At 49.5% G+C, this 205666-nt stretch overlaps 96 protein-coding genes across 96 annotated transcripts; 51 read left to right on the top strand and 45 right to left on the bottom strand.

Moving 5' to 3' along the window:
- Positions 1 to 3103: 3103 nt before the first annotated feature.
- Positions 3104 to 5011, top strand: N7446_005505 (putative choline sulfatase; the record flags this gene model as incomplete). The annotated part of the gene is given in 3 exon segments (XM_058514253.1): positions 3104 to 3607; positions 3654 to 4691; positions 4703 to 5011. 3 exon segments carry the CDS (start codon positions 3197 to 3199, stop codon positions 5009 to 5011), a joined length of 1758 nt encoding a protein of 585 aa, XP_058371431.1. The 5' UTR covers positions 3104 to 3196.
- Positions 5012 to 6530: 1519 nt separating this feature from the next.
- Positions 6531 to 8398, bottom strand: N7446_005504 (uncharacterized protein; the record flags this gene model as incomplete). The annotated part of the gene is made up of 2 exons (XM_058514252.1): positions 6531 to 7603; positions 7651 to 8398. 2 exons carry the CDS (start codon positions 8396 to 8398, stop codon positions 6531 to 6533), a joined length of 1821 nt encoding a protein of 606 aa, XP_058371430.1.
- A 677-nt stretch (positions 8399 to 9075) lies between these two features.
- On the bottom strand, positions 9076 to 10363 carry N7446_005503 (uncharacterized protein; the record flags this gene model as incomplete). The annotated part of the gene is made up of 5 exons (XM_058514251.1): positions 10087 to 10363; positions 10009 to 10039; positions 9860 to 9957; positions 9558 to 9810; positions 9076 to 9510 (listed from the first exon to the last, which is right to left on the bottom strand). Exons 1-5 carry the CDS (start codon positions 10245 to 10247, stop codon positions 9076 to 9078), a joined length of 978 nt encoding a protein of 325 aa, XP_058371429.1. The 5' UTR covers positions 10248 to 10363.
- Positions 10364 to 10786: 423 nt separating this feature from the next.
- On the bottom strand, positions 10787 to 12566 carry N7446_005502 (glutamate decarboxylase; the record flags this gene model as incomplete). Its single annotated transcript, XM_058514250.1, has 5 exons — positions 10787 to 10889; positions 10946 to 11776; positions 11849 to 12180; positions 12244 to 12302; positions 12353 to 12566. 5 exons carry the CDS (start codon positions 12564 to 12566, stop codon positions 10787 to 10789), a joined length of 1539 nt encoding a protein of 512 aa, XP_058371428.1.
- Positions 12567 to 13899: 1333 nt separating this feature from the next.
- Positions 13900 to 15584, bottom strand: N7446_005501 (uncharacterized protein; the record flags this gene model as incomplete). The annotated part of the gene is made up of 2 exons (XM_058514249.1): positions 13900 to 15410; positions 15446 to 15584. 2 exons carry the CDS (start codon positions 15582 to 15584, stop codon positions 13900 to 13902), a joined length of 1650 nt encoding a protein of 549 aa, XP_058371427.1.
- Positions 15585 to 15722: 138 nt separating this feature from the next.
- On the bottom strand, positions 15723 to 16629 carry N7446_005500 (uncharacterized protein; the record flags this gene model as incomplete). Its single annotated transcript, XM_058514248.1, has 3 exons — positions 15723 to 15781; positions 15855 to 16181; positions 16263 to 16629. 3 exons carry the CDS (start codon positions 16627 to 16629, stop codon positions 15723 to 15725), a joined length of 753 nt encoding a protein of 250 aa, XP_058371426.1.
- A 1431-nt stretch (positions 16630 to 18060) lies between these two features.
- On the bottom strand, positions 18061 to 19731 carry N7446_005499 (RNA-binding protein; the record flags this gene model as incomplete). Its single annotated transcript, XM_058514247.1, has 6 exons — positions 19469 to 19731; positions 19187 to 19413; positions 18986 to 19142; positions 18758 to 18929; positions 18580 to 18714; positions 18061 to 18547 (listed from the first exon to the last, which is right to left on the bottom strand). The coding sequence occupies exons 2-6, from the start codon at positions 19253 to 19255 to the stop codon at positions 18061 to 18063; spliced, it is 1020 nt and encodes a 339-aa protein (XP_058371425.1). The 5' UTR covers positions 19256 to 19413; positions 19469 to 19731.
- A 2000-nt stretch (positions 19732 to 21731) lies between these two features.
- On the top strand, positions 21732 to 22532 carry N7446_005498 (6-phosphogluconolactonase; the record flags this gene model as incomplete). The annotated part of the gene is made up of 1 exon (XM_058514246.1): positions 21732 to 22532. One exon carries the CDS (start codon positions 21732 to 21734, stop codon positions 22530 to 22532), a length of 801 nt encoding a protein of 266 aa, XP_058371424.1.
- A 364-nt stretch (positions 22533 to 22896) lies between these two features.
- Positions 22897 to 24474, top strand: N7446_005497 (uncharacterized protein; the record flags this gene model as incomplete). The annotated part of the gene is made up of 3 exons (XM_058514245.1): positions 22897 to 22944; positions 23012 to 23548; positions 23671 to 24474. 3 exons carry the CDS (start codon positions 22897 to 22899, stop codon positions 24472 to 24474), a joined length of 1389 nt encoding a protein of 462 aa, XP_058371423.1.
- A 976-nt stretch (positions 24475 to 25450) lies between these two features.
- On the top strand, positions 25451 to 29031 carry N7446_005496 (WD repeat-containing protein). The gene is made up of 4 exons (XM_058514244.1): positions 25451 to 25781; positions 25832 to 28440; positions 28491 to 28741; positions 28796 to 29031. The coding sequence occupies exons 1-4, from the start codon at positions 25624 to 25626 to the stop codon at positions 28967 to 28969; spliced, it is 3192 nt and encodes a 1063-aa protein (XP_058371422.1). The 5' UTR covers positions 25451 to 25623; the 3' UTR covers positions 28970 to 29031.
- Positions 29032 to 30930: 1899 nt separating this feature from the next.
- N7446_005495 (uncharacterized protein) lies at positions 30931 to 31906 on the top strand (the record flags this gene model as incomplete). The annotated part of the gene is made up of 2 exons (XM_058514243.1): positions 30931 to 30965; positions 31015 to 31906. 2 exons carry the CDS (start codon positions 30931 to 30933, stop codon positions 31904 to 31906), a joined length of 927 nt encoding a protein of 308 aa, XP_058371421.1.
- Positions 31907 to 32496: 590 nt separating this feature from the next.
- Positions 32497 to 34164, top strand: N7446_005494 (putative MYND domain protein; the record flags this gene model as incomplete). The annotated part of the gene is made up of 1 exon (XM_058514242.1): positions 32497 to 34164. One exon carries the CDS (start codon positions 32497 to 32499, stop codon positions 34162 to 34164), a length of 1668 nt encoding a protein of 555 aa, XP_058371420.1.
- Positions 34165 to 34356: 192 nt separating this feature from the next.
- On the top strand, positions 34357 to 35322 carry N7446_005493 (uncharacterized protein; the record flags this gene model as incomplete). Its single annotated transcript, XM_058514241.1, has 1 exon — positions 34357 to 35322. One exon carries the CDS (start codon positions 34357 to 34359, stop codon positions 35320 to 35322), a length of 966 nt encoding a protein of 321 aa, XP_058371419.1.
- Positions 35323 to 35638: 316 nt separating this feature from the next.
- Positions 35639 to 36457, top strand: N7446_005492 (uncharacterized protein; the record flags this gene model as incomplete). Its single annotated transcript, XM_058514240.1, has 1 exon — positions 35639 to 36457. The coding sequence occupies one exon, from the start codon at positions 35639 to 35641 to the stop codon at positions 36455 to 36457; it is 819 nt and encodes a 272-aa protein (XP_058371418.1).
- Positions 36458 to 36748: 291 nt separating this feature from the next.
- N7446_005491 (pre-mRNA-splicing factor CWC22) lies at positions 36749 to 39283 on the bottom strand (the record flags this gene model as incomplete). Its single annotated transcript, XM_058514239.1, has 1 exon — positions 36749 to 39283. The coding sequence occupies one exon, from the start codon at positions 39281 to 39283 to the stop codon at positions 36749 to 36751; it is 2535 nt and encodes an 844-aa protein (XP_058371417.1).
- Positions 39284 to 39457: 174 nt separating this feature from the next.
- On the top strand, positions 39458 to 40475 carry N7446_005490 (dolichol phosphate-mannose biosynthesis regulatory protein). Its single transcript, XM_058514238.1, has 3 exons — positions 39458 to 39537; positions 39588 to 39668; positions 39716 to 40475. The coding sequence occupies exons 1-3, from the start codon at positions 39535 to 39537 to the stop codon at positions 39896 to 39898; spliced, it is 267 nt and encodes an 88-aa protein (XP_058371416.1). The 5' UTR covers positions 39458 to 39534; the 3' UTR covers positions 39899 to 40475.
- A 43-nt stretch (positions 40476 to 40518) lies between these two features.
- On the top strand, positions 40519 to 44319 carry N7446_005489 (uncharacterized protein; the record flags this gene model as incomplete). The annotated part of the gene is made up of 3 exons (XM_058514237.1): positions 40519 to 40754; positions 40805 to 41162; positions 41226 to 44319. Exons 2-3 carry the CDS (start codon positions 40984 to 40986, stop codon positions 44317 to 44319), a joined length of 3273 nt encoding a protein of 1090 aa, XP_058371415.1. The 5' UTR covers positions 40519 to 40754; positions 40805 to 40983.
- Positions 44320 to 44883: 564 nt separating this feature from the next.
- Positions 44884 to 45573, bottom strand: N7446_005488 (HD domain-containing protein; the record flags this gene model as incomplete). The annotated part of the gene is made up of 1 exon (XM_058514236.1): positions 44884 to 45573. The coding sequence occupies one exon, from the start codon at positions 45571 to 45573 to the stop codon at positions 44884 to 44886; it is 690 nt and encodes a 229-aa protein (XP_058371414.1).
- Positions 45574 to 45875: 302 nt separating this feature from the next.
- On the bottom strand, positions 45876 to 46951 carry N7446_005487 (uncharacterized protein). The gene is made up of 3 exons (XM_058514235.1): positions 46671 to 46951; positions 46334 to 46615; positions 45876 to 46276 (listed from the first exon to the last, which is right to left on the bottom strand). Exons 1-3 carry the CDS (start codon positions 46783 to 46785, stop codon positions 46107 to 46109), a joined length of 567 nt encoding a protein of 188 aa, XP_058371413.1. The 5' UTR covers positions 46786 to 46951; the 3' UTR covers positions 45876 to 46106.
- A 671-nt stretch (positions 46952 to 47622) lies between these two features.
- On the top strand, positions 47623 to 50919 carry mph1 (3'-5' DNA helicase; the record flags this gene model as incomplete). Its single annotated transcript, XM_058514234.1, has 1 exon — positions 47623 to 50919. The coding sequence occupies one exon, from the start codon at positions 47623 to 47625 to the stop codon at positions 50917 to 50919; it is 3297 nt and encodes a 1098-aa protein (XP_058371412.1).
- Positions 50920 to 51082: 163 nt separating this feature from the next.
- cap2 (F-actin-capping protein subunit beta) lies at positions 51083 to 52292 on the top strand (the record flags this gene model as incomplete). The annotated part of the gene is made up of 5 exons (XM_058514233.1): positions 51083 to 51192; positions 51328 to 51707; positions 51794 to 52063; positions 52120 to 52167; positions 52219 to 52292. 5 exons carry the CDS (start codon positions 51083 to 51085, stop codon positions 52290 to 52292), a joined length of 882 nt encoding a protein of 293 aa, XP_058371411.1.
- Positions 52293 to 52576: 284 nt separating this feature from the next.
- N7446_005484 (mediator of RNA polymerase II transcription subunit 11) lies at positions 52577 to 53149 on the bottom strand (the record flags this gene model as incomplete). Its single annotated transcript, XM_058514232.1, has 2 exons — positions 52577 to 53017; positions 53072 to 53149. The coding sequence occupies 2 exons, from the start codon at positions 53147 to 53149 to the stop codon at positions 52577 to 52579; spliced, it is 519 nt and encodes a 172-aa protein (XP_058371410.1).
- A 212-nt stretch (positions 53150 to 53361) lies between these two features.
- N7446_005483 (putative transcription initiation factor TFIID subunit) lies at positions 53362 to 57720 on the top strand. Its single transcript, XM_058514231.1, has 5 exons — positions 53362 to 53680; positions 54963 to 55101; positions 55156 to 55199; positions 55249 to 56063; positions 56115 to 57720. Exons 1-5 carry the CDS (start codon positions 53483 to 53485, stop codon positions 57148 to 57150), a joined length of 2232 nt encoding a protein of 743 aa, XP_058371409.1. The 5' UTR covers positions 53362 to 53482; the 3' UTR covers positions 57151 to 57720.
- A 173-nt stretch (positions 57721 to 57893) lies between these two features.
- ppe1 (putative ribosomal protein/carboxylic ester hydrolase (Ppe1)) lies at positions 57894 to 59423 on the bottom strand (the record flags this gene model as incomplete). The annotated part of the gene is made up of 5 exons (XM_058514230.1): positions 57894 to 58102; positions 58168 to 58421; positions 58468 to 58558; positions 58611 to 59149; positions 59242 to 59423. The coding sequence occupies 5 exons, from the start codon at positions 59421 to 59423 to the stop codon at positions 57894 to 57896; spliced, it is 1275 nt and encodes a 424-aa protein (XP_058371408.1).
- Positions 59424 to 59959: 536 nt separating this feature from the next.
- On the bottom strand, positions 59960 to 61203 carry N7446_005481 (uncharacterized protein; the record flags this gene model as incomplete). The annotated part of the gene is made up of 2 exons (XM_058514229.1): positions 59960 to 60976; positions 61036 to 61203. 2 exons carry the CDS (start codon positions 61201 to 61203, stop codon positions 59960 to 59962), a joined length of 1185 nt encoding a protein of 394 aa, XP_058371407.1.
- Positions 61204 to 61809: 606 nt separating this feature from the next.
- N7446_005480 (bZIP transcription factor) lies at positions 61810 to 62534 on the top strand (the record flags this gene model as incomplete). Its single annotated transcript, XM_058514228.1, has 3 exons — positions 61810 to 61862; positions 61912 to 62146; positions 62205 to 62534. 3 exons carry the CDS (start codon positions 61810 to 61812, stop codon positions 62532 to 62534), a joined length of 618 nt encoding a protein of 205 aa, XP_058371406.1.
- A 1216-nt stretch (positions 62535 to 63750) lies between these two features.
- N7446_005479 (NAD(P)/FAD-dependent oxidoreductase) lies at positions 63751 to 65011 on the top strand (the record flags this gene model as incomplete). The annotated part of the gene is made up of 3 exons (XM_058514227.1): positions 63751 to 63979; positions 64028 to 64822; positions 64875 to 65011. 3 exons carry the CDS (start codon positions 63751 to 63753, stop codon positions 65009 to 65011), a joined length of 1161 nt encoding a protein of 386 aa, XP_058371405.1.
- Positions 65012 to 67741: 2730 nt separating this feature from the next.
- N7446_005478 (uncharacterized protein) lies at positions 67742 to 68566 on the top strand (the record flags this gene model as incomplete). The annotated part of the gene is made up of 5 exons (XM_058514226.1): positions 67742 to 67768; positions 67886 to 67924; positions 68052 to 68102; positions 68153 to 68246; positions 68541 to 68566. The coding sequence occupies 5 exons, from the start codon at positions 67742 to 67744 to the stop codon at positions 68564 to 68566; spliced, it is 237 nt and encodes a 78-aa protein (XP_058371404.1).
- A 1088-nt stretch (positions 68567 to 69654) lies between these two features.
- Positions 69655 to 69898, bottom strand: N7446_005477 (uncharacterized protein; the record flags this gene model as incomplete). The annotated part of the gene is given in 2 exon segments (XM_058514225.1): positions 69655 to 69740; positions 69760 to 69898. The coding sequence occupies 2 exon segments, from the start codon at positions 69896 to 69898 to the stop codon at positions 69655 to 69657; spliced, it is 225 nt and encodes a 74-aa protein (XP_058371403.1).
- Positions 69899 to 71278: 1380 nt separating this feature from the next.
- N7446_005476 (uncharacterized protein) lies at positions 71279 to 71516 on the bottom strand (the record flags this gene model as incomplete). The annotated part of the gene is given in 2 exon segments (XM_058514224.1): positions 71279 to 71403; positions 71423 to 71516. 2 exon segments carry the CDS (start codon positions 71514 to 71516, stop codon positions 71279 to 71281), a joined length of 219 nt encoding a protein of 72 aa, XP_058371402.1.
- Positions 71517 to 72263: 747 nt separating this feature from the next.
- npl4 (nuclear protein localization protein 4) lies at positions 72264 to 74366 on the top strand (the record flags this gene model as incomplete). Its single annotated transcript, XM_058514223.1, has 4 exons — positions 72264 to 72362; positions 72431 to 72561; positions 72615 to 74070; positions 74127 to 74366. The coding sequence occupies 4 exons, from the start codon at positions 72264 to 72266 to the stop codon at positions 74364 to 74366; spliced, it is 1926 nt and encodes a 641-aa protein (XP_058371401.1).
- Positions 74367 to 74819: 453 nt separating this feature from the next.
- N7446_005474 (DUF2417 domain-containing alpha/beta hydrolase) lies at positions 74820 to 76443 on the bottom strand (the record flags this gene model as incomplete). Its single annotated transcript, XM_058514222.1, has 2 exons — positions 74820 to 76235; positions 76285 to 76443. 2 exons carry the CDS (start codon positions 76441 to 76443, stop codon positions 74820 to 74822), a joined length of 1575 nt encoding a protein of 524 aa, XP_058371400.1.
- Positions 76444 to 76655: 212 nt separating this feature from the next.
- Positions 76656 to 78347, bottom strand: N7446_005473 (uncharacterized protein; the record flags this gene model as incomplete). The annotated part of the gene is made up of 3 exons (XM_058514221.1): positions 78255 to 78347; positions 78164 to 78205; positions 76656 to 78111 (listed from the first exon to the last, which is right to left on the bottom strand). The coding sequence occupies exons 1-3, from the start codon at positions 78308 to 78310 to the stop codon at positions 76656 to 76658; spliced, it is 1554 nt and encodes a 517-aa protein (XP_058371399.1). The 5' UTR covers positions 78311 to 78347.
- Positions 78348 to 78596: 249 nt separating this feature from the next.
- N7446_005472 (uncharacterized protein) lies at positions 78597 to 79312 on the top strand (the record flags this gene model as incomplete). The annotated part of the gene is made up of 2 exons (XM_058514220.1): positions 78597 to 79193; positions 79247 to 79312. The coding sequence occupies 2 exons, from the start codon at positions 78597 to 78599 to the stop codon at positions 79310 to 79312; spliced, it is 663 nt and encodes a 220-aa protein (XP_058371398.1).
- A 1928-nt stretch (positions 79313 to 81240) lies between these two features.
- pst2 (putative NADH-quinone oxidoreductase Pst2) lies at positions 81241 to 82689 on the bottom strand (the record flags this gene model as incomplete). The annotated part of the gene is given in 6 exon segments (XM_058514219.1): positions 81241 to 81376; positions 81392 to 81483; positions 81537 to 81648; positions 81900 to 82184; positions 82235 to 82320; positions 82373 to 82689. The coding sequence occupies 6 exon segments, from the start codon at positions 82397 to 82399 to the stop codon at positions 81241 to 81243; spliced, it is 738 nt and encodes a 245-aa protein (XP_058371397.1). The 5' UTR covers positions 82400 to 82689.
- A 441-nt stretch (positions 82690 to 83130) lies between these two features.
- Positions 83131 to 83895, bottom strand: yth1 (cleavage polyadenylation factor RNA-binding subunit YTH1; the record flags this gene model as incomplete). The annotated part of the gene is made up of 1 exon (XM_058514218.1): positions 83131 to 83895. The coding sequence occupies one exon, from the start codon at positions 83893 to 83895 to the stop codon at positions 83131 to 83133; it is 765 nt and encodes a 254-aa protein (XP_058371396.1).
- A 482-nt stretch (positions 83896 to 84377) lies between these two features.
- Positions 84378 to 85441, bottom strand: N7446_005469 (uncharacterized protein; the record flags this gene model as incomplete). Its single annotated transcript, XM_058514217.1, has 2 exons — positions 85008 to 85441; positions 84378 to 84955 (listed from the first exon to the last, which is right to left on the bottom strand). The coding sequence occupies exons 1-2, from the start codon at positions 85420 to 85422 to the stop codon at positions 84378 to 84380; spliced, it is 993 nt and encodes a 330-aa protein (XP_058371395.1). The 5' UTR covers positions 85423 to 85441.
- Positions 85442 to 85975: 534 nt separating this feature from the next.
- Positions 85976 to 86435, top strand: N7446_005468 (tautomerase family protein; the record flags this gene model as incomplete). Its single annotated transcript, XM_058514216.1, has 2 exons — positions 85976 to 85989; positions 86042 to 86435. The coding sequence occupies 2 exons, from the start codon at positions 85976 to 85978 to the stop codon at positions 86433 to 86435; spliced, it is 408 nt and encodes a 135-aa protein (XP_058371394.1).
- A 949-nt stretch (positions 86436 to 87384) lies between these two features.
- On the top strand, positions 87385 to 88665 carry N7446_005467 (glycoside hydrolase family 18 protein; the record flags this gene model as incomplete). Its single annotated transcript, XM_058514215.1, has 4 exons — positions 87385 to 87566; positions 87641 to 87665; positions 87714 to 87948; positions 88019 to 88665. The coding sequence occupies 4 exons, from the start codon at positions 87385 to 87387 to the stop codon at positions 88663 to 88665; spliced, it is 1089 nt and encodes a 362-aa protein (XP_058371393.1).
- A 362-nt stretch (positions 88666 to 89027) lies between these two features.
- N7446_005466 (putative acyl-CoA dehydrogenase) lies at positions 89028 to 91096 on the top strand (the record flags this gene model as incomplete). The annotated part of the gene is made up of 3 exons (XM_058514214.1): positions 89028 to 89142; positions 89192 to 89408; positions 89461 to 91096. The coding sequence occupies 3 exons, from the start codon at positions 89028 to 89030 to the stop codon at positions 91094 to 91096; spliced, it is 1968 nt and encodes a 655-aa protein (XP_058371392.1).
- A 197-nt stretch (positions 91097 to 91293) lies between these two features.
- Positions 91294 to 93399, bottom strand: N7446_005465 (uncharacterized protein; the record flags this gene model as incomplete). Its single annotated transcript, XM_058514213.1, has 5 exons — positions 91294 to 91856; positions 91898 to 92865; positions 92909 to 92971; positions 93022 to 93238; positions 93291 to 93399. 5 exons carry the CDS (start codon positions 93397 to 93399, stop codon positions 91294 to 91296), a joined length of 1920 nt encoding a protein of 639 aa, XP_058371391.1.
- A 340-nt stretch (positions 93400 to 93739) lies between these two features.
- On the top strand, positions 93740 to 95874 carry N7446_005464 (uncharacterized protein; the record flags this gene model as incomplete). Its single annotated transcript, XM_058514212.1, has 4 exons — positions 93740 to 94100; positions 94226 to 94296; positions 94349 to 95376; positions 95436 to 95874. 4 exons carry the CDS (start codon positions 93740 to 93742, stop codon positions 95872 to 95874), a joined length of 1899 nt encoding a protein of 632 aa, XP_058371390.1.
- Positions 95875 to 96112: 238 nt separating this feature from the next.
- Positions 96113 to 97437, bottom strand: N7446_005463 (uncharacterized protein; the record flags this gene model as incomplete). Its single annotated transcript, XM_058514211.1, has 2 exons — positions 96113 to 97200; positions 97260 to 97437. The coding sequence occupies 2 exons, from the start codon at positions 97435 to 97437 to the stop codon at positions 96113 to 96115; spliced, it is 1266 nt and encodes a 421-aa protein (XP_058371389.1).
- Positions 97438 to 97910: 473 nt separating this feature from the next.
- Positions 97911 to 99909, bottom strand: N7446_005462 (transcription factor domain-containing protein; the record flags this gene model as incomplete). Its single annotated transcript, XM_058514210.1, has 4 exons — positions 97911 to 98885; positions 98933 to 99713; positions 99763 to 99827; positions 99874 to 99909. The coding sequence occupies 4 exons, from the start codon at positions 99907 to 99909 to the stop codon at positions 97911 to 97913; spliced, it is 1857 nt and encodes a 618-aa protein (XP_058371388.1).
- A 127-nt stretch (positions 99910 to 100036) lies between these two features.
- On the top strand, positions 100037 to 100837 carry N7446_005461 (enoyl-CoA hydratase/isomerase family protein; the record flags this gene model as incomplete). The annotated part of the gene is made up of 1 exon (XM_058514209.1): positions 100037 to 100837. The coding sequence occupies one exon, from the start codon at positions 100037 to 100039 to the stop codon at positions 100835 to 100837; it is 801 nt and encodes a 266-aa protein (XP_058371387.1).
- A 149-nt stretch (positions 100838 to 100986) lies between these two features.
- N7446_005460 (PIG-F family protein) lies at positions 100987 to 101949 on the bottom strand (the record flags this gene model as incomplete). Its single annotated transcript, XM_058514208.1, has 3 exons — positions 100987 to 101143; positions 101196 to 101482; positions 101536 to 101949. The coding sequence occupies 3 exons, from the start codon at positions 101947 to 101949 to the stop codon at positions 100987 to 100989; spliced, it is 858 nt and encodes a 285-aa protein (XP_058371386.1).
- An 826-nt stretch (positions 101950 to 102775) lies between these two features.
- Positions 102776 to 105642, bottom strand: N7446_005459 (uncharacterized protein; the record flags this gene model as incomplete). Its single annotated transcript, XM_058514207.1, has 3 exons — positions 102776 to 105039; positions 105099 to 105251; positions 105492 to 105642. The coding sequence occupies 3 exons, from the start codon at positions 105640 to 105642 to the stop codon at positions 102776 to 102778; spliced, it is 2568 nt and encodes an 855-aa protein (XP_058371385.1).
- A 760-nt stretch (positions 105643 to 106402) lies between these two features.
- Positions 106403 to 106872, top strand: tim9 (protein transporter TIM9; the record flags this gene model as incomplete). The annotated part of the gene is made up of 3 exons (XM_058514206.1): positions 106403 to 106410; positions 106493 to 106562; positions 106678 to 106872. The coding sequence occupies 3 exons, from the start codon at positions 106403 to 106405 to the stop codon at positions 106870 to 106872; spliced, it is 273 nt and encodes a 90-aa protein (XP_058371384.1).
- A 1276-nt stretch (positions 106873 to 108148) lies between these two features.
- On the top strand, positions 108149 to 109650 carry N7446_005457 (bifunctional alcohol dehydrogenase/S-(hydroxymethyl)glutathione dehydrogenase; the record flags this gene model as incomplete). Its single annotated transcript, XM_058514205.1, has 6 exons — positions 108149 to 108169; positions 108288 to 108302; positions 108365 to 108479; positions 108557 to 108692; positions 108748 to 109385; positions 109436 to 109650. The coding sequence occupies 6 exons, from the start codon at positions 108149 to 108151 to the stop codon at positions 109648 to 109650; spliced, it is 1140 nt and encodes a 379-aa protein (XP_058371383.1).
- A 539-nt stretch (positions 109651 to 110189) lies between these two features.
- On the top strand, positions 110190 to 111260 carry N7446_005456 (putative 1-aminocyclopropane-1-carboxylate deaminase; the record flags this gene model as incomplete). The annotated part of the gene is made up of 1 exon (XM_058514204.1): positions 110190 to 111260. The coding sequence occupies one exon, from the start codon at positions 110190 to 110192 to the stop codon at positions 111258 to 111260; it is 1071 nt and encodes a 356-aa protein (XP_058371382.1).
- Positions 111261 to 111380: 120 nt separating this feature from the next.
- N7446_005455 (inositol-3-phosphate synthase INO1) lies at positions 111381 to 113036 on the bottom strand (the record flags this gene model as incomplete). Its single annotated transcript, XM_058514203.1, has 2 exons — positions 111381 to 112281; positions 112333 to 113036. The coding sequence occupies 2 exons, from the start codon at positions 113034 to 113036 to the stop codon at positions 111381 to 111383; spliced, it is 1605 nt and encodes a 534-aa protein (XP_058371381.1).
- A 1103-nt stretch (positions 113037 to 114139) lies between these two features.
- N7446_005454 (sugar porter family MFS transporter) lies at positions 114140 to 115864 on the bottom strand (the record flags this gene model as incomplete). Its single annotated transcript, XM_058514202.1, has 5 exons — positions 114140 to 114285; positions 114333 to 114822; positions 114868 to 115383; positions 115441 to 115610; positions 115660 to 115864. The coding sequence occupies 5 exons, from the start codon at positions 115862 to 115864 to the stop codon at positions 114140 to 114142; spliced, it is 1527 nt and encodes a 508-aa protein (XP_058371380.1).
- Positions 115865 to 116329: 465 nt separating this feature from the next.
- Positions 116330 to 117234, top strand: N7446_005453 (uncharacterized protein; the record flags this gene model as incomplete). Its single annotated transcript, XM_058514201.1, has 2 exons — positions 116330 to 116960; positions 117014 to 117234. The coding sequence occupies 2 exons, from the start codon at positions 116330 to 116332 to the stop codon at positions 117232 to 117234; spliced, it is 852 nt and encodes a 283-aa protein (XP_058371379.1).
- An 834-nt stretch (positions 117235 to 118068) lies between these two features.
- Positions 118069 to 120065, top strand: N7446_005452 (Zn(II)2Cys6 transcription factor; the record flags this gene model as incomplete). The annotated part of the gene is made up of 9 exons (XM_058514200.1): positions 118069 to 118097; positions 118148 to 118176; positions 118223 to 118375; positions 118430 to 118737; positions 118801 to 119062; positions 119121 to 119558; positions 119630 to 119736; positions 119786 to 119885; positions 119935 to 120065. 9 exons carry the CDS (start codon positions 118069 to 118071, stop codon positions 120063 to 120065), a joined length of 1557 nt encoding a protein of 518 aa, XP_058371378.1.
- A 763-nt stretch (positions 120066 to 120828) lies between these two features.
- On the top strand, positions 120829 to 123181 carry N7446_005451 (LIM domain-containing protein; the record flags this gene model as incomplete). The annotated part of the gene is made up of 2 exons (XM_058514199.1): positions 120829 to 121262; positions 121311 to 123181. The coding sequence occupies exons 1-2, from the start codon at positions 121001 to 121003 to the stop codon at positions 123179 to 123181; spliced, it is 2133 nt and encodes a 710-aa protein (XP_058371377.1). The 5' UTR covers positions 120829 to 121000.
- Positions 123182 to 124492: 1311 nt separating this feature from the next.
- N7446_005450 (aromatic alcohol reductase) lies at positions 124493 to 125619 on the bottom strand (the record flags this gene model as incomplete). The annotated part of the gene is made up of 4 exons (XM_058514198.1): positions 124493 to 124952; positions 125015 to 125407; positions 125510 to 125526; positions 125581 to 125619. 4 exons carry the CDS (start codon positions 125617 to 125619, stop codon positions 124493 to 124495), a joined length of 909 nt encoding a protein of 302 aa, XP_058371376.1.
- A 1763-nt stretch (positions 125620 to 127382) lies between these two features.
- Positions 127383 to 128544, bottom strand: N7446_005449 (glycerophosphodiester phosphodiesterase; the record flags this gene model as incomplete). The annotated part of the gene is made up of 4 exons (XM_058514197.1): positions 127383 to 127976; positions 128029 to 128208; positions 128255 to 128442; positions 128493 to 128544. The coding sequence occupies 4 exons, from the start codon at positions 128542 to 128544 to the stop codon at positions 127383 to 127385; spliced, it is 1014 nt and encodes a 337-aa protein (XP_058371375.1).
- A 374-nt stretch (positions 128545 to 128918) lies between these two features.
- N7446_005448 (zinc-dependent alcohol dehydrogenase family protein) lies at positions 128919 to 130090 on the top strand (the record flags this gene model as incomplete). Its single annotated transcript, XM_058514196.1, has 3 exons — positions 128919 to 129057; positions 129116 to 129571; positions 129621 to 130090. The coding sequence occupies 3 exons, from the start codon at positions 128919 to 128921 to the stop codon at positions 130088 to 130090; spliced, it is 1065 nt and encodes a 354-aa protein (XP_058371374.1).
- Positions 130091 to 130123: 33 nt separating this feature from the next.
- N7446_005447 (cupin domain-containing protein) lies at positions 130124 to 130717 on the bottom strand (the record flags this gene model as incomplete). The annotated part of the gene is made up of 1 exon (XM_058514195.1): positions 130124 to 130717. One exon carries the CDS (start codon positions 130715 to 130717, stop codon positions 130124 to 130126), a length of 594 nt encoding a protein of 197 aa, XP_058371373.1.
- Positions 130718 to 131368: 651 nt separating this feature from the next.
- Positions 131369 to 132987, bottom strand: N7446_005446 (putative MFS transporter; the record flags this gene model as incomplete). The annotated part of the gene is made up of 3 exons (XM_058514194.1): positions 131369 to 132627; positions 132682 to 132744; positions 132792 to 132987. The coding sequence occupies 3 exons, from the start codon at positions 132985 to 132987 to the stop codon at positions 131369 to 131371; spliced, it is 1518 nt and encodes a 505-aa protein (XP_058371372.1).
- Positions 132988 to 134053: 1066 nt separating this feature from the next.
- N7446_005445 (SDR family NAD(P)-dependent oxidoreductase) lies at positions 134054 to 135032 on the bottom strand (the record flags this gene model as incomplete). Its single annotated transcript, XM_058514193.1, has 2 exons — positions 134054 to 134625; positions 134673 to 135032. 2 exons carry the CDS (start codon positions 135030 to 135032, stop codon positions 134071 to 134073), a joined length of 915 nt encoding a protein of 304 aa, XP_058371371.1. The 3' UTR covers positions 134054 to 134070.
- A 753-nt stretch (positions 135033 to 135785) lies between these two features.
- Positions 135786 to 137121, top strand: N7446_005444 (SGNH/GDSL hydrolase family protein; the record flags this gene model as incomplete). The annotated part of the gene is made up of 4 exons (XM_058514192.1): positions 135786 to 135830; positions 135891 to 136327; positions 136375 to 136485; positions 136536 to 137121. 4 exons carry the CDS (start codon positions 135786 to 135788, stop codon positions 137119 to 137121), a joined length of 1179 nt encoding a protein of 392 aa, XP_058371370.1.
- A 217-nt stretch (positions 137122 to 137338) lies between these two features.
- On the bottom strand, positions 137339 to 138660 carry N7446_005443 (purine-nucleoside phosphorylase; the record flags this gene model as incomplete). The annotated part of the gene is made up of 2 exons (XM_058514191.1): positions 138460 to 138660; positions 137339 to 138412 (listed from the first exon to the last, which is right to left on the bottom strand). The coding sequence occupies exons 1-2, from the start codon at positions 138580 to 138582 to the stop codon at positions 137339 to 137341; spliced, it is 1197 nt and encodes a 398-aa protein (XP_058371369.1). The 5' UTR covers positions 138583 to 138660.
- An 846-nt stretch (positions 138661 to 139506) lies between these two features.
- On the top strand, positions 139507 to 139893 carry N7446_005442 (nuclear transport factor 2 family protein; the record flags this gene model as incomplete). The annotated part of the gene is made up of 1 exon (XM_058514190.1): positions 139507 to 139893. The coding sequence occupies one exon, from the start codon at positions 139507 to 139509 to the stop codon at positions 139891 to 139893; it is 387 nt and encodes a 128-aa protein (XP_058371368.1).
- Positions 139894 to 140686: 793 nt separating this feature from the next.
- N7446_005441 (uncharacterized protein) lies at positions 140687 to 142287 on the top strand (the record flags this gene model as incomplete). The annotated part of the gene is made up of 4 exons (XM_058514189.1): positions 140687 to 140780; positions 140829 to 141074; positions 141130 to 141936; positions 141986 to 142287. The coding sequence occupies 4 exons, from the start codon at positions 140687 to 140689 to the stop codon at positions 142285 to 142287; spliced, it is 1449 nt and encodes a 482-aa protein (XP_058371367.1).
- A 909-nt stretch (positions 142288 to 143196) lies between these two features.
- On the top strand, positions 143197 to 144590 carry N7446_005440 (FAD-dependent monooxygenase; the record flags this gene model as incomplete). Its single annotated transcript, XM_058514188.1, has 2 exons — positions 143197 to 144186; positions 144231 to 144590. The coding sequence occupies 2 exons, from the start codon at positions 143197 to 143199 to the stop codon at positions 144588 to 144590; spliced, it is 1350 nt and encodes a 449-aa protein (XP_058371366.1).
- A 300-nt stretch (positions 144591 to 144890) lies between these two features.
- On the bottom strand, positions 144891 to 146089 carry N7446_005439 (pectate lyase family protein; the record flags this gene model as incomplete). The annotated part of the gene is made up of 5 exons (XM_058514187.1): positions 144891 to 145355; positions 145408 to 145493; positions 145548 to 145633; positions 145681 to 145907; positions 145976 to 146089. The coding sequence occupies 5 exons, from the start codon at positions 146087 to 146089 to the stop codon at positions 144891 to 144893; spliced, it is 978 nt and encodes a 325-aa protein (XP_058371365.1).
- Positions 146090 to 147035: 946 nt separating this feature from the next.
- Positions 147036 to 148324, top strand: N7446_005438 (isopenicillin N synthase family dioxygenase; the record flags this gene model as incomplete). Its single annotated transcript, XM_058514186.1, has 6 exons — positions 147036 to 147176; positions 147228 to 147380; positions 147433 to 147513; positions 147563 to 147949; positions 147993 to 148172; positions 148220 to 148324. The coding sequence occupies 6 exons, from the start codon at positions 147036 to 147038 to the stop codon at positions 148322 to 148324; spliced, it is 1047 nt and encodes a 348-aa protein (XP_058371364.1).
- Positions 148325 to 148421: 97 nt separating this feature from the next.
- Positions 148422 to 149924, top strand: N7446_005437 (FAD-binding oxidoreductase; the record flags this gene model as incomplete). The annotated part of the gene is made up of 3 exons (XM_058514185.1): positions 148422 to 148550; positions 148598 to 149753; positions 149806 to 149924. The coding sequence occupies 3 exons, from the start codon at positions 148422 to 148424 to the stop codon at positions 149922 to 149924; spliced, it is 1404 nt and encodes a 467-aa protein (XP_058371363.1).
- Positions 149925 to 150062: 138 nt separating this feature from the next.
- On the bottom strand, positions 150063 to 151715 carry N7446_005436 (putative aldehyde dehydrogenase; the record flags this gene model as incomplete). The annotated part of the gene is made up of 4 exons (XM_058514184.1): positions 150063 to 150347; positions 150418 to 151123; positions 151175 to 151625; positions 151670 to 151715. The coding sequence occupies 4 exons, from the start codon at positions 151713 to 151715 to the stop codon at positions 150063 to 150065; spliced, it is 1488 nt and encodes a 495-aa protein (XP_058371362.1).
- An 866-nt stretch (positions 151716 to 152581) lies between these two features.
- On the top strand, positions 152582 to 154070 carry N7446_005435 (HNH endonuclease signature motif containing protein; the record flags this gene model as incomplete). Its single annotated transcript, XM_058514183.1, is given in 4 exon segments — positions 152582 to 152738; positions 152750 to 152875; positions 152927 to 153129; positions 153180 to 154070. 4 exon segments carry the CDS (start codon positions 152582 to 152584, stop codon positions 154068 to 154070), a joined length of 1377 nt encoding a protein of 458 aa, XP_058371361.1.
- A 568-nt stretch (positions 154071 to 154638) lies between these two features.
- Positions 154639 to 154974, bottom strand: N7446_005434 (uncharacterized protein; the record flags this gene model as incomplete). The annotated part of the gene is made up of 1 exon (XM_058514182.1): positions 154639 to 154974. One exon carries the CDS (start codon positions 154972 to 154974, stop codon positions 154639 to 154641), a length of 336 nt encoding a protein of 111 aa, XP_058371360.1.
- Positions 154975 to 155077: 103 nt separating this feature from the next.
- On the bottom strand, positions 155078 to 155544 carry N7446_005433 (uncharacterized protein; the record flags this gene model as incomplete). The annotated part of the gene is made up of 2 exons (XM_058514181.1): positions 155078 to 155454; positions 155502 to 155544. The coding sequence occupies 2 exons, from the start codon at positions 155542 to 155544 to the stop codon at positions 155078 to 155080; spliced, it is 420 nt and encodes a 139-aa protein (XP_058371359.1).
- A 1008-nt stretch (positions 155545 to 156552) lies between these two features.
- Positions 156553 to 157407, bottom strand: N7446_005432 (YoaK family protein; the record flags this gene model as incomplete). Its single annotated transcript, XM_058514180.1, has 3 exons — positions 156553 to 157139; positions 157190 to 157219; positions 157275 to 157407. 3 exons carry the CDS (start codon positions 157405 to 157407, stop codon positions 156553 to 156555), a joined length of 750 nt encoding a protein of 249 aa, XP_058371358.1.
- A 1456-nt stretch (positions 157408 to 158863) lies between these two features.
- On the top strand, positions 158864 to 159959 carry N7446_005431 (isocitrate lyase/PEP mutase family protein; the record flags this gene model as incomplete). The annotated part of the gene is made up of 3 exons (XM_058514179.1): positions 158864 to 159073; positions 159127 to 159274; positions 159337 to 159959. 3 exons carry the CDS (start codon positions 158864 to 158866, stop codon positions 159957 to 159959), a joined length of 981 nt encoding a protein of 326 aa, XP_058371357.1.
- A 122-nt stretch (positions 159960 to 160081) lies between these two features.
- Positions 160082 to 161157, bottom strand: N7446_005430 (uncharacterized protein; the record flags this gene model as incomplete). Its single annotated transcript, XM_058514178.1, has 4 exons — positions 160082 to 160419; positions 160611 to 160722; positions 160819 to 161058; positions 161113 to 161157. The coding sequence occupies 4 exons, from the start codon at positions 161155 to 161157 to the stop codon at positions 160082 to 160084; spliced, it is 735 nt and encodes a 244-aa protein (XP_058371356.1).
- Positions 161158 to 161604: 447 nt separating this feature from the next.
- N7446_005429 (uncharacterized protein) lies at positions 161605 to 161960 on the top strand (the record flags this gene model as incomplete). Its single annotated transcript, XM_058514177.1, has 3 exons — positions 161605 to 161669; positions 161716 to 161786; positions 161836 to 161960. 3 exons carry the CDS (start codon positions 161605 to 161607, stop codon positions 161958 to 161960), a joined length of 261 nt encoding a protein of 86 aa, XP_058371355.1.
- N7446_005428 (Hsp70 family protein) lies at positions 161960 to 163771 on the top strand (the record flags this gene model as incomplete). The annotated part of the gene is made up of 8 exons (XM_058514176.1): positions 161960 to 162158; positions 162196 to 162299; positions 162357 to 162401; positions 162455 to 162521; positions 162568 to 162856; positions 162888 to 162987; positions 163044 to 163343; positions 163391 to 163771. The coding sequence occupies 8 exons, from the start codon at positions 161960 to 161962 to the stop codon at positions 163769 to 163771; spliced, it is 1485 nt and encodes a 494-aa protein (XP_058371354.1).
- Positions 163772 to 163965: 194 nt separating this feature from the next.
- Positions 163966 to 166071, bottom strand: N7446_005427 (beta-N-acetylhexosaminidase; the record flags this gene model as incomplete). Its single annotated transcript, XM_058514175.1, has 1 exon — positions 163966 to 166071. One exon carries the CDS (start codon positions 166069 to 166071, stop codon positions 163966 to 163968), a length of 2106 nt encoding a protein of 701 aa, XP_058371353.1.
- Positions 166072 to 166787: 716 nt separating this feature from the next.
- On the bottom strand, positions 166788 to 169033 carry N7446_005426 (uncharacterized protein; the record flags this gene model as incomplete). Its single annotated transcript, XM_058514174.1, has 4 exons — positions 166788 to 167050; positions 167109 to 167584; positions 167651 to 168325; positions 168375 to 169033. 4 exons carry the CDS (start codon positions 169031 to 169033, stop codon positions 166788 to 166790), a joined length of 2073 nt encoding a protein of 690 aa, XP_058371352.1.
- A 275-nt stretch (positions 169034 to 169308) lies between these two features.
- On the top strand, positions 169309 to 169543 carry N7446_005425 (uncharacterized protein; the record flags this gene model as incomplete). Its single annotated transcript, XM_058514173.1, has 2 exons — positions 169309 to 169424; positions 169474 to 169543. 2 exons carry the CDS (start codon positions 169309 to 169311, stop codon positions 169541 to 169543), a joined length of 186 nt encoding a protein of 61 aa, XP_058371351.1.
- A 692-nt stretch (positions 169544 to 170235) lies between these two features.
- N7446_005424 (acyl--CoA ligase) lies at positions 170236 to 172136 on the top strand (the record flags this gene model as incomplete). Its single annotated transcript, XM_058514172.1, has 5 exons — positions 170236 to 170328; positions 170390 to 170527; positions 170580 to 171014; positions 171093 to 171517; positions 171578 to 172136. 5 exons carry the CDS (start codon positions 170236 to 170238, stop codon positions 172134 to 172136), a joined length of 1650 nt encoding a protein of 549 aa, XP_058371350.1.
- Positions 172137 to 172282: 146 nt separating this feature from the next.
- On the bottom strand, positions 172283 to 172770 carry N7446_005423 (cytochrome b5-like heme/steroid binding domain-containing protein). The gene is made up of 2 exons (XM_058514171.1): positions 172576 to 172770; positions 172283 to 172513 (listed from the first exon to the last, which is right to left on the bottom strand). Exons 1-2 carry the CDS (start codon positions 172754 to 172756, stop codon positions 172326 to 172328), a joined length of 369 nt encoding a protein of 122 aa, XP_058371349.1. The 5' UTR covers positions 172757 to 172770; the 3' UTR covers positions 172283 to 172325.
- A 1501-nt stretch (positions 172771 to 174271) lies between these two features.
- On the top strand, positions 174272 to 175096 carry N7446_005422 (oxygenase MpaB family protein; the record flags this gene model as incomplete). Its single annotated transcript, XM_058514170.1, has 1 exon — positions 174272 to 175096. The coding sequence occupies one exon, from the start codon at positions 174272 to 174274 to the stop codon at positions 175094 to 175096; it is 825 nt and encodes a 274-aa protein (XP_058371348.1).
- Positions 175097 to 175827: 731 nt separating this feature from the next.
- N7446_005421 (fungal specific transcription factor domain-containing protein) lies at positions 175828 to 178599 on the top strand (the record flags this gene model as incomplete). Its single annotated transcript, XM_058514169.1, has 6 exons — positions 175828 to 175923; positions 175994 to 176452; positions 176502 to 176582; positions 176648 to 177270; positions 177332 to 177520; positions 177606 to 178599. The coding sequence occupies 6 exons, from the start codon at positions 175828 to 175830 to the stop codon at positions 178597 to 178599; spliced, it is 2442 nt and encodes an 813-aa protein (XP_058371347.1).
- Positions 178600 to 178653: 54 nt separating this feature from the next.
- On the bottom strand, positions 178654 to 180087 carry N7446_005420 (uncharacterized protein; the record flags this gene model as incomplete). Its single annotated transcript, XM_058514168.1, has 1 exon — positions 178654 to 180087. The coding sequence occupies one exon, from the start codon at positions 180085 to 180087 to the stop codon at positions 178654 to 178656; it is 1434 nt and encodes a 477-aa protein (XP_058371346.1).
- A 520-nt stretch (positions 180088 to 180607) lies between these two features.
- N7446_005419 (GNAT family N-acetyltransferase) lies at positions 180608 to 181342 on the bottom strand (the record flags this gene model as incomplete). Its single annotated transcript, XM_058514167.1, has 1 exon — positions 180608 to 181342. One exon carries the CDS (start codon positions 181340 to 181342, stop codon positions 180608 to 180610), a length of 735 nt encoding a protein of 244 aa, XP_058371345.1.
- A 793-nt stretch (positions 181343 to 182135) lies between these two features.
- Positions 182136 to 183143, top strand: N7446_005418 (uncharacterized protein; the record flags this gene model as incomplete). The annotated part of the gene is made up of 3 exons (XM_058514166.1): positions 182136 to 182149; positions 182203 to 182529; positions 182573 to 183143. The coding sequence occupies 3 exons, from the start codon at positions 182136 to 182138 to the stop codon at positions 183141 to 183143; spliced, it is 912 nt and encodes a 303-aa protein (XP_058371344.1).
- A 183-nt stretch (positions 183144 to 183326) lies between these two features.
- N7446_005417 (uncharacterized protein) lies at positions 183327 to 183669 on the top strand (the record flags this gene model as incomplete). Its single annotated transcript, XM_058514165.1, has 2 exons — positions 183327 to 183348; positions 183464 to 183669. 2 exons carry the CDS (start codon positions 183327 to 183329, stop codon positions 183667 to 183669), a joined length of 228 nt encoding a protein of 75 aa, XP_058371343.1.
- A 1310-nt stretch (positions 183670 to 184979) lies between these two features.
- N7446_005416 (uncharacterized protein) lies at positions 184980 to 186321 on the top strand (the record flags this gene model as incomplete). The annotated part of the gene is made up of 3 exons (XM_058514164.1): positions 184980 to 185021; positions 185103 to 185868; positions 185951 to 186321. 3 exons carry the CDS (start codon positions 184980 to 184982, stop codon positions 186319 to 186321), a joined length of 1179 nt encoding a protein of 392 aa, XP_058371342.1.
- A 771-nt stretch (positions 186322 to 187092) lies between these two features.
- Positions 187093 to 188133, bottom strand: N7446_005415 (YoaK family protein; the record flags this gene model as incomplete). The annotated part of the gene is made up of 2 exons (XM_058514163.1): positions 187093 to 187700; positions 187767 to 188133. The coding sequence occupies 2 exons, from the start codon at positions 188131 to 188133 to the stop codon at positions 187093 to 187095; spliced, it is 975 nt and encodes a 324-aa protein (XP_058371341.1).
- Positions 188134 to 191061: 2928 nt separating this feature from the next.
- N7446_005414 (histidine kinase HHK3) lies at positions 191062 to 191760 on the top strand (the record flags this gene model as incomplete). Its single annotated transcript, XM_058514162.1, has 3 exons — positions 191062 to 191384; positions 191479 to 191623; positions 191647 to 191760. 3 exons carry the CDS (start codon positions 191062 to 191064, stop codon positions 191758 to 191760), a joined length of 582 nt encoding a protein of 193 aa, XP_058371340.1.
- Positions 191761 to 191792: 32 nt separating this feature from the next.
- On the top strand, positions 191793 to 193208 carry N7446_005413 (sensor histidine kinase; the record flags this gene model as incomplete). The annotated part of the gene is given in 5 exon segments (XM_058514161.1): positions 191793 to 191851; positions 191876 to 191991; positions 192012 to 192250; positions 192272 to 192709; positions 192720 to 193208. The coding sequence occupies 5 exon segments, from the start codon at positions 191793 to 191795 to the stop codon at positions 193206 to 193208; spliced, it is 1341 nt and encodes a 446-aa protein (XP_058371339.1).
- Positions 193209 to 195606: 2398 nt separating this feature from the next.
- Positions 195607 to 197142, top strand: N7446_005412 (uncharacterized protein; the record flags this gene model as incomplete). Its single annotated transcript, XM_058514160.1, has 1 exon — positions 195607 to 197142. The coding sequence occupies one exon, from the start codon at positions 195607 to 195609 to the stop codon at positions 197140 to 197142; it is 1536 nt and encodes a 511-aa protein (XP_058371338.1).
- Positions 197143 to 198009: 867 nt separating this feature from the next.
- N7446_005411 (uncharacterized protein) lies at positions 198010 to 199545 on the bottom strand (the record flags this gene model as incomplete). The annotated part of the gene is made up of 1 exon (XM_058514159.1): positions 198010 to 199545. One exon carries the CDS (start codon positions 199543 to 199545, stop codon positions 198010 to 198012), a length of 1536 nt encoding a protein of 511 aa, XP_058371337.1.
- Positions 199546 to 200786: 1241 nt separating this feature from the next.
- N7446_005410 (Major facilitator superfamily domain general substrate transporter) lies at positions 200787 to 201463 on the top strand (the record flags this gene model as incomplete). The annotated part of the gene is made up of 2 exons (XM_058514158.1): positions 200787 to 200997; positions 201051 to 201463. 2 exons carry the CDS (start codon positions 200787 to 200789, stop codon positions 201461 to 201463), a joined length of 624 nt encoding a protein of 207 aa, XP_058371336.1.
- Between the last annotated feature and the right edge of the window lie 4203 nt (positions 201464 to 205666).

Raw genomic sequence — 205666 nt, 5'->3', positions numbered from 1 at the left:
ACTTCTTAATACTGCCTGGCAGAAACCTTAGGAATTCAATTCAATTTAATAGCTAGTATGCCAGCCTTCATATTTAATAACATCAGCTACCCTATGTGGCATAGTCTCGGAGAGATGCTCAAAGACCTCAATGTCTAGCGTTTCCCATGCTTCTTGCGCAGCATTAAGTAGTAATTCTAGCGTATCTCCGTTATTTGGTAGGTGCAATAGCTCAGGATGACGCTTCAATATCTCGGCTTTTAGCAGCGCCCATAGGTTCTCAATAGGATTTAAATCAGGTGAATAGGGTGGCCATTCCATAATTTCGCATTCAATATCATTAAGGGCGTCTTGTACAATATAGGCAGTGTGAACGGGCGCGTTATCTTGCTGAAAAATAGCATTTTGATCAATACTAGTAAGCAACGTAGGTAGGACACGCCGATAAAGCTCTTCAATTGTACGCGAAGACACGCCTCCACGACGAGACTGCGGATCTCCGAATAGTGGAATTAGGCCAGAACGACGCGGTAAACCACAAAAAGCAGCCCAAAACATCTGCTTAAGTTGCTTCCCACGCGTCGGAGCCATTTGTATTTGATGTCCTTCTTCGTGATGCTGAAAAAGCTGGTCTTTCGGACGTGTAAAGGTCCATTCTTGACGCTGGCCGATACCACGTTCAACCGTACATTCATCAGACCAATAGACACGGGCCCAATCCGTAGCGGTAAAATGCTGATATCTTCGGGCCCAATTTAGGCGTTTTTCGGCATGTAAAGGCGTAAGTGCGGGCCGCTCCATTTTCCGCCATTTTCGAAGGCCCATTTCGTGGGTAAGGCGCCAAATTGAAGTGCGTTTAACCTTATAATCGACCTCCGTAAGTAGGTCTTCGACCAAAATTGACGGTTTTTGCTGAATAGTATCGTATATGTGATCACGATCTTCGTCGGTAAGGTTTGTAGGGCGGCCGGTACGTGTTAAAGACTCCTGCTTTATACGCTTCGATTCTTGGGTTAAGGTATATTGAATAGTTGAGCGTGGAATGTCTGGAAATCGCCGTTTTTTGATAGTGGTTGCACCCCAGCCATTAGTGGCATGTAATTCGCAAATTTTAGCCCTCGTAAGGCAGTCGAGCTCTGGGCCCCTTTTCCTACGTATAGGAGGCATAATTAGGTGAGAAAATTGCAAGGGAATTGCGAGAATTGTATTAAAACGCGTTGCTATATAGCGTGTATACTAGCGTGTTGAGGAACGCGAGATATCATGGTCTAAAATAGTAGGCGGTCTATGCTGGCGGTCAGGGGCCCGAAGTATCGGAGGTCAAATACTTATGAAACATCACTGTAAACCGGGAGCTTAGTGTATCTCTAGTCTAACACCACAAAAAAAACCTCTCGCATTGTTGTAGTGGGTTGCGCAATGGTCCTCACATGGGCGAATAGAGCTCATTTAGCTGCACTCGATGGCTTATCCTTGGGTTAGGAGTTTTGTTCTAGCTGGAGAGTAAGGGTGATTGGGATTTCGAGACATGGATATGACCGCAGGAAGCACTTCCCATTTCGAGTCGCAGAGTCAAACTGAACGTGCTTCAGATTGGACACCAAATCCAGCCAGCGTACTATCGGCTACGCCGAACAAACACTTAATGCCAGTTGTTTGGCCTACTGCTCCCTGCATAACGCCATGACCTACTGCAGACAACCTGTGACCTCGGGGAAAAGATACCGATCAAGGCTTGCATATGGGAGATTGGCTACGCCATCCTGCATCGGGAGAAATAATCCCGTGTTTAGACGAGCTGTAGACGTGGCATGTGGAGCAGAAATTGGACTACTGTAATCACTGAGGCAGGTGGATGCTAAGAAACGGCGGTGACTGTTTCGCCTCCTTAGTAAACTGGAAATCCGGGGGTGACCGTAGACCGCTCCGCATGGCGTGCTCGGAAAGGGGGATTGCTCATTGTGGATCGATGAGATCGATGATACATTACATTCTTCTGTCTCATATTTGAATCTCTTCTATTTCATAGCATGGTAAACATATACCCCGTACTTGTGTCAGGAGAAGAGGACTGGCGGTCTACTCCGTCTCTCTCTTTTTGCGACGTCTCTTTTTCCTCATAGCAGTGCGGTGTGATTGGGTGTCGAGATAAGCAAGTGGGCCTTCTGCCCATAAGCCTCCTTTCTAACCTGATTGGGCTATCCCAGGGGAAACGTCCGATTGCTGATTGGCTCAAGGAGCGATGACACGATCCGGTGGAGCCTAGAGTTTCGCTGGTCGTCGGCTTTGGGATGCGCTAGACTGTAATAAGCTAGTAAGTACCAGGGTCTGTCACGCTGGAAACGCGGCCATGGACTTGGGCTGTCTCTGCCGTTATCCACTCCGGGGTCGAGTGGGCGTGTGAACTGCACTGAAGCTAGACTCCATAAGAAAACCCTCGGCTTTGACGAGTTGTATTTTTATTAGCATTATTGGTTACAAGGGGGTGAGATAGATCATCAAATTACATACACTGCTGGTATTGCGGTTGTAACGTAATCATCCAATGTAACACCTGGCCCATAAAGTGGCGACCCGACGCTTGTGCCGGCCTCAGACTTGGACACAATTTCCTACAATTGATAATAATCACTGGTCGTGTGACTATCTACCTGGAGCTATCTAATTGCCAAGTACTCACAAGTTTTTACCGAGTTCATTTGTATTCATGTGTGTTTGTAGATCATCTACTTCGGTATTGAAACGTTACAGTTACGAACCACATTCCCCAAATCACACCATCGCAGACACAAATGATGCCTTCACACTTCGCCTGGAGTACGTCAGTGCCGAGTCATGGCTGATTCCCCTGATCTTCGCTGCAGACGGGAACTATAGTAGTCTGTTACCGTTCATAGGATGCAGTACAATGTAGTTTGACTCGACATGGGACTTGTATATTACATTGTCATTGATACATTACATCCTTTTCCGGCCTATTTGATTATTTTTTGGTTCGCCTTTCAGCCCCGATATCCCGAGCATTACTATCTTTTTTACCTCTTCTGGACTCTTCTTTTTCTTTTTCTTTTTTTTTCCTCTTTTTTTTTCCTTTCCTTTGTTCCCCACATACCTCGGGCTTCATATATCATCACCCTTTGCCCCCTCGATTTCTTCTTCTCTATCATTCAGCTCAAGCTTCTTCTCCCCATACTTGTACTTGCCACGCATATACATCATGGCGACCAAGAAGCCTAACATTCTCTACATCATGGCGGACCAGATGGCCGCGCCCTTGTTGTCTCTGCACGACAAGACCTCCCCTATTAAGACCCCCAACCTAGACCGCCTCGCCGAAGGTGGTGTAGTCTTCGACTCGGCCTACTGCAACTCACCACTGTGTGCTCCATCTCGCTTCGTCATGGTCAGCGGTCAACTGCCATCGAAGATCGGCGCCTACGATAACGCCGCGGACTTGCCGGCTGATACCCCTACCTATGCCCATTATCTCCGCAATGAGGGCTACCACACAGCCCTCGCCGGAAAGATGCACTTCTGTGGTCCGGACCAGCTCCACGGTTATGAACAGCGTCTTACGAGTGATATCTACCCCGGTGACTACGGCTGGTCCGTCAACTGGGATGAACCGGTACGTCAATTCTCCGCCTGTCTGTGGAACCATGCTAATTATGTAGGACATCCGTGCCGATTGGTATCACAACATGTCCTCAGTCATGGAGGCGGGCCCTGTTGTCCGCACTAACCAATTGGATTTTGATGAGGAGGTAATTTACAAGTCTCAGCAATACTTGTATGATCACGTGCGCCAGCGCACCGAGCAGCCTTTCTGTCTCACAGTCTCAATGACCCACCCACACGACCCTTATGCTATGACCAAGGAATTCTGGGACTTGTACAACGATGTCGAGATCCCGTTGCCTAAGAACGGAGCTATCCCACACGACCAGCAGGATGCCCATTCCCAGCGTGTGCTGAAGTGCATTGACTTGTTTAACAAGGAGATGCCTGATGACCGTATCCGTGCTGCCCGTCGTGCATACTATGCTGCTTGCACATATGTTGATACCAACATTGGCAAGCTGCTCAAGGTCCTCGACAACACTGGCCTTGCCGACGACACTATTATTGTTTTCACCGGTGACCACGGTGACATGCTTGGCGAGCGTGGCTTGTGGTACAAGATGACCTGGTTTGAGAACTCGGCTCGTGTGCCTTTCCTCGTTCATGCTCCCAAGCATTTCACTCCGAAGCGTGTCTCCGAAAATGTTTCTACCATGGATCTCCTTCCCACATTCGCCGATCTCGCAGGCGCCAAGCTTATCCCTGGATTGCCACTTGATGGTGTCTCTTTGATGCCATACCTGACTGGCGGCGAAGGTCTCCGCACTGACACAGTCTACGGTGAATACATGGGAGAGGGCACTCAAGCTCCTCTCATGATGATTCGTCGTGGCCGCTGGAAGTTCATCTACTCCGCCATCGACCCGCCTATGCTGTACGACCTGGCCACCGACCCCGAGGAGAAGATTAACTTGGCGGCCGGTCTGCCTATTCCATTCAACTCGACCCGTGCACCAGTCGCCAAGCCAACCAGTCTGGCAGCACCAGCCAACCTGCCAACTCCCATTGAAACCCCACACGCATCGCCGATTCCTCAGCGCATCACCCAGACAGACTACCCCTTCCCCTCGCCTACCCCCCTCGCACCCCGAGTCCAGCCAAGCTTGCACCAGCATTGCCCAACACTACTGAGCCCGCCAAGGTCTTGGCCTTCTTCATCGAAGAAACCAACAACCGTTGGGATCTGGAGAAGATTCGCCAGGATGTCTTGTGCTCGCAGCGTCGCCGCCGACTCGTCTACTCTGCCCTGATTAAGGGAACTCCATCCCTCTGGGATTTCCAACCCCACGTTGACGCATCCGCTCAATATGTGCGCAATCAGGGCAAGGGCGCTCTCGACGACGTGGAGCTCATCTCGCGCTGGCCTCGTGTGTTGCAGCAGGCAGCCACTGCCAACGGGATCTCCGCCTAGACTGAGTCTCAAGACCATTGTAATGTTCCTTGGTCCTTATCTGTTTCATTTCTCTCTGCATTTCTCGTTTGAGCACTGATTTTTTTCTACTTCATTTTGCGGCATTGCCAAAACTTTTTCCGCATTTTAGGCTTTCATTCTTTCTTGGTCATGTTCATGTTCACGTTCACATTGCGAGGCGCTATACCCGGGACTATTCGTTTCCCCAATTTGCATATGGATTCTTTGTTGTATATAGTTATGCTTTTGGTTTCCCGGGTGGGGTGTCATCGCCCTGTATATTGTTGGATCTCCGTTTGGAGTGGTAAATACAATCAGACTGTCCATAGGGTTACACTTTTGGTTATCAGTAGGAGATGTAGAGTCAAGAGTTGGTAGTGTAGCACTCGAGTCATGTATGTTTGAGTGGTAATCTTACAAGATAAGAAGACGAAATGAGGGCCACCTTCGAATCGTCCAAGCGATGTAGTCGGATATGAAACCTCCCAGGCATGCATTAGTCTCATACATGTGTTGAGATAGTAACGTTATAGATCGACAGATAGATAATGACATTGTTGCCTGGAGGGTAACTTATATCCAAACCCTTCAATGAAAATAGTCATACTTGAGAGATTCTCTTTGTCAGAGCCACTGCAAATGTTAATCTTGCATATAATCCGGAAGACACAAACTATTATATTCGCCGGTCTCCATGTCTTAATAGATTAAGTTGTAGGTTCCAGGCCAACACGCAAATATGGCATCAACCATTATATACCACACAGCTATGATACTGATCAACAATGCCACCTTCCAAACTATATACCCTCAGGTCAACCTTGACATCAAATTAACATTATATATACTTTCCCGGACCCGTTTCCCCACACCGACCAAGCTTCCCCTCACACTAACCGTTGCCTGTCGTCATACGACCCATCGCCTCTCCACCTTTCAGAAAAATAGACTACACTGATATCGGACTTGTATTTATCTGTCTAGGTTGAGATTATATCTCCTCTCTAGATGGAGCTTGTAGTTTCATTGCGGGGGTTATGAACAGGTCATTCCACTGGCTACACGTACGTGAACTTTGGAGTGGACGCACTGTCACTGGAGATGAATTAGCTATTACACCCGTGGACGCATTAAGTTCATTAATTGTTAGCAAACAAGGTTGGATCTTGGTACTTTAGCAGAATGATGCTTGAGGGTCTTGGGATTGACTACAGAGATATTGAATTTACAGGGACATGGATATATGGAATACGAATGATTCATTCAAATATCGGGTTGAGCGCTTTATCTCAACCATTCATAGCAGTCATAATCCACAGATTCTATGGACATATTCGATAAAAGAAAATCTCGCCAAATCGAACTCATTGGCACGTCAAACGAATCGGGATATCAAGGGATATACGCAGTCATGATCATAGTCGCCATGCCAGCATGTGACAGCTTCCGTTCCGTATATACAACTTCCATCCATTTTATATCCAGTACCAATTACCTACAGTGATGTAGATAAGGTGTTCTACTCCACTAACCACACAGGCGCCTTGACCAATACCGTTGCAGGGCCCTTGCCGCGGACTTCCACAGCTAGGAATGCTGCGAAGCGGATTCGTGGGCTGCTGGGTACTGGCTCGGCTGGCTCGTTCTTCTCCTCTGGTCCAGACGCAGCCGGTGGACGGGCCATATCGTTGGGTGCGGGCTTGCGGCCCATCAGTGTGTCGAACATTGACTTCTTGTGTGGCTTTGGTGCTGGCGAGACGTTCTCTGATGGTGCCGCCGTTGATCCAGATGAGGCATCGCCTTCTCCGGGCTCGTCGACCTGCTCTGAATCTGTCACTGGAGGGGGAGGATTGCTGAGCGGAGGTAGTTGGCCTTCGACCTTCATGTATTGTTCGGCGAGCGAGACGCCTGGTGGGAAGTAATCGACGCAGACATCGCGGGCCTCAAGAGGGACTTTCTCGATAATGTTGATTGAGTTTTCGATGATCATGCGGACACCTGCTTCCAACCCTGGTTGCGCGTTATCGTGTAGTTGGGTTCCCATGAAGGTGGCAAGTTCCACGATGAGATGCTCGACCAGCTCGGCACGGTGTTCATCGGCAGCAGGCCCGATGATAGAGTCACCCAGTCCGTCGAGAGTTGTGCGGCGCCAGTAGGAAAGTCTAGCAGAGGCGTTCTCGCGATCTTCATCGGACGACGGTCGCTGCCGTCGCAGGTTCATCTCGACGGTCTTCAGTTGCACACTGAATGCCGGATCTAAACCTGGATGGAAATGGCGCTGGAACACTTCTTCCACCAGCCATCGGCTTATCACTGCTCGTCCGACCGCGGTCATTTCCTTCATGCCGACCTTCAACGCACCTTCGGTGACCATCCCTTCAAGCCATTTAGGAAGACCCTTCCAATCCTTCCGCACTGAGAAAGCCAAGTCTTTGATAGCTCCGTCCAGTCTTCCGAAGCGATTTTGATATTCCGAGTCGTCTAAGATCGTGCGCGAGACAGCCATGCGTTGGTGTGCAACCGTATTCTGAAGATGCTGTACCTGCGCATCTTTCTCGAAGTAATAGCGTTTCACCTTGGAGTATTTGGCCTCTGTTATGGTTAGCATTCTCCTTTGCCTAAGCCGAGGAAGTACTCACGGAGCTCATCGTGTTTCTGAATCAAGGCGCGAACATCGATATCGCGAACATCGATTTCCCCAGAGTCCTCGCGGCGGTGTGTAGGCGTGCCTCGACCGGGATCTGGCATGGTGTCACTACCCGGCCGACTCGAGTCCGGGGGAGCTGATTGTTGCTCTGACTGGAATTGGCCCTGGGCCTGTGTGGACTGCATGGCATCAGGATATGTCTCTGGGGAAAGCGGCTCGTAACGAGATGGGGGCCGGGAGTGCAATACCGGTTCCTGGGGGGTGAAGGGTCGATAGGTTTGGTATCGCGGCGAGTCCAAGTCGGTGACAGATCGCTGGAGGGGAGCTGGCTGGCTGGGTAGCTGCGGCTGTGACCAGTCGTGATCCTGATGAGCAGGATGAGTTGGTCGCGGTCCTCGTTGGACTGGTTGGATTGCGATAGACGCCGGGCGTTCAAAGGTCACTGGTGAGGGGTTCTCAGAATGCGGTCGAAACTGGGCCACAACTTCGCTCTCGTCGTCCGGATGCGCGACTCGGGGCGAACTCGGATTGGATATGGGGTTGGATATGGGTTTCCCTTTGAAAGAGACGGAGGGTGGTCGTAAAGAGACAGTCGGTCGGTCGCGCGAGAGTTTCTGAGTGTTGGAGCGACCAAGAGAGCTGACAGAGGAATCCTGCGGGTGATCGGCCAGGTGTTCGGTACTGCGCACAGAGTGATGAGTGCGAGCGTTCGAAGGCGATTTTCTTTTAAATAACTGCATTGCTGTGAACACGAAGAGGAGGAGAGAGTGAGGCTGCTGGGTCGATCCCACCAAATAGTGATTGGCTGCTATATATAGGCGTAAACAATGCGCCACACGTACGAAAGGAGGTTATGCTCATTTTATTCCATAGCACAGACTAAGTACCACGCAAATCACCATCTCTTTATCTACAGTTTGAAAGATCGGAAAGAATGAATAGTCAATTTACTGGGCATAGGTGCATCTTGCCCCCGTAGCGAGAACATGAGGTTCGTATACGCCTACAAATGGCCCCCAATTCAAATCTATCAAGATCCACTCAGTGGAGTCAGGTAATCCCTGAATACGGGAGTCAGACAGTTCATGCGTACTCCGTGAACCGAACTATATTGGAAGCGGCATATATTGGGCACATTCCGACCGGGCCTCGTATTTTGTACGAGAGACGCTCAGCCAAGGAGGGTCCTCGACCTATATACAGCATAACAAATTGCAACCTTTCATACTGCTTTCTCTTTGCCCCCTATATATGCCCCTATAACCTCATGTTTATATAGAGTTTAAATATTAATAAGATGTGGTATCTACTCGCCTACCAGGTAATTTAATGGTTTTAGTATAATTCTATCATCTCGCCGCCGAGCATGGTCGGCGAAGGGATATAGTCTGTCCTTTTTGAAAGGGCTGGTTATCCTCTAACCTCTAACATGGAAGCGATACTCGTCCCCCCGATCTAGAACCAAAAGCTTATCAGATAATCCTGCTGCCTCAACCATGCGTTGGAAGTCTTCCAACGAGCTTCTAAATACGTCAAAGTCAACATCGTGGATGGGGATCGTGAGGTCGGGCTTGATTAACTGTATTATCTTGAGACAGTCCTCAGCATCTATGTCGACGGTCGAGGCCAGCGGCTCCATGATTCGTCCTGCCAGAAACGAGGGGATGGTCGTCCCGCCGAGATTTGCGAGCATCAGGTTAATTGGCTGTCCTTCGTAACGGCGAGCAACTTCTTGGAGCTTTTTGGTAGCAAAGGTGTTCCCGGAGATATAGATGCGATAGCTGCAGGTAAAATCAGATGTATCGGGAGTGCCATAGCCCAGCTCAAGCATCCATCCGTTGGTCGGTGGAATCTTCATGTTGTTAGACCAGATCTGATTGGAGATAGAACTCGACGTACAGTATGGGTCAATGCATGCAACAGCCGCTTTGAAGCTACGTCTTTCCCTGGCATCCCTGTCACACGCAGTCGAGGCTGTTTCGGCCCGTCCGTGCTTTCAATGTGAATATCAACATGCTCGAATGGGCGAAGTGCAAACACTGAAGTGAATGATCCTTGGTCTTTCGAGATTAGATGTGTCTTGACTTGTGGAGTAGTAACAATGGGAAGATCACGCCTGAGTGAGGCCTCGACCTTCGGATCAAAGCGGTCTCTGAAGATGTCAGATGCTCATTGCGTGGAATCCTTGTTATGGAGCATACGAGAGAAGAACGAGATCAATCCGGGGTAGGCTGTGTAGATCAACAGCTGGATTCGTGAGGCATATGCTGGTGGCACCTCGTTCTGGAGTAAAGTTGGGCTGCTAAGGTGAGTCTGAGAGTATGGACATGAACTTCTGATAAAAACTAACGTCAGTCATCACCCGAGTGCCATGCCACTCGCTGTGTCAATTAGCCTATGCTACTTGAGTTCTGGACACAGAACCAACATAATCGTACAAACCCTGCCCACGAAGAAGAGTGATGCATTTTCCGAGCCTGGCCTAGATGGATGGAACTTGGTCGTTTTGGCTGGGGGTTGTTCAGCGAGGGATAGGAACTCCCACGTGGTATGAAATTGATTCTGTAGATTAACAGAAATACGCTGCATTATTTATGTTGTGGGAGAATTGAGTGCCGAGGAGAACCTCAAGGACAGTCACTATACTTCGTATACATGACGTCAACGAGGAATTTGAGCAAAGACTATAGTTGGGGCAACTGAACACCATGCATCCCAAAGTACGACTCCTTTTCTTGTGAAAGTGTCGTTGAAACAGCAACGGAAGCGTTCAAAAATATCTAACGATGAACAGACTCCATGTATCTTGTCAGTCTTTTCTTGGAGCGAGTCAAATAGCAGCACAATAAAGGGATCAGTCTATCATATGATGCAATTGAACTACGCGCAAACGTCTATACTTGCAAGGAGCTAAATCGGGGCGTCGAATCTGCATTGGCAAGATGTATACTTTAATCAAGTGTTTGCACTTTGGGGCATATGAATAGTCGCAATTGTATAGAAGCAAAGCTAAGAAGGTAAAGTTCATACATATCATCGTGAATCTGATCGAGATTCGAATCAGATACTTCCAATGCACGAGGCTGTACTACCAGCTAAGTATGGTCTCGGATGTAATCTACCCGCGTCTAGCAGACACCATGTGTCTTGCCAGTCTTACCCTGGAGCGAGTGCTTCTCGTTTTTGTAGTGTTGGTGTGTGTCATGGTGATGACGAGGGGCTCGCTTGTGTCTGTTGAAAATGTCAGTAACTCGGTAACAGTCTTCCTGGATGAGCTGGGTACATACATCTGATACTTGGTAATCAAAGCCTGATCCATAGAATCTAGAGTTTGAATAGCAAGCTTGAAATCCTCCAGTAAACTGTCCGCGCGGGCCATACTGAAATCTTCCCGGATGACCATACGAAGCATCTTCAATTTATCGCAATGAGGAGCCATGGTGTATGCCGGAACAATCCAGCCCCGCTCACGCAGTTGGTGGGCAATAGCGAACTCATCGTACACCCTATCGGCATTCGGAGGAAGATGGAAGGCCACTAGAGGCAGGCCATTGCCACGAGTCTGGCTCATGAGAATCATGCCCATCTTCTGCAGCTCTGATGCCATGTAGTCGCTGACACGGGTAATGTTGGTCATGATCGAACGATAACCATGCTTACCCAGGCGGATCAATTGATAGTATTGACCAATGATGTGTGAAGCACCCTTGGAGAAGTTCAACGTAAAGCTGGATTGGTCCGCACCGAGGTAGTTGATGTTGAAGACTAGATCTTTATCCAAAAACGCAGGCGAGCGCCAGATCGCCCAACCAACACCAGGATAAACTAGACCGTACTTGTGACCTGAGACGTTGATCGAAACGACCTTTTCCAATCGGAAATCCCATTCCAAGTCTGGCTTAACGAAGGGAGCCACGAAGCCACCACTGGCCGCATCGACATGAATCGCACAGTCAATATCGCGTTCGATCAGCAAATTATTGATCGCCTTGACATCCTCATATTCACCGGTGTAGGTAGAGCCAAGGATGGCACATATTCCAATAGTATTTTCATCGACCAAGTCGACTGCCTCCTTGGGGTCGATCACAAATCGAGTGTTGGTGCAGTAGACGTAGCTTTACACAGCAAAATGGTCAGTACTATGGATATGTAAACGTGCCTATATAAAGTCGTGGGCAATAACAAACCGTTCTTCAATCTCCATATAGCGACATGCCTTCTCCCAGCATACCTGCACTGAACTGGAAAAAATGAGGTTTGGATTGGAATAATCTTTGCCATCGGCTTTGCGTTTGTTCTGCCAGCGCTTCTTCATCGCCAGCACCGAAAGCATAATGGCTTCAGAGGACCCCACCGTGGATGTTCCCATCGCGTTTTCCTCTCCATCCGTGGGCGCATGGTAAAGGCGAGCAATCATGTTCACACAACGGTTATGCAGCTCAACAGTATGGGGGTATTCCTCGTAGTCGATGAAGTTCTTGTTGAGAGACTCGGTCATGATCTGCTCGATTTCCGGTTCCTGTTCCTCACTGCATCAGTCCCGATCCAGGGATATGTCGGTGAAACCCGGGAAGGGCCATACCATAAATGATGTCACAAACGTTGCTAAATTGAGCGACGGTGTGCCATCAAGAGAAAGGTCTATAAAGCAGTTAGAACAGGGGAGATAGACGCGTGCACGTAAGACTGACCATCCTTGATCATGCGAGCGGCAACCTGGGGAGGCATCTCTCGCTCGGGCATTTCATGCTGCGGCAGATGTTCAGCAGCAAAGCGGGAGCCATAAACATTGTCCGAGTAGGTGTTACTGTCATCCACTGCCGGGATAGTCTCGATGGACTCAAGTTTGCGGGAAGCTAAGGGAACGACCTCATGGTCCTTCTTGACACTTGCGAGATGAACCATATCTGCGGGATGGGAGGGAAAGAGGAGGTTGAGAAGGGAGAGGAAAGAGGGAGAAAAGAATTGAGAAAAGTTAAGCAGCAAGTCGGGGAATAGAGGGATATAAGAAACGAACAAACCGCTTGTGAATTGTGCGGGGGATCAGTGACGTACCTGCTGTGATCGAACCACCAGCTTGTTTACTCTGCTTACCTTCCAAGTCTCAATTCCCCCAATGTTCTTTTTCTCTCTTTTCCATACTTCCTCATGTGCTCTTTTACTTTGTTTCTGTTATTGAATATCTCATTTAAATAATCTCCGTTACATATGCCTACGGACGATCCTTGATGCTAAAGCTTGGTCAAAGCTTGGCAGTGGGATCCGACACCATCCGAGTCGATATGGCCACGTCACGGTCCGCGGTGGATATACGAAGTCCAAGAGTCCCACTCAGAGCTTATCAGTGGATCTCTCTTGTCCCACGCATATGGATTCCGCAACCTCATTTGCAGAAATCTCGATCACCACCGTAGATTTCTACACTTCCAAACCGGACACCCGACGGGTTGAGCACTTCATGAAACATGAGATGGTGGGTGATTGGGTGGATCGACACGAAGTCACCATGGACTCACACATCTAGAGATTGTCAGTTGATAATAAAAGGCACGAAGAAGAACGTACTTGACGGGAGGAGCCTCTGAACTCAGGTGCCGCGAGGTGGATTCACTCTCCAACCAACCACGTCCGCTCCCGAATCCACCCCGCGTGGTAATTCCACGATCGGATACTCTGAAGACTTCGAGTAATTTTCCCAGGATGCTTCTGAGGGTTTACTTGGATGAGAAATTGATGAGTGGAGATGGATTGACGATAAAATGAATCTTTCTGATGGGCACTCAGAGAGAGGAGAGAGAAGGAAACTATGGATACAAAAACTGGAAATAACGTCCGTGGGTCACATGACGACCCCGTGACTCGGAATCCCTCGCTGTTCATGATCAGCCTGTCAGAGATCCCCAGCCCGGCCCTGGGCGCCTCGCCCATAAGAGAGAAAAGAATTGATAGGGAAAAAGCCAAATTTGATAACGAATCAGACACAGAAAAGGGACCCGGTGCACAGAGTTCTGGCGGCTGCTTTGGTGTCGCGGAAATTGCATTTGTGAACCCCTCCGTTCACTTTCTCTTTTTCTTTTCTAGCTTCTCCAGTCGCTTTCCTTGCGCCTAGACTGCCTCGAGAATTTGCATCATGAGATCAGAGTTATCGGCACTCGCTGCGGCAGGAGGTTTCTGAGAAGAGGATGGCGAAGGCGAGGCTGGCCGACGTTCCATACCTTTGGAGGAAGGTTTCTTAGGGTCAGTCTGACACAGGAGTAGACTGCGACAGCGGTGGAGTGGGGCGGTCCCGTGATTCCAGAAAATCAGTTCGAGGATGCGTGCCGCGGAGCGGATTGACCAAGGAGATGCCTGGAGGCGCAGTAGCGAGCTGTGACGGCGACGATGAAGTAGGTCGGTCGTGCTGGGTTTTCTTGGAATGCGGTTTGTGGAGACCTTGTTGAACCTTCTTTCTGTTCTTTGCGTCTATTGTCAAGATTCGATATCCTCGATTGTAATCTCGGACGCACCGGTTGCGGTCTTCTTTGGAAACAGGATCTAAAATAGGAGCATCGTAATTCATGCGAAGGTTGGTTATTTCCTGATCGGCTCCTTGGGAAACTAGCCAGAGGCCTTCGAGGAGTCCGATCTCTGGAACACCTTGGACGAGTATCTGCATAGTCCGAGGGAATAGCTTTCTGGGATCACATCCAGGAATAGGGCCCGTGAGCAGTGTTTCCATCTCGACTTCACTTTCAGCGTCGGTAGCATCCTCTTCGCTGGATTCAGTAGCTCCGCTAGTCTCCTCATCCTTGTTTGCTCCGCTCATTTCAATGGCTTCTTCGTCCTCGCTAGCGTCGCCCTCCTGAGGTTCTTTCGGAAGCTGCTTCTTAGACTTCCCTTTCACAGTTGGCTCCGGAGGTTCCACCAGATTCACCTCCTCAGCCGTGTATTCTAGGATTTGGGCCAGTTCGTGCCGAGTAGCTTTCTCGCGCGCCAAGTCTGGTTTCGAGCGCAAACGCTGGGTGCGTTCCCAGGTAAAAATGTCTACTTCAGACCAGTCGTCACGTAGAAAGTCGATAGAGGTGGTCGAAGAATCCTCTTGAGCCTGAAGGATTGTGGGGAAGAAGAGGTCCCCAAGTTTCTGCGAGGTTGTGGTTTCCTCTAACAGTTTGCTAGAAATCACTTTCTTAAGATCTTCCCCTATTTCTTTGTTGGTCCGGGCCAAGGAGCGTACGTCCTGAAGATTGAAACTCAGGCTTCCAAATTCTGCATGAATTTGGGCCTTGACGTGGTCCATGAAATCGCAAGTCCTAAGGAGAGACGCCATTCGTTCTTGCAGATGTTCGACCGAACCGATTGATCCATTCTGGAAGGCTTTTTCATGGCACTTGGTCACATCGTTCAGGAATCTGAACTCACTACCATCCATTCTCTCGATAAGACGCCATCGGTGCTCCCTCGGGTCGTCAGGGTTCATCTGAGAATCTCGAAAGAAAGGAATGTCATAATCGTCGTTTCTGATCCGGTTCTCCTGCCGGATTGTCTGGCCGCGATATCCGTTGTCATTTAACATATCGCCGGAGGTCGCCCATCCGGTTGCCCATCCTAGATGCCATTTCTCACCCATCCAGTCAAAGATCTTTTCCTTGCGTTCCCACAGGGGCTTGCCAGATTTGCTCTTCTTTGACAGCTCACTGTAGTACTCGAGGAAGAAGTCGATGTGCCAGTGAGGGGAGCGTCTCGAGTCGACACGCGAGGGAGAGAAGCAACCTTGGAACTATAAATACAAAATAGGTAAGAATAACTCTCCATGCTAGCCACGGGTTTCTCTAGGGCTCGCCGGTACGGTTCCATTTTCTGAGATGTCAACAAGGTTACGGCGGCCAAAACGATCACGGGAATTCCTCCATTGAAACGTCCTACGAAGCCATTCGGGACGAACATGGAGAGAGGCTAATAGCCTCACGCATGATGAAAGCAAGCATTGACATAACTTCGTCATACCTCTCCCCTTGATTGGTGTTGATTGTGAACTCCGCCCATTCACTCTTCTGGTTGATACGTAGGAACGTGAACTTATAACTATCTGTTGCCACCCCGTACACGGTAGTACTGCGGCACGGTCGGCTTGCCTTCCGTTCCTGATGAACGGTGGCTTTTAGAGATTAGAACTGTCAGAAAGGTTTTAACAGAGACTAGATTCGAGAAACATACCCATGTAGCCTAGGCATTGGGCTATTCCTGAGTCACAAGAGCCCTTCTTTTTAGCCTCCACGATTATTAGATTGATCGCCTTTGAGATAGACTGGTCCCCGTACCAGAGGGTATAGTCACAGATACCATGCGTCTGGTGTGATTTGCCACGAAAACGGAAAGGTCTCGAAACGAGGGGGGTCTCAGTTTGGAGATTAAGAGGCCAGCGGCCATCTAACGGCGTTTGCATCACAATATCAAGGGCTGAAAACAGAACGATATTCAAACGGCAGCGTACTGCAGCTTCGTTCATCGTCTCTGCTCGGGCCATGCCTCTATCGATCATAGCTAATGTGTCAACTATGATCTGTTAGTCCCTACCCAGAAATACACGAAAGCGCTAGGGAAAAGAACCGTGGGTGGGCTTACCTGCGCATTGTGGTATCTGGACTTCCTCATGGGGACCTTGCCAATCCCGAGGGGCTGACAACTTCTCAAGCGTGAGCTGAAACCATCTCTGAACTTGATCCACTTGCACATCAGCAAATGTAAGCCTGACAGTCAATTTCTCCGCAGATTCCACAAGTTCGTTTTGTGAGCGGGCAAGAAAATCCCAGTACGGGCCATCGTGTTCGCCTTTTGCAAGTTCATCGAACGTAGATTGAACGATGTCGTTGATGATCGTTTTTGCGAGTTTGGAATGTATTTCGTCCTGCTTTTTGGCCTCTTCTTTGAACTTGCGGAGTTCCTCTTGTGCGACAACATCCTGGCATAGGGGAAGGTGTTTGGATGCCATTGTGACAGAGTTGATTGGTGGATAGATGTGGAATTGTGAGTGGTTTGGGCCCCTGAGGTGGACCCTGACGGGCGGGATCCTGCTGGATACAACCAACCACGTTCGTGACTGGGCGCCACCCGCACGTATGATCTCTCGGATGGAGTCCCTGACGATAGAACAGTTTCAGAATGGATCTCTGACAAGCTGACTGTAATGAAAAAAGATGAAATGAACTCAGGAGGGATGTGGTTGATGATCTGCCTGATTAAGGGGCACGGGGTGACGGGCAGGAAAAGGGCGTAAGGCAAGAGGGCCAGGAAGTTTGGGTTAGGTCACGAGACTCGGCCTATTTCCTTCCCAATTTCTGTATTCTTAATTTTCCCTTCCTCGTGTATCTCACAAGGACGAATTCCATTATTTATAAGCCCCAATTCATCACTCCTAGATATTAGATTATTAGTAAATCCTTTAGGGACGAACTGTCAGGACCAATACCTGACTGAGGATGTTGACCCGGCCTGAGGCATGGCTTGATTGTCACGATTTGTCCTGTATCCACCCAATTGGAGATGTAAATGACTCTGTATTTCCATTACCCCTATTTCTCACTATTTATGGGTCCATTCTAGTTACATAAGCTATGCCGACGGATCATCTATAGACCCGGTTTCATGCAGTATTCGTAAGGTAATCGCGACATTGATGCCTCAAGGCGCACAGAGAATAGATATCCCGGCCCGAATGGGCCAGTTCTTGTATATAAACCTTCCCCGCTGGTCTCCCCTGAGACCAGCGTTCAGTCTCTTACAATACACAACCTATTGTACTTCACGCATAACTGGGCCATCTACTTCGCTTACCTACTATAACCTAGCGACTACTACGTGGTCTCACAAGCACTTTGAGGAAAATTTGACGAGAGGAAGACATTGTGGAGTTGTGGAAGTGGTGGGTGCACCGCGCGTATCAATTCAGTCAAGGTGCGGGTGCTTCGCATCAGATCCTGGCTGCTGATATCGAGGGATGTCACACCAGATCTGATATCTGGGGTCCTGATGCGTTGGTATTCCACCCTAGACGTTGGGTGGCTTTGACGATGGAACAAAAAGAAGCGTTCATGCCTTATGGATCTTCACCATTTCAGTGCCCTGCAGCGCGGACATTTGCACCAAGAATGATTGGTGTGTTGGTTGGAGCGCTGCTATTTGCTTTTGATGACTATGGCAAAACCTGGCATTTGCACTGTGACGATAAGAAGGGCTTAAACCGACTCGTGTCTACCAAGAGATTAGATTCGAGGGAGACATGGAGATTTGTATCTGATTGCGGCGGAGTAAGCATCTGGAGGACTAGCAATGGATTTGAATAGCAAGACATGAGATCAAATATGAAGACAGTTGTGTTGAAAGGATTACTTGTAAATTCGTCGGAGGTATTGTCCACTATAAGCTATGTCGGCGCAGAAGTAGACAACATCTCCAACCGACTCGCAAGGCCCGAACCATCCACCACAAGTGGCTTGCAAGTATCAACGCGACCAGCCTTGACTGGGGTGAAGGTCCCACTCCAACTCTCTTTTCCAAAATCCGAATCAGCATCCGAACTGTCGAAACTCTCCCGTCGGTCGACCGTTGCGCGAATCCGAGAGCCCATGAAGACAATGTTGTTGAACATGTAAACTGCTCGCTGTGCCTCCTCAACTGTTTGCATGGTAGCCAGACCCTGCGCTTGGCCTTGGTTCTTTGTTACGTGGCTCTGCTCGACGGTTCCGGCTGTTTGGAGGAGGTTCTCTAGGTCGGCGCGTTGAGTAGAGGCATTCAGATTCTCCAGAATAATTCCTCGGTATTTGCACCCCCAGCGTGCGAGTCTGGGGTAGGCGGAGACTTGTGATAGCGGTTCGTGTCGAAGCTGCCATGCATCGGCGACATTGGATATCCTGGCCCTATGTTCCAGTATGGCGGCTCATACCCACCCATCACTGGAGACGGAGGGAACTGCATAGGAGCGAGATCTGGCATCATGGGCATGAACGGGGCCATGGGCATTGGCGCCATCATTACGCCGTACTCGGGGTATGAGAAAGTTGGACTAGCATGGGTAGATCTAACTGGTCAGCCTGATCGCAACCAAGAAGGAGGCGACATACTCAGGTGAAACAGGCGATGGAGGAAATTTCGCATTCCCTAGCGGCGGCGTGGAATGACCAGAGTAGTGCATTGGGCTTCTGGTCGGTCCAGCGATGGGCTTGGTTGGTGTGCTTGTCCGCGCGAGCGTAACAACCAAACTTTGGCCATCCCATCCGTTGGTGGAAAGTCGGTCTGATCTGGGTTAAATTGAAGATCAAAGAGTGGAAAGGACCAGTGGAAGGACGTACGATATGTTCTCCACGCTTCATCCTCGTTCTTGACTATAATCTGACCGAGTCCGGTGGGAAAGCCGTGGCTGTCATCATATACAACAGCTTGACGAATATGCAGAGCTGTTTGACGCACTAAATCTTTAAGTTCCTGCCAACGGCAATGTGGAGGAATCTAAATTGTGAGTTTCTTTCTATGCATGATTCGGTGACGCTTACTCCTTGAAGAAACACGACAAATTCATCATCGGATCTGCGTTTTGGGCGAGCTTTCTCACGGAAAGGCATGGCAACTAGATAATGCAAGTCGGGAAGTCTGATCTGCCGTTAACTCCGAGGATGTCTTGAGGCGTCGTTGCTCTGCAAAAGCCCGTAGCTTTCGTTGCGAAATAGGCTTGTCCGACCAAGCGTTCAGTTGAGTTCAGAATCCGCTGTCAGTGGGTGAGCTCGAGTAGATATTAACAGAAGAACATAACATCATAGGCAATCGTCACAACTTACGAAATGCAAGGCAACGAATTGGTCTGATCAACATGCAGAGATAAACTAGCTGGGCGATGGACAGTCGTATTATAAAGCCTGGAGAAAAGAAAATAGGAAGCATAGATGTTTCACAAGAGCTGCCATGATGACAATAAAAAAAATTCCACATGTAGGATACTAGTCATTCCCACACGATAGTCCTCTTGCAAGCAGACCGAGCTGCATATCTCGACGAATGGCAACGCCAGACGAGCAGCAGCAGCCAGTCAGATCAGCGGAATTCCCCTCCTGTTGCAGCGATATGTCATTTTCCCTCTAGAATGCACAACCGAATTACAGGGAAATGGCATCAGGGAAATAGTCCAGGCATTGGATCTGTGGATTCTTTGCTTCTTGCTGCTCCATCTGATTGCCCGGATAGACCCGTGTACACTGGGGAGGGGAATTCAATCTTTGACTTGCTAGCATGCGCGTTACACCGCTAGATCCGGATCGGACGTGCAGAGTGGACCTGCGCGCGCCTGTATTCATCACATTGGCTGCATGTCCATCAGATCGGGGACCAGTGAAGTCCATAAAAAAGCAATAAGAACGAAATATTCTCGGGTCGTCGATCGAGCGGGGCTCCTGCAAAATGGTTGCAACTTATTGGATTTGCTTTTTGGAGCTATCCATTGTCGTTATTGAGCGGTTCATGAGTACCTGCAGAGGGGATGCTATGGCTGGCTGACCTGCAATGAACAAGTCCTAAGACGCACAGACGAGGTATTTACGGGTTACACTGCAGCTATGATAAACTGGCACATACTAGTATAACTTAGCAGATCTTCGTACGCTGACTATATTAAGCATAGCTTGCAGAAAAATACAAGTCAAGTGACCATTCCAGTAGAGTGTGTAGCACAACCTAAGGAACTATGGCGACACACGACCAAAGCACCGGGTAGGGGAATGAACTCATTATTAAACAGTTGTACGTCATGAGGACTGAAGTGATCTAAGTATAATATAGTTATAAGACAGGCTAAACAATACAGTCGCTAAACAGGATATCTTAAGAGGAAAAGAAAGGGGGTACATGTAGGCTGTGCCTAGAAAAGATAGGTCATAAACACCCATGTGCCCGGCATATGACTGCATGTGTTGCAATGCCGACCGGGAAATGTCTCCAAGCACGACTTCCTGTGCCCATTTCAGTGTCTGGAGATTATCCGGGAGAGTGTTTCTTCGATCAGGCTGTGCCTGCACAGCCACATTCTCGGATTTGGGGCGAAATCGAAGTCGAAGTCAAAGGAATTATGTGGGTCGCGTTCGGGAGGTAAGGATAGCCAGCATCGTTGTGATCCGATATCATCGCCCGAAGCCAACTTTGGAGGCACAGCGGTTGCAATAATAGGAGTTCATGCCGAACTGAACAGCGGAGCCCGAGTGACCCGCCAGGCTGAGAGATTGTTGACACCTGCTACACCTGACGACATCGAGAACTGGGGCAGAGGTAGGGCCTGAGGGCCTTGGGAGAGACGAAATCTGAAGAGGAGAAGTCATGTTTGGAGGAAGAAGGGGGCAAAGCCAAGGGTCATATTTTATAGGACGTGATAGCCCCCTTTCAAGGATGAACGCAATTTAGAGATTTGAGAAACTAAGGAGCCCTAGGGACTAGGGACTCCACGCACTTTATAACCTGAAGATCTGTCTGCCTGATCCCCCTCATGCGCATGGGTGTTGGCGCTAAGCATCTCACCCAGGCTCCTCCTTTACCCTACCCATGGAAATTCACAGATTTGACGACATGGATGTGTTCCACTGTATAAATCAAGTCTTTTGGATGATCTCCCATGATCTCCAACACTTCCGAAGATCATTCAATCATTCTGTCAACGGTCGCTTCTCCCTTGAGTATATATGCACAATGCCGTCATAGCTAAGATCCGGCTATGCAGTAGGCCCAATTAGGGAGGAATACGTAGACAGTGCAGACACAATCAGTGTGCACCAGTATACACAAGCACGATGAGGTCGAATAAGGTGTGGCGATACACAGATAGTGATGGAGACTCGCAAACCCGCAAATGGAGGCGGCGGATACACACTCGCAACGTCATACCTCTTCATCCGGCTCTTGGCTTTTCTCTCTCTTAGCTTTCTCTCTGCAATCACACAACTATCCAATCATACATACAACTACCAATCATCGGGTCCAATCTAATTTCATTCAATATCGAGATCGTCACGTCTATTGTGTCACTTTCACTTTGTTCTGATCACCCCACCATTGCCCCTCATGGCCACCGCACACCCCAACCTCTTCAGCTTTCCCAACTCTGATGCGTTGGCTCAGCAATTGCGCGTCTACGTCCTCCGTGCCCAAAACACCGCCCTGAACCGTCACCATAGCTTCCGCCTCGCTGTTTCTGGTGGTTCCCTCCCCGCCAACCTGGCTAAAGCCCTTCTTGCCCCCAGCAATGGCACCCCCGAAGACACTCCTCAGTTCGACAAGTGGCACATCTTCTTCGCTGATGAGCGTGCTGTACCTCTCGACGATGAAGAGAGCAACTACCGCCTCCTGAAGGATGAGCTCATCGCAAAGATCCCCGCGGAGCTCGGTACTCCGGTCATCCACCCCATCGACGAGAAGCACGTCCACGATGACGACCCCCAGGAGCTGGCCGACCTCTACCAGGAGGATCTGATGCGCGAATTCGCCGCCAAGGATAGCGTCAAGCTGCCAGTGTTCGACCTCATTCTGCTCGGCTGCGGTCCCGATGGCCACACCTGCTCGCTCTTCCCTGGTCATGAGCTGCTCCGTGAGAAGGACGCCTGGGTTGCTGCCGAGACCAACTCGCCCAAACCTCCTCCCAAGCGTATTACCCTTACTCTGCCTGTTGTGACGCACGCCATCAACATCGCCTTTGTCGCTACTGGTGCGGGCAAGAAGGAGATTCTCAAGCAGATCTTTGACCTTGATGAGGGTAGCAGCCTACCCTCTGCTCTGGTCAACCAGGGTGCAGGTGAGAAGGTCAGCTGGTTCACCGATCACCCGGCAATTGACGGAGTCTCCTTCCCCCGTCGTGGAAGTCTGTGAGGTACCAAAAGTGATTTTGTCATACTTGGCTGTTTTTGGTAGGCTACGATATAGAATGAGATTCTCCAATTACCCATCGTTTTAAGTATACTTGAGCATATTTGGAATCCAGCTAAAGCAAAGCTGGGATGAATAAACCGAAGAAAAGCAACCGATAAGAACTTATAATAGCTGTGGCCAACTGTAAGGCTTGCGAGAGGTAATTTAATAGACCTGATCGCTTATCCATAGTTCTTTTCTTTGTTTTTGAATTGAACATCGCCAGCCCTCAGAGTAAAGTTGCGCACGGACCAGGGAGATCGCGACCAAGATTCACTCGATCCCTAAACAAACAACACTCCAGCGATGCCTTTATGACTTGACGATGCCTATTCCTACACGCTCAGCCTCGCTGCGCGAGCCACGTAAACAGGTCAGTGGAGGGCTCCTATGTGCACTCCCAACCCACCGATACCTATGAAACCATACTAATTGCGCAGACCTCCAATATAGCACGACCTACCACGAAACCTTTACCCACCGCTGGAAGAGAAACGACTGAGAATGAGAAGAGCCGCTCATCATCGAACTCCTCGCTGGTCGAGGCCCCGAAAGACAATGGAGCCCGTGGGAGGACTCAGCTCCCTCAGCGCAATACCCTGACAGACCGTCCAACCGGTCAGCGGCTTCAGCCCAGCAAGCTCCCACGCGGGGATCCGTCACCGACAAGACGAGATAGATCCCCAGACAAGAAAATGGGACGACCAGACTCTTCGGCCGCGAAGCCTACGACATTACTCAACCGCCGACAAAGCCTCATGCGACCCGCCTTGAAGACGCCCGCGAAACCTATTATCCCACCAAAGAGCTCGGCCACACCCCCGTCACCCCGAAAACCGCCAGTCAGAGCTCCAGTCCAGCCTCCTCCATCCAGAAGACCTCCCTCGCCTAAAAAGACCGACATGCCACCCCCGCCACGACCAACCCGCTCCTCTTCCCTTAGACAGCCTGTCAGCGCTACCCAGCCACGACCTACGGTGAGAGGCCATGCCCGGCATCGGAGTCAGATGGTGCCAACTACAAAGATCGAGCCAGGGCCGCCATCTCCTCAAAAGTCACGAGCCCAATTTTCCACATACCAGCAACACTACTCCCCCAGAAATCATCCAAGCCTCCGACGCCTGTTGCGGATGCAATCGACACAGGCAATCTATTGATTCCTGCGTCGTGGCCGGACATTACAGCTCTACAGACTGAACTCCTTCAATTAAGCTTGTTCCATTCCAGTTCGTTACAGAGGCAGGCTGAGTGGATGTCTGCTTCGGAGACCCATCTACGCAAGAAGTACGATGAAGTAGCTGGTCAATACCGGTCGTTGATAGCAGATGAAACGCGACGCCAGTGTGAGCTTAATGCACAGGCTCTTGGTCTTTGGCTTTCTAGTTGCCAGGAGCATCATGGTCCACATGACTTTTCTGAGCAAATTCAAATTCTATCACAGGTTATACAAGACGTTTCCGATATGGTTGCTGCTGAAGGAAGTGGGAAATACTCCTGTGCTGTCAAATCGTTTGAGGATTGGATTGACCACGCCGAGTTCATTCGCCAGAACCGTGAAGTGAACAAGAGTGATGCCGGTGTCTTCATTGACCCCTTACCACGCAGCTGGAAGGAGTCACTACGTGAGTTGAATCTCAAACTGGAGCTCTGTACACGCCATTTACAAACCCTTGACATCCTGGGCTTCGGCCATGTGGAACAACTGGAAGGAGCTGCCCTTACGAGGGTGATCCTGAATCTGGGAGAATTGATACAGCTCATGACACAAGAGATTCGTGTAATACGAACACTCGAGGCAGAGGTGGTGCGCTCGGAGAGAGATTCCGTCAGTCTTCTTGCGACACAACTCGCAGGATCTCCGAGAGAGATGAGAGCTCCCCGAGTTGGGGTGTGGAGGAGTTAGCTTTACCGTGTAGATAGGCATCCTGTAATTCGCAATGTAATATGTGATACGGAAATAAGAACCACTGTACAAGTGCTTTCTCTCCACCTGTAGGGAACATTATATCAAGCTATGTGGTTGAGTGTACAGTATTCTACGATCCCGTATTTCCTAGTTGGGCGGACGTGGGGATTTGGTGATGTTCTCTAAACTTTGGAGGGAGGAAATTCAGTCTCTGGTGTAAAAACATGCCCTGATGATTTTAAAGACGTGTTTGGTAGGACTCACTATTCAATAAAGGGCCACAATAGAACCCCCATGGAAGCTATTCGGACCCCCTCTCCACCTGCTAGACCTAATTAGATCTCATGCAGTCATTGTATTTCCAATGCATTAATCGGTAAAAATGCATGCATTTCTTGACAATACAGGATGCCCCGAGCATCAGCCATCATGGATCTAAGGTACTTCTATTTACTATGCGGACATCTAGTTAGAATTAAGTACCGTACAGTTCCTCCAATCAACGTTCGACATTTCCGTCTAGCGCCTCGACTAGCGCCCCTACACCAGTATATAAACTCGCTCTTCTCACTTATCTTCCTCTTTTTTTTTCTTTCTTCTTCATCCTTTAATGTTTGGGTGGGTTCATCAAGGCAGGCTCACCACAGATTGGCCCCTGCATTGCACTGCGCGGCGGACCAGTTCGTTCAATGGGGCTTTCGGGTCATTGACAGGCGTAATTTTTAGCACTCTCCATTCGTGGACTCTTTTCTTTTCATCATTCTTTGGGCCAGTGGCTCGAGCTTGGAGAAGAGGATTCTTGTAATGTAAGCATCCATGTTCCGTAGTGTGTTGAAGTCTTAGACTTGACGTATGTCTGTCGCGACCTCGCGTGTCTCATGTATTGTGAGGCCATACAAATGCTGAGTCAGCGTCAATCCAGACCCCGGATGACGCTCAGTTACAAGCTCCACCAGTTCTTGTTCGTGTTCTGCTCTCTTCTCTTCTCTTTCTTCTCCATCTTCATCTCTTCACATTTTCACTTACTTGTGATGTGAATATCGTCCCCTGACGTCATATACAGCTCCGTTCACTGTAACCAAAGAGGTCCCCACTTCCGCTCATAATGGTCGATCATACCTAACCAATCTTGCCTTTTTCATCATTATGAAAGACTCGCTGTACGATCGCCTTTGGCGCAGGGAATGCGGGGAGCGGTCAGCATATTCCGGGCTTCGGGGAATTTACGGCTCAAAGGAATGGGTCAATGATCTCGACATTGTGAATGAGCTCGGTGGACACACAGGATGTGTCAATGCTCTCAGGTGTGTTCAGCTAGTTTATCACAGGTTGTGTTACGTGCTAACAGCTTCAGTTGGTCGCGATCAGGCCAGCTCCTAGCATCCGGCTCGGATGATCAGCATCTCAATATCTATTCATACCAACCCGAATCCTCGAATGCTCCATTTGCGCTTAATACTACCGTCTTCACCGGACATAAGGCCAACATCTTCTCGGTAAAGTTTATGCCACAATCGAATGATGGGACTGTGATTACATGCGCCGGTGATTCGCAAGTGCGCGTTTTCGATATTGAATACTCCAGCGGGAGCAGGAATACTGCCGCCACCTCCGCATTTGAGGCCTCTGCTCGGAGTCGACGCTTCAGTGAATTCTTCAGTGGCGCGCGGTATCTAAGTGATGGCAATACCAATGCCAGGGTTTATCGGAGTCATGCCGATCGCGTGAAGCGCATTGTTACGGAGTCTTCGCCGTATCTTTTCCTCACTTGTTCTGAGGATGGCGAGGTCCGACAGTGGGATTTGCGGCTTCCTTCTAGTGCATATCCTCCGCCACGAGGTGGCCAGGGCTTCATGGCATACCGACCGGGTTTGAACCATGACGACTCTAATGTGCCGCCTCCTCTCATCTCCTACAAGCCATACAGCTTGGATCTCAACACGATCTCCTGCTCCCCTAGTCAACCTCATTACATCGCTCTGGGTGGTGCGCACCTGCACTGTTTCTTACATGACAGACGGATGCTTGGTCGAGACACCTATGCCGAGAGGGGTGCTGTCGGTATCGATGACGAGGAAATGGGCAAGGCGACGCGATGTGTGCGGAGATTTGCACCGGGTGGCAAACGTCGCATGAGACATCTCGATGACGGGCACATCACGGCGTGTAAAATCAGTGATGCAAACCCAAATGAGATGATTGTCAGTTGGTCCGGAGATCACATCTACAGTTTCGATTTGATCCGCAGTCCAGACGCCGCAGAAATGAAGGACAAGAAACCAATCAAAGGCAAAAATGGACGGGCTCGTCGGAGCTCACGAAGTCGCAAGCGAAAGCGCCAGAAGCCTGCAACGCCTGAGTCTCAGGGAAGTGGCGGCCGGCATCAATCGCGTCGCCGGTCGGGCGAGCCAGATACTTTTAGGATTCAATATGAGAATGGCGAAGCTGAAGATGTTCCTTTCCCATCGTTGTCGGATAGTGTCCTTGAGACCCCGGAGGATATACTCGAGCGGGCTCGGTATTCCGTGTTGAGTGATGCTCAGCGATTGAGCATGGAGATCGCGAAGGGGTTGGTAAAACTTCGGAAGACTCTGTTCTCCTTGGAAGCCACTGCACGGGAGGCCACAGACTCTGCCGACGCTGAGTCTGACCGTTACTCGGATGCTTTCTTTTCAGCTTCACAAACCGCTACTACAACCCTTCTAAAGATGGATAATGTGATGCGCGAATGGAGCTATCCTCTGAATCCGACTAGCGAGATCGTTACCTTCCAACAGTCTCTCCGCCGAAACCGCGAGTCATCCTGGAGATTTGTCCAGGCTGCAGGCAACCTCGCTCAAGAATTAGGAGGGATAGATCCATCTCCTGAGCTTGGAATGATTCGGCCTGCGCCAGGCGAGGAGACACATATTGATCGAAAATCTCAATTCTGCTACGATTTCCTCCGGGCGATCCTTCTCTGGCTGCAGGGCGGCAGACCCCGGCTGTTGGAAGGCTTCCGTCGTGGCAGTGGCCCTCGACGAGGGCGAGTTCATGACCGGTATCCAATCCCGGACGAGTCCGGGGACGATGCTATCGACAGTGTGCTGATCCCTTACATCCTCGAATTAGCGAGCGATACACCCATTGTGAATGTGGACGCTTCACGATTTGAGCATAACAGTACCCGCTTTCTGTTCCAGAGCCAACGGGCTGCCGTCACTGCCTTTGGAAACGCCGTCAAATTGCCCTTGGAAGATCTTGGAGGTTCGGCAGCTCGATTTGACAGGCGTCGGGTCTCAAATCCTTCCTCACAAGTCCGCTCTCTTGATCGTGCTTCCGCAAAGAGGTTCTGGCTTCTCCGTGTGGGCAGAGGGATCTTGATGGAGGCTGGTAGTGGAGTGAACTACACTTTCGTAAACAATGCGTTTGGTGGATTACATACCACGACAGACGATTCGGAGAGTGACTCGGAGCCGGAGAGGGATCAAGATGATATCGATCCTAATGTGGAAGAAGAAAATATTCGGCAAATTGAGTTGGTGAGAGCTGGTTCTTCACGCCAAGCCGATCAAGCCGCCCCCGATACAGACTCCGATGCAAGTCAGAGTGACAGTGATGACAACGAAGCAGGCTCGAGTGATGAAGGCGAGGATGGCTGGGCCCTGGACTCATCGGACGAAGATGAACATCGCGATGGCAGTGATGATGACGACGATGACGACGAGACCACTACTCGAAGATATGCCCTTCGCAGATCTCGGCAAGAAAAAGTTGAACTCAACACACCTTGCTCGTCTCACATGCGAAGCTATCGAGGCCATTGTAACATCAAGACTGTCAAGGATGTCAATTATTTCGGGTTGAATGATGAGTATGTTGTCAGTGGTAGCGATTCGGGGCATATCTTTATATGGGATCGCAAAACGTCACACCTGGTCAATATCTTGGAAGGTGACAGTGAGGTTGTCAACGTTGTGCAAGGTATGTCTCTCTCTATGTGCACTGAACATGAGGATTAACATTTCTTACAGGCCACCCGTACGAACCGATGATTGCCGCTTCAGGAATTGATAATACCATCAAGATCTTCTCGCCAGACCGCACCGCTCAATCCGATGCTAGTCTCGGTATCAATATCCTTGATCCTGACTTCAGAGGTAACAGACCTGGAGTTACTCATACCGGTGGTCTGGAAAGCCGCAAGCGAATCCACGATAGTTATCGTATCATGAGCGAAAATGATGTGGAACGTCGTGGAGGCATGAGTGAGGCCTACATTACTGTATGTTTTCAATGTTTCTATTAAATGTTCTGTCCTTTCTGACTGTCTATACAGCGGAGCATGCTTGCTCGCCTGGCTGCTACTCTACGGGGTCGACAAGGCGGCCTTGGAGGAATGGAGGGTCTAGGTGCATCCGATGGGGATACAACCGTTGTTTTGGATGATAATTGTTCGGTGAGCACAATTTTCCCAGGCTGTTCGTATGTTGTCAGTGCTGATATTTTGTAGGTGATGTGAGCTGGATCTGCATTTGCAGAAGATGGCACCACTGTTTCCCTTCAGTTTCCCAGTCGAATGACTTGGCATGAACTTCATTTATATTTTTTTCTTCTGTTTCTGTCAGGAATAGATTGGCCTGAGGTGTATGAGAAACTGTATGGATCGCATGGTTATTATTACGTGGACTAGCTAGTTAATCTAACAAATGCAACCTAGCTTGCTTGGTTGGCCCGGCTAAGTGACGGGAGGAATCCGACACTGCGAGTCCGAGTGGTGAGCCTCACGTGACCATACCCACTTCCGCGACTCCACAACGTCTGCGTCCCGCCGAATTTATCTCAGGATTCTTTTCTGAAGAATTTACGGTAGTAGATCTTGTTATGGATAGAGAGAATGGACGGATGTTTAATCCGGTCTTTAGCTTCGGTGGCAGACAATCCTCTAGGTAGGGGATCGGGGTAATCTTCTTCAGGCTCGAACGACCAGTGACAAGCAGCTGGGTCTAGATCATCTGGGTTATCTAGGTCGGATTCGAAGCTTGACGAGGATCCATCATCTTCGTCCCTAGCTTTCCTTTTGAGAGCTTCGGTCTTTTTCTTTTTCTTGTGGGCAGTGGTCCTTCGCTTTGGTAGGTCGCGATCATCATGCACCTTTGGTTCTCGGACCCTTCTCCGGGGCAAAATCGTCTTAGAGGACCGGTTAGGGTCGTAAATATAGGGAGCTAATAGTGGCAGTCGGATAATAGGAATAGGATAAAATTTGACATTGCGAACTTTCGCGGGAGTGTTCGTACTCGACTATCCTCCTTCGCCGAGAGTTATCCCTACGCTATCAAAGTCCCTATCGGAGAGTTCGGAAAGCGACTCGGTTTCGGATCCGTCAAGGTCGGTGAGGATTTCTGGTGCCCGTCTTGAGGCGGAGCTAGAGGCTTCACCTTGACTATCTATGGCGCGTCTTGTCGCCCTAAAAAGGGCGACCAGAGCACTTAGGAAAACCAAAGTGCCAGTGGAATAGACCGTAGTGCTATAGCACTCTTTTGTGACCGCATGAAATTGTAATGGTGTAAACGATCTCAGTGGTCACCGGAGCAGGAGGCGGCTGTCTGAGGGGCAGACGCGGGGACCGTTTGTTCGGCCTATATCGTCTCCGAGAAAGTGGAAAGGCGTTGAGTATTGAGAAGAGAGAGAGAGAGAGAGGGTGAGGGGAAGAGGAAGAGGAAGAATGAAAAGAAATAAACTTTTGTGAAAGAGAGGAAAGTGAGGATAGAGGTAATGTAAATAAAGCGACCAAGCGTGCCTCACGAAACTTCCCTTCATCCTAATTTATGCTCCATATTCATGTCACCCTTAGCTCCCTTTTCCTAATCCATATTCTGGAGCTGTTTCTCGCTAGCCGCTTGATTTGAGTCTTCAACGCTCAGCCGTGAGGCGTCTGGCTTTTCCCACCATCTCACCTCCGTGCGGAGGGAGATACCAAAGGACTTCTTCGCCCACCCATTAGCTCTGTTTTATGGTTTTAAGGCCATCGGAGATCATATCCCCGTTGGCCGAGAAGCAATGCCATCGACAAGGCTCCCCTTTCAACTTAGAACGCAGGAATTGATACACGATCTTCGTCTCCGAACAATTCGGGATCGAAATGCTGCTCGTCCGCATTGCGTTTATGATATAGCCGGAGGTCATCTAGGTGCACTCGATGAGGCGTTTCGTCATACAGTCGTCAGACGGTAGCCGTGAGACCTCCAGTGCTCTTGCTCCTGCCATAATAGAGTGGCTTCTGTATTTGAGGGAAAGTAAAATCATTCCTGCTCCATCCTGTGAAAGTAACATGCTACATCAAATCGGTCCAATATAGCTAATTCAACCATGGTTCGCCAGGTCGCATGAATCTCCGCGCGATGACTTTCCTGACTCACTCTCCGCTTCAAACCTGACTCAAACGATCTTTCTTTCTATTCCGCTTTCGCCCAGATGTCTGATGGAAAAGGATTCGAGAATGCTGAAGAGTAAGTATCTTCTTATTTGTGCTGTACACTTCTGACTCATCTCTCTTAGGCCTGAGACTCCTACCGTCACACTTCACCCCAGGGCGGTACTACGAAACGTTGCAGATGCGCTCAATCGCCGTCATGAGGAATTAGCTGTCACACTCCCCACCAACTCTACATGGAGAACTGCTTTAAGAGCTGTCGAGGATGTCATTGCCGACGTTGATGAGGACATCGTGCTGATGCCGCGTGGTATACGGGGTCCGAAGCTCCGTGAGCTGGCTGTTGTGAACCCATCTTGGGAGCAAGCCTACCCAGGACGAACCCTATACGGACAGGAGATCCGTACCACAATCACACTCTCCGACATGGATGCGCCCCTCCCGAGGACCCAGGAAATGCGGGAAAGAATCCGCGAGATGGCCGAAAAGGCCAGGGATGAAGGCTTCCGCGAGCCGTATGTTGTGCTCCGAGCAGAAGTTTCGGAAAGACTCATCCCTTCCATCCATGCCAATATATCTCTTCGCGCCATCGATGGCGACGATGAGGATCCGGTCCAGGTGTTAAATAACACGGCAATGGTATTCGATACTGGAGCGCACCGAACGATAATCACCGAAGAGCTCCTCCCTCGGCCATTCCGTGAATGGCTGCAGGATCCCATCCACGATCCATATCGGGGTCAGCATGGGGTCACAGTGCAGTTAGATACTGAGATGGCTTTCACCAATTGTGCCCTCCCTCTGAGCATGTCGGTCCTAATTGTACCACAGGCCAAAATGCCCAATTCTTTGGTAGGTGTGTTGTTTGGTCAATCTGGTGGGATTGACCGTCTCAGTCTGCAAATGAGACCTCGCCATATCCTTCAGGCGAAGGGAGAGCAGGTTCTAGAAAATGTTTGGGGGGACGTCATCCTCGACGAGTACGTTGATCTGTATGGAGCTGTGCATGCTTCTTGAGACTGTGTTCACTTGTTACAATTGTTGACGGGCAGAAAAGGGCCTGAGGCAAGAGGACTGGGTAGTTTGAGTCGGTTCACGAGACTCGGGGTTTTGCTTCCCAATAATTGTTATTCTTAATTTCTCCTTCTTCGTGCATCTCACGAAGGAGAATTTCATCACTTTGTGGCCTCATTCCATCTCTTCAAACCATCTCCGTATCAGTAGACTCTCCAGAAGGAAAACCTGAGAAGAATTCACTGGGAGGAAGACTGTGTGAGGTCGGACTCTCAATGTCAGGATAAATTATATCATACACGCTAACCCAATATGGAAGAGCCCTGCCAAGCCCCATGCATCTATTGTATACTATCACGTGATCCTTATCGTAGAAATTTCACGATAAGAAAACCTACAGAGGGGCAGACATTTACTTGAACTTATTGGCTCGATGATTTAGATCAATTTCTTTGGTCTGGGATCTGCTTGGTCTGCATAGTCTGCATAGTCAGTACTTGGTCTGATTTCGAGCCTTGAAATTGAACATATACCTCCTCAATCACGCAATATAAAACGGACTCGACCGTCTGCACTGCAAAGTCGATCCAAATATGTCTGCCTCGCAATTCTTGGAGGCTCGCAATGCAGTGACAGCAAAGCTCTATGCAGACCCGCACAACCCACACATCCACCTCGAGCGAGGTCTCATCTATGAAAAGCTAGGCTTCCCCGATTTGGCAGCTGCAGACGCCTACCGAGCACTATCACTACTAGAATCAGTGATTGATCCAGATGGATTCGAATTCCACGCAAAGAAAAAGATCGATCCTTCGGCACCAGCCCTGGAGATAACGGATGAATTCGATGACGTAGACGAGGATGAAGATACCATTCCCGTCACTGAAGAGGAGTACGATGCCCTGATTGACCAGGTATACGTACTCCTAGTGCGAAGTCTCGTCCGCTGTGGTTGCTACCGCGATGCATTTGAATTTGGCGTGCGCGGTCTGGGTCTGCTACGTGAAAAGAAGTCTGCTGCTGCGTCAGTTATTACCCTAACCGAGCAGATGGATCGCATCAAGCAGATCTATCAATCGCGCACTGGCTCTGATACTGATCTGGAATCTATTGATCCCAGTGTTCTCCCCGCGCAGGGTTTCGCTCACCGCGTGCTTTACCCTTGGAATGAACATGAGCCTGATCGCCGCGCACCAGAAACACTCAACTTGCTCAATGATAGACTGGCGGTTATTGCGCCCAAGTGTGAGGTCCGTGCTGTGGCTTTGCCTGTTCTGCATGATACGAAGGATGACTCAAGCATGGAAGTCTCCGTGCAGCTTGGTCTCTTTGCCAAAGAAGATATCGCTCCTGATGAGATCATTCTCCGTGAATCATCTCTCCTCACTGCTACCAACCGTCTCCACGATGACCTCTGCGATGCTTGCAATGCACCCCTGCCTGAACTATCAGCTGCTGAACCCCCGGTCGCTTGTGAAGGCGGATGTGCAGACACAATATTCTGTAGCCAAGCCTGCCATGATACAGCACAGAACGTCTACCACGGTGCAATCTGCGGTCTGGAAGACGGTCTCGAATCTATCGGCAAGGATATCCCCGATCCAAAGGATAAGGCGGATTACCTGTACCTCCTACTCCTCGGTCGAGCCCTCGCCATGTCTGCTACACAGGACAAGCATGCCCTCGAAATGCCCGAAGTGAAATACATTTGGGGTGATTTCCACGACTTCGATATCAACACCATTGCAGCAGAAAAGGAATCAACACCTAAATCCGACGGCACTGCTACCCTCCCCTTCTCCTTCCAACTCAATATCCTGCAGCCAACTCGCTTCCTGGAGGAAATGGAAATCGACCCCTATGCCAACCTTCACCGTTACGATACCTGGATTCTCAATACGCTGTATGCTAAGTTCCGTGGGACCGCGTCCGGCCGGTTATCTACTTGGGATGGTGGCCCTGAGCTTTGTGCTGTGCATCCATTGTGGTGTCTTGCGAACCACTCGTGTGATCCTAATGTGTGCTGGGAATGGGGTGGTGAGATTACCTTCCGTGCACGACGAGATGATGAGACAGCTGTTTGGTCTCGTGGAAGCGAGATTAAGGAGCTTAAGCCGGGGGGTATTGCTAAGGGTAGTGAGATTTGGAATCATTATTGTGATATTGGGTTACCGGTGCAGAAGAGGAGGGAATGGGCTTCTGGTGCCTTGGGTGGTACTTGTCTTTGTGAGAGATGTGTTTGGGAGGCCGGGGAGGTGTAGTAGATACAGATCACTAAAATGTGTGAATACATATATACCTTTCTACGCTGGCCTTCCACTGTATACTCTATGGAGGATCCACATCACATGACCATATGGTAGATCAGATCTCTCGCTACGTCAGATCGCTTTCCCTTTACCCTCACACTTCCAGTGCCTCGAACCCGATCACAAACGGCTGCTCTTCAGCTCATGGGGCCATTCACTGTCTCACGTGGGTCTGCAACCCCCCATGAGGATGTGAAACCAGAGGTCGCTGAATTGGACGCGACGCTGGCGCTTCAATCCCCACAGTTGCGCCACAATGAACGCCACCAGGAACCTCCTGTACCACATTCATACGAAATTCCACTAGCTGGAAATACCATTGAAGACGAAACGGCGCGGCAATACATCTCGGAATATGATAGACCTCCCGATTTGGATATTAAGACCTACCATGGGCATAGCAGCCGGGAATTCGAAGACTGGCTCTTCGAGTTGTCCTCCTATTTCAAGGCATATTCAGTGTGGTTCTCGTACCCTCCACACAAAATTCTCGCAGCAGCTTCACATTTGTCCTCCGACCTACTGTACAAATGGTCTATCCATGAGAGAGGATGCACGACAACCACATGGACGGGCTTCGAGAAATGGTGCCGGGGCCTGGTCGATACTCGATCTGATACCCAACGGTATCTTGATGCTTCGAAGGCTTTTTATGGCATGAGACAAAGACCTTCCGAAACGGTTCTCGATTTCTTCTTCCGGGTCGACGCCTTTTGGTTTCGACTCGAGCACCCACCTAGGAATGATGATGAATTTCGGAAAGAGTTCTTAGGGCGTAAAGTCCTCAGGTCAATCCGCGATGAAGACGCCAAGTACTACCCCGACGACACCATGTCATATATGGATTATATGGGCCACCTTCGCAGGATCGAAGATCGCCTACCAGCAAGACAAAGGGTATTGCGCAAACGGCAAAACATGCTGCGCAAAAAGTCCGCCAGAGCAAACACTAGTGCTCCCCGCGTACCACCCAACCGCAGCCTTCTCTGGCGTATGTCACGTCCAGATCCTGAATCGCGTGTTCAAAGTGGCAAGCAGAAAACCAAGAAGGCCCGTGGACGCAAAAGGCGTCGGTACAGCGATCCGGCTGGGGAGGAACTTGTTTTATAGACGGCATTAAGGGGCACTCTTCGATTTTATCCCGTAAATAGAACTCTTTACCATACCCAAAGCCGTGAACTGGGGTCTCCTGGTCCTCGTCAACTTCTCCAGAGAATGTATTTAGAATTGGTTATTTGGAGTAAATACCGACTAAACCATATCGTTGCATCCATTCTTTCGGACCTAGCACATGAGAATATATATCTAGTTACCTCTCTGCATCTGATATTGTTGAGGCAATATCCACAGTGGGGCTTTGATAGCTTGTCACATGATATCGAAATGACTTCGATGATTACCCTGCTATCTACGGAGAGGCCTCCCAATGATGTCAACCTATTCAGCAGACATACCTGATTCCACGGCATTGCATGCACCCCAAACTGGCCCTACACAAGATGTCACCAACGAGCAGTACGAACAGCATGTCGATGAAGCAGCTGCCAGACGTCTTGAGCTCCTGAATCAACTCTCAAAAGCTCGCGAAAAGCAGCGCAAACTCGAGGAGAAACTTGCACTATTATCCTCTAGTAATGAACACGAGTTTGCACAAAAGAACATCAGTCCCCCACCACCCGGTGGGAATATCCCCACCTTCAAGGGGTGCACCACCAGTGAACTCAATACCTTTGTTGATCGCTTGAACAGTCACTTCGAGGAGTATCCAAACTGGTTCTCATACTCTCCAAATAAGGTCACTTGTGCTGTACACCACCTCTCCGAACAACGACACGAACAATGGAAAACCCACGTGGAAGGCCTCGAGACCATTCCCCCATGGTCTGATTTCGTGAAATTCTGTCTGCGCGTGATACATGAGGATCCTGAAAATATCGATCGCGATTTTGAGGCGTCGTCCCTCTATGAAAACATGCGCCAGAAGCATACTCAGTCGGTTCGTGAGTTTGCTGCAGAGCTCGAATATCAACATCAACAACTCCTCGTGCCGTATGACAATACGCAACGAAAAGACCGTCTGAGAGGTGCTGTGCTTGTTGCAATTCTTATAGAAGCCGATAAATACTTCGACGAGCCCGAGGATTACGCTGTCTTCATTGAGTACCTTCACAATGTCGAAAGGCACATGCCGACCCGTCGACAGGCATTACGAGAAGTACAAGAGGCAGAAGAGGCATCAGGCTAGACAACGGATATTTAATGTCCATAGTCTACTTCTGGTACAGAGCTTGTTAGGTCAAATGTGATGCAAATTAGAATCAAGGAACTATGCATGGCAGAAAGATGTAAAATGTAAGAATTGACTACACCCAACATCACAGAGCAAGCTTTTGCACCAAATCAAATAAAAAAATACAACCTCATCTTCTTTTTCCATTCCAGATTGCGCTATTTCATTATCAACACAGTAAGAGATATTAACCATCAGCCAATACCCTAAATATCCAGGATAGACCATCACATTACCACCACTGGCTTATCTACGGCGAGGTGGTGTCGGAGAGTAGCTTCGACCCCGTGAGTCTGCCCGGCGTTTAGGAGCAGGGGAACGAGAAGCTGAAGCGTCGCGTCTGCGACGAGGAGGCGATGCAGATCGAGAAACTGACCGCGTATAGCTTCGGTTTGTTCTGCCAGGACTTTGGCCGCGACGTGGGGGTGTGACAGATCGGGAGATTGATCTGGTGTAGCTGCGGTTCCTCCTGGGACGGCTCTTATCTGCCGGTGTGACAGACCGGGTGACAGAGCGACGAGACCGGTATGGGCTGCGACTGCGGCTGCGACTGGGGCTTCGCGAGTATGAACGTGCTCGGCTGCGCTTGGCCGGTGTGCGAGAGACAGACCGGGATCGGGAACGATCTGATGGAGTAAGGGACCGACTGTATGATGCGCCACGACGGCGGCCGGCGGACCGAGAGCGGGAAGGTGTGTAGCTTCGGCCGCGGGAAGATGGGGTAATAGAGCGAGAGTAGGAACGACCACGGTCCCTGGAAGGAGAGCGGGAGTATGAATATGACCGGGAGCGGCGGGAGTGTGGAGATCCTGTGCAGGTAGAGCACATGGATCGTGATCGGGATCGGTCGGATGGGGTGCGTGAAAGGGAACGAGATGATGCCCGTATAGGCAGTGCTGGTACGGTGGGCCGCGGGATATTTTTGAGGTGTTCGCGCATGTCCTCTGTCAACACACCCATGCCGATACTGGTGAAGTAGTTGACCGAGAAACGGGTGTGACGAGGATTCTCTGTAGGGAAGAGACCCTCGAAGCTTGGTCGAAGAATCTCATCTCTGAAGCGTGCCTGTAGTCCAGGCAGACCGAGGTTCTCTGCCAGGTTTTGGAAGAGAATCTTGACGAAGATACGGCTGCTGGATGTGGTCTCCTCTTCATTGAGGTGAATCACCGACAAGACATGCCAACCAATAGCATCGTTGCTGATCAGGTGGCCAAAGAATTGTGCTATGTTGCGGAGGCGGTTTGTTTCATAACGATGGATGGTATCATAGTATTTGGCAAAGGCAGCCTCAAACAAGTCTGACCACAGCCGGTTGATCTTGGCGAATCGCTCTCCAATCAGACCATAGAATTTGGAGTATGTCCGCTCCTGAGAGCAACATTCGATGATCATAGATGGCAGCTCAGGCTCCAACCCGGCCGGCAGGTTGATCTTCATCAGCTTGTGACAGCATTCTTCGAAATCAATACTGGACATGATCGTAAGATAGATCGTTCGTCGAAGATTAACCAGGTTAGTGTTACTCTGGTCCTTGATGTCCATCTGTTGTTCTTCGGCATCTGATTCTTCCTCCTCGCTTTCATCTGACCTATCCTCGTCATCTTCGTCACTGTCTTCGCCCAAGATCTCGGCCTTCAATTTCTTGTAAGCCTCCTCGTGCTCCTCCCACTCAGTATCGAACTTGAAGATGTTGAGAGTGTCTTGCGTTTCCAGCTCGTCGTCTAGGCTGGCACGGTGGGTAATCTGGTCTTCCTCCTCCACGAGATCCAACTCCTCCTTGATGGCCGGGTTGTCCTTGTACCGGTCCTTGCGCACTTGGAAGAGCACCTCAATCATGTATTGCACACGCTTATCGATGTCGGCCTCATGTAAAATGTTACGGAATTGGTCAAATACGGCGAGTGCGATCGGGGCGTTCATTTCCTCCAAATGTTGACCAACCTCTCGGGTCAGTCCCACAGCAATCTCCACACTGTCGTCTGTTGGCTTATGCAGTAGTAGCAACAAAACCTGAGCTGCCAACATCTCGTGGGCGACTTGCTGGTTGCAGAGGTGGGCGATGAATGTCGTGGATGAAATGCACACTGCCTTGTCATTTCGCTTGAAAGCCTTGCGGAATTGAACGATCAACCGTGAAAGCAGTAAATCTCCAACCTGGGGCAACTTCGTGTTCACAATCGATGCCATTGCCGCGTAAATTGGGGTAAAGGGCAAACTGGCCGCCTGCGCCTTCATGATAGATCGACAGAACAAGCCACGGCCTCGAACCAAATTCTCACCGAAAAGCTCCGGCACAATAAACTTGATGTTTGAAACGTTGACCTTGTTGATCAGACCGTTGATCGATTTCTTCAATGCCTCCCATGCCATGCGCTGGTATTCCTTGCTCGTCTTATCCGTGATTTGCGCCTGTAGCGCGCGGAGTCGGGCTGGGGGGATATAAGTACCACCCGATCGCATGTTGAGTAACTTTTCATATTCAGCCTTTGCCGAGGCCTGCTTTTCCTCCTCGCTCAAGGGCTTTCGTGCTGCTTCGCGCTTTTCATGTTCGCGAACGCGCTCAGCGAGCTGGCGCTCTCTGTCGATGGCACGACCCGCGTCGAGCCCGGGCACGTCGGGGCCATCCCTGGTCGAATCACCGGGTGGCGATCGTCGACGATTCGGAGAGGGAGAACGAGACGGAGGGGAGCGCTTCCGAGAAGCTGCGGCTGGCGAGTAAGACACGCCTGGGGGAGGCGTGGGCACGCGAACCGCAGACTGGAGAAGATCTGATTCCGACATTCTCAGGCGTCAGAGGAGCCTCCGGGGTGTGGAAAAGGATCGGGATACACCGGAGAGACGGTGGTTGCGAATCTCGACTGAGGTTGCAAAAGATTCAAGGACAGGAGAAAGCTCTAGCGCGCGGGCACGTGACCAGAGGCCAGACAGCGGGAGGGAGCTCCTGAGATCCTCGTTGTTTTGTCAAGCTTAGGTTTCATCGACGTTCATTCCTTTCCTTTCCCTGATCTTTCTGATCATCATTTCTTAACAGAATGGTAAACCTGCCTTCCTCATTCAATGGTCGATTCCCGCTAACCGCGTCTAGCTGGGCCAACTCGTTGGATCCGCCATGCTCTTGGTCGCAACCGCGATCTTTCTCTACTACACCGCGTGGACCCTGTTAATGGTATGTGATTTTACCTCCACTACATCTATGTCTATTAACATCTGCAGCCCTTTGTCGATCCCGGCCACCCTCTCCACGATATCTTCCCACCCCGTGTTTGGGCCATCCGGATCCCCGTTATCCTCACTCTCTTGGGCTCCGCTGTGGTGGGCACCTTTATTGGAATTGTGATGATCAACAGTAACAAGAAGAAGGCGGCCAAGGCCAAGGCCGCTAAGAAGAAGACCTAAGTGCAGCATGGACGTCACATCGGGGAGGATTGCTGTACCATTATTCCGGAAGGATCTCAAAACATCTCAGTTACCTAATCGCCTTTGAGCGCTTTGTCCATGTTTTTCAGATAATCAGATGGTCGACAAAGCCTAATGTCTCAGCAAATGACAAGTTGCCTTTTGATCGTCATTCCGTGATGCCCCGTGACCTTGAATCCGCGATGACGCTCAGCCACAAAACAGGGAAGAGGGATGAGACGGGTTGACTCGGCCAGTTCCTCTGTTGTCGGTTCCTTGGGTTCACTTGGGTTTTGAGCTCATTAAGGCAAAGAAAGAGGCAAAGGAGTCCAAAGGATGGCAGTCCAGCCCTGGTGGAGGCGTAAGATGACTAATCTCCTTATCGTGATTTGCACTGTTTGCCTTCCCCTCATCAGCCCTGACAACCACAAGGGCCTTTGTAGTAACAGGATTGGAGGGATAATAACTATGTAGGAGAATTAAGAGGGAACTCAGGGCTAGACTCCGATCATGCTCCATTAGGGAATGACAGCATCAGCCCTCTCTGATTCTGACTCAGGCACCCCTTATTCCCCCGGGGCCCCCGTACCTGTAACTGGTGACCTCCCCCCTCCTCTTATCGCGAACCCATAACATCATCTTCCATCTTGACTCATCTTTCTCTTTACACACTTGTGCACATCTGCGCACTCTCATACACATACTTAGTTTTGAAATCAACTTGTGCACAGCTTGAGATCAAGCTGTACGCCTATCTTATCGAAGCTTCCCCGCGTCTCTAGAGTGATCTCCGCTCTAGATACGCCGTTACCGCGTTACTTCGTTTACTTGTCTATCACAGACAGTTAAAACACAGGTATGCATTCTGTTATGGCAGCAGACCTTCATTGTGACTGATTCCCACAGTCACTCCTTTAGTGCCCCCAAGGTCCCGGTCCGGTCTCCGTCCGGTACGGTACTCAGGAGTCACATCAAGCAGGGCGTGTACGCGACTCTGCATCCCGTTCTCAGGCCTCGGTAAAGGTCCTGAGAGCGGTCTTCCTCGTTGTTCTCTTATCGCCTCCCTCCGAGGCATCATCATTTGAATGCCCCCGGCAGCGCCTGACGATATTATCCGCCAGCACAGCCGGTCCCTTGAAGACGATAGTTCCTTCACACCGGATCAGAACCGAGTCACTTCAGAGCATGAGCTTAGTGGAAAGAAGAAGAAGAAGGCAAAAAAGGCCAAGGCCAAGGCAGCGACAGAGACACCACCGGATGAAATGTACGTATCAGGTAATTGTTTTGTTCCTGAGCATGCGCCGTTAACGCCAGAATCCATGCATAGCATCCAACCATCTGCTCCGCCTGCGGAGCCATCCTCCTGCCCAGACCCACCTCTGGAGCATCATGTAAAACCATCCGTCATGTTGCCGGCTCTTGACGCTCTCGATTCGCTTGATGAACCTGCAGATAACGATCTCACCTCGCGAACGGATACCTGGGCTCAATCAGTACCGTATGGAAAGAGCCCTCCCACCGATCTGATGGATGGAGATATTCCAAATGCATCGCCCCTCAACTTTCCCACCATCCAGGAGAGGGGTGGTTTCAGTGATCCTTCCTCGGCATCCCCCCCAACTCGAAACCAACCATCCAGTTATGGCAATGGGTACCGGAGCAGTATGCAATCGCGACAGCAGTCTGTGGATAGAAGGAAGAGCAATTCTTATGGGAGTCCGATGAGCAACCACGCACCTCTGCCTCACCTCCCCCAACCGCACTTCTTCAGAGCCCCAGAGATTGATATCCATCCGGCCCAGAACAGATCCCTCACCGACGGGAATTACTCATTCTGCAGCTTTGATACGCTCCCTACTCTGTCCCCCAAAGCCTCGCGGACCGGGATGAACGTCTTGCTGGTCGGGACAGATGGTGCTGTGGAGATCGTCGCTGTCGAAGATCGTCGGACTCGGCTCGTAGGGCAAATCTCTGGACTCAACGGCCGTGTAATCGAAGCCAAGATTCTGTCTGGTCATTCATCAAACGATCCCTTTGCATCATCTCGACCCCACGTGGCTGTCATCGTTCATGGGCCGTTGCCACCAAATGAGGAAGAAGGTCGTATCTCTTCCGCAACTTCGGATGCAAACGATATCCCTCCTTCTACAGCCCGTGGCCACTCAGGCGACAGGCGCTCGCATGAAACCCCTCAGTTTTACCAAACAAGGGTCGAAGTCTTTTCTTTTCGAACCGGCGAACACGTCTCGACTCTCTTTGCAAGCAAGCCCGTGCCGTGTTTGGACAGCCTTCCTGGCATGCCTTCCTTTGCACCGCCGCCTGTTGGTAGCTTGAAGCTTTTCACGGCTGGGGCTTATATCATCTTGGCATCTGGTATCAGTGGCGAAGTCTATATCTATAGACATGCCTTGACTTCTGAGCCAGGCGAAAGTGCCTATCAGTGTTTGGGCAAGACATGGACCGGTATCCAGGTCAAGGAAGCTCGTCGTTATTCCACATCTTCAAGCTCCACCACTGATCCGGAGGGTACTCGCAATGATCCTCCTCATGGCGCCTCTGTCTTCGAGAGACCCATCTTAGCTGTGCAGGGAAGGTGGTTGGCATTTGTCCCCCCGTCTTCGGCTTATCGAGGCTCCATTCACGGAACTGTGCCGCAGAGTTTGATACCAGGAAAGGTTCCTGGGCTTGAAACTCGCAGCCCTCCTACCATCCCATCGGTGTCTTGCGCGACAGACGTAGGGGAGGGGGAGAGTTTCTTCGATAAAGTAGCAAGAGGTGTGGCCCAAGAACTTGTTAGAGGCGCCCGCTGGATGGGTGACCAAGGCATGCAGGCGTGGAACAACTACTGGAATACTCAGCAACCAGGAGGCACCTCTCCACGTCGATCAGCTCAGGGGCTTGATAGTCCAGCACAGGGATATGGACTATTTCCACCAACTCATGGTCACGATACACAAGCATCCTCGGCCATCGAACCCGACACCGTATCCATAATCGACTTGAAACGATTCGAGGATGGCTCGGATATACGAAATGTGTTCACTCACCCCGTGTCAACTTTCCAGGTTCCCAACGGTTGCAGCTTCTTATCTCTTTCGCCAAATGGTCTTATGTTATTCACGGCGAGTAAGAAGGGTGATGTGCAATATGTCTGGGATCTGATGCAACTCAAACATTGCCGCTCCATGGCTTTCATGGCTGATGACCAGGTTGGACAGAATCCCAACGTGCGACAGATTGCAAGATATGCCCGCCTGACCACGTCGAGCATCGTTGATGTGATTTGGACTGCACCGGTGGGTGATCGACTGGCAGTCATTACACGCAAAGGCACTATTCACGTCTTCGATCTACCCCGAAGTGCATTTCAATGGCCACCCTTCCGGCGTGCACGACCTTCTGTCAGCAAATCGCCGGCCGTTGACCCCATGGCGGAAGAGGTAGGCCAAACAGCAGGTGGCAACCCCTTGTCAGCAGCCATGAAGTTGGTGGGCGGTAAAACGCAGCCTTTCTTCTCTGCCGTTCGGGGTCGTGTTCCCTCTGGAGGTGCCGCATTCCCTAACATGAGCGGATTTGCGTTGCCCTCTGCTGCGAGCGTCAAGAGTGGAAAGGTTGTCGCTGCCGGTCTCAGCAAGTCCATGGGTGCTGCAACGGGTACTGTCAATACCCTTCGACATGTAGGAGAAAACCGCCTGCATCTTCCCGGACTCGCTCGAGACCCTGCACCATGTCGAGTGACGTGGATCTGCACCAAGGGTCTTATCTTTCTGGGAGTGGTGGATGGCGGATATTTCAAGCTGTATCGCTTGAAGCGTGCTATGTCTGGTCAGAAGAACCGACAGCCGCACTCCGTTGTTGGTGGCCGTGAATCCCAGGTCAAGTTGCCTGACAATCTTCAAAGCCCTTGTGGTCCGGCTCCTGTTGCTACATTTGACCCGGAACTTACAGTGCATGCTTCTCTTGTTCTTCCTTCGGTTAGCTCCCAAACCGGTGCGGGAAGACCACTTTGCCAGCCCCTCTCGCAGGCAGAGATCGAGACCAACACTCCATACCAGCCTTTCCACACAGATCAACGAGTTGGCTTGAGCGTCTTCTCTTCAAGCAACGACGCAAGCGAGCCTAGTGGACAATGGGTGTTCGGAAATGACATCACCGTGACCAAAGTACACCTGAGATCTTTCAACAGTTCCAGTGACGATCATGGAAATGACGAAGATGAGAATGCCGCTATTCACGGACACTCGCTTGGAGCTGGTGGAGATATGGAAAACCTCATCACTCTTGGAAACAGCACAGGCAATATCGAAGAAGTTGTCATCACCACCCGCCGGAAGAAGAAATACTCTGCCCCATTGAAAACCGATGACGGTTTCTTCGAAGACGACTGCGAGGTTCTTGACTTCGCCCGAGACCGCGTCTGACTCGGCCATTTTACACTTTAGCATCGATTTAGAAATTGTGCTCACGCAGCGTCGCTGATCGCAATCGGAGTTTGGTGTTTTCTTTTTTTTTTCTTTTTTTACCCCTTTTGCTTTTTGCTCGTACATACTAAACACTTGCATAAACCCATACTGTCTTTTTCGACGACTTAGGTGGTTTTCGGCCCTTTGATTTATATGCTATCTCGGATTGACGTTCTCTGCTTGATATTCACAAACCCAAATACCCCGATCCAGCACCCAGTTCAGTTCCAGCTCTCGGCGTTTCAGTTTTGATAGAAGGGAGGCTTTTTGATTTAGGTTCGTTTTGCTTCAGGCAATGGGATGGGCTATTCACCCTTCAACAGCCCTGGCTAGAATGGAATACAGTCACTGTGTATCAAGAAACAAAAAGCTGCAAAGCACCAAAAAAAAAAATACAATCCTTCATTTCAATATATATTTCACTTTCGCACTTCACCTAGAAAGTCTCTCAGTAAAAGAAGTAAAAACACATCTAGGTCAAAATATATATTCCACTCTACAAGCATGCTCTCTAGATCGACTTCAGATATCCATCTCCTCCTCCCACCACCCCCTAAAAACTCTCAACCTCTCCGTCCTAATTCTCGCCATCTCCCTCCCGGACCCAGTCTTCATCATCCCCTCCAATTTCTCCAACTTATCCCCAAAATGCTCAATCGAATTCCCCATCTCCCACTTCCCCTCCTCACAATACTTCTTCCCAACAGCACCCAGGAAAGTGAAACACCGCCCAATACCAACTGCCCCAATGGCATCAAGCCGATCTGCATCTTGCACAATCGCCAACTCGCCGTACCCCTCTTCAATAAGTCTCTTGATCACAGATGGATCTTTGCACTCGGTTGTGTAGGAGACGTGCGAGACGATTGTTTGTACTCGTGCTGCGAGATCTGCACTCGCGCCTTGTGCGAGTAGTGCATGTTGCACCATCGTCGTTGGGTCTACGACTTCTGTGCCGGATGCGGTTTCAAGTTTGGAGATGTATTTTCTGTCGCCGATATCGTGTAGTAGTGCGCCTAGTTTGACTTCTGCGGCGTTGAATTGTTTAGTTGGGTTTTGACGTTGCTCTGAGGCCAGGATCTTCTCAGCTAGGGCTACTACCCGGTGGACGTGGGCTGGATTGTGGGATGGGTCGTGCCCTGACATGCATTCTGTGACGAAGGCTGACATTGCACTGTATAGTGTCTGGAATTCTTGGCTTGTTATGTCCATTTTGGGGATGATTGGATTGAAGATCTGAGAGGTGGTTGATATTGAGGTTAAGTGGTGAGTCGCGTATCAACATCGCGTCGAAACTGCCCATTACCCCCGCAGTAAACAATTTTTGGCGGTGAACTATAGTACAACGTCCTGCATCAAATCACCTGTATGATACGAACCCAGTGCATATTACAATTCTCTTCTAGACTCACTCTTCCTACCCGACCAAATGTTGACTGGATCCTGCCTGTGGGGGCTAACTTACACAGCAAACGATCTACATGTATCAGTACATCGTATGATGTAGAAATATTTGCCGAAGAATGTTCCCAACGCAACCACACCATTACCCAAATCCAAAGAAGATCGACAATCTCAAAGCAATTTTCATTCACAAGGCTCCAGAACCACATTCAAACCATTACAGGCGGAAGAAAGTACAAAATGACAGGTCCACAGCTACCCCGGACGATCCAGATCCGAGGCAGTGATCTGCGCCCATACAGTATTACAAAACATTAAACCCAGGACCTACGGGTATGCGCTCACAGAGCAAAAGCAGCAGCGACCAGACCGAACAGGCCAGCGGCTGAGGCACCAACCTTGACGGCGGCGTTGGTCTCGGTTGAGAAGCCTGAGGAGCTAGTGGCTGTGCCATCCGAGGAGTCATTGGTGGAGCCGGAGCTGGAGTTGTCGTCATTGTCATTATCTGAGGCTGATGGGTTTGTTAGTAGGGAACTTGGTTGATTTGGATATGGCTGAGGGGACATACTCTTGGAAGTGTCGGTGGTGGAAGCGTCAGAGCTGGTCTCGGTAGCAGTAGCGTCGGTGGCAGTGCTGGTCGAGGTAGACTGGGTGGCCGTGGGACCGTGGCCACCCCAGAAGTGGGAGCTGTAGCAGGACTGCTCGCAGTCGGCGTACTTCTGGGCGTCGGCGGGCGACCCGGTGCCCTGGGGGCAGGCGGCGACACAGCTGTTGGTGTCGTTGGCCTGGTTGTCGCTGGGGCAGGGAACGTTCCAGCACTTGGCGATGCAGCAGGTGTCTGTGGGTTCACCTACAATAGATCGTTAGTAAGGTTGGGAGGTTGGTTCTTTACGTATATAACTTACACTGCTTAGCACACTCGACCGATGGGTTGCTAGTTGTGGTAGAGGCATCCGCGGTGGTAGTCTCAGCGGCAGCGAAGGCCAGCAGGGCAGAGAGGGCGAGGACGCTGAACTTCATTGCGGATGAAAATAAACGATTGACAAAAAAAGATCAGAGGTAGTACGAAACGACAGTAGCGAGTGACGGATATAGAGAGAGGTAGTTGCGGGAGGACAACTGATTAAATATAGCAAACGGACCCTGGCATGGAATTTGCCCCAGGTAATCAAACCCCAGAGACGAAAAAAGACATAGCGCAGGTTTCCATTTGACATGTCTCAGATTTGATTCGAGGCTTGGGGTCATTCGACCTCATTTACAGAAAACCAAGACTCTCTAGCCGATGCACGGTAGTCACCTTGCTTCCCCAGAGGCAATTGAGGTCGATCCCCCCTTTAGAGCAAGATATTGTCCTTGTTAACCCTAGTATGGCTGGATCTGTCAGATGCAGAGGGGCCTTAGCGGCCGAGCAAGGGACGGCACTAGCTAATTTCACCCTCCACTATGTTACTGTCGATCATCTAGGATATCGTTACAGTCAAATTAATCACTTGTTTGAGATCTCATCGAGTAGATGTTTCATTTTGAGATTATGTTCGATGTATGGCGGTATTCACGTATAAAAGTGTTTTCCTAGACTTTGGGATAGACTTTTGTAGACCGCATAAGCCCGATATGTCGCGGTACTGTACAGGATGCCCACGATTCAGGGGCAACTTGCAGCAGGTCATGCAGCTTGGCGAAGTACTTCCGACGTTGTGCAGGAGTGTACAGTATACTAGTACTGCACCTCTCATGTCCGTAGATATTGCAGGGCTCCTGTGCAAACCACACAAACAGATCACATGATTTCGTGTCGCGTCGCGTCTCACGGTGAAGAGGGGACATAGTCTCGACATAGGCTCAATATTCGCAATGTCTGCGACAGACTCCGAGTCAGACTATTTCGACGATGATGACTTTATAGTCCCCGATGAGCCTGCATCTCGCCCCGCCAAACGTCGCCGCGTTGAAACTTCGAAGCGGGGAGAACGCGATCACCACCATGATTCCTCGATCGACTCGATTTCTGATATGGAGGACTTGCCTCCACAACGGGGAGGCTCTGCGGACTTTGAGGAATACCAAGAGCGCCCTAAAAATAAGAGTTATGTGTTGAAACAGAATAATTTCCAAGAGAATATGTTCGTCACGCAACTCACGCAACCGTCTTCGAGCCCGGAACGCATACGAGGTCCACGATGGCAGAAGCCTGTTGCCAAACCTCCTCCACCGAAATTCGACTCTGCTGGACAGAGAAGTGGGCGGGGAACTCCACAGGGTATGCAGCAGGCGCAGGATTATAACCAAGATGACGAGTTGAGGGCGGCTATTGCTGCTTCGTTGGACTCATTTGAGGAGGAGAAAGAGATCAGAGGAGCATTTAGCCCACCGAGATTAGCGCGGAATACTGCCCCCAGGACCCTCGCGCTCCCACAACAGGCAAGCACGCATGGCTCAGCGGACGTCTCATTTGAGCTGGACGACATACCCGACGACGCATTTGATACATCGCCGTCATTGTCACCTGTAGCACGACCGACTCGACCCCCACAAATGACTCCAGCCAGAGCACCAGTTCGACAAGCACATATGCGCCAGACAACATTATTCGGCATGACTGCAGCCCAGGACCCAGCACCGCGTGAGCAAGACGGGGCCCCGCCGGACAAAGCCGAACCTCCAACCCAACACAAACTGGTCAAAGATGCCTTGGATACTTGGGTTTACCCCACAAACCTGGGTAGCACCCGAGATTACCAGTTCAATATCACCCAGCGAGGCCTCTTCCACAACCTGCTTGTGGCCTTGCCAACCGGTCTGGGAAAGACATTTATTGCTGCTACAATCATGCTCAATTGGTTTCGCTGGACGAAAGACTCGCAGATCATTTTTGTTGCCCCGACAAAGCCTCTGGTCTCTCAGCAGGTAACGGCATGTTTGGACATTGCCGGAATCCCTCGATCCCAGACGACCATGCTCACTGGAGGTGCCTCACCTGGTATTCGTGCAGAGGAATGGAAGGCAAAGCGGGTGTTTTTCATGACTCCTCAGACTTTGATCAACGACTTGAAGACTGGGATTGCTGATCCCAAGCGGATCGTTTTACTGGTCGTTGATGAAGCCCATCGTGCGACTGGTGCATATGCCTATGTGGAGGTAGTAAAGTTCCTGCGGCGCTATAACAACAGTTTCCGTGTTCTCGCATTGACAGCCACTCCGGGTTCCACAGTGGAATCAGTACAGGCGGTCATCGATGGATTGGACATATCACGAGTCGAGATTCGGACCGAGTACTCGATTGATATTCGCGACTACGTTCACGCCCGCAACATCGAAATTGAAACATTCGAGAACTCGGATGAGATGGTCTTCTGCATGGACCTTATGTCAGAGGCATTGCGACCCTTGCTCGATCAGCTTCACACTCTCAACGCCTACTGGGGAAGAGATCCCATGGGCCTAACCGCATACGGTCTGACAAAAGCCAGACAACAATGGATGCTGTCCGATGCGGGTAGAAATGCTAACTTTGGACTCAAAGGCAAAGTCAATGCCATCTTCTCTGTCCTTGCCAGCTTGGCCCATGCCATCGACCTGCTCAAGTATCATGGCATCGTGCCATTCTACCGCCATGTTCTTCACTTCAAGTCAAGCACGGAAGGACAGAAAGGCGGAGGTGGCAAATGGCAAAAGCAAGTCGTTCAAGACGAGCATTTCAAGAAATTGATGAGCCATATTGAACCGTGGTCCAAGAATTCGGAGTTCATTGGTCATCCTAAGTTGGAATATCTTAAATCGGTGATCTTGAATCACTTCATGGACAGAGGCGAAGGAAAGGAGACTACCGAAGGAAGCGTTGAGAGTGCGACCCGTGTCATGATCTTTGTGCACTTCCGTGACAGTGCAGAAGAGGTGACGAGAGTGCTCAAACGATACGAACCCATGATTCGGCCTCATGTTTTCGTGGGTCAATCGAGTGCCAAAGGCTCCGAGGGCATGGACCAGAAGACACAGCTCCAGATCATCAAAGAGTTCAAAAAAGGCACCTACAACACGATTGTGGCTACATCTATTGGTGAGGAGGGTCTGGACATTGGGGAGGTCGACCTTATCGTGTGCTACGACTCATCAGCGTCGCCGATTCGTATGCTGCAGCGGATGGGTCGAACTGGTCGCAAACGTGCTGGTAACATCACACTGCTGTTGATGAAGGGCAAGGAGGAGGACTCTTACATCAAGGCCAAGGATAACTACGAGAAGATGCAACAAATGATTGCCAGCGGCTCCCGATTCACCTTCCATGACGATCGTTCTGCTCGAATCTTGCCCGCAGGAATCCGTCCAGTCCCTGATAAACGACAAATCGAGATTCCCCCGGAGAACTCTCAACAAGACCTGCCAGAGCCCAAACGCAAAGGAAGAGCACCGAAGCGACCCCCGAAAGTCTTCCATATGCCGGATGATGTGGAGACAGGATTTACTCGAGCTTCAACCCTCACTGGCGGCAAGTCTAAGACCGAGAAGGGGAAAGCCGCCACCCCAAAAAAGCGGCCACGGACCCCTACACCTGAGCCTGTGGGTGTTCCCTCCTTGGAGGATGTTACTCTAAGTGCCAGCGAACAGAAGCAGCTTGAAAACCATTATCAGAATATCGGAGCCACCTCTCCTCAGTTCATTCGATTTCCTCGCAACGATGCTTTCCCTCGTCTTCAACTTGTTCCTAGGCCCACAAAGCTTGTCAAACATGGAGCTCTGACAAAGCGTATGATATCAGCTTTGCAGAAAATGGACGAAGCAGGACCAGACTGTGATCGTCGATTCAAAGAGATTCTGGCTCGGCAACCTCTGTCTTCTGACGAGACCAGCCATCCCCAGACGATACCGACCAAGAAGGCTGGAAATGGTAAAAAAGACTTCAAGACTCCATCAAAGCCTGCATCTCGAAAGACGTCGAAGAAATCCGCGAAACCTGCTGACAGTGGTATTCTATCTTTGTTGTCTCCCAATCAACCAGATCGCGAACAGCGAAAGCTGGATCCCCTTGATTTTCTCGATGATGACTTTGATGACGACGATCTTCCGGATCCAAGCTCTTTCTTTAGCAGTGGCGCGAAGCTTAGTAGTTCCCGACAGCAGAGCAGGTCGATTGTTGACAGTGATGAATTATGACCATAGCGACAGGCGTTGGATGATTGTGTTTGCATATGGATTCATTCCAGACCCTTCATTGGCTGTACATAATAACAAATTCAACTTGGTGAATACAATTACCTATTCATTTGTGTACTTAGTGTTACTGTTCTCGATGTAGGTGTGTAATTCCACGAGCCACATGAAACCCGCACGCACCTCTGCCTCAGATCACCGCCATCCCGCAGCGCAACAGAGCTATATACAACCACCCACCGCGACCATGGCCGATGCACAATTTGACAGCGCGCTGTGAGTAACACATTCCACAATTCCCGACACAATTCAAATCACCTCCCACATCCATGATACCGAGCATACCCCCCCAACCCCGACACAACCCCGCCCCATGCACCGGGATCAACCAAGCTGACCACCCACTCTTAGCGATCTCCTTCGACGCCTAAACCCGCGCGATACCAAGAAGAACCTACAAGCCATCACCTCAATTGTCCCAGACCTCACCGAAGACCTCCTCTCCTCCGTCGACCAGCCCCTGGAAATCCGTCGCTGCCCCAAGACCAACAGAGACTACCTGCTCTGCGACTACAATCGCGACGGTGATAGCTACCGCTCACCATGGAGTAATGAGTTTGATCCTCCACTTGAGGATGGGACCGTTCCTAGTGAGCGCGTGCGCAAGCTTGAGGTTGCGGCTAATGAGTCGTTTGATGTTTACCGCGAGTTGTACTATGAGGGTGGTGTTGGAAGTGTTTATTTCTGGGATTTGGATGATGGATTCGCTGGTGTGATTTTGCTGAAGAAAGGTATGTCGATTCAATGGAGTGGGAGTGGAATTGGAATTGGAGGAATACCCTGCTTGAAATTGCGACTGACCATTCCTTGTTATTAGGTGTCACCCCCGGCGCTCAGAGCTCTGGTGAATGGGACAGCATTCACGTATTCGAGGCTACTGATCGCGCTCGCATGTCGCACTACAAGCTTACCAGCACGGTTATCCTCCACCTCGCCAACAAGACTGAGGCCCTGGGTGATATGGACTTGAGCGGGAACATGACTCGCCAGGTTGAGGTCGATCTGCCTGTGGAGTCGGACGGTAGCCATGTCGCCAACGTTGGCAGGCTAGTCGAGGATATGGAATTGAAGATGCGGAACTTGCTGCGTACGTTCCCTGGCTCTGTTGGTTTTGAGTATATGCTAATCGTGTCTCGTTTACAGAGGAGGTCTACTTCGGCAAGGCAAAGGATGTGGTTGGCGAGCTCCGAAGTAAGTTGCCGCATAATTTTACGATCGAGCAACATGCTAATTCGAAACCAGGCTTGGGACCCCTGTCCGACGCAAACAGAGATCGGGCGACACAGCGGGAGATGATCGCTTCTATGCAGAAGTAGTCATGCAGAAGCGGTCCTTTTTATTGTCCGACTCTTGTCACTCCGCTAGGCCGATGACCTCGGAACTAGATCTGTTGCGTTCTCGTTTTGCATAGCTTAGTTCTGTGAACATGCTCGAATACTGGTTCATACGATTGCCAATCCGGTTACTTGTAAATGGTCATCCTCGAACAGGACTCAATGTATTCTGGAGTCTCAATGCCTGTGGCTACAGAGAGCCTGGGGTATCACATAAAAGCATAAATCAGCCACCACCAACTGCGCGCAAAACATCTTTGTCCCCTTCAATCCGTCTGCATGTTATCCGGATCATTGGCCTTGTCCTGGGAGTGTGGCTTCTCGATTCCCTCAACAAACTGCCGAGCAGCGGCCCAGAGCTCTGCCTCCTTGTCCTTTCCAGTCGTATCCTTCCGGGCGTTAAGCCGACTAATATCCAGCGGGTTCGCAGCACCCGATCCACCAGCGCTGACATCGGTCCTGGCCGCTTTGCCCCAGTCGCGCTCCGGTGCAAGGGCCGAAGCTTCCTCGAGCGCGTAGACTTGGCGACGTAGACGAACATCGATCGAGGATAGAAGTGCAAAGTATTGGCTGGTCGCTTCTTTGAATCGTGCTTTGTGAGAGTCGAGGGAGCCATCTGGTGCGGGGGAGGAATCGGAGGGGATGGGTTTGGCGTTGGTTAAAGCTTGGATTGCGAGACCAGCTGAGTGGATTAGCCTCGTCACATCCTATTAGGTTATTGTCAGCAGCTGTTGATATCACCAATTGAGTTAGGGAGGTACCTTGTCCACCTCGTTGAGCTGGCGGATGCGGTCCGCGGAGGTGAAGACCTCCTGCTCTGGCTGTGCTTTATCGCCCATTTTTGCTGATGAAAAGAATCCCAAAGACGTAGCTGTCGAATTGCAAATCTAGACAGAAGCTTCTCGAAGCCAGTGCAGGCAGAGGATCAAAAGACGAGGTCTTGGAGGGTATCACGTGCGGAATCTGGGGCAGCTCGATAGGCGGTGAGGCGCGCTCGGAGTCGCGATATCAATTTCCACCCCGTCGTCGCCGTCATCGTCAGATCGTCGGTCTTTGCAATTGACGCCGGAAACCCATCGCCTCTAACCTCGTCGACCATCTCCGTCGCTTTTCCTAACGCTGCCGCTTGTCCGCAACCATATCGAGACGGATCCGACCACCTTTCGCCCGAAATGTCCGCCCCAGGCGGGGCCCCGAGCCCTGCTCCCCGCAGTGGGAGTATGGGACCAGGTGCAAATGGCACTGGCATGTCCATGGCTACGCAGCAGCCTTTGTCTGGCACACCGGTTCATCAGCCTTCCACGCCGGGACCAACTGGACCGTCTGCTCCACCCAGCGGTGCCATGTCGCAACAGAACTTGAATCAAATTGTAGGTGCTTGTTCAGTGTTTTCTTCGCCCATATTTCTCGATTTTTGTTTGTTTTCTGTGGAAGCCTTTGCTTGCCTGGACGCCGGTATGCCCAGCAGCCTATGCTATTCAGCTGTGGAGCAAGCTCATTGGTGAACGTGCTTGATATTGGACGACAACGACATCGTATTCTTCCTGTTTCAGTCATGGATGATATGAAATCTATGTGAGGAATTGAGAGTGGCTATTCACCTCGAAAATCGACATGTGGTCGATTCTTAAGCCCTGAAGATCAGAAGGCGCAGTTGGAGAAGTTGAAATTGGGATGCGGCGCGAAAAGCATCGGGTGATCTCTTACTTCGCCTGAAGGACGCGCCTATTACCTCCTGGAAATCCAGGCGCCTTTTATCTAATAGAAGGGCACGCCTCCGTATCAACTCTCTTCGATTGATGCTTCTCTTGCTCCTCGGACTCACCGTCTGACTACGAGCTTGCTTCGTCTCTGAGCTTTTCTTTCCCAATCCCATTTGTACTCTTTTTACCTTCACCCTTCAACGTTTCCATCTTACCTCCATCCTCATATTTACCTTCCATCCTGTATTGTCCAGTCAGGGACTCGTCTTGTCATTTCACCCCGTTCACTCCTATCTCGGTTTATCAATATCCGCCACCATGGCCAGAAACTGGCGAGCTGGGAAGAAAGAGCGCGACAGAAGGTTGAGGGAACTGTCGGCACAGCCTCCACCTGAAGCCCCCAAAGGCCCTCGGGTTAGCCAGAATGCCCCTCCCAATGCCCCCACTGAACCCCAGGCTATGGCGACCTCGTCTCCAGTTGCTACCAGGAGACGCCTTGTTTCCGCTACTTCTCCTGTGCGCGTCTCGGGGGGACCTGGTCTTTCTACTCGCTCTACTTTGAGAGGAGGACCCGGTGTTTCTACCCGGTCTACCGTCAGAGGATCACCTGTGCGAACTCCTCGGGTTACTTCACAGCCTGCTCGCGCTCCTCGTGCCAGTGCCAGCGTGCCAACGCCGTCACTGTCACCGCTAGCTGCCCAAACTCCAATTCAGGATCCGAAACCGACCCTGATTGCCAACCCTCTCTCGGGGCGACCTCCGGTTGTCCGATCTTTCCCTTCATCTTCCCGCAATTTCTTGTCGGACACTCCAGCATCTCTCTCGCGTTCTGAGATTCGTAGGGAAGAAGCTGTTTGTTTTCCCACTAATATTAGTGCCTCCTTTTTGCCATACTTGTTTTTCATTTCATATTTGTCACGACCATCTACTAACGTTTGAAATCATTTAGGTCATAGATTACCTGGCCAAGAAGGGTTACAGCCGTACCGAAGCCATGTTGCGAATGGAGTCTGCCAACCAGGAGATCGATGGACGTCCCCTTCCCCAGCTGGGAGAGGACTCTCGCCCCAAGACCCGGCAAGGATTCGGTATGTGCATGATTACACTCAGCCCTCCAAAATATTAACTAACGCCTTGTTTAGACTTGCTGAAGAACTGGGTTGAGGAAAATCTCGATCTGTACAAGGTGGGGCACACATGAAGCATTTCCATGAACACATGCTAACATTTTACAGCCTGAGCTGCGTCGTGTTTTGTGGCCACTGTTCGTCTACTCGTTCTTTAACATGGTGACATCCTTCTACCCCCAAGATGCCAAGAGCTTTTTCGAGGCCAACAAGAACATGTTTCTGCCTGAGCATACGGATGATATCCGTCACTTCGAGCCTATCAGCTTGCCAGAGCACTTGCAGGACAACAGTGTCGCCAAACTCTACCGCAACAACAAGTACCGCGTTGTTCTGAGCAACCCCGCATACACAAACCTACTCCAATTCCTGGAGAGCAAGGACAAGGAGGGCGGCTCTGTGATGAATGCAATCCTCAGCAGCTTCTGCTCTGTGAAGACCATGGACCGTGCCTCCGATGACCGATTCAGCTTTGCCTCTATGTTGAACCAGATGGCGCCCGGACAGAGCTCACCTGCCGAGGATGAAGGTATCCCTGGTCACCACCCTGGCTCCGCTTACACCGGTGACAACCCTGCCATGGCTGGAACACTTCCACGTCTGAGGCTCGGAAAGCTTCCAATGGAGCAGACTCTGGAGGAGGATGTACGCGCTGAGCTTGCAGAGGTGGATGCGAAAGCGCCTCCCGTCGCTGGCCGCAACACTCTTTCCCAGGAGTTCGAACAAATGATTAAGAAGGAAGACGAGGATGAGGCTCCTTCTCGCGCTGATATCCCATTCCCGCCTTCGAATGCCCGTGACGTTGAACTTGAGGTCAGAAGGGTTATGGAGCACCGTGATCGGTTCGAGATCAAGGGTCGCACGGGTGGTGTTGGCCCTGGCGTCAGTGTTTGCATGTTCACTTTCCATAATACCTTGGATAAGTACGTCTTTCGACATCACCCTTTTCTATGGCTTCACTAATACTTCAACAGCATCAATTGCATGGACTTCTCCGATGACAACCTGCTCGTCGCTTGCGGTTTCGCCCAATCCTACATTCGTGTCTGGAGCCTTGATGGAAAGAACATTCAGGGTGCCCTCCCAGAAATTGACGACTTGGCGCCCGCCAACTCTCGCCGTCTGATCGGCCACTCGGGTCCTGTCTACGCAGTCGCTTTTCCCCCCTGTGCCCCTGCTCGTGAGGATCAACAGGAAGGAGAGAGTGTTCCCACCAATGCTCGTTGGTTGCTTTCCTCGTCTGCCGACAAGACCGTTCGCCTCTGGTCTTTGGACGCTTGGCAATGCATGGTTGTTTACAAGGGCCACGACCGCCCTATTTGGGATCTCCGCTGGGGACCTTTCGGACAATACTTTGTGACCGGTGGATCGGACCGTACCGCCCGCTTGTGGGTGACCGACCACATTCGTCAACAGCGTATCTTTGTCGGCCATGATCAGGACGTGGACTGCGTCTGTTTCCACCCTAACTCGGCTTATGTTTTCACCGCCAGTTCCGACCACACTGTTCGCATGTGGGCCGTCACCACTGGTAATGCTGTTCGTATGTTCACTGGCCACGCTGGCAATGTTACCTCCATGGAGTGCAGCCGTGATGGCAAGCTCTTGGCCACGGCCGATGACCAGGGCACTATCATTCTGTGGGATCTGGCACCTGGTCGACTTCTGAAGCGCATGCGTGGCCATGGTAAGGGTGGCATCTGGTCTCTCAGCTGGAGTGTGGAGTCCACCGTGCTTGTCTCAGGTGGAGCTGATGGCACCGTTCGTGTCTGGGATGTTGCAGATTCTCAGGAAAGTACCCAGGGTCGCGTCATCGGTGAAGGTGGTGCTGGTTCCAAGCTCGATGCTGGTCCTACTTCCACCACTCAGAGCAAGAAGAAAAAGGGCAAGGATGTTGTCGTCACTGCTGATCAGATCAGCGCTTTTCCAACCAAGAAGAGTCCTGTTTACAAGGTCAAGTTCACGAACATGAACTTGGTCATTGCGGGTGGTGCCTATCTTCCCATTTAGATGGCATTTTCGTCTGTGTTTCTTGACGACCTTTCCTTTTTTTTGCCATTTCCTCAGACAACACAATACCCCATTTCACTACATTCAAACAATTTGTTTTACTAAGCTTGTCTTTTCAACTCGCTCATCGTCAGCGGGATCCTGGTGGCGTTAGGAATCTCAAACTTCATCTATGGTGTTTTCCGGTGGAGTGGCATAGGTCTTTCAGGTGCTTGTGCTTAGTATCCAAGTCCTGTGTTTTTTTTTTCTATTTTATGTTTTCGCAGTCGGCGAGACGTGTGCTCCTGTTTTTACCGGTGAACCATTGATAACATCTCCTGGGTGTGATTCTGATGGACGGAGCCGGTATTTAATCTTATTTGCTAGCAGTGGCCAGCTCTTCTCTGTCAGATGGACCATCCATCACGCCTACTATATGTAGTTTTAAATGGACCGGACCCGGCAGAAGGGTGCTCAGTTTATTCTTATCTGTTAATAGTGGACAGTTTTTTCATTTCGGGTGCATCTACCATCGATCCTTGCTTGTGGCTCGGACGAAGCGGAACCCCGAAAAACTTGTATATCGGCAAGAAATCAACTATCTTTATTGAATTCTGTCTTGAATTCTGTCCCCTGGACTGTCGCCAGTAAAATACCTCACGCCGTAGCTGCAAGGGGCATTGACAAGCGTTTATTACACCAACCAAACAGCTATCTACACGCATGACACTGCAGATATCAAAGAATCCAAAACGTCTTAACCATTATTTCAGGTGTCCTGTCGCGCCACCTGAAGCGCCTGTCCCTTTCTTCATCGCGGCTGATGCCTGCATATCAGCGACCTTCGGCGGAAGTACTAATGCACTCCGATCATTCCGTCTATAAAAATCTGCCAATATCTGTGCAGTCTTCGCAGGCTGGTCTTCATGTACGAAATGGCCAGCTTCGGGGAATACTTGCAGTTGATATTTACCTGGGGAGTGACAGGTAAGTCAGGATGGTATCTAGTGGATGAAAAGGATTGAAAAAGTGCTTTACCTTGCATCTGGCCAATCATCAACTCTTTGTCTAACCGGTCGGTGCCAGCGAGCAATAATAGTTTTCCACCGCGTGCATCAAGGAACTTTCGACTTAAGCCAACAAACCAGTTCTCCCAAAAGGGCTTCGTTGCAGAAAGATTTGTGCGCCATAACCAGGGACGGGCAGTGTCGGTGGGCTCACTTTCTTCATATAAAAGTGATGGAACGGAGGCACGGGCGGACGTAGTATTGCGGATTGTACGGGAACGAGTACTGCATGGTAAGCATAAAAAAGGAAATCAGAACTGGGGACTCATACTGCCATTCAATCCCTGACGATAATGATGGGAAACGGACTGGTCGTGTTGAGAGGTACATTTCCATACTTTGGAGAGCGTCCATTGCTGATCCTGGGTTTCATGGTCAGTATATACCAATAGAGATGATGAGAATGGAGTGTACCTTCGACAACATCCAACACAGCATATGCCAACAGCTTCGGGCCCAATTCCCCCTTCTTTGCGACGTCTGTAATCACCGCGCCGCCGAGGCTGTGCCCAACAAGTACGATATCCGGAAGTGTCTCCCAGCTCATCCTCGCCTGGGTCTGGCGGATCACATAGACCAAGTCTCGGCTCAGAGTCTCGAGACTAAGGTCAAGTTCAGCCTGACCGGAGGCTTCAATGTGAGCAGCAGTAGCAGTAGACGGGGCTTTGTCGTCTGTTTTGCTGTCTATGGGGGTCATAACGGTGCGACCATGGCTCCGAGCATCAAGCGATAAGACACCTGCTTTTGGGAGGATCTTCCGGATCTCTTCTGTGCATGTGGCAAACGAGAGACCCGACGAGCCAGCTCCATGATGCATCACAAAGAGAGGACCATTCTCAGTTGGTGGGGTGAGATATACATGGTGGATGATGTGAAGATTTCCCACTTCTTCGGATAGGAAGAGCTCCTGCTCGAAAAAATCTGTCCATGACAGAGATGCATTGGATGATTGCCTGCAATTCGATGTTAGTTTCGCTTCAAAGGGAAAGTAATCAAGTAGATGGTCGTGTCCAGAGCGACTCGAAAATGGCAGAAGTAAACGAACCGTGGGCCCGTTCTGGCAAAGAGCTGCCGTGTCGGTGATGGGACAAGTGTGCCCGTAGAGGAGACTGAAGAGGCAGAGGAACCCTCTTCCCATGCATCCTCATTCATTGAATCGGGCATTGGGGCTTCGGGTGGAAGTTTGGCCAATTTGGCTTTGACGAAGGATCTCTGGAGGTCGCTCATCGAGGTGGTTACTCGTCGATCAAAAGTAGGGGCAAAATTGCCCCAAATGTTCGATCTGATACACTGACAAGTTTCAGACAACTCGAGAAGTACATTCGGGCCATTCTGTCGTCAGGTCAAGATGCTGACTAAGTCACATCCCACCATCGGATGGTTTGATGCTGCACGAAACAACCAAAATGGTTGTCTTTGACAGGTTCGAGGGCCGTTGATCTCAATAGCAGGATAATCGAAGCCAGGTTTATGTTAATATGCTGTCGCCCATCCGGCCTTGTTTCCTGATACTCCAGGGAGATGCGATCACGGCCCATTAATCAACAACCGCAGCTTTATCTTCTTCTTTGCGTGCAGCTGCCGAGCGTGGCTTGCGGGTTATAGTGGAAGTTGCCATATCAAGGTCTTTTAAACTAGCCCGAGTGAGAAAACAGGGCTACATTGCGTTCTAATCGAAACTGTGCGGTGCTTTACATGCAACCGAAAGAGCTATAGACACGGTGTATAGGGATTATATTGCCTACGAGACCAGCATCAACGTCCTAATTTCCACTTTCCTCAACCAAAGCCCGCAAACCATTCAGCAGATCTCTCTGCAGGTCTTCGAAGGTCTCAATGCCCACACTAACCCGCATGATGTTCTCTCCAGCCGTGGGATCGGTCATCTTCCGCCATTCAATCAAGCTCTCCACGCCGCCGAGACTCGTCGCATGTTGGAAGACACGCAACTTGCTTGGCAACCGCCGGGCCTGGTGGGGATCCTTCATGACCATCATGAAAACAGGCCCAAAGCCATTTGGCATCTGCTTTAAAAGCCAGTCCATATCGCTCTTTTGCAGACTGGCATGTTTGAGGCTTTCAACTGTGGCATTGACCTCATTTGGCGTCGGAGACTTGATCATCTCAGACAACCACGTCACGAGTGCTGTGCAATTCTGACTTTGTCGGACACAACGAATGTCAAGTGTCCGCAAACTGCGAAGACCGAGCCAGGACTCGAATCCACCCATGACGTTGCCGAGCGCGCAACGATCCTCCCAAAGACCCATGAAGAGCTCTGGTCGCTCTGGAGATGTGCTGATAATACCACACATGATATCACTGTGGCCGCCAATATACTTGGTTCCGCTGTGAATCACCAAGTCGGCGCCCCAGAGAAATGGTTCTTGCAAAGATGGTGGCCCAAATGTAGAATCAACCACGAGGTACAGTCCCTTTTCTTTGGCGATTTTGGAATACGCAACAATATTGCGTGCCTCGCCGGTTGGATTGAGAGGCGTTTCAAGGTGGATCACATCTCCTTTCTCGAGTTGGTCTGTTTCGTGTAATCCGACCTTTTTGACTCCTGCCAACCGCTCGTGAATCTGGAGCACATCGTGTGCGCCATGATAACCACCGGTGATGGCGACTTTCTTCGGAGTAAGGCAGGTAAGATAGGCGTGAATGGCGGCAAGTCCTGTTGCATACGTCAAACATTCTCCTTTCAGAATCGTTGACAGGACAAGCTCCAGTCGCGAACTGGTCGGTCGTGCGAGTCTTGCATAAACATGCTTTGTTTTCTAACGCAATATGGTTAGATATGCTCACAGATACCAAAGAATTGATCATATGAGCTCACCGACAGAGCCTGTTGGGGCTCTAGTTCGTCGGGGTTATAAGGGTATCGGAAGGTGGTAGTTGGATGCATCGCGGGCGCCAACTCGGGCCCGGCATATCGATCGTCGACATGGATGGAGTTGGTTGCAATAGAAAACTGCGTCTCTAGCTCAGAAAGAGAAATGGACATGGTTATCGAGTTGTCACGCAATTCTCGGATTTAGATTACTATGCGCCGCAACACGCGGTGGAAACGGGGATTTCAGATACTTTATACTACAGTCAGGCCGGATTAATAGTAGCAAGCTTATTGGGTTATTAGATGATTGAATGAGTATATTCCTGCTGTTGTTGTGCTACTCGGGCTGGTCAAGTATACAATTTCCGCTCAGCTGAGCGGAGCGGGTCTCCGCCTCCCCGTCCGCGCGACACCGGAGTTGCGCCGTGACGAGATAGTTGCAATGGTAAACTCGCTGGAGATGCTGAAGGTCTAGAGGAGCAATGATGACATTTACGAATACTTTTTGATTTGAACCATGAATCCCATATCATCCAAGCCGTCAATTGAACCCTGATCCAGGAACTAGAGAGCTTCTCCAACACAGCTTTGGTCCCTGCGGGCTCCAATTTGTTAGTGTTCTAATCGTCTGGAGCAAGCTGCTTTTGCATTGACATACTCCTGCTGTTCCCTGGTGAATAGCGAGTAATCCTTCACAGATCGGCCCTCTCTTTTGTTCGCAGATTGAAATGGATTTCGTGAACATCTTTCTAATCTGTACATTCCTGAAGAACCAGAATGCCACCCAAGCGCAAGGCACAACATGTGGACAGCGGAGATGTTGAGACAAAGTAGGTTTTTGCGACAGAAGTCTGTTTGGAATTATCTGACCTCAACTAGGAAACTCCGCAACCGGGTATCTCAACAGGCTTTTCGTCGTCGACAGTCGGAGTATGTCAAACAGCTTGAGCGCAAGGCCAAGGCCTACAAACCGGACAACGAGCGCATCATTGAACTTGAAGAGGAGAATACTTTGCTTCGTGAAAGCTTGATACAATGCCACACAAAATTGGAGAGCCTGCGCACGACAATCTGCACGCTCAGTGATGGCATTGCTCGGACATTGGATGATCCTGTAAGATGTCTTCTTGCCTTATCGAGAACAATCAATGTGATTCTCATCAATTTTCTAGGACGAATCTGCCAAAAATCCCCCAAATTACAATGAGTTAATTGAATCGCCAAAGAAGTTACATCCTCACTCATACACCACCTCGAAGAATAAGATTCGAAAAGCAGAGCGAGATATATCTTTTGAAGGTGACGAGTCAAATACTTTGGAGACCTCAGTCGATACAGATATCACCCTTGACCCTAAGACCCCTGATTTCACTTGTTCAGGATTAATCCATGAGCAAGATCCGAGCATTGTAGCTCCCCTCTCAGATATTTGGACACACGATTGCCAGATGGGACCAGCTTCATATGTCGATTGCTTGGCTGCTAACAATGCAATCAGCTAACAATTGAAGATTCAACGGGCTCCGTCTAATTCACTCACCATTTTCTGAACACGTAGGTGCTTGAAGAGCATTCTCAAAAGCAAAGTGGGATGGTATGGGATGACGCCCCGAATCCTATGCCCACCTATAAGCAGCAATAAGGAGAGTTGTCACGACAGTTCCTAGCGGTGAAGGCCTAACTAGATCACACGAATGGATATAACCTAGTGGTCCTATCGAGATGCTTTCCACAACGGGTGGATGATTATGATTCTATTCAAGCCAACTGAAAGCGGTCTCAGGGATATATAGAAGGGAATATACTTTGATAGTTGCAGAAAGAAAGCATTCAGAAATTTCAAGTTGCACCTAAATGATATTTCCAATGCAAGTATTACCACGGCTACTCGATGTCTAACACGGAATCTCGACAATTCAAATTGTGTCACTTCCAACTGACCATCCGATGTGATCACGGTTGAATGACTGAGTTTCACACATTTCTCCAGGTACCTGGGAAGTATGCTCAACCCGATTAAGCTTGGAAGTATTGAATTGCTGTGGAGAGCTGTGAAAGGTATATAGACAAGATCATGTCGATGTAGAATCCGGACTGTTGAAGATCAGAATTGAGACCGTTTAGAGAACCGAAGACCTTGCCGATCACATTGTTCAAAAATGCAAGTTTAATGGGATCGACCGAGATCTAACTCGCAGATTTCGCAGTCAGGGATGTAGGCCAAGAATATACGTGTACTCAAAATTCCGAATTCCAAAACGAGCATAGTCCAAGAATTGTCAATTAGGACGACTTCTTTGATATCGTTTCGTTGGGAAATACTTATGCTCTGGGCATTGAGGTTGCAGTTAGACATACCTTGTTGCTGGAGCCACGGAGAAATCACCTATGACAGACATACATGTACAATTCCGAGCCTGCATTGTGAGATGTGCAATGCTGAATGAATGTGCATTGGCTGATCTTCAAGCTTCACCCAATCAAAGAGAGCTGCAGTGGCATTGGGAGCCCCAAAGACCTTGCGATCTCTCTGCTTCATGCAATAAATATGCAAGGGGTGGACGATCGCGATGATCTTGTCAGCCCAGCGCCGAGACGCACGAAGTACTAGTTTCCCCACACGGGTTTACCCGTTCGAGAAATCAAAACATTCAGGGGAAGAGCTATATAAAGCCCTCGGTTTGCACATGGAGGAGTTCTGTATTCCAGGCAGCCACCATGGTCAAATCAACTGCCCTTCTCTCCGCCTTCTTCTCTCTGCTGGCTTCCACTGCCGCAGTGACGGTGCCTGACACTGACTACGATGTTATTGTCGTTGGTGGCGGGCCGGCTGGTCTCAGTGCGCTCAGTGGCGTCTCTCGTGTGCGTCGGACGGCGTTGTTAATTGACAGTGGTCACTATCGCAATGATCCAACTCGGGAGATGCACGACGTGATTGGCAATGACGGTAAGCATAGATATGCTGCACATCGCATCACTTAGCTAATTGTTCCAGGCACTCCTCCGGCCAAATTCCGAAGCCTTGCGCGTGAGCAGATCCTGCAGTATGACACTGCCACTATTGAAGATGATACTGTCGAGACCATCGATCCGATTGGAGGGGGAGACTTTTCTTCCTTCAATGTGAAGATAACCAACGGAACAACCTATACTGCACGTAAGATTGTTCTCGGTACTGGTGTCTACGACATCCTCCCCGATACCCCTGGATTGAAAGAGGGCTTCGGCAAGGGTATCTGGTGGTGCCCCTGGTGTGATGGTTATGAGCACCGCGACCAGCCCTTCGGCATGATTGGTGATATCAGCGACATGCTCTCCAACGTCCTAGAGGTGCACACTCTGTACAGCGACATGATTGCCTTTGTCAACGGCACTCAGACCCCCGAAGGCGAAGCTCGTGCCGCAGCCAAGGTCTCTGACTGGAAGGAGCAGCTCGAGGCTTGGGGCACCAAGATCGACAACCGCACCATTGCCTCGATTGAGCGCCTTCAGGACGGCGGCAAGAACCGCAGCGATACTGAGCACGCCCAGTATGACAAGTTCCGCGTGCACTTCACTACTGGCGAACCTGTCGAGCGCAATGCTTTCATTATCAACGTTCCCACTGCCCAGTACTCGTCGCTGCCTACCCAAATGGGCCTGGACATGGCCGGCGGCAAGATCAATGTTACCAGCGGAATGCGCACCAGTGAAGCTGGTGTCTTTGCTGTTGGTGACGCGAATAGTGATGGAAGTACTAATGTCCCACATGCTATGTTCAGTGGCAAGAAGGCCGCTGTTTACCTTCATGGTAAGTTTCACCGTGAAATCCAAAGTCCCATTTCTAACACACCTGATTACAGTTGAAATGTCTCGTGAGGAGTCAAAATCCAAGGTCTCCAAGCGTGAAGGCCTTTCCCGCCGTGAGCTCGAGAAGGAGGCTGACCGCGCCATTGGTGACAACCTTGACAAGGTGTGGGAGCGTGTTCTGAGGATGTAATCAATTCATTTCCCCGTAGCACCAAAATAAACTCTAAACGAAATCACCGATATACGAACACAGTACAAAGTCAAATACATTGTCGCATTAAGTTGAAGAGTTTCATTGACGTGATATATATACTGATTCATGAATTGGGAAAGGTAATAACAAATTGATGGGCTGGCTGACTGCTTAGAATACATGAGAATCTGATTGTCCGACTGAATGTCTGGAATACAAAAAAATTATGGGGTAACTGCTCGCTGCTGGCTGATGAATCTGGTTTCAACATGTGTTGGTGGATTGACTGTGAGTCTGAAGAGAAGAAAGGATTGCCTGGCTGGCTGGGTGATATCGGACTGCGGGGTTCTCCTGACTGTGAGTCTGAAGAGAAGGCGAAAGGAGCAAAAGGGTTGCCTGGTTGGCAGGCTGAACTCGAGAGTTGATGATGTGGATATTCGTGTGTTGCAAGTCAGTATTCAGCAACGGTCTTGTTGAAGGATTTGGATGAGGTTGGAAGCCAACTGAATGATTTGATTCAGTAGACTTTCGAAAAAGGTCACATCAATGTGTAGGTGCTTGAGTGCATATTTGAAGAGGAAACCGAGTGACATCCTGGTTTGTTGGTTGATTGCTCAATTGTGGTAATGTGTTGGTCAGGTTAGAGGCCAGATATTGTCAGTTGGAGCAACTCCAAGCTTGCCAGATTCACCGCCAGCGAGCGGGTAATTGAAGTTGAGAAACATCTAGAAATCGAAAGAGGAAAGAATATGGAGCAGAAGCATATCGGAAAGAAGCACATACATTAGAAACAAGGAAATCGAATCAGACAACACAAACAGAGAGACATTCATTGGGCATAACTAGAACAATAGACAACAATTGGGAAAGCATCAGCTTGATTGAATGGAGTTGGATGGAAGTGGAGGTATTGAGTTTAGAAAGATTTGCAGCTGCATGCCTTTGAATAGGGGCGTAGGGGGAATAGATTTGAATGGAAGTCCCGTGCTGAATACAAGCTTGAACTGAATTTGTGTTTTTTTTTTTTTGCGGAGAAGGCAATGTCGAATTCGCCATCACGGGCGACCGATAGTTGAATTGAAAATGTGAGCTCCAGGGCTGTGACGGAATGGTTCGAAATGTGATAATGGGCGTAAGAGGAGGAATGAATTGGACAATGAGTCTTGGAACTGAGGTTGAAGGTTGAAAGGTGATAACGGGCGTAAGAGGGAAAAATTGACTGAAAGTATGAGCTCGAGGGCCGTGACGGAATGGCTGGAATTGTGATAATGGGCGTAAGAAGAGGAATGAATTGGAAAAACTGAGGTTGAAGGCTGGAAGGTGATAATGGCTAAAACCCAAAGAATCGAAAATGTGAGCCTTGAAGATGAGATGAGGCGACGATCTCGTCGCTTTGTGGTCGCCGCTCCAACTCTCAACTGCACCTTGATTGCTCCCACGCGCGCAAACATGTCTTATGAGTTGGAGTCAAAGAAGTGCAAGTTCCATCGAATGTTGGGTTCAATATCCAAACCTCGACAGCCCGATCCTGCACTCACACGATGCCTGCTCTGCCCATGACAGCTCGAGCGCATGTCGCCACCAACCTCTCGATCAAGAAAGTCCGCCTGGGTAGAAATGGTCGCTCAAAGCTCGCAGCGGTTGGGAACGGAACGTCATCTGAATCGTCAAATGTATCTGCGTGCTCAAATAAGCGCCCAAACTTGTTCCCTTGAGTCGAGATTCAACAGTTGAAATGGTGAGGATAGCTGTTGTCGAATCGAAAGTGTGAGCCCGGTGATTAAGATTGAAAAGTTGAAACGGCGACAGCGGAGTAAGAGGAGATCTGAATTTGAAACACTATTTCAAATGGTTAGCAAAGTCATTCCACTTGAAAGAAAATAACTCACCAGAGGTTTGTGCTTTCTCACCACCACAAGGCGGCGCCTCATATTGATTTCCAAGCACACGTAGAGGAGCTCACGTCCTCCAGACGCGCATGGTCAGATGTCCTGAATCAACTCAGGACTTGTTGCGCCTGGCATCTGATCCGCAACGCACCAATGGCATGTCTGTCTCCCTGAACATTCAGGATGAGGGTCCCTTCAAAGTCTGCTGGGATCGCAAAAGGACTTTGGTCAGCATACGTCAATGTTCGTGTCATCAACGCTGCAATCAACGGTATTCTGAGCTTGTGTTAGCTTCACCTTTCGGTTACTAGTCATCAGCGCCCCGTAGAGGCCCAAGCTCGAAGCTGGTGTTCACTGGAACTCATGGACGTTCCAGCACCGTGGCCAATCCACAATAAATTGCTTCATGAACGGCTCTGTCGGAAAAATACCCGAAAATGGGATAATATATATCGAAGTTCCAGCACAGAGAACCAACACTGTCGGCACGAATAAGGCGTTTCTGCCTCTTCATTTCGTGTGACGCACGTTGCAAAACAGCAATATGAGCTCTGTACATGCTCAACATTGATCGTCGAAGAGTCAAGTGGATACTTCCAACCCAGTAGACTCGCCTTCTGGATGCGTATAATTCCAGATGTCCGTCGTCAATTGACCAAGAGGAGGAAGCTCGTCCTCAGAATAAAGAGCTTGGGGGAGGCGCCTTTTTAGCTGGCAGCTGCGGCAGCGAAGCCCTAACGTGGTGCCGCAAATCTGGAACCTCAATATGGTCGCATGGACACTTGATGATCAGCAACCTTGATCGTCCAACTTCATCTGCTCTTCAATTTCGACTTAAATGGCCCGTTTGAGGAACCTCAATATGGTCGCATGGACACTTGATGATCAACAACCTTGATCGTCCAACATCATCTTCTCCTCCCGCTTGATTATTCAGTCTGATTGATTGGCCTCGTGAATTGCGCTAACTAGTTCATAAAAGAAGGCAAAGTTTGCCGACCCGCATGGATGGGTCAATGAAGTAAGTTTCCAAAGTTCCACTTCATTTCTGCATTTCCGACCTTGTTTGAGCATATTCATCTCAATTCGAATACCTTAATGTTATGCATACACGTTAAGTGAACAGCACTAACATAATTTGAGCATAGGATGATGTCTATTACGGCTTTATCGAGCAGATGGCCGTGGCGCACGCTAGAGTAAGGCTGATATTGAATATGCGATAGATGATAGGACTGATAATATATAGCGTGCCGTTGAGGAGGCTGCGGCCGCCCGGCGCTCTGGTGGGCGTATCCGTCGCCCTCGTCGTAAGGGTCACTCCGGCAACGGAGGAAAGAAGTGTAAGTCAATATCCATTTCTTAATTCTTGTACTTTCATAATTGCCCGTTTGTTCGGGAATGCGGTTTCTATTGCTATCTTGCTCGGTGTCACCTTGTTCGGGATTGCGGTCACGTTCAAGGTTGATCTCGGTCGAGGTTAATCTCCTTCGAGGTTGCGGTCTCGTTTGAGGTTGGTCTCGGTCGAGGTTGATCTTTTTCCCGGTTGTGGTCTCGTCCAAGATCGGCGCTGAAATCCTTTCTTTGTCGTATCATTCGTATTATATGACAGTCTGCTAACAGTATCGTAATAACAGTCAAGGCCACGAAGAAGAAGGACTAGAAGTAAACTCCCTTCGAATCACAGCCGTTAAGAGAAGGGCCTAGTTATTTTCATGTTGTTCTACCATTTTTATTTATTAACGCGCGGCAATGCCGCTGGGGTCGATGAGTAAACCCCCCTAAAATCAACAACTATTCGGATCGAAGCACTATTTAAGCAGTTGTAGACGAACTACTTTATTGTAGATTTACCTGGGTCAGAATCCAGTCACTGTGAAGCCTCACTCAGGTGGCCGGGTAAGCGGATACGCATATTCAGGCTAGTAAGAAAAGCTCCTAGCTCCTACCCGTAGAATAAGTTCAGAAAGCCCCATTTAACGCATATTATAAAGGAGGCATTCGTGGGACACGTTGTCGTAGGCGCTAGCGACATTGAGAAGCAGCATGCTTACTTTTCGACCACTTCCCTAAGCAGGGTGGACTCGATCGAGGGTTAGCTGCATAGCATGGTCATGAAGATACGACAGAAAGCTGAATTTTCACATGCCAGCAGTTTCCACACTTTATTAGAAATGCCGTCAGCTCTAGGAGCTTTGTTTGGAGGTGCACGCAGTATTGCATCGGTGAGTTCTTGCTCCGAGATAAGAGGGAAAGGAATTGGGGTATGCTTGTGTTGAGTTAGTGATGTCTGAGGGTGCAGGAAAGAAGGCCTCTCGCAGTACCTGGACCTACTCATTTGTCGATTCAGCGAGGCTGTCCGCTGTTTTCAACGGCGGCATCATACTGTTTCCTTGTTCTTGGCCCCAATTTCTCGCCCATTTGGACATCCACCAGAGACCCTGGGATCCCTGGCCAATAGCCTCCTTGATAAAAATTCACGGAATCCGGTTCTGAGTGCTTTATTAATCACTCATCCCTTCTCTTCCTTGCTGATTCGTAGTTCTCCCAATCCTCCACTTCATGCGTGGCCGTGTAGCGTCTAAATAGACGCGATCTCTTTCACGGGTCTCTTTCACTACCTGTCGGCATTCACCGGTGAATGACGGGTTGGCATATTGACTGGATCTGGCCCACGGTGTGGATTCCTCGACGGCCCGGTCGATGATGTCCATGAAGTGCTCCACGGCTCCTCGGAGACCATGTCTTGCCTTAGAGGTTCACTGTCACAAATTTGTCGAATTCCTCTGTTTCCATGGCCTTCCAGCTAACGTCGTTTAGGTTGACTGTCGGCGATGCTGATGCCGAGTATTGTACGTATCACGAAGTCGGAGTACAACCTCTCCGTGGGCAATCTTTCATCCTGTTTTGCGCTTCCGATGCCTTTCATAAAGCCATTCCAGGTGGGGTCCAGGATCATAGCGTTAATGGTAACGAACGCAGAGCTATCAGGCATCTTCAAGAGATAGTGGCCCCTCGGACTCTTCCGACCCTCGCTGATGGAGATGCTCTAGAGGATTGTGCTCTATATCTCTTGAGTAGTTGCCTGTTGTCCGGATTTTGATTAAGCTCGTTGGCATTGATTGCTCATCAGAATCATCCGATTCTGTGCGCTGTCTGTGTCGAATTTGAGCCACGGCTCTTGATGACGTGGGTGTCGTCGAGCATGGTTCAGAAGAAGTTGACAGAGAATAGCAGCCCAGCCCCCACCCCGGGGTTGCGCTGAGCCCTAGCGCAGACTAAGAGAGAGCAGAGCTCCGACAGTCCCACATCATAGCTGTAAATGATTCCCTAGTTTAGTCTTTCCTCCGTTACCGGAGTGTCCCTCGCGACGAGTGCGACGAATGCGCTGACCAGAGCGCCAGGCAACAGCCTCTTCAACGGCACGCTATATACCATCAGTCCTATCTTTTATCACATATTTGATATCAGCCTACTCGGGCCATCCGATCGATGAAGTCATAATAAACGTTATCCTATACTCAAATTATGTTAGTGCTGTTCACTTAACGCATATGCATAACATTAAGGTATTCGAATTGAGATGAATGTGCTCACACAAGGTCGGAAATGCAGAAATAAAGTGGAACTTTAGAAACTTGCTTCTTCTACCTAATTCTGGGTGTCGGCAAACTTTGCCTGTTTCTATGAACTAGTTAGCGCATTTCAATAGATGTGAGTGAAAAATAGACAGAATTTACGTTGTTGCCTCCCTAAGGAGGGGGATAGAGCATAAGCATAAGATGCCTCAAAAATTGAGCACCCAAAACGACCTAGACGTCTTAGATGCCTAATAAGAAACAGTGAGATGTGAAGACTTACTGATGATGCAAGCGTATCAGTTAGGAGAAAGAAGAAGAAGGAATTGTGAAGCGTGAAAGGTTCCTTTTGTAGACTGCGATCCTGAGAAGACATTCCTACTACTCAGCCCTACCGGAATACTCTGTAAGCTTACCGGAACGATCCTTCTTATTACGCCAATCACATGCTTCCTACGTATCGACACTACCACGTGGGATGTGCCACTTCTTACGCGGAAACATCCATCCACATAACGGGGCTGAGATGCATCCTCAAGTCAAATCTGGGTTAGAAATGGGAAGACTCGTACCGCTCTTAAGACTCAATTTTAACTAATGCAAGCTCAGAGTTTTGTGGAAAGTGGACAGGGCTTCGAAAGCTGCTGAATAGGTGGCATTCCAACGGGGATAAGGTCCTCGTCTTCTCACATAGAGTGTGCCTCCTGAGGAGGTTACAGATGCCGCACTAACACGATAAATAAAGATTTAAGCGCCAATCTTGAAAGAGACCACTGGCCCTAAACAAGGCCGCAACCTCAAACGAGATCAACCTTGAGCGAGACCGCAATCTCGAACACGGTGACACCGAGCAAGGTCGCAATAGAAATCGCAGTCCCGAACAAACGGGCAATTGTGAATGTGCAAGAATTAAGAAAGGGATCTTGACTTACACTTCTTACCTCTGTTATAGGAGTGTCCCTCGCGGCGCCAGCGACGAGCAGCGCCAGCCTCCTTACCTCCATTAGTGGAGGGCTTTTCGCCTTTGGAGGTCATTTTCTTGGTATTCTACTAAATTAGATATCAGTATTGATCTCCTTTGACGCTTCTATACATATAAAGTTATGAATGTATAGATAAGATGAGTGTGATAAATATGTATTGCAGCGTTGTTGACCACCTAATAGGGTTAAAAAATATCAACAGTCTAAGAATTCTATAGTGCATAAACGAGTGACTAGGACTAGCAAAGCTAGGGCCCATGAAAACTCTCTTGATGCAAACCTCGAGTGAAATCGTTGTCCGTAGTAACGCGTGAGATGCTGGAAGCGAGCACAACTGAGGTGTAGACATGCCGGGAACCGGTGAAAACAGTGTCCATGATGATGCTTGTGATGTACGCTTGTGGCTAAGATGGAAGTGAAGCATGGTAGAGGTAGCCACCGGAAGGAAGATACAGGGAGATAGATACATCAAGGCAAATAATGAAAGGCCAACTCCAACTATAGAGTCGGATGTGGTGCCTGCTTCCATCGACTAGGACTCCGGCCAACTGTAACTTGTAACCTGTCATATAAAGATATAAAGAGGTATCTTAGGCTTCACTGCTAAATATGCAAGGTATCACAGTGGAAGTGAATGTCAAATGAGTATAGCGGGGTCTGTTCACCGCCCTGAGATTCAGCAGATCACCCACCGCCCGACTTGTGACGTGACCAGGGAAGCTTCGAGTTGAGCTCACCTTCCTTCACATCTATGACTCCGTCCTTTGGCAGCTCTCTTTGAGATCCAGATTTCTCAGCCATGGCATCACGGCCTATCCTGCTGCGATTTGAAAGTCGCAACGGGCAGTTCCGATTCTCCGTCAGCCCGCAGGAACTCTTCCCATCCCTTCAACAAAAGGTATTTTTGTCGCTCTCTCTCAAGAAATGTGTGGTCCAGTTCGTAGGCTAATCTTCTGCTTACGATAGATCCTGGAACAGCTTCCGGCAGGTGTCGATCCTTCATCCATCGTCATCTCAAACAAACCTATCGGCACGGGTGGTGAGGAGAGAGAACTAGAAGGCCTACAAGGCGTTTCAATTCAACAAGTCGGTCTCAAGTAAGTGTTAAATACTGCTACAATCATAGAGAATTTGCTCATGCTCTCTCAAGACACGGCGACAAGCTCTTCCTCGGGTACCGGGAACAGACACAACAGAATGGACCCTCGAACGGCGACACATCTGTCTCTTCGGAGCGACGATTAAACGGTGCCCCAATTCCCCAGCAACAGACCGTTCCGGTCCGCCCCCAGGCACCCTCCTCCGCCACAATCAAGAACCCGTGGGACGTGGTGAAGCAATCCCCACTGGATAACCTGCTGGACAAGAAAGATGGCAAGATCAAGCGGAATATGGATCACAAGATGTGCAAGCATGGCCCCCGAGGCATGTGTGATTACTGCATGCCGCTCGAACCATACGATGCGAAATATATGGCCGAAAAGAAGATCAAGCATCTTTCCTTCCACTCATATCTGCGGAAGATCAATGCTGCAACCAATAAGCCCGAAATGGGAACCTCCTTTATGCCACCGCTCAATGAACCGTACTACCGAGTCCGAACTGACTGTCCATCGGGACATTCGCCATGGCCAGAGGGTATCTGCACAAAGTGTCAACCCAGCGCCATCAGTCTGCAACCCCAGGAATTCCGCATGGTCGACCACGTGGAGTTCGCCTCTCCCGACCTCATCAACTCCCTTCTTGACTTCTGGCGAAAGTCTGGTGCCCAACGTCTCGGCTTCTTGTACGGAACGTATGAGGAGTACACCGAAGTACCACTAGGTGTCAAGGCTGTTGTGCAAGCAATCTACGAGCCCCCACAAATGGGTGAGGTCGATGGTGTAACACTCCACGATTGGCACAACGAGAAGGAAGTGGATGATGTTGCCAGTCTTTGCGGATTGCAGAAGGTTGGTGTCATATTTACTGATCTTCTCGATGCTGGCCAGGGAGACGGCTCAGTGGTATGCAAGCGTCACATCGACTCATACTTCCTGTCCTCGCTGGAAATCGCCTTTGCGGCACGTCTTCAGGCGCAAAATCCCAAATTAACCAAATGGAGTCGCACGGGACGCTTCGGTTCCGACTTCGTCACATGTGTGCTCAGCGGCGATGATACAGGTGCTATCAGCATCAGCTCATACCAAGCCTCTGTGTCTGCGGTCGAGATGGTTCGTGGAGACATCATTGAGCCTTCCGCCGACCCTTCTGTGATGCTGGTACAATCAGAGACCGACGAGGATCTCGGCGCCAGAACGCGGTACATCCCCGAGGTCTTCTACCGCCGCATTAACGAGTACGGCGCCAGTGTTCAAGAGAACGCCTCGCCGAGTTTCCCAGTCGACTTCCTGCTAGTTACCCTTACCCATGGATTCCCCACAGAGTCATCCCCATTGTTCAAGAACAGCCGCTTCCCCATCGAGAACCGCGAAGTCATTGGCGAAAGCCAGGAGCTACGACATGTCGCCCAGAAACTTATGTCCGGAGACCCACAAAAGGCCATCCAAGGCGTATCCGACTTCCACCTGCTATGCTTCTTGCACGGACTCAGCACCTTCAATAAGGTCTGTTCTATCCTTCATATATCACTCGACATCAGATACTAACCAAAATTTCACAGGATGAGGAATCCCTCCTATGCCGCGTCGCGACAACACAATCCCCCGCTGAAGGAATGCAGCTGTTGAATACCTCAGGATGGGCGACGTTGATGACCATCCTTCAGGAGAGTGGTGAGCGCCCCCTAAGCGCCCCTGGCCCACCGCGGTTGAGTCTTCTCGCCCGGATTCCCAATCCCGAGGACGTCGCACCCCCCTTCTTCCCATACATCCCGCTCCAATACTCCAAATACAGAGGGTGAACAGCTTGCTAAGAGGTTTAAGGGAGCTAGTCTAGAGTGACTTCGTCTATCGCCGCTCGGTTTTCATTAGTCCCCCATCCGACCGTCTTCTCAATCGTGTTACCCGGGTAATGTGGGAAGTGGAAAATATTGTCGCCCATTTATACCAACGATTATCACGTCTGCGGTGGACTTCGGCTGGATCGAGCGAGGTTTGCATGGTCTGGGGTCGGCTTAGTTTTACATAGCACATAGACCCAATGGCCTACATTGCATTCTACATTTTCTGGGACTACCAGTAGCTGCTTGAGTTGCGCAGTACAGTATGCTGAGTAAGCGCATTTATCCATGGTCGAGGTCGATCTCCCTGGTATACGGCTTCATTCTCGAGTATGTGTATGATACAATCTCCCAAGCTCCCAAACATATTCGCCAAAACTCCGAGTAACATTAACAAAAACCTCATGGCTCAAACTACTGCCCTGCTTCAACAAGTTCCTTCAACCGCTTCTCGATCATCACCCGCCCTTCACCATTCATCCATACTTCGTGTGGCGCATCGGAGACAACATCCCAGGAATAGAGATTATCTGTGATATGAGACAGATCCTCCTGTCGATCTGCCCAACGGGAATCCTTGCGAACCTCTTGACCAGAGCTCACAACGACAACCGGAACATGTCCCATCTGAACATGACGAGCAGACTGCACCTCAGCGGCAGTCATAGTAACTGCAACGAGATTCTCTTGCAGTTTTGCCTTGATGAACTTGCCAGACTGATACGCCGAACGTCCTGCAATTCGGTCCTGACGAGTACGACCCCGGAACAAGGCTCCAGCAAGTCGGTCCAGTCCAAGCGGAGACAGAATACCACGGAACCAGAGCACAAAGCCACGGCCTGGTTTCCCGAGGTCACTCAAGTATTCTTCGTGAAGCGGGTCAATCATGAAGATACCGCGGACTTCAAGCAGGTGACGACTGGCAAACAGCCTGGAATAGAGGCTTCCAACACCCGCGGAGACAACTACCCAGGGACCAGTCTCGTCTGCGAGAGCCAGTGCCTCTGCTAGCACATCTGCCGACATCCCTGCTGAATGTGGAGAGGGTGCATTGTCGGACCATCCGAATCCTGGTCTATCCCAGTAACAATACCGGTCAATAGAGCCACGGCGGTACAAATCGTCCATGAATGGCTGCAGTGTATGTTCGACGGGTCCAGTGCCACCTTCGAGGAGAATTGTCGACGAGTTGTCATCGGCAGCCTTGTCTCCAACACAGGCAAGATGCACTTGGTATAAATCACCATGAACTAGAAATCGCTCACCTGGCGGAGGCACAGAAACGTCACGCGCACGAATGATAAGCGTAGACGTGAATAAAACGACAGCGATAGCCAGGACAACAAGCAATACCGTCTCAGCAAGGACAGCCATCCACTCCAAAAGTGAGCGACGAGTCTCCTCCCGACCAGTCAAACGCTCCTCCTCTTCCTTCTTCCCCCAAGCGACAGCACGATTCAAAAGAACTTGCCAGATAGAGATGATAGCCACCCAGACGACAGAGGCAATTCCAACCCAGCCTTCTTCAAGACGGATCCGCGCCACGCCCAGAATAATGCACGTATCCACCAGAAGAAGCACGACGATAAAGATCCCCCAGATGGTCATCGGCTTGGAGGGTACCGCGAAGAATAGCAACCCCAGGACTAAGTATCCAGTCGCTAGCGTCGTATATGAAAACGCGAAGAAACCCGATCCTCGCGGGTGAATCACCGGCGGACTGACAAAGATAGATACTAAGAGCAAAGTCCACCAGATGAAACTAAGTCCCAGTGCTAAGAGGGAGACAGCGCGCAGAGCGCGGACACTCCATAGGTTGTAGGGCGATACCTGTTTCGGTTGTTAACATATTACTTCTATATTCACAAGTTGGACTGACTGCGGGATCATCAGGACTCAAATATCCATGGTTATCTCTAGGGAGTAGCCTTGTGCGTTCAGTAGGTTCTTCGGTTCGCTCTGGCGCATCGTGGTGTTCTCCATCATGGTTGGAGGGTCCTTCGCTCACTGAGTGTTTGCGCCCCCACAGAGAGGACATGTTGAAGATGGATAATAAGTTTGATTCACAAATCCACAAATTAATTACAAAAGGTTGAACATCAGATGCAGATCCCGGCAGATCAGGTTCGTGAGAAAGCAAGGCAGGTCAACCTTGCGGGTATGACATCATGCATTCCCTCTCTATAGTTGAACATAGTCAAATAGCATATTTATAGAGATATTCAAGTAGAATATATACCATCAGTTGAATTACCCATATCTGACCTTCTGTGCCCCATCTCCAAACCAGTCATCCATAGCCAGAGACTCCTCTGGATCAGCATAATTGATGATGACACTTTTAGTCGTAGTATACGCATGATAAGCCTCAATGCCATTCTCACTTCCCACTCCACTTGCACTGGTTGCACCTCCCCAGGGACTGCTAGGATCATTGCGATGATGGGTATTTACCCAAGTGATTCCAGCAGCAATCTGTTCTGACACTCGGAACGATTGGGAGAGGTTGGCTGTCCATATACCAGCTCCCAGTCCAAACTCGGTGTCATTTGCCAGGGCGATGGCTTGTTCTTCGGTGTCGAAACCAGCCACGACGATTACGGGGCCGAAGGCTTCTTCGCGCCAGATAGCGGTGTTCACAATGCTGTTGTTGCCCTGACCAGACACAAGCAAAGTTGGCTCATAGAAGTATCCTTTGTCGAAATTGAATCCGTCAAGTGGGCTTCGACCAGTCATGCGTTTTCCTCCGGCACGCGAAAACGCATTGCATCCGCTTAGAGCATCCTTGACTAGCTTTTCGACGTGTCGCAGTTGCTTTTCGGAGATTAGAGGGCCCATCATTGACTCTGGGTTGCTTGGAGCCCCCATGCGTCGTGTAATTCCCCCAATCTTAGTCTTGAGCTTCCCCAGAACTTCACTCATGATGTTGTTTTGCACAATAATTCTGGTGCTAGCAACACAAGTCTGGCCACTGGCAATGAAACTTCCAAAGGCGATCCCGTTAACCGCTGCGTCAATGTTGGCATCCTTAAACACAATCAGAGGCGCCTTGCCCCCTAACTCTGCTGTGTATTTGGCCAAGTTTCCTCCTACAATCTTACCGATTGCTTTACCAGCATCGGTACCACCAGTAACATCCACCTTTCTGACCAGGGGATGTTCAACGAGCGCTTTACCAGTAATAGCACCATATCCAGGTAACACGCTTAACACCCCATCAGGAATGCCCGCCTGACCAAGGATCTTCCCAAGCAACAAAGTAGTCAACGGCGTCAGCTCACTAGGCTTAATAACAACACTATTCCCAGCGGCTAGCGCAGGAGCCAACTTCTTCACGGCGATCAGCAGCGGATGATTAAACGGCGTAATCTGAACCACAACACCCAAAGGAACGCGATCGACAAAGTTATGCAGTTTCCCCATTGTCGGAAGAACAGAGCGCTCCTCAACACGGAGTAACGACGCATAATACTTGAACCATCTCGTCAACGATGGGACCTGAGCGTTCATCTCTCGAATAACTCGACCTGTTTGTTTCGACTCGAGTGATATAAATTCTGGGAGTGCGTTGGAAAGAAGTGCTGCGCATTTCTCGAGTACATCTGCGCGATGATGACGACTCGCTCGCGACCATATGCCGGACTTGTATGCGGCGTGGGCGGCTGAGATGGCGGTCTCTACGTCTTCGGGTGAGGCGGCGTGGCATCTGTCTCGCGTTAAGCCAAGCACGCAGCATTGTAATGTTTGGGTGGTCTTACTTCGCGAATATTTCTCCTGTTGCTGGGTCTTCAATTGGAATACTGTGGCCTCGTCAGTCTAGCGACAGTGTTAACATCTCGGCGTACCCACATGTCTGCATGTCCTTCCTGCTCTTTGCCAGCTAACCATAAGAGATAGGGCTCCATGATGTCGAGAGGTGTGAGTATTCAATGGCAATAACAAAGCAAAGTGAAGAGGTGAAGAAGAGAGAAAAAAGGGCAAATTGCTTATCTGAGGGGAATGAGGGGTTGCAATCAACCCCAATTCGGCTGTGTTTTTATATCTCTTTTGATGCTATAAAATGTCTACTACTACGAATTGCTATGTTCAAAGATGCAAGATCTCTACAATGGTGATCACAGTCACGTAAGGACCATGGGGCCGTGTCGATCCCGACGTCAACGTCTCATCTCCTTTCCAACATAACACAACATGGATTCCCGTCCACCCACAAAGGCCGTCAAAAAGATCGCACATCCTATAGGGATTCGACAGGAACACATCGCCGAAGAAGAAACTCTGCTGTATCTGCGACCTAAATATGACCCCCACTCGCCGGATGAATATACCCTGAAGAGATACTGGGACGACTCCACCATCTTCACAGTGACTGGTCGCAAATATGGTGATACCAGAGCCCGCGAGTTCCGAGATGCATCAGGACTGCCAATGTTCGAGTCGCGACCGACAGCATTAGCCTGGAGACGACCATTGCTCGTACGGTTACCAGGCAAACAAGATGAAGAGCTGATAGACTTCCGAATGGGCTGGGAAGGCTACACGCTTAAATTCCGCAACGCGGCATCTGAAGCTGAGAAAGATGTTACGATACAGGTACAAGTAATAGAGTCGATGGCGTGCACGGCATATGCGGCTATGGTGGATGGCCAGAAGGTCGTTGATGTGCGTGAAAGCCTGACGATGAACAAGTCTCTCCCCACAGCAAGAGCAAGAGCTGCGAGTGATCACTCGTTGATGCCCCGACAAATCTTGGAGGTACTCGTGGCTGAAAACTTTGACTTGTCACTGGTGAGTGCAATCTGACTCTTCGGCTACCTCGGGACTGATATTGGATCATTCAGGCGGCTCTTATTGCTGTACACATGGCCGATACGAAGTTTAGTTCTTTTCTACTTCCACGGAGGTAGAGTAAAGGCTGAACATGAATGACTTACGAGTTCGAGTCGAGAATTGAACATGGATCTATTCTTCAACTCCCTACTAGCTCAACTGGCAACTGGCAAGAAGATTAGACTTTCCCCGCATATCGTTAGAACAGCTATTCGATATCGAATACTGGCAACCGCTGAGGGGCTCGATTGCGTAAGAACGTGAGTGACATCGGTGTCATTCTGTGAAGACGTGTATGTTTAATACTCGGGCTCTGTATATTGAAATTGAGCAAGAAGACCAGTTTGGTGCATGAATTTGGCAACGCAGCGGGTTACTAGCGGGTTGGACACAGTGGTGTTGTAATTAGCTATCATAAGACAGCTAGTATACTACTGTCCCCAGTTTCAATACTATACTACTTCGTATGATGATAGGTTTAAGGCTAGCTATAACTACCAGAATACTTTAGTTTGTATATGGCTGACTTAGATAAATCTACATTAACGTAGTTCGTCTACTACTCCTTAAATAGTGCTTCGATCCGAATAGTTATTGATTTAGGGGGATTTAGTCATCGACCCTAGCGGCCTTGCCGCGTGTTAATAAATACAAAAAGTAGAGCAGCATAAAATAATTAGGCCCTGATCGTACACTTGATGCCGGTCTCAACGGCTACGGGTCGAACAGAGTTTACTGCTTCTTCTCCTTCTTCGTGACCTTGGCTGTTATTACGATACTGTTAGCAGACTGTCATATGATACGAATGATACGATAAAGAATGGATTTCAGCGCCGATCTTGAACGAGATCAACCTTAAACGAGACCACAATCCCGAACAAGGTAACACCGAGCAAGATGGCAACGGAAATCGTATTCCTAACAAACGGGCAATTGTGAAAATATAAGAATTAAGAAAGGCATCTTGACTTACATTCCTTTCGCCCGTTGCCGGAGTGTCCCTCCCGACGAGGGCCGTGAACACGCTCGCTAGACCGCCGGGCAGCGATAGCTTCTTCGACGGCACGCTATATACTATCAGCCCTATCATTTATCGTATATTCAATATCAGCCTTACTCTAGCGCGAGTCGCGGCTATCTACTCGATAAAGCCGTAATACATATCGTCCTATACTCAAATTATGTTAGTGCTGTTCACTTAACGCATATGCATAACATTAAGTTATTCGAATTGAGATGAATGTGCTCAAACAAGATCGGAATGCAGAAATGAAGTGGAACTTTGGAAACTTACCTCATTTACCCATTTCTGGGTGTCGGCAAACTTTGCCTTTTTCTATGAACTAGTTAGCCTAGTTCAATAGAAGTGAATAAAAAAATAAACAGAACTTACCTTGTTGCCTCCCTAAGGAGGGGGATAGAGCATGAGCATGAAATGCCTCAAAAACCGAGCATCCAAAACGACCTAGACGTCTTAGATGCCTAATAAGAAACAGTGAGATGTGAAGACTTACTGATGATGCAAGCGTATCAGTTGGGGAGAAAGAAGAAGAAGGAATTGTGAAGCATGAAAAGGGTCCTTTTATAGACTGCGATGCTAAGAAGCAAAATATTCCTACTACTCCACTAACGTACTACAGTCACTGGCTCCACCACTACAATATATAGATAAGATGAGTGATAAATATGTATTGGAGCGTTGTCGACCACATAATAGGGTTAAGAAATATCTCCAGTCTAGGAATTCTATGGTGCATAAAACGCGGAGACAACTTCTACAGACTTTCGGCTCCAGCATCAACCTTCAAAACACGAGTACGATGGCGCATAAGACCATGGTTCAATTGTCTATCTAATATACGTTTTTTATACTATAAGCTACAAGCTCCAGTTGGCACAATATTGAAGACTGTATAAAATCATCTAGAATCTGAGGGTCATGTATTATCTTATCATTAAACCAGAACGCCCCAGTGACAACAGCTAAGGGAAAAAGACAAGATGATCATTGAATGATACACTTCTTAGGCAGACCACATGGTCCTTCATTGTCCTTCTCTTTCTTAGCTGGCTCCTGCTGCTTGGGAGCCTCGGTCTTCTTTGGCGCCGCAGCGGCAGGGGTCTCAGGCTTCGATTCTGTACTGCCATGCAGTCACTGGACCCTGGAGACGTGCTCATAAAAGGCCTTGCCTTGGGCCTCAGCAATCTGGAGCTCAAGAGCGGAGGGCTGGCGAGAACCATCGGCACCCTATATTTGAAGTGGTCAACAAGGATCATGATGTATTGGAAGAATTGACTTACGGCAAAGGTACCAGCGCCCCAGGCACTACCTCCGTGAACTTCCTCAAGGTTTGCGAGCAAAGGGAAGACGGTCTTATAACCAAGGGGAGTATATATGAATCCGTGATGAGACCTGTTCAGAGAGTTCAGAGTTATCAGAGATGGTCCAGTAAGTAAAGTGATGGTCCAGTGAGGGAGAGTTGTTAGAGATGGTCCAATGAGGGAGTAAACTGATGGGCCAGTGAAAGAGAGTAAAGTAATGGACCAGTGAGGGAGAGTTTTTAGGGTGTACAGAGTTATCAGTGATGGTCCGGTAAGCAAGTAAAGTGATGGACCAGTGAGGGAGTAAAGTGATGACCGGTGAGGGAGTAAAGTGATACTCACAGAGTACTCATGGCAGCAAGGCAAGTAGACTCCTGGCCACCACCCTGGGTGCCAGTAGAGACGAAGAGACCAGCATACTTGCCCCAGAAGCCACCGGAGGCCCAGATGCCGCCGGTCTTGTCCCAGAAGGTCTTCCACTGAGCAGGGAAGTTACCGTAACGGGTGGGGATACCGAACAGGACGGCATCGTAGGCGAGGAGGTCGGTGGGCTCAATGATGGGGTCAGCGGGCTTAGCGGGGGCGTGCATCTTGGCCAGAACCTCCTCGCTGAGGGTCTCGGCGATCCTAGTCCGGTTGTCAGTGGTAGTCCAGTAAGAGGTCACGATTAGACTCACTGGAAGACATCGGCAGAACCACCGGCGGACTCAATGCCCTTCTTCTCAGCCTCGGCCAGAGTCTTGATGTGGCCGTACATCGAGTACTATATGCAACAAGTTAGTGACAGAAGAGAGGGAATTGGTGGGAAGACATACGTAGACAATTGCAATCTTGGGAGCCATGATGATGATGTTCAGGGTATAATGAACTGAACATTTGAGGAGGGGAAAGTAGTGTATTATATAGGAACCCTGGAATGGTCACATATTCCGCGATTAGCAAGACATGGCAGTGTTACAGAGCAAATCAGTCATCGATGACAGAGCAGGGGCAGCCTGTGATTGGCTGGAGTCGATCCACCCGGATATAGCTCATGTTTAGGCGATTCTTACTGAGAACTGACAAATGGAAAGTCTGCCAAGACAGGGGCGTTAGTCTAGATAGGTCTTAGCAGATTGAGAGACCCTTTCTGATTATCACAGAGTTACAGTATAGTATTTCACCTGGCGATTCTGCTAACATGAACATATTAAGGTGTCATGATGTCATACACTCCGATCATGATGCTAAAACATTCATTCTTTGAGTTTGCATAGCATATCGCCGTGGGCATGTCCAGGTCTGTGACGTAAGTTACCATGTAAGCTGACTTCAGGTGGATTAGCTCCGGTGGGGGGAACCTAAAAAGGATATTGGTGTCTTAGCACTACAGTTATACATCTACTGTACGTTGATGGCGGTGAATCTAATCGAGCCAACGCAGAACACAGAATAACTGAACATATTTATTTGAGTTGTCTAATCCAAATTGGGGTATCTACTGGCCCAACAAAACCGTAAAACAAGCCCCCTTGCCGGGGTACACTCCATGCCATGCAATGTCGCCCATAAAAACAGACCGATAAGAGTCCAGCTAACCCCTGCCTCGCCCACGGAAGCGCCCACGGCCGAAACCACCACCCCGCCCCCTCTCGCTTCGCCATTCCCTTTCCCGTTCTTTCTCGCGTTCTTGTTCTTCCCGGATGAGGGCTCTCTCGTGTTCCAACTCTTCCTCTGTCTTCTCGGTGCGCATCGTTGGTCGTGGGAGGTTTTCCGTCCATCGGGGATGAGCATCCGCACAGGCTTTTCCGTCCGGGCAGAATCCAGCCAGGTAAAAGAGGCATAGGCGTCGGCGGACATGGCGCTTGGCACAGAGAGGTCCCAGTTCACAGTATCCCCGGTCGTAGTGTTCGCAAGGTGGCAGGCGTGCCTCTTCGCGGACGTGTTGGTAAAGGCAGTCGTCGCCATTGGTACAGTATCCCGATCGTGAGAAAGACTGGCATTCGGGCATTCGTCGCAGGTTGTATTCGTGGAGGTATTCGCACTTCAGTCCTTTCTTGCATAGGCCCTTGAGGAAATGTTTGCAGACCAGCGACCCGTGTGTGGTAGATGGTGCCATTCCAGATGCCGTGGTGGTCGAGGTCGTCACACGGGACGGAGTGGGATGGCGATCTGGACAGGCAGGCCCCAAAGGACAGTGCCCTTCACTGTAGGCTTTGCAGACGGGTACATCGCTGGCGAGTCCGAAGCCGAAGCTCTTGCGGAGGAAGGGTGTGAAAGAGAAATCATTGTAGCTGGGATCGCGAATAGGTTCGGCAGAGATGAATTGCGCAGCAGCACTTTGTGTATCGGCCGCCATGATGTTTCTGAGTTTGAACGAAAGCTCAAGGAGTCGACAAGTGCGCAGGTACTCGATGCAATCACTCCTGAGAGTAAGATTTCAGTGAGGAAATAGCGAGGTCAGATTCTGAATCTCCCTGAGGTTGAATTGGTTAAGAGAGGAAGCAAATGTGCAGATGTTTGAGGAGCAACTCTTGGTAAGTTATTGTGAAAGAGCTGTCTAGGATGTTCTCCGGTTGTCGCCTTAGAAATCAGGTGGCAAATGTTTGCACAGTTTGCATTTGTCATCATCCACCCTGGAAAGTCACCCTTTGGTTACAACCAATAATATTGTCAAATCTGATTTGCCAAGCTCTTCGCTTTGGTCCTGCTCTTTGGATTTGAGCTATGCCTTCGCACTGAGAGTTATTTTCTGACAGTTTTGACTACACAGAAGGCAAATATATATCAATTTCGGGTGATATTGACGGCACTACTCAAATTCGAACACACGCTATAGATCTACAATTTATGATAAAATCCAAGCTGCTGATCCATCACCTCCTTAACCATCGCTTCCCATGAACGCCATTGGATCCCAAGCTCTGCTTCCGCCTTAGCGGTATCGACTGGCATTGGAGAAAGCTGAATATCCTCAGTGATTTTCGCCCCAGAATCAGGATACAATCTCTTGACAATGCTTGCAATCTCAGATCCAGTCGCCTTTGGTCCAGCCAACAGATACTTCGAACCATCAGGAATCTCCGGGTCCAGCACTTTGATATGCGCTTCGGCCACATCCTGAATGTGCACACCATTGCTTCCAGCGGGGTTACCTTGCATGACCAGACTCCATAGAAGGCCGTTGGATCCTGCTGCAACTTCCTCGGCTGAAGTTTGCATAAGGTTGTGGCCAAATACAAATACTGGGTGCAGCGTCACCAATGCGTAGTGTGGTTTGGTTGTTGCCCGGAAGTCCCAGGTTGCGTTGTTGGCAAGGAGCTTTGAAGCCTGGTATAGACGCATGGGTGTTCTAGCTGGGTCTTGGGGATCTTCAAATGATCCGTTCTCATCCACTGAGAAGTCCCAGACATTGTCCTCTAGGTAGGTTGTTAATACCGCGCTTATAGTGGGATTAATAAAGTATTTTACCTTTGACTACTCCTCCAGCGGGAATACCGGTCATGGGAATGAGAGCAGCGATAGATGATGTCACCACGACTTTCTTGATGCTGGGGACCTTGGCTGCTGCCTTCAGCAAGAGAGTCGTAGCTTTCACGGCCGGGATGAAATAAGTCTCCTTGTTGGTTCCATGAACAAGGGGCGATGCCAGATGGAGGACATAGTCCACGCCATTCAGCTTGTCGTCGAATGCCGTTTCACTGGTGAGATCTGGAACGGTAACAAATTCAACTTGATTTTTGTATTCGGAGAGGACAGATTGCAGGCGCTCAGAGGGCTTGCGAAGACAAATTCGCAATTGATAGCCGGCCTTGAGTGCTTCCACGGCTGTGGCACTGCCAATAAACCCGGTGGCTCCGGTGATGAAGATCAATCCTTTGGACATGGTGTAATTTCTTGAGTGCTGCGAGGTGTAGAAGATCAAGACTTTCCGTACCCTAAGCGTCTCTTATATTCAACTTATGCATTTGTCATCTGCAATCCATTGTATAGGACGGTGGAGTTAAGCCCCGACAGATCCAGTTCCGATCGTTCGACCTGACGGTGGCGTGATTCCCTAATGTATACTAAAGATTATTTGAAGAAACTAATGAAGAGTAATCATTAATTATCGCGTACCATTTGCTGGCGTGGCTGTTCAAAAAATATTGTTGCTTGATATTGTAATCTAAGCTCGGCCGAGGCTGATGAAATGATCAAAGCCGTTAGGTGCCACCCATTGGATCGCCGACGAATTAAACAATTTTATATTACACTATCTGTCCGAACTAACATCTAGAGTACTCTCTGAAGCTCTGCATAAACAATGCACTGATGTGCGACGATCATGCCCAGGATACTATGTTAAGGGGGCATCTCATCTTTCAAAATCCATAAGAGTAATGCCATAGGAACTAGCTAGTGATACATTCATCCCTTTGAATTTAGTCTTTAACGTTATGTCAGTTTTCAAGTAAACCATACGAATATAACCTCAAAATGCCTGTCTAGTACATCAAACATAGTCCAAACACCATTAGCCCGACTGACAAAGAACAACTCGCCAAGTCAATCACTAAACTCTACGTCTCCTACGGACTCCCTGCTTTCTACGTCCAAGCCCACTTTATCAAGGATGTCCCTGGTACAGCTTTCGTTGGCGGTGAAGTGCACCCCAACTTCGCCGACATCTACCGTGTTGCTCGTGCTTTCCAGAGTGAAGAAGCGAAGCAGCGATTCTTCTCCGGCGTTGACAATATCCTCGACCCGGAATGTGAGTCAAAAGAAATGGAATGGGAATATTTCATCGCGGAAGCTTCGAGAGATTTGTGGAAGATGAGTGGACTAGTGCCACAACAGCCTGGCTCCGAGGGAGAAAAGAAATGGGCCCAACTGAACAAGGCCGTGAAGCTTGAGTGACCATAGGGAATCGAGGTATACATAAGCATGAACTTCTTGGCCGATCATCTCCTGATCTTCGCCTCTAGACTGAACTGGTGTTTCGAAACAAGCGCTAAGTGCCCAGCTGCCTTTATTGGGTATCATGTTGATTACCCAAAGCTATTAGCTAGAAAACGGTTCGCAGAATTATCTGCAATGCTGTAATTAATCAGTACCCTTGCAGACGTCAGCATTCTAGACCGAGGGGATCAGCGCGAAAAAGCGAATTGCCTTGGGGGCCATAGAAATCCCTGTCTATACCTCCTTAGCCTCATATAATAAGCTCCTTTCCAGCCAATCATCCCCTGCTAAACGATTTGGTCCAACTGATCGAAAAAGCAAACCTTAGTCCAAAGCCAAGTCGTAGCGAAGGGCCGTTCTTGCCCACCGGGGAAGAATTGACGCAGGATGCGCGAGGCGTCGAGCATACGAGCTCCGATGATCGGCCGTCGTGCAAACTCTGCAAGTATCACGGGGTACATTCTTGCTTATGCAGATCAACACACCAATTGGAATGTCTGATTTCACTACCCTGGTCAGATCTCACCAGATCATGGGTATATACCGGTACCCCGTGTTGGGCGCTTGGGGACCTGGTCCTCCCAGTTTAGTAACCCGCGAAAAGCATCACGAGTCAAAGGCAGCCGAGTGGCTGAGATGCAAGGATCAGCCGTTGGGTACTTTGGAAACCTCATGCATGCGGAACTCATGCCGCGCATCCACCCCGCACATTGTGTCCAATACTGATCGACTGTTCAGGCCAAGGGGTTGGGGGAGAAAGATGAGGTTTGCATCTGCTACTCCTGCATCATAAGGAGCAAACAGGGTCCACGTGACAAATTCCAAAACAGGAAACAGCATTTCCCCACTGCTTCATCTCCTTCTTTTCTTTTATTCATTGTGATATTCCTCGTTGAACAAGCACACAATGTTTTCGGCTGCCAGTGCACTCTTTCGCCGGCGGGACCGCAACCCCACCTCGGAAAGTGCCTATGAGGTGCCCTTTTACACTAACGCGGCTTACTATCCGAACTGGAGAATCTATCGAAAGGAGCCTCCCTCGTCATTGAGACTCGGATTTATATCACATGTTTTCTATGCATTTGCCTGGTATGGACAGCCAATCATGGTCATCCAGTGTGCGAGATTGGCTGACGCGCTAACCTCGAACTGGTCTCATGCAGGGTGAAAGAAGACGGTACTGTTTATGTGTGTAGGGAATTGGTTCACAGTTGAACATTTGCTGATGTATTGCAGTTGAGTGATGAGTGGGCTGATACCCAGATGCCGGTTGACGGCACCGAGGGGTGTCTTCGGGCTTTTGTCCAGCTGAAGCAACAGTACTCCCAAATGAGAGTCATTCTTTCAGTTGGCGGAGGTGGCAAAGGCAGTGAGAACTTCGCCGCTGTTGCCCGCAGTCGTTCTACGCTGGATACGTTTGTTCGTACCGCGCGGGGATTAGTGGATCAGTTCGGACTCGACGGTATCGATGGTAAGCTCCCGTGTTACCATCAAATCTTTTGCCACGATTGCGAGAGATAGCTGATCATGTTGCTTCATAGTTGACTGGGAGCACCCGGCGGACTCTAAACAAGGAAAGGATTATGTCCGTATGCTTTCACGCCTGCGTGAAGTGCTTCCCACCCCACGATACATCCTTGCTACTTGCCTTCCCGCTGGTCAGTGGGCCCTGCGAAATATCGATCTTGGCGCGGCATCCAAACATTTGGACATGTTCAACCTGATGGCATACGATTTCGCTGGTCCATGGGACCCCGAAACTGGTCATCACGCCAAGCTTTCCGGTCCAGGTGTATCTGGTGAATCGGCAGTGGACTATGTGGTTTCCCAGGGAGTACCTCGTCGAAAGGTCATCCTTGGTGTCCCAGTCTATGGACGGTCATTCCTGGGTAGCACCGGACCAGGTCAGCGATACACTGGCCATGGCGGAGAGGAAGGTGTCTTTGATTATCGCGATTTGCCGCGGCCAGGAACCCAGGAATACCACGACAAACAGGCTGCTGCATCGTTCTGCGTTGGGGCAGATGGAGGATTTGTCACATACGATACCCCGCCGACAGTGCAACAAAAAGCAAAATTTGTGACATCGTCAAAACTAGGAGGACTGTTTTACTGGCATGTCTGCTCTGATGCGCGTGGACCAAGAAGCCTGATCGAAACCGGCTACAACACACTCCATGATATGTGAATGGCGGCTCAGATCATCGCCAACAAACCAAAAGTGTCAGTTTTAGGTCTTGAAAATAATTATTCTTTTGAAGATGGCACATTATGTAGACCAACAGCCTTGGAAGAAGCCTTAGGCGACGCAATGCATGGTGAGACCAACAATTCTTTTGTTTTTATCAGGCCCTCGAGAATCAATATCAATCTTGGTCATGTTCACCATCATCAAAGAACCCTGTGGGCATTCGGCGCTTTTGCGGAGACGTACACGAGCCAAGCAACATCAACCGGGACCGAGGTACAACTCCCAGTTAACTAAGCTCCCCCCGCATTTTGACATTCGAGATATCATCTCCCATTTCTACTCAATACCTTCAACGTGAAATGTCTCCCTCACCTGCCCCTCAGCCGGCGACCGCGGATATCGGCTATATGACCGAGCCTGGTCCGCTGGAGAACACGTACACGTCGGATACGAGCCTTAAACGGGCGCTATCATGTTAGTATTCCTTGCAATATCAAATAAAATATAATATTTACTATTTCAGGGTACCTTCCATCCGCTACACTGCAATCAGTAGAACAACATTTCACGCAACTCGGTGCCGAGGCTATTTCCAATCAGATCCGTGAATGGAGTGCGGACGCTGAGCGCAATCAACCATACGTGAAGAGCCATAATGTCTGGGGCAAACGGTATGACTATGATCGATTGGTGACCACTGAGGGTTGGAAGCAACTGGGCAAATGGGGTGCTCGTAACAGGTATGTACTGCAAACCAGTCTGCGAAGTTGTGGTCTAATTTGATTCTATTAGAATCGTGTCTGCAGGCTATGATCCAGCCTTGGGCGTTGACAGAAGGACGGTTCAATATGCATTGTGGGTACTCTTTCTGGATGAATTTGAGCTGCAGTCACTTACAGTCTACGACAACAGGAACTATCTGTACTCTCCTTCTTCGGGTCTCTACTCGTGTCCGATTAGTATGACCGATGGAGCTGCTTTTATCCTATCCTCCAGAATTGGAAAGCTTCCAGTGAACCATCCCTTCCATGCTGCCTTTCAAGGGCTGACTTCCGAGGGAGATGATCATTGGACTTCTGGCCAGTGGATGACCGAGAGAGCTGGTGGAAGTGACGTGCAAAACACCGAGACCTGGGCTACCTACTCACCACTGGCCAAAGGCTCAGGCGCTGATCCCCTGGGCGATGGAGACTATCTCATCAACGGATTCAAATTCTTCTCGTCAGCAACAGATGCCAACCTGGCTCTTTTGCTGGCAAAAACACCATCTGGAAAGCTGAGCACATTCCTCGCACCACTCCGACGGACAGTAGTCGGCTCCGACGGTGTCTCCAAGGTAGTATCAAATGGAGTCAGGATCCACCGTCTGAAAAACAAATTAGGGACGAAGGAATTACCCACGGCTGAATTGGAGCTCAAGGATATGCGCGCTCATCTTGTTGGTGAACTGGACCAGGGTATTGTCACCATTGCACCATTGCTCAATGTCACCCGCATTCATACCTTTGTCGGATCCCTGGCTGGTTGGCGCCGGGCCATTAGTATCACAAAGAGCTTCGCCAAGGCTCGGACTACCGTCGGGGAACCTCTTTGGCTAATACCCATGCATTTGCGACTTTTGGCGGACTTGGAAGTGAAACATCGAGGTGGCATGGCACTATGCTGGTTCACGGTCGCTATATTCGGGCTCGTCGAGAATAGACTGGCGGCTTCCACGAAGCTCGCGCATCTTCCGCAGCCTGGGAAGGAGGCTGACGTGGTCTTCCGTACTTTGACTGCCACCGCAAAGGCCGTGATAAGTAAGATGGCTACCCTCGGGATCATCGAATGCCAGGAGTCTATGGGTGGAGTAGGCTACATGGATGAGGCCGACGAGCCCGAGTTCAACATCTCTCGCATCCTGCGGAATACATCTGTGAATTCAATTTGGGAGGGCACTACCAATGTTCTCGCCAGTGAGATGGTTCGGTTCCTTCTGAAGAAGGACAATCTAAACATCTTCAGAGTATGGCTTGATCGTACTCTGGCTCTGATTCAAACAGCCAATCTGCGCGATGCTTTGATTACTGCCTGGTTTGCACTTCGCGCTCGGTTCTCGAAGAACGATCCTGCTACGATAGTCGCTGATGCACGTCGCTATATGTTTACCCTTGCTTGGATACTGTCCGGAGCCCTTCTGGCTCTTGACTCTGAACGCGATCGCGATCCTGTAAGCACGGAGATTGCCCGTCGCTGGGTTTTAAGTGCCGAGGGTGGCGTGGGAGACATGGTATTCCATGACATTGTTACATCCCGCGATGCTGCTAGCGCTGCCTCTTCGGGCGAGGAGCATCTGCAATGGGACTGTCGCATTGCCTGGGGTGTCGAGTTGCCTGCGAATCGTGCATCTGGACATCGCTCGTTGCAAAATGCTAGTGCAAAGCTGTAACTAAGGAGGTAACCTCAGATTGCATACGTGAAGTATGAAGATGTAGCTGCGCACTTTATCTCTATCATTATTTTCTACCTTTCCTCCGTAACAGAACAGCTCATCAATAGTTTGCATCATTGTGATATTCGAGCTAGTAACTTTAAAGGCCCAAGATGTTATTCTACGACACAAACCATCCATTTACATGGCTCAATTCAAATCTTAGCCCGATATCCTGTCGACGCACCCATCGGAAGTTCAACTCCCCAAACAATGCGACAATCCCAGTTAGTCCGGGTCTGATCATTCATCACACGAGGCTGGGATGCGGAGCGCTTATATATGAACTCAGGAAATGCAAATTCTCCTGGCACACCTTGCCCATCAAGAATCCATCTCCGAGCCACCTCGCAGGCAACACTGTTACCATCTTGCTGGGCGTCCATTGCGAGCAACATACCACTGATGAGCCAAGCAAGTGTGAACATTATCTGACGACCGACTCCGAGAACACCTGTCAAACCAAGGCTATCTTGCCCAGCTGCGAGCCTTTTCTCTAGAGCTGCCCAGACGATCTGTAGAGTGGTTTGTAGTGCATTGTCGGCGATGTGGCTGATTGAGTCATTGATCCAGGTGCTGAATGATTCCAAATTACGGCTGTTTGTAAGATGTCTCACAGTCTCGCTGGCGAGGACATTGGTGGTTCCCTCCCAGACACTGTTGCTAGCTGTATCTCGCCATAGCCGGCTCACGTTAAACTCGGGTTCTTCGGGCTCATCTGTGGAGTAGTTAGCATCCAAAATGGAAGATTCGTTAAACAGAAAGACTCGCCCATGTATCCAGCTCCACCCATAGCTTCCTGGCATTCTTGGAATGCTAATGTAGATGATTTGCAGATCACAGCCTTGGACGTGGAGGTAAGAGCTCGAAGAACGAGTGTTGCTGTGGCGGGTGATCTGGCGAGCACATTGTAATGTGCAGGTAGCTCCTTTGGGAACCCATTATCCACAAAACCGAGAAGAGACGAGGTGAAGAAAGCTAGCTGGAGCCAGCCCCTATGCTTGACTTCAAGGTGGGAAAGCACGTTCAAGTGCATTGGGAATGTCCATAGTGGTTGATCAATTGTCTTGCGAGCACGGGCAAATGCTTTGGCAATATCCAGGGCACGACGAAGGCACGAGACAGCTGTGATGAAGTTGTGGGTGCGTGTGGTGTTGAGCAACAAGGCAATAGTCGCAATACCGCGATCTTTCTTGCCAATCAAATGGGCGCGGACGTTTTTGAGTTCAACCTCGGCCGTTGGTAGCTCTTTGGTGCCCATCTTGTCCTTTAGCCGATGGATGCGGATTCCGTTGGATACTTGCTTCTTTTTCCCGTTGGCATCAGTGGCTGTGATAGATGTTGGTGCCACAAATAGGGACAGCTCCCCTGACTCGGTCTTTGCAAGCAGCAAGACAATGTTGCAATCTGTCGCGCTGCAAAAGAACTTGAATCCGGATAGAAGGTAGTCACCGTCTTCCATGGTGCCAAATCGGCCAGTCTTCGATTGCAGCGGAGAGTGAACTGCGATGGTCTCACTGTTTCGAACATCACTTCCACCTGGTCGTTCAGTCATCCATTGCGCAGAGATCCAGTTGTTCTCGCGAGCAATAAGACGTGCATAAAGCTCATGGAATGGATGATCCGAAGGCAAGTCTTGAATTTGGTGTTGAACTAGACGTGCCGCTCCAGAGGTCATTGAGACTGGACAGGAATAGGCAGCAGAAGATGCAGAGAAGATGTAGTTACTGGACTGTAAGTATAGCTCCACGCAAATTGGATCGCACTTACAATGCATGCTGTACAACCCGGCGATATGGCCCGAACTCTTCCTCGTACCCAAGACCAACTACACTATACCAGGAGTCAGTATATGAAATAGACAAATATCAAGCAGAACTAACCCATTCTTGATCCCCCATTTACTGAGTTCCTTCCAGCCAGTACTAGTAATTAAGCGATCGGCATCGTACCGGGCTCCCCACACATTGCGTGTTTTGAGATGTGGCAACTGAGTCTCTGCATTTCCAATCAAACTGTTGGTCACGTCTGAGATTGCTTCAGACCCAAAGTGCTGCAAGTCTGGGGAGATCTTTGCCAGCACATCACGGGGTAGATGCCCTATAATATAGTAAGTATCTTGATCGCTTTCGAAATAAGGTAAGAAACTTACATTGGAGAATTCGAAGGAAAACTGCATCCGAGGTGCCCGGGTTCTCCAAAGCGGGAGTCGAAAGAATAAATCCCTCGTCTGCAGTGGAGGGTTTAAGAGGAATAGGCATGCTGAAATAACAAGAGGCAGAGTGCGACTTCGTATAAGATGCATACTGGCACAAGTCCACTCTTATACTTCACCCCGTCTACCACGTTTACCTCGTGCGGGGATTGATCTACTGCAATACAAGTCACCGAGAAGAGTCACCGATTTGCACCGACAATCACCGAGTACAACCGTATGATGGCAGTTGTCTGGAGACGCGTAGTCTCCAAAGATCATCCATGTGGGGGTCGCATAGGTATGTGCCGATTGCCGATGGGCTATTAATGCCGCTATCCTGAACCTGTATTCGCCCTCATCATTTCCATTTGCACATTATTGTTGGAACAGCATAAAAGAACGCAATGGCTAAATCATCCAATATCAAGCCTATTTGGCAGCCCATTTTGCCACCAGACCAAATCCCCATGAACGTCTATCGCGCCTATATCAACCGAAAGTTTAACCAGCGACTTGGCTCCTCTCAAGAATTGCATCAATGGTCTGTTGACAATTTGCAAGATTTCTGGGTCGATCTTCACGATTATACAGGGATTATTCCGTCGTTGCCTTCGACGGTGACCTCTGCTTTTGATGATAGCATACCTATGGAGAATGTGCCTGAATTCTTCCGCGGAGCAAGCGTCAACTATGCGGAAAATGTGGTCTCTGGTCGGGACTTGAGCAAGGCTGCTCTTGTTGGAGTTCGCGAGGGTCAAGACCTAGGTGGGGAGGTTTGGACTTGGAGATTGTTGAGGGGAATGTTCGAAAGGCCAGGAGTGCTCTCCTCCAACTTGGAATCAAGGAAGGTGACCGTTTAGCTGCAATTATATCCACGAGTGTTTGGTCAGTTGGCCTTTTCCTGGCGACAGCAAGCATTGGAGCCATTTGGACTAGCATTGCACCGGATTTGGGTGACGAAGTGAGCCATGATTCGAACGTACGCCAATGATGAAGCTAAACGAAGACAACAGGGCTGTGTATCTCGATTGCAGCAAGTCACTCCTCGCATCCTCTTCGCAGATGGTGAGTCGACGTACAAAGGGAAGATGCGATCGAATGTTGCCAAGATTCAAAATATCTTCAAGGCTATGAATACAAAGCCACAGGTGTTCTTGATTCCAATCACTGGCGCTCACGAGCCAGCATTTCCCTGCCTGGATGACTTCCTCTCAATTTCACGGAACGAAGATGAGCTCGGGTTCAAGAGAGTGTCTTACTCTCATCCTCTTTATATCCTCTATACGAGTGGTACTACCGGCCAGCCAAAATGCCTGGTACACAGCCACAGTGTCATTCTACAGCACAAAAAGACATCTGTGTTGCACAACTCTCTCACATCCGACGATGTCGTCTTCCAGTATAGCAGTACATCTTGGGTCTTATGGAATATCATGATCGGCCATCTCTCCGTAGGCCCAACTCTGATTCTATACGACGGATCACCTTTGTGGCCCAGTGCAAAGGAAATGGCGAAGATCGCAGAGTACCACCGAGTCACTTACTGGGGCTGTTCGCCTCGTTATTTGCAAGAGCTTGAGATGACCGGTTGCATCCCAAAGGATGAGTTTGACCTGTCCTCTCTCCGCATGGTGCAAACGGGAGGCTCGCACCTTGGTGAAGACCAATATCACTGGTTTTACCGATCATTCCCGCCAACTGTTCATCTTACCAGTGTCACTGGAGGCACTGATCTGGTCACTTCTTGGATTGGAACCGACCCAGCTGGTCCGTTGTATCCTGGGGAAATCCAGTTGCCTATGCTGGGGCAGGATGTAGATGTTGCTGATCCTGTCACTGGAGAATCAATCAAACATACTGGCAGACATGGCGAGTTTGTCTGCCGCAAACCATTTCCATCGATGCCTGTCTTTTTCTGGGGTGATAATGATGGAGCAAAATATAAGAGCACGTATTTTGACAAGTTTGAGAACTGCTGGGCTCAGCATGACTGGGCAAGTTATAACCCGCAAACAAAGGGTTGGCAAATCCATGGGCGAAGGTATGATTTTCCAAGTCAAGATAGCATGTTGTGGGCCGCATACTGACTGGTACCAACAGCGACGGTGTCCTGAACCCGCAGGGGATCCGATTCGGAAGCTCCGATATCTACTCAGTCACTGAGTCCGCTCCTTTTAACTCGGTTATCTCAGCGACCTTATGCATCGGTCGGAGAAGACCTCATGATTCCGATGAAGTAGTCTTTTTGTTTGTCATCATGCAGTCCGGCAAGTCCTTCACCGGTCAACTCGCAGTCGAGTTGAAAGATGCAATTCGCAGAGGGTTGAGCAGTAAACACGTTCCTCGCTTCATAGTTGGAGTGAAAGAAGTTCCCATGACGGTAAATGGTAAGAAGGTCGAGACCTTGGTTAAGCAGGTCATCTCGTCTGGCCAACTGCCGAAGACTATCAGCAGCACCGTGGCGAACCCAGGGTGTCTGGATCATTTCAGGCAGTACTATGATCTTGAGGTACAGAGTGGCGATAGAGGCAAACTATAGCCAGGATGTTCCATCCAAACAGCATAACAGGATATTGTGGGAAATTTTGGAGAAATATTGTACATATATCACGGATAATATCTGGCATTCAAGACCTTTCCCCTTCCATTTTAGTGCTCACCAGTCAAGACAGGCCCCTGTAATATATGCACTCATTCTATTCAACTTTCCACTCAGAAATTATGTTTGATCTGATGATCTCGAAGAACAGACACGCTACTAAGCCCAAGTCTGGGACTTATCGACCTGGTCCCGTTATTTGCAAGGGGACTCGAAGACTGATAGGCGATGATCCGATAGACTTTCTTGAGAAAGAGTAGTAAAGGAAAATCTCCACCGCATAAGATCGTGATATAAGACATGAATCGAAAGTTGGCACAAATGTTTTCGTGTTGGGAAGACATATTAAGACGTCAATTGTGGCCGTGTAAAGACGTTTTTGCTGTGAATCTTTCACACGATCACCAGTGCGAGTCACCCATTCTTTTGTATCACGGCCGACATTATTGGCAGGTGGTTGTTCCACCCATCGGACAGATGACATTTTCAAGTCGCCTAATCGCACAATATGGGTCTCGGTTTTTTGTTTGCTTTTGCATATTGGCCCCGATAGAGATGTACGGAAAGGAACCGCGTGCGTGGTCGTATGGGCCAGCAGCTTCCTGGAAATCCGGCTTATTGCTGGTGGTGGTTCATCATGCGTCGGTTGGAACTCCATTTCCATCGTTACAGTAGTAACGGGGCCCTTGGACTCTTCGTAGGAGGAGGCAAGAAGCGAGATTGGATTTGGCTCCAATGTGCAAACCCTGAAGGTCCCCTTGGCAGCTTGCCATGAAGCTATTTTGGAAGGACGTAAGGACTGCGGACAAATCTGCAAGTGATCAAGAGTATAGGCAGGAGGCATTTCCTGTAGCGCAGGAATGATTCGAACAGGCATGAGCGCAGATGCCAAGGGCTCGTTTGGTTGATTCTCCTCTGTATGCTGTCTCAACAGTTTTGCCTGTACAGAATATGTGATTCTGATTTTGTCAAAGGATGAATCCTTCAACCTCACGGGTCTCTTTTCGTCGTCTCGGCCGAGGGTCGGTGGAAGCAACAGATGACTTCGGTCAATTTTGCAGTGCTCTTCTTTGTGCCGACAAGCGTGAATAGGCAGCTCATTTGGCACTATAAATTTGAAAGGAAACTTGTATTCGAACCCATCTTTCAAGACTCGGTCGGGATTGAATGCGTCATTTTCGATGGGCTGGTGTAACTCCAAGAAGTTTTGTTGCCTGTACGTACTAACAGGTAGAAGCACCCAGTCGTCCACGATTCGTGATTGCCCTGGAATACTCAATCAGCTTCTGAACATGAGAACATGCCAGCCCGAAGGGAATCCTTACCACGAAAGGCAACCTCAACCATTCCTGGTCCAAGAAGGTGATCAATGGTAATCCACACATAGCCATCGATACTGTCTCCAGTCGTATAGAAATCACGTTTGCCTGCATGATGCTCACACAGTTCTATTTTGATGCTCGTGCGAAATCCTTTGTTGAACCGCCCTTGATGGTCAATCATAGTGGCGATGCGTTCAAGTCCTTTCCCCGCGTGAGGAAAAAATCCAAATCTGATTCAGAGATAATTGACCGCATATCAATGGGCTTGATTGAAGTTGATATTTTCGGAGTTCGGGCAAGTATACCAAGGCCGGGTACATGCACCCGGCTGCGTGAGCAACAGATCACGTTCTCGGTCGAATCATTCCGTATATTCACCTCGTCAGATATCAAGCACACACTGACCAATATAGAACCGTCGTGATTCTTCTCTGGCTATTACGTATACGTATTTCTTGTTATACAGCATTGCCATCGGACAGTTCAAACTAGTAAGGAATTTGCTGACATTTACTCAGTCAGCCTGATCCTGAGCACCCTCATAAAAGCAGCAGCTTAGATAGGAAAGCCCCTGCCAGGGAAAATTCAGTAAGTATACATGTAGCTGGACATCAGCCATAATTTTCCTGAAACGCCAATTGCCAAAGTAACTGGTCAAACATTGAGTAACCAAGTGCCACTCCAATCAAATCCAGCCCCTTCCCAATTATTGCTGAAGGGGTCTAAGCTAACATCAAGAGCGGCGAGGTCATAATTATCCTGCCCGGGCTGATCATCAAGAGACCGAAGAGTATCATTAGGATCTTGGATTTCCGCCAAAGAGCACGTTGGCTCAATGCCCACGTTCCCATTTGCCGGTTCCGATGATTGACCTATGAGCCGCCATTGCTTGCACAATTTCGTGTCGAAGCCTTCGAAAAAGGAGGCCGCATCTGAGTCCACAGTAGGTGACGGACCATCGAATGGACCTAGCTCTCGGACTTTTTCAGATAGCTTGTTCAGTGCGCGCAAGGGACCGACTGCCGAAAGCCACCGCTCGGATAGCTTTTGGAGGGCGAGCTTCATGACTGTTAATTCGTGTTCCGCTGTGCTCTGGAGGTGTGCATAGCGACAGCTGGAGAGCAGCGAGAGTCCGGCGCATAGAGGGTAGAAAGCAAAGACTGGGCCCAGGTATCGGAGTTCGTCGCGAAGGAGGAATTCTTCGTATATCCCAGCAATAAATGAAGATGCGACCAGCGATGCCGCGGGCGGTACGCTATTTGGTGTAGGTGAGCGATGTAGAATCGTGAGCACCACGAAATACATCACTAGTAGTTGGTGGACTTCCAAATTGCAAACATCTGCATCTTCTTGGGCGGCGACACTTGATTGCAGCTTTGGAATTACCTGCTTTGCCCATCTGTAGACAGCATTCTCAAGATCAACCTGTCTTTGACGAGAAATCTCTTGCCGGAGATGAGATTCGACTGTATCTCCCAGAAGTCGAGATATGGCGCAGTAAGCCAGGAACAGTTGTGCCTTGAAATTATTCACGGGGAAATCATTCAGGGACGGAGGGAGTACGTCGCTGTCCCGAAGGTTGATAGTTCGCGGTCGGCCAACACCAACAGAGATGATATTATCTCGCACCTAAAGACGTTAGATTATTACATTCCATATAGACTATTCATACTCACCACTAAAGACCACCAGAGCCTCCGGCGAAGACCCCGATCGCGAGAATTCGGTGGTGGCTCTTTATGCAGTCCGATTTGAAACGCCATCGCACCAGCCGTTCGAATCCAAAACCCACTGGTATCAGTCGACACATCCTCGGGTCCAACTGGATTATACCAATGCAAGAGACAGGCAGCCACGATAGAGATGAGAGGGTGGTCGCATCCACCAAAGAAGAAAAGCAGTTTGGCGCGTCGATAAAACACCTCGCTAGACCCGTAATCCAAATGCGCTTTGGATACTCTACTCCCTGCCAGGAAGATCGCTTGAAGGAGCAGCATTGACGGTGGCGTGCTTTCGTCCAGCCATTTGGGGTCGACGACTGGTGTCCAGGGTGCACAGTGCGCGTGAAAACTCGCCATCAATTCATTTTGAACGGATAGAGGTGGTAGCTCAAATGCGCCTTGGTCGCGGAGCATTTGCAGATCAGTTGTTGAGGCTTTGGGGTTGGTGTATGTGGTCTCGCGACCGGGTTTGACCATATTTTCATCAAAGGGGACGCTGCCGCCTAAGTACTCGCTGCGACCACGATAGCTCTCTTCCTTGATAAAGGGCTCATTGGTAGGTAGATTTGCATTGTTAATTAGATTCTCAGCAGGCCTGCTGGAGGATATGCGCCTTGACGTTAGGTCTGAGTCGACAGGCTGTGAGCTCCGCGGTGTCTGACCCAATGCAGAGATTGAAGCATTCCGTCCTGGCGACAAACTGTTGGTGAACCTCTTGCGCTTCCTTGTATATGGCCTGCACACGATCAATGCCTTGTCTATCGCCTCAACTCGGGTCTACTTACCTGCACTCCACATCGGACTTTTTACAGTTGGTGCATGGGTCCTGCGTCGCGAAGTCGCATTTGACCTAAACCAGTCAGCAACCTCCACAACAGTGAAGTTATTTGCAACACCTTTCTTTTATGACATATAATACATGCCGAGGACATGGCGCTCTGATTGACAGCTCAGAGCCGAGTGACGGAGATGGTTGGAAGTCAAGTGGGGTTTTGCCGAGGCAACCAACGACTATAAAGTCAACGCAACTTCACCTTCACGCACTCGATACCTTTGAGAATGGACTTGGTAACCACTGATTGCTCATATCCTGGGATTCTGGTAATAGCTATCAATCGCCCCGAAAGAAAGAATGCCGTCGACCCCCCAACAGCCAAAGCACTCTATGAAGCCATCCGCGCCTTTGAAGATGATCCAACCCAGAAAGTGTGTGTCTTGACTGGTGCTGGTAATACATTCTGCGCAGGAGCCGATCTTCATAGTGTTGCCCAGAACACACCGGGCGAAAATCTACAGCCTGTGGATGGTCGTAACTTAGGACCTATGGGTCCTTCCAGGCTGGTTGTGCAGAAGCCTGTGATATGCGCTGTTTCTGGATACGCCGTTGCAGGAGGACTCGAATTGAGTCTGCTGGCAGATTTGCGGGTTGTCGAAGAAGATGCGGTGTTCGGTGTCTTCTGTCGGCGCTGGGGTGTGCCTCTGATCGACGGAGGCACTGTCCGTCTGCAAGCCATTGTCGGTCTTGGTCGTGCGTTGGATATGATCCTGACTGGTCGGCCTGTCGGTGCGCAGGAAGCACTTGCAATGGGACTGGCCAGTCGCGTGGTTCCAAACGGGCATGCAGTGAAGGTAGCTATTGAGATAGCACGGCAGCTCATTGCATTCCCAGAACTTTGCCTCAATACAGACCGGCGATCATGCTATTACAGTGCTTTCGATGCTTCCTCTTTCCAGGATGCCATGTCCCAGGAGTTCAGGTCTGGGAGGAAGGTGATTACAGCGGAGGCCATTGCAGGTGCGGCCAAGTTCAGCAAAGGCTCAGGGCGACATGGCAGTTTCAAAGATTTCAGCAAGCTGTAAATCACAGTGCATATTAATAAGTTTATTGTTTGAATTTGTGACCAAGTCGACGAATACAGTCGTACAGGGACTTTGTACTAATACAGGCCAGAATATCAGAAACATTCAAGGTGGCGCGAATATAATATAACCACAATGCACCAACATCTTTAGTTGGTCTTCTTTTCCTTGTTTCCCAGCTCCTCTGCAGTAAATTGGATTCGCTTACCATAGAGCAAGGGGGTGCGAGATAGAAGAGAGCCAAGTGCGTATCCAATGTAAGCTCCAACGAGGATCGTGATCGGGAATGCCTGCCATGGTCGGTCCCTTTGTTTCAACATTAGCCACGCTTCGGAACAGAATATAGCGCCAGACTCACCAATCAAGAGGGATGGGGATGGCGCCAAACCACGCCCCCAAGCCAGCACCGAGTGCACCACCCCAAACCGCGTCTGCTGGACGAGCAATACCCCAAACTTCGTTCCACACCCCGCGGTCTGTACCGTGGGCATAGATCAAAGCTGTGGCGCTGAGAACGGCCATGTGGGCTGCACACAAGACGGTCTCGGCATTGTGTGTTGTGAGGGGGGCGCCGAATAGGACGAGAAGGAGGGCCAGCACTGGAGTGGCTATGAAGAAGGTCAGGGAGAGCGATAGTGTGGCCGGCTAGAAAAAGGTTTAGCATCGAGCACTTCCACCTAGTTGAGAAATATTCCTACCAATAACCGGGACCAAATGCACGCCCAGCTGTTGGTGTGCTGCTTGCGCTTGCTGGCTTTTCCATGGCGAGAGCCACTAGGTCCAGATGGCAACCGAGGGCTGGTCTTGCCCTCAGCCGGGGAGGACGCGCTCGACTCTGTTGACGGTGTCGATCCAGCGGGCGGAAGACAGATCACCGCGTAGGAGATTTGAATAAGAGTGAGCCATGGCAGGGTCACGAGAAGCTCCTTGGTGGGGTCTTCCACCAATGCTTCAAATCGCGTGGCACATAATGTGAGGAGGAGTGCTGGGTGCACAACGGAGTAGATGCGCGCAACCGGCGAGGGGAGGATGTTGACGGGGAGAGCGGAAGGTTTCTCAGCAGGGGCCGTCGGCGTCGAGGGAGGCCCTGACGCAGAGCTATCTGAGGCCATAGCACAGTTGAAGTTAAGACCTGAAGAGCTCTGGCTGGTTCGGGATGGAAATGGAGGGTCTGAATTGGCGCGTTGGCCGCTGTTGGCCTTGGTGCCGTGCAACCTTAAATATCAGGCAAGTTATCCTGCCTAACTTAGTAATCAGTGCACAAGCTTCCAGGTCCTGTTTTTGGAACATCAGGCAAGGTATGCAACATCCAAGCGAAACGGATCACTGCTGCGTAATTCGACTAAGTCTCGGGGCACTACAATTATACCAAGGTAGGCGCGATATAGTAACACCTACACACAAATGGACCAGAACAAATGAAGAAGCCTATCTTGCCGTCCAATTCATAACAATAAATACCAGAGCGATATCATAAGCGTAGCCTCAGATGGAGAACAAATTGGAACGCGACAAGGGATCAAAACAGACCGGCTGCAATCGCAGAGACAAACGTACATTCATACCACATGGCAACATGATCAACTGGAGTCCGGGACAGCTATGAGCACCCGGGCCTCCGCGAAACGGGGAAGAGGTCAAGGTAGAAGAGCAGGGGCGTAAACAATACAAGGGGTCATTTGGATGGCATGATTTGGGACATCCGTGAATGCAAGAAAGTCGTTGGGAAATGCGAGGTCACAATTTCAGAGGTTCCGCCTCGCAAAAAAAAAAAAAAAGCGAAGAGGCCTTGCTCAAGTCACTTGAGAACAAGGCACTGGGAAGGTGACAGTCTTTGGCGAATGCTCAAATATCTCCTGTACCAGTCTGTATGAAAGTGTAACTCACAGAGGACTCTTGCGGATGTGTATAGATCGAAAGCACAAAATTTCAAGAAACTTAGGCAGTTGGTGTAGACGGTCCAGCTGCCTCTTTCGGGGTGTCGTGAGATATCGTAGGCTCGGATGTAGGCACAGATTCGCTGGCCGGTACTTGAGCAGGTTCAACGTTTTCACTGGCTGGCGCGGCCACAGCCGCCACTGGACTATGCGGCTCCTCGGGTATTGAAGGTGGAAAACCGGCACCAGGCAGTGGGGATACAGGTGACCGAACAGGCTCCTCCTTGGGCTGTTCTCTCGGTATGTCAATCGAAGCAGGCTTGCCATTTGTTGGCTCGCTAGCGGTGGCGGCGGGAGACAGCGGTTGACTGGTGAGCGAAGGATCGGGATCCGATCGGGTTGGGCTCTTTGTGCGTTCAAGCTCGTCCTTCACACCGTCCCGGACTTGGGCAACCTTGGCCTTGAATTTGCCGAATAAGCTCTTCTTTTCGCCCTCCGATCCAGCAGAGGAACTGGCCTGAATGCCGGCATCCAAGCTCAGTGGCTGACTAGAGGGATCGGAGACTGGATTGTGTCCACTCCCAATTGAACTGGTGCTTTGCTCGGCGCCAGGATTGGTGGCCATCAGAGGCGGAGAGGCAAGGCCAAGGCCGACTTGCTCACTAGTGCGTTTTGATGATCGCGGGAACCGCCAACTCCGCCGATTTTCACGACGCTCTTGGCGAGAACCGTCATCAGGTTGATCCAGATCGGACTGGTCAGTGAAAGAAGAACGAGAGTTCATGGAGGGTGTGCGTGATTGGTGAGGTTTGAGGGAGTGATCGGTATGATGTTGAAGATTGCCCTCTACCAAGGCCGGGTTCGAGTCGGACGGGTTGTCTCGGTTAGCAAGCGTGGCGGTATTCGGCGGCCTGGGAGTGGTATCACCGATGGCAACATCCACAGACTGATTCTCGTGCTTCGGTTCCTGGTCCACGCTGTGATCGACGCCGTGGCCATGGAGGGAATTGGTCGAGCTTTGGGCGCTGATGCTTGCGCTACCAGGAATCCTCTTCTTCCTCAACCTGTTTGGCTGTCGTGGCTCTTTTTCGCTCTCGGGGGGCGGTGACTTGGTGAAAAAGTTTGAAAGCTTGCGTTCACGGCTGGGAGTGACAACTGCCGGAGGTGAAGAGACGGGGGCTTGCAAGTTCTCCTGGGGTCTCGGGGTCTCACTGAGGCTCAGACTTTCAGCAGTTGCCGGGGGTATGGGGCCGTGGGTAGTAGTGTGAACGTAAGCGGTTCCGCCAGTAGATGAAACCAAAGCTGTTTGACTGGGGTTTCGCTCTTCCTGCTGTTCGACATGTTGTTCCGCATGTTTTTGTTCAGGTTTCTGCTCAGACACGGGCTCAGTCTCTTCACGTACCGACGGCGTGCGGCTGGTGGATTGAGAGCTCTGATGAGAAACAACGAGTCCGGAGGGGTTACTCGAGCCAGTTTCGGTGGCTCGGGCATAGCGCGCAGAGGTGAGAACGGGACCCATCTTTGATGGAAGGGTATTGCTTCGGTGAACACCACCACCACCGGCCATCGATGTAGGAGTACTAGGGCTTGGAGCGTTGTTCGAGTGGCGGGAATTGCGAGACGAAACAGAGACATTTCTCCGGATATTGTCCAGCTTGCGATGGCTTTCTGTGTTGGCACTGGCATTGGAAACAGATCGTCGGACGGTCGAGTGGGACGTAGGCCGCGGTGGGATTCCTGCTTCGACCTCCTTCATAGTCTGCTCATCGGCCGCCGTGCCGCTCATACCGAAGAGGAAATGATCCTGGTTCTCGATCAGGAAGATCAAAACATCCTGGCTCAGTTTGTATTCCTCGGGTGACATGTCATGCTGGGGGTGCGACAGCATGCCGGGTTGGAAGATCGCCGAGAGGTTGCCCGATGGCATGCGATTTTGATCAGACTTTGATGCAAAGACGGCCAGAAGATCGAGGATATAGAGCAGCAGTTGCTTGTTCAACGGGGGGAGCTCGATGATGAGTCGTTGGTAAGTCTCCACAGCCTTTGCGTGGTCAAACTTTTCGGCATCCGGCGTCTCTTTGTCTTCCTGAACTTGTTTCTGGTAGGTCCGTAGCGGCTCACGGAAGCGTTCGTAAAACTCCAAAGGCACGATGGGCTCGGGGAGCTGGTTCAAATATCGGCGGAGCACGTTTGCAGCATCGTGAACTGTATAGCCTGACCAGTCCAGTCCTTTCCCGTAGCGTTCGGGGGAATCGAAAACCTCCTGGAGGTCCTTGATGCGTTTGGCGGATCCATTGAGGCGGAAGATGCCCTCCACGTCCGTTGCTATTGCAATGAGGGTTAGGAAACATTCATCGGGCCTGATCTGGGGGATAACCGGGAACCTTTTTCTTTGAGGAAGACGCCACACTTAGCGACAACAATCGGCACATAGCCATAAATGAAGCTTTCGCCGTGATCGTTGGTCAATGAAATTGCCACATTGGCGTACTTGATGCTGACGTTAAGCGGAATACCGAAGATTCCGCGGGGAGGGTCTGTTGCGACAATCAGGTCAGCTTATCATGTCCAAGATATGTACGAAGGCCTCGACGCGAGGAGGGCAAGCGGGCAGCTTGCCAATCTGCCATGACCGACTGCGGACACTTCCTGTGCGACGCGGGGACTATGTCCGGAAGCTCAGGGGCGTCGCGACCACCGTGTGCCGAGGAAAGTCCACCAAAAACGTTTATGCTGTCGCCGTGGCCGGAATATCCCAGATGCCAATAGGTACGTACCTTTCAGTTCATCCTTCCTAGTGCTCCGCTTGAACTGCTTCCACCATGAGGCCAAATCTCGTTTCGAGGGCGGAGAGTTGGAACCGGGCTCGGGGGACGTAGGGAGCGGAACAGGGTCAGCGCCCGAGTGCGACTTGCTGACGGTCACCATGGCGAATCCGGGGACCGGAATGTGTTTCGAAGACGTCGAGGATTCGGGAAGGCTGGGTCACCGCCTAGGGAATGGGGCTGGGCCCAAAAAAAGCAAGAATCGCGATCACAGAGAGAGGGTATGAAGAGCAAAGAAGAGCAGAAAAGTCAGGTCAAGTCAAGGGTTATGGCGGGGAAGGGATGCGAAAGGGGAAGTGTCAGGGTTTCGAAAGGGGGCACGAGCCAGGTGAGCCCTGAGAAACAGAGTTGGGGTATACGTCGATGGCTGTCTGCCTATTACTGTAGTGGCTTCGCCTCAATTATTATCCTTTGGTATTTTGGTATCCTGTTCCTAAATTATTGATTACATCTATTCCTATATTATATCCCTTATATCTCGCTAGTTAAGTTTCAGGACAAAGAAATTCCAGAATTCGGGAAATCTAAGTGGAGTGGAACGTGTCTGGGCCCTGGTAGGGTCTGGGATGATGTAATCTGTTCTATTCATGGATTCAGAGTATCAGCCTATTTAGATCGTCGATATTACACTCGACAGTAGCCGCGTAATCCGTACTATAGTCCATAGTTTCGTACCTCGTCAGGGCAGTTGACACAGTTGAGTTTCTTTGGCACGTGATGTCATTGGTCACGTGTAATCACATGATGCTGGTCACGGGTGTTTGCCGGAACAACATTACTGCGAAACAGCTTCGGAGCTGGACGCTTAAGTGAACCCGTGTTTTAAAGCATCACCTAAACCCCCATCACTACCATCTATCACAATGGAAGGGTCAGTATATCCGGGGCTTTCGTCAGTCACTGACCAATGCCTCCCCTATCTTTTCCTCGCTTCGCGACTAACACCATTGCAGACTTAACGCATCGGAACAGCGCGAGTTCGCCGCCCGCATGGAGCGGAAGCAGATGAAGGAGTTTATGACTGTATGTGATCTAAATCTGTCGACCCGACAGTTATCTTGGATTCTTCCTCGACACTTAATCCACAGCTTTGTGGTTACTTCCCTTTCCAACAAATTCTAATATTTCTTCTCCCCAGATGTACTCCAAGATGGTCCAGCGCTGCTTCGACGACTGCGTCAACGACTTCACCACCAAGTCCCTCATCAACCGTGAGGAGACCTGCATCATGCGCTGTGTCGACAAGAACCTCAAGAGCTCCGCCCGCTTGAACGAACGATTCCAGGAGCAGAACGCTGCCATGATGCAGAGTGGCCAGATGGGTGGTAACTAAGGGTTTTTGATGAGCATTGTTGATGAACTTTCCACATTGGGGATGTCTGGAGTCACGAGTCTCCCGTTCAGCTGCATTGGGGGATATGGTCGATGACCTATTGGCAAGGAAGCAGGCAGGATTCAGCTCCTTTGCGTGTACCATAGTGATTAGCATGGGGATCCTCTCCCTGCTCAAAATACCACAGATTCGATGAAAATATGGCCAATTTCCAAGTTCCTCGCCTGTGGACTGCATATATTGGTTAAGTTAATCTCGGATGGATCTCCCTTTTTTCATGAATTGGAGAGTCTACCTAAGCCTTTGATTTCCGAAGCCTTCTGCCCTGGGCGTCAGAGTCTCACAAGTATCACGTGTTAGAGCCCAATACATATCATTGCAACGTCCAAGCGTCTTGCTATCATGTTCTGTCGAATTCTTTCAAACCTTGGGGGCTCTCCCTAGCACAAGAAAAGAGCATCTTGGTCACTGGTAGTGTATCCTTGACATACTTTGGTAAGCCCTTGCACTATTCAAGGTCGGGCCCTATATGAGTCACCGGTACCTATAAGTTATACATTTTAAAATAGACGATGCGCACCAACAGGGGTTTTTGACAGTTCAAAAATAGTTCCGCAAGATATCTCAATGTTCAACTCCTGTCGAAAACCCACAAAAGCAGAAAGCCTTGACGGATCTACCTGTTGGATAGCTCCAAGAAACGACACCGAAACATCTTCTAGTCACAGCACTTGACCATGCAACGACTATCATCCGTTTGATTTTGTTCACCTCCAACTTGCTCTGCTGGGATTATGCCACGGATTTGAGTTTGGGAGTTCTACAGAGAGACAGGACCGCGTATTCCCGGATATTTCCACAAAGTTGCAGGAATGTCAAGAGTAGGTGGAAGGAAGAGACATTAAATCCATTATATAAGTCACATTATAAGTTATCAGTCACGTTACGTTGGCTATATAAAATTCCATGTAACGCTTTAGTTAAGTCGGAGTGCCGTAAAGACGGGTGACTCGGGTCCGTAGCCGATCATGAGTCGGAATTGACTCCCTTATCTTGTGTGGGGGAGTGAGGAGTGAGGGGAGTTTTGCTACTTTTATACGGCGGTTGAAGTCTCCAACTTATGTTTTCTCCCCCTCATAGCTTTCCGACTCCACACTTCCCTCATAAGCCCCTTCTCTCCTCCTTTCCTCTTCTCTTCGCATATTTCTTGGTGAGTGTTGTCACTTTGGTTTTCTTTCTTTCCCCCTAACTCTGTCTTAGTCGAACTTGATACACAATGGCCGACACAGTAGGAAAGGTAAACCCTCCCCCCGGCCTGCATCTGGATAACCTGGTTCAATCAGGTCGTATCTGAGTCATACTCGATTGATCGCCTTCGTTATTATCATGAATATATTCGCTAACTGAATTCCTAGACCATCACTTGCAAGGTGAGCTCGATCCGACCACCCCGCTATGACGACACAACCCTCGGGAACTAACTGAAGCTCAGGCTGCAATTGCCTGGGAAGCTGGTAAGCCTCTGTCCGTTGAGGACATCGAGGTCGCTCCCCCCAAGGCTGGTGAAGTGCGCATTAAAATTAACCACACTGGTGTCTGCCATACCGGTAAGCTCCGACCCCGCCAGCCCCGCCAAACACGGCATACGGACCGTCCCCGGGCAACGAGAGCTAACACACCACAGATGCCTACACTCTCTCCGGCAAGGATCCCGAGGGTGCCTTCCCCGTCGTCCTCGGTCACGAGGGTGCCGGTACCGTCGAGTCTGTCGGCGAGGGCGTGACCTCCGTTAAAGTTGGCGACTACGTTATCGCTCTCTAGTATGCACTCCCCGATCTCGGCGCCGACCGGAACTCCAACTGATCATCCCTGTAGCACTCCTGAATGCCGCGAATGCAAGTTCTGCAAGTCCGGCAAGACTAACCTCTGTGGGAAGATCCGTGCCACTCAGGGTAAGGGTGTCATGCCCGATGGCACCTCCCGCTTCAGGGCCCGCGGCAAGGACCTCCTCCACTTCATGGGTACCTCCACCTTCTCTCAGTACACTGTCGTCGCCGATATCTCCGTCGTTGCTGTCACTCCTAAGATTCCTACCGACCGGTCCTGTCTTCTTGGCTGCGGTATCACCACTGGTTACGGTGCCGCTGTCGAGACCGCCAAGGTCGAGGAGGGCTCCAACGTCGCTGTCTTTGGTGTCGGCTGTGTCGGTCTTTCTGTTCTGCAGGGTGCTGTCAAGAACAAGGCTGGCAAGATCATTGCTGTCGATGTTAACGATGGCAAGGAGGAGTGGGCTCGCAAGTTCGGTGCCACTCACTTCGTCAACCCCACCAAGCTCCAGGGCAAGACTATCCAGGAGCACCTGATTGAGATGACTGACGGTGGTTGCGACTACACCTTCGACTGCACTGGCAACGTCGGTGTTATGCGTGCTGCCCTCGAGGCCTGCCACAAGGGTTGGGGTGAGAGCATTGTCATTGGTGTTGCTGCTGCTGGTCAGGAGATCTCCACTCGGCGTAAGTTGTACCCTCTCGCCCGCATTGAATATGGTCTAACAGGTTTGCAGCATTCCAGCTTGTTACCGGTCGTGTCTGGAAGGGATGTGCCTTTGGTGGTATCAAGGGTCGCACCCAGCTGCCCGGTCTCGTCGACGACTACCTGAACGGCAAGCTCAAGGTGGACGAGTTCATCACTCACCGGCAGCCTCTGGACGGCATCAACAGCGCCTTCGACCAGATGAAGGAGGGTGACTGTGTCCGTTGCGTTGTTGACATGAAATAGATGACTTAGGAGATCAAAAGAAATGTGAAATATGACTTAATTATGAAGTGATTATGTGTACAGAGTAGTAGATGGGAGAGAGCTTCCTTTGTAGGTGAACCTCCCAAGGTCCCCAGCCCCGCGGGCACCTTGAGGACTACAGATGAAGTGAGTATCAAATATTACATATTCAGGTCAATCGCAAATCTAAAAAGATCATTGTTTGTGTCAATCTTGTACAAAAATTTGTAGTCAATCCATCACACGGAAAGAGTCCGAGACTCCCCCACCTCAATTGACGCAAAGATACGATAAGAAGGCCGATTTCGGGTCTATCTCGGAGTCTCTGATAGGTGAAATTAGGGGTTTCCCCTGGCATGATAGTCTGAGAGGGGAATATCAATCCACTTCGGATTCCGTGCCCGCGGGAATCGCCGCGGCGTTGAAGTATAGATCTGTATAAAGATGGCCATACATCCATAGATGCAGACTGAATTGATAATTGATTTTCTTCAGCTTCTTGAATACAACAAGTACATATCTATACCTATATCTATACCATGTCCAACCTCACTCTCCCTGAACCCTTCGCCTCCATCCCCCGGTCTTCCCTCCTTCTCGGCCCCTCGCCAATCCACCCCCTCCCCCGCATCAGTGCCGACTTGGCCAAGACCTCCCCCCACCACGTTGCCATCTACGCCAAGCGCGATGATTTGAATTCCGCTTATGCTTATGGCGGCAACAAGACTCGCAAGTTGGAGTATCTCCTCGCCGACGCCCAGGCTCAGGGATGCGACATGCTCGTTTCTATCGGTGGTGTGCAGAGTAACCATACGCGTCAGGTGGCTGCTGTTGCTGCGCGCTCTGGGATGAAGGCGAGACTTGTCCAGGAGCATTGGGTTGATTGGGTTGATCCTGGTTATGAGACTACGGGTAATATTCAATTGTCCAAGCTTATGGGCGCCGATGTTAGGCTTGATCCTTCCACTTTCGGGATTGAGCATAAGTCGACTGCGCAGGCTGTTGTTGAGGAGTCCAAGGCCAACGGGGAGAAGCCTTATTATATCCCTGCTGGTGCTTCGGATCATCCGCTTGGTGGGTTGGGCTTTGCGCGGTGGGCTTTGGAGGTTCGTGAGCAGGAGCAGGAGCAGGGGATCTTCTTTGATACTGTGTTGGTGTGTGCTGTGACTGGCTCGACCTTTGCTGGTATGATTGCTGGGTTTAAGCTGCTTGAGCGCTTGCACCCTGAAGACCCGAAGCGCAAGGTTATTGGTATTGATGCTTCGGCTACGGTTGAGGCGACTCGTGCCCAGGTGCTGCGCATTGCCAAGAACACCGCTTCCAAGATTGGTCTCACTGCAGAGGATATCACGGATGAGGATGTCATCCTTGATGACCGGTACCACGCTGGGATCTATGGTATTCCTGATCGCCAGACTTGGGATGCTATTGAGTATGCTGCTCGCATGGAAGCATTCATTACCGACCCGGTGTACGAGGGCAAGAGCTTTGCCGGCATGGTGGATATGATTCGTCGTGGTGAGATCAAGGCCGGCAACATCCTTTACGCACACCTTGGTGGGCAATTGGCCCTCAATGCATACTCGGAGCTTGGCCGGACCAGCGAGTAGACCATGATGTAGAGCAAGAAATATGTTTATAGGAATGAATTTAGCGATAGTATATTATGTTTGCATTCAACGAGTGACTATAGTTAGAACGTAACGATAACTAGGTTGGTTTCTAGGATTCTAGAACAGCTTGTGCTCAAGAGTCATCTCCGACTCGGGCTGCAGGCCAACACAGGCACGGAAGATGTTGATGAGAGCTGAGCGCTGCTTGCCCAAAGCGTTGACCACGGGGGTGCCAGGGGGAGTCAGAGGGGCCTTGAGCATGTAGCTGAGCACGCTCAGCACGCTGTGGAAGCCCTTGTAGTCGGCACCCTCGCTGTCCGCCTGCCAGCTGATACGGGTCATCATCTCAGCGAGCACGACAAGATCGATGATCAGGGGCGAGGCCAGCAACGAGTCCTCACAGATGTTGAACAAGCTGATGGTCTGGTGGCCACCCATGAAGATCTCGGCGTAGTACTCATCCAGGGCACGCTTGTTGTCTCCAACAGCAGGCATGTACTTGATGACAACAGTGTGATCGGGGTGCTCATCCTTTTCGTACAGGATGTGGTTGGCCGCAACCATGTCATCCACAACGTTGGACTTGGAGATCTCCTTGGAGCGGAACTGCTTCTGGGAGCTCAAGTTCTTGCCGTCGTTGTTGCCCAGGTGGTTGTAGCTGGCAATGGAGGTGAGCTTGATACCGGCGTTGATCAGGAAGTCAACCAGAGCCGACTTCATCTTGGTCTGGCCAGACTTGAAGTCATCACCACCGATGAAGGCACGACGCTGCTCGGCAAGCTGGAGGGCACCGGGAACAAAGGTGTTCTGGGGCGATCCGTTGATGAATGGAGTGTTCTCGAGGATCGAGGCCACGGCGAACACAGTGGAAGGAGCAACCTCCAGGTGACCGGCCTTGATCGAGTTGATCAGGTTGTCGGCAGTATCGTTGACACCGGGGATGATGTCGGCGTACCGCTCAGTGTTGGCGGTCCACATGACAATCACCTTGTCCAAGCCATTCTGGGCCTTGAAGTCGCTGTAATTCACGTTAGCGGGATTCAATGCAATCTAATTCCAATTCACATACCGAATATCCTGCTGGATCTTCTCAACGTGAGCCCAGCAAGCCTTGTCACCCTCGAGAACATTGTCGGCGCGATCCTCCTGGTTGGAGGCGATGAAGTCGGGGTAGTAAATACTAGGCAGCGGCTTCATCTCGGCCATCTCCTTGCGGACCAAGTTCTTGAGGGTGGGCTCCAGCACCTGGGCCCGGTCCATGGACTCGGACAGATTCAGGCTGCTGATGTCCCAACCACCAATGGCGAGGTCATTGGGGTGGACCATGGGAAGCAGGTCGTGGAAGGGGATGTTGATCTCCTCACCGGTCTTGGCGTCAGAGCCCAGCTTGACAGTGGAGCCCATGACGATGGAACCGTAGTAGTTGGAGGTCTGCTTCCCCTCCCGGGTTTCCCACGAGAGGTTACGGCGGTTGGCCAAGATACCGGCAGTGACGGTGGAACCGTTGTTTCCACCCCAACCGACCAGCATCATGCCGACCTTGCCGACCTTGCGGTCAACCTTGAAGTTGTAGTTGGTGGCCTTGGGGACCGCCACCAACTTGTTGTCCGCAGTGCGGGTGATCTCAGTCGTCTGGTAGGCGTACCGACTCTTGATCTCGTCCGGGGTATAGACGACGTTGGGCGACTGGACCGTAAACAGAGGGGAAGGTTCTTGGCGAGCCGACCCGTTCAGGGCGCCATTGGCAGCATCCGAGCTAGCGTGAGGAGCCATTGCGTTCACAGGAAAGCGGGATGAATTGAGAGTGTAGGATGTGATAGCGCTGTAGCTTTAACGGACGAAGGGTGCTGCGTCCGATGCTCCTCCACGGTTGGATGAGCGTCGGCCGTTGAACGGGTGGTGCCGCCTGTATAGAGGTTAGCCATTGGTCTCATAGGAGGATTGGATCCCTTGGGATCCCAAAGAAACTCACGAGTTAAGACTTGTGGCGAAAATTGTGGCGGTTGTATGTGACCACTGTCTCTACGAGAAGTGATCTGACCTGCTGACAAGGTTTATACGAACCTAAGATAAACGAAAAGATGTATGAAGTGGATGGAGAAAGAGAGAGAAAGAAGAAAGTGGAAAGGGAGGATTTATATGGGACGACACGTGCCCGGGGAACGGGGCCCCGGTTTCCCCTTTTTGTTTTTAATCTTTTTGGTCATCTAGTTTTCGTCTATTTAACCCTAATCACTTTCTCCGAGTCCGTAGTGCTTTTTTGTTCACCGTGTACTCCCGAATCTGCCTGCATAACCCGGCAATGGTCTGATCTTCTCATTATGCCGAACCACTGCCGCTGGGGGTTCCGCTTCCGGGCATCCGGGAATCCCTGGTGCCTGGCCCCTTTCTTTCGTCTACTGTATGCTTTAGTTTATGGTGTTAAATCCTCGTTTCCATCGTAATTGACGTTGCCTTACACCGCGTATTCCCAATAATAAGTCTCCAAGCAATTGATACATGATCACCCCAGATCGACTGACAGCTGGACCGTGCAGTCGGAGGGGCACGCGGGGCATAAATGGCGGTGAGGCAACCCCTGAGCGCACAAGCACACTCGGCTATACATTTTGATACCATTTTATATGGTTTCTTGTGCGTTGTGGAGATAATATATTACGGTGTGTTTACAACATTTGGGACGTTGGAGACCAAACGCAAACCCACTTACAATTCAACTATAACGTTAATGGGTAAACACTGAAGTATAGTTTTATTAGGAATCCAAGTCTGTGCTACGTGCTGCTGCATTCGATGTTATATGTTAAGCTCCTGTAATATCTATGCAAGCTTAATCGACGATCAACTAAGCGCTCACTCTAGAATGTGCCTGCATACTACCGGCTCGATGACCCCATATCCTCAATATGCTCCTCGGTAGGGTCTTTCGCAGGAGTCGTCTTGATACCAACTCGCTCGGCCAAGTGGCTTTCAATCCCAAAGAGTCGAGACATTTCCTCGAGAGTCCGGCCGCGTGTTTCAACTGCACATCGTTAGCCAACGTATCAGAGAGCTGGAGAATGAACGAACCCATGGCATATCGAACAAAGAAGAATGCGATGACACAAATCCCCGAGTAGATGATGTACAACCCCCAGCCGATAGCATCGGCAATAGGTGGACTCGCCTGGGCAACAATATAGCATGCTGTCCACAATGATGCTGTGGTCAAGGCATTTCCCTTGGCCCGCATGGAGACAGGGAAAATCTCAGCTGCATAAGTCCAAGATCCGACACCCCAGCTAATATTGAAGAACACATAGAACAAATATGGGAATATGATAATAGTATAGTTGGCTGGGTCTCCCGGATTATGTTCGGCATGCCATTGAAGCACCGTGATGCCAATCATAGCGCCCATCATTCCAACAGTGCCGATTTGAAGCCAGGTTTTTCGGCCGAGACGGTCAAAGAAGAAGATTGGTACCCATGAGAAGACGAAGAGTACGATGCCTACACCGCCAGTGGCGAGGTTGGCTGTGTGGGGATTCTTGATGCCACCACGTTCAAATAGAGATGGCTGTATGGAGTTAGATCATTCACACAAAAGGATCAAGCCACTCACTGTATAGTACAGAATAGAATTGGTTCCGGTTATCTGTTGGAAGAACTGCACAGCCATTCCTAGAACTGTCACTCGTAACACTGGCGTCATGAACATGTCCTTCCAGCTAGCCTCGCTGACGGTATGCTCAAACTCAATCGAGGACTGGATTTCTTGCATCTCGAGCTCTGCTACCTCGGACCCATGCAGTCGAGTGAGAACTTCGCGTGCACACTCATGGCGGTCTTGACTAGCTAACCAACGAGGACTTGGGGGCACCCAGAACCAGCATCCTATCCCAAGAATGATTGCTGGGAGGATCTGAATTGCCAGCGGGATACGCCACCAGCCGTCAATCTTGAGGAAATTGAACCCATAGTTAAGCCAAAAGGCTACCAGTTCTCCGAAACATAAAATCATTTGTTCGATTGCCACGATTCGACCCCGGATTGCGGGAGGAGACAGCTCGGCGACGTATAGTGGAACGCCTCCTGCACATGCTCCGACTCCATATCCTAGAATCACTCGACCAACGGTCTAGCGAAGAATCCATTAGTTAGGATCAATATGGTGTATGAACAGAATCAACCATACTATTTGCGTAATCGTGTATGATGCAGCTTGCAACACAGCACCGATAACAAAGACAAAACACGCGACGGACAGCGTTCTCTCACGGCCGATAGGATCTGCCAGATATCCAAGAGACATTGCCCCAATAAAACATCCGACATCATAGAGCGAAACTACCGTTCCAGTGACCCCTGGTCAATATTAGCCAACAGTACTTTCATCCCGGCTGGTCATACTCACATGAGTTCTTTGGGTGCATCAGATCGATCCATCGTTGATCTGCGACAATCACACCCATCACGCCTTGGTCGTATCCAAACAGAAACGCACCAAGTGAGACAAATACAGTCACTGCATAGAGATATGTGGTATTCCCCGGTCGTGCCTGTAGCGGATCAGTGCCTGGAGGCGGTTGAATGAGTTTTGTTTGCTTGAGAAATTCCATGATGCCTATGCCTGAGGAGGAACACCTCTGAAATGCCGCTCACAATGTTATATACCCCGAGAGCCGATTGCGGGGAGAGGTCTGGAGTAATACAGAACCCCATGGGGAAGATCTCTAGGGTATCTGTGCATTATTCGGCCTGTCCCCGACATTCAGTGAAGAATGTTGCGGGTGAAAGTTGCCTGATCCGACTGAGCGGGGAATTTTAGTGCCGACTTGAGGGTTAGCGCAGTCAATTGTTGCCCTAAGTGAGTCGAAAAAGGCAATTTTAGTTGAGGGGAAATGCAAGCTTCGAGCCAACAATTAGTGGAATTTAGGCGTTTAGTTAGTGTGGGGAATTCTAACATCGGGTTTGCTATCTGATCTCAAGTGGCAAAGAACTGGGAACCCAACAAGAATGTTGTATAAGTATCCCGACCGAAAGACGTATAGCTATGACTGTTATTACTCTCTTCGACTGCCAAGATGCAGCTACCATTTGAATGTCAACCTGGCCTTTTAGCTGTCAATGATGGTCCTTTGAAGGATGTCAAGTCCCTCCACCAGTCGCAGCCAAATGAGTCCCTAGAGATACTGCGGCAACGCTATGAAGAAGATGGATATCTCTTTCTCAAGGGCTTGATACCGCCTGCCGATGTGTGGAAGGCGCGGCATGAGTACTTTAATATGATGTTGCCAACAGGAGTCTTGGAAGAAGGAAGTCAGCCCGTACAGGGGATCTTCAACCATTCCAAGTTCCCTGAGGAATTCCCTGGTATTGGTGCTGGCGGAGCAGGCAAGAACGGGCGTCCAGGAGGAGATAAAGCTTCTCAATTTGTGGACCTTGCTATAGACGCCCATTACCGTCAATGGTATGCGGAGGACTTTTGTCGGCACCCAGCGTTGATGGATTTTGTCTCTCGATTTACAGGTTGGGAATCGAATACACTGGGTCTTCGCAGATCACTTTTGCGAAACAATATCCCTGGTACTAAGCCTATTGGGGTTCATTACGATCAGATCTTTCTCCGTCACGGAGAAGCAACTAGTGTGACTGCTTGGGTGCCTATTGGCGATATCAAAGTGAGCGGTGGAGGCTTGATTTACTTGGAGAACGGTAGGTCAAGGTGTTGCCACTCTGAACTGGATGCATTGACAGTAACGTTCCAGGTGATCCCGTCGGCCTCAGGTGCGAAGAAGATTTCAAAAAGAAGGCCAAGGCTGCTGGCTTCACAGAGCAGGAGGCTAAAGATGCATTCAACAACAACATGATGGCCACTGGTTTGCTTTCAGAGCTGCCTCTGGACTTTGCCCGTGAGCACCAGCGACCCTGGCTGGTAGCTGAGTACGAAGCTGGTGACGTTGTTTTGCATAAGCCACATGCTGTATGAGTGGATTCCCCAATTTGCCGATCTCGACTGATCAATATTTAGATTCATGCTTCTACGATCAACAATGACCCTGACCGTGTCATTCGTCTAGCGACTGATTTGAGGTTCGTAGATTCTTCAAGGCCTTTTGACACGGTATGTTTTTACTAGCTTTACGGGTTGCCTTTGGACTAACAAAGGGCAGAGATGGAATAAGTTTTATGAAGTGGGAGATGGTGTATAAAATGTAGTTACAATGCATTTCCATTTACTTAGCTACCACACTAGCAGGACATACATAACCGATCTAGAGCCTAAATTCAATTATAGTGTATGGGCTTATCCCGAAAATCAGTGAGTTAAACCGAAGGCCGAAACGTGTAGTCGAAGGGCTACCAATTTGAACATATTGGATATGCCAACGCTCCTCAAATGTCTGGACTCCGCATTTCTGGGTTGTCGGATGAAACAGATATATTGTCGGACGTTCCCTACCGATGTATGTGTATTCTGACTAGCAGATGACTGGTAGCATATCGATCGCTTTGGCTAAACATATAACGGGGATAGTCTAAACAAAATCATACAAGTTGTCCTTTGGGCGAAAGTATAAAGAGGATGGAAACATATATATCGACCACCTATTTTTCTGATACACCAACATCTATTAAAAACAATAGAGTAATTTAACTAAAAAAAGGAATGACGGTAAACACGAAGCAGTCAAATGTGAGGTTAGTATAACTATGTACTAACTTATAGCTCTATTTACTGGCGAGCCAAGCCCGATTAGGTCACCCCCGCGGACATGCGGGGAAACTTCCCCGGTCGAAATTCATAAGAAACATCTTCGTCATGCCAGGGACTAAGAAGTCCCAATGCTGGTAAGTCGTGTGCTGGATGATCTGGCAAATCTCTGACTGTTGACTTCTAGCGATCCATGTCGAGATCTTCACCATAAATGTGCGTCCATCCCTTCCCCAACGAATTCCTCGCTAATGGCCTGCAGGTGACGGAATTGTGCCAAACTGCAGCCGATGTGTTCGCACCGGACGCACATGTACACGGGGTCGACGAGAGACCAAGTTCCGACAGGCAAAGGGTCGATCTACGCGCGACCGGTTTCCTAGCAATCAGGTTTGGCTACGCCCGCCACCCAGAGGTTGGACCCCGAGCTGGAATTTATGCGATATGTTCTGACCACCCGGATCTAAAGTTGACTTCGTGCTCGAATCTGGTAGCGGAGAGCCAGATGATTTGACCGAGAGACCGTCTGATAATTCGTCACCGGGGAGGGGATCGGTTGGTGATGCCGAGTCAGTGCCTCTGACAGAGAGGCCATCTTCCACTCTACCGCAAGCCAATGGCAATGGTCAAGAAACACAAACGAGGCGAAGCGGTCGACCCTCATCTCTGTCGATGGGCAATATTTTGGAACGACAACACCAGCCGCGATCCTGGCCATTGAGAGATCCTCAGGAGGCACATCTGTTGCAGCATTTTGTGGACAAGATCGCACCGTTTGTGAGTATCGCCTCTCGAGGTCGAAGGGAGCAGCATTGTCTAATGACATGGGGTGCGATATAGTTCGATTGCACCGATCGCCAACAGCATTTTGCTGTCCACATCCCGTATCGCGCCCGTCGATGTGAGACGCTATTCAATGCAATCCTCGCCATGTCAGCACGTCACTTGAATCGCACCACCTCTTTCGATCCTTTCGCCTCGGATCATTACTATCAAGCATGTTTGGAGAAATTGATCCCTGCGCTGGATGATCACGGCGTCACAATGGATGACGACTTGCTCGCTGCGACGGTCATTTTACGTTTGCTGGAAGAATTTGACGGTGAGCAGTGGATCTCTACATCGTTATGTGTCAAGACTTTTTCTGATGGTGATCGCAGTTCCACTGGCGGGGTCTGATCTTCGTGGCCACTCGTTTGGAACAAAAGCTTTCATTCAGGGTCCGGCCTCGATGACCACGACACCAAGTCTACGGCAAGCTGTCTATTGGAGCGGTCTTCGCCAGGAGATTTACAATGCCCTCAGCCTCCAACAAGCGCCCGATTTCGACATGAGCTCCCTGAACTCCTACTTTAGCCCACTGGGGCCAGATGCTGGTGACTGTGCATGGGCAAACCAGGCAATTGCGCATTGCGCGGATGTCTTGGTATTTTGTTTCGGGCAAGCTCATCGCTCGGCTATTGTGCACGCAGAGCTCAAAGCACAGAATCAGCAATGGAATGAGACGCGTCCTGATTCCTTCGACCCATATTTTGTCGGCGACGAGGTGGAGGTAGGGACGACCTTTCCTGACATTCGTTTCAGGTGTGCTTGGCATGGTATGTACATGTAGTAGGCCCCAATGCGAAAATCGGACTCCCGAAAATGGGCTGATCGCTTCTGATTATAGCAATTGGCAATCAGTACAACGATCTTGCGCGGATTCTTCTGTCTGTGCACGACCCAAGTGTGCCGACGGTTGGACCTTTGCGCAGGCGTCTCGTTCAGGAAGCAGATGTAAGCTGACCAAGCATACTTGCTTCAACAGGGACTGACAGATAACCAGGATGAAATTCGTCAAAGGGTTTGGACAGTATGCGGCGCTGCATTATCCAATGCCTCTGTTGCCCCAGCCATGGTTGTTGGGTGCATGGCCATTCACCTCTGTAAGCGCCAGGGAAGGAATCGCGAGAAGCTGACGCTAATCAGCCACAGGTGGTGATCGGTTCACGGACCCACAGCAACAAGACCTTTTGATTCATGTTCTTATCCGAATGGATGCACTCCATGGCTGGCCAACTGATGCGCTCCAGCGACAGCTTCGGGAGACTTGGGTCGTGCGCTGATGTTTCAGGAGAACCAAAGGATTCTTCTCCCCGGGCCGCCTTTACGGCACGAACATGATATGATGCGGTTCTCTAGCACGCAACGTCTAGGAACAGCATCTCTCCCTGTTAACTTTTCTCCCATCGGTATATTTAGATAAAAAAATTCTGACCAAGGCAGGATCCAGCCAAGCAAAGTGAACGCGGTTGTGCTACTGCACAGGGGCCTCTACTACTCTATTTGGCCAAGTGTCAGGGTCGTGCATGATCCATTGTGAGTGAATTGACAACCACTGAGCTCGGGAGGAATTGGCCCCGCGGATCGTCAGGCAACACGGGCACAGAGCACGCAACTGGCGATCTTCTGTTGGTTCTAAGAATATCACTCTCGCCACATGAGTTCATGTATGACAATTGCCAGGGGGAGACCGAGTATGAGCAAAGGCAGATCGAGGGACTCCTCCCCCACCGATTGCAAGCCTCGAAACTGAGGTGAACAATATGATTGGCAGTGAGAGGGGCGAGGCCCGGGAGCAGGCACCAGGAACGGACCAGTCGCAGTGCAAGCTGATGTTGTTCGCGGTGATCAATTGTATGCAGAGGCTCCAGGGGACCCTGTGCTCTTCTCCACCAGATGCAACCTGTAGATGAACTTATACTGTGTACACTTTGCATATGTGTACATAGTATACGCAATGTACGCAATAGAACAATTTATACAGAAATTATTACTTCGATCTACATACTCAACATCGAAATTAATTAAGAAAAACGACGTGAACCCCCTGAACCAACACTTACGCACCCCTTTCCGCACTGGAGACGCTACTCTCACTAGCGCTGGACTTTCCTCCTTTCGGATTTAGCACTACGATCGTCTCTCCTCCCTGGGGTTTCGACTTCTTCCCTCTTGACTTCATTGCAGGTGATGGGCCAATTCAATGTCTTGAGTTGAGATGGCGTCCATGATCTTACCCAGCATCAAATGCTCGGATTGCGGTTGCAATGTCGAGATCTCGGCCCTGGGGGATCATGTCTGTGTGCAGACTGGCTATCGTAAGTGTCAATACTTGCCATCTTCTATTCTCCTGCATCATGCTAATGCCGCGTATAGCCCCTGCGCTCCCATCACCACCTCCCTCCGCAGGGTTAGGATCGCCCGACCGACTGTCGAAGCCAGGGAGAGGACCTCCCCCCGGATTGATCCATCGGTTGCCAGTATGTCTCAAATGGCCATGTGGGAGATACGCGACTAACCCCCAATAGACAAAGCATACCTGCAGCCGAATGTGCCTACGCCCGCCAGCAGTGTCGGTTTATCGCCCATGTCGGTCAGCGCTGCACCAAAATCTCCCATGCCACACAGCCCGGCCGAAAACAGCTCCGTGATGGACTTGGACTCGGTTTTCTCGTTTCCAATGCCTGGAAACAGGTCGCCGACTCATGTAAGGACACCGAGTCCAATGACTGGAGGAATTGCCAAATCACTACCGCCGATTCCATCGTCAACATTTGGACTGGGCATGGTGCCAGAGAACATACAGCTGCCCCCCAGTCCACTTCCGCCACCAAAGTCGCCAGCCCCAGAAATGAATCATTCGAGGGGAGAGTCAGTGGCCAGCCGCAGCAGTTATGGATCATCTTTTGCTAGCAGCCGCTATGGTGACTCGACAGCGAGATCATCGACAAATAGCTTTACGCGTGGCTTTAGAACATTTATGGACGACACACCGCCAGTGCCTCCAGCGCCTCTCCGCACTCCCAACAAGAATTCTTTCTCACGCGATTCAAACGTGTCCGTTGTTTCATCTCGGGTTTCATCGCGAAGTGATAGGGAGGAGATCCACGGTGGATTCGACTTTGGCATTCCCACAGACCAGAACTCGACACTACACGAACTCCCCGAAGAGTCTCCCTCTGATGAACACCGGAGCAACGACGAATATGATTTCCAGTCATCTGCGCAAACTCACCTGCATCCGGCAGCAGCGGCGGCGGCGGAACCAGGTAGTGATGCCCCCAGGAAAAACTCCGATGCAAGCACAGCCAGTGCATTGTCCGTGACAAGCTTTGCCCGTGCTCTTGGTCTGGAAGACCAAATGAACCACGACAGCTCTACTTCGTCTGATTCGTCTCCTTCCGATGCGCGCAGTGGCAGTTCTATGTCCAGCCTTCCCTCCGATGCCAGCTTGAACCGACACAAGCCCACCGATCCTCTCAATCTAGGACCATTAGTTGAGGAACTACCAGCACGAACCCGACAGACCATTTTGGAAATACCCGGTCGTCAACGCAGTCCTATGGAGGAGGTCCCTACCATTCCAGCTGCGTACTTCAGCCCAGACTCGCCTACCGATCCTGCCATCGGCCAAGGTGGTCTGTCCTTGATCGCATCAAAGGCAGAAGTAATCCCCACCCCTACTGGTCTGACACCGACTGAATCAAGAGAGCCTTCTCCTATGCCACCGCCCCAGCGATCCTTCACAGCACCAACCCCCCGCCCACCGACTCAATCAGCGACCCGCTCAAAAGGAATCTGCAAGGGTTGTAACGAGACCATCACGGGCAAATCGATCTCATCCTCCGACGGTCGTTTAACTGGCCGTTACCACCGTGGTTGTTTCGTTTGCTTCGAGTGTCACTCACCCTTCCAGACTGCCGATTTCTACGTCCTCAACAATCGTCCCTTCTGCGCACAGCATTACCACGAGCGCAACGGTTCACTTTGCGCCGGTTGTCACACCGGTATCGAGGGTCACTATCTGGAGACTGTGGAGCGAAACCCAGCACGGCCAGACCGCCGTCGATTCCACACCGAGTGCTTGCAGTGTCGTACATGTCACATCCTCCTCAAGGGTGACTACTTTGAGTGGAATGGTGAAGTCTACTGTGAACGCGACGCCCGTCGTGCCGCTGGTTACTATCCACCACCTGGACCTCCCGGCCCTCCCGGCCCTCCTGGCCCTCCTGGTCGCCGGCGTCCCACTCTTGCATCATCTCCGTTGTCTCAGTCTCGCGAGTTCCCTCCGGGCGGATACCCTCCATCTCCTATGCCAGGGCAAGGACTGCGCCCTGGTCCGCGTTTCCCCCTGGAGGCGGAGGACGCTTCCCCGAACGACGTACCACCAGGCTCATGATGATCTGAGCAATAATACTTTATTCTTTTTACTCAGGGCTTGCCCTGAGTTGCACATCCTCCGTTCAGCGCACCTCAGCGACAGACTCGCACTTTGTCTACATTCTTCATTCTTTCTTTATACCGCGATATACCCTCTGCTATCTCTGACCCATCTGGCTTTCGCTGACCATGGCGTTGACCGTCTGTTTTCATCCCATGTCTCATGGGCTTCTCTTCATCTGTATCCACTGGACCCTTTGGTTAGCACACTTTTTGCCCTTTGCTGTTTGGATGGTATCATAACAGCCCGGTGTTCTTCTGCTTTTCGTTATGCCGACATGCTTAATGTATTATTTCATCTCTATCGGCTTGGTATCTGGTTGGCGGTTTGTTTCTTGCACAGGATTTACATCTAGAATATGAGGGCCAAAATGACCACTTTTGACGCCAGAAATAGCTGCCTTTCTACCTGTAACTTTGGATATTTCCACTGCCCCGTAACACCACTGTTTTGCGCCCGCCTAGCACTGTTAGTCATCCTCCAGTTCCGATGTTGACGCTCGACTTGCACAGTTGTTCCCCTTGTTTCCACTGGCGACCAAAACGACGCCGAAAATGGCTCCCCTTCAGCTAAATCTAAGTCCCCTCCCTTTTCGCTTAGTCTAGTTGAGCGCCTATAAGATACTTCGTCGTCCCTCTCTTCCGGTGTTATTACACCCTCCTATTCTCGCTCCTTATCCCCGTTGCCTACGCCCTAAGTCAACCTTACCGTTTCCTATACCAAAAAATATTTATATCCTAGTCTTCGTATCTAACCGTCCTTATGACACCTACGCCCGTACGTCTAGCTTAATGTCAGGACCCCGACCTAGTAGGTGCCTGCAGCTGCCTGAGGATATATAGCAAACCTTAGACCGCTTAGTGCGCTAATACCTGAAGCGCATGCATAGGCTAGGACAACCTTGTATGTCGCTTTCCCACATTAGATAAGCGCACTATGTATTTGTTGCTCTTGCTAGCCTTCGTATAGAAGATTAGCAATTAGTCTTTTACCTGCCTATATGGTTAGTATGCATTTAGTGGGGTGTCTGATCGAACGGGAACCAATTAGAGTGAATTGAAATCGAATTGATAGAAAACGTGAAAGAATGGTAAGTCAGAAGGCATGTTAAATACCCATCTGAGGGACCGATAACCAAATCGGGGACCATCAAGGTCGAACCGCGAGTAACTGGTCGCGGTTCAGGCGACATCCCAGAATGACATACAAAAAGCAAGGAAAGACGGGACCCGTGATCAACCGAATGGAGTAAGCTGTAGGTATATTACATTACGCTCCCAAGATAATCCTCAGGGTTTCCTCCAACCCTTCCTCATCCGGTAAATCAAGCTCCTTGTTTGACACCACTCCCCTCTCATCCCAATTATTTCCAGCATTCGGGTCCAGAAAAGCCTCTTGAATCAACACAATAGCGGCCATGTACTCGCCCTGTGCCAATCTCTTGCGTGCGTCCTTCACCAAAGAACTGTAATCAACAGTCTCAACTTTCCATTGTTCTCCAGTAATCTTCTCCAGTGCCGTAAGCAGTTCGTCCTGAGACACAGTTAATGATCGGACATGCACGAACTTGTTCGCCGTTCTCGGTGCGATTCCAGGCGCGAGGACCTGGGCTACCGCCCTGCCTACCAGCGAACGGCTCGATGCCGAGAAGTGGCTAGATCGGTTGTTAGGGTCTAACCGCGCAGTCCTGGTATGAACATCGAAGCCTAGGAACCCTTCTTCAAAGGCTCTGCAGCAAGTAAAACACTGCTATTAGTATGCTATCACCATGACAGAGGGAAAACTGCTTACAGATCAAAAATTGGACCCGTCAGAATACCGGTCCACTCGATCTTTCCATCCAAATAGTCCTTCACATCCTGCTTAGCCTTAAACGAAGGCGCTCGCTCAGGAGGATTTCCTGGATAGTTCTTATCAGTGCCGTATTCCGCTGGAATAAACCGTTTCACCCCAGCTTCGATCGCCGCATCAGCAATTTTGATTTGATCCCGGGTCGCTGCCGAACCAACAGCAGAGACAACAGCATCTTGGCCCTTTAGCACAGAGACGAGGGCAGAATGGTTGTTGTAGTCCACTTTCACCGTTCGCGCACCTTTAGGAGCGGAGTAGGCAGATTGTTCCTGGGACAGGACAGTGACGTTGTAGTTGTGCGTGGATTGGAGAAGAGCTTCGACGATAAACCGTCTGTGTATATGTAAGTCAGCTTACAGCTCTGCAGGCTTCCTTGAGATCTCTCGGTAATCAAAGATTCCATAGCTTAGATATAGGATTGTCGGATTATCTTACCCTATTTTGCCACTACCCTATTGTAAAACATTAACACCCACACGATGCGAGGGGAAAAAGGTATGACTTACCCCAATAACTGCGACATTCTTTATAGACCCAGACGACATCTTGGAAATAGCACCAGCAATCAGGCAGCTAAGTAGGTATACGAACTTCAAATTTGGATCGACTGCTAAGACTATAGTATCACAACTATGACTATAAAAGTCAACACTCTGTCAACGCTTGTCCGAATATTTATACTATATGATACAGTTATTAATTCCGTTAATTCCGTGAAAGGACTGAATAGACGGATATTGTGCCATCCTCATCGTCATTGATGTTTGCATCTTCCATAGCCACGGGCATTACGTCTCCTTAGCCCCATGAATTATGGCAATGATATAGGCAATCAAACAAATTGACTTTGAGTTTCTTCGGGTCTTAGCCTTATCCGCTAATCAGGGTACGTTGCAAACAATGCATACCTTACAAACACCAGTCAATCAATATCTAGTTACTAATTCCGTAGGTTAACTCCGGAGAAGGACGAAACAGACGAATATTGTGCCATTCTCATCATTACTGACCATGTTTACACCTTCCATAGCCACAGCTACTAGCCTCCTTAGCCCCATAAATTACGTCAACAATATAGGCAAGCAAACAAATTGACTTTCAATCTCTTTAGGTACTAACCTTATCCACTAATCCGGGTACGTTGCAAACTATGCATACTTTCCAAACACCGGTCTATCAGGACTACAGATATTAATACCGTGGGTTAACTCCGGAGGAGGACGAAACTGACGGATATTGTGCTATTCTTATCGTCATTGATCATGTCTGCATCTTCCGTAGCCATAGTCACTAGTCTCCTTAGCCCCATAAGTTACGTCAATGATATAGGGCAGGCAAATAACTTTCAGCTTCTTCGGGCGTAAACCTTCTCCACTAATCCGGGTACATTGTAAACTATGCATACTTTCCAAACAGCGGTCTATCAGTACTACATTTATTAATTTCGGTGGGTTGACTCCGGAGGAGGACGAAACGGACGACAGAGGGATATTGTGCCATCCTCATCGCTCTAGAGGCTTTACGAATAGGTAGGCAAGCTATAATAACTCGTCGATTAGATTAAGCCTTGCTAACTCGAATCGTATACTAGGATACCCTTATGTTCCTATCACTCGAGTCGTATACGAAGTGAGCGAATATCTTACTATTACGCACGACTATCGGGTCATCGCTAAGTTAGAAGTTTCCGGGTTATACTTGCCTAACGATTCTCTGCTTTTAACGTCAGCGATCTGTCTCTTAACCGTATCGTTGCCTAATAGGCCTTATACGGGCTTAGTCACTTCGAGGGTATCGAGGAGCGATGCTAGGTAGAGCGCCGAATAGATCTAGTCTTTCCTACCCTAGGGTAGGATATTATAAAGTAAAGAAGGATTCTAGTGTTTATATGATAGAGCCTGTCAACTAGGTAAGATAAAGATGCCTAAGGGGCAAGTGATATTAGAGGAATATAAAGAATAGCGTTGCGGTAAACCAACTCTGACGTGTCGACACCTATACGATGTTGATCCCCTATGATTGCGAGAGATCCGTGCATGATTCCTAGGGACTCCGTGACAGAGGAGTTCTAGGAAGGGGAAGAAGGAAAAGAGAGGCCGAAAGGACGAGGTCGGGTCTTTTATATCGACGTGACGTCAGGAGAGGTTACAAAATAGCGTATTAAGGCAAAACTAACTCGAACTGGCAAGTCACAGGTCCGCCATTTACATGTTTACTGGATATAACGTTTCGTTCACTTCATTAACCCGAAATTGTAGTCATTATATCGTAATTCGTCTGTCGCTATACATGGTGAAATAATATGTATCTATTCCAGCTTGCGTTCTTCAAAATGCACCCGTTCAAGAGGAGGGAGGTGCTTGCGTTTGATGAACCAGCCAAATACGATAACAAAGAGTGCCACAGCGTAGATTTGTAACCGCTGTTTAATGGAAATCCGATCCAACTTGGGATCTGGCAAACATAGTCCGCCTGAGTGTTCCTTCTCCCAATCGTCGCAGACTTGTCGGAATCGACCTGGCTCATCGGAGATGACGCCGTCGATCTTGTGTCGGATACACCAACGCATCAAGTTGGGGGCATTCACCGTCCAGACATACACTCGACGCCGAGCCGCTTGGGCTTCTTCTAAGAATCCTCGACCTAGCGGCCCCATCAAGGCCATCTGGTTGATGTTGAAGGATAGCCGTGGCACCTGGAGGAACTGCCTGGCATAGCTCACATCGACACACACCAGTGAGACGGCATATCGGGGAAGATACTGTGTTCGGGCGGGAAGGTAGCGTGAAGACCAACATCCAAGGACGACTCGTCTGTGCCAGTCGGGCCCAATTCGAGGAATGGGTACTGACTCGATGGTTTTGGCAATCCGTTGCATTATGCCGGCGGGCTCATTCGTGAGCTTAGGGGCATTAGCTACTGCTTCTAGGACATGCACAGGAGAGGACTTCTACCTTGATATCAAGCATGACCCAGATATGCTCGCGGCCCGGCTGTCTGAGGTATTCCAACACATCGACCAGCCGGGGCATGGGCTCATGGGGAGCCTGGACAGTGCGTAGAGTCTGTAGATACTCCCAGTCACATTCAATGACCTTTCTCTTCACTCCGTAGCAGCGCCGAAGGCTTGCATCCTTTAAACAATGAGTATGGTTCCAGAAACACATTGTATGCACCTACGTGGGACAAAACGACCACTCCATCGCGGGATATATGAAGATCGAGTTCAAGAGCGTGTGTTCCAGCCTTGATGGCTTCATCGATCGCGAGGAGCGTATTTTCGGGGTATTGGCCTTTGAATCCTCGATGGGAGATTGTGTGAGGCAGACGGGCGGACTCGCGGTCAACGGGTGAGTGAAGGAAATGCGCTCAGAGGGATCAGTTATACGGTCAACCCCCGAGGGAGAGTGTCACCAACCTGGGATACCATGCGAAGGCCCTTCCTGGGCTATAGAGAACGAGTCGGCCATCTTGATTGTACAAGTTGAGCCCTTGAGGAGAGGTGGGCAACCTGAAAGGTCCTCCACCGGAGTTTGGCGGAGATACCGGCGAACCCAAACCCCGCCAGGCTGAGCCGGCTGCTCATATTGTTGTGGCCCTTCATGCATCTATCCTGCACGAGAACCAAAAGGTGGTAATCAACATCTCCATTGCCCGGACATCGAGCATCGAGTTCCAAATGTTAAGGAGTTCAACCCTCCAACCTTCCGAGTTCCGAAGTTGCCGTGAAGTTCTCCATGATTACTCAGCGCCTCCATGACATCTCCAAGGCATCTCCAACTTTCTCCATTTGTTGCTTGAGACATTGAGGGCTTCTGTTCTCAACCTCTGAAGCAATTCGAAAATGGCTGTTCAACAATGGATTACACCCTTGAAGGGTCTGGACAGTCTCTCCCGGACCGAAGCTCCAATGCCTGTGGCAGGCAAAGGCGAAGTCTTGGTGGAGATCCGTGCTGTGTCTTTGAATTACCGCGACGTCGAAGGTCAGTCTCTTGCCAAGCGGAACATGAACATACAGGATCCTAACAGAATCCTCTCCAGTGACCAATGGCGAGTATAGGCACCACAAAACTGCCGAACAAGATGCCACCATCGTGCCCTGCTCGGACATGTGCGGAGTAGTGACGCAGGTCGGATCCGACGTGACGAAATGGACAGTCGGCGACCGAGTCCTCTCGACCTTCCTCCCCGATCACCAAACCGGCCAGGTGACTGAGAAGCAGCTTGGCGGGAGTATTGGATTGCCCCACGATGGAGTCCTGCAAACACACCGGGTCTTCCCCGAGTACGGTCTGGTGGAAGCTCCCTCGTTCATGTCCGATGTGGAGGCTGCTACACTTCCCATTGCCTCTGTCACAGCATGGATGTCTATCAACGGCATGCGACCATTGTCACAAAATGGGGGAAGCGGCGGGAAGGACGAATTTATCCTCCTTCAGGGAACCGGCGGCGTAGCAATTGCTGGACTACAGATTGCCAAAGCCGCCGGTGCAAAGGGTGAGTGATATTCGATGATGTGCAATGGCTGCCTCTGACTGTCAACTAGTGATCATCACCTCCTCGTCGGATGCCAAATTGGACCAGGCCAAGAAGCTCGGCGCCGATTTCACTATCAACTACCGCACCAACCCCAACTGGGAAGACGAGGTCATGAAATTCACTGAGAACCGGGGCGTTGACATCATTCTCGAAGTTGGCGGTGCCAAAACTCTGCGAAAGAGCTTCGATTGCATCGCCTTTGGGGGACTGATTAACTGCATCGGCTACGTTTCGGGCAAGATGGATACCGACGAGGATCGTCTCAACGTCAACCTCCTAACTCTCCGTCGTACAGTGACCCTCAAGGGGATCATCAATGGTCCCAAGGATCGCTTCGAGGAAATGATCCGTTTCTACCAGGAACAACAGATTCACCCGGTCGTCAACCGAGTCTTTTCGTTCGCTGAATCCAAGGAAGCATTCAAATTTCTGGAGAGCGGCAGCCACTTTGGTAAGGTAGTTATCAAAGTCCAGTAAATAAGATATAACAACAAATAAAGAATTGAACAGTTAAAGAGAAGAGGATTCCTTGGGCTGGCTATTTCCACTTGGGGGAATTATGCCGGTCGCAATTCCCAGTTCTTCACCCATTTCCTTCCCAGCCACAGTCAGTTTCTGGCATTCCTGCAGCACGAAGAGCATCCGCGCCCATTCGGTCTCGCTGGGGTTTCGCCAGCCGTGCATCGTGGCCCGCTGCACCGCGACATCCCCACGATGCATGAGTGTTGGCTCGCCCTCCTCCAGGATCAATTCGATTTGGCCCTCGAGGACCACACCATAGTCCAGACTCTGAGTCCGGTGAACGACGGCCGTGTTGTTGGGGGCAAAGTCCACAATGCGGCATACGGTTCCGCCAGGGTTGACCAGACCCATATGCTTCGATTGCTGGACTTTCTCGTGTGCCCTGAGGTCCGCATCATTGTTCAGGTCGGCGGGGAACTGGGAGGTGGTGTAGACAACGTTGAATGCCATGGCGCTTTCGTCCAGCGGCTGCCATTGCCCCGCGTTCGATGAATGGATTACTGCTTTCCCTTCGGCATTGTGGCCTGTGATATGCCGAGTAACACCACGAAGAGGCGAAAGTTGACCGGGGTTGGACGCCATTTGAAGAGGGAGAGGAGTAAATAGGAGAAGAGTTCGACACTAAAGTTAAAGAAGGCGGGACAAAACCCCAGCACCTCTCGGTTTTATAGTCGCAGAAGACAAATCGACATCCGGCCCCACTGGGTCTCAGCGGTGAGCTCGAACGATCTCATTATCTGCTGCCGTATTCTGCGTGTTCCTTGCTGCTGTGGCCGTGTTCGCAAGCCGCATGTCGGAGGTCATATTGAAAGATTGGCGCCTGATTTCCCCATTGGGCATTGCGGGGTGACAGACTTCCAACTTCGATGTCCGAGCATAATGCCGAAGTTTGCTGAGGTGAGAGAGATATCTTGGATGAGAGAGAGGGAGAGGTGAAATGTGAAAGACATCAAAGATCCCAGGTGAGAGATTCAAGCGAGGATCACGTGGGTTATACATGGGCCAGTTTCTTCTGCATCCCACGTCCCCAACTTCCACCTCATGGACCCTTGAAGATTATAAAACAATCAAATTTACCCCAGAGAACCCCCACGCTCGCTTGGATTTGCGGGGGACCTTCGCGGGGAGATGAGCGTGGGATGGGAGAACCGTGCCATCGGCAATCGGCACGAAGAGGTGGGCTATGAACAGATCTTCATTCGCTAAGTACAGGGTTTAGGCTCGAACTTCCTATTACAAAAACCAGCGGAATTCAGGAGACGATGGCCCGTCTCTCAATCGCTCCGTCGGGATATCCCGTGCTTGGATCGTCACTCCGTCTCGGCGATCGCGTCGCTTGTTGTCCATCCACATGTAAAAGCCCAAGCAGGCGGCCAGACAGGCTCCAGCGGCGCCGAAGGCAGCAACGCTGATCAACGCGGGCATATACTTGGGCGCATCTTGCTCGCGGAATAGGTTGCTGCTCACCAAGCCCATCAGGTTAGCCAATGGCACACCGATACTCGTCAATAGCACACGGCGACCTTCGTGGGCGATGTTGTTGTTATACCAGGTGCTGAGCAGCACCGATGGCGCAGATGTTCCCCACGTCATCATGAAGGTGGCGAAGTAGGCCACTTGCAGGTTGTTTGGAACGTCGTCGATGGATGCATAGATCATGAATCCGGAAAACGTGAGCAGGAAGCCCAGCACGATGAAAGGCGATCGAAGCTTGACCCAATCTGAAGTGAAGGCGAGAACCAGCAGCATCACTGCTCCACTCACATTCGGGGCCACGGTGTATAGGTTGGTCTTGACAGTGGAATAGCCCAATCCTCCGACAATCTGGGGCATGAACAATGCGACACCCTGCAATGGCACACCAAGGCAGATTTCAATGCACAAGAAGACATAAGTAGTGGGATGTTTGAAGATCCCAATCGCCTCGCGGAACTTGAACTTTTCGTTGACCACCGCACTGGAGTCGACCTGGATACGGTGGAAAGCCAGCGCCTTCTCCTCCTCGGATAGGAACTTGGCCTCGGCTGCACTGCGGGGCAGATAGACGAAGGCAAAGACGGCAAAGAGCACAGTCACTCCACCTTCAATTATGAAGAGGTAGCGCCAGTTAGGCAGACTAGAACCCTTGATCTGGAACACGCCAAATGCAATAAGTCCAGAGAAGGCATTGGCGATGTTGGAGGCAGCGTAGAAAACGGCCAGACGACGAGCCAGCTCGCCGCGACGGTAGAAGGTGGTCAGGTAGTAAATAACCAGGGGGAAGAAGGCGGCCTCAGACATGCCCAGGAACCAGCGCAGAGCAAACATGCCGCCGAAGTTGTGGGCGGCCGAAGACAGAATCGTGAAGGAGCCAAAGGAGAACATTAGGATTGGCAATACGCGTGCCGGACTGAACTTCTTTCCCAGCATCGAGAATGGTGGTGCAAATACCACAAAGGGTACAAAGAAGATCGATAGTAGGAGATTGTACTCATTGGGCTTGAAGTTGAGGTCTGTCAGGGCATGGGGTTAGTATACAGACTCACTCTTTGATCAATACCACTTACCCTTAGTCAATCCATCAGTCTTTGCATTTCCCAGGTTTCCCTTATCCAGGGCATTGAACAGGTCTATCCAAGTCAGTCCTGATCGAGATATCATGGCACACCAAGCTTACACATAATTGCCAGTATAGGGAGAAGGCGATAATCAAACTTCCGACAGAGACGGCGCTCAGCCTTGTGATCAACCACCCGGGTGACTTCGTCAATGACTCCAGGAGCAGATGCATAGCCGTGTAGTTTGTTGGGCTCGTCAATCCCAATCGTATCGGTCTTGGTCATGCCGTCCGGCTGCTTAGGACTGGACGCCATATTGGAGGAAAAAGTAATATAGACAAGAAAATTAAAGAAGCCGACAGCTCCAAGACAGAAGCGAGGGCTGTCTTATCAAGGTGACATCCCTTGCTCTATTAGATAAGAATAATGTTGCATCCTGCAGGTCTTCGAGATGTCACCCCCACGCTTCTCCGCATCGAAGGTTAGGGCTGGAAGGGAAAAGATCGCCAAATTCCGACAGTTGCATCCGAAGGCAATTCGTAGTCTTATCTAAGGAAGATAAGTATCTACATGGCTAGTTCACTTATATGCAAAGTTATCTTAAAGAGAGATAAGCATTCCCTTAGTTACCCCTTTTCTCCTTTTGTTCATCCCATGCTGATCGTGTTTCACTTTTTATTCCTTCACATTCCTTCTAGATATTCTAGACATTTCTATTTCCGGGTGGAAGGCTTGTTCCGCGAGGTTGCATTGCATGACCTCACCATCTAAAACGCCGGATTGAGGGGAAAGCTATTTCCCCGGAACCCCAGGCACAACCCTATTATCTCTGTTTCCTTATATTCTGCTATATTTCAGTATATAGATACCAGCATCTGCTTTGTAACATATCAAGAATCCAGTTTTATGGTTTTCATTTCAGACGTATATAGAATCACTGCCCTGGTCTTAAGCCAACCAGGGGTCATTTCGCCGAGTGATGGTATCATCGTAGAAACATAATATGTAACGTTAACATGATAAAAGTTTTAACTTAATAGTGTTTATTGATGTTGCCAGCTGTTCACTTATAGTTGAATATTTTCATCTTATGTGTATATCTTCTCTTCTCGCATATATTCTCATCCACCCCCTGGCCCCTAGAACCCCATAATCCGACTGACTGGCTAATCTGACCAGAATGTTCAACTAAGAATATCACTTATTTCAAGTGACTCAAGAATAGTGGATTTATATATGACTGACATCTCGTATTCCTCACGGACCCCGTCATATGGTTGGTCTAATTGAAACATGCGAGCGGCATCCCTACGTGGATACCAGATATACTATAATGTCAATGAAGATGACTATGCATTGTTTGTATGAAACTGTAGAGGCACATTGTTTGAAAATGACTCAACTCCTGCGAACCTTTGCATCGGCCTGGATAGCCTGGTCGGCACGGCCCTTCCAGCCCTCCTCCCAGCGAGATAGAGCAGGTCGCTCTTCGTATACATCTGCACTTCCCCATTTCATTCGTGCTTGATCAAGAGCACGGTCGGTCTCCCCATCAGGACAGATGATGTAAAATGATCCCTTTTCTAGACCAGTCCACAATTCCTCGGCTACCTGGCTCGGATACCAGGCTCCGGCTGGCTTCTTCACATCTGACTCAGTGGTTGGGCCCACATTGCCCATTAGACCTGTCCATGTCCAGCCGGGGATGAGTAAATGAACGGAAATGTGTGCGGTGGACGGGTCGGAGCGGAGATCGTGTGCCAGATGCTCAGTCAAACTTTTGATCGCGGCCTTTGAAGCATTGTAGGCGGGATTGCTCCCGGGAGGATTGGTAATACCTTGCTTTGAGCCAGTGACCACGATGGACTTGGCTGCTTTAGACTCCGAGGATAGAAGGAGAGGGAGAATAGCGTCCAGTCCATTCAAGGGGCCAAAGACATTCGTGTCAAAGGTCTAATCGTGTGAGCTCTTCGCTCTGAAGCAGAGACCTGGTGTCTTACTTTTGTCCAATATTCCTGATCTAACCAAGCGTTCATTCGACCTTTATCAGCCGTTTGTGGCTTATATCCTTTGCCCGCATTCAACACGACCAGGTCAATATCCGCAAAACTTGCCCCAATCTGCCCCGCGATCTCTTTCCACGCGACGCGATCGGCGACATCTAACACATAAGCTTCAGTTTGAAGTCGGGGATTCAGATCCCTTAGGATATCTTTTGCTTCGATCAAATTGTCATTGTCAATGTCAAGGAGAGCCAAGTGCATCCCCTTGCTCCGACAGAGCTTGGCAATAGCAAAACCAACACCTGACGCAGCGCCGGTGATCAAAGCGGTCTTTTGGGGTTGGATGACGTTACTCATGATGGGATGCAGCTCGAGAATACAATAGAGTGTGCAATGAGTGCGAGACAAGAAGAAAGTGGAAGAGGAAGAAGAAGAAGAATAAGGGTAGCATGTCATCGCGGGGTTAGCGGAGATAGCTTTGGGAGATCCACTGAACTATAAGCAACTGTATATTTCATGTAGGCGACAGTGACTGGTATTCTCTATCGAAATCCGGATTTCATAAGGGGCCATGTTTGTGCCAGTTGACTAGTGTTGCAGCAATGAACCCAAGGTATAATCTGCCCTATGAAATACTCAAGCAGGGTTGGGGGGTTTTTGGGGGAGGGGTTAAGAGAAGGCTGTATATAGCCGCCAGTTGGATTCCCACAGGTACATGAGCCTGTAAATGACTCCTGCCATGCCGATATCCCTGTCGGTTGAACTACATACACAGTACTCCCCCGCAATACACCCGGTGTGGAGTAAATACGCGGGGCATAGGGAAGGGCAATATTATCCACATTAGCCGGAGATGCTTGTTCTTTTGAGGAAAACACCTATAAATGGGAGGCAAAGGATTTAAACTGGAATGGACGTCCGGTGCGTTCTAAAGCATACTACTCAACACATTAGATTTGACTGCTCGCTTTCATGATGAATATACTGGTTAAAGCTATTCTGTATCTGCTTTTTCTGTTTGCACATTCAGTACTTTCTGTGCCAGTTTTAGCACGAAATGACCAGGGGAAGAAAGGGAAAGACTCGCATTGGGTGAACATATGGACGGCAATGCCTCAACTGGTCGAACCAGCTAACCTCCCCCCTGCTCCATTTGTGCGTCCCTATTCACTACCTGGAAAGGCATTCATGGCTTGACACTGAAGATGGATATAGAATGGATCCACGTCTGTCTTCGTCAACACCACCATCCGCCAAACTATCCAGGTTTCATTAGAAGCACAAGAGTTTCGTCTTCGCCTGTCCAACTCATTCGGTGTGAATCAACTCAATATCACCAGCGTGACTGTTGGTTTGCCAGCAACACAGCAAGCAGGGACTAGTGTTGCGCAGTTTGAATCGTTGAGACCAGTTCGTTTCAGTGGAAACCCGAGTGTTCTGATTGCCAATCGCGGACTGGCAGTGTCTGATCCAATTAAACTTCCCATAAAGGCTAGATCTATTCTCATTATCAGCATTTATCTTGAAAACGGACAGGAGGGGTTTGCTATTACGGGCCACCCGGGGAGTAGGACTACCTCATACTTGACCATTGGGGATTGGACCGGTGCACGAAATATTACGGACTCGTCTGCTCAAACAACGGATCATTGGTGAGGCTTCATTTCTCAGAACTGATTTAAGTTCTCACATATTTCAGGTATCTCATCAGTGGAGTGGAGGCTTGGCTTCCTTCTCGATCCAGTGGCTTCGTGATTATCGGAGACAGTATCACCGATGGCCGGGGAAGCACTACAAATGCAAACAATCGGTATGATGCTTCCAAGCTTGGATGTGCTTCTGGGGTAACTGACAAGACAGTTGGCCGGATTTGCTTTTGAAAAAAATGCAGAAACATGACTCCACGTCGAATATTGCGACCCTCAACCAAGCGGCTGGAGGAAACCGCATTCTCCAAGATGGCCTCGGTCCCAGTGTACTCAGCCGTATTGACCGAGATGTGCTAGCGCAATCAGGTGTGCGGTATGCCATGATTTTCGAAGGTGTGAACGATATTGGTGTCGGGAGCACCGATGCTGTCTCACAGGCCGAGATAGACAAAAAACTTGTGGCAGCATATAAACAGATCGTGACACGGATACATGCTTTAGGTATCCCTGTTTTTGGTGCTACCATTACTCCGTTCGGCTCACCCTCTACCTCTGATTATAAACAGCCCTATTCGGATCCGGGGCGTGAGAAGACTCGTGAACGAATCAACGCGTTTATCCGGGAAAGCGGCATATTTGATGCCGTGCTTGACTTCGATCGAGTACTGAGAGATCCACAAGCCCCGTCTCAGCTGTTGGGGAAGTATGACTCGGGTGATCATCTGCATCCTAATGTTGCGGGATATCAAGCTTTGGCAGATTACTTCCCTCTTGATATCTTCTCGGGTTCAGTTTGACGCTCAAGGTGGCGGACCAGAGGTCTATGGGAGTACAGACTACGTCAGCTATACACAATATGTGAACAGATAGCTGGGAGACTGAATAACGTTGCTCATTTTGTAGAACCATCAGGACATAGACCTGACATTTATTCTCGGGCCCAATCATAAATACATATAAGATTACACTTTAGCAAGGTCAGGACATTAACGCTGTTTAAAGAGCGGAAATCCTTTAACCGCGGCGACTGAGGCGTTGCGAGACACTGCGCTTCTTGTATGCGCCGCTGTCCACAAGAGCCTGCTTCCGTCCTGGTCCAAAGTCTGGGGTACCACCTAGAGTACCGAAGATATCACCAATGTAGTTGGTAGGCTCCACTCCGGCGGAGAAGGTAGTGTGCCATCCGTCGAGAATACCCTCAATGACCTTAATTCCAGCGACGTAGATGTTCTCAATAGCGGGTGTAAAGCCACCCTGGTCGGCGTAGAGGAGGTTGTAGACGGCCGACGAACCGGGATAGGGGCGGTCAAAGTCCGATGCAGTGCGCATCACGATGATGCGGGAGAAGTCAGTCAGCTTGCGGGCCGACGAGCGGAGAAGGACTTCAAGGGTTGCGTTGTCCTCTTGGGCGGTGGAACAATAGTCACCAGTGCCGTTTGTCAAGATCTTGGTGGTGTTCTCGAATGCCGAGCCAAGAATATTTCCGCTATAGTACACATCCGACGTTGCAACATCGCATTCAAGAACACTTGGGCCTAAGGTAGCGGCCTTGAACGTTCCACTGGGAGTCCCATAGTGCTTGCGGTAAGCCTGAGCGGTGGCCGAATCAGAAAGGTTGGCCTTGCGCGCAAAGTCGGCAGCGATGGTGCGCAGCTCCGCGTTGACCTCGAACACTTCAGTTCCGTAGATGCTGGTGGGGTACTGGTCGGGATAGTCCGCGCCTTGAGGGATATATCCAGTCGAGTAATTGCTGTTAAGCTCCCGAATATCAATTTCATACTGCAGCGCAACCTGAACAGCGTACCGCGCAAAGGTCACTGATCCAGTGGTGGCCTTCTTGGGGCTGATACCGGCAATACCAGCAATGAAGAAGTATGTCCGAGTGAGGTCGAAGAGAGGGGAGAAGGCAACGGAGGTGACCGTGGTCGCGGCATTGATTTCGGACTCGCCAGTGATCAGTTGGCAGATCTCGTAGTCTTCGGTGCAGTGGACGTCCGGGTACAGAGGCGACAGACCAGGGAGAGTGATGTTGTGGGCCAACAGGTCGAATTCGGGGATGTTCCACCAGGCTTCAGCTTCCGGTTCAAACTATAGCAAGTTAGCCATGCCACAGAAAGCTCGAGTGAGGCACATACCATGGAGACGATGAACACCTTGGGCGCAATGGGCTTCTCAGAGGCCTTGTGGGCAGTGCTGGTAGCTCCGCATAGGGAGCTACCAAGTAGGAACGAGGCTGCCAAAGTCTGAAGGAGACGCATGGTGAATTGGTCGCAGGGCTTAGGTTCAGCTGTCCTGCGACCACGCCCTTTTATATGAGCAAACCGTGAAGAATCTGTAATGCGTCTTCCGCGCTAGTGAGACACCATTTGCCCATAAGTGGGCATTTTGGCCCGGTATAGTTACGATCTGCACCAAACCGCGACGAGAAAAAACCGCCGAGTTCCCGATTGGCGTTTTTTTCGACGGGGCTCCATTGCTTAGTTCGAGATCCAGGTACCCATATGATAAAGAGTGACCAATTGTGTGGGAGTGCTTATCACGGTATCAAAGCTGAGAAGATTCAAGTCGGAGGTTGCCGAGAATATCGAAGAACAGAGCAGAAGATACCAATATCTGCAGATATCAACAGGATCCAGGGGGAGGGCCAGTTCCGTGGTTCCGACCGCACAATCTCTTTCTCTTTCTCTTTTCCTTTTCTTTTCTTCATTTCTCTTCTTTTTGTCGGTTTCGCGCTTTTCGAGTCCTAATGCTCTGGTCTCTGTCAGTTCTCATTAACAGCTGTAGCTGCGTCAGCTACAACCCTAGGATCATTATTCGATGCAGAGTTACTGTAGACTACGTGGACATAAATAGCCTCATAGAGATCCATGTCACCTGACCTGGATGACCTGGGCCAGTGACGCCAGGGGCTTCAAGCCACCGTGTGACTGAAGCCGTTGTACGTGGGGCATGACGCATGTCAAGTGCAAGAATAGACTGACAACAGTCAACAGTCGACAGTTGCCCATGGGCGAAGTGCTGATCCCCGGAGATTAACCTCCAACGTCATCTGACGTCACTTTAATCTATATAAAATCAAGGTCGCCTGTTTACATACACTGCCCTTTCTGCTTCATTTGCGTTTGATATCCCTACTACAAGTCTGCATCCATAACGCTCCTTTCTATCAGTCCCTCTACATCATGCCGTCCATCCACGACCGTATTCGCGAGGAGCTCCTCAACAAGGAGCGCGCCCTCTGGACTGCTCTCACTTCCGCTGATCCAGCACCAGCAGTCTTCAAGCTCAGCAACCCAGAAGCAAACTTCATGTTCCCTCAAATGGAAATCCTCACGCTTCAGGATGAGGACACCTTTAAGAAAGCACTTCGCCCACCCTTCCACCGATTCGACGGGTACCAGTTTGAACAAGTACGAACAATCATTGTCGATTTGATGGCTGGTGTCGTGACATACAAAATTCGCGCCGTGAGGGGGAAGCAGGAATACACAGCTACGGGGTCGACAACTTGGAGTCAGGGATCGGATGGCGAGTGGACGATTGCTTCCCACTCCGAAACATTGCTATAATGGGCTGGGTGTCTACAATTTTGGGCTATGAATCTAGGGACAGATGATCTAGGCGATCGGCGAACGTGTATTTAAGTGATATGATGCAACGCATCACGAGCCAACGAACCTTTTAATGCCATGTTTGTGAATTGAACCGCTTCGACACTCCAGAAAAGAGTAGTGTTTAGTTACCGATCAGCCGCCCAGACTATCGTGGTGATGGATACATCTCTAGTGACCTGCATCCAAAATGATATTCTTCACTGACGGTCACATCTTTCCAAGGGTACTGATTAGCATTGCATACACTGGAGTGAGAAGGATTAAATACAGTGTACATACTGCTTTTGGGTGGGTCGAGTTCCCATTGTATGCATCCATCATTGGGTGACGAATATGCAGGATTCCAATAGCGCAAATGCAGGGACTCCTTGCTTTAAATTTCGTGTCCTACAGTGCATTTCGTGGCAACCCGACTGTCTGCTACAATAGACTGCGGACAACATCGCAGAAATGGCAAGAAAAAGAGTCGCGGGAGCAGACTCAATATGTACGTCCACCTCTTGGTGAGGAATTTGGATGGTTATGCTCGTAGACACTGGCCAAGAAACCCCCTTGAGTCAGAACACGAAAGACAATGCATACAAGCCTGCAGCAGGCGATCCACAGAGTTGATCCATGAGTCAGCCTCAGCAGAGTGCGGTTGTGTTCAAGGGCCACCAGTCGACCTCTGACGATTTGACCAGAGATAGTCTACTGTCAAAAAGAATACTTGAGCACTCAAAACAAAGTTCCATTCAGTGAGGCCACTATGACACCCCTAGACCAAGAAGAGCCCTGGGGCTTCCGATGGCGATCATCCCCATACTTCATTGTCACGGTCATGGCGGTGGCCTTGCTTACGGGTAAGCTTCCTGCATAAAAGAATAAGTGCCATTTGACTGAGTTCATAGATGAGTATCTGTATGGGTTCCTTGTTCCCATCTTCCCCTTTGTCGTGGAGACTCGTTTGGGTATTGATGCGTCGCTCACCCAGCGGATCAGCCTTGCGCTGCTTTCCGAGAGTGCGCTGGTCAGTGTTATAGCAAGTCCAGTGATCGGACACTATGCTGATCGCTCCTCTGAGAAACGAGCCTGGCTATTGTCTGGACTTGCGGGTGCCTTGCTGGGCTCTTTGATTCTTGCTTTGGCCACCTCTTGTAGGTGACATACGGTTTTTCCCAGCGTTCTCGGATAAACTGACCAAGTCTACAGTATTCGCTCTCTTTGCGGGGCGGCTGATGCAAGCATTGGGAAGTGCATGTGTTTGGGTTATAGGCTTCGCAACCATCGCCGATCATGTCCCTGCAGATGATCTGGGTAAAGTATATGGTTTCGTGGCTATTGCCATTTCCGTTGGCACATCCGGTGGTCCGCTTGTAGCTGGAATTCTTTTTGACCTCGGTGGCTATTGGACTGCCTGGTCTAGTGTCCTCGTGGTTATTGTATTTGATATCGTTCTTCGGATTCTCATGCTAGAGAAGACACAACGTGATCCAGTTCAGGCAAAGGCTGGCAACGACACAGAGAGGGATGCACTCATTCCACCACCATCGACGAACTCGGGCGATCGCGCAGAACAGCAATCCGTGAAGGAGAAGACAGGGCACGAATTCTACCTTTGTTTGTTTGGCAACGGTCGCTTCCTCGGTGGAGTCGTCAGCTATTTCTGCTTCGCCATTCTAACCACCAGCTTCGACACGACTCTCCCGCTTCATGTGCGCGATGTATTCCACTGGAAGAGTCTCCCAGCTGGTCTCTTGTTTGCCGCTTTTCAGGGTCCTGCTGTGTTCCTTGCTGTTCCTGTAGGCTGGCTGAAGGATAAAGTGGGCACTCGACACCCAACAACGATTGGCTTTGTTCTCCTTGTTCCTATCTTGTGGATGATCGGAGTACCGGGAGACGAGCGCTTCCCATGGGCAAATCAAGGCAACCTGGGCCAAACTTTATACAGCGTTGCGGTTACCTGTGCCGGGGTCGTAATCTGTCTGTTGAACGGGGTAGGGATGATGGAAGCCGCTCGTTAGTTCTGCGAAACTCCGGCCTTATGTTCCATACTAATGCACTGTAGAGGCCGTTGATGAGATCCAAGACGCGACTCCTGGGATCTTTGGGCCCAATGGAGGATATTCTAGAGCAATCTCTGTTGTCAGCGTCAGTTGGACTCTGGGGATGTTCTTCGGCCCCATACTATCGGGATATGCCACGGAGCAAATCGGATACTATGAGATGAACTGTTTGTTAGGTTTGTCGGCCCCTGTCAAAATCCTTCAGCCTATGTCGGCGCTAATCAAACCCAGCGGGGATGTGTGCCTTATGCTCTGTGGTCGCCTTCTGGAACCTGAAGTCTGTGCCCCAACGACTTGCAAGTAATTAGACTTGAGTGGAGATTTAGCATGGAAAAAACCTGGACAAGCGGCCGTTTGATATTGGGAAGATCCCACCGGTGTTTGGGATTCGAAGATAGAGTAGCGAAGGCCCGAACAGGACCCACCGGTTTTTCTCTTAGCGTGAAGAGACCAAAAGTACCGGAAAGGGGGCTTAGGATCAGGCGAAGCAGAATAGAGAAGACCAGGATGTTTAGTATGAATGGTTGCTACAGTGCTATGAAGTATTTACACGGTTTCTACGCGCTTCAATTACGACATTTTATGTTTTCTCCTCTCACTAATTTTCTACATGGAAAGGTACAATACGTGCACTATAGATACTGGATGAGTATGCAAGCGACTCCACTCTAAGTGAAACCGCGTATGCTAGAATACTTCCGTGGCGAATGGGATACGTCACAAAGGTTCCAGAAGTCCAGAAGTCCAGAAGGCCAGAATGCATCCAGTGAACTCCGTATTCCCCGGTTCTGAAAGCGGCCTCGGCTCCCACTAAGTTATATGTCGAGTCTCTTTCCTACGTTGACCACCCGGTCTCGCCCTTTCTTTGTTTAAAAGCGCTCTCACCAGGCTGGACGCCTCTTACGCCATCGCTTATACTGAACAAACCGGTCACTTATTTCTTTGTGATCGATCACCAACTTGACTGTTCTCATAGATTCGACTCCACACCGGCAACCACGGATGCAGTCGTGAAATGCCGAACGATCGCCTCTCCCGGCCGAACATTTGGACTTCTTTACTTTTGACTCTTATGTTAACCCAGGGGGGTTGTTGTGTCGATCTTGAAAAATTCCTTGAACATTCCCACTAGATAGCTAATCCATGCCAAGCCGCAAAATTTGCTGGACCATTGTGAATAGATTTTTGCACCTCACTTCCCCAGATTCTCCCAATGGAGCCGCTTCATCCGCCGCGTAATATCCTCATCGCCGGTGCTGGTATCGCAGGAATCGCCTGTGCTTTAGCCTTATCCCGGGAACTCTCGCCGTTCGTGCCGGACTTGAAGATCACAGTTTACGAGCGACACGACGTATTATCCACATCGGGTGGTGCCATCAATCTCACGCCTGTGGCACAGCGCCATCTCGCTCAGCTGGGGGTGCTCGATGAGTTGGATCGGATGGGATCCGAAGGAGGAGCAGATGTGGATGCAATTGAGCTGTTTTCTATGCGTTCGGGCCGATCTATTGGCTCTATCGACTTCACAGATCACAATGGAAAAGGATTTGGAGGATACAAGGGCCGACGAGTGATGCGGATCGTTCTTTCCGTTGCGATGTTGACTGTGGTCGAGCGAACTCGCAATGTTGAGATTGTCTTTGGCAAGAAAATCGTTAGTGGCGAGGAAGACGACAATACAGCCATTTTGCATTTCCAAGATGGAACAAACGCCGTTGGTGACCTGATCATTGGTTGTGATGGTGTTCACTCTGCTGTTCGTACCAAGTTCGTCGATGTTGATCGACAATCAGAATATACAGGGATCTCATTCCTGCAAGCCACAATTCAAGCCGACACCATTTCATCACGCATCCATTTCCGATCTGCAGCTCTGAATATGTCGCGGCACGGGTCAATGCTGACCAGCTATTGCGACCGTGATAATGATCAAATCTTTGCCGCTGCCATCGTTCAGTTCAGCCAGGAATGCTTGAGTCGGTATCGACTAGAGCCAGGCCAAGATTGGGCTACGAAGAACAGGATTCGCTGCGCACTCCGGGAGGAGATGAGAGATCGCTTTGGCAAATCTGCCATTCCCTGTATCCGAGAAATGATCGAAAGCAAGGCCGACTGGATGCTTTATCCCGTCTTCCAAGTCCGCCCAGGGGGCGCTGGTGCACGGAGCGATCGATTCTGTTGGGTGACGCAGCACATGCAGTATGTATCTGCGCAAAGACTGATATGCGGCATGCTAACATTCAATAGATGCCCCCGCGTGATGAATCCGCTGCATATGCATTGGACGACGCCATCCTGTTTGCTCGCATTCTGGTCCGCTATCGCTCAGAGCCCTTGTCAGAGGCGTTTGTTGCATATGAAGCTCTTCGACGTGACACAATAAACCGTGCATTTAAGGAGTCCCACCGCATGTGGGATCGCAATAGAGATATGGGCATGTTAGAAGGAAGACTGAAGGAATGGACGATGCCCATCTTCCTTCGGAACAATCGCGATCGGCGAGAAGCAGCGTGGCAGTTTGACGCAGCTAAAATTGCACTTCCCACGCCAGCCCCCAGCGAAGATTTGGTGTCTCTCAACTCCTTCTTGAAGGATCAAGCCCCATGAAGGAATAAATAGCATTGGACTGGAATGTGGTGTGATTTAGATTGCTTTGCATGAATCGGAGCGTTTGGATGTTTTAAATTAATGGATACCCGTGACGCAATTGGATCTTCCCAGATATTGAGACTTATTACAGGGCACTTTACTCAAATAAAAAATTAATCAGATTGATGGGTAAAATGGAACACGACAGCTATCTCACAAAAGAACCAGAAACTAAAAAGGAGTAAAGTCCGATTCAAAGAAATAAAGTCACGTAGTACAGACATCAACGACTCGAACGATATCCCAGAGTTGGAGCGCTTAGAAGGTCAAGGTCTGACCAGCAGTGCCAACCACAGCGGCCTGTACCTTGGCCGAGCCAACAAGGGTGTAGCTGTAGGGCACGGAGGTTAAGGTGCCGGTCGGAGCAGCATTCGATCCACTGCCAAAGTCGTTGTCCTTGGCCACAGCATATCCATCGTCAGTGGAGTAGAGAGGCTTCTTGCTGCCACTGAAGGTGTTGGACTCAACCAGAAGCTGAGCACCGTCGCGGGTGTTGATTCCGTCGCTGACATCCAAGAAGTAGCTGTTGTAGATGTGACCGGTACCAAAGCGGAAAGAAGGAGCGCGAGAGTTGATGTTGTACCAGTAGTTGTTGTTCTGAGTGACATGGAGGTGGCCGGTGTCCTCGGCGCTGTTGCTGTCAGAGTGTCCAATAAGCGAGGCCTTGTAGTGGTCGTGAATGAAGGTATTGGAAACAGTGACATAGTCGGCGGCGTGGGTGATCTATACTAGGTTAGTATATGGGATGCTGTCACATGCAACGGTAGTAACTCACATCAATCAGACCGTCATAGTAGTCCTTGTCGTGGTCTTGATCCGACGAGACATCGCAGTGGTCCACCCAAACATTGGTGGATTTTTCTGAAGCCTGTTAGTAAACGCAAGATCATGCCGAGGGTCATGCTTTGCACTCACGAATGCCAATGGCATCGCCGTTGTCGGCAAGGACCTTCTTCACACCCAAGTTACGGATGATAACGTTGGATTCCTCCTTGACCAAGCTAAAGTGGGTTAGTATATTCACTTCATACAGGAAGGTTCAACATACAGCCCAAAGCCAGTCAGAACGGCATTGGAGTCCTTGCCAATGACACTGGTGTTGCTTCCAACACGGACCTGGTCGGCAGCCTTCGTGATAGGGCCGCTAACAACAACAACTTTGGCGGAATCGCCCGAGACTGCTGCAGTAAAGGCAGCATAGGAGGAGACCGTGGTGGTTGTACCACCAGCACCACCTGTGGTGCCTCCATTCTGGCTTGCATAGCCAGTAGCGGCCTGGTAGATTGACGGAAGTTAGTGTCTATATCACGAACCCGGCCACCGACTAAGGATACAATACTCACGTCATTGATACTTGCACGCTTGCCCAGAAGCTTTGCATTCGTAGCGGTTGGAGCTCCCACTGCCAGAGTGGAGAGACCAGCCAAAATAGCTGTAATCAGCTTGATAGGAGCCATGGTCGGATAGAGAGTAAAGATCGTGAGGTTCCGGAAGAGTTGAGGGAGTGTATGATTCTGTGGATGATAATGGAATCACAGTCGAGGTCTTTTGAGCAGCTTTATATCCCATTAAGCATCTGCATAATATGCATTTCTTGCACAACCGCAGACTGTCGGCGTTGGTATAGAAGAATTTCCTTGCTGGATAATCTAGTCCAGACTATTCCAAGCGATATTCCACCAAGGTGGACAAACGAGTACTAATTCTCCGACGCGTCAAGTCTCAAACTGACACTTCAGGGGTCATGAGAATTAGCAGGACCGCATCTACTCTCCTCGTTCTAGAGAGCGAGACTTGGCACTACCAAAGGAAGCCATATTCCGCCACGGAGTCGGAATATCCGACATAGTTTGCGTTGACATTTGGTCTTCGCCCCACTTGGACAGTTTGACATCCCAAAACAGGTGGATGATTTCAGGATCTCTGCATCCCAAAATTTCCACAAATTATCTGAAACATGTGGCGATGGAGAGGTGACGAGTGTTGCCAAGATTGCCGGGGTTTCAGCGCCGCGCTTCCATCTTGGCATTCAGGACGGAGAATGGAATGGGATGAGATATTCCCATCCAAGCTGTGTTTAGGTCGGGCTGACGGGCCGAAACAATAATTTCAACGCTTTAGGGTGTGACATACTGAATAGTGAAACTCAACGGATATCTCAGGCAAGAATCTCATCCACGCGTGAGATATGAAAGGAATGACGTGATGTTGTGAGCTTGACAAACTTAACTGTCCAACATCTGCACGCATCGCCAATTCATCAGAGGAAGCGGAATATCGCCCGCATGCAATCGAGCACCCGCAGGACCTGTGGCTGAGTAATCCCTGCGATTTGCGGGGAAACTGTGGGATCAGATCATTCGTACTTGTTCACCTCACATTAAGCACAATATCATAGGCGGAATGGCAGCGACATTTTCATCCGTCCCGGTAGTTGATTTTGCCCGGCTGCACGACCCTGTGACGAAGAATGAGGAGCTTTCGAAGCTGCGTGAGGCGATCTTCGTTGTTGGGTTCCTATACTTGACCAATACGGGGTTGGAGGTGCGAAATCTAGTCATTCGATGGAGAAATATACTCACAGGACGGAGGTAGGGCATCATTGAGCGCACCCATGAGCGTCTACCCGAGCTGTTTGCCTTGTCCCCGGAGGCCAAAGAGGACTGTAATATGATCAAGTCGCCATCCTTTCTAGGATATACACGCCTTGGTGCCGAGACAACCGCAGCAAAGACAGATCTTCGCGAGGTTAGTCTGTTCTAAGCCGTCGGACAGACACGAACGTATCTAATTGTCCCAGCAATTCGACTTCGGCACACCAGGAATGAAGCCATGGATGGAAGGGGATCCCTTCTGGCAGAGACTTGAAGGACCCAACCAGGTAGGTATATGTTAGCAGTCACAATACTACCGGAATTAATGTCTTTCAGTATCCAGACCAAGTTGGTGCAAAACCCCTGGTCGACGAGTACATCATAAACATTGATAACCTAGCACAAACATTTGTCCGCCTGGTCGCCGAATGCCTGTCACTTCCAGTCGACACGTTCGATAGTTTCAAGGGGAACATGAGCCGTTTGAAATTTGTCAAATATCCACCAGCAGCAAAAGGCTCTCAGGGTGTTGGCCCTCACAAGGACTCGGCAGGACTTTTCACATTCCTATCCCAAGACGATGCAGGTGGACTCCAGGTGCTCAATAAGAACGGACAGTGGATAGATGTTCCGCCCATCGAGGGCAGTCTAGTAGTCAATATTCAACAGGGATTCGAAGCAATCACTGGAGGGATCTGCGCGGCTACGACCCATCGGGTTATTGTATGTTGCTGCCATCCACGAGGGATATGCTAATGACTTGCAGGCACCCACTACCAAGACACGCTATAGTATACCCTTCTTTCTGGGAGTGAGACTGGACTTGACGCTGGATCAACTCAAGGAATCTGCAGCGCATATCGTTCACCGTATCCCGACCTCGGACGATAGAAAGAAGCGCGCCGTAGACGTGCCAAGTGAATTTCTCTCCCCTTTGTATTCCTGTGTAAGTATTATGAGCTTGTTGCAGGACCAGGACTAACCTGGTGGCAGTTCGGCGAGGCGCATTTGAGGAATCGGATCTTGAGCCACCCTGACGTGGGACAGCGATGGTATCCGGACTTGTATGCAAAGTACTCTCAGCAGACTCTTAGATAGTGCAATAGAGTGCAATGCAGACTATCGTGAGTCAGCCCAAATCGCGTAGATCGAAAGTGGAGATGTTTACCCTGGCGGGGTTCTCTCTTCCACCAAAATGTCCACCATGAACTCAGCCCTCAAGGCTCTTCAAAGCCGTCTCACAGCTTCGACTGTCTATACTCCCGACTCGGAGAAGTATCGTGATAGCCTCATCCGCTGGTCGGACACTGGAGTCAAAGATGCGGTAGGAGACACAATCTCCGGGTAAGACGCCAGACTGATGTGTTGCAGGGCGTGGTAGTTCAGCCAACAGAGGCGTCGGATATCTCCGTCGCCCTCTTGTGGGCTCAGGAGAACAATATTGATGTGGCTATCAAGGGTGGAGGGCATTCGACTGCCGGCACAAGCTCGAGTGATGGTGGCTTGGTGATTGATCTGTCCCGCATGAAACAAGTCACGGTGAACACCACACGAAAGAACATCACTGCTCAGGGCGGAGCGACCTGGAAAGAGGTCGATGAGGCCGGTGCAGCTCATGGACTGGCGGCCGTCGGAGGAACTGTGAACCACACAGGCGTGGGAGGACTCACTTTGGGAGGAGGATACGGATGGCTGAGTGGCCAATATGGCCTCACCATCGACAATTTGCTATCTGCGACCGTGGTTTTAGCCGATGGCAGCATCGTTACAGCCTCTGCTAGTGAGAATCCTGACTTGTTTTGGGGTTTGCGAGGCGCTGGGTACAACTTTGGTGTTGTGGTGGACTTCACCTACCAGGCCTATGACCAGACTGCGCCAGTGTTCTCTGGGGTCTTGGGATTCACATCTGACAAGCTGGGGGAAATTATCGAACAACTTAATCACTTTCTGACGCAACCTGATGCGCGCTCCGGAGCTATGTGCTTCTTTGCACTGTCACCCGATGACTCTCCAATGATCATCGTGATCTGCTTCTACAATGGCACGCGTGAAGAAGGCCAGGAACGATTTGCTGGATTGACAGCCCTCAAGCCAGTGCTTAACACTCTTAACATGACTCCATACGCGGTAGTCAACACCCTACAGAACCCCCAGGCAACTTACGGCGATCGCAAATCCTTCAAGGGGGTTTTCTATGAGCCGCCGTTGGATCCCCAATTCGCTCGAGTGATTTTCAACGACTTCATGACCAAAATCCAGTCTGATGCGGACCTCAAGGGTTCTGCGATTATCCTTGAGTTTACCGATATGCGCAAGATTTGCGAAGTGCCACTGACTGCAACAGCGCTGGCAAGTCGCAGTCCAACCCAGAATGGCATCATTTGTCTGAGATGGACTGATCCGTCCAAAGATCTCGAGCACCGAACTTGGGCACGCGAAGTGCAGTCTAAGTGGAAGGCAGAGTTGGATGCCAGGGCCAGTCAAAGTGCAGGATCGAGCGTACCTCAATACATCAACTATGCAGAGCGTGAGTGCCTTCAGCCCATCTTGTCCATGATAGTTGCTAATCTTCTACTCAGCTGGTGATGCTGCGGTGGCCAATATTTATGGCGAAAACCTGGGTCGGCTGCGACAAGTAAAAGCCAAGTATGATCCCAAGAATGTCTTTCACAAGATGCAACCAATTACTAGTACTTAGGGATTTGTATATTGGAAATATATAGCAATCTGAGATGCAGAGCTCCCACGTTCATTTGAAGCTCGATACCGTATGATTCATCTGGACTGGGATTGATCGTATATAAACGTGAGATGCTCTATCAAACATCTTCATGACTCAAAGCTTTGGAAGAATGTAGTATTTGACAGCTTTGACCGCAGTCCAACTCTCCAAGGCCTCTTCGCCCATATCTCGACCAAATCCGCTTTCTTTAACTCCACCGAAGGGAACATTCGGGCTCAACATTGCCCACGCGTTGACAGTGACCTGTCCTGATTCAAGAGCCCTTGTCACGCGATGCGCACGGCTAATGTCATTGGTGAAGATCGCAGCACTGAGTCCGTGATGGGAGTCATTGGCCTTGTAGATGACTTCGTCTTCAGTATCAAATTTGGCAATACTCTATATTTCCCCCTTCGCATTAGGATCGATATTCAACAATACACCGAGGATGATATGAGTATTGACTTACCGCAACAGGGCCGAAAATCTCTTCACGCATGATTGTAGCATTGTCACCAACGTCTGCGAACGCAGTGTTCTCAACGAAATATCCTTTGTCCCCAATTCGGTTGCCGCCGAACAGTAGTTTGGCTCCTGACTCTTTGCCTTGACGAATGAAGTCAAGAATCTTTTGATGCTGGACGTTGCTGACCACAGGGCCCTTTGTAGTTGAAGCATCCAATGGATTTCCAGCAACGGTAGGGGCATCGGCGGCGGTTTTCTTATAGGCCTCAATGAAACGGTCATAGATTGAAGCCTGCACATAGATCCGCGAGCCGGCCGCACAGATCTGCCCGTTATTTGCCGTGATTCCAATGCGCGTCCAGAGCAGCGCATTCTCCAGATCACAGTCATCAAAGACAATTGATGGTCCCTTGCCACCAAGTTCCAGACTGACCTTCTTCAGGTTTGTTCTGGATGCTGCTTGCATGATCTTGCGTCCTGCGACAGTGCTACCGGTAAAGGCGATCTTGCGTACCTCCATATGCTCCGAAAGAGCCTGGCCTGCGCTGGCACCTTCGCCGGTAACAATGTTCACGACACCGGGAGGAATACCAGCTTCCTTTACTAGTTGTGCAAGCCTTAAAGCGTACAGAGGGGACAGCTCGGAAGATTTGATGATTAAAACATTCCCAGTTACCAAGGCAGGAGCCAGCTTCCAGATGGTGATCATCCTGTTGTATATCAGCCATCTACGTAAGTATTGTTTCATGATAGAGGCTTACAGCGGAGCATTCCAAGGCACAATAGCCCCACAGACACCTAATGGCTCACGATGAGTGTAAGCAATGCCCCCATCTAGTTCGAGTGTTTTCCCATCAATCTTGTCGGCCCAACCCGCGTAGTATCGAAGACAGCCGACCGCCTGAGGGATGTTCATTCCGATCGAATCGGTATACAGAACACCTGCGTCCACTGCCTCCAGCGATGCTAGATCTTGGGCATCGCGCTGAATCAAGTCTGCAAGATTCAGGAGGAGTTGGGCCTTGACATGCCCAGGAACTGCCCTCCATGTGCTGAAACTGGCCTTAGCGCATGCAACAGCGTTATCAATATCCTCTGGTCCTGCAGCAGAGATAATTCCAAGTTGATCTCCTGTTGATGGGTTCTCTACTAGAAGGGTTTGGCCTGTGGATGAAGGTACAAATTCATTGTTGATAAACAGCCCGGTCGGAACTGACAGGTGAGCGGTGATCAATCGAGAGTCGAATGGTGCCTACCTGTGATTTGACGGCTTTCAAAGCCGGCAATAGTCAATGTAGACATGATTAAGGATGATCAAGAATGTCCCAAAATCAGAGCACTGATGCATCTTTTGTATCTGGGAGCTCGGAATGCATTCCGTCGTGCGGAACTGAGGCTAAAATGCCTGCCATTCCCGAGGTACACAATCAGAGACGTTAAAGACATCGCTCTGATATCAGAGTTATAGTAATAGAATCTGTGAAGGTGAGGTGTAACAGTAGATCTCTGGGAATCCATCTGTTGTGGTTATGTCGCCTCCCCGGATATCAACTGGTCATCTCCAGGCAGTTTGACAGCTGTTACTCGCAGGTTCTTCACGGACTTTTATCCGACCAATTAGAGATATCAATGGCTCTGTGGTGTATTACCCCTATTTCTCGCTATTTATGGGTCCAGTCTAGTTACGTAAGATATGCATAGGATCTTTGTAGATTCGGTCTCATGCAGTATTCGCAAGGTAATATTGACAACAGCTGCTCTTAACCTTCTACAAATCCCCAACTCTGACAAAATGCCAGCTACTGATGCCCTTCGTACGATCCCCCTTGACTGATTATGGTAGCATACAGACTTGTAACAGAACCACCTCTCAGTCCGGCTGAGCGCGCCATCGTCAAAAGCTATGGCGGCTAACCAAACCCAAGACCTAATCCTGGGCAGAGAGCACGTCAGGTAGTCAGTTGGAAGTGGGTGCGCCACAGGTGCGAACAAGCCAACTGTGGCACACCCCACACCCAACTGACTAGGTCACTAGTGCTCTCCTGGCTGGGACCTTGGGAACGTTTCTATTGTATTACATACTCTGGACCCACTCAGACAGCGCAGATCTCCCGCACTTGCAGCATGGAGATTCTTCCTCTTCCATTCTCAGTTTCATTTCCTTCAAGATGGCTGACCTACCATCTGACGCTTTACCTGAGCTCTCTGTTCCTAGCAAGCCTGATCTACCCCCCTTGATGCTTTACCTGAGCTCTCTGTCCCCGGCAAGCGGGAGCTTATGGCACAACTTCAGTCGCATCTCGATGTGGGTTTCGTGCGCTCTCCGTTATGGGCAGCGTTCTGGCTCGCAGACATCGGAGTGGTTCGGAAGGTTGTGGGCGATCTCGCGATAGGAGGGCTATCAGCCGTTTACGTTCAATGCGCTATCGACCAGTGTCAGATCGATGTCGTATTGAAGCAATGTTCGTGCTCTTCGGCCTTGCGGTAGACAAATGCTAATATCAAGATATCAGGGCAAACGAAACGCAGACCGGTCAAGGTGGCTTCAGCATCCGCCGCTGCTACACCCAATCAATCAATACCTACCACGCCAATCCAGTCCAGTCCCCAACCCCCGACATCCTCCTCAAAGAAGCGAAAATCCATCGGAAGCGCCGAGCTGGATTCTTCAGGCAAGAAAACAGCTAAAACTCGTAACCGAGATGTTATGGAGAGGGTAAGTTTACACTCGGGAATAATCATACGAAGTCCTAACCAAGAAATTAGTGTCGAGAAAGAGACAACTACAAATGTGTCCTTTCAAATTACGATGAGTACGACATCTGCCACATCTACCCATGGTGCCTCAATGGCCAAGAAGGAACAGAAGACCAGCGTACCTTCTGGAAAACCATGAGAATGTTCTGGCCCGAGGATAAAGTCGACGGCTGGAGGGCGGCAGTGACTAGCGAAGATGGAACGGAGATCTTGCAAAACCTTCTAGCTTTGAACCCGACCCTACACCGTGAGTGGGGAAATGCCCGCTGGGCCCTTCAGCCTATTCGCGTCGAAGATGATGGAACAAAGCTACTTATGCGCTATTATCGGTTACCCCAATATCCCCGAGAACTTGCTGTGCCTATGGCCCAAGAACCGGTTCTGCCTGCCGACTATGCTGCAGCTGGGGTACGTCCAATCCTTTCTGGAGACATTATCGAACTGCGTACCTCCGACCCAGCACGCCTTCCTCTCCCATCAATGGCAATATTAGAGATGCAATGGGTTCTCTATCGTGTACTCGCTCTGGCCGGCGCCGCGGACTCTTCCCTGGATACGTGGGACTCGGACTCAGATTCAGATATCGAAGTATGCCTCGGTCCAAGCATCAAGCACAATGTGAGCCCTACAATGTTGCACGAGGAGAGCCCTACAACGTTACACGATGTTGTGAGCAACCTATCGTTGTCCCGCACAGTAAGCGTTCCACCAGAACCTAAGCGGGGACGCATTCCCCTACACCAGGAGGATCCAGGTATCACCGGATCCGAGAATCGGCGGCCATCGCTATCTCCCCAGCCCGCCTTAACCCCCACGAAGTCTAAATCGCCTGTACCCGCCAGCTGGGCTAGAGGGCGTGGCCAAACAAGTCGTTCCCCACATTCAAGGAACAGACGCTAGCCTACTTGGAGTGACATCTCTTGCTTGTCCACGGGAGGTTTTCAGCGCGTCCGACTAGCTCACTAGATCGGGACTGCAGTTTATCGGTGTTTGCTAAAGCTTACGAATAGCTTCTTCTTTTGCTGTGCTGAGCTTTGTTTACTTCAAAGGATCAATAGCAATGTATGTAATTTAGCCTCTATGAGATTCGATAATGTCAATGATTGCTTGATAAGAGCTGTCCGCGTAATCATGTATGCTGGCCTTATTCTATGTCACGGCAAGTACCCGTGGATAGTAGGCAGGTGAGTCATATAGTACCAAACCATACAATAATAATACCGGACAAATACCAAAAAAATATCGGAAAGATACCAGTGCCTAGCCTGAGTACGACTCATCCCAGGCACTGGTAATTGTCCAGTAGATATTCGGTATTTGTCCGGTATTCTTCACACACATAACATACGGTTACAGTACAATACGTAGGGTAAATTAAGCGCTTCTAAGTATATCGCCGTTATATTATGCGAGGTATTCCCTATTCTCTCGTCGTCTGAAGCCTCAAGATTCGCATTAATAGCAGCTCTTAATGTCCAGCGTTGCCTTTAGCAGCTTTCTCCTTTTCCGCACGAATGATCACCAGAGCATCTTCCGGGCACATGATTTGTCCGGCGGTCGTTTCCACCAGGCCCTGGTATAACAGCAATTTCTGGCGAGCCAGCGCTAGGCTGTCTTCGAGGACTATCTCATCGCCGTCCCCCTGCTGCGTTTTTGCGGACTCCGCCTGTTGAACTAGTGCTCTGTCTTCGTCGCACCGAACCCTGGTTGCCGCTATGGTGGCAGGCAGCGCAATGGGACAGCCCCGGAATCGTAACACAGCCAGAGTATATTCCATCCCCCTTCTTGCAACTCGAGCAAGCATCTTGTGGTTCACGTAGCTCCCCCACTGCCTGGGCAACTAGTGCCTCGACGTTGGCTTTTTCTTAGCCGTGAACTTGTCGAACTCCTCCCCCGTGGGGGGCCAGTCACGCTTTGTCCTGTCCGGCGGTTTGAGAGCAGGCTCCCTTTTTCAATGGCAGGGCTACCAGTTGAAATAGTAGTGTTCCCGCGGTGAGAACAATCCGCGCACCCTTTGGCCAAGGGCATTCTTTGGCCCTATTAGCCCAGAATCCTGGCAGGATATCCGGTCCGCCCACCGTTGGGGCTGCTAGAGATTGTTCTGTGGCAACTGCCTGTATCAGCGAGTTTTCTGTGGTAATCGCCTGTACCAGGGAGTCCGCAGCCGGCCCCTCTACCCAGGCGGTCTTTTGGCGTTTCCGTGATGGCAGCATTGCCTTGCACTCGTCAGATTTGGTTTCGATTTCACTCCAAATTAGCTCGTAGATCTCACCTGGGAGGCCCCCTTGAAGATGAAGAAGATAACGAGTCCAAGAAAAACTCAGAATATACCGATGTCTACAATGACTATCCCACCCGCGATGATAGGAGACATGATCCGGGAGCGGGCAGACTGGGCCGGCAAGATCATGCGTGGGGGATTTGTCATTCTCTGGCATGGCGACACTATCAGATCCGAACTAGCACAAGCCCTGATGCTCCTCGAAAAGCAAAGAGACCCAAATCTACGATACGGCCGAACAGTCACGTGGACGGGGGAAAAGCTATGGGGCTCCATTGGGACTTCGCGGGCGAACGTGGAATCAGCGATGATTCAAGTCGTTGGGCTTGTTCAAATCATCCCATGTCGTCACTGCCTACACATCACATTACACACAGATATTTCGTTGTCATTCTCCGTGGTCTTTGTCACTTATGTGTGCAAAATGCAGCACATAGGTTATCCTAGCAGTCTTCGCTCGATTAGCATTCAATAATGATAATAAACAAGTGAACTGCCAGCTTTGCCGAATCTCCATACTATTTAGGAAGTCAGTAGTAGAAGTGACATAAGTCATAGCAAACTCCTTCCTTTTCCAGGAAGGTTCAAGCCAAGCTCTGACTTATATCGGTATTGCCTCCAAGTACGGATCGGTGGAATTTGATGTTTACTTCGGGATTTGCTAGAATTTTTAATCTTATTGGTTACTTGTACTTGATCTCGTTCAACTAAAGCTGCTCCTAGCACTCATGCAAAGCTGAATTCTAATGCATCACCTATGGCACGCGGGAAAATGAATAGACGCAGTTCATGATGTCTTTCAGCCTCAAACCCCGGGAAAGTGATGACGCGGAGGAGGGCAAGAGAATCTTAGAGGCATTCACCAAGGACTCTGAGGATACAGACTAGTGTGGGAACCAGGTGTCCTCGAAGCTGGGCGATATATATCTCCCCAGTGGCTACCATTATCGCTTGTGCAGCAGCTACTTCGAACAATGACAGAATGTCTTTATGATCTATAAATGTCTGTGTAGGATATTTCTGTAAACATGGACCCCTTCTATTCAAGCCGTATCCTGTTGAAGATCGGAAGAAACAGCCTGGGAATGGCCACTCACTTCTCTACTTTGCCTTCCACAACCCCCAAGCTAAAACAACCACCGCTTTAATCCCTGCTGATAGCCACAGGGTGGGAGAAATTGCCTGAGTGGCTTTCGTCACCCATCCACCTATGATGGCTCCAAGAAGCGTCAGCACAAACGCGATAACCCGACGGTCGCGCTTTTGGTTTCGGATCAGAAACAGCTTCGGGTCGGACACAAGATCACAGAGAAGACTGGTGATCACCACGGTCGGGATCTCGTTGAAACCCAACGCGCGACTCGCTACAATCTGACCCGCAGACTGGATGCTGAGAAGCACAATCGGGACTTCTTGATCCCACGGGGGCGCGGTCTGCGCTAGCCGATCGCCGAGCGCACTAGATATGGCACCGCCTTCGACAAGACCAGCGGTAAGGATGATGATGCTGGTTTGCAACATGAAAGACATCATCAAACATCCACGCCGTCGAGCACCCAAAGCACTGTGTAAGCGCGCGAAGAGGAAGCACCCTAAGACAAAGCATCCGATCGATGTGAGCGAGCGCGCCCAACCATACGGACGGGCATTCTGGTTCGATGCTCCCAACCCAACGAAGATTGTGTTTCCTGCTGCCTGTCAGATTTGGATGGGATTCCTTCCGGAGTTGAGGTCATACCGGTCTGCATGGACACAAAGGTGTTGTAAGCTGGGAAGGTTAGTCTCACCCAGATCACACAAGCAGGGATCAGCGTGGCTCTCACCATTGTATATGGTACTGTCCACAAGTCCTGATGTCAAACAGCACGCAAAAAGAAGAAGGTCGGCATGCTGGGGCTCGAGTTCAGCCTTCAAAGATGCAGCAAATCCTGCGAATGCACCTTTCTCAGTGTCCATGTTGGATGTTGATTGCAAAGGGTGGGCGAAAGAACACGATCCTGTCAGAGAGACCTTGGAGGGACACCAGAAAGAAGACAAACAAGACACAGAAGGACACTAAAAGGCAAAATAACACAAATCCAGTCAACGGGGGATGCCTGAGGGACCATTCCTAGCCCTACAAAACCTTCTCCTCTCTCTCCTCCCAGCCTGTCGATCGCATCATCTTTGTCAGGCTGGTCAAATGCACCCCAAGACGGAGCCAAGAGCGTTCTGCAATTCCGCGGGCATCAGAATATATTAGCGATCTGCAGGCCTCGACGAAAGATAAGGGGGATTACATTACCACATGTAGCGTCTCGTGCCTCTATTCGCTCCTCTGTGGGACCGCAAGCTGGCCGGGCCGTAGTGGCTACGGGATTTTTTCGAGCGAATTTAGTCTCCGATGCGTGCCTAGAGTGCCAAGGATTACTCTCGGTGGCATCGTTTATGGCGCCGAGCAGCTTGGCGCCAACTTTCTAGTCCTGAACTCCACCCTGGAAACTGAATTGGTGTCACTGCGGACTCTCACCGAGGGGTTGATGTACAACCCGCCAGTGCTCACTGGGCCTGAGGGACAAGAGTCTTCTGTTCTCAAACCCAAGCCTCCGGTGGAGATTGAAAATTGTCTCACTGTAAGCGATGATACGCTGTCCACAGCAGCTGCTGACGGCGCCCTCTGGCTGTTGATCTCCCGCCCAAAAGATAGTGTCTGGAGCTTGGCGAACTAGGGTTCTTGTGAAACACCCCGTTGGCCAAGAACGCTTTTCTGCTCAACATATTGCCACCGACATGCAGATCTCCGCTCATGCAAGAGCGAAGAAGAGGGCACGCGTCTGCAACATGCAGTCATTATGCCAAGAGACCCTAGATTGATTACGCCCTTGCTCAATAGAGCAATTTTGATAGAGAATCTCCGTCGGGGTAGCCGTGGCCGACCACCTCTGAGGCATCTAGATCAATAGACTACACCGGCGCATTGTTTCGACCCTGGTCCATGCAGATATCGACATCGACCTGAACGCCATTCACACTACTGATTGACGGAAAAAGTCTCATGAATTACCCGAGCGGTTAGCAATGTGTATATCGCACAGTGTATCTCTGGTAGTCTAACTGCGCGTGGCTGAGGTCATCCGGCTTCTGAGGCATGGCCAGTACGACGCGAAGGCAAGATAAAGACCCTAATGAGGTCTTGGCAATTCGGGGAATGTTGCATCCCCGAGGACCCAAGAGCTTTGATCTGGTGGGAGTGTAATTCTCTAACATTAGGCAGACTTTTTGGTCCTAATTCAGTGACCCTAGATGAGCCATATTACTCCGACGCCATTGCACCCAAAAGTATAAAAAGAGGCATCTATCTCGGTCGGTGGGATAACTTACAAGAATCAGAACTCTCAAACAACAAATTAATCTCGTCAATCTATCACCCAAGATGACTATCACAATTACTGTTGAGAAGGATGGGTACTATGAGGTCAATGGAACACGCCAGGAGCCGACTGTGTCTCTTTATGTTATTCCTGCGGCTTCCAAGCTGCGCCGGATGCTCAAAGATACGAAAGACCTCATTGTGTGCCCTGGTGTATATGATGGTCTCTCCGCTCGTGTTGCCATGGAGGTTGGATTCAAGGGACTTTACATGGTATGAAGGATGAGGCAAGAATGGGAATGCACAGATGCTAATTATTTCAACAGACTGGCGCTGGAACCACCGCCTCGCGCTTGGGAATGGCGGATCTGGGGTTAGCTCAGCTCCATGACATGAAGACCAATGCCGAAATGATTGCCAACCTTGACCCATTCGGCCCCCCATTGATTGCAGATATGGATACTGGCTACGGAGGTACGTGACACGTATAGTCAAGGGACGTGATGTGTCTTGAAAGCATGCTAACTACTGGCTAGGCCCATTGATGGTGTCGAAGTCTGTTCAACAATACATCCAGGCAGGCGTCGCGGGCTTCCACATTGAGGACCAAATTCAAAACAAGCGATGTGGCCATCTTGCAGGGAAGAAGGTCGTCAGCTTGGATGAGTACCTGATGCGGATTCGTGCCGCCAAGCTGACCAAGGATCGTTTGCACTCGGACATTGTTTTGATTGCACGGACGGACGCACTTCAGCAACATGGCTACGAGGAATGCATCCGTCGACTGAGAGCTGCTAGAGATATTGGAGCAGATGTTGGACTACTTGAAGGCTTTACTTCTAAAGAGCAGGCTCGACAGGCGGTCCAGGACCTCGCTCCTTGGCCCCTACTCCTGAACATGGTAGAGAATGGAGCAACCCCACTCATCACTACAAAGGAGGCAGAGGACATGGGATTCAGGATCATGATCTTCTCATTCGCTACAATTACCCCTGCTTATTTGGGTATTAAAGCGACCTTAGAGCGTCTCAAGACAGAGGGAGTGGTTGGTGTCCCAGATGGAATGGGGCCGCGGAAGCTTTTCGAGGTTTGTGGGTTGATGGACTCTATGAAGATTGACACAGAATCCGGGAACGATGGCTTTGCTGATGGTGTTTGATGGGTATTTTGTAATTATTCTGTTTTGGATTTGTAAAGCAACTGGTCTTTCTATAGCTAGACGTTCAATTTGCAGAAGTCATTTTTCGTGTCCTAGAAATAATCATCAGAACCAACTTTCCACTATATCTCCTCCAACCATTGCTCTTCTGATCGCCCTTCCGGCTCATCAGTCATTGATAGTGTGTCGATTCTCGAAGATGTTGTTTTGACGATTTCTTTTTCTACAACTGCCCAGTTCCCTGGCTGTAAAATTTGGTAAAGACCAGGCCATACGCTGTACTCCACAGTGTCATTTGAACCCACCTCCTCCACGAGGCTTCGCATGTTCTCATCTCGGAAAGGCATTCGAGGATGACTTCGCCGAAAGATATAGGCGCCATCTTGGCACTCCAGGCTTTGTTTCAGTTGGACACACCGCTGGATGAGGTCGCTTAGCTGGCTTGTTCGGTGCGATCTATCTGTGATGGAGTAATGGGAGAACCGATCTTCCACCTGACTCACGATATATTGTTGTTGATTTTGCAAATTCAGTGCTTCCTGGGATACTATTGCGGTACTCATTGCGCACCTCCAATGACGTGAAATATGATTGGGGTCTGGTCTCGTCAGAGCCCACGGAAAAGGCCATGGTCCAGCTGCTATCACTTACAAAGTCCCCTAACCTCTTGGTCCAGACCACAAAGATAGTTGTTCCAAGAAGGTCCATATCCCACCATAAATCGGACCCAAAATGTCGTAAACATTAGTGCCGCGATATGAGACTGGATACCATCTACAGTCAAGACATGTGTCTGTTCGTGTAACTGAATGTCGTGCCGTTGTTCACCCATTACGTATTCACCAAAATGCAAACATACCCAATGTCGGAGGTCGTGATAGAGACGACGAATAGAGTGGCAGGCGTCTTCTTCACTAAACGACTTAATCTCAGCTTGCAAGCTAGCTAGTTGTGTCGCAAGGAGGTTGTTTTCTTTTCGGCTGGCGTCTACCTCCTGTATAAGGTCTTCAAGTAACTCGGCCCGTCGGCGTGCTTGTTCTTCTGCCAGAAGTCCGCGCCTTTGAACTGATTCCGCATGTTTCTCTATGAATTTGATCTTCTATCTGAGGGGTTAGGGGAGGGGCAAGCCAAGGAAAGATTATTTCGGACGAACCTGATGAAGGCTTTCAACTTCGGTGCACATGTCCTCAAAGTCCATGTTTTCTGATATCATTAGCACTGTCAAACTTGGCTTTAACCGAATGGGTTATCTAAACCAGATCCGGTAAGTTCAACGGCGACTCGGGTGTTCGTTGCCTTCCTTTCGGTCCACTAACCTTTCTGTGCAGTAGCGGGTGGTGATATTGATGGTAAATGACTGGCAGTGGGAAGGAAAAAAGGAAAACAGAACAAAAGGTTCTTAGGAGGCTGCCAGAAAGTATTACATGACAGCTTCATGACCAGTTCTCCACGACAAGGTTTTGCTCCGACGCTCAGCTTAGGACAACACCCAAGTCAATGATATCAGCCAAACGAAGCCACCGCATTCTCTTCTGTATCCTTAATCCAATTTCCTGAACATCGTAACATCATACAGACTGTTTTGCGTCCATTTCACACTGTCCGAAATTCGTGGCGAGTTCAAACAATAGGGTCTACATCCAAGATGACAGCCAATGTGGAAGGGCCGAGGCTCATTGTCGGCATCGACTTTGGTACCACCTTCAGCGGGTACGTAAATCACTTCTTCTTTAACATACCAAGCTAACCTGAGCAGTGTCGCCTGGGGGATGGACGGTTGCCCTGATGATATCGAGGTCATCCAGACATGGCCAGGAGGTGGAAATAGTAAGCATCGACTATCAATACAGATTTTCCAAGGCTGACAATATCCCAGCTACTTCTCAGAAGATCCCAACCCTGCTGTTGTATGATGGCAAGCGGATGAAATGGGGTTATGAAGCCGAGCAGGCAGTTTACCCGGGGAACGGCACCAACTTATTCAAGGTGTCAAGCTTCTGATGGATGAGGGCCAGGAATTTCGTTATGCCCCGGCAAGCGAGTCTGGAAAGCTCACCAAACAAATGGGCAAATCAGCAGTCCAAGTTTCCGGTGATTATTTGGCAGGTCTGGTCACCCATGCTCGTGAAATGTTGAGGCGTCGCTTTGGCGCTGCCCGCCAAACCTTTGACTTGCATTATATTTTAACCGTCCCCCGCTGTATGGTCGGACAAGGGAAAAAATTCAACCATGCAAGCTGCTCATCTAGCGGAGATTCCGGCGGCCAACCTAACCCTGTTATCTGAACCTGAAGCTGCAGCAGTATATGCCATTCGGACAATTCAGCCAAACACAATCGCGGTATGTATATTTGATTCGGCCAAGTCTGTTGGAGTTTATTTGCCTGATTCAGATTAGGAAGGAGACTGTTTGATTGTCTGCGATGCTGGAGGTGGAACGGTCGTGAGTCTTCGACCCATAACTCGCTTGAGATTTTTAGTGACCAATTTTCGTAGGATATCATCACCTACCGTGTGAAGCAAACCGAACCACTCATTTTCGAAGAAGCCACCGAGGGAACAGGTATGAATCGCAACCTGGCTGTGTGTTGCCCCGCTAACACGTACAGGCGCTGTCTGTGGCTCAGTGATGCTAGATGAGCGGTTCGATGATCTCGTCAAAACCATCATCGAGCAGAAGTCTGCCAAAGGGCTCCCACCTGTGAGTGCAAGGGCTGCAAGAAGATACTGGCAGGACTATATCAAACCGAAGTACGCGGGGCCTGTGGGCCAAGATGAGTTCGATGACCCTGGATATTGGGTCTCTATCCCAGGAGTATCTGGAATACGGGAAGTAGATCTCAGTGAAGGGCATCTATATCTTGAGAAATATACAACGTTCCTTACTAATTCAACCATGTAAATAAGATGAGCTGAGCGAAGAAAATAGGGATCAAGTCAAGGAAATTTTCGACCCTATCGTTCAACAAATTAAAGAGCTCGTGGCCGAGCAGAGAAGAAATATCAAAGAGATAGGATTGTTTACGAAGGTGAGCGATCAACATTGGTTGAATGAGCCTGAACGATGCTTATCAAGATGGAATAGGCTATCATCTTGGTCGGAGGGTTAGGTGCATCTGAATATCTCTTCAAGTGCCTCGAGGTGTCATCCGACGGAATTCAAATCATGCAGCCCCCGAATGCTTGGTCTGCTGTGGTACGTGGTGCTGTTTACCGTGGACGGGAAGGAAACCAGGTCGAAGGCCGTATTTCAAGATGTAACTATGGCACCGAGATCCGAGTTCTTTTTGATCCCAAGATCCACGGTGCCGAGTTTACTCCCAGGTTATGTGGCATTGAGGAAGAATGGTACATGCATGGTCAGATGCGATGGTATATCAAAAAGGTGAGTGCCCCGTTCAGTAACGAAGATATGAACTGAGAATCATTGAGGGACAATCCGTGGCCGAGGGTGACCCCATAAGGATGGAACTTGCCCGCGTGTTTGGTCTTAATGAATCGCTTGTATGGCATGAAACATTGCGGTTTTGTCTAATGGCCACAGCTCCTGGGATTGTGAACGCAAATATGTACCCATTCCCCCAATTGATCACCCGAGTGAAGCTGATATCACAAGGTGTTGCTGTCTTATGTCGGCTGGAAGCGGATCTTAGTCGGGTTCCAAGGGAGCTGTTCCAGAAACATACAAACTCGAAAGGAGTGGATTATTACCGTATCTGCTTTGATTTAGTTTTGACACCAACATCTGCGTCATTGTTATTTGACCTGCAATTTAATGGCGTTTCTTACGGCAGCGTCAGATCTCGATATTGAATCCGACTCGGATGAAAATTGCTTACAGCTTGCTAGTTTGGACGTGCGATAATCTGGCTTCATTGCTGAGTATTGGCTTCTCAAAATAGCTTCAAGATACGTTGAATAAGAGCAAATCTCATTTACCTTCTCCATAATTGACCTGGATTTTGATCGAGCCTGGGCTGGAAAGCCTCGGGAATGGATATTGGCGATCAGACATGTCTACTTCCATGACGGAGAGTCAGATTGTGCAAGCCCGAGCCTTGCAAAGTCTCTAGTGGTGCCACAAAGGCCATCTGACTCCAGGAAAAGACCTGATTTTTCCCTCCGTATACAAATACTTCAAAGCGCCCGGCAAAAGTACCATCCACCCACACCCGACTACCAGTAGTCTTGTTGGTGGAAATAGTGAGTCGCGATTTCTGAGGAACTTTGACAATCTCATGGGTCGAGGTGGTCTTGTTGGCCCAAATTCGTCCTGGTTGGTTTTGGTCAAATCCATCAGCCTCTGCGACCGAGCGCAGAGGGTAAGGCCATCCATCAGAGGTAAAAGTTAGCTGACCCTCCGGTGATAGAGTAAGGATCGCGTCGGGGGAACGCAAAGAAAATGGACCAGTAACCTCAAGATCAAGGGTATAGTCCATGCCCTTGCTGCCGTGACCCAAATGGTGCTCATCGGGGTTCGACTGCGAATTCAATGTCCACGACAGCAGAGTTCCTGACTTAGATCGGGACTCCCCAATCAGTTGGCGATCGAGGTTTTGGCCAACAGCTCGAGAAGTCAACCAGGCCATGGACGTGCCCAGCTTTCCTTGTTCCAATTGTGGGCCACGGTTACCAGACCACGCTCGCGATGCAACGACCGGAATGCCATCACGAATTGCGTAATAAGCTTCAAGCTGAGTAGTCGCGTCTGGGCCGTTGTCATTCCAAGCGGCCAAGATGGCACCTTGCACAGCACGTACATCCGGTTGTTCAGTTATGTTTACTGAATTGAACAACTCGGGGGTCCACTCCCATCCGTCACGGCCAGCGAAATTGAGCACACGGGTGTTGTTAAAAAACTGAGGGTATGGAGCTGGGATGATAGGAACATGGTCGTTCTTCAGGGACATGTAGGCCCACGTGTCTTCAGAGTTGATGATTTGGTACCCACTGCGGGCTAGGTCAACTGGATCCGATTGACCATACTGCCAGTGCTGGATAGTGATATCCTTGTCAATTGTGAGATTCGACGGCTCATATGTTCCCCAGATGCGGACGCTTTTTCCAGATGTCTTCTGGATGAATTGAGACATTTCGTTCACGAATTTCACATAGTCATCGGCAAGAGTGGAGTCATACTCGTCAGCGCCGATATTAACCTCCTTCGTGTGGAACCAAGGAAGAAATTCGGTCCAGATGGACTTCATCAATGGAATGGTGTCCGGGTGGGAGAGATTGAGCAGGTCCCTGGAGTCCAACGCCAGCTCGGGTTTCCATTTGGTGACTGACAAACAGTGACCAGGGCTTTCAATCTCCGGTATGACTGTCACGCCTCGCTGGACACAGTGCTGCTGGAAATCCTCAAACTGGGCCCGGGACAGCGTCTCGTTCGGCCGCTGGACAAGGGGCTGAAGATTTGGGTGTTCAGGATGCAGCGAAAATTGCGAGTATACCTCGTTCCATGTGACGTTTGGACCGCGACTCAGAGGGTAGTTGTCAGTCGCATGGTAATGGAACTCGGACATCTTGAAGAATGAGACATAGGTGCACAGATCCTTCAAAAACTCCAATGAATACCATTTGCGACCGGCATCGAGCAGGAAGCCTCGAGTATTGTAGGCGGGCGCATCCTCAATGCGACCGGCTGGGATAGACGAGCGTGTCAGGATGAGCTGCTGAAGAAGCGTTCGCGTCCCCCACCACATGCCGCGCGCACCGGATCCTCGAATGAACACACTCCCATCCTGCACCTTCAACTCGTATCCCTCTTCAGTCTCGCGGCCATCCTCATATGTGAAGCGGTCGGAATGCGACACGCGACCCAGAAACACCCCTGACGCGTTGGGGAATCGGGTGACTGTTTGGAGGTCCCAGGAGCGGTTCGTCAGCTCCTGCAGGTCGTCACGAAAGGTGGTTGCGAACTCGAGGGCCGAGGGAGGGATCAAGGTCAGGCCATTCTGGTCTCTCCATGAGGCGAAGTCGGCTTCGAGGTAGATGGTACGGTTGGCTGTGTCTAGAGAGAAGCCCCTACCGGCAACAGGGTCAAGGTGAACTGGGGGTAAAGTCTGCAGCGCACACGCGACAGCCGCGAGGGAGAGAACAATCCACTTCATGGTGCATGATGAATATTGAGAGGTCCAACATCATATAAATAGTCACATAGCGTTACATTCCGGGGTGTTGACAAGAGAACAATGCAAAGCGTGGGGGGACGGGATGAAGTGGAGACCGACGGCTCTACAGTTACATCTCTTCTCTTCATCTCCTCAGAGCTGCGACTTCATCCTATTTGGAACTTGGAACCAAACCTCACTGAACCCAAAATGTGGCGGCCATCGAGCTGTCACTCGTTGAATCTCCACCGACATCATCCGCGGATAGCCATATCTCTCGCAGATCATTCGTGTCTCTTGTGCAGCTGATTCTTGATTCCTGGGTAAAACTGGATATCTGATTGACGCTGTGACTGGGTCATTCTTGAAAGCTAGATCAAATGTTTTGATATGTGTATACATGTTATAAAGTATTGAACAGTCTCTCCACGAGAGCCTTGAAGCGAATATACCGTTCCATGCATTGTTTTTTGCCTCTTTTATGCCCGTTTTCCACTTTCTCGGGCTGTGGATGTTTATATTCAAGTTGGGGTGTGAAAGGACCCATGAACCCTGTTGTACGCCTGGTTAGGATTTTTTTGTTGGCTCTTTGATAACCCCTTGGTACTCTAACCTACTGTTAAAGAAAGGGTCATAAAAAATGAAACGGCCGAAGACGGGGTTTGCAGGGGACTAGAACTGTTGGTAGAAATACGCGAAATTAACAAGTCACACTATTAAGACTCCGGTGTCTCCGGATTGACTATGGCCTCTTGGACATGTAAAGGTAATACGAAAGTATTGCTTAGTCCTGCCCAGTGAAGCGCATCAAGGCGGGCAAGGCCGAGCTTGACAAGCGGAAAACTTTGGCTTTGGCATCGCAGGACATGTAACCATGAGTCCACGAGATGCTTTGCTCGGGTAGCATGAGCCCCATTTGGGGCCTGTACCAGTAGCAGCATGAGGTAATTTGAAATGGTGGCAAACCCGATCCGTGACCCTAAACAAGTTAGCCATCAGATTGCTTGATAGACAGGGAAGCGACATCAACAACTTACAGGAGTACCAGAACCCCGTAAAATCACTGGAAGTCAGTCGTCTCGTAAAATTCACCAAGATGGACGCACACTTCTCTGCCGCATATAGAGTGGCCTCGCCCGTCCCGAACTCATCGGATATTGCAATCTCTGGCAAGGATTCAATTTCAGGGAGATCCATAAAGTCAAGCATTGACTCGTTGACAGGCAAGGGCGACGTAGCCGACATATCTTCCAGATCAAAGATGAGCGGCGGGCTGGAGGATCGTGCCATTGGCCTCAACATAGCACGGTAAACATAGACCACAAGCAATAGGTAAGCAAAGTGGATTGATGTGGGATACGGGGCAAGGCCATTAACAGACTTGCTCCAATTAGGAAGTCGAAAGGTCTCCGGCAGAGAAGAATACCAGGCATTCAACTTTTCGAGTAGGCCACGACCCAGCTCCGCCGAGGTACTGAAGTTTGCATTTAAGATTTGCGAGGCTCGTAGCGTGCTACGAATGAGGATCAGTAAATCAGGCCATTGCCGACAAAAGGAACAGGCCGGGAAAGAAACTTACTAGAAGGTGTCATGAATCTCTTCGCCGATACGTGTAAGATTGACGAGGTACCGGAAAGGAATCTCAGTATCACAGGACAGCGTTGAGAATCCTTGTCGAGGGCCCACTAAGAAGTCCCCTTCATCCAGTTCACTCACGTCCCATTCGTCGGGGTGGATATAGGGCGGCCGGCCCATCAACAAACTCCGCCATTTGTCTTCGGCATAAACAGCCCACCACAGTCGCCGTCGGAGGCGCTTCTCCCATGCCGGGATGCCCCACATACGGCACTCGATGTGAAGGCCGAGCGAACAAGCCAGCCCAACGATTTGGCCGACGAAGGACCACAGAAATGGGGTGTCGGCCGTCGTCAGGCGGGCCTCGTCCCTCGGCTGCTGATGAATGTACAGTAAGGCTGCCTGTAAAACGGCTAGGCGGGGGCTGTGGATCTCCTCAGAGATCAGTTCATAGACCATGCGCCATAGCGTCTCAACGGGGGATGCATGGTAGGTGCTCAGAACACATAGATAATCGTCATGGGCGACAAATTGGAAGGCCGATGCGTAAATTGCTGCAAGCAAATGGATAGGGACCTTGTCTAATGCTGATATTTCTGGCAGTTGGTATGACGCTGTGGTCAACCCCAGCTGGGAACGAGAGATGATCGGCAGAGCAGGAAACACATACTTGACAAACCTGAACTCTTGTTAGCTTCGCATGTTTCGCATCAGGAAAAGAGACTCACAAACCAACTAGCCTCCTTCCGTACTCGGGGGGCACTAGATAATTCAGACGCTCGCGTGTTACATCGCCAGCACCAGCCCTGGTCTCAAGCTTGATAGCTGTCGTGAGCTCGTCAGCCGAGATCATGAAGTGTACTGGGATCCTTTGGGCAGTCGGCACGCCTCCGGCATTACGAAAATGGACCTTATAAAAGTGCTTCATCCCAGAATCGTCAAAGCAACAGTGCCTTAACAACCACGGGTCTGATTCGGCGGATGCGCCGAAAAGCTGAGCGTGGCCGTTTTCCAGTTGCTCGATGCTCTGGACAAATTGGGCCGGTGGTCGGCCGGATGGTAATATACCGGAGCCTGGGGACAAGCCATTGCTTTGATCCAGGCCCAGGGAAGGGAATCGCGGTTCTTGGGATCCACCCACGCTGGATTCGCGAGTCAAGTCGCTGTTGTATGTCGATACAAGCGTGGTTTCGACGCTCGCAAAGGGAACAGCCGAATTTCGGGCCCTTTTTGGTGGAGGTTTATCAAAAGTACAATCCAACTTGGCCGAGCGGCATCGTTGACAGGCTCCGCCGTCTGTTTGGCATCCCAGCTTGCGTGCCCGGCATTGATCACAGGGTCGCTGACGTTTTGACCGATATGGCCGAGTAGATGGAGGAGAAGACATTTTGTCGGCGAACGCAAAAAATGCAGGGTGATGCGCATTTTATTAGAGCGAACGAGTTGGCCGAGATGGAGTTGGCCGTTGTGGAGCGACGTCGACCAAACGGCGTAGGTCATTGACGTCATCCGCCCAACTATAACTATACTTCGCCGGCGAAAAGTTTGTATGTCCAAGTCGACAGTAGGCAGGTTATATATCTCTATAATACACTCGAATATAATTGTATATATCTATTCAACCGGTATTCTAACAACCTGATCTTGAAGCACTTCCTCAAAATGCCGGAAAGCAGCCGACCGAGCCGAAGCACCATCAAGTCTCTTTTTTCATGGCGCCGTAGCCAGAACGCGGAAGTCAAAGATGATTCTAGGTCTGAGATTACCCTTGTTGCGGAGTAAGAGATCCCCTGGAAATCTGACAGTGCGCATACTAACTTTCTATAGCCAGAGATATAAACCACAGAGACCACCTGAGATCCCTCGGAACTTTAATCGTGAGACACTTCAGCCCTAAAACAACCAAGTCGGCGCTAACAAGGAAACAGCGGCCGATATGTGCTTTGGCTCTTGTTGCAGGAATAAATAAATTCATACCGCAATATCATCCGCAATATATATCATCCGGTTTATTCTAAAGCACCCTCTAAGCATTAGTAAAGGCGTTGCAGATTTAGGAAAAATCAAACGGCAAGTCGATTCTTAGAGCTATCAAATTGCATTGGATCGTGACTCGTGGAAACAGTTAAGCACCGGTGTGGATGTTGAAGTTGTGGATTTGAGGTACGTTTGACAAGTTAGGGGGGAATGGCTCGGCAAACACTCACTGTCTTTCAGCGTCGAAATGCTCCCTCTTTTGCGAGGAATGAATACGCATTTGCTTCATGCTCGTTCCGAGTTAACTGGTTCGGCTCTAGAAAAACGGGAGGGACTGCACGAACTTGTAACACAAGAGTTATGCATCTGCGAAATGATTCCAAATATGTGTTCGAAGGTCTCACTGGAAATCTACGATCGCCATACCCAATCCCTCTAACCGACTACCGAGCTTCCCAATTAGAGGGGCTCAGCCGAAGCGGGGACTCGGATGAATGGCATCGAAACATTCAAAACTCATGTTTCCCGCCTCGTTTGAATGTATCAGGGATCTATACCATCTCACGTGCAATCTGTTATCTCCTAATCGTGAATCTCCTCGCTTCTTACAAGATGATATTTGAACCAGCAGAGAGGACTTTGCTCCCAACAGAGGACCTCTTGTCGTATATTTTCGATCAGCCACCGTACGATCAAGACCAGCCAGTAAGTGGGGCTCTGGCCAATACTGCGAAAAGAATCCACTAAGTGTTGACATCTCGTGTAGATCTATATTGATGTCCATGACCCCTCGCGCTCTATCTCCTGTAATCAGGCACGAAAGCTAGTACGCCAGCTGATCGCAGGTCTACGGGCATCTGGCCTTCAGCCTGGCAATTGTGTTCTTATACATTCTTTCAATGATGTATGAGCGCGAATTATGTCTTGGAGACCCGACTGAAGCTAAGCCTTTGCAGATACATTACAGCATTCTTGTGTTGGCTATCATCGGTGCTGGGGGGATTTTCACAGGGTCGAACCCGTCCTATACCCCTCATGAGCTTGTTCATCATATCAAAGCTTCCCAAAGCAAGTTCCTGATCTCGGAACCAGAGATTCTGGATTCCCTCCTGAGCGCAGCCAAGCAGACAGACATACCGGGGGAAAATGTCTGGGTCTTTGACAATCGCGGACAATCTATCCCCCATGGAATGCGATCATGGAAAAGGCTATTAGAAGTTGGAGATGAAGACTGGGTGCGATTCAATACCCTGAAGACGTCCCAAGAGACAACAGCAGCGAGACTTTTTAGCAGTGGTACCACCGGACTACCCAAAGCCGTGACAATCACTCATCACAATCTCATTGCACAACATGAACTTGTTCTAGGAGCAAATCCTCGACCGTACGCTGTCAGTCTCCGGATTTTATCTACCTGGTACCTTGATCGAGGCAGTGGCGGAATTTTGCTGACCGAAAATATCGGACAGATCTCACGAATTATCGCCGTGCCCGTCTTTCATGCATCCGCAGCTCCTGTGGCGCATATCTCAACATTAAAAGCGGGATCGGTTGCCTACATGATGCGTCGCTTCGAATTAGAAAAGTACCTGAATACTGTTGAGAAATATAACGTCACGGATCTTGCTATGGTTCCTCCGATTGTTATAGCAATTCTCATGTCGCCTCTTTCTCAACAGCGACCTTTTCTAAAGAAGGTGCGACTCGCAGCCTGCGGGGCTGCTCCTTTGGATAAAGGAATTCAAGCTAGATTTCGATCACTGATGGGCGATGGCAGCCCATTCACTCAAGTATGGGGCATGACGGAGACCTCGTGCGTAGCTACAATGTTCCCTTACCCGGAGCACGACGACACAGGGTCTGTTGGACGGCTTATACCAAACCTTGAGGCCAAGTAAGTTATCTTGATTCCAGTCGCGAAGCTTCGGTCTAACTAATATTTATTCTCGCCCAGACTAATTGACGAGGAAGGCAACAACATCTCAGCATACGGTGTCCGCGGTGAGCTGTGTGTTCGGGGACCTACCGTAACACCGGGGTATTTCAACAACATTGAAGCCAATGCTCATTCATTCGACTCGGAGGGGTGGTTCAAAACAGGTGATATTGCTTTCTGTGACGGGTCTACCAGAAAGTGGTACATTGTGGATCGGAGAAAAGAATTGATCAAAGTACGAGGCTTTCAGGTAGCACCTCCTGAGCTCGAGGCTGTTCTTTTATCACACCCACAGATTGTTGACGCTGCAGTGATTGGAATCACCTTCCCAAGTGCTGATGCAGAATTTCCTCGTGCTTACGTGGTCCGACGACCGGGTGATTCCGGGTCAAGTCTTACGGAAACTGGAGTTCAGCAGTATCTTTTGAACCGGCTGTCAAAATACAAAGCACTTACTGGGGGTGTCAAGTTTGTGGGCGCCATCGCAAGAAACCCCAGTGGAAAGCTACTGAAGCGAGTTTTGAGGGAAGATGCCAAAATGGAAATTGAAGCTGGGCTTCTCAAGCCCAAGCTTTGATTCCTGATCAGGAGCGAGAACTGACCGGTATCTGATATTTTGCTACTATTATCTCAAGTTTGATTCATACATGAATATTCATCCTCTTCGGAATGGCCTTGAAGTTTGCCGAATTCGACCCTGAGACGAGTTGCACTATATAAATCCTTTTGTAATTTATATCACAATAATCTTAATTGCCTTCATCTCCTAGCGCCTCCGTTCCTTGCAGAGGATCCCTATTTGTATTCCAAAGAAGAACCGTTTGGCTATCACGCTTTTGGCAGATCGTCCCAATACTCCAACACAAAGCCGATCTTTGAACCGGTTGAATATTGCCTTTCTATGATAACAATAAAATAGCTTCGATGCATCCTTCCCCGCAACCGTTAAGAGAACTAACAGAAGTGATTAGATGATTAGAATACGACCAAATATGACAGTTAAACCTTGAACACACTATTAGCACCGCCGGGATGTTCTTCAATGAAGTTCGATAGATCATACACCTCTTGGTCGATTGTGATCCAAAGGTCGGCGGCATCATTGTGCGTTGAAACCTGTTCGGGGGAATAAACATCAGCACCCATCGTGAGACAGGGGACACTACAGAGCCTGAAGGGTATATTGAAAAGTGGCATAAATAAGTTGTTGGAACCCGTGCTTTTCGAGCACTGAAATATAATAATACTCGAGCCGGACCAAAGAGACATAAGGTGACCGGCATGTATCCACATGACAATGCCAGTGACCGGGATCATATGCCATTCCCATGGAGGTATGTGCGCTGCTGAACCTACACAGCCAAATGACCCGAGTTTTCACATGCGACGTGCGGAGGTCGACATCCCCAGTTCAGTACCACCTGCATACGGCCATGTTCAGCCACATCCATGAAAGTTGGAGGATTTCCTGGCCTGAAGTGAGGTTGCAAATATTTGAATTCAGCCAGGTGTATTTATTTATAAAAGCTTTGTCAATCTTCCCATTATATAATATGCTACAGTGTTATGGTGCCGCCGATGTTAGGTGTCATTCAATACTAGAGAACCATCAATCACTTTTCCAGCGATAGCCAATTGAGCGGATCGGAATAGTATGTAAACCTTCTTCCTAAAATTCTCCGAATACTGTAGAAAGTATCCTAGAAAACGGTCGAGCAATATGCGCTGCCATGTCGGGTTGGCTTGATTGCTGCCCAATGCTGCCATATATATGATTTGAACCATGCATAAATACCTCGAATTCTTGAATGTTCCAAATTGATTGCTTTGAAGTGTGTTTCTCGGCAGTTTTACCATCATGAACCACAAAACAGGCATCTCTCTTAGCTTGGGTCCTGGTTTCTAATAATATTGAGAGCGATACAACAAGACTCTTATTTGATATTGTGATATTCTGGCAATGAAAGGTCTATAAAGCCCGGAGACCTCGCTAAGTTGGACGAGTGGTTCAAGTTGGACAAGTCAGCCACAATACTCGAAATAATGACACCTGTGCTTCGCATGCGCAGTGAGATCAAGGCAGTTGAGAACCTCAAGCCTATTGGACTTAGCAGAATATTACAAGGAGGTCCAATCTGCGGTATTGCCTTGTCCGAGCTGCATGACTCAGCCAAGACTATACACTACCTGTGGTAGTTAAGCTCTGATACCCCCACAGCTGAGACTCATCCATCTACCCCCGCGACTATGACAGCGCCGATCACGGCTCATAGTCCCTGCAAACAGTCGTGGATCTCGATCTGCGGAGTGACGGTCTCGGTAATGACTACCTCTTGCACGATAGAGTAACAAATGGTGACCGTCTAACCTGATCTGGACGCTGCTGCCCGGTCCGCGGTCTTGTGAGCAGATCATATGGATATCAAAATAACCTGAAGATCGTTTCTTAGGTTATATTTCGAGTCATACGCAAGTCTACCTCCGTAATATCCTTTGATGTGTAGACTTTGGTCTCTATATGATGGTCTAGGATTGATCCCGTGAGGATGAGATGAGTGACCTATATAACATTAAGCTTCCCACACAGGGTATCAGTACGTAAACCCTTGTCTGAACTCTTACACGATGAACCAAAAGCGCGAGATTGAAGACCAGCGCACCGCAGCAGGTGACAATCTTGAAGATCCTCTTCCCTTCAATTAGACCATCAGAATGGAAAGTGACATTGGCGGTGGGGCAGACCCTCTACTCCTCGACGCATTAGAAAACACGCAGAACATTCGCCGTGTTATACAGGAAGGCATTATTTTAGCAGGTGGCGCAGTTGCAATATTGCTACAGGTGGCGGCACCCGGGGTCGCGAGAGGCGTGGACGAGCATAGTAATTTCGCCTACCGCCCTGTTGATCGACTGCGAACCACAATGACATACATTTACTGTATGGCATTTGGTACCTGGGAAGAGAAGAGGATTGTGGTAAACATGGTCCATCTGGCACACGCGTCAGTAAACGGGCCCGGATACTCTGCCGATGATCCCACGCTCCAGCTGTGGGTTGCCGCCACCCTTTACGCTGTCGGGACTGGTCTTTACCAGCGGATCTTTGGAAATATGGACGAGGAGACTGCTGAGGCACTGTATCGTGAATATGCAATCCTAGCCGTCTCTCTTCGTGTTCGGCCCGAAATGTGGCCAGCAAATCGCAAAGCCTTTTGGAAGTATTGGGACATCCAAATAGCCACCCTGCAGATCACGGAACATGCCGAGAGAGTTGCCAAGGATTTACTTTACAACACAGAGGCACCACTGCGAGTTCGAGCTGTTCTCCCTCTCGTAAGGCTGATCACGACTGAAATGCTGCCTCCTCGGTTGCAAGACGCCTTTGATCTGAAATCCAACGGGTCTAGACGAAGGGTGAACCAGATGATAATGGGGTTTACTAAGGCTGTATATCCCCATCTTCCCAAATCCATACGCACTTATCCTATGCAATATTACTTGAAGGACATGCGACGGCGAATTCAGAAAGTGGTTTAATTGTGAACGGAGGACCACTGATATAAGGGAGTTTTGATCACTTGAACTTCGGTTCGTTTCATGAATTATCTGGATCGTTGTTCGTTACACATTCGCCAATCATGCTACGAATTCACCAAGGTAATCTATATTTCTGCGCCATAGCGTTGATCTTTTCCACCCGACTGTGTATGTATAAAGCACTGAAGACTGCCGGCCCTACAGAGCGGAGAACGTGGAGAAGCCGAGTTCCGCGGTTATGTTTGTGCGGGGAAGGGGACCTTGAAGTATACACTCCTGTTTACTGTGAATATCACAGCCGTCGTGGGCAGTCGTGAACTCATGGGGAGATTACTTAGACAGCCAAACGAATGAGGTTGCTTATGATTCTACTGTTCTCTTTTCTCACGATTCATCTCCTTTCTAGTCCCATAAAATACACATGTCTGGGACTTTTTTAGTTGGTTGATGGTTAGGTCCACGTAACTGTAAGTGACCTCTGTCTTGTACTGGATAAATTTGTGCTATATATGCAATCATTGGCCAAGTTTGTGAAGTAATATGGGGCCAGAAAGGCCTGAAGCTTTTTGTCGCTGATCATCCCAAGAGCCGTGCTGAGCTTCAGACCCCACGCCACGTCTCCGTATATCTGAGCGTTCTTTAGCAATTCCGCAAAAGAAAAAGAAAGGCCACACACGGCAATACTCCACACAAGACACGCGTCATGTTACGGCGAACAAGAAGAGCACCAAATGCTTGCTCTTGGTGTCATCATCGGAAAGTTCGATGCGATGCGTCAATCCTGGGCTCCCCATGCACTCGATGCCGACAGGACGGTCGCCAAAATTGTACTCTTCGCTCGAAAACAACAAAACAGTCAGAATCTATCTCGAATTATATTGAATACTACGATAACAGATGTTCTGCAGATACAAGACGCCAGAAAACCCAGAAGTTCCTCCGCATCATGGAGGCCAGAATGAAGTGACATTCAACCCCTCCGACGATCAGAGCTACCCAGCTCCGATTTCAAGACCCCTAACATCCATTGAGGCAAAGCATAAAGATTCAAATGGGTCCAATCCCGCCTCGCCACCACAATGTGCCAGTGTTTCGTATAAAGAGTACGCATTCATTGATTCCGCCCAGTTGTTAACACTGTCGTCCGAGGATACGGTGATCCTCGACGGTAAGGGCTGTCTTGACCTGCCGGATCATAACGCAACCGACGAATTTGTGAAGCATTACTTTAAAAGAATCCATCCTCTAGTCCCTGTGCTTGACGAAGCCAAGTTTTGGCGCTCATATCTTGACACCAATACCGGTAGCAAAGTATCGCTTTTTGTGTTCCAGTCAATGCTTTTTGCAAGCTGTCCCGTGCGTCATATTCATCTTGAAGCTATACCCGCTAACATATCCATAATAGCTAGTTTGTTTGAGCATTCTGCGTCGGTGCGGATTCAGCGATAGGAGAGATGCACGGGAGAAACTCTACAATAGAGCTAAGGTGCGTATTTCTCTGCCGTACTCTTTAGGATGGAATGATTATTGATAAACTGCCTTCGCATATAGTTATTATTTGATCTAGGGACTGAGAAAGGGTGCTACGCAAATGCACAAGGGGCTGTTCTGCTCACACATTACACTTCTGCAGAAGACCCTCGAGCCGGGAGTCAATGGCTAGCAAGAGCTATCGAAAACACCATACGTATCGATGCCCGACCCTCTGTATGGCCAGAAAGAGTGGAAGAATCGCTTAAAAGGCGGCTCTGGTGGTCAATCCTGCTTCGCGACCGAAGCATTTGTATTGGTCTGCGCCGCCGTCCACAAATAACTTCCAGCACCTTCTTTGGGCGCAACAATTTGCCAAGCATAAAAGACTTTGAAGAAGAGCTGCATAATTCTCTTGTTTATGATTTTGAAACCAAGCAGAGCCTGCTCGTAGCGTTCCGGCGACAGTGTGAATTAGCTGCGCTTCTGACCAACTTGTCCTCTTTGATTTTTGATACATCGCAGACCCGAAAACCTTTTCTTTCCTTCATCGAGTTTCAAAGGTTGATGTCAAATATCAAAACGATCAAAAGGTCGCTCAGCAACTGGGAAGAATCAGTCCAATCTGTCCCCCCTCGGGGTAGGACACAAGAAAGCGACGACGCGACCGCGACATTAATCCATTTGACGATTATGTACTATCAGTTCGTGAGATCTGTTCCACCGTACTGCGGCAGACCTAACTTTCAGTTCTCACACATTCAGCGCCGCCCGGGTTGATTTAGCACAATACGCGGCCCTGGTATTGGAACAAAATCTATTTTACGCAGAAGATACCTATAACGACTCGGTTCAAGACATCAGCAACGACCTGAGAGAGGCTATTGCAGGGTTAACGATTGTGATGGAATACTTCAGTGTAGACAATGATGCTGATAGTCTTCCATTAAGTGTGTCAGTGTAGTTTGCTTTTTCTTCCCGCTTTCGCTCTTTCTTCAGCTTTTGTTTACATAAAGAGCTCTGCTAAAAACACTTTTAGACTCGGATATGTTAGCATGCCACTCGTTCTGGCAGCTATAGACCTCAAGCTATCTCCCACGCGTGAGGAAATGAAGTCGAGACAAAATCGTCTAGATTCGCTTGGTCTGATAATTCGTCGCTGTGAATCGCTTTACGACGTGACCGACTTTGTCGCTGTTGGAACCAATTCTATTCTTCAACTTGCTTATGCTACTACGCAGCACCTCTTTTTGGGTGGAGGAACCTCGCAGGGGCTTTGGAACAGGACCGCGACAAAGGAGCCATCCCCTCAAAAGCATTCTCACCCCATATCCAGGTCAGCTAAACCTAGACAACCACAGAGCTGGCAGGATGCGTTTGTCCGCTGCCCGAGAGCATATCTTTTGATATCGACGACGGTAGACTATAGCTTGTCCTTTGGTAGATTGCCATCTGCTCATGACCTCCCTGAACTTGTTCGTGACCTTCAAGCCGTGGGTGGTATTTCTGGGCTTCCTTGGACTATCGACAATTGTCCATCCATAGGAGGGATATCTTCTGCGCATCAAGCAAACCCACCCGAACACTTCTCAAGGTTGCGGTTTATTTCGGCGGTTAAAACGACACGTACCTCGGAAACTGTTCCCATAGAAAGCGAGGCAAAAACGAGACAGGGACGAGAAACCAAACAAAATCACTACATTTCATTTCCAGGAAGTGTTCCAGCTCGTCACGCAGAACTCCCCCAAGAAAGCTACGTGGACCACCTGGCCCAATGCGATCCTCATGGAATGAACTTGGATTACATGGAATTCGGAGATTTTTCAAGATGTTCAGGGACTAAAGCCAAGAGCCAATTCCCTGTTATGGAAATACCACGCCTCGAATTTCAGCAAATGGGCGTCTTGAACTGGTCGGGGGATGTGCAGGCTGCCAGCGACGAGCTGAATCCACGTCCACCAACCAGTCCCGTTGGATTATTGCTGTTTGACACACTTTTCCATGAAGCATTTGAAGGAAACTGGGCGATTTAATATTCTGTTTGGAAGCGGCAGATGCGAACGAAAATGAAAAACAAACCAATGAATTCATAGCTTTGATGGCGCGCCCAATGCATCTGTACTCCTTCGAAGTGACCTCCAATGTTTATCCTTTAGCTGAAGGATCTCAAAAGCCTGTTCTGCCCATAGATCCTTCCAACGGGGAAGCGTGTAACTGTCGCTTTCTGCTGCGGGTGGTCCCGCCAAGTCTGTCAAAAAGCCAAAGTATTCGCTGAAGTCGGGCTTGATTTCGTGGAATAAAGATGTATGTCCTTTGTATTGAAGTCTTTGGGTTTCCCAAAGATCCTGCTGCTCTGGGGTTGGCAAGGGCAACGCATTTCTTCCAGCAAAATACCGAGCCACCGCGACAGCCTGGTATTCGTACACGCGAAAGCTGATCCCAGCGCGGACCTGGCCAACAAGAGCCAAAGAAGGGTCACCTATCTTGAAAATGTGCTGGTAAAACCCTGCTAGTCTGTTGTTGGGACTCACAGGGTTCGGTACAATGAAAGGATAAGACAACTTGTACCCAGTTGCGAAAAGAATCTTGTCCACGTTCTCCACGATCGTGTTGTCGGAGAACTTTACTATCAAACCCTCTTTATCTGCGAGTACCTCTTTGATTGTAGGCCTCTGTCGGACATTAGGCAATTCCCACGCAGATTGGAGGGCTTCGTTTTGGCCTCTGCGGGAAAGCTCGAGGGGACCTTTCACGACGGCATGGAGGTCCGCAACGAGATCAGCGGATGATACATTGCCTCCGACAAGGACTACGCGCTTGTCCACATAGTTGTCCGCATTCCGGAATGCCTTGGAGTGCTCGAATGCCGTCGGATGGAGTGCAAGAGCAGTACTCAAGCCTGGAATATCCGGGATAAAAGGCACGCTATAATGCCCGGACGCAACAATTACAGCATCAAACTGCTCCTCCCACAAATAATCGGCGGGAGAGTTGTCAGAGAAGTGACCAGATTGGCGAAGGGTTAAGATCCATTTTTCATCCCTCTTCTCCACTTTTTCCACGGTGGTATTGAAACACGCGAAATGAATGTAATCTTTGAATATATCCTGCAGGTACCTCCTCACAACGCGAAATGGTCTCGTTGGATTGGTGTGCCCAAGAGATCGGATAGATGATGCAGAATTGCGACTGGGAAAGGGGGTGTGCGTAAATGCCATGGCCTTCGCGCCAACATTGCTATCGAGACCATCATAAATGGCTGTACGAGAGGTCGGATCTTCAGCAGCTGGTGACACTAGCTGTGGGAGTTGCAAGAGCGACTGGCTATGTTGCTGAATAGGTGGTCCCAGGCCCAAGAACGCATCAGGCGTGGGGTCGTAATGCCAGATTCCTCCAGCTTCGTTGCGTCTCTCGAAGACACGTATGGTTTGAAAGATGTTTTCTTCCTGCAGCGCTTTCACTGCAGATATGCCTGATGGACCTGCTCCAATAACAGCGACGCTTGAAAACCGCGGGGCCATAATGGGAATGGTTCTTCCAAATAGTTGATCTGAGTGTGCGCGAAAAGGACAATAACTGAGTTCTGTAGGGACCACAATATCTTGGCACCTAGTAATCTGCGTTACGTCTTGCAATCCACCTCCTGGCAACGTCTTATATGCAAATAGGCCATGGTGTCACACCACTTGGTTCTGTCGGCATCCTGGCTAAGAGTGTTTTGGGCTTCTTTCTGGGATCAATATTTAACGGATTGGATCTTCCCATTTGATGAATATCGAAAGCTGGAAAAACACTAACGTTGACGCAATTGAAGCTTTGAATGGCCAATATGTTGAAACCAATGAGAATCCAGATGATCCGACCATATTCCACAGTTGCCATATTTACTTGATAAGGCACAATCACTGTCAATGAAATACCGAACGCTGATTCCAGTCCAACACAGACTCCACATTTTGAATTCATGAGGACTGAGATACCTGTTAAAAAGAGAATAATGCAACACAGCGTCATATTTGGCGGTTTAGGGGGCTGTTAATTTCATTCGACAGCACAATGCCATTCAAGTTCACTGGGCTCCTTCCAATAGTTGGTCCCGCTTAGGGTAAAACCGAGTTTTTGCAGCAGTCCCGCACTCCTCGTGTTTTCTCTCTCCGTCTCGGCGATGAACCTTTTGACTCCTCGGGCAGTAGCGGACCACTGCATGATTGCCTTGGATGCTTCCTTTGCAATGCCCGTACCCCACCATCTTGGAGAGACGCCATATCGTATTTCAATCATCTCGACCCATGATGGCAGATCGAGATCGCCAGGTTCCGGCAATGGCATCGAAGTTGTTGTTGCATCACGGACACCTGCGTATCCTACCCATTCGATGTCCGCTAGGTGGGTTTTACTCGGCCCAGCAAGTTGCACAAAATCTTGACCTTCGATGATCCGAAACTCGGTGATATCTGTCTCTGGCAGATATTGATTCCCGACTTCGTTCATTTCGGTAGGCGGGCGAAATCCCACAGCGAAATCACCCAAACCTCGGATTTTCCAACAACGTTCGATATCGCGTGATTGGATCACGTCACGGGTCTCTTGGTCAGTCCATCTCCGCGCTGGAAAATGATGACCAAAGGCCATCTCACAGAATGCTACATCTGCATGCAGTTCAGAGTAGAGTGCCCGGTATGGACTCAAATCTACTGCGACTGGGGTAGGAACGAGGACCAATCTCGGAGTGAGGATAGCGAAGTGTCCCACAGTAACGAGGTCCGAGTGACCCATGCTGGCGGATTGTGGATAAACTATGAATGAACTTTGGATCAACAGGGAGTCGAGAAAGGTGTGGGTCACGTGGGTCGAATCGGACACGTAGTTCGGCTATAACATGAAATTGCTCTTCTCAATCAACATGGCTGAAGCTTTTCTCATGTAGTGGAAACTATGTCGCCGCCCGACGCTTGAATACTTACAATGTATAATTCGATGTTTCTAGCGCATCAGATATCCCTTTCCCGGCAGATTGTGAGCTCCAGTGCGTTTCGGCCATTTCCATGCAGGAACTCTCCCCAAATGCAGTTAGTAGCACGTTTCGTCATTTTACTATCATTAGCGCAATTGTAGTATCTCACTGCCTGTGTATCGATTCGCTCAGATACAAGCTCAATGCTGACTTGGTTGGTATAATCGCTATATATATTGTCCACTGGGCTTTGCGAGGCAAGTATCCGTCGTACCAGCTATCAGAAAGTGTATCAAAGTACGGTTATCAATCTCGGTGTTTTATTTCCCTTTGGTGTTCTAGTACACACAATTTATCATTTCGAGTCCGTGTAACGTGATTGGGAATTATGGGAGTGGAACACTCCACCTGCGGTTTTGTGAGTGGCCAGTGACCAGATGAGTACTTATAAGGTGAGTGTCAAGCCTACGCGACATTAATTTATGGCTTGGCGTACTTGTTAGTCTCCGGCCATGAATAAGACAAAATGTCAAAGCTAGATGACGTGAAATATAAATTACCGTAGCTTTCAATGCCAATATTCAGGTATCCTCTACGACTTCCCGCCGCCGTGAAATGTATCCGTCCTGGTATCACCATTCCCCTCTAGCAGTCAAAGGCTAATCTATCGAAAATTACACAGCTACCTTGAAAAACGAAATCAAGTCGTGAACGTGGCTGCGACTGGCCTGACAATTCGCAATTCGATTGATCACACCCTCATTCCACGTACTGGTGAGGTGAAGTATTTGCTCAATTTCGAATCCGAGGCTTCTGGAAACCAATCCGCCAAGGAGTACCCTTTACCGACAGAGAGGGAACATCAGACACTACGCAAAGTCGTAGGGACCTTGCCCCTTTTTTCCTTCTCCCTATGTCTCGTGGAGTTCGCCGAACGTGCATCGTATTGCGGGACGAAGACCGTTTTTCCAAACTTCATCCAGTTCTCATTACCTGAAGGTTCGACCCAGTTTCTGACCTTTGTTTCAGCGCCTAATCTAAACAATACATAGGCGGTATGGAGCAGGTGCCAGCCCTAGAGGAACTTATCAGACAGCAGGGGCATTAGGTATGGGACTTCAAGCTATCTCTGGATTGGTCTTGTTGTTTTCCTTCCTGGTCTATGTGATCCCCATCTTTGGAGGGTGGCGGGCCGATGTTTACGTAGGTCAGTACAAAGCAATCATCGTGGAGGTGCTTACTTGTGCATTAGCCCACATTATTCAAGTCATCGGTGCCATCGCCTCCATTCTTCAGAAAGGGCCAGCAAATGCCGCGTCTCCATTTATCCTCGGTCTTATCCTCCTTGCGTTTGGCGCTGGAATTTTCAAGCCCGACGTCTCGCCTACGATCCTTGTTCAACAGCGTCAGAAAACAGCCTATACCAAAAAACTCAAGTCTGGAGAAACTGTTATAGTTGACCCAGAAGCCATAACCATAAGGACCCTGCTTATATTCTACGGATTTATCAATATCGGCGCCCTCTTTATGCTTGCTACCACCTACGCCGAAATATTGGTTGTCATTTTTGCTGATAGAAGTCATCTATCTGTTGCTCCTAGTTCTTCTGGCAGCTGTTTATAAGAAAATGTACAAGGAGTCGCCTAGTGGAGGATCTGAACCGACTAGAGCATTTAAAATAGCTTTCATGGCACTACGGCAAAACAAAGTATCAGGTTTGGCGTCGGGACTTCTGGGACGCGGCATATCCTACAGACCTCAGAAAGAAAGGCGTCATCTTCAACTGAACTAGAAACGATGTGAATGATGTTGCTAGGACGGTCGGTCAGTGTATGAATTTTGTCCCTTTGACTTTGCAAATTTGAGGTTGTATACATATAAGTTTGATACCAATACGATTGCGGGTTTTCTATTGCGCCCTTACTGGCTTGTCTTGAAATAAGTCGCGTATGATATATCTTGGTTTTATCCTCTCTGGAACCTAGACAATGGTGGTATCGACTCGGTAGCATCAAATCAAAGGGCATCCACGGTTACCAATGGTGCTCCCAGGGATGTGCTGAACAAATTTATCGCGCTGACCATCATTGTTGCAATCCCCATTCCGACATTTGGGATCTACCCGATGCTGAACCGCTATAGAATCTAAGTGGGACTGATCAGCCGCATCACATTTGGGCTTTTTCTAGCCACGCTTTCTAGGATTGCAGGCATTATAGTGCAATAGCTTGTGTACGCGCTAACACCATGTGGCCAACTTACCTCGACATGTGCTGATCTAGCTCCTATTAGTATTTGGTGGCAGAATCCAAATACGGTCGTTAGGGCTTTAAGTGAATGTTTTTGCAATGCACCGCATACGAATTGGCGTATGCAAGATCCCCACCAAGTATGAAAGCCTTGGTAGTTGCGATCTTCCTGTTCATGAGTGTTCTGTCGAGTGCCATAGGGGAAATTCTGATTCCCGCTACAAAGGATCCCAGGCTCCTGTGGATTTGGAGATCTCCAACAGCTGCGTTAGCACTTCAAATGCTTATCTTTAATTTAGATTCAAAGATTCGAACGATGAAGACTCGACAGAAAATGGTTCAAATCGCCCGACAGGGATTAGAGGGACCAGAGAACCACCGGTGTAATGTCAGAAAAGCCATGGCGCTTCCAAACGTCAATCACTGGCAAGCAATCTAAGAGCGGTTTTTTTTATTTTTATTTTTTATTTTTTATTTTTTATTTTTGTTTCTTCATTTTGATCGCCCCCATCCCTTATGGCATTAGGCTTCAAGTACATAGAAAGCACTATAATGTTCAACATCGGAAAATACTTACTGCCCCTTTGAGTCCAGGGGAGGAATTCGCCGCCAAGCAGTCAATGTTTAAATTTTTCCAACTGGGGCTGAGTGGATCCTTTGAGTCGTATCGCCTCAAAAAGGGGCTGGAGGCTCTCGGGCCGCGGCCGAAAAGTATAGGAACAATGGTATACAACGGTGCATTGTAATTATAGCTTTGGACTCCGTTGATGTATGCTACTCTATTCGGTGTAATTGGTAGGACCTATAGCTAACAAAGATAAGGCCACAAATCCGTTGGGGCCGATCTCGGGGAAAACGTTGAAAAAAAGGAAATGGCTAGTGCACAGTAAATCCATGGATTAAACGTCCACCCGAGAGCCGATTGTCCAATCAGGATAGAAGCCTCCTGTCTGTGCATCAACTTTGACAGTTTTCTGGAACAAATTTGGAAAAAAGGAGTGAGATGGTTCCGTACATCTAGCCCTTTCCCTCTTTTTGAAATTAGTGGATAGTTTCACGGGGAACCGGGAGAAGAAAACTTTTTTAGTTTAAAAAAAAAAAAAAAAAAAAAAAAAAAAAAAAAAGGGAAAAGGGCCGACTACAAAGTCAAACAGATTCCCTTCTGGTAGCTGGTAGCTTCCTCTATGCTATTTTGTACTCCTTTTTCAAAATGTCTGAGCTGAACACTCAACCTGCCAAGCAGGCAGATGAGGTGCGTAGCACTGCTTGTCTTTTAACAGTGCCCAGGTTGTCTCGCTTGCATTGGCTAACATCTTTCATTGTCTGAATACAGAACGTCCCAAGCTTAAAATCCCTCAAAGATGCGATCCCGAAAGAGTGCTTTGAATCATCTCTTTCTACCTCTCTTCTGTACCTGGCCCGTGACATCGTCTACTGCGCAACACTCATTTATGCCGCCTCATTCATCCATTTAATCCCTTCTTTGCCTCTTCGAATCATTGCCTGGGTTACCTACGGGTTCTTCCAGGGCTGTGTTGGAACAGGGCTATGGATTCTGGCTCACGAATGCGGCCATGGCGCCTTCTCGCGGTATCAGGGTCTCAATGATTTCATTGGGTGGGCTACACATTCATTCCTCATGGTTCCCTACTATTCATGGAAGATTACCCATGCTCGGCATCATCGTTATACCGGTCATATGGAAAAGGACACCGTTTTTGTTCCCTGGACAGACAAAGACCTTGCGACAAAGAAGAACGTTCAGATCGAGAAATTGAAGCACCTTGCAGAGGAAACCCCGATCGTCTCTTTCATGCAGCTTATCGGACACCAGTTGATGGGATGGCAGCTCTATCTTTTCTTGAATGTGACCGCTGGTACAAAGAGCGGGCCTGATGGTAAAGACAAAATCGAATTTGCGAGCCACTATAATCCCTCGAGTGCACTCTTTGCGCCCTTTCAGTGGAAGTATATTGCATTGTCCGATCTAGGACTGATGATCATGGGCTCTATCTTGTGTTACACGGCATCTATTATTGGGACGTGGAATGTCGTACTCCTGTACGTCATTCCATATCTTTGGGTACACCACTGGCTGAGTATGTCTTCACCTTCTACTGCTATTATACAACCCCACCGGACCAAGTACAAAGGGGAAAAAAAGGCTGATTTGATTCACAGTTGCCATCACATATCTTCAACATACCCATCCCGCCGTTCCACACTATACCGCAGAGGCTTGGACCTATACGAAAGGTGCACTGGCGACAATTGATCGCACGACAGGTTTCATTGGTCGTCATTTCTTCCACGAAATCATTGATTATCATGTGGTTCATCACCTCTTTAGTCGTATTCCCTTTTACAAAGCGGAACAGGCTACCAAGGCAATCCAGCCTCTGTTGGGGGAGAATTACCATGAAGAAAAAGAGGAAAGCTTCTTATACTCGTTGATGGTGACCTTCCGAAAGTGCATTTATGTATCAGAAAAGAGGCAGGAGAGTGGACAGCCCGGCGTCTTGCATTTTGTATTGGCAGACGACAGGAGGTGAAATTAGAGCATTATTAGAAACAGGTTTTGTAGACATGTTTATTAGATTTTCGGATAGACTTGAGAAGGGTTGGGAAAAAAAAAACAATATACTAAGTTCCTTCGCTTCAATATTTGTCATCCATTCAAATAGTTATCTCACCAGCACCTGTTGACTAAGCTGCATTTAGTCTGCGCATTGGAAACTTTACTCTAGTAAAAGAGATTTTCATAGCTCAGATTTGCTAAGGTGACACTGTTATAAGCGCGTTCAAGACGTTTTTGTTGCCGAATCTGAAATATGATCTGCATTCGCACATCTAGCTTCAGAATAGCAGAAATAAATTGGCAGAGCAAATTGCAGCCTGACATCTCAGGCAAATTTCAAGCCTGGGGCATCTTCCTTTGTTGGCTTGTAAGCAAAGTATGACCTTAACGAATACTGCATGGAAGCGGATTTATTGATGATCCGGATGCTTCGGGAATAGACTATATCCGAGAGTTCATTATGTAACTAAAAGTTTCCTAAAAATAGCAAGAAATAGGGGTAATAAAAGACAGAGTTCTTGACATCTCCAATTGGTCGGATACTGTACTAGAATTGATACGCTTTCTACAGAGAACGATATCTTGATCAAATTTTGTGACTAAAACTAGAAGAATGCTAAGAGAAAAGTAACGTTAATGATATAGTAGCGCGAGGCCTGAAGTCCCGCTATTTGATGTCAGGGTATTAATATGATTTCGCTCAAAAAACACTCCGCTATCAAATAAAGCAATCTGCGAACACGAATCAAACATCCATGTTTCTCTTCATCCTTCCCTCTGGCTTCCAAACAACCCATCCCAATGTGATTGCTAGCTTCAAGCCCATAGCAAACCATATACTTGAAGCCATACCGGTGACTTTTGAAAGACCCCCTGCAGTCATTGCACCAAGAAATAAAGCCAGAAAAGCCCCTATTCTTCGATTTCGTTTCGGGTTGAATTTTGCGGTAAGCTTCGGGTCGACAAGTAAATCGCATAAAAGCGTTGTCAATACCACTGTTGGGATCTCATCTATCGCAAGAATGCGGGAGGCACATATCTGTCCTCCAGCTTGGAAAGCTAAAAGGGAAATCGGGAGAACTTGCATCCATTCAATTGGGGCACGAGGGTCTTCCGGCTTTGGGGAGATGACACCAAGCTGAATTAAGATTGCTGTCACCAGGAGAGCCAAAGTCTGAATGGTGAACGAGACAATCATTGTTGAACGGCGTCGTGGGCTTAGTATCCGATGGAGGTGAATGAAGAAAACATTGCTGGCAATAAAAACGCTGAGAGCGATGAGAGACTTGGCCCAGAGGTATGCCGGATAAGCAGGCTGGCCGGAAGGACCTAGAGCTAGGAAAACAGTGTTCCCTAATCATGTTATTAGAACCATTCCCTCGAGTAGTGCATACGTATTTGGAATTAGAGGTGACTCACCTGTTTGCATACTCGAGAAGCTTCCCCATGCATTGAATGACAACCCATCAACCAGGCCACCAACAAATCCACATATTATGAGGACTATATCAGTATGCTTAGTGTCAATATTGGCTCGAAAGTGGCGGGTGAGAACCGAGCCAACTGTTGTGCTTTCTCCAATTTGATTGCTAGAGAGGGAGACCGTTGTGCTGCCTCCGGATGACCAAAGCCCAGGCGTATACTTTGACTCTTCATTGGGAGGATCAAGATTGGAGGAAAGAACAGGGTGGGTGTCCTGGGATATGCTCAGACTTCCATGGTCGGGGGTGGCTGCTGAAGTCGGTGGTTGTATGTTTTCTGGCGGGGAGGAAGATTGTTGGTGCATTGTTAAGTTTATCTTGATATAAGTTATATAACCGGTCAAGTCGAAGTAGACAATGAAAAAGGTTTGATTGCTCACAGAAACCCAAAATTAGGAGGGGCGGACGGTATATATGCATCTAGATCTACATATGCATATTTTTATTCGATTTTCTTTTTTTCACTCGTTTTCGTGCGCATTCCGATACTTCCCACCCAAGGAATAAACAGGGTGACCGCCAAGAAAGATAAGAGCGAAACTGGAAAAGATGAAACAGGACTACTCATCCCATCCTTACCATGCGCGCATACGTGTGACACTGCTCTCACATATACGGCGAATCGAGTAGCGTGTATTTATTGAGAGAAGGTCTAGACTACCATACTCTGCTTACAGAGAACCAATAAATACTATAGAAGAACAAAGAGCTGATGGAAAAATGAAGGGCCTTGTGAAATTGGGAAGCCTAATCAGTTCCTCCAGGCGTGGGATAGATTCATCGCGCATACGCAATCTTGGCAGAGCCTCGGCGGGACCTTGGCACCCCGATCATCATCGCTGAATGCGATTTCCGCCCTTAACCTTGAACAGGAATGAAACTCTATGACGTTCGGAGCCCTACTCGGAATTCGTCTTCACTGGTGGAGTGTGACAAGTCTCCATTCCTTTACATCGGTGATTCTGAAAGTTCAAATTCTAGCTCACCGATTAGCTGGAGCGTTCGGGCACGGGTACAAGTTTGCGGCGAGGTTATCCCCTGGCTGAGTAGTGGGCGCCAATGTTCTGGATTCAAATTCCCAAGACTGTGGGTATAGTCGATTTGAATCATCCTTGCAAGTCGCTGTGTTATAGGTTTACCGTGCAAACATACATGTGACCTAAGCTGACGTCGTATCTTGGGATGCACCGCCTGTTCTGGGCCGTACCATAAGATCGTGAGTGCCTTTTGCCAAGGGATCGACGCATCTACATTACCTAGTCCGGTTGTGGCTCCTAAGCACCACGGTAAGAAAGCTTGCCAAGGATGATCTTCAACAGCGGTCATCAGTAGTTCGTCACTAGTCAGTCTTATCTTTGGACGCTAACGCCGACGACGACCTTTGATAACACAGCCTCGATTGCCGTGCTCTGTGGTGACTGGACCGCAGAGAGGCCGAGCCTTGCTGACAACATTTAGACCTTGGCATTTTTCGGATGATGTCGAAATCGGCGGAGCCCCCGCCCCCTTTCAACTCTCTTTCGGCAGCCTCTCTGCCGACTGCCTCACCTTAAAATTTCCTCCACGTTTTCACTCAAATGCAAGAGCTCACCGATGCCACGTGGGTTGGTACGTGGGAAAAAAGCAATACTTAATCCAGGCCCAACCCTTTGAGAGCGTGTTCTTGCAGCTCTTGTCAGGCGCGGCAGAACTGAAACACTTGATGAAAAACCCAACGGGAATTTCATACACTGCCAAGGTGGGGTTGCATTGATTCGTCTCTAAGGAGGAATTCTATTTCCTTTCAACTCGGTGGGGTGCCGACTCAGCCATCCCCATGGGCACGTTAATCGCACGGGGAAGCGGAGTCTGACATCACTACCTGCGGTAATACCAGCTACGAGATGTGGTGGGTAACTCTCACACAGACTGACGCATAGGGTAGCTCATGAGCGAGATCCATCCCTGTTATAGAACCACAGACGACATTTGGTCCTATGTGTACCTGGGAGAAAACATTGAACGTGACATTGTCACGGGGTCAGCCATAGTCAGTGGTATCTAAGCAAGGGGTTCGGTCCATGTATGCCCCGTACTGTATGTCAAAGAAGGACCCCTCCGTAGTCGATCGTTATAGTCGGACAATAATGTCACTGCTGTTAGTCAATCTCTTATCGCGAGTGATGATCCTAACCACATCAAGTCTCTAACCGTCTATCCTCAATACTGGCTATTGTCGATTTCGTTTCGGTGCCTTAACCCCGCCCGCAAATCTCTTGAGAACAAATTACGCCACGACGACGAGAGTTCCTCGGCGTGGGATGAATGTTGATCATTGCTAGGCACCTGTTTGTTTGCTAGGCACCTATTTGTTTGCTAGGGTACTAATGCGGTCTTGTGATGTGTGTGAATTCTTTTTTCCTTTCACATCATAGCGGCGTCCATATCAATCTAATGCAATGCCTCGACTTAGGTTAGATATATATTTATGTAGTCTATTGCATAGCGACCCTGGTGGCAACATGACAATTGGTCCTGCAAGCAGCCAGCATTCAATTACTGGCATCAGAGTTTCACCTTCTAGAATATACTCAAAAGCGCGGATTTAACCTGGCAGTGGAGGAGGACAGCATCTTAGACCGTAAGTATTGCCAAAGATAAGATCAAAAACCCCATAAGAAGAAGGGCGGAGTAACACTGAAGGCGAGGTTTTGAAGGTAACATAAGCTTGAGTCAACGTTGGCCACGAAGTAGTTATACGTAGTTATACTCGTCAAGTGAATTCCCTGTGGCCTGAAAGGTGAGACAGAATAATTTCCCCCGTATCGCTGACCATTGCTGACTGCCCTGGAGGGATCCTCACGACCTCCTTGGGTATGCCCGCCTGATCACTATTGCTAACTTAGACGGTTTGATTTGTGCGAGAATTCGCAGTCAGGTAACTCTATTTATCAGGCATCACGATGTTTCTCGCGATTCTTGCCCACGCGGACTCTCATTCATTCCACCAGTGAACCTTGACCGCCTCACCGTTTTCACATGCTTGGCGCGATTTGCGACGCTTCCGGATTCCTTCTCTCATCCATTCGCTTGAGATACTGGTCTCCACTGTGAATATGGAAGAAACCTTTTACCTTTTTTGGGGGCCGGTGGGGGGATAATTTCCCGTGGCGGATGCGCCTATCATCCCTTGACGCGGCCGCGGATCGTTGGGCCCCATCTACGACCCAGCAAAATTCGATGAACCAATTAGAATGGCGTCCCCAGAAGTGGAAACTCTTTATAACCCTGAAAGCCGATCCATACGCACTGTCAACAGTCTGGCAACGGCCTTCATGCTCTGCGGATCGATATCCTCGGCCCTCCCTGGCCAAAAACGAAAGGCTTCGGCTGTCAATGCTTGGTACTACACCCGCGATATAGACAAAGAGAGCGAGCTTCTTTCCCAGCTTCAGGGGAAGGCATGCTTTGACCAGGAATCGATCGGATGGGAGTTTGCAGTGATCGGCATCCAAGACATTACTTTCTACGTTCGCTTGGCCACAAGTTGGACTTCAACTTGGCATTCTTCCCCGCGGTGAAACCATGTGTGCGCACACAGTTATTTAGCCTCCGAGCGTAAGTTGAGAGGCTCTTCCTCTGATCTGAAAATTGCTCACCCTACTTCCTAGAGTGCCTTCCTCTTGCCGAAGCTTGTGGAGGACTGGAGATTCCAAGAGTTACTATACCTCGAATGTGGAGGACTCCGGGCATATGCAGGTGCACCAATTCGTTTACAAGACGAATCCGGAGAGTGCATTGGACTTGGTTCACTATGTGTGACATCCTCCACGAGCTAGGAGACTTTGACTAAAGCACAACAACAGACACTCGTCAGACTGGCCGACTGGATTGTTTCCGATGTAGTTTTCAATATGCAAGAGCAAGGGGGCAAAGAGAACGCCGTCAAATGATTGAATTGATTTTACAGTGCGACATGATGTGAATGACACGGTCTCTAACGAACCTGTTTTTGGAATACTACGGGACGCATATCCTGATGCAGTGATCACCTTACAATCCTCCAAGGATATGTACATTGAACTTGAAGGACGAAGCCCGTGTTTTACCGTCTGCCCTTGAAAGCGGCCTATGGGAAGACACCGACTGCTTTGATGGCTTTATTTTGAACCAAACAATCCGGAGTTTCCATCTACTCTTGTAGTTCGTGTTATTGCTGCTCCATGCGATAATGTGTCGGGAGCATGCTTACTCATAGTAGAATTCAAGGACTTGGAGTTGATATTTGATGATGTCGATTCCTGGTTTGTTCACACTTGCGCAGGTATGATCTCCCAGATGTGGCAGAAACATCAGCCGGTAGAAGTTATGACAATGAAAGAGAAATTTCTTCCAGGATTTTCTCACCAGCTTCGAACTCCACTTCAGGGAACCCTGGGCTCCGTGGAGCCCCTAACTGACTAGCTGCCTTCGCGGGATCTAGGCGAGACTCCTAACCGACTACCACTCTCATCGGAATTACCCCAACAGCGCCCTTCCCTTGGACCTTCTATTCACCTCAACACCATCAGAACTGCGAGCCGAGACTTGAATGCGATAGCCAATAACATGATTACCTTAAACCGCTGGGTTGACACCGCCATGAGAGATCGGTGTTATCTCCCACACTCCATTCAACAGGACCTAGCGGGTGAAGTGTTGAAGATCTGTTTGGATGACACACGCTATAGGGCGTCGATGGTCCTCTGTCACGACCTACCGCTGCATTTCGACCGTCTTCGGATTGGTCTTAGCCTGCTTTGCGACAGCCTGCCTCCGCTTGCGGTGAATGCCACTCAAAACACGTTGGAGGGGACTGTTGTCGTATCCGTGTTTATACTGCCCGGGTACATGTCACTTGCTGTCGATCAAGGACACTGGCCGCGAAATTCACCCCGATCACCATCAACGCATTTTGGAGCCGTACGGGAAAGTCGGCATACACTCGCCAGGTGCCGGTTTGGGCCTAACTCAAGCAACTGAATTTACAACACTCCGTCACTGGTCCATCGAATTGATACCATCTAAAATTGATCGTGGTTCCCATTTCAGAGCTACCTTCCGAGAAGTTGAATACCTTTGCTCAATTTCACCAGCACAGTCTGAGTTCTCACTATTGAAATTTTACCCTCCAAATTGTACAACATGGCAGTTGATGCGAAATAGCAAATCGTTGTGCAACATCTTTATCAAATACCTTACGCACGTTGGATTCAATAATTCAAACACCATAGAGGACAGATTTGCCGTCCTCGACTTTGCGCCCTGCTTGGAGCAACACCGCGCGGAGTTATTGCACCTTCCGTCTGATCAAGTCGCCATTTGTCTTGTTCCAGCCTCACCAAAGGCAACCTTGCATTAATCGCACTCCTGATAATGTCGTTTGTGTGAGCTGACCCTTCCTGAGTTCGGCAATGACTTCGGCTCTTGAGAAGGCCGATAACTCCTCTCGAAGATCAAGAACGCGCAACAAAGTATGCTCCAAGGTGCCGTGTCTAGAAGTGTTTCACATTCTCCGGAAGGATGGCCGGCTCAACTACCGCAACAAATTACAGTCATTCCTAGGCTAGCCGCCACATCATCAGCTCAAGATCAGCCTCACCTTGATGCTTCGGCAGAGCCATGACCCTGGGGCCCATTTTGTTGGTGTTAAAAGTGCCTCCCAAGCCTACATCATTGCTCATCGACGATAACGTCGTCAGCCTGCGCATTCTGGAGATGTATTGTAGCAAGCGAGGTTTCTCATACTGCTGCGCAGCTGATGGCCTCCATGCCATGGAAATATTTTCTCCGTTTCGGTCATCACACGCAAGTGTCGAGTGACCTGCGATCCAATTGGTTGTCATGGACCTTCAAACGCCAGCGTGTGAAGGTATTGAAACCACACGACGGATCAGGTTACTGGAAAAGCGGAATTGATGGAAAGAGAGCGCCATCTTCATTGTGACCGGTCAGGATAGTCCGACAGATAGTACAGAGGCAGAAGGTGCTGGCGCCGATGAGTACTTTGTGAAGCCTGTTGTTATAAAGCTCTTGGATCGTAGTGTGCAACGATATTTTTCAGCCTCTGACGCCTACTAGAAATTTATATAAACCCTATTTTGAATGAAAGAACCCTTTGAGGGATGCAACATCATCGTATACCAGAGAGGAAAAACATTTGCTTTACCTGTCTGTCCTCACCGATATACCCAGGCCTAGCTGCTCGCCCTCTCCGCCTATGCTCACCGGCTTCACAACTTCTGTGACAATAAAGACGGTGTCTGTGACACAGCTGGAACGAACCTTTCAGCTCATCTAGCATATGCCATGATCTGGGATACCAGTGCAGCCTTATGGGTGGAGGACATGCTACAGAGCTAATTTGTACCAGATATAGCTGAGTTCATGACTCGCCGCAGGAGTCCAAAGAGTTAAATCAGGGTCGTACGGTCCTTGCGTAGCCAAGATGCGTCATTCGGTCAAGTTTCGGTGTAGTTACGTATAATGTTTCTCGTATTTCTCGTCCTCGTGGCTTGCCTTAAGCTGGCTCTTGGGCCGCCCTTGACGTACAGATTCTTGGCGCAGAGATCCTTGGCAAAAGAAAATGTTGTCAATGTAAAATGAAATAAGAAACAAAGATGGTTGTCATGACACCAGCAAGCCCAATAGACATGCCCAGGTGATGTCCTGTCTATTATAAAGGGCTAACTAGATAGCAAGACTCATTTTGAAGAAGATAAATACAGATGGTTGGGTGTGGGGAAGATAAAGTTAGGATTGTTGGCCCCATCTGGAATGTCATTATATACCTTAGTTTTGTCGGTGCATGTTAGATAAAACCTGCTGTTGTCATGGGTTGATGGAAATAATAGTATAGACCTGGACGGTGGCCTGCTGAAAACCGACCGGAAACGATATGTTACTTCCAGAACTGGCACAAAAGCGTGATCCAAAACTCTCCAAGAAATACCAAGACCGAAACGCATTCTTTCGAAGCTCTACGGTCGGACAGTCTAAGCGAGAGGTCATTCCGATTTCCTGATGTGGCTGACCGGGGAAGATCCGAGGCCCCTTAACCACGGGGCAAAACCCGGGTGCCTGGGGTCCGGGGTAGATTCGGGGAGCCTGACTGGACCCGACGGAGAAATTTTGACAAAACGTCGGCGGTATCCCGTGTCGGCTTGGCGGTGGCTCGGTGCTTGGCGGCCCGGAATTTGTCGGGTCGATCGGGAAATTTCGATCGGCCCTCTCTTCGCACGCCCATTTACCATTTTGTCGGCTTTATATCGGCGATAGCACTTCTGAAAGGGATCTATCTCTGAGAATTCGGTAATTCTACTTAAGAATTCCCGCCACTAGAAAATCCACCTCCGTCTTCGAAACATTTTAAGTGAAACGCCACATGTAAAACCTTTTCCAAGTGCGCGAATAAGGAAGATGCCCACATCTGGGGTAAATATGCCTTGATCCACACATTGACTGCAGGAAGGCCAAGGATGCCATGAAATGGAGTGTGGAGATGCTCGACCGCGGACCAGTAAACCCCGTGGAGATTATACCCCAACACATGAGCGCCTACGTTATTGGTTTGGCCAGGCTATGATTAAACTTTTCTTTTCCCTCCATCAAAAGGGTATATAAACAGGAGTTTCCCTGAAAATCAATTGATTGCCTTCTTCTGAACTTGGTGCTGTGCTCCTCCCTGTGGACTTCTAGGTTTGGGGTCTTCTTGTTCTCTATCCCCTTCTCATACTACTGGTTCGCCTGGTTTGCCGAACATGGGAGGCCTTCAACTCGACATCGACTGGAAGTCGAATCGGCGGGCCATCGCCTACTGTTTAGTTGCCGCCATCGGTGCCCTCTGCTACGGTTACGACACGATTTATTATACAGGTATTCAGGGCATGACATGGTTTGCCAAGGACTATGGGCAGAAAAACGAAGATGGCTCCTATTCGCTTGGAACGACGTTCTTGTCGTTGTCTGCTAGTATTATCTACGTGGGAGAGCTCGTCGGAGCCATTGCCGCCGCTCCTATTAATGACTTTCTCGGTCGACGTGCTGTGTTCCTGTCGGCTTCTATTTGTATCGTTGTCGGAGCCATCGTGCAAGTGTGCTCGTTTGGCTCCGATCCAGTGTTTTATGTCAGCCGTGTCCTCATTGGCCTAGGTGTCGGGCAGTTCACTGCTACTTGCCTGATGTATATTGGAGAGGTTGCACCGTCTGCCATCAGAGGTCCGGCTCTCATGTGCTTCCAATTCATGCAGTCCATCTCGCAACTGGTCGGCGCCTGTGTCAATCAAGGCACGCAGAGCATTCCTAGTGCTCAATCATACCGCATTCCCATGTGCCTTCTGGTTGTTCTTCCCGGTGTCATGCTTTTGTGTCTGCCTTTCACACCGGAAAGCCCGGTGTGGTACATGTACAAAGACAAGCGCGAGAAAGCCATCAAGGCTCTTCGCAAGATCAACCATAGCTCTCGTGACTATGACCCCTCGACGGACATCGAAACAATCCATGGCCAAGTACAGATGGAGCGTGAAATGGCAAAAGACGCAACCTGGCTCTCCCTCCTCACGGACCCCATTGAGCGTCGCAAGCTCCTCTATGCCTGCGGTGCCATGTTCGTCCAGCAGATCAATGGTATCCAGTTTTGGTACACCTATGGTGTGGTTTTCGCACAGTCCATCGGCGTCGCAGATCCCTTCACCATCAACACCATTATCTACGTCCTGCAAATTATCACTGTCGGTGTATCAGTCGTCCTCGGAAACAAGATCAAGCGTCGCACTAACCTTCTCGTCTGCTCTGGGGGTATCTTCGTCTCCCTCGTCGCAGTCGGTGGCCTCGGCACTACCCGATCCGAGGATGGCTCCTTCAGTCGTGGCATCGGTATAGGCATCGTCGTCCTCGCCTACCTCAACATTATCTTCTATAACTTCTCCATCGGCACCCTGTCATATTCCATCGCATCGGAAATGTCTGTTGGTCGCAACAGAAACAAGATCACTTCGTGCGCCATGGGCGTCTTCTTCATCACCGTCTGGCTCATGGTCTTCACCAGCCCCTACATGTACTACACGGGCAATTTGGGTCCGATGATCGGGTTCGTCTATGGAGGAACAACCCTGTTTTTGCTAGCGTACTCCTGGTTCTGTGTTGGTGAAACTGCGGGTCGCAGCAATGCGGACATCGAGAGACTCTTCCAGGACAGAGTTCCTGTTCGCGAGTGGGCGACGTATGTTATTCCTTCCGATGATGTGGCAGTTATGAAGAACAAGGGCACCGAGGATGAGCAGATTGAGATGGCATAAGTTATGTGATATGATTCTATGGAAATGTATATCTATGCAGACTATGAGACTAGTATGAAGAATACGATAGCTTAAGGCTAGAAGAATGAAGCCCTGAGGTTTTACATGACCGAGTAAACGTGAGAAGCGTTGGAACTCGGCTGGTCTAACATAAGAAAGTAGCTCCACTAGTGCTCTAGTTCGGATGTTGAGCGGACTCGCTGCCGTTGGTTGTGTACCTAGCTAGAGCAGCCACAGAACTGCTCGCTCCCACACAGACAGCGCTCTGGTTTTCGCGGAGCACTTATTAGGGTAGAGCTAGACGGGTTTCGAGGAAAAAGATATGTATGCTGTGAAGTAGGACGTTCCAAGATAATGAGTCGGGTGCGTATCTACGCATAGTTAGTGTCCGTCGCAGTATTATTTTCGTTGATGAAAAGCGGCTCGGATATGTCGAGCCTCTCCACATTTCCACAGGCTTTACATACGTATTGGAAACGGGCGGCAGCCGCGCTCACGTTGCAGGACAATACTGGGAATGCAGCATGACACCTAATCCCCTTCATAAAGCAGGATAGCTGCACGTCCTAGTTGGTCACCACGTCTTGATAGCTCATTGTATGGTAGGCGGCGAAACGAGCGGATTGAGCCGATGGCCGATTCTCTGTCCCGCGCCCAGTACACCTCTCTCAACGACTGCACTTTCAGATTTGGGGACTCGTTTTACAGGGGTTACATGAACAGATTGGCTCAATCTTCGTATGTAATGGCCGCAGTGCCTGACGACGACAACATCGCCCTCCACCTACCCCTTATATACACTCAATCGACATCAAACCAACTATGTATACAAATCCACTCAACTACGTATACAAACCAAACCAAGACTCACTCATCTCTGGAGTGGACCAGTTTTCCCTGAACCCACACATTCTTCACGTTCCGATCATCACCATTCCACATCCACTTCTGGATCTGCTCTTGCCAAGTCTCATTTCCGAACAAATCCACATTTCCAACGCGGCCAGTCTCAGCTCGATCAGCGAGAGTAGCCACATCAAGCGGGCTCGTGGTGCTATTCGTCACACCAGCACCCAACTCAATCAGCTGCGCGTCCCAAATCATGCCCTTATCGAAGCCACCAATGTCATCCGCCATGTCGACGACTGCTGCACCGCCGCGCGTGGCTAGATAGAGTACCTCATCGACCAAGAGCTTCTCACCCCCATCGGATGTCTTGTTACCCGACAGCGCTTGGTATTCCGCGCTATATTGAACCACACGAGACACTAAGCTGGCCTGTCGCGCAACTTCAAGGATACTGGGGCTGTACCCGCCGGCCACATCCGTGCCCAGACCAACCGTGACGCCTTGCTCGAGCATGAAGCGGACAGGAGCAAGTCCAGAGCCCAAAGCAGAGTTCGATGCTGGGCAATGCGCAACCTTGGAGCCCCGCTCGCGGATCAGAGTCATCTCATCTTTAGTGAGGTGCACACCGTGTGCGAGAATGGTACGGTTGGTAAGCAGGCCAGCCTTGTCGTAGACATCAGCGTAGCTGGATGACTCTGGGAACAGTTGCTGGACGAGTTCAACCTCATCCAGGTTTTCGGAGATGTGCGTTTGGATCCAGAGGGGCGGTTCATAGGATGCAGCTAATTTTCCAAGGCCATCGAGGGAGTGGTTCGAGCAGCTTGGGGCAAACCTAGGAGTTACAATTGGGTTGATTAATGTTCCGTTCGGGTCCAGCTTCTTAATGTAATCGATGCTCCTGATTGTTGCGTTGAAGCCCTCATCGGCGGATTGGTCAATGTAATAAGACGGGCACTGATCGGGGTTGTCCATGCAGACACGGCCGATGAAGGCGCGCTGGCCGTGTTTGTGGCAAAGGGCCGCGAGGGCATTGGTGGCCGGGACATGGATGGTGGCGAAGTAAGATGCGCAAGTTGTGCCATGGGCAAGAGTCTTAGCAACGACTTCATCATACACCCGGAGGCCCGCCGGTGGTGTGTCTCTAGGGTCGGTGTCCTTGTTCTCTGGGTCTGACTTGGAGCCGAAGCTAGCTTCCATTGGGAAGGTGTATTCGTTCAGCCAGGGAAGGAGACCCTCTGATCCGAACAGCCCCAAGTTGGGATACTGAGGCGCGTGGATGTGGGTATCAATGAATCCGGGGAAGAAGAACTCGTTCTGTTTGGCATTGGACTTCACAACCGTAACCTCAGCATCGGTCCAGCCGTGGCTAGACAGGAACGATTGGAAACTGGCATCGTCGTTGACTTGCCAATCATATCCTTTGATACGGCCATCCTCTGAAGAGACCCACAGGACACCTTCGGTTCGAGCGAGCTCCGGCTTGGAGCTGGAATCAAGGTGGGGAAGCTGAACGAATGTACCGCGATAGACCGTGTACGGAGTTGCTTCAGCCATGGCGCCGCAGTAAATCAGTACAGTAAAAGACAACCATATTGCAAAAGTCCCCATGGAAGACCTGAGGGGGTTTATAAACATAGTAAAAACAAATGTAGATCAATGCTCACGGCTTGGGTCAACTTACCATCTCGAGGACCACGCAGGTTGATATATCTTCAAGGCCCCGGAAATATCCGGGAAATAAAAGGTCACTAAGCCGGTATCAGAAGCTGCTTAATCTTTGAAAGTGATGCATCGGAATGTTGATGGGCACCTGCTGCACTGAAGGACGGTCATCACCGCTGTAGCATCGTCTGGCGATCGCTGAAGTTCCTTTGGGAATTGGGAGATAACAAGACCAACAGGGATTGAAGATCGCCACAATCTCCGTGTTTTGGACTCGGTGTTCGGCTGCCTCCGACTGATGCGCATGGCCGAGCCATCAGAAGGGCAGGTACAAGAATAGGGGCAGTCCTTCCGAGATCACGATAATTCTTTGACTCCCGCTCGGGCCTTCACAGCGTTGTCACCGCAAAAGGAGGGGTTACTGCTCGAGAGTGTATGGATGCCAGGTTGGTTTGAAGAGAGCTCTCAAGAAACAGAGTGGGTGGTAAATCGTGTTGCAGGTCCCGGTGGCGGATCTCGATGGAAGATGCATCGGACAACAAACTCAACATTCTTCAGGCGGGCCGCGGCGCCACAGCAATCTTCTATTTTGCACGCCATGCGCCCATTCGGGCCATCGGCGTTGTGACAACTGGAGATCGGGACATCGTGGACGTTTTGGGCGGCGGCAAGTAGCACAGAATCGCTCCCCGCCATATGAAGCCAATCCATCCACTCGACACGATTTCACCAATCGATTTAATCTTCAGTCAATTTCAATTTTCGATTCTCCATCTGGCTGGGCACAAAAAAAGGTGCCCTGGATGGCGCTCGCTGACGTGAAAAAGACAACACTTCGCCTACCATCCGTTAGCTACGCACTTGACTTGAGCTTCCGTCAAGCAGTTTCAAGCCTCTTGGTGCTTGACGGTGACCGCCGATGGCCGCGAGTTCCACCCTAGAATTTCGACCCAGATTTACAAGCGACCATGCACTGCGTCGATGCTCACCATCTTGAGTTTCGACACTGAGATACGATATTATTGATATAATATCGTGAGGTCGGGCTTATCGCATGGGTTCAATTTCACATTTACTTCTCCCAATTCACTCCCTTCCTTTTTATCCTTTTGTATCTCTTGTACAATTCCAGCATGGGCTTGACGCCGTATCTTGGCCTTCGCGGCAACGCACTTCTCAGAGCAGCAGTCGCACTGGTCGTGTTCCCAACCTTCACTTGCTATGGCTACAATATGAGTGTGGCCGGAGGTCTTTTGACACTTCCCGCCTTCAACGAACAGTTCCCTCGTATGGACACTATGAACACGGAGGGAGACTTGAAAGCGGACAACTCGATGATTCAAGGTTGGTCAATGAGATGGTGTTTCTGTATATCTTACTGATTGGTGAATGAATAGGCACAGTCATTGCTCTCTACACCGTCGGTGGCATCTTCGGAGCCTTGTCATGCGCGCATCTAGGTGATCGATTAGGGCGGAAGAAGGTCATCTTCTGGGCCAATTTCGTTTGTATGATTGGCTGTATTCTCATGGCGACGTCCTTTAATTTTGCTCAGTTTATCGTCGCAAGAATATTTCTTGGAACGCTCATTTGTAACTGCCCGCCAAGACCTCTCGCCAAGAATGTCTCTTCTCCCGCCAAGGGCCTTCCAGTCACTTGGGTGGATTTCAAGCTTCCCGCGTTTTGGGCCTGCGGCAGCCAACCATATTATATGCGTCTCTCAGACGCACGATTGCGCGATGCCTCTCGTTTTTGGTTGACACCCTGTCCCTGCCAAGCCCATCAAAACGATGATCAAGCTTCAGCGTAAAGCATGGATAACCTCAGTGACCTCATCCGAATCAGGTTCTAGCTCGAAAAGAGCCGACATTACCTTCCGAGCCTCTTCGATTTGGCCGGTCATAATCAGCCAACGGGGAGATTCCGGGAGCATCGGGATAGAAACCATAGCCAGGATACATAAGACGGCCGGGAAGGCAAGAGGGAATCGCCATGATGCGGAGTTGTCCTTCACGAAGTAAAATCCGAGATCAACCCAGAGACCTATAGTGACACCAACGCCAACAAAAACGCCATCTGTAACGACATTCGAGCCTCTCTTATGTGTTGGTGAGATCTCAGACTGCCAAACTGGCACGGTAGCGGTGTATCCACCAATGCCAGCACTCCAAGATGCCCACCCACATGGCTGCGGGATTTGGAGGAAAGAAGTGGGGACCAACCAAGGGCTTTAACAATTAATACGCAGTCACCTCCGATGGGTCTCGAAATTTGACAAGTTGTAATTCCAGCTGTTATCCCCCCCTCTTTGCTTCGAGGCTTGCACAGGCATATACAGTAACCAAGGAGTAAATTGCAATTAACATTGGCTATCTTTTTGATTGGGGATCAAAAGTGGGTCCCATTTTTACTACTACTGCGTGGTCAACCACCTCCAATATAAGATCAATTGAACAAGTCAACATCTGGCTTATTCCCAATTACTAGGCACTCAGGGATAAAATTGAGGGACTGATCTCGAATCTCACTTTGCTCTTCATACTAAGTGACTTGTCAATCAAATGTCCAGGTTTTTCTGCGTTGCGTGTTGTAAGAAGCACTTTCTTGGTAAAAAGAAGTATTTTCACCAATTCTCATTTTTCTGATCATAGAGAGGTGACTGGACACCGTGCGACCCTCGTAATTCTGCGGGCTTAACGTACCTTGCCGGATTGTGCGGTCCTCATCGCCCACCAGGGTTTTACTTGAAAGTATATATTAGCTTCGGTAAGGTGGATATTTGGGTGAGTAGGACCGTGTCCTGTAATACTGTACGCCAAGGAAATCCGAGGTACACGGCAACTAGACGACGAACAAGAAACATGGTCGTGAGTAAGTAAAAAGTGTTTAATTGAGACGGGAACACTCATCCTATGGGCAACTGCTGGGCACAAGACTATAACTATGGGTCGCTGCTCTGCTGGTTATCTACGGATGAAGTCTCCCCCTTTTTGAAACGACGAATATTACGCCTGCATTTATTGCTCCCCAACTATGCGGCGAGAGAGTTATTCCAAGTAAGTGATATAAGTGAGCGCACAGACTTCGGAAACTGGGATATCGTATGAATATACGCACTTTCTATTCTCGTTTCCTTAGATCTTGTCGACCTTCGAAGGAAGGACGTTCCATTCTGGTTTCAACGAAATAGGATGGCACCGAGAGTTCCTTTCAAAACGAAACCGCGGTTGTGACGAGGGGCTTATGGTACAAACACGCAATTATTAGATTGCATAGATATCGTTGTCTTGAATTAAAGTAGTAACTTGGATTAAACAGGCAATCCTCCTCCTAAAAGGAGAGAAACTCTGAAATAATTCCCTAGAAATATCAATGGATTGGTTACAGCATTACATCCCATGCTTCGGAATGTTGGCCGGTTTGCAGGTTATAATGATATCCATAAGGCATTTGATGCTGAAAATGTCCATTTTCCTGCTTTCTAGATCCTGCTTTGTTCAGGAATTAGACCTATGCCGTGTCTATAATAGTTCAAAAAAAAAAAAAAAAAAAAAAAGGGAACCTTAAGTTTTGTTCGTTAAGCACAACAGTAATTAAGTGAAATCTAGCTCCAAAAGAAGGGAAGCAAAAGGAACAAAGTAGAAGAAATAGAACGGGGAGTACAAAATGTCTATCTTACGTATCCCTCGGATCTTACTGTTGATCGCTTCTCTGTAGGAACGGAAAAGAAAGAAAATCTAAAGGCTTTAGCTATCAAAAAGGATTCATATACCCTCTATATGCTCTCCCTATCTAGGCATTCCTTCTTTTATATCGGACACTGGCTTATTCCGATATACTAAGTCCTATTCGATGTCGATGTACCGGTATGGATGTACCGGTATGGTCGTAAAGGCAACACCTCCGGCTTAGTATAAATAAACACTAAATAGTTGTCCTGGAAGAACAAATCAATATCCTCTAGCTATCGGCTCACCGTCTCTAATAGGAAAATCAGATAGTCGACACAAATACCAAATTGAGTACAGTCTAGATAAACGCCGCCTAAGGACTTAGTGTCGAGTATTCAGAAAACGTGTATAAGGGAAGATACCGAATATGCCCTAATAGTAACCAAACAGCATTATGTTAGTAGCATAGGCGATAGTGACCTAGAAGATCAGCTATCAACCGTGTAAGCTAAAGTAAGCCTAAGTAGGTTTGAATTTGCTAAACATATTAGAAAGCAGTAATAGGAAGCACAATCAAATACAGGTAAGCGAGAAAAGGAACTATCTATCTTTAAACTAGTCGAATGACCCTTTAACTAAAAGGTTAGCAACATAGATACGCTCGCCTATAGCGAAATTCTAAGACGCAGTAGCTATGATATCTAAAGATATTATGACTGTAGTGCCCTAGGAATCTCCATAAGAAAGGTTAACCCACTATCACAAAGATTTCCCCGCGTGATAGGAAAGTAGTAAGAATAAACTTAGAGTGGCGATTTCCTAGGAACTAAATCAGATCATATAACTAGGGACATATCGAATCAGGAGTGGCCATTAAGTTAAAGTGTAGCAAGTTATGTCCTAAACCAAGAACAAACGGGAGGCCAGTTGATTCTGGATAAGGCAAGGCCAAGTTTCAAGGCCCTTTTCTTATGGCTGATATACTCTAGAGCGAAGACGACTTAGTACTAGACTGGGTTTCTAAGACTCACATACTATGACGGTCAATAATGTATTCCTTATGGAGCTGGCCACCCTAAAACACCATAGTAAATACGATAAATTACAACATAGCAACAGAAAACGGCAGGTTATAGGGACTTTCCCATTAAAAATAATGCTTTTTAGGTGGTATCTAGTCTCTAAGAGGAGTTTAAAGAATTTCTATAAGTTTAGTAATTGAGGTATATATATTTCAGGCTCCTAGCAACGTGTTTTTCCATACCATAACAATGGAGGGTTCAGATTTCTTCAGAATTGATATATAGTGTTGAAAAGCCTATCAACAGCCATCGGCAAGTAATAAAATTAAAACGTGGTTGTTAAGATATCAGTGTAGAATATATCGGATTTGCTATGGTGTTTTGGGATGGCCAGGTCGCTAGGGAAATACGTTAATGTATATCGACCCTTATTTAATCTAGGTTTCCGGGGTTCCGCATCATCAAAGTTGTCTGTGGGCCGCGTTGCGTCATCGGACCACTATTCGAGGTATTAAAGAAGCTCCACCTCGTCTAGAGTTATACTTGTATCAACCAATAATATGTTAGAATATTCCGCAACGAAATGCCGAGACAAATAAAAACCTCGCATTTCTATATAGCAAATGTAACTCACCGAGACATCGAGACAGTGCGAGCACGGTCCGAAACACGTAATGTCTAATCTCACCCGACTTTTCATGCTCCGGCCCGCTTGATCGGCAGAGGGATTTAGTGGCTATGGCTACAGCCACCTGATGAGTGCTGAGTCTCCTGCTTTAGCCCCGGCAGTTGCGTTTAGTTCGGGCAATTATTTCAATACTGTTGCGTAGATTCTATCATAGGATGGCGCTTCAGCGGGTTGGGACGGAATATGCATTGAGACATCATGCGTCATTAGTTCCGAGACTTACTACACTGGCTTTCAAATCGTACGAGACGCCAGTTGACGGACATAAGACCTGGCGGCTCTTGTCCGTGGGAGTGTAGCGTCCGCATAGAGCGCCGAGGTGTACCTGGATCGGAAGAAGCTTTACGCGTCTGGAAGGGCCGACCTATGCCACGGGGGTCCAGATGGCGTCCCAAACTCCACAGTTTGCAATGGCTCAGACACACGGGATATTGGCTTCAGGATAGACAGGGGTGCATTGTGTCCCTGTCCCGCTTCGTAGTCGGGATAGCGGCATTCGCGCCAATCACAACATCGGCCGGGCCCATTATGCCGTGGACGGAGTCTAGCTTGGAAGCATTCGTGACAGGAACGTGCAAGGGATCAACACCCATATGGGGAATTAAGGTTAACATGTGGATCACCTTCCGCCA

Source organism: Penicillium canescens (assembly GCF_028828765.1).
Source record: "Penicillium canescens strain IBT 15451 chromosome Unknown utg000004l_segment0_segment0, whole genome shotgun sequence".
NCBI lineage: Eukaryota > Fungi > Ascomycota > Eurotiomycetes > Eurotiales > Aspergillaceae > Penicillium > Penicillium canescens.
This window is presented reverse-complemented; position numbering and strand designations above follow the sequence as displayed.

What these genes read in the sequence shown, in the direction of transcription:
- N7446_005496 (XM_058514244.1), top strand. Translation starts at nt 25,624, where the DNA reads ATGAAAGACTCGCTGTACGATCGCCTTTGGCGCAGGGAATGCGGGGAG. An exon ending in GGTTGTCAACGTTGTGCAAG is followed by an intron (nt 28,441 to 28,490) that starts GTATGTCTCTCT and finishes CATTTCTTACAG; the next exon opens with GCCACCCGTACGAACCGATG. An exon ending in TGAGTGAGGCCTACATTACT is followed by an intron (nt 28,742 to 28,795) that starts GTATGTTTTCAA and finishes CTGTCTATACAG; the next exon opens with CGGAGCATGCTTGCTCGCCT.
- N7446_005490 (XM_058514238.1), top strand. An exon ending in CCGCGTGGACCCTGTTAATG is followed by an intron (nt 39,669 to 39,715) that starts GTATGTGATTTT and finishes TAACATCTGCAG; the next exon opens with CCCTTTGTCGATCCCGGCCA.
- N7446_005487 (XM_058514235.1), bottom strand. Translation starts at nt 46,785, where the DNA reads ATGAAGTTCAGCGTCCTCGCCCTCTCTGCCCTGCTGGCCTTCGCTGCC. An exon ending in GGTCGAGTGTGCTAAGCAGT is followed by an intron (nt 46,616 to 46,670) that starts GTAAGTTATATA and finishes GATCTATTGTAG; the next exon opens with GTGAACCCACAGACACCTGC. An exon ending in CACCACCGACACTTCCAAGA is followed by an intron (nt 46,277 to 46,333) that starts GTATGTCCCCTC and finishes CAAACCCATCAG; the next exon opens with CCTCAGATAATGACAATGAC.
- N7446_005483 (XM_058514231.1), top strand. Translation starts at nt 53,483, where the DNA reads ATGTCCGCCCCAGGCGGGGCCCCGAGCCCTGCTCCCCGCAGTGGGAGT. An exon ending in AAAATCTCGATCTGTACAAG is followed by an intron (nt 55,200 to 55,248) that starts GTGGGGCACACA and finishes AACATTTTACAG; the next exon opens with CCTGAGCTGCGTCGTGTTTT. An exon ending in TTCCATAATACCTTGGATAA is followed by an intron (nt 56,064 to 56,114) that starts GTACGTCTTTCG and finishes ATACTTCAACAG; the next exon opens with CATCAATTGCATGGACTTCT.
- N7446_005423 (XM_058514171.1), bottom strand. Translation starts at nt 172,756, where the DNA reads ATGCCACTTTTCAATATACCCTTCAGGCTCTGTAGTGTCCCCTGTCTC. An exon ending in ACATCCCGGCGGTGCTAATA is followed by an intron (nt 172,514 to 172,575) that starts GTGTGTTCAAGG and finishes CACTTCTGTTAG; the next exon opens with TTCTCTTAACGGTTGCGGGG.